This window comes from Mus musculus, chromosome 4, assembly GCF_000001635.26.
Source record: "Mus musculus strain C57BL/6J chromosome 4, GRCm38.p6 C57BL/6J".
Lineage (NCBI taxonomy): Eukaryota > Metazoa > Chordata > Mammalia > Rodentia > Muridae > Mus > Mus musculus.
Window position 1 is genome coordinate 45,954,567 of NC_000070.6, and position 261,597 is coordinate 46,216,163.

The following is a 261,597-nucleotide window of genomic DNA, read 5'->3' on the forward strand; positions in this document are numbered from 1 at the left end:
GCAGATAGCCAGGCCTCACAGGAGCTGACCCTACAGCCCCCTTAGGCTCCCTTCCTATATCCTGGCTGTCCTAACTTCCTATGCCTGGCTTGTTCCTGTCTGCACCTCTGTCTCAGCAGAGCTCTGTTGCTGGCACACAGCTCCCAGACTTGAGCTGCTCACAGTGTAAATGTCACTCAGGGAGGCCCCTGCCCCCTGCCTTGTTTATCCTCAGACCCATCCTGTTTCCTCCATTTTCCCTCTTTTCCACCATTTTCCAGCTCTGGGTTGTGCATCGGTTCCACGCTCCAGCCAAGGAGCCAGGACCAGCTGGTGATTTTCTGCAACCTATGTTGAGCCTACCAGTGTGCCTGGTGTGGGTCTGTCCCAAGGGCATGGCTGCCAAACAGAAGGGAAGGCTGTGGAACCCTCCCTGCTTCCCATTCTGATCAGCTCAGACTCTTGGTGTGGTGATGGTAAGGATGGTGTGAAGATGCAAAGTTTACCTGAGGCAGGAGGATGGCCAGAATGATAGATGACAGCTGCAAGATTCTTCATGGCTTCATCATGACCCAGGACATCACTGATGCAGGAAAATGCCCACCCATGTTGGCCAATCCCACCTTTTCAGCCAGGTGGCTAGGAGGCCCATAACACATATCTCATGCTTTGTTTGTGTGATCTCAAGGCAATGGCTCTCCAAGGTCTCAAGACAGCAATGGAGGGGCCATAGGAACCTTCCTTATCTACTTTTGCCAAACTCCCCCACCTCCTGCTTGGTGATCCAGTTCACGCACAAAGGCTTCCCAATTCAGCAGAGAGACATCGATTCACCCCACTGGCAAAGAAGATCCCCTGGGATCCAACAAAAGCTGGCTTTGTTTCAGAACCAGGGTACGGTGCTCTGGACCCTTCTCTTCTAGTGAGAGCCCAAGACTCTCTCCACACTAAATAACCTGCATGGGGACAAAAGCATTCCCCTAAGCCCAGAGCACAGTGACTCACTGATGAAGAACTTAGGTTGAGAGATAACTCCTGAGCATGTGGAACTACGGGGGTCACAATCTCTGAACCCACCAATTCATAAAGGAGAAAGCAGGGGCTTTCTTCCTTGAAGTGTCTATTCGTATTAACAGATACTATAGGGAAGGCTTATGGTAGTTCAGGACCATGGGGCTGTCTTCTTTTTGTTTGTTTTGTTTTGTTTTGTTTCTGGTTTTTGTTTTTTGAAACAGGATTTCTCTGTACAGCCCTGGCTGTCCTGGAACTCACTTTGTAGACTGGCCTCAAACTCAGAAATATGCCTGCCTCTGACTCCCAAGTGCTGGAATTAAAGGTGTGTGCCACCACTGCCTGGCTTGGGGCTGTCTTCTTGAGGCTTTTTAGAGACATTAAGGAGTCCTAGGTTTCCTCATGCCCACGCTCTGGGCCCCCACACATGTTTCTAGAGGACCGGATGCCATTGCCATGTAGAGGAGGTATCTTCAACCTTTTCTTCCTGGGGCTGTGGAGCAGAACAGTGAATCATCCTCTGGATCTGCCCACCTCCTGTGAGCTTGGATAGTCTTGTCTTTCTGAGACTCAGTTTCCTAATTGTCCCATGTCAGGCTGGCTGGCAAGTTGCTGTGCCAGCCACATCAACACAGGATGGGTTGCTGGGGTGGAGAGGGTCAGGCGCACCTCAGTGCAAAGCGTTGCCAACTCAGGCAGATGCTAGGGGACATTAGTAGCCACTGCCAGGCTTAGTTCCATAGCTAGTCATGCCCAAGGAGCTCTGTGCCAAGACTAGTGGTCATGCCGCTGAGTTCCTGCCCCGGTGTGCTTGTGAGAGCAGCAGCTCAAGGTGGAAGCTGCTTCCCGAGTCTGCTGATCCTGGTCAAATTCGTATTGGAGCCACGAACGATGCTTTCTGGCTCAAGCATGACAATGGAAGACAGAGGAGGAATAGTTCCCCAAAGAAAACCTGAGGTATTGTTCCCAACAGAAGAGAGCTTGCAAAGGTTCTAGATCTTGGGTCATACACACAGACTCATCTGCCACTAAGCACGTGGGGATGTCCTAGAGAAGGAATGTTGCCTTGGCCAAGGCCACACTAACAAATCTCAGACTCTGGTTAGCCTTCACTGTGGCTGTACAGAGATGTATCACTTGACAGTGGGGACATGCTATCTCTTAGTGTTCGATTGCTGTGAAGAGACACCATGAGGATGGCAACTTTTATGAAAGAAAGCATTTCATCAGAGTTGACTTACAGATTCAGAGGTTCAGTCCTTTATCATGGTGGGGAGCATGGTGGATGCAGGCAGACATGGTGCTGGAGAAGGAGCTGAGAGTTCTACATCCGGATCTGCAGGCTGCGGAAGAGAGAGCCACTAGGCCTGGCTTAGGATTTTGAAATCTCAAAGCCTGTCCACTGTGACATACCTCCAACAAGGCCACACCTCCTAATCCTTCTCAAGTAGTGCCACTCCCTGATGGCTAAATATAGGCTTAGATTTTTCAAAACCTACTTATTAAGGGTTCTCAAGCACTTCGACCCCCCTTCTAGCTCACCATTCAAAGGTAGGAGGAAAATGATTGTAAATAGGACAAGCAGATGTGGGCCTGTTTAGAAGTAGTTCTTTGGGGCAATTCCAATCTCTGTTGTCAGGGAACCAGCAGTCCAGTTCAGTAGTGTCAGGATACCAAACATGAATCTGTAATGGTGGCTGTAACCTCCCTCAAGCCTGAAGCAGACTGAGCTAGACCTTGACCTTTTCTGCCACTAAGGAGATTACCTAAGATGGAGCCTTCCTAGATCACTCTATTGTTCAGCCACTGCTGCTGTTCCTCTTGAAGATACTGCTACCTGCTGGGAGGCCACCGGGCTATTCCAGAGACTACACCCTATCCTGCACGTTGTCACCTGCAGCTGGGCTCCAAGAATGAATTGGCGGGAATAGGCCTCCACCCCCTCTTTATAAGCGCATTTGCCATTAAACATTTGAGCCTTGATCAGGAATCTTGTCTTGGCTCCATTTTTCTCTCGACTGCCTAGTTCCCCTCTCTTTTCAGCCCCGGTTTGCCTCCCAGGTGAAACCCAGTTCATGTGAGCCGCAGGTCAGTTTCCAACAGGTGCCACAATCCAGAAGAAAAATTCTGTCTCCGCAGAATCAGCACAAGACAGTAGAAGTGACCAGAACCAGTGGGGACACCAGGAGAAGTTCTTGGCTGTGCCTCTTTCAATGAAGTGAAGACCAAGGAAGACTCAAGACCAATGGAGCATTGCACAGCTATCTATGCAAGGACACCATCACTGTCCATTTGAGTCCTTTTACACTCTCTCCAAACATCACATGTCCATCCTGGGGTCTTGCCTCAGCAATACAGCACATGAGTCTGCATCACATGACAAAACCAGAAACTTCCACTTCAACTAAACATTCAAATGTATTAGCCTATGGGGGACAATCTTATTCAAACCACTGCACATATTTTGAGACACATATCATGACTTTGTCATGTGAATACCAGAATGCAGACATGGTATAGGCAAGTCACTTGATATGACTTCTTGCCACAAACAGGAAGTTAAAAGAAACACAAGATGTAAGAGGTTGCTGTCTGCTACCACAGCATACTGTTTTACAGTGAGTTTGCTTGCTTGCGTGTTTGTTTTTATAAGTAAGTGTATACTTCAAAATGATACAAGGTACAGTTCAATAAATGCATAAGCCAGTAGTAGTCATTTTGTATTAATATTAACCACTGTAGATAATTGCACCTTTAAAATAGTTTATACCAGCAGCAGGGTAAACATGGGAGGAAGCATGACATGAGGGCAGTAATTACAACAGCTGTGCCATCCCTAGGAGACAGGACTCTTTCAGCTCCATATAAGCTTAAGGGACCTTATAGTCATATGTATGGTCCCTTACTGACCTAAACATCCTTACTCAGTGTGTGATTTTACTACAGTCCTTCAAACAGCAGTGACATGAAAGAGATTTCTTTCTCAGATTTAAAATAAATGTGAAGGCAGACAGTACATACCAATCTTGGACTGACGACTGTGTGAGTTCCCAGATCACCTGTCTTTCAGTCCTGACATGGAATGGGATGGAGTTCCTCCAATGATGGAGAGTTATAAGATGAAATAAATTCTTTGCTCCCCAAGTTGCTTTTGGCCATGGTATAACATCACAGCAATAGAAACCCTAACTAAGACATGCTAAGACTGTGTTTAGTTTCATTAAAAATTGCTCCTTCTGTCTTCTAAGATACCTACCAGTTTGCACTCCCAGCAGCAGTGTGGTCCACACAGTTGTCAGCACTAAATGTCGTTGGCTTTTTGTATTTCAGTTATTCTCATAGATGCTTGGTGGGACTCTCATTGTTATGTATGTGGATATGCCCCAACTACTTATGCTGTTGGACATCTCACATGTTTACTTGTCATCCATGTATCTCCTGTGACAGTCTCGGTGAAACACATGTTAGTGGGAGTCTGTTGAGCTTTTTCAGGTTTGTAGGTTAATTTCATTCATTTGTAAAGTTTCCTGTTATTATTTCTTCTAATATCCTTTCTTTCTCTTCCTCTTGTCTTTCTGGAATTCTCATAATGCGTATGTTGGTCTACTTGCTAGTTCAGAGTCTCCTTAATCTCTGTTCACTTCTTCCCATTCCTTTTTCTCTCAGCTTGTCAGACTGGATAATATTGATTTTCTTCCCCCACCCCCCGAGTAACTCTTACTTATTCTCTGATTATTCCACAATTGCCATCATTAATTCTCTACGGCTGTGACAAAACACCATGACCAAAGCAATTTATAAAAGAAATCATTTAATTTGAGAGCTCATAGATCCAGAGGATTAGAATTCATGACCAACATGGTGAGATGCATAGCAGCAGCAGGCATGTATGGTGCCAGAGCAGTGGGTGAGAGTTTACAGGCTAAGACAACAATCACAAAGCAGAGAGAGAGAGAGAGAGAGAGAGAGAGAGAGAGAGAGAGAGAGACAGAGAGAGACAGAGAGAGACAGAGAGAGAGACAGAGAGAGAAACAGAGAGAGACAGAGAGAGAAACAGAGAGAGAGAAACAGAGAGAGAGACAGAGAGAGAGAAACAGAGAGAAAGAAACAGAGAGAGACAGAGAGAGAGACAGAGAGAGAGACAGAGAGACAGAGAGAGAGACAGAGAGAAAGAGAGACAGAGAGACAGACAGACACACACACACACACACACACACAGAGAGAGAGAGAGAGAGAGAGAGAGAGAGAGAGAGAGAGAGAAGAACAAGTATATACTAACTGGGAATAGTATGGAACCTCAAAGCCTACTCACTCCCAGTAACACATCTTCTTCAACACGGTCGTCACACCCCCTAATCCTTCACAAACAATTCCATTAGTTGTAGTTCTAGGCATTCAAATATATGAGCCAATGGGTGCCATTCTCATCTGAACTACCACAACAATGTATCTTGATCATTGAAGCGACCTCCAACTCTCTCAACCATCTTCCAAAATGTCCTCCTCCACTTTCTTTCTCCTTTTCCTTCACCTCTTCGTCCTCCTCTTCTTTTCCTCCTTCTCCTTCCTCCTCCTCCTCCTTCCTCGCCTCCTCCTCTTGCTTCTCTTTCTGCTACTCCTCATCTTCTTCTTGATCTTAGTCAGTGTTACCTGCTAGAGTGTGGATGGGTCTTGTTGGCTTTGTACAGGTTTTGTGCAGGTAACTGTAGCTGCACTGAGTTAAAGGGTGGTCATTGCTGTGCCATGTCTAGAAACATTTCACAGAGCTTCTCTCTAGTCTCTCCTATCCACCCCTTGTTCTGTGATGTTCCCTGAGCCTTGGAGGATCTAAGGCAAACATCTCATTTAGGGTTGTACACTCATCTGTCAGTTTTTTCTCAGCATTCTGACCAGTTATGAGTTTCTAAAAGGCTGCCTAATTTCAATCTTCTTGTCTCTGTGTTCACAGATCTCTCCCATTTGCTCAAGTCTGCTGTTGAATGTCTCCAGGGAAATTTCCATCCCAGGAACTGTAGTTTTCAGTTAGATTTTTCCATTTGGTTTCATGTGTTTCTACCTTTTTTTATTGATGTCCTGATCTATTTGGTTGCACACTATTTCGAGGTACTCCTTTAGTTCTTTGTGAATTACATGAAGTCTAATGTGTGATCTGAATTAATTTTAGTAATTGAGATTGGAGAAAACACAAACAAAACAAAACAAAACAAAACAAAACAAAACACGAAGCAATGATTGCCAGAGCTAGCTCTTGAGGGATCTCAAGGTGGCTTGCTAAACTGAAGTCTATGGAACTGACATAGCTTGTGAACTGATTGTTATTCTATTAATTTTGATGCTGTGAAAACACACAATCTGTCTGTCCATGTTTGGGCATGGTGGTAGTTACAACAAACACATAACTCCTTATTTGGAAGACAAAGTCCTTATTTCTTATTCTGCCTTCGGAAAGTCATGCCAGGGATGTGAGATGCTGCCCCGAGACTGCCAGCCCAGAACAGGAATAAAGGTAGGATAAAAGGTTGAGGCCATAGTGTGCAAAAAGGCCCAGACTCACCAAAATATTTTTCATCAAGTCTCCCTATCTCCCAGGATGCTGTAAACGTTGATTTAAGCTCCGGAAGTTGAAGGTGGCTGTTTTGGATACTTGCTGTCAGTTCAATAGTTATTTAGGCCACCCTCTTCCATGATGCCATTAACAGTTTTTAAAAGATTTACTTTATTGTTCATGTGCATGTGTGTGAGCATGCACACGTGTGTGTGTGTGTGTGTGTGTGTGTGTGTGTGTGTGTGTGTGTATCCAGAAGGCCAGAAAAATATGTCAGATCCTCTAGAGCTGGAGTTATACATGGTTGTTAGCCATTGAGGTGGGTATTGTGAGCTGAACTCAGGTCTTCTGCAAGGGCAACAAGAGCCCTTAACCACTGAGCCAGCCTGCCAGCCCCTGTATTACCTTTATCACCAGCCTCATCATTACCTCCAAGGGCTGAGAATGAGTCCGTTGTATGGATATACTTCAGTTCATTCATCCATTCATCACTTGATGGGCAGTTGATTGTTTATATTTTACATTGTTTACATCATGCTGCTATGAACGTCCATATGCAAGTTTCGATGTGAAGGTTTGGCTTGTCTCTAGCATAATATTACTTAAATACATACTCAAAATCCTACTGCTAATAGTCCATATACAAGCTTCAAGAATAAATTTACAAATTAAAAGTATGATTTTGCTCATTGTGTGCTATGTACTCCGAGTTCTCTGTTCCAGAGATTTCCCCATAATGCAAGGAATAGATGAGGAGTCTGGGTTCTCCTGGCTTGCCTCCCAGGGGTGATGTATGGAACAGAGAGAAAACGGTGGGTGAGAAGCTTTCGATGGTGATAAGCTAAGAGAAAACAAGTGAAATGTGGCAAAGACAGACGGGTGTGCATGTGGACATGGTGATACTCAAGGCTGAGGCTGAACCAGGATACTGAACTCCAGCAGCAGAGATAGGGCTTGGTGTATTCCCCAAACCCAGACAGACTTACAAACCCAGAAAACTCAGCTGTGTTTTACTTCCCATCACCTGACTTGGCTTTGACTTTTCTGTACCATCCTGAGTTCCTGTTATTACAGCTGAGTGTTCTCCTTCAGCTATGCAAGCCGTTTAAACAAATAATTCATTATTCTTAAAGGGTAACCAATGCCCAAACACATCACTGAGATGCTGCTAAATATTCCTTACTTATAAATGGTAGAGGACAGAATCTGTGTAACACAGCCACTTGCAGAGAGTGGATTTACTGCCACCTAGAATTTGAACTAGAATAGTCAGTGAACCATAGTATCAAAAGGTCACATGATTGCTTAATTTCTCACCATTTATCTTTATTCCAGGGACCTCACATTTTCATTTGCATCATAGGCCAGGCTATTATTTGAGTTCCACTTGGTGAAATTTTCACATTAAATGCTTTTTAACAAGCAGGATTTGGGATTTAGCTCAGTAAAGGGGAAAAAAAAGATAAAATGACACAGAGAGAAAGACAGAAAGAGAGACAGAGACAGAGACAGACAGAAACACACACACACACACACACACACACAGAGAGAGAGAGAGAGAGAGAGAGAGAGAGAGACTGAGCATGCACTAAACAAACAGAAGCAATAAAAACAAATTTTGAGCTGTCCTTGCCACTGAGTCTGAAGACTCAAGCTGGATTCCCAGACCCACATGGCTGACGAAGAAGCCAACTCCCACAAGTTGTCTTCTGACCTTCACACACATTATAGCAGATGTGTGTGCATACACACAAAATAAATGCACAAATAAAATGTAATAAAAATGTTTGAGACAGGGTTTTTCTATCCTGGAATTTGCTATAAGGACCCAGCTGGCCTCAAACTCACAGAGATCTACCTATCTCTGCCTCCTGAGTGCTGGGGTTAAAAACATATGCCACTCTGATCAACTTCACCGTTTTTTTTTTTAACTTTGAAAAACTATCTGCCAGTGCACATTCTAAATCTGAGCACTTGAAAAGCAGAGGTAGGTAGATCTCTGTGAGTTCCAGGATAGCCTGGTCTACATAGGGAGTTCCAGGTTAGCTAAGGCTGTGTAGAGAGACTTTGTCTTAAAAACAATAACAACAAAAATTTATGTGTGGGTGTGTCTTTGTGAGTGTATGCATGCATGTGTGTGTGTGTAAGAGAGAGAGAGAGAGAGAGAGAGAGAGAGAGAGAGAGAGAGAGAGAGAGAGAGTATGTGTTCTGCCTCTTCTTCTAGGCTGTTGGGTTATGCCTGCTCCAAAAGGGCTGGATGAAGTCTAGAACAGGTGGGGTCTGTAGTCCACCTGGGGAGGATAAAGCAGAGTCTATGATGAGCACGATACTGGTCTGGTTGGGAGTGAATGTCAGGGAGGTTAAGGGTGAAGGCCTTCTCTAAGGATCTTAGTGTTATGGCCCTTTTAGATGAAGGCTTTCTCTGACAAACTTTAGTAAAGCAGCCCTCTGAGCCGGTCTTAGCTTATTTGTATGTCTTTATTAGGTTTGAACGCATACCCTTTATTTGGGGTGAACCAAGGGTTATATACATAGTTTTGAGGAGATGTGAGAATATCCAGGGAGGAAAAAGATCATTGGCTGAAGGCTAAGGCTACTAAGATGCCTCATTTGCATGGGGAAGGATTCTAGGTGCTGTGCTATGTGACTGACCACTTGTGACCACCTGTATGTGTGAGTGTATGTGTGTGTGTCTGTGTATAAATGTTATCTTTGTCATAAAGAATCACTGCATCATCCCCTTGTAGGTATCATTTGCTCATTTGTGGTATCTATAGTATTTAATAGATTAAATTGTTCAGATTTCCCCCCTGTGGATATGCCCCTTGATTATCAATATGAAGGGGAAATAGTCACAAATACTGATGTTAAGAGACCGTCATAATCTTAATGTTGGGATGCAGTGAGCCAAAACCAGCGAGACATGGTGCCTAGTGTATTAAAAGTGTAGTGTTAGTATTTCAGGACAAAAGTAGTAATTTCACTATCAAAATTAGAAAAGCAAATTCGATGTGTTGATACTTTTTTTATTATGTGGTCTTGGAGGAAATGCAAAATGTTTTTACTTACTCAGATACATTTACAATCCCATTGAGAAGTCTTGGGATCCTTAGACCAAGTCCCAGGGCTTCACGTGACTCCCAGAGGCCTGGCTTCCATATTGTCAGGACGGCACTCCTGACTAGCACTGAGGGATGTGTGAACACGGCACGTGGATGGTAAAATCACCATTGATTTGTAATGACTGCCCATGTGGCACACCAAAGCCTCTACCCACGAGTCTCAGGGTCTCCACGAGATGCAATTTGGCTTTCTCTGACTCAGTATGGGGTCAGAATTGAGAAAGAATGACTGAGTACCACCCACACTCATGTCCCTTAGTCCTAAGGAAAGACCCCCAACAAAGCGTTACCAGTTTCTGTTTTGAACATCCAGCCATTGCCCAGTGAGGAAATGAGGAGCTCTGAGTGCCATGTTCAAATAAACTGGGTCATCTGAATTTGCAGGGAGGAAGAAAGCAAGACCTTGAGCCCAAAGAAAACAGGAAGATTTGGAGGCATGCTCCAAACACTAAGTGAGCTCCCTCCTCAAAGGGAGAGTTCTATTTCTCCTCTAGCCTCTGAGTTAGGATCCAAAGAATATACTCTAAACAGGGGGGGGGGTTTGTATAAATGGGACTGTGCCATTCAGAGGTGCCTTTCCTGCAAGCATGGACTCACACCGGGGCATTTTCCTTGTGCATAGAGGTGCTCTGTGCACTGGTCAGTGTATTGGCCACAGGCCAGAAAGACTTCCTGGTTGACTCGGTTGACAACTGAGGCATCTAGAGTGGTCACATTCCTCAGTGATAAGTCACATTCCTCTGGTCTGTCCTCCACCTCCACCTCACCGTCTAGGATGTACTGAGTGGCGATATGGACAGAGTGCCTGTCAGCTGCCCAAGGAAAAAGCAACTCTGGAAGAAGCTGGCAGACAGTCGGGAGACTTTCAGAAATCTAAAGAGAGAAACTGTGCGGCTATCGAGTGACAGAGTCAAGATCGAGGCTGTGTAAGAACAACTGTCCATTTCATGGGCTCTGTGTCCCTTCATCACAGTCAACAGGTTGGAATCCCACCCCTCAGTGTGATGCTGTTAGGAGGTGGGGCCTTTGGCAGTTGATGTAGGTCATGAGGGTGGAGTCTTCATGAATGGGTCCACTGCCTTTATAAAAAGAGATCTCTGTGAGTTGTGTCACACTTGTCCCTATGTGAGGAGGCAAGAGGAAGCCCACTCGTGGATACAATGAGGAGCCAGCAGTCTACAACCCAGAGGAGGGTCCTCAGCAGAACCGGACCAAGCTGGCACCCGGATCCTGGACTTTCAGCCTCCAGAACCGTGAGAAATAAATTTCTGTCGTTTGTAAGCCACTCAGTCTGTAGTGCTTTGTCATAGCAGCCCCCAAATGGCTGAGGTGTCATCAGTCTGCAACTGGTACCCAGATTCGATACAAGATGTTTGCTAGCTTGCAAGTGTGTAGCTCTTCGCAGATGTTTTTATAGTAGATAAAGGTTTGCTGTTTTGATGCTTTTAGTGTATTGCCCTTTGTTTGAGGAGTGTCCCCTTTCCCCCTATTTAGAGTACAGAGAGATCAGGTCCCATAGCAGCACAGAAAGTGTTGGACTTGAGCCCTTCACTAATTCATTCATTGCAAATATTTGCTGTCAGCCTGTGCGTGCCAGGTGCTAGAGTATGCTGTTATCAATTGTGATCCCGGAACCACCTCTAATACACAAAAGGCTCTGTAAGGAGCGAGCTCCGGGGCGTTTACAAGCAGGTTTAGAGTCCAAGTTCTGGAGCATGCGCTGTAGGAGAAGGAGCGAACTTGTCAGTGCTGAGTAACAGCCAGCTTCCTGCAAGAGTCTCCCCTGAGTCCTACCCTGGCCCAAGCCCTGACCCCACCCCGGGTGTTAGAATGTTATAGCCTCAAATTACAAAGCATCCTGTTTTAAGGAAACTGCCGTGGAGATTAAGGGCTCCAGCATTAAATGAATGAGGAAGTTGAAGGGAGAATTGGGAGATAAAATACTGGGTGACAAGACCTCCGGGGAGTCCCTTGAAAGGAATGATTTCTTTACAAGTCCTCAAGTCAAGTGGTTTAAGTTGTACTGTTCTGGGTGATGGGGAAGTCCAATAATGGCATGCCTGCGTGTCCCGAGTCTATTGCTGTAACCAGAAATTTCTTGCCGTCCATGTTTCTGGGTGGGGTTGATTGTCAGGGAATTTCTAGCAGTATTTAAATCCATAGGGCCCAGGAAACAGCTCCCAAACTTTATTTTATGATAATCATTTTAAAGCTTCCTCTACTCATTTACTTCTGACACGGCTCCCTAACCCCTGCCTCTGAAAAAAAAAAAAAAAAAAAAAAAATCATAAAATTGTAGGGAAAGAAATCCGTGCTCATACAGAAAAGAGGCTTTTGTTATCTACACAAATAGCTGGCCAGACATTCATTCACACTTTAGTTGGAACAAGGGACATTTCTCTGATAAGTGCACGAGACAACGAGCACCTAGGTAGGTACTGGCCCAGACTAAACTCCCCTGTCATTGTGACAACTAAAATTACCCTCCTGAGAATCTAGAATGCCCTGGGAGGGGGAGGGCAGCTTCTCCACGGATGAACCACTCACTGATTACTAGGAGTTGATCCGACAGCCCCAGAGAAGCTCTTCTGCCTCTTAACTGGATTAGCTTTGTTGTGGAAAGGGGTCCAAGCTAGAACTGGAGCCAAAGGGCTTTGGAATTCAGTTCAGTGTAGCCTTGGACTTTGACTGCGGACACATCAACAAGTCAGGACTGTGCACTGCTGCCTAGGAAGCTCATTTCCTGAATCCTGACTGTTCTTCCATTTCAGTCTGTGAGCCGTTGACGAGTGTCCCACCCCTCAGGTTCCTGTGCCGTTTCTTGTCACTGCTGTCCCCTTTCTTCCCTCCCAGCAACTATTACAGCCTAATTTTTGTACCAGTAGGTTTATCCATGATTTCAGTGCCTTGTTTGAAGCACCAGTTAGCTAATCTCATGCCTTGCTAAATAGCTGGGCCTCTTTTCTCAGCTTCCTGATAGTGCTTAGTAGACACCATCTGTATTGCAAGTCCTGCCTAAGCTGTATGAATGATGCACAATTTGAAGCAGGAAAGTGAAGATGGTCTCTTAGACAGCAGGTTCTACCCTCTAGGTTCTCTACGCAGAGTGTTCAAACAGTGGTTCTCAACTTATGGGTCTCGACCCCTTTGTCGGGTAAACAATCCTTTTCACAGGAGTCAGATATCCTGCATAACAGGTATTTACATTATGATTAATAGTAGTAGCAAAATCACAGTTATGAAGTAGCAAGAAAAAAATAATTTTATGTCTGGGGGGGTCACTACAACATGAGGAACTGTGTTAAAGCGGTTAAGCTTTACGAAGGTTGAGAGACACTGTGTTAAAGCTTGCATTATCTCCTCTTTTCCACTGTTGGTGGCTCTGTGGCCTCTGAGGCGTCCCTGATCACCCTCCAGGGGATTAGGGCCTTTCAGCTGACTCACCTTGGAGGCCTTTGTGGAAAGCTTAGGGGGTTTTGCTTGCTCAGCATGCCCTGAGCTCCACAAGCCCAGGATTTCACCAGGGCTCTGGCCATCCCTCCCTTTTGTTTTGTGTTCTGATTTTGCTGCTCTCTCCCCCCACCTTTTTTTCCTTACTCAGTTAAAACAAGCATAGTTGTCTAGAAATTTCTCTCCATTTGTTCATGGATGGGGGTAGCAGGATTGGGAGTGACCATGTCATTAATGATTAATCAAACAGAGATCTCTCCAGAGATACCTTTTGTCACGGATCTAATTCTCCTGACCTTGTGGAAGCAACCAGTGCCTGAGAAGCTGGGTTCCACCTGGATGCAAAAACAGCTCAGCACAATGGCTGAGTGGCAGGCGGAATGCTGCAAAAGCCACTTGCAGCTTAGCAACTAGGAGAATGGGGACTCAGTTAAGCAGTACACAGGGGGGATGGAAAGCTTCGCCCTCCTCGCACTGCTATTCTGTGAGAATCCTCAGAGGAACAAAGCACCATCTTGAAACTCAATTAAGAGAGCAATAGGTTTGGGGGAAGGGCTGTGAGGGAGGTTTCCAGAGGAGTACCACCCATGACACTGAATAATGTCACAAGCCAGTCCCTGAAGTTCACTGACGGGATGGAAAGTGACAGAAATCCGAGTCCTGTGGATGTGTTTGGGGTTTTCTTTTTGGAGACAATATAAAGAAGCGACAGATGTTCTGGATAGAAGGTGAGATAGCAGCGCTTGAAGTGTCTCCAAATGCCACTTGAGATGTGGAAGGGGGGATTTGCAACCCTTCCCAGTATTTGTGAGGTGGAGAATGAAGAACGTGTGGATCTTGGGTTGTGTTATAGACCTGTCAGATAAGAGGGAAAGGGCTATAGACACATGCTTGAAACCAGGCCCTTCCTGGTCTTGCTGAACTAGTATAAAGAAGGGGAGGTACAGTGCTCCTCCAGGAGCCCTGGATCCTCCCGCCTTGGCCAAGTGTCCTGGGGCCTCCCGTATGGCTCTGTTTAAACAAGTAGGCTGGCAGGATGAACAACAGCAACAACAACAAAAATGCATGGAGGGCTTTTAATGGAGGGTTTTGTTTTTGTTTTGTTTTGTTTTGTTTTTTAAGACAGAGCCTCTCTAGGTAGCCCTGGCTGCCCTGAAACTTGCTATGTAGACTAAGCTGGCTTGTGAACTCACAGAGATTTACCTGCCTCTGCCTCCTAAGTGCTGAGTTAAAAGGTGTGTACAACCACACTTAACTTGGTGGAGGTTTTTATTGCTCCATCCTTTTTAGCCTGGGATGAGGCGGCAGTGGGGTCATCTTTCTCCCTACACTTGGTCCTAGCTTTGTACCTTCTTTCCACGATAAATTCCCTCTGGTGAAGTCTCCAAAGGCCCAAATGATCTACCAGGAGGCTGTCCCTTTGCAAAAGCCACGTATTCAGGACTCTGGGACCTCTCTGCAGCCTTGGAAATGAGAGATGTGTGTGCTTTTTTTCTTGCATAGCAAGAGACCTGCCCATCTGCCTCTGCCCCTGGTGACCTAGGATGAGTTTGGTCTTTCCGTGGGGGAAGAACACCTTTGGACTGCATTCTATCTATTTTGAAATACTGACCTTTGACTCTGAGGTTTCCCCTAAGGGAATTTTTAATGTGTGGAACTTGACTCTGTAAAATCCTGTGTATCTGTGTTGCTCTCATATGTTCTGTCTTACTGTTCCATAAAAGGATAAGAACCCCAAGTCTAAAGCATAGCCAGTTTGAGCTGGGCATGGCAGCCTGTAATTCCAGCACTTGGGACAGTTCAATGTCAGTCTCAGCCACAAGACAGGCTCCTGTCTCAAAAAAAAAAAAAAGTCTTCATTTTCCCGAATTCCAGCTATAAATCGAGCAACAAAACAAGATCATACAACTTCCTTGCTGCAGTTCAGCTTCTGAGGAATCCTCCTGATACACCTCAGCTAAATCCACCTACAGAACAGGAGTTTTGCCCATTGTTCGAGAACAAATACAAAAGCCACTGTGTACAGGAAAAGATGCTCCACGCCATCATGGAGAAAGGCGAGTTAAAGCCTCAATATGAGACCGGTCCCTCAGTGCCGCAGCGGCAATGTTCCACCCTTACAGGGTCAAGCTCCATTTTAAAAGCCTGGTGATGCTGAGTACTGAGAATGAGTGGACTCATGCTTTACAGGGGGCGGAGTCGTGGATAAAAATGGGAGTACAAAGAGATGTGGCCACTTAAGATTGCACTTTGACATTCACATGTAATTATGCATATAATTATACATTATCTATGGTTAAATACACATAAGCATATACTCATATCCATAAATATATACAATCAACAATACATTTCTCCTACATCCTGACATTAATTCTATTCCCTGGTATGTATGTGAGAAAACCATTTGACTACACAATGGTTATTTATAGGTGCTTGGACCAGAACAGGCCCCCCCCCCCAGACTAGAAACAACAAAAATGCACACTAAATTCGAGGAATAAACTAGTTGTGCATAGCCATACAGTGACAGCCATCAACAGGAAGTAACTATTGATAAGCTCAACAGGAATGAGTCACGAACGCATTACACTAAGTGAAAACCCAGGCACAAAGGCTGCACATCCTGCGGTTCCCTACATATGGTGCTCCTGAGAAAACAAAGCTGAGGGGACTGAACTCTCACCCAGCTGCCAGGAGTGGTGGGAAGAGGGAGGGAACAGGGCTAGGTAGAAGGCTCAGGGAACTTCTACAAATAAAACTAGTTATGCATCTTGATTGTGATGGTTGTTGCGCAACTGGATACATTTGTTAAAACTCATCAGACTGCCGTACTTAAAAATATTTGCTTGTGGCAACTATTCGTAAATAAAGCTGGTTATGGAAAACTAGCTGCAGCACATGACTTTTCTTTGTATATCGGATACAGCAAAGGGGGGGACATATCTATAAGCATAAAGGACCTCAGACTTAGGGTTCATGCACATTGTTTCATGATTTATTTTATATACAGAATTCAGTATTGCCTAATTCCCTATCCCCACAGCCATCCTCTCAGTTCACTGATGCTGTTTTTACCCTTCCCTCCATCAGAATGTGGAGCCAGGGCATGTCAGAGTATTATTACAGAGTCCAAATAAAGAGCTGGCTTTATTCTAGGTCTCTGGAAGCCACTGTCATGTTTAGTTTAGCGGACAGGGCAGGGAGAAAGACATCTGAAACAGACTGAAATAGAATCAAGGCAATGTAGAGAATTCTGTTTCAGAGACACTTCGGCAGCTTTAGGCAGGGACCAGATGTGAGATTATGAAAGAGAACAGTGTTCAAAGAACACCCCTGGTCAAAGCCTTAAGACAGAACCTACTGAGCACAGGATATCCGGCTTTTCACGATCTCCTTCCAGTCTATTCATCGCCTACTGCAGCTTCCCAATGAATGCAAAGTTCCTTAAGCACAAGGTTTATAGGCCCTATACACTGTTGCTATTTGTCAGCAGGTATTGAGTCTGTAACAGTTAATTGTCTGCTCACCCACTGAAGGATGTTTATGCTATCTCTGTGTCTTTAAGTATTGCAAGCAAGGCTGATTTAAACATCCTTGTACGGGTCTGTGATGAATAAGCCCTTTCCTTTCTCTTGGGTCAATACCAGGGAGTGGAAACTCAGGGAGCCAAGGTTATAAAGTACTAGTGTATGCAACGACACAGAAGAGTCTCAATAGAATTCTGATGAGTGAAGAAAGCCAGATCCTCCCCCTTAATGACAATACATATGAAATAATTATATTTATATAAAACTCCAGAAAAAGCAAGAGCTCTATAGTAAGTAAGTGGGCACTTACAGGACTAAACGGTAGGGAATGAGGCAAACATTATAGAAAGAGAGAGAACTTTGAGGGTGTGGCTATGTTCCTCATGTTACTATCTGTGATTGTTTCTCTGTTGTATGCATACCAAACACATGAAAGTGTACATTTGAATCGTGCAGCTTATAGTATGGCAAGTGTACCTCAAACTGTTAAAAAAAATTGCTGATTGAGTAAGCAGCAGCAGGCTTTCAGCAAAAATATACAGAATGATGCCAAGTTTTCACAACGGGTTAAAGCAATCCAGCATTAAATAAATGTTAGTGGAATTACCGTGGAGTGAATAAATAGCAGCTATTCAACGTGTTTTGAATGAATTAAAGAATTTGATAAGTATTTATTTTATGCTTATTATATACTGGGCAGTGTTCTAGGATCTCTGCCCTCAAACAGCTTTAGTTTTAGAGCAGTGGATGAAAGCAGCGTTGTTACACACGCGTGAAGGGTATGTGGCAAAGCATTTTAATATAGTCCCCCTCCTCCAAAGAGTGACCTAGAAGACAGCTAAAGACAGACTGTCTAGAAGATGAAAAGAAGTATTGAGATGCTGAAGAGAACGAACTTTGTGGAAAGAGAAATAAATCCACACCCCGAGCGTCAGGACGGCGTGCGCACGCGCAGAAACCGCTAGGCGGCGTCGGTTTCCCTTCTCACACGCGGACCTCGAAGTGGGCAGCCGTGGCCGGAGCGCCTGCGTCTGCGCAGAGCTAAGCCGGCCGGCGAAGGGGCGGGGCGTGGTGCGACGGGGCGTGGCCCAGAGGGCGGGGCTTTAGGTGATTCCCAAGCCACGGCTCAGGCCGTGCGGGGAAACCGAAAGTGGGCGGCGGCCGCCCTGGCGGAGGGAGCGGAGGGAGCCGGGCCCAGAGGCGCGGGCTTGGGCCGCGGGTCCCCGGGACGAGGTGAGCTCGGTCGGGGCGCGACAGGTGCGGGCGACGCGGGGCGGGCTGCGGGACGGCAGGGCACGGGCAGGACAGCGGCTGGGCGCGGCGCCTCAGGCCCGGGCCTGGTCCCCGCCGTGGCGGGGTTCCAGAGCGTCGTGCGTGACGCCCCGGGACGTCCACCCAGCCGGTCGCGGTGCAGCAGGAGCTGCAGAGGGGGGCGTGGGAGGCGCGCAGCTCTGAGCAGGAAGTAGCTCCCGGTCAGGAGCAACCGGCCTCGGCCGCCCGTGCTGGGCAGCGGTACCCGAGCTCTGCGCAGTTGTGCCAGCCCCGCGGGCCACACTGCGGCGGCCTCCGCCCTCGAGACCGGCCGGTGCAGGCCGCGCACATCACACAGGACCTACACGTAGCCGTTCCTGTCAACCGTGAGCGCTGGGGAGGAAACAAGCATTCACGGAGAAGTTGTCTTGGAAGTCAAGTGGGAGCTGACAGCCTTTCTGCTCCTGTCCGCTTGAGGGTACATTTCTGTCAATATCCAGGGCTACCACTACCCAGTCATCTTGGGGAGCAGGGAAGAGAGGTGTGTATAGATGTTAAAGCCCAACCCCAAAGGATTCTGATACCAACACCACAAACTAACCGAGAAAACCACGATTCGTGTTGGTGGTGCCCACCTATGCTCTGCAGGTGGACGTTTGCAGAGAAGTGTTCTTGGAACTAGAAACGCCTTTAGTGGCAGAAGTGTAATTTAGAACTAAATCCCTGTCTCTTCCCGACCTCCATGATGTGGATGAAAATGTGGCATTCTACAGTGCGGCCTTTGCAGATAATGTATTGGAATCTGAGCTTCTAAAGCTTAAATGTAAGGTCGGGAATCAATTGCACCTCTGGTCTCTAAGTCTGCTCAAGAACCGAATGGGAATAGCTAACTGACCCTTTGAAGTGTTCTCAAGACAAGATAAGTCTTTGGCTCATAATAATAATCTTCTAAAGAGGCTTTCTATTTACCCAAACTGCCCATATTTTACAGGTTGGGATTTCAAGGTTTTTGATGACAGGGACACGCAAATTTTTAGGATAAGTTAGCATATAGTGTAGACTCAGCTGACGTAGGCGAGCTTCAGTTACATGCAAAGGACTGTGCTGGCCATAGAGCCCGCAGCTCCTCAGCCCTTCTCTTTGGTAGATTTTCTCTTTGCTAAGACAGTGAGGCAGCACTTGGCAGTGCCTTAAGATTTTAGTCCCTGTGGATTGAAAGTGGAATGTAATCCCTGCTAATACCCTTTTAAATGCGCCACATGAGACTGGCTGGGTGAGCTATTGTGTTGCATCTGGAGTTTAAAGCTCCTAGAAGGATCGCTCTTTTTAAGTTTTCTAATATTTGTTGGGTGTTTAATAGAAATGTAAAGAAAATGCACTTTATAACTCAATTCTGGGTGCCTGTTTTATGTTTGATGAAGTATAAATAGCAAAAATTAAGCTTTGATGTAGAGGAAAATATCTGGATGCTTTCATGAGTCAGGAGTTTATCGTTGCTTGGAGTGAGTTTGACTTTCTTATTTCTATGAATTTGCTTTTTCTTTGTGCCAAACTTGCTGTTTCTTCTCTTCATCCCGTCTCTGTTCTTCATTGTTTCCAAAGTTCCCCCATGAGGCCAAAGATGTCTTTTCAAACAAACAAAAAGTTGGGTTTTTTGTTGTTGTTGTTGTTTTGTTTTTTTGTTTTTTTAGTTGAAGTATGTGTCAGTCAGATAACCCAGTGTGATTTCCAGTCAGACGTAGTATTTCAGTCTGTGCAGCTTTGTCATGAGCAAGCAAACCTATAATGCCCATGAGAACTTTGAAGCTCATTACCTCTTCAAAGGATTAGAAGAAAGCAGAGAATCAGTGTGTAGTGAGAAATTTGGTTTCTCTGGGAAAAAAACAACAACAACAAAAAAACCCAACCAAACAAAAAAACCCAACCAACACCCTCCCCCCATCCACAGAAATATTATAGGAATATGTTTTTGTTTTAATCCCAGGTGTGGCATGGGGGACTGCTTTAGATTGTCAGCAGCAGCTCAGTTGTCTCATGCTCTAGCAGGGGTGTGATTTTGCCAGCTGTGGATAGTTTCTGCAAACATGTGACATTTGGAATTCTGGGGACTCTTGAAAGGGTATATAACTGTTAGAACCTGGAGGTAGGCAGGCATGGTTGCAGCGGCTGCTGTGGCTACTGCTCCTCTTCCTCCTCCCATCCCTGCTACTCCTCCTCTCCCCCTCCTCCTCCTGCTCCTCCTCTTCCTGCTCCTTCTTTCTCCTCCTGCTGCTGGTTGCTACTACTGGTTGGTGGTGGTTGTTGTTGCTCTTTGTTGCAGTTTGTCAAGTGGTCCTGTGCAGAGACCAGAAGAAGACATTGGATATCCTGACAGCAAAGATTAACGCCCCAATCAGCAAGAAGTCTAATGACATCACCACCCCCTTTCCCCTCTAGCCTTCTTCCTCTCCTACCTATTGTTGGGGAGTTGGGAGGGTGGAATAGGGGTGGAGAAGGGTGGAAGGAAAAGAAACCCACATAGTAGTAGACGTGCAGCTACACCAGTGGCTCTTCCCTTATTCATTATCCTGCACATAAAAAAGGAGACCAAAATGAATTGCTCAAAGAGGCAAGGGTGCTCAGTAGTTAGAGGTAGGGTTGAGACCCAGATCCCTGACCAAATCATCATGCTATGTAGATTCATAAAACTAGTTAATGAGATACTATGTAGTGGCCAAAATAAATAATATGAAATAACGAAAAAGAAAAACTGCTTCCTAAATACTTGGAAGGAAGATAATACTCTTTCTTTTAAAACTGGCTATAGGTAGACTTATTTAGGTTTAACAAGTAGACTGCAATTAGAAGGAAAACAGCCCCATAAGCTTGCACACAGTGCGTGTGGTGGTGCATACCTATAATCCCAGCACTCTGGAGGCCAATGGAAGGCTGCATAGGGAGACCTTGTCTCTAAAATTAAAAACGGAAAGCAACCCCACACACCTTGTAATATGGGAAATTGCTGGGTAAGGATCTTGGATAAATTCCTCCCCTCTCTGAGGCTGTTTATTGCTTTGTAAGATGAAAGGCTTGAGCTAGCCTAAGTGATGTCTAAAATTTTCAGCACACATCCTGAGGCTTTTAGATCCCCACTTGTAAAGCCCCAGAATGTGTCTTTCGGAGAGAGCAGCAGTCACCTGAAGTATATACTTAAATCAGTGGTTCTCAGCCTTCCTAATGCATTCCCTCATGTTGTGGTGACCCCCAACCGTAAAGTATAACTTTCATTGCTACTTCATAATTGTCATTTTGTGACTGTTATGGAGTCAGGATGCACAGACTGAGAGCCATTGCAGTAAGACAATGTTCAGATGTTTCAACATTGAGTGAGTAGCTGAGAAGCTAGGAGAGTTTACCCTAATAACCTGCTGTGTTTATTTGGGAAATTCGAATTCATGCTGGGAAAAGTGTTGTGGGAAAGACAAGACAAGTGATACAGTTAGAAATAGTTAAAAAAGAGAAACTTAACAGGAGAAAACCTACAGATGAGAGCCATACTAATGTCACTGTGGTTAGCCGATAGACCCCAGTCACCATAGGACACAAGAGGCATACAGATGCCTGCCTGTGGGATACTCAGTCCATGGTGGACAGCATCAGAAAACATCTGTTTCAGATGCATCAAACTTCGGGCTGTGTGGTGGTGCCCATCTGAGCCCCAGCACTGAGAATGCAGAGGCCAGAGACTCTGAAGTTGGAGACCAGCCTGAACATCATAATGAGAACTAGTCTCAAGCAAGCAACAAAAAGTCCACAAACTCTTCAAAATAAGACTTTCTGAGTAATTTTCTAGTATATTAAAGAAAAAGGGTAATTTTATAGAATATAGTTTTGAAACATAGTGAGGATCGTTTTAAATCATGTAAATTGTTTAAATTTGTGTTTGGCAATGTAGCTCAATGGTAGAAGGCCATGGATTCTGTGTCTGTCACCAAACACACGCTTAAATTTGATTTCCAATACTTCTTATGCAGCATTAGTATCATGGGGGCTTGGCAGTGAAGTGTGTGGCAGAGAGGAAGAGAGAAGGATGATGGATCTGAGAGGCAGTCAGGCTCACCACTCAGGATCTGTAACATGGAACATTCTCTTGGGTTTGTCACTAGGCATGTAGTGTTCTCAGAAAGAAAGGTCTAGACTGGAAGGCAGGAGCAGGAGGGTTTTATTCTGGCTGTGAGCTAGGTAAAAGGTAAAGACTTCACCATGGGCCTCACTTTCCTCACTTTTCAGAGTCACACTTTTAGAGATTTATTTATTTTTATTTTATGTGTATGAGTGTTTTACTTGCATAATATATGTATGTATGCATACCCGTTGCCTATGGAAGTCAAAAGACCATTAGTTTCCCTGGAACTGGAGTTATAGGCAGGTATAAATTGTCATGTGGGTGCTGAGAAAAAAAATCCAGGTCCTCTGCAAGAGCAGAAAGTCCTCCTGACCTCTGAGCCATCTCTCTACTCCCAGTTTCTTCTTTTTTGATACGTGGTAGAAGATGTAGTGCTCATTTGTGTTAGTGCACAAATGTGCACACAGGCATGAATGGGTATGAAGGCCAGAGGTCAACATTGGTCGTCTTTACTCAGTCATTCGCTATCTTATTCTTTGAGACAACCTCTCACACTGGTCCTGGAACATGCTGAGTTTGCTAGACTGGCTGTTCACTGAGCCCTAGGTCTCCACCCTCTTCCTCCATTGGGAATACAGAGGAAGCCAGTGTGCCCAGCTTTTACAGGGTGCTGGAGTTCTGAACTGTGGTGCTCATGTGCAGCAAGCACTTTACCAACTAAGCCACCTCCCAAGCTCCAGATTCATGTTTAAGCTTAATTGTTTGAGGGAGGTGATATTAAGGTGCCTTTGTTGTATGACAAACTTTTCCTGGGGAGATGCTACACACGTCTCCTCACCCCAGGTAGGGGGCCCACGACAGACCAAAGTCCAGCTCTCACCAAAGTCCAGCTTGATGAACCAGTGAGTTTTATTGGGGTTACTTAGCAGGAGATACTGAACAGGAGCATAGAGCACTCACACAGCTGTGCACCAAGGCCTACCGGAGCAGTGACAGCTCACAAAACCTGGAAACCTGGAGCACACTGCACAGCTTGCAGGCAGCTCAACAGCTTGAAGAGCATCCATCCCTTCTAGGTGGCTCAGTTGGTCTTTTCCTCTTGTAGGCAGCTTGGTTATCTGAGAGTCTACTTTTTAGCTTTGCTCATATGAGAGGGACTTTCAACTTTTATTGTGTACTGGGGTGGGAGGACTGAATGAATCTGTTCGGTTTTGGGGACTTCCTGAAGCTATATTGAATTGTTTACCTTCTTGCTTTAAGGAGCTTCCCTGTAGGATGAAATGCTTCAGTCTTGGAGAAACTGTTACAGAATGGCCTGCTACCATTCTATGCTATTCCCAGGTCCTTTTTCTATGGTCAGGTCCATGGCCTACACTGTCCTAAGACAGCTGGCTCTGGGGATATTGCATCTTGCTCCAAGACCATTTGCTGAAGCAGTTAGTGACCATTGCCTACTTGTAGGAGAGAAATCATGGAGATCCACTGGCTTGCTCACCAAACTTTTCAATGGATACATGTGTTTATTAGGCACGTAAGAGAATCAAGATGACTCCTGATACTTTGAATTACGAACAAAACTAGAAATTTCTCCAACTTGTTTTCTGTTTTCAGCCAGTCTATTTATCCATGGTCATTTCTCATACATAGCATTGAAGTGGAAACTTAAGGGTTCTCTGGAAAGTCAGTTGTATTGGATGCTGTTTTGCTGGGGCAGGCAGGTAAAGGAACATTTCACTGAAGCAGGCCCAGGAGAAGGATATTCTGCTAAAGCATGCATGTAAACTGACACGTGATGAAGTTTTCTTCACAGCACATGTGTATTGGTCTGCCTTACATTGCATACTTGAGCCCCATTTGTCAAGTTTCCATAGAGAGAAACTGGCCAAAAAACTTCTTGTGGTGTGCCAAGGATTCTTGCTGATTGGCACAGTGATGTCAGCTCAGACAGACAGACACACATACTGAGGCAAGACCCATGGGGGAAATGTGATGTTTGGCCTTTGCCAGCTGGCTCAGTGACTAATAACTCCCATACCCACTCCTACTTTGCTTTCCTGCTTAGGAGCCTTACTTAGCTCAGGTAGCCCATGTGTTGGTCAGGCAGCCCTCAAGAGTGTGGCCCTCTGAGGGTCTGCCCACTCATCTCTCTCTGCCTAGTTTCATGGTACCTGGTCTTGTAGGATACTTAAGACTCACAAGGTAAAAAGCCTTAAATTTCACTTAAATTCAGTGAAACTCAATTTTGCATCTGCTACAACATTTTTAGAGACTGAAAATAAGGGACGGGCTTGAGACAGAATACCTAAAACTTTGCCTTTGGACTCTCAAAAGTTGAAATTCCCATGATAAATTTTAATGCTGTGCTTGCAATGGATGTCTCTCAAGATTTAAAAACAAACAAACAAACAAAAAAACATTTCATTTTTTAGAGGAAGATATACATACCTGAAGAGTATGCTTGCCATCTGTAAAAATTCTAAGCAGATAAACAAAAATGCCATGATAATCAAAGTCTCATGAATTGCAGCATCTTAAAGCACTATATACTGAAAATTACTATTTTAAAGTGTGCCTCTGTTTTTGATCAATACCTTAAGCAATTGAGATTTGCAACAGAGACTAGAAAAACTGCCATGCACAAGAACAAGATACACAGGTGAGAAGCCTTTCTGCCTTCTCATATTGCAGTACTTAACTGTCTCTCAGGTCTTCCCGTGATGATGGGGTTGGGGGAGACACAAACACACCTTAATTTACAGACAGCAGTCATTCGCATAGGCATGGCTTTCTACTCTTCCCAAATCTGAGCTGCTTTTTGTAGCTTAAAAACCAACAACTCTGTGTACTTATTGTACTTGCGGTATTTGTTAGTTGATTAAATAGATAACAACCAAAAGCTTAGGAAGAGTGCCAGTTTGTGTTGGTGAATCCCAGCACTCTGCATTGTTTGAAAACAGAACCATCTAAGTTTGCAGCATTTGAGCTCCGAAGCAACACTTACTAAGAGTGTGGAAGCCAGACAGTAATGCCATGGCAGTGGCCCTGACCAGTGCCTGCCTATTGTGAACTCAGTGTGGAATGCTCAGAAATAATCTAACCGAATGCTTTTCAGCTGGTGACAGAGTAGTTGTCTCCTTTAGTTTATAGCAAGCAGTGTAACTTGAGGACAGTTTTAATAACAAATTGGCTTCATGCAGTAGCTCACATACGTTATATTTTATTTTACATGTGAGTAGAAGGAAGAAGGGGTGGATAGTTAGATGGAGATTTCTCCTTCATTCGACATAGTATTTATTGAGCTCTTGTGTACTAGATACTAGAGCATCTGTAGGGAACAGACACAAATCCTGCAGTAAGGGGACAACAACATAATGAATATTGAGAAACACACTAAGGTGACAGTAAGGCAGAGTAGTGGAAAGAGGTCACCATGCAGCTGGCATACTGGCTCTGACCTTGAGAATTGTGGTGGCCAGGGAAGGCATTGCTGAGAATGACATGTGAGGTGTTTACCTGAAGAGAGCAGTATTGACCCTTGGGGCAAGGAGTTTACAGTTCTGGGACTAGCAAGCACAAAGGTCACGAGGTGGGGCTGTCCCAAGCACAGTCCAGGAAAGCCAGGGATCCCAGGATGAGTGTGGAGGAAGACAGAATAGTGGAGGCCAGAGAAGTGGGGGTAGCAAGGACACCCACTTATGTTTCTCGTCTGAATAAGACAGGGGGAGAAGAAGGTTGTGAATAGAAGAATGGCATGGTGGGATTTGATGTGGAACATCTGCTGTTTAATAGCTGTGGTCCTCCACATCAGATGAAATCAGAATATATAATCTGTTTGCTAGCAGCTTTGCTGTGGAAATTAATACTAAAATATGGACTTTTAAAAAATAACCTGTATGTTAAAGAGAGAGGGCCAATAGCAGGTGTGTGTGTAGCATGAGACTTTACCAAAGCAACTTGGAAAAATTACGCTTAGCTAAAAGAGTTTCCAGGGAAGAGAATTTGACCAAGCAGGTAGACAGGGTGGAAAAGGGAAAACTGAGGGTGTGATCTCCGGTCCACACAGACGGGCACTGTCATTGAAGCCTGGCATGTCAGCATGAATGATGCCTAAGTGTCCTAGTAGGAGGGCAGGCAGTGACTGTGTGGCACCTGCTGTGTCTGGGAAGTCAGTGACCTGAGAGCAGGGAGAACCTTGAAAAGGGGGGATTTAGAGAAGGACACCTTGGACCCAGCTTTCCAGTGACAGTTAAGTCCTGAGTGGGGTGTGTAGCTTCCCTTCCCTTTTCCCTTCCCTTCCCTTCCCTTCTCCCTTCCCTTCTCCCTTCCCTTCTCCCTTCCCTTCCCTTCTCCCTTCCCTTCTCCTTTCTCCCTTCCCCCTTCCCTTCCCCCTTCCCTTCTCCCTTTCCTTCCCCCTTCCCTTCCCCCTTCTCTTCCCCCTTCCCTTCCCCCTTTCCTTCCCCCTTCCCTTTTTTCCCTTCCCTTTTTTTCCCTTCCCTTTTTTCCCTTCTTTTCCCAAGGCCCTGGTTGGGAAACTGTAGAAAGAAAGGAAGATGAAGAGGGCACCTTTCCTAGGAGAAAGGGGAAGCAGGTTTATTTGGGGCAGCCACAAAACTCACTTCTGATGAGCTTGCAGAATCAAGGAGGCCTGGTCTTTCAAACTGTTTGCATCTGTGTTGGTAAAAGTCTTTCTGGTGGTGTTGAAATAGCCCTGTCAGAGGTTGCCCCATAAGGAAGGCTATGTACATGCTGTAACTATTTTCAGAGAATTGTTTTGAACAACCACCAAAAATGCATGTGAGTTCTGGTTACAAAGTTCAAAGCATTTTGTGTGTCAGTTTTTAAAGAGTGTGTGTAGTGTATGTAGATGTAATTATCTGTGTATGTGTGTATATTTGAGGTATGCATGCTTGTGTGGGTGTGCTCACCTGTGTGTGTATGTGTGTTGGAGGCCAGGGCTTGATGTTGGGTGTTTAGTGCTCTATACACACATATACCACACACACACACACACACACACACACACTACATACTTTTTTGAGACCAAGTCTCACTAAGTTTGCTGTTCTTTTTGTACACTATCTGTTCCCTCCAGTGATGGTGTTACAAACATCTATTGTCTTAGCTTCTCATGTGGAAGATAGGAATCCAAATTCATGTCTTCATGTCTGTTTAGGAAGCTGAGTTAGGGTTTTACTGCTGTGAACAGACACCATGACCAAGGCAACTCTTATAAAGGACAACATTTAGTTGGGGCTGGCTTACAGGTTCAGAGGTTCAGTCCATTATCATCAAGGCAAAAGCATGGCAGCATCTAGGCAGGCATGGTGCAGGAGGAGCTGAGAGTTCTACATCTTGTTCTGAAGGCAAACAGGCTCACGTCCTAATAGTGCCACTCCCTGGGCCAAGCATATACAAACCATCGAATCAGCATGTTACCCACTGAGTCTTCTCTCCAGTCCGTCAAGTAATTGTTGGGGTGGGGTATGTGCATGTATGCAGGCATCCATATGTTGTGCACACGTGGAGGAGGCAGAAGACAGCTCTGAGTGTTGGTACTCACCTTCCACTTTGTTTGAGACAAACTCTCTTGTTTTTTTTTTTTCTGCTGAATATGCCAAGCTAGCTGGCCTGGGAACTCACAGGCATCCTTCTATCTTTTACCTCCTGTCTGACAATAGGACTGCTAGCGTTACAGGCCTTTTGAAGGTTCTGGAGGTTTGAACTAAGGTCTTCACATGGCAAGTGTTTTGGTTTGGTTTTGGCTCTGTCTGCCATTTAAACTTTATTATTGATTTTGTTGTCTCTATGTTGGGAAGGTTTAGAGGAAGGAAGGGAAAAGAGGAATGATGTAATTATAATTTTAGAAAAGAAATGGTTTTTACAAAGTGTTTGCTTTTTAATGTGCATCTCTACTGAAGTATGTTATCAAGTTGTTTGCATATTTCAAATGGATTATTCATTGAGCTTTGAGTCTTTATATAAAGTATCAGCTCACTTTTCTGTTTGTTGTATTGTATTGTTTTTCGAGACAGGGTTTCTCTGTATAGCCCTGGCTGTCCTGGAACTCACCCTGTAGACCAGGCTGGCCTCGAACTCAGAAATCTGCCTGCCTCTGCCTCCCAAGTGCTGGGATTAAAGGCATGTGCCACCATGCCCAGCTGTTTTGCTTTTGATTCAGGTTCTTTATATGAAACCCTGGATGTTCTGGAACTCACTATGTAGACTAGACTACTCATGAACTGACAGAGATCCTCTTGCTTCTACCTCCTGAGCACTGGGATTAAAGGTGTGGGCCACCACATCCAGCTGAGTACCTGCTTGTCTCTGGCTGCATTAAGAAAATATTTTCTTTTAGCCTGACACTGTCTTTTGGAAGAGCAGAAATTTATGTTTTTAATGTAATTCAATTTGTCAACTTATTCTACAGTCAAAAATAATAATCTTAGCACTACCCAAGGTCACAGATTTACTCTGGTGGCGTTTGCCTTGTTCTGTTTTGTTTTCTGAATGTTTTACAACGTTTTCATTTCAGATGTAAATAATGTATTTCAAGTTAGTTTTCTCATGTGGTATGAGTGTCCTTTTTTGTTTCAGAGGATGATTATTTCGTTTTCTTCATTGAATTTCCCTAACACCTTTGTTGAAGAGCACTTGGCATGTGTGCATTATGTATTCTTGTCTCAGGAGGTCATGTTGTACAGAGGAAAGTATGTAAGGAAGACATAGGTGTCCATTTGCTGTGTGAGTTTAAGAGGCAAACACAATTGTAAGACCCACCCCAGGAGCTGACTTTTTTTAATGGTCAAATGAGGAAATTACTATTGAGTTTTACTCTTCTGTTTTCTAAGCCAGAGAAAGGGAAAGGCTGCTTATGTAGAACTCTATCCAATGTGGTAACCACATTTAAACCAAATACTTACTTCCTCAGTCATCCTAGTACATTTTGGATGTATAAAGCCACGTATGGCTAGTGGCTCCCATGTGGACAGCACATACATAAAATGTTTTCCTCAGTGGAATGTGGCGGCACAGGCCCTTAATCTCAGCTCTGAGGAGTCTAAGGCAGGCAGACCACAAGTTCAGGTATACTATGGACTATATGGTGAGTTCCAGAATAGCCTGGGATACATGATTGAAACCCTACATTTTAAAAAAGTTATTATTATTATTATTCATTACTTTTCGTTTTTACAGTCCAGTCTTTATCCCTCTCCCCGTCCATCCTCCAACAGTTCCTTATTCCATTCCTCCTGTCTCCGAGAGGATGCTCCCAAACCCCCTACTTCACCTCCCTGCCAGGCCTTCCCATTCCCTGAGGCCTCAAGTCTCTCCAGGGTTAGGCGTGTCTTCTCTCACTGAGGCCAGACCAGGCAGTTCTCTGCTATATATGGTCAGGGGCCTCAGACCAGCTCTTGTTTGCTGCCTGGTTGGTGGCTCAATGTCTGAGAGATCTTGGGGGTCCCGGTCAGTTGAGACTGCTGGTCTTCCTATGGGGTCACCCTCCTCTCTTCAGCTTCTTTTAGGCTTTCCCTAATTAAACCACAGGGGTCCCCAACTTCAGTCTATTAGTTGGGTATAAGTATCTGTGTCTGTCCAAGTCTGCTGCTTGTTGGGCCTCTCAGAGGGCAGCCATGCTAGGCTCCTGTTTGTAAGCACAGCATAGCATCAGTACTAGCGACAGTCCTTGGAGCCTCCCCTTAAGATGGATCCCAAGTTGGGCCAGTCACTGAACTTCCCTTCCCTCAGGCTCTTCCCTGCAGATCTTTTAGATAGGAACAATTCTGGATCAGAGCTTTTGACTGTGGGGTGGCTTCATGCTGGACCTGACCTAGAATGAATGCTTTTCCTTGATCACAGATCTGTCCCAAGTCTGTTTCTCTTATTAGTGTAATTTATGAAAGCTCATTGTATTTCTCCTTATGCAGCCTTTTCTTAAATATTCTGTGAGGAGGAGGCACATTCTATTCTTGGCTCTAACTTTATCACCTCTGTCTAGCAAAACAACTAAAACTATCTCCTTAAACTTTTTTTTTCTAAAATCATTTGACTCAAATTAGGAATTCTGTAAGACCTTTAGTTCATCTAAACAGCATTAATTCATGAAAGCTTATCTTCATGTTAATCTGCAGGAAATTTATACCATAGGGTAGGCTATTACCCAGAAGTAATCACACCAGGTTATAGGCAGTGAGGGTCTCCTGGTGTCCACTCACGCCACAGCAAATAAATGAGGAGCATGGTAATGGCAAGCATGAAAAAGTACATCAATAGCAAGAAGCAATTCTGGGACAACGTCTCTGGGCCATAACTGGAAGCTGAACAAGACAGTGGGGCCATCTCCAGGGAGCTCACTTGCCCACTACAGCTCTTCCTGTGTGGCATCTGCTATATATAGGTATTTTTATATAGCTAGTTAATATGTGACTCCTTAGGACCTTTATAGACATCCTTACTGTGATTTCATCCTCTCCCGCTTCTGTAGCTCATTCCCTTTCTTAGAGCTCCCCATTCCCCCATTTTCCCCTCAGATCACTTGCACCGTGCTACTCTAATGCTCCACTAACCCCCTTCCCCAGCAGTGGCCCCTTCTTGCTTTCCTGGTTTCTGCAGTTGTTCCTGGGTATGCACTCACAGCTGATGTGGAGCTGGGAGTCTGAGATGAAAGAACGTTTGCTGTTCGTCGTTCTGCGTCTGTGTTGCCTCCCTCAGTGTGAACTTTTCTAGTTCTGACCATTTATTTCCTTGCAGAGGTCAGGGTTTTATTTTTCTTTACAACTCAATAGCATTCCATTGTATGTATATGTATAACATTTTCATTATCTGTTCGTTGGTTGAAAGACATTTAGGTTGTTTCCCATTTCCTGGCTATCATGGAATCGAGTGGCAGTGAACACGGCTGAGCCAGTACCTGTGGCGTAGGATGTCAAGTCCTTTGAGCATATCCAGGGGTTACTATAGCTGGGTATGGCAGATTTGCTTTAGTTCTCTAAGAGTTCTCCACCCTGATCTCCAGAGTGGCCGAACCAGTTGGTAGCCCCACCAATAATAAGAGAAGGCTCCCTTTCCTCATGTCCTTTCAGCATTTGTTGCTGGCTGCTTTGTTGACCATGGCCATTCTGACTGGGGTGAGATGGAGTCTCAAAAGTTGTTTTGATTAACGTTTCTCTCGCTGCAATAGTAGACTTTTCTGAGATAATTCTGAGCCATTTTTTATCTCTCCTCTTGAGAACTTCCTGTTTAAATCCCAAACCCGTTTTTTTTATTATTATTTTAAATGGGTTATTTGTTTTTTAGACTTTTTTTTTAAGTTCTTTCTCTATCCTGGATGTGAATCTTCTGTGAGACTTAATAGCTGGCAGATTCCCTCCACCCAATTGATTGTGTTTTTAACCATGCAGCTCTTTACTTTTATGACGTTACACTCATCCATCGTTGGTCCCAATTCTTGGGCAAAGGGTTCTGTTCACCCAGTCCTTTCTTATACCTGTGTCTTGTTCAAGCTGTGTAGGCTTTCTTGTAGTAGTTTCAGGGTTTTAGGCTTCAATCCATGTGCATTTATTCATTCACTCATTCACTCATTCATGAGTACACTGTAGCCATCTTCAGACACACCAGAAGAGGGCATCAGATCCCATTACAGATGGTTGTGAGCCACCATGTGGTTGCTGAGATTTGAACTCAGGACCTCTGGAAGAGCAGTCAGTGCTCTTAACACTGAGCCGTCTCTCCAGCCTCTGGATCTAATTTCTTTCTTCTACATATGGACATCCAATCTTCCCAGCACCATTTGTTGGAAATGCTGTCTTGGTACAGTGTATTCTTTGGACATGTTTGTTGAATATTAGACGGCTGTAGTTATGTGTGCTCACATTTGGGCCTTCAATTTTGTTAATGCTTGTACCAGTCATGACACTTTTGAACATTCTGTTGATTCTCTTTTAGTCTGGAGGACACTGGGATACATCCCTCCTTTCCCCTTCTCTCTCCTTCCCTCTTCCTCACTTTTTTATCAGCCTTTTGTAGTTCTTTTTCCTACGCCTATCTCTTGCATGCCTACCTTCTACAGAAATCCACCTTTATCCTTGTTTTTTTCTACCTGGGTGCTGAAGACCAGTGACTCTCTTACTAGCCTCTAATCTGCATTCTTAGTGACTATATCTATGTGACTGGCCTGTGGACATCCAGTCTCCACCTGTCTAGAATGGATACAACTTCTTCCTCTCTTGTAAACCTGCCTCTAACCTGTGACTATGAGTGGTTACTACCCAGCATGCCTTAGCCAGACATTAGGAGCCCTCATCACTTGTGGTTTCTGCAGCTGACTACTTTGAGCTTGCTTTTTTATTTTCCATTTATTTTCGGGTTCTCCACATTTCCAAGCATTCTCACATCTGTGAAACTACTTCCAATTTAGCTTTCCCAAGGCTGCTGGGTAGTCCGCAACCTCTCTAACTTCAGAGCTGGACCCTTTGTTTCCCTCATTTGTGATCTCCCTTCAGTGATGCATTACTTTTGACAGATGACGTCATTAGCAAACTGTGGTCATCTCAAAGTGTGCAGTCCTGTCAGTCACACGGCCCCCTAAAGTTCTCTGAGCACCCCCACCCCCATGCCCCTCTCCTCACCTCTGCCTTTGAATTCTCCCTAGCCCCACAGCCCCATCTTCCTCCTATTGTGTCTACCAGAAATCCACACAGGCTCTTCCTGCACCTTTCTGACTTCCCCCATAGTCCCATGGTAGTCCCTACTTTGATGTCATGGTAGATAGTCCCTTGCATTGTTATCCCACAGGAGACCTCCAGCACTCATTTGTGGCACAATCTAAAAAGCTTCAACTCTGAAGTATATTCACATTCACAGGCTGATGAGCCATAATAATGACCTTCTTTTGTGTTTTTATAGGCAAAGATGCTGGAGGCAGATCTGGTTTCAAAGATGCTAAGGGCTGTCCTGCAGTCTCATAAGAACGGGATCGTATTACCCCGTCTCCAAGGAGAGTACCGATCTTTGACTGGAGACTGGATCCCCTTCAAGCAGCTGGGCTACCCTACTTTGGAAGCCTACCTGAGAAGCGTGCCAGCAGTTGTCAGGATAGAGGCTAGTAGATCTGGAGAGGTAAGATGGCATCTGGCCTGTCAGAATTCTGACACTGAGTCAGAGTCACCTGCCTGGTGCTTCTGATCTCATACCTCTGGTATAAGAAAAGCACACACTGAGTAGCTTAGATCCACAGTGACAGCACACTCAAGGTTCAGCCCATTCTCATGTCTCGTGTAATATATCCCCAGGGTATTTGGGATATTCTCATGTCTCGTGTAATATATCCCCCAGGGTATTTGGAATATTCTCACATCTCGTGTAATATACCCCCCAGGGAATTTGGGATATTCTCACATCTCGTGTAATATATCCCCAGAGTATTTGGAATATTCTCACATCTCATGTAATATATCCCCCAGGGTATTTGGAATATTTACCTAATGCCAGTGTCTGTGTATGTGGGGTAGGAGGGGTTTGGTAGAGAAGAAAGGGGAGCAGGATCAAGAGAACAGTCGGAGGACAAGCTCTTTTGTAAGAGCGTGTGTACGGGAAGATGGCAGTTAATTACACGTGGGTGTCAGTCATAAGCATGTGCTGGCACCCCACAGCCTCCCAGGTCTAAGCCTTCAGCTCCTGCGCCTTACAGCACTCATTACAGAGTTTTCAACTTTTCTCTCTTAAAAAAGATTCTGAGAGTGAGAGATTTGCTTTTTTCTCTCTTCATAATGAGCACTTTATAAATGTGCTGAATGCCTGAAAGATGATGTATGCAAATGAATGAATGAACTAATAGTGCTTCCGTTTTGAATTATGTTTTACTTTGAACTTTTTCCCACTATTTTGAGCATTTAGGAATGTAGTTTTGACTATTATAATATCCCCTACTGAACATACCGAGGCATGTAGCTTTTTTCTTTGTATTCTGAAGAATAGAAGCACTGGCCAAGAGTACTGTAAACTGTAGGTGTTGCATAAAGCTATATTGTTCTTAATTTCAACTTAGAGTAACACATGCACAAACAAATGTAATTTTAAAAAATAACATCCTTTAGCCTCAGAGAGACAGCCTCAGTGTGTGAGCCTGGAGCTTAGCTTTCTGAGCACTCGCTGTTTTTCCTGGGTAAGTGGCGGAAGGATGTACCACTCACGCACTTGAGCTGATACACGTGCATGCGCCTCTGAGCTGGTGTGTGCAGAGCACAGGATGCCTTTGGCTCGGTTGCTTGTTCCCCAGTACTTACTTTACTGTAAATGATTAATAAGTATCTGTTTAAAAAATAAATGAAACTCTCAACTTGAAGAAAGAGTACTGGACCACGCATGATTCCTTCTGTGTTAAATATAATTTTGGTTCTGGAAATTTGGGAGAAAGGCACTGGGAGTTGTGTACCCCGGGCTCTGGGGTACGTTGGCTCACTGGGACCCAGCCCTTACAAACTGGCTCTCCGAATGTCCTGCTCTCACTCTGCTGCTCACAGATCGTCTGCTATGCAGTAGCCTGCACAGAAACTGCAAGGATCGCTCAGCTTGTGGCTCGTCAGAGGACCTCTAAAAGGAAAATAGGGCGACAAATTAATTGTCAGATGAGAGTGAAGAAAGCCATGCCGTTCTTTCTAGAAGGTAAGTCTTTTCCTGAGTAGATTATCATAAGGACTTATAGAATTATTGCCCATGTTCCTGATAAACTGTTCATTGAGTACTTACTGATATCCACATGTCAGGAGAATATTCCTGCAACTGGGATTTCCATTGAAATGATGAAGATGAATGTGACTTACAAAATCCAGTGGTGACAGTGCAGAATAATGCAACTGATGGTGACTGTGGTGACAACTAGGTACAGTCTTACCATTTTAGGTTATTTGTCAAGAATCCTCATCCAGAATGTCGGATGAACCAAGAACCTGTGGTAGGCTTTTGTACTTAGCAGATTATGTCTTTTGGTTAAGACATTTATTTTTCAGAGAAATATGAATTACATGGCCTGACAACACGATAAACAGCTGTATTTCCTGAATGCCTATCTCTAGGAAGTTATAGTAAATTCTAAAACGAGATTCTCAAGCAGTGGTGTGGCAGTGATATGCAGTGTTAGGTGATTCATGGCAGAAGCATTTTAGCCAAGGCAGCCATCACTGTGAATGATGATGGGCGACTTGGGTGCAGGCAGAATGTGTGCACTGAGAAAGCAAGAGGGTCCTGCTGGCTTCACACCAACTGGTGGTGGCTTGGGAAGTGCTCACACAGTAGTGAGCGGAAGCAAGCACTGGCTAATGAGGCAGGCAAGACCCATCCACAGAACTCCCCAGTCTCTAGTGTCCCCTACTCACTCCTCCTTGTGTTCTTTTGATTGTTCTGGGAAGTATGACCAGCAGAAACATCTGGAGCAACATAATGAAACTACAGTCTGAGGAAGCCAGCTGATTATGTTGTATCTGCCTAATTTATAGGAAAGCCAAAGGCAACTCTCAGACAACCAGGATTTGCCTCAGATTATTCCATCAGCAGGAAACCTAATTCAGCGCTGTTAAGAGACAGAGGAAGCGCCTTGGGAGTTAAGGCTGACGTGGACATGCCGCCGTACCCAGACACTCCAGTGCAGAGGCACGCGAGCATGTCTGCCAATAGCAGGTACCCCGGGCACCATCTGGCTTAAAGGAGCAGTGTGGAGAGCTGGGTAACCACTGTTAGAAGTGTGTGTTCATAGGAGAAGCATTTTCTTCATGTTACCTGCATCACACGCATAGCTGTTAATCCTCTTACTGCCTGGTGGCATCCCCTGAGTGACCCCCGTACTGTTTCCTCCTGCTGTTGCCATCTCTCCTTGTCCAGTCAGCTGTACACACTCTAATAAGTTCTTCTAAGATGCTATTTTGTATATTCAAATTTTTCTACAAAATTGTTCTTACAGTTAGTAAGTTTCAGGTACAATCTCATTTAGCTGTATGTTCATTCACCTTTGCTCTGGTAATTGCCACAGTCAGGCAGTAGCATTTGATCTTGGTGCACTGGCACTCCTAGCCCCTGCTTGGGTGTGACCATGCCTGCGCAGCCAACTTAAGCTCATTGTTTTATGTTGTGCGGACGATTCCACACTTGTCCAGTGAAAGCATGCAGGAAGCTGATCAAACGGATTCTTTCTATTTCTAAATGTTATGCTTCTAAGAAGTCACCTAGAGGTCAGCAAGCTACAATTCAGAAACTCACTGCCTGCTTTTGTAAATACAGTTTTATAGGAGCATGGCCACACTCTGTTCATGTATGGCCTGTGTTGTTTTTTACTGCAGTGGCAGAGTTGAGTGGTTGTGCAGAGCCTGAAGTCTGTCCTGTTGGCCTCCTGACAGGAAATACGTGCTGAGCCCTGATAGAGATAAATCAGTGTCCATCTCCCTTCCAAGTTGAAAGCTGTGCCTTTCTGTAAATTTGTGATGTCATATTCCTTTAAGCTGTGTCTGCTTGGCGGTAAAGATGAGTTTTTCCTCAGAAGCTTTCCATCCAGATGCTAAATAGTTAGGAAAAATTAATTTAAAAATAGCTTGGCAGAAAGGTGTGCTTTGGCATTTTCTGTTGAGAACGTATATAGCTTAGTGCAGAGCATTGGCATGTGCTAAATCCATTATTAGTAGTTGACAGCCTGATTGCTTCTTTTAGAATTAAAATACCATTAGGAAATATGCTTCATTTGAAACAGTTTAGTTTTTAAATCTTTTGTGCTGCTCAAAATTGTGACTGCTTCCCACAATGACAAAAATACAGTCACTGTTTCCTTTGATCATGGTTCATTCAGCAAGTCTTATAACACTCACTCTCCCATGCTAGTACTAAACATTACTCAAGAGCCTGGGACACTACTGAAGGAAAAATATACACACACACACACAGAGTGAGCGAGACAGACAGACAGACAGAGGAGTAAGAATGTGGGGAGTTGATGTGGGGTGCATATGGAGGAGCATGTGGATGCATGTTGGGTGTGGGGTGCACGCCTATGTATATGGATGTGTGTGGGTGTATGTGTGCATGCATGTGTGTGGGTGTGGTTTATTCATACTTATATCTGGAAACATCTTTCTATGTGAGTCCAACAGTTGATAGTAAATTATGTTGGAAAGGATGTGAGGTAGGCAGGGGCCTATGTCTCTTTTCTCCGTGTGGTTATTCGAGCAGCCTGTCTGCTGACTTTGAAACTTCAGTTCCACTACAGCCAAGCTAAAGCTAATGTTTGTACGGTCTGCTCCTGTTCTCCAGCGCCTGGGTTAAAGGCTGTGACTGCAGCATGTCCCACTCTGTGCTGCAGCTAGTCTTGTGCATGTGGTTATGTTCCATAATAGTCCGTATTTTAAGTGTTTATTCTTCATGTGCTTTTATTTATTTATCCCTTTAAAGATGATTAGTTGAAACTCTTACTCCAGGTTCTAAAAGACTTTCAAAAACCTACTTTGAATTTAGCTTTTAACATACCTCTGAGTAAATATGAAATATGATGCCAAATGTGTTTTCATATTTTGGGATATTTTCTTAAGTTATTTTGTTGGTCAGTGACATGGGGACTTTAAATGAAAAGCAGTGTTTAAAACTTGCTGTTTTCACACCTTAGGTTCAGTCCAAAGTCATCCTTGCCAGCGTCTTTCCAGACACACATCTCAAGGGCCTGCCCTACGGAAGTCAATGGTATGTTCTCCAGATGTGCATGAGTCTCGGGCCCCAACAGAGCAATCTAATGGTGGCTTTTGACATGCGCTCTCACTTCTCCTGCATGAGATTTATCTCCCTCACTCCATTTCTAACTGCAGACTCATGGATTGAAGTGATCTTTAGAGAAAATAATGCTTCCAGTGATAACGTCAGTGTGCATTGAGGCCTCCATCACACCAGACCCATTCTGCTCCATGGCCACGTGTCACCCACTCCCTAATTAGAGAGTGAACCCTCAAGATTTGACATGCAGAGGCCTCACTTTAAGGAAACTACCTGCTCTCTTTCAAGGTCTAAATGTGGGGCTTAAATTCATAAGAGATTCTCGAGTTGCTGTACTAGTAAAAGTTGGCACTGTGAACTGTGAGGTGTGGGGCCTGGAGAAATAACTCACAAGTTCAGAGTAGTGGCTGCTCTTCCAAAGGATCCAGGTTTGATTCCCAAAGCCAATGTGGTTCCTGTCCCAGAATATCTGACACCCTCTTCTTACTTCTGCAGGCACTGCATATATGTGGAGGTGCACAGACATACATGCAGTCAAAACATCCATTCACATAAAATGAAAAAAATAAAGATTAAAATTATTTTAAATGGTGAGGTGACAGCTGGGTGTAAGTAATTATTGGTTATGAAATGAAAAGGGCCATTAGGAAACAATAGGCTAGCAAATGAAGCCAAGGAAACTGCTGGTTAGAAGTGCACCACTCCTGGACTTGCCTTTGCAAGCAGCATGTGACTCCACTGAGTACTCTCACCAAGAACAGCTTTCCGGAGGGCTGGCTCTGCTCTGTGAAATAACTGGGCAGGATTTGTTGCTTGCATTATGTCTCTTATTGAGTATAGATTCCTTTTACATAGGAGTATTCTTACAGTATTGATAATGAAAGTGAATAGTATGATTTTTGTATATAAGAACTATTTTTACATATGAATTTTCTAGATCATGACTACTCAGTGAAGTTGTATGCCTCTTTAGGAGTTTAAAATAGAATATGTTATTTCCTTAATAGGAAACAGTTATGGGTATCCTGGACCCTTCTCCTCTCTGTGCCAGTCTAAGGGTGGCAGAGGCACATCATTGTGTCTTCTAGTGAGAAGAGAGGAGTAATCACTAAGGATCCTCAAGGAAAGCTCTTTTTGGTACCTGGTATCCTTAGAGATCAGTATCCCCAGACTAGGCTATCTATCTCTTATTAGTTAATGAAGAAGAAAATAAAAATGACTTTACTTAGCAGAAAAGGTATCTGATTAAATTGTAAATAAATTTTTCATGTAGGTGTTAGATTTTGATATGTTGATATATATCCCGATAGAATTCTATGTAGGTTTGACATTATTTCCATAGTTAAAATACCACAATGGTCACAGTAACACACAGGTTTCTCTTGATTAGTATGTAAACTCAGGCATTCTGAGTTTAAATAAAAAAATAAACAGGAGTGAAAGAAGCCAGCTAAAACTTTATGAAAGATAAATGTTGAAGAAGTAGAAGCCAGACCTGTGGTTGATGTCCATAAACTAGCTAGAATCATTTTTTTGTAGATTTCAGGCTCCTGTGGATTGTTAAATTGTTTTTCTTAGTTAAAGAGAAAGTTCATCATAGTCAGAAAACCTGGACATCTTTTTATCTTTTATTAAAGCACTCTTCCTACTTTTTGTGCCTCGTAGATTATAGCTTCAGTTGAGCACTACACATATATTATCTAAAATATTGTCTCCCTTAGTTGCCATTAAAAATAAAACATTACTTTTTACTCAGAACGATTGTCATAATGTTCAAAGTAAACTATAAAGTATCCCTGCAAAATGAAGGGATAAGTCCTCTCATTGAAGGTGTCTTGGCTTTGCTGCTAGAACTCAGGGATAGTAGATGAGGCAGTCCTCAGAGCCGCTCAGCTTAGTCCACAGGTTTCTAAGTTCAGGATCCCAGAGCCCACAGCATAGCAGAGTCAGAGACACAAATGCTAGGTAATGGAATAATCTATTAATTCTATCATTCTTTTAATTTAAAGATAATTTAAATCAGACTGTTGAGAAACCAAATATCACGCCTCCTGCCTCTTACACTAATAAGATGGATGAGGTTCAAAACCGCATAAAGGAAATATTAGACAAGCATAACAATGGCATTTGGATATCTAAGCTTCCACATTTTTACAAAGAGTTTTATAAAGAAGACCTTAACCAAGGAGTTTTACAGCAGTTTGAACACTGGCCTCACATTTGCACGGTACGTGTTTCCTTCTTCTTCCCCTCTATGCCCCCTCCCTGCCCAGCTTGCAGGTCCCAAGTTAGTAGTCGCAGAGCAGAATGCTGCTCATAATGCTGCCATGAGCTTCTGACTAACTGTCTCTGAGATTAACACACGTGGCTTCTTACTCCTACAAACAAATGACGAGCTTGGAGTGCTGTTACCTATTTTGTCTGAGTTTTAAGATGCATTTAATATTTGGTAATATGTACTGTGTACCATTTTGTGTTGATTGAACTTCTGCCAATAAACATTGGCTGTTGTGCCATTTTAGTTTATTGGTCACAGTTTGTATTAGTCCTAGTTTGTATATGCTTATCCTTGAGCATTTTTAAAGGCTTTTCAGTTGGAACAAATTTATTTCATTTGTGCTAATTGTAATTGTTTTTACATGGAACTTGATTTGTTCTAGAGCTGATACTGTAATCATATAGTCATATTTGAGATCTGTGCAGGTTGTCCTCATGATAGAAGCTTTAGATCGAAAGTTCTTTGTAGCCGCCTCTGCTCAGAGTTCATGATTATCAGATGGTGGATCAGAATAGTTTGTTAGAAGTTTTATTCCAGCCAGAGGTAGAGACAGTTGGATTCTTACACCCAAGTACTTTCTAGATGTTTCTTAATTATCAGTATAGAATCTATTTTTAAAATGTAGTTAGCTGGGTGTGGTGGCCCACGCCTTTAATCCCAGTACTTGGGAAGCAGAGGCAGGCAGATTTCTGAGTTCAAGGCCAGCCTGGTCTATAAAGTGAGTTCCAGGACAGCCAGGGCTACACAGAGAAACCCTGTCTCAAAAAACCAAAATAAAAAAAAAACCTGTAGTTGTCCTAAATGACAGCATTAACACCTGCTTGGTGCTTCTGCATTTGTAGAATCAGTTTCTTGGAGTCCGTGTGTTATGAAAGAGGGCGTTCTTTATCATACATTTCGGTTTCTATACCTATTGGGCAAAAGGACAGGCAGTCTCATCTTCCGGGCTCCTGGCCTAAGACAAGCATGTGTTTTGGCACTATTTCCCCATAGGCTAGAGTTCCCTCTGAGTCTCATGCTCAGTTCCAGGCACCACACATCCATTCACATGACACTGCTCCTGCTCATCACTGCTCTGAGCACTGAAAGCGTAGGAACTGAAGTCTAGTAAGGTAAAGAGCTATGAAAAAAAAAGGGGGGGGGTTAGGGCAGTGTGGCCAGGGTTAGAATACTCTCTATGAAGTAGGCAAACAAGAACTGTCAAACTCTGGAGACACTTCTCTGTTCCCCTGTAAGTGCGGAATAACAAATGTTCTGGAAAAAGTTGTCTGTAGTGTTTAAAGTGTAAAACCTTGTTCCTAAGGTGGGAATTCTGTTTCCCTTTATTTGGGGAAGATTCCCTCCCGGATACAGTATGTTGATATTCCCTCTGCCACCTTACTTCTAAGGAGCTTGTTAGGAGTTTGTTGGCCTGAGTTTCAGCTCATATTAGATGTATACCATCCCTTGATTTTAAAATTCCATTGACAATTTTGAACTTTAAAGTTTTAATGGCCCTGGAGCTTTTTATGGTCATGATACAAAGATAACAGGCTGCTAGGTTTGGATAAGAAATTCTTTAGCACCTAAGTTTAAAGAATAAGCAGTGTGTTGTGTTTTTGTTGCTTTGTATATACTTCATGATAATTACTAGCATTTGTGTAGCTCAATTTATTACTTCTAGAGGAATTTTCATCTTTGCTGCTCTGGATGACTATAGAGTCCCAGAGTACTTTATTGGCAAGAGTTAGCTATTCTGTTGATATTACAATATTACCTAAAATGGATGGTTTTCTCTTAAATTTTAGGTACTGAAGCAACCACCTTTTTTGTTACACTTCTAGCACTTCACTCCATCTACAACTTGTGATTGTTGATGCCTAGTCAGGAATGCTGAGCATGAGGCAGAACCACAGAAGTCACTCCTTACCAGTGTCCCTCTGGGCTTTGGGTAGGACCATCTAGACTGATTAGGACTGCTAGTGAGAGGTGCTGATGGGAGGCAGGGTGCCTAGGATACCACAGACTGCCAGTCATTTGGGTGTCTGTTGATAGTTCCCATAACTATTTTCTGACTTCTGAGTATTCTTAATAGTTTGAGTTTTTCCTTGGTCATTTCTCACTGGCTTTAAACAGCTGTGCCATGGTTATTGTCCTTCTTCCCCATGTTCTCACCTCCATGAAGAGCAGAACACTGATAGCATGCCTGGGGCTGTGTTAGCACAGCCAGCATCAGGCAGAGGGAAAGGTGTCACAGAGAGTGTGGTATTAGAAATGGGCCCTTGTTTTGTGGCCTATTACAACAGAAGAAGAAATCTAAGGGCATTCTATTTATTTAAAAAAAATTCTCCAACTGTATATTCTATATGAAAGCAATTAAAAATCAAGTCATAAAAATTCAAATATCCTGTAGTCCTACCATCCAAAGACATGTACTTGTAGAGCTTTCCCCTTGCCTGTCAGAAGGGCAGCTTCAGCTTCAGGGATCAAATAGCAGCTGTGAAGTTTTACCTTGATGGAGCTTCAGATCAATGGTGTGCAGTAAGCCATGTCACAAAATGCTAGATGACATTGTGAGGTTTTATTTGTAGTTAGGATATTGCCATCATTTTGTAGCCCAGGTTAGCCTTGAGCTCACAGTAGTCTTTCTGCCTCAGCTCCTTGAGTGCTAGGATTACAGGTATAACTCTGACACTAGGGTGCATGACATTTAACCTTTTGGATCACTCAGGCAGCAGAAGGTGTGCTAGAAAGCTGGGGAGACTGTCAGTCACAATGATGGCTAAATTCATAGTTTTAGGCAGCTGTAAGAGAAATAGAAATGGTGGGGAACCTTGTCTTACCTATGGAGAGTCCCTGCTAGGGTCTAGTAGAAGGGCAGTAACTGTTTCTGGCTGTGATAGGAAGGATGCCCTCTTTAATAGTCGGACTTGACTGGGAGTTAAAAAATACTTGTGTGACAGGGCTGGAGAGATGTCTCAGTGGTTAAGAGCACTGACAGCTCTTCCAGAGGTCCTGAGTTAAATTCCCAGCAACTACATGGTAGCTCACAACCATCTATAATGGGATCTGATCCCCTCTGGTGTGTCTGAAGATAGTGACAGTGTACTCATATACATTAAAAAAAAATAAAAAAATTGTGTGCCAGCCACTGACCTAGGTGCTAAGGATAGAACAGAAAACAAGACAGACATGGTCTTGCCCTTGGGTAGAGAAAATCGTCATTTGAACAACTGCTGCTAGGCCTCCAACTGTGCTGAGGGCCTTGCAGGTGGGACATAAACAGGGCACCTTTGGGGCAGTGAGTGGCTGTTAAATGAGAAGCTAACACTGCATGATAGAGACCAGAGGAGCAGCTCATGCCCAAGTCGGGGACAAGAGACATTTCATGTTTAGGAAGTGTCAGGAGTGAAGGGCTCAGAAGGAAGCTAGTTTCATAAAGAGTCATCACTAGGTGGGCGTGCTGTGTCCCTGCTCTGAGGTTGCCACGATCCTGGCCTCTGACTGGCTTGCAAATCTTGCAGCAGGGACTGTTGAGTAGTGGATTGGGCTGAAGCCTGCTGTGAGACCTGGGTGGAGAGAACAGCGTCTTCATTCATGTGTCAGTCAGCATGTCTGTCTCAGGGTCCTGCCCAAAGCTGTTTGGAGAGCAGAGAGCCTAAGCTTTTGAGCCAGGTTAGATGCTCTTAGCTGAGGAGAGTTTCTACTCACAGCCACAAGATCTGCTGAAAGACAGCTATGGAACCACCAGAGAAGTATTCCATGTTTGTGGCACAGCAGGCCTTTGTTATAGAAAGTGGTACATTATAAATAGCAATATAATATTGCTGTATGTAAGATGCTCTGAGTATTTGGAAATGCCTGATGACATTAATTAATAGTTTCCACAAAGATGATTTGTTGTTACACGCGTTTCTGTTGGGTATCATTTTGTAACCCATAGAAATCACTGAGTTTTAAGTTGGTGTTGCAGTATCCAGACCCATTCCTACAATATGCACAACATCTTAGAGCCCATCTGAAAAGGCAGAGGTACCAGCAGTTCCCTCGTGAATATACAGCACCCTGGTCCCCAGCTTCTCATCATCAGAGGAAAGCCTGGTGAGCACATTGCTACAACATCAAGTCTCAGCAGACAGCTGAGTAATGACAGACGGGCTGGTACATGGCAGAATCAAGAGGAGGTGAGAGATCGTATGCCATCTGTGTGAGCTACCCACAACCTGGTGGATGCCGGGCAGCTTAGATCACAATTGAGTTGGAATTTGATTTGAAGCCTCAAAATAAAACTGCTACTCCATGGAAACAGCCCATACAGATGCTTTGTAAAATCTCTTGATTTGATTGGATACTGCTTTCTTACAGAATTTTAGAGAAAATTCTAACTCCATAGAGACAGTAAACTTAATCGCTGAGGCCTCCGCAGTGCCTTTAGGGGTGTCATTTATTAGCTGTGTAACTTCCAGCCTACATACCACTCTTTTAGAGCCTTAATCTACTCTATCAGATAACTAATCCTGCACATGTCATAGAGTTGTTGGGAGAATTAAATGAGATAAGATACATAAAGCAGCTGCTAGCAGAACATCAGAAACCACAGCTCAGCTTTACAGCAGACAAAGTCTTTGCTCAAGTTGGGGTGCCTAGTGAGTCCTCCAGAGGAAGTTACTTCAATGGAAGCAGGAGATGCTACTAAGAGAAGGTTCTAGGCAAAGAAGCAGTGACCTGCAGGGACTACAGCTCTAATATGTGCATAGGTGCCACCTGGGAAGATATCTCTCCTTTCCTCACCCCTGCTACAGGTAATAAGGACAAGGGGGAAGCCTAGTGCACAGTGCAAGCCCCAGCTCTCAGCCAGAAGTATCCCAGGAAGTTCTATAGATGTAACTGGAAGACAACATTATCTTCCAAATGTGTGAGCAAGTGGCTTCAGTTTGGGCAAAGATATGAAGTTTATCCTTGTTGAGGTGGTGTCAGCGTGTATCTAGAGACAGCATCAGGGAGAAGGAAGGCATCAGGTAGACCAGCAGGTGAGTTGGTAGTGAAGGAGGCTCTGCACCTACAGCTACCTTCAGAGCCATGGAGAAAGGTTCTCTGGGTAGATGACTTGTGAGTGGCCAGAGGTTACAGTAACAGAGAACTTCTTGCTTCATCTTTTAAGTCACTGTGGATGTGTCACAAACCATGCTTCTTAAACAGAACCCACTGCAAAGGTGCTCCTTTGAGCACCTTGGTTGTGGCCATTAGTGTGGAGCGCTGCTGCAGAGATGTGTGAGGTGGACGGTGTGTGGCTGCACTGTGCTGCTTTAGCTTCTTTGTCTTTCCATGAACACAGTACATCTGTCATTCCACAACATGATGTGCCACAAATTATACCAGGCTGGCTGTCTAACTGTGGATCTGTCTTCATCTCTCCCAGTTCTGACTTCCAGCCAGTCTCACCTTTAGCACGGAGTGGCTGTCTGTTAAGGAGCCGACCGACCAGTGTGAGCATAGCATACTGGCTAGAAACAGCGATAGACAGTGTCATTGCTGAGGGGCAGTATCTGGAAGTCTTTCCTCCACTGCTAAGGTCAAAGGTTAAGTTTTTAACATAGGTTTCTTTCTGTTAGTGTTGATTCATTTTGAGCCCATAACTGCCCATAACCATTGCTAAATGTTTGGAGGGCTAGGATGTAGATCTGTAGGTGAATAAAGACATTTATTATACCATTTTGAATTTCAACTGAATGATAGCCATGTAAAATAAGATTTAAAACATTATTTAAAACCTTAACATAAAATTGCTACTCCATGGAAATAGAGCTATGCTCCTATAGATAGTTTGGGAAGCCTCAATTTAATTGGATGTTACTGGATTCTTCTAGAACCCTAAAGAAAATTCTAATTCCATAGAAACAGTAAACATAACTTCAGAGGCCTCTGCTGTGCTCTTGGCAGGTGAGCTGTCAGAGCCCAAGTTCACAGGCAAAACTAGAACAAGAGAAGACCTCTCCTGGCTAAGGAGAAAATGGTGCAAAAGATGAATCCTTACATGTATGAACACAGAGCTGTCCAAAGAAGTTGATGTTTTTTTCTTTGGACCTGTACCTACCAAATCTGATGTGTCTCCTGGAAGCTTACAGAAACCTGGTGAGGTGTGAGATTCCAAATGAGGCAGAGTCAATCCAAATCAAGCTAATTAGAGGAAATTTGTGAGCATAGCAAACTTAAGACGTGTTTGACATAGAATCTGCTGATGGTCACTGTAGAAGGTGGGTTATGTCCGTGGTATACAGTGCTAATGGCGTACATTACTGGTCTCTCCTGGAGGAGGTGCAGGTTAGGCCATGACTGGGTCTGCCACTAGACTGATGATTTGAAGAGCGGATATCCAGATCTAAGCTACAAAACAAAAAGATGATGGGAGCATAGTTAGAATGCTGAGTCTGCCCACACTGCATGGGCAGTGGCAGGGGAGGGGTGCTGATCCTTTCCCACTGTGTGCATAGAGTCAGGTGGGCTAGAGGAACTAGAAGTCATAAAAGTCCTCTCCTGGGAGATCTGGCAGAAGTGGCTTTCTGGCCGTCATGTGCAGGAAATATAAGAGCCTTGTTTCTGTGTTTGGAACTGAGACAAGAGCCCATGCATAAATCCTAAACCCTGTGAGATGGGCCAGAGCACAGAAAAGAGCAGAAGTCAGACACCCAATAATTTGAGCATGGTTCCTTAGCTTTGAGGAGACCTGGAGTGTAGCAGGAGAGAAAGAACTAGAGATGTCATGGTTTGTGGGAGCCAGCATCCATGGGAGAGTTTTGGGAAAAGTGAGTTTCCATTCATAGGAAAATTTAAAACAAATGAGCTAAAAATTATATTTGTTTTAATTTTTTAGGTCTAAATTATGCCTTCCATGTATATTTCCCTTTTGAACTAAGAAACCCTTAAGCCGGTAGTCCTCAACATATAGGTCTCTGCCCCTTTGGGGGTGGAGCAACCCTTTCACAGGGATCACCTAACACCATCAGAAAACAAGTATTTACATTATGATTCATAACAGTAGAAAATTACAGTTATGAATAAGCAACAAAATGCTTTTATGGTTGGGGTCACCATAGCATGAGGAAGTGTATTAAAGGGTCATAGCATTAGGAAGGGTGAGAACCACTGCCCTAAACCATTCTCCACAGGTGAGTTAAGGAAATATTTGCTTCAAGCCTGTTTTCCATGTCACTAAACTTACCAGGGAATAAACTTGCCTGAAACTTTGAGTGCTTTCTGAATTAACTGCAGCCAGGCCAGGATCTGTTCCTAACGTTAGGTGAGTTTAATTTTAGTCAGCAGGCAGAACTGACAAGTTCCGGCAGGCGTTCAACCTCCCTTTTGAAATATGGAAGCAGTCTACAGGCATAGCCCTGACACATCCAGTCTTATCTAAAATATAGAAGAAGCCACTACAGTTTCACTGGAGTTTACAGTTCAGAGAAGTTGTGGAGAAAGGAAGGATTGCCTTAAACAAAAGCCTAGCGCTGCTAAGGGAAGCCACCTTCTAGTTTAGGGCTTTGCGTGACTGTTGCTTGGACTTTGGGGAAATTCTTGCTGTTTATAGGCAAAGTTTGGCTTAGGTGCTGCAGCCAGATTTGTAAACACACTACTTCTGGATGACCTTTAAGATTACTCTAGAAGTAGCTGCGCATAGAGGTGCACACCCGTGTCTCATCACCTGAGGAGGAGAGTTAGGAGTTCTAGATCCTCAGTCAGATGGATAAGTCTGAGGCCAGCCTGGGCTACACAAGGTCTTGTCTGAAAAGCAGAGATTATTGAATAAAGATTAGAAAAAAAATAGGATTGTGCTTTTGCCATAGACCAACTTCTACTAAGTGGACAAGTTGTCCATAACTCTGTCAGAAGCAGTGCTTCCTGCTCAAAAGAGCTCACTGCACTGTGTGTAGAGGAAGAGCTTTGCGGGAGTTAGTGTGGCCATCACGTCTCATCATACTAACAAGCAGGAAGAAGTGGCGGCTGGACACTGGGGTGGGTGGGGCAAATAAACACTGAAGTGCCCTATATTTTCAGGTAACTTCTTTAGAAAGATATCAAAATCCTTTTGGGGTTAAAGGGTGCATGAAGTTGTGGCCCAAGGCTTATGGCCTTTTCTCTGCTGTGTTCCCGAGAAGAGGTTGAGAAAGGTTAGTAGGTGAAGGTGGAGAAAGTTTGAAGGTAAGCCCTACAGCCTCCTCTGGCTCTGGATGTGGAAGGCTGCCATGTCTCAGTAGGAAGTTACTTCAGCTGGAGTCATACACACAGGAGCCACTCACAGCACTGGTTTTTATTTTTCCATTTTTCTGAGAAATATGTTTTCCAGCCCTACTTGGATGCCTGGCCTAAATTCTGAGGCCTTATCCAGTATGCTGAAGCACAGCACAGACTGGCATTTTAAATGGCAGATGTAAAGCCAGGCGTGATGTAATCCTTACTTCAGAGGCTGAAGCAGGAAGATGGCTAATGAAAGACCAGCTCAGGCTACATAGCAAGACCCGACCTCAGACTAGAGAGGGGCTGGAAATGTTGCTTAGTGATAGAATACTTGCTATGAATCATGTCCTAGCATTGGAGAGAAACTTTGAAAAATTAAAAATTCGGATTTAAGAAGCTGATGAGCCATGGAGAGAAGGAATAGCCAGATATTTATGTCACTGTGACTTAGCTGGTACATAGCACTTCCAAGTGATTTCAGGCTCTTCAAAGTCTGAAATGTTTCCTGAAACATTTTATTCCTTGAAATTTAAGACACATTCAGTAGTGGAAGAAGAAAGAGGAAAAACAAGGAAGATCCATGTCTCCCGGTTCTTAAGTATCATGAAGAGTAAAAGGATTCTTGTTTTTTTGTTGTTGTTATTGTTGTTTGTTTGTTTTTGCTTTTGTTTTTTGAGATAAGATCTCCTGTAGCCTAGGCTGTCCTTATAAAGTATGTAGCTTAAGGTAACATTGGACTCTTGATCTTCCCACCACCACCTCCAAAGTGCTTGAGATTAGAAATGTATGCTACAATGCCCAGCTCCAAATGGAATCTTTAGTGTCACAGTGATCTTGTCTTTCAATTTATTAAAAGTCTTCCCTTGTACATTATTTGTACCTGTGGTCTGTCTACCTGCATACTGTGTAAACAGTGAGGTAAATGAAGTGATGTTCTTTATTCATCAGCCAACCAATCAACAGAAGTATTCTGGTTGTGCCTGGCACTTGCCTGTGATACCAGCTCGTAAGAGACAGAGGGCCAGGAATGTGTGGTGCCTCACACCTTTAATCCTAGCACTAGAGAGGCAGAGGCAGGCAGATCTCTGTGAGTTTAAGGCCAGCCTGGTCTACAGAGTTCCAGTATAGCTGGAGAGACCCTGTCTCAAAAGAGAGGGTTGGGGAGATCAGGTGTTCAAAGCCAGTTTGTGTTAAATAGTGATTTAAGGCCAGCCTGGGCTACAGGCAACCCTGCCTAAAAACAAAATGCATGACTCAAACGGCAACAAAACAGGAAGCAGTCCTTGGTAATTTCCTATAAGCTTACCATCCTAGTAGATTCTCCTAAGAATTAAGATTGTAGCTGAGCAATAGCCGAATGGGACTAATAAAGGGGTCATTCCTGAAGGCAGACCCTGAAGTCTGACTCGGGCTAAGGGTGGAGCATCTGGTTTTGTAAAGGCTGAATAGTGAAGGTCTAGGCTTTGGGAGTTCAGCAGTGTTGCAGAGCTGCATGATGGCCACCTGTCCTGTCCTGACTCACAGACAAAGCAGCCTTGGGTTACATACGCCAGGGAGGCTGGATGCACACCTAATCCCATAGGATGTTCACTGTGAAATGACTCTGCTGATTGGTCAGCCATTTAAGCTGTGAAAGTCAGTCTTAGCTCATAAGTATAAAGTGCAGAGGGCCAGTCCTCTTCTGTCAGTAGAAAGGCTTAGCAATGGAGGACAGCAGTGTCACCAGTTCTCCGGATCCTCTCAGGCATGTACAGTCGGAGACTGGTTGCCATCTGATGCGAGGTATTTTCCCCACTAGCTCGTTAAGATGGCAGTGTTTTCGGTTATGTGTGTGCTGTGGTGATTGCTCACACTGCTTTACCTCTGGGGCATCATTTCTGAAGATTCCCACACTGAAAGCTGTGAGTTTCTCAGGACGCTGTAGGAAGGAAGGTAGCACCCCTATTCCTACCTGTGCGTAACTATTCCACCGTTCCTCTCCGTGGTGTGTGTGTTCCTGACATAGAGAGCTTCATCTCACCCTGGGTCCCGTGTATTTTGCAAACTTCGCTCTGGATTTAGCAGAGAAACATTGACAGGGCAGAAGCCTCATGATCCCCTGGGCTCTATCTTAACTATCTTCTGAGTGCCTTTTCTTCCCTGATTGTCTCTGGACTCTTGCTCATGGCATCTGTCAGGTGATGCATCTTTGTAGTTAAGAAGAATAACATGTACACTTTTTCACATTATGAAATTAAAAACAGTCCTCTGTCAAATGTAAAATAATTTGTGTTTTTAAGGTTTTCTTACCCACTGAAATGTTTGTCATTGGCTCTCTTTAAATATTTCAGGTGGAAAAACCTTGTGGTGGTGGTCAAGATTCACTTCTTTATCCTGCCAGGAGAGAGCAGCCCCTGAAAAGTGACCAGGACCCTGAGAAGGAGCTCCCACCTCCACCTCCTGCTCCCAAGCAGGAGGTTCCATCCCAAGGGAGCCCAGCAGTGATGCCAGATGTCAAGGAGAAAGTGGCAGAACTGCTGGGCAAGTACTCAAGTGGCCTTTGGGCAAGTGCGCTCCCCAAAGCATTTGAGGACATGTACAAAGTCAAGTTCCCTGAGGATGCCTTAAAAAATCTCGCCTCGCTCTCTGATGTGTGCACCATAAACTACATTTCTGGAAACACCCAGAAGGCAATTCTCTATGCGAAACTCCCATTGCCCACTGACAAGATCTTAAAGGATGAAGGGCAGGCACAAGGAGATTTTGACATCAAGTCGATGATTGAACAAGAGTATTTGCAGATAGAAAAAAACATGGCTGAAAGTGCTGATGAGTTTCTGGAGGACATAACTGTGCCGCCTCTGGTAATTCCTACCGAGGCCTCACCGTCTGTGTTGGTGGTTGAGCTGAGCAACACAAATGATGTGGTTATCAGGCAAGTTGGCATTTCTAGTTGTTCCGAGCTGTGCAGTGTTGTCACATGACCACTCCTGGCATGGATGCTGTGGAGGGAAGGAAGAGCAGCATCCTCAGGAGTCACAGTGAAGTGCAGGAGTGTGCTCACGTTTGTAAAAGGCCCAGCGTCCTTAGGAGAAATGATGGTTAATAGTTTTAAATGGGAATGATAATATGAACTTGGTAAAAGTTGTGTCATAAGCATCATGGCAACTGTGTCAGAAACATCAGCCTGGCCCCTTCAGGCCAGGTGATGCCGTCAGATCTAGGACTGTTGTGGCAGCCCTAAAAGGTCAGGGTAGCGAATTTCATCATACACTCAGATTAGCCAGTGGACCTAGAGCTGCCCTGCTGCCCTGAGCTTTTGGATGCCATTCTAAGAGATGTGTAGCTGTCACTGATGTGGCTAATGACAGCCTGAATTGACACTGAAGCACTGGATTACCATCCAGTGTGGAGCTGTGGCTGGGGAGAGGGAGAGAACATTGAAACAGAAAGCATCCAGGACCCTTCACCCCAAATGGCCCTCTGGTTTGTGCAGCCCAAGACCTATAGATAAACTAGAAAAGCACAGAGAATACCCAAACTAGATCCTTCCAGAAGGAAGAGCTTGAGAGCATTAAAGCAAGTGGTGGCCCAGCTGACACTATGAAGCCTGCCTAGTCTCCTGCTCTGCCACTAAGAAGGATCTTTAGAGGGACTTTGGCTTACATGGGGTTTTAGATGCAGCTTTGTATCGGTCACATACTGAGGATGGTCTGTGCAGATTCTCGGTCCCTGTGCTCAGGTAATTTGGAGACAGTGTATGAGCCTATACTGGGTACTGCCCACACTCACCTAGCTGTAGCACCAGCCCTTGTCCTCACTTGTGAGTGGAGCCATCCTTCTCTACTGGCTGCTGCAACTCCTGGATGCCTCTCCACATTTACTCAGTTGTCACCTAAGTTCAAGCCCCCGAGCCCCATGTCTCAAAGACTGGAACCCAATGCAAGACTGACTCCAGCCTCTCCTGAACACTTGCAACACACAGCAAATGTAGACGATGGATCTTGACAAAGTCTAACCCATTCAGGGATGAAGACTACACATCTTAAATTAGCTAGTTTCCAAAGAGTCATTCTTTGCATTGTGTGTGAAATGTCTTTGTAGCTTCCCTTTCTCTCTAGTAACAGGTAGGTTGGCTGGGCCATCTTCTGTCCTGCAGATAGTTACCAAGACCATGTGGAGCAATTTCTTAGAGTTTTCTCAAATCACCAGAGGCTCTGGGTAAAAACTGGAGAAATATAAGGACAAGGGCTCCTCTGCCTCCTCCCTCACCTTGGCCAGGTGATTTGAGGTCTCTTCGAGCTGCAAGCTTCATCCTGTAGCAGAAGTGTTGTCATTTCATGAGATGCAGCCTCACCAGGGTAAAGCCATCTGCCAGATCAAAGCAGCCTCATTCAAACCTGGAAGGGCTTATGGGAGCCCCTGTGGTGTTTCCACACACCTTCCATCTCCTGTCCTGGGCTCTCTTGCACCCTGCTTCTTCCTGGGGCCTCCAATGCCTGCTTCTCCTCTGCTGTTCTCAGGGCTGTCACACATCGTCACACTGGGCAGTGGGCGCCATAGTCCTATCTCCCTGTACTGAGAATGATGTTCCCTGAGCACAGTTCCTTCCCCTGCTGGGGTGAGCAGCTGTGAGCCTGGAACCCTGGGGTTTACTCACCCTGACTGTTGCTCCTCTCACCATTACAGGTATGTAGGCAAAGACTACTCAGCTGCTCAGGAACTGATGGAGGATGAGATGAAGGAGTTTTACAGTAAGAACCCCAGAGTCACACCGATCCAGACTGTGCACGTGGGGCAGCTGCTGGCAGTCAATGCAGAGGAGGATGCCTGGTTGCGAGCACAGATCATTTCCACGGATGAGAACAAGATAAAGGCAAGCTCAGTTTTGTTAGCATGAGGTAGATACGTTACAAGTTTTCAGATGTGATTGTTGTTTATTGTTCTTTCAAATCCAGTGTGACTTTCACCAGAAATTCCAAGTAGTGCCTGTGAAAGACTATCCCTTGTTAGCTCTTATACCAGTGGTAGTTATGATATCTCAGTTTCTTAAAGTCACAGAGTAAATGAAGTTCTCTGTGAGGGGCAGACTCAGATCTTATCAGAAGGGTGTTTCCCCACTCCTGGCACTGAGCAGCTCCATAAGCAGCTTCAAGCAGGCCTTCTCTGAAGAAGCAGCCACAGCAGAGAGCTGCCATTCTTCCTCCCTGTCTTAGCCTGAGCTGGGCTCATGCATCAGCAGGCTTTAGTACTTTGGGCAGCATCCTGTCTTGGTGATCAGCCTCTGCCCCTTTGCGTTGTACCTTCCATGAGGAGCCCAAGGATCAAGACTCCGTCCACAGGCTCAGTTTCCTTGAGAATTGTGTCCTTTTAAGCCTTAGAGCTCCCCAGACAGGGAGAAAAGTTGCTGAGCCATGGTGGGCTGCTGGCTTGGTGGCCACCTGAATATGTCACTTCTCCCTTTTTGCAAGCATGCTGTGAGTGACAGTCCTGTGTCCGGTGTCTCCCAGGCAGAGGACTGCTGCTTTTTGACATGGAGGCAAAGGAGCATAGGCCAATCACCAGGACAGGATGTGGCCGGAAGTCTTGGGGCCTACAGATGGGGCAGGACCTAAGAGGATTGAGAGTAACTCTGGGCGCAGTCCAACTCAAGCTAAGACAATGAGAGGAAGAACAGTAGCTCTCTGCTGAGACTGCTTCCTCAGGGAAGGCCTGCTTGAAGCTGCTCAAGTCTTCTTAGTCTCTTATGATATCCCTGGCAGCTAGGAGAAGTGTACAGGCACTCAGGTGGCACAGAGACCTGTGGTCACTTGATGGTGCCAGAGAACCAGAAATGGAAGCCCCAAGTGCCTGCTCACTGATTGCTATGGCAGCCTGAGATGCTTGCTCTGCTCTCCTGTAGCAAGGCACACGGGGTGAGGTGGCTGAGGCATACGGGCACATCCAAGGATGAGGGGTTTGTGAATTGTGATTGTCATATGTGTTATTAGCTGGGCCTGGTGCTGCAGCTCTGTAATCCAGCTACTTGGGAGGCAGAGGCAGGAGAAGCACAATTTCAAGGCCAACTTAGGCAACAACTTAGTAGGAACCTGTCTTAGAAAGTTACAGGATGTAGCTCAGTGGTTAAAGCACTTGTCTAGCATACATTAGGCCTTACGTCCAACCTCCAGTACCACAGAAGAAACAAAAATTTACCACTACTACCATAGCAATAGATGCAGCAGGCAAGTCAGTAAAGAAGTCAGCTGCAGACATAAACCCTGTGAAGACTTCGGAGTGGTCCTGCCGTAGCCTCTTGCTGGGCTAACAGTACAGCTTCACCTGCTCTGGAGTCTGGGTCTCACACTGCTTCTCATCATCAGCATATATAACATGGGTCCAGGAGGAGCACATCCAAGATTCAGGTGTAGACTGCTGTTCATGAAATTGAAACGTTTGCCTGAGTCTTGAGGCTTGTGAGAGGGGAAGAAATTGTGTGGACATGATGGACTAGAACTTTGGCATGGCCAGTGGTCTGGGTCCAGGCAGCAGAGAGTCCAGTATTGTTTCCTAAGGTGAGTCTTTGCCTCAGCAACCAGGCACACTCACCACATAGTCAGGGGAGTTGGAGGGCTCTCTGCCTTTCTTCTTCCTCAGACTCTGCCATGGAGGAATTGATCTTTATTTCCTGCTGGTGCCTGTGTCTTATTTTCTTCAAAAGACACAGGGACCTGTCTCTGTTGACTGGTATTTTCCAGGCAGTACTGCCTGCCTTTTGTTATTTGCTTTGTATTTTAGGTTTCCAATAGTACCAGATTCTTAGTTACTCTAAATCTAGGATAATAAAACGTAATGTTTCTAGTTGCCAAGAAAAAAAAAAAGCTTTCATAGCTTGGGAGACAGGCAGGCAGATCTCCAACCTGGCCTACATAAAGAGTCCCAGGCAAGGCAGGACTGCATAGTGAGCCCTTGTTAAAGAGAGGTGGGAGATTTTGTGGTCTTTAGGTCTTGGTGTGCTGCAAAAGTCATCTCTGTGTTAATGGTATGTGTTCAAGTCTCATTTCTGTAGCTATACTAAAGTATCCTGAGAAGAGGCGACTCAGGAGAAAGGGCTTACTCAGGATGCAGTTCTTCACTACATGAGATTTAAGTCTGGAACTAAGAGCAGTCAGTCCCATCTGCAGCAAGAGCAGGGAGAAACGAATGCACCCGTGCTTGGTGCTCAGTTTACTATACAGTCCTCTACTATATAGTCCAGGGCCCCAAACCAGGACATGTTGTTGCCCACTTTGAGCCTAGGTCTTCCTGTATTAATTGAGACTGTTAAGCTAGTCCTCCACAGATATTATACAGCTGTAGCACTGATGCTGATCTAAACTCACTGAGACTTCCCAGATGATTCTGGGTTATGTCCAGCTAACAGACTAAGAGTTAAGAGTATACCTGGGAGCTGGGGCCTCGGCCAAACTGAATGAAGATATAATCTAGCTTTGTGAACTTGAAGAAAAAATTTGGTTTCTCCCCTTTTTTAAAAAATAGAATTGTATGTTGTCCAGACTGATGTCACTGTTGTCCCTGACCAAAGCATCTCATCCCCTAGTACCACAGTGGCCAAGAGAGCAGGCTGTCATAGGTGCTGTTTTGGGGTTCTAACATCTGGCCAGTATCACAGGACTGATGAGCTCCTGGAAACAGCTGCTGTCCCTCAGAACAAGGAAGACTCCTAGCAGGAAGGATAAAGACAGGGAGAGGCCAGACAGCAGCAGAGGTGACCTTGGCAAGGCCCCAGAGCCTATTCTGCCTTGGTCTTATTATTCTGGTTGACTAAGGGGTAAGGTAGCAGACAAGGGCCTGAAATATGGGACCCTGAGGCCCAGCCTTTTGTCATCTGGGGTGCATCGGGGAGCCTTTTCTTTAGCTGTGGGAGAGCTGAGATGCCGCGTGATGACTATGGAATAAGACAGATCCAGTTGGATATATTAAGGTCTTAAACTAAGGCTAAGGACTTTTGAGTGTAGATGTGATAGGCTTTGCTCTCCCCTTAGGTGTGCTATGTTGACTATGGCTTTTGTGAAAACATTGAGAAGAGTAAAGCGTACAGACTGAACCCACGGTTCTGCTCGCTTTCCTTTCAAGCCACCAAGTGCAAGCTGGCAGGTAAGGGGCCGTCTTAGAAATCCTTTCAACACTGTACTCTTCGCTGTTGAATTTGGAAATGCTCTTGGTGCCTCAAGTGTTACACTTTCTTTCCCTCTGCCCTTCCGTTTGTTTGTTTGTTTGTTTGTTAGTTTTGTTAGTTGCTTTAGGTGAAGTCATACTATGTAGACCAGACTGGCCTTGAACTTAAACTCCTCCTACCTCACTTCCTCAGTGCTGACTTCCAGGTGTGGGCTGTCACACCCAGCTCATAATGTGTTTTTCTTGAAAGTTCTGTGAATAAATTCACACAATGTTCTTAATAAGATGTAGTAATAATGAAAGTGTTTATTGTCACATTGATTATGTAAAACATAGCTCATTTTATTGTATTGTAAAAAGTTTATCTAGCCATTTGAATGGCTTAAGTTTATTTTGTTTTGTTGTAGTAAGAGCCTAAATGACTCTGTAGCATGGGATTCACCCTGCTAGGTCCTGTCACTTCAGAGATAGGACCCTCAGCCTTCTCCACGGAAACAGGTGTGCAGATACACTCTGGTAGCAAACCCTTGTGCACCCAGACGAGCTGCGCTGTGGGTTGTCTGGTTCTTGTGCCTTTCCTCTTTACAGAAGCATGGGAATTTGTCCTTGTGCATGGCAGTAGGGGGAAGCTAACAGCGGGCCTGTGAGATGGATGGAAAGAGGCTTACACTTAACTCTAAAGGGATCACACTTTTTCTAAATTTTATGTATACACACACACACACACACACACAATGTATGTATGCCCATGAATACATGCTCCTGTGGAGATCAGAGGCATCAGATACTCTGTAGCTGGAGTTTCAGGTGGTTGTGAGCCTCCTAAAGTGGGTTCTAGGAAGCAAACTCAGGTCCCCTGGAAGGGTGGAGAACATTGGTAACCACTAAGCCATCTCTCTAGCCCTGAGATCGTTACATGAAAATGAGCCCTCTGCAGAAATTCCCCTTAAGCTGAGTATGGCAACCCACACCTGTGATGTGTCAGCATTTAAGAATAGAAGATGACAAATTGGAGGCCAGCCTGGGCTACATAGTCAGTTCCAGGTCAATGTGGGCTTATAGAATGAGACCTTGTCTCAATGAATGAAAGGGGGGGGGAGGAGAGGAGAGGGAGGGGAATTGAGCGGAGGGAGACAGACAGAGAGACAGAGACAGAGACAGAGACAGAGACTAGTGTCCCCACCAGCAAGAGTGAATCTTTGTCTCTGAAGGGCCTGACTCTGAAATAAGCCCAACGAGCTCTTAAGAGCCAATCATAGATTGTGGAATTGGTTTGAAAGGAATATATCACAATTGCAGAACAGGAGTCCAGATGCTGAGGTAAAAGGTACGAGCAGAGTCCCAGCACTAATCTTGAGAATGGACAGGGCAGAGGTCTGCCTTATAGCTTACACTCAAAGAGAAAAGTAGACAGAGGCACTGAAGTCCCATACAGAAATGGTGTTCTCATTTTAATTAGCTTAGTAGATGGACTTAAGAGTTGCCATATGTGTAAAATATTGAATTCCAATTGTCAGAGAACTGAAAGAGATTAATAATACTGCGCCTGAGCCTGTGGTGGCTGAAGCATCAGTCTCTTGATGAATCTATCTGTGGTGTCCTCAGGGTCAGGGGTAAATAGGAGGAGAAGGCGGAGGAGAGGGAGTGCTTCCGTTTTCAGTTATATAATAATATTATAAGGAAAAGTTGTACATGTTTAATTGAAAACAGAAAACCAGCATAGGAAAGGTATTATAAGTACATGATTTGCAAGAACAGGTTCTTGTTCATGTTAGTCTCGTGGTTTACGTATGGATTTGCATATATCTCAAAGGCTGCTCCTTTTGTGGTAAAGCTCTAATTGGTCATCAGTCTCATTACGTTAAGAGTACCTGCTCTAATTAATATGTCTTATAGTTTTTGGTTGTGAGCAGCCTTTAATGGCTGAGCCATCTCTCCAGCTCTCTAATGTGTCTCTTAAAGAGGTACACATCACGCCATTCATCTACAGATGTGTAAGGTAAATATTTCAAAACAAAACTTTCATTAAAAGTGTTATAATGCTGAGGTAGTGAGTATAATTCTGTGGTCTAAATGGCCTATGAACTCAGGCATCCATGGTGCTTCTGAGTAAGTAGAAATGAAGGCAGTTGCTGCTTTTCAGGGTTGGAGGTTCTGAATGATGACCCTGACCTTGTGAAGGCGGTGGAATCACTAACATGTGGGAAGATCTTTGCTGTGGAGATCCTGGACAAGTCAGATGTCCCGCTGGTGGTGCTGTACGACACGTCAGGAGAGGACGATATCAACATCAATGCCACCTGCCTCAAGGCAATATGTGACAGATCTCTACAAGTTCATCTCCAGGTAAGTGTGTGTGTGTGTGTGTGTGTGTGTGTGTGTGTGTGTGTTGGGTGGCCAGCAGAGTGCCTGTCTAGGGAGGCAAGAAAGAAATTCTGTTCAACATAACTAAGTAGCTTGTATTGGTTCAAACTTCAAGATTTTGATATCATGTAGTTGATTTTAGGCATATTCAAGCACAGCACAATTTGGCAAAAAGTTTCCTGGTGATCATTAACTCAGCCTCCGGTGTATAACAAAGCTTCTGGCAAGATTACATTGAGACTCTTATAAAGTATAAGTGGTATCTCCCATAGGATGCGTTCTGTAGAATAACTAAGGAAGCAGGCTCAGAGTAAGATAACTCTTGATAAGGGTCTCTATGGACTGACTGAGATAAATGGGCTCAAGATAAAGGTCTAAGGAAGCCCGTGTGGCCATACAGGTAGCACGGAGTTCACCAAGCTATTATCCACCTCTGCTCCAAGCATTCTGAGCAGAAACTGGCTATATACATCTCTTCCTTTGAAGAGGCATCCTGTATGCTTAACACTCCTGCCTGATTTCCCTAGTTCTCCTCTGTGAGCACAAGGGCCTACATGCCTCTTACAAAAGTAAATTGTCAGGGGCTGGAGACATGGCTCCTCAGTTAACATGTTTCCCATACAAGCAGGAGGACCTGATCCCATCCTGCCACCCACATACTACAAAATATAAAACAAAACAAAACCTCAACTCCAGTGGCATGCATCTAGAATCCCAGCTCTTGGGGAGCAAAGACAAGAGTGGTACCTAGGACTTGGCAGGCAAGTTGTGTGGGCAAGATAGTGACTTATTTCATCAAGAGCCCTTGTCTCAACAGATAAGATGCAAAGTGGTTAAGGAAAATACCTGGCATCAACCTCTGATCTCCATATGAATACATACATGCAGGAACCCATGTGTACACACGTGCACAGAAAAGAGGAAAAAGACGAGAGTGAGAATAAAATCACATGAAAAGAAAGTTATAGATTTTAGGCAAATAATTGTTGTCACCTGACTGGAGAAACAAGGAGGGGATGCAGAGGGGAAATGGTGTCACCTTACTGTAGAAAAGCAAGCGAGCAAGTAAATGGGAAGTGACAAGCTAGTATTTATTTCTCAGGAAATAAATTTCTTTGCTTTCCATTTTCTTTTTGTTTTGTTTTGTTTTGTTTTGTTTTTCTTTTTTTTTCCATTTTTTATTAGGTATTTAGCTCATTTACATTTCCAATGCTATACCAAAAGTCCCCCATATCCACCCACCCCCACTCCCCTGCCCACCCACTCCCCCTTTTTTGGCCCTGGTGTTCCCCTGTACTGGGGCATATAAAGTTTGCAAGTCCAATGGGCCTCTCTTTCCAGTGATGGCCGACTAGGCCATCTTTTGATATATATGCAGCTAGAGTCAAGAGCTCCGGGGTACTGGTTAGTTCATAATGTTGTTCCACCTATAGGGTTGCAGATCCCTTTAGCTCCTTGGCTACTTTCTCTAGCTCCTCCATTGGGAGCCCTGTGATCTATCCATTAGCTGACTGTGAGCATCCACTTCTGTGTTTGCTAGGCCCCGGCATAGTCTCACAAGAGACAGCTACATCTGGGTCCTTTGAATAAAATCTTGCTAGTGTATGCAATGGTGTCAGCGTTTGGATGCTGATTATGGGGTGGATCCCTGGATATGGCAGTCTCTACGAGGTCCATCCTTTCATCTCAGCTCCAAACTTTGTCTCTGTAACTCCTTCCATGGGGCTTTCCATTTTCTTAACCACTGAGCCATCTCACTCATCCAGCCCACTGTTTTCCAGTTTCTTCAGTGAAAGTTTTTATATGAAATTTTCTTACAAAGATTAAAAAACATGAGAAAAATTTCATCCATGAAAATATTGCTAGTCTGAACATTCTTTAAATCTTTAGGACATAACAAATTAAATTATAAAATATTCAACTGAAACAATTGGGTAAATGCTAAAGAACAGGCTTACCATTTTAAAAACCTGATAAAATCGTTTAGGGAAAGAGGCTGTTAACAAATGGAACTATGATTTTAAAAAAATACTGTAATTTGGTCCCCCCAAAATGGCTGAGATTAAAATCTTTTATGTTGGTTAAAGTTTTTGAAAAGCATTAATACTCATGTAACACCCCCCACTTGCCCCTACTGCCTTTAACAGGCAGGAGAGCTGGCCCAGCCACTCCTCTGCCCAAAAGGTGGCATGAGCAGGGGATGATGTTCCACCCCTTGCCACCTACAGTAGTTGAGAGAGCTGACCTGAGGTCATGAGAGTGGGATAGCCGGCCCTGCCCCTCACTGGCCGGAGCACTCAGGAGAGGGAACCTTGTACCCCACCTAGGCAGCACAGTAGAGTAGAGATGGCCTTAATGGTGAAGGCACAGGTGAGCCAGGCCCCAAGGATGTGAGAGCAAGGGAGCTGGCCCTCTACCAGCTGCAGCACTCAGGAGAGTGAAGCCCTCACCTTGATTGGGCAGCACAGTAATAGTAGAGCTGGCTCTGGTGGTGTGGGTGCAGGTAAGCTGGCCCCAAGGGCTTGAGAGTAGAAGAGCTGATCCTGCCCCCTGTTGGCTGAAGCATTGGGTAAGCTAGCTGTGGCAAGGCTAGAAAGTTCACCCTGGTAGTGAGGGTATTTGAGAGCTGTTAGGTTGACCAACTCAGCTACCACCCCAGGCCAGATCCAGAACTTTGAATTGGCCCACCCCGAAATCTCTCTCACCTGTGAACCACTGAAGCATGTGAAAGGCCTGGTCCTGCAGTTCCAAAGCTGCATGATCTCCATGATACAGTGCAACAATAGGAGAACCTAGAGGAGTCCCAGTGAGGTTCCAGTATTGATGATGTAGCCGAAGCCAGAGGTCTGGAACCAGACCAATGACTCAGTGCAATAAACATTTGCAAGTAAAGATGTGTGGACAAAGAGTATGTTGGGGGACACACCACAGCTTCCACAATGAGAACGCTTTGTTTGTTTGTTTGTTTTCTTTTGGAGGGTTTCCAGGGCAGAGGGTGGATATGAAGGGATGGGGAGATGAGTGCAACTTGGAGTATGATGCGGAACTCAAAAAGAATCAATAAAATGTTCAAAAATATTATCACCACCACCACCCACTATGACTTACCACCAGCCCCCACCCACCACCACTTGCACATCACACCACAGGCTGGCGTTTAGTCTTGCAGTAGTTAGATTTTTCTGATGTGTTACTCCAAAGTTAAGTGCTTTGCAATTTTGCAAACTGCTACTCTGCCCTAACATGTATATCAACTGCACTACTCTTCCTGATAGAATTAATAGGGGCACTGATGCATACTATCATACAATCTGCAAATAAAGACACTTTGAATTTAAAAAAAACCATGTAGTCCATAGTGCAGGACTCCAGCCCATTGGATGATATTACCCACGTTGAGGCTAGGTATTCATTCAGTTAAATCTTTCTAGAAACATCCTCCTACATACATGCCAAGGTATTGGATTCTCAAAGTTGTCAAGCTGACAACATTAACCGTCACAAATGTGTAAGTGTGATGGGCTATTAGGGAAAGAGAAACATTTGGCGTCAAATGTCTCCATGTACCTTTGCTCGTTCCAGGTGGATGCCATGTACACAAATGTCAAAGTGACCAACATTTGCTCTGATGGAACACTCTACTGCCAGGTGCCCTGCAAGGGTCTGAATAAACTCAATGACCTTCTGCATAAGACAGAGGACTACTTCCACTGCAAGGTATGGTGGAGTACTGTCTCCTGAGATCAGCCTCAGACTACAAGCAAGGGGCTCAGAATGTATTAGGGTAAATATTTGTTTAATAGAGGTTGATTTTTCAAAATGGTGGGTAGAAAATCCATATTTTAGAGCCTTGGGGAAAAACTCGCACTTCTGCTTTATAAAATGAAGGTGTAGCAATTTGTTCCAGTGAAATATCACAGATAGTCTCAGTGTTCCTAGGACAGTGCTTAGCATGTAGGAAGTATTCAGCAATGGAGTAGTTGGTTACTTAGGGCAGGCAACAGATGTGCCTTAAACAGGTGTCCACAGGAGCCAGCCTGTCAGGCATCACCCTCTAGCTCCCTTCTGAGGAGAGACAGCCCATAGATGTATTCCATGTTCAGCTGTGTGAGCTTCGTCCCTCCTGCTTTCTTTCTACCCTCCCTTTTGTCTTGAGTCAGGACATGCAGAGGTGTTAAGTCACTAATAATGACTTCCTAACCTCCAATGTGATGTAATTATAATCCAGAATGTGCTATGGTTTCCAGGTAAACAATCCTGCTGCTTCAGCCCTGACCTCTCAGCCCTGGAAGGAAACCCTTCCTTTTACCTGCAAGGGATGTCTAGCACCTCAAGTTACTTTGTTCAGCTTTATATTATTTTGGCTACTTGACTACTCTCCTGCCTTAGGGTAGAGACAATTACTTTATTAGTTTTTTATGTTCCTAACTTAGTTTCATGTAGAATATGTAGTCTAAAATATGTTTTGAATCTCTTATTCATACTGTCTGGAGTGGAAACATCAAATATATAGCTTTACTCCTTTTTGTTGCAGGTGTGTGTGTATGTGTGTGTGTGTGTGTGTATAATGTATGTATGTAAAGTCCCATTTGCTAGTTGAGTTTGGGGTAATAGACTCCCAGAGAGTCTAACTTGATGAGGATTCGTTTGCCTAATAACTAAGGATGCTGAAGAATACTCAACATTTCCTAGTGCTGTGCCTCCTAAGGGGAGTCATTGTGCATAGACACTAGCAACAGTCAGCAGAACAGCAAGCCCTGGGCAGGCCCTCAGTGCTGGCTGGGAAAAGGAGGGTCAGAGAAGAACAATGTCATTGGTTAACATCTCACTGGTACTTCTGTCTTTGTTTGGAATTAAACCGTTAAATGCTAAAAGGTGGAGGGAAGAGGTCTTCATGGCTGACGCAGCCTCCTGCCTTCATCAATCTGCTTTCTGGTCTCGTCAAACCCAGCAGCCTTTTCCTCTGGAACTGATAGAGTCAGAGCCCACTGAACCCCACTGACCCTGCTAACACTGTAGACATTGTAACAGGGTAGGTCTGTGAGCCCTGTATGTGCTGGGTGAGTGGATAAACTAGTTCTAGCCAGCATGACAGCAGAAGCACCATGGTAAGTAAGCTTGCTGTGTCTGCTGCAGCTGTTTCTGGGGAGGAAGGGTGAACAGTCCACGCCTCCATGTTGTTCCCAGTGCTGTATTAATGTTTGCTGAGAGTAAAAGCTATTTCTTGCTTTTCTGTTTCATAGCACATGACCTCTGAGTACTTCATCTCGCTACCCTTCTGTGGGAAGATCTGCCTCTTCCATTGCAAAGGGAAATGGTTACGAGTGGAGGTAAAAATCAGCCTCTTGGCGTGTAGAGATGATTGCTAAGTATTTCATCTATATGAACAGATTTCTCAAAAGTACCGTAAGCATGCTTGGCCTCATCGCCAGTGTCTGACAGCCAAGCTCCCATTCTTATCTCCCTTCCTCTGCTCTGAGGAAACTTAACAGCTACATTTCTTCATGGTCTTGGTATATTTATGACTATATGTATAGCTGTGCTATGTATTGTATGTAATAGAATCTTTATTCTATAATTATAGAGATGAATATGTATTTAATATGCATAGTAATTAAAAACACAGGACTAGGGAGATAGCTCAGTGCTTGTTACATACACAAGCATCAGGACCTAAAGATGAGTCCCCAGCACCACAAAAAGAGCCAGGCATGGCAGCAGATGCTGTAAACTGAGCTCTGGGAGGGAGAGAACCTCTAGGCAGCCTTGTTGAGCTGATAGGCTTGAATTAGTGAGCTTTGGGTTCATTGAAAGATCCTGTTTGAAAAATGAGGTAGACAGTGATTGAAGAATATTCTCTTTGGCCTCTGGCCTCTACGTGTATGTATGTATGTATGTGTGTGTGTGTGTGTGTGTGTGTGTGTGTGTGTGTATGTGTGTGTATGTGTGTGTATGTGTGTATGTATGTAAAGTTTCATTTGCTAGGTGAGGCTAACTGGTGAGGATTCATTTGTCCTAGTAACCCAGGATACTTAAGGGGACTCAACAGTCAAGTTAAATGTTAAGAGACAGAGTGTGTGTTCATGTGCTCTTGTACATATACATGTATACACAGGGATGATTAAATGAGCAGCTTCTTTAAATTTTTATGTAAATAAGTGTCAGAGAATGTCAAGGCATCGGAAGCACCCCTTCCACCCGGCTCCGTTGCCGTGGCGTCTTTTCTCACTGCTGTGTAATATGGCAGCCTAACACTGTACTCTTGTGATGAGTGGTCACAGGTTTTGTTGCCACTGTGACCCTTCCTGTGTCCAGTATTCCTAAGAACCGCAAGGAAACCAACCCTAGAAGACAAGAAACATCATTTGATTGCTTTCTGAAATGCTTCGACATATTAACTGTACTTACTTTTAGTAAGACTCAGCTGTCCCTAACCAAATGAGAGCAGCAGTTATGGAGTTGTCCTTCAATAGTACAGTTCTCAGAGCGCTGAGGGCTAGAGTGTGCCACATGCTCAGATGGTATTACTGAGCTCTTAATGCTCTGTTGTTTAGTTGATAATATTTAAATGTACAGAACGTTTTTTAATTTAAAATGTAACTCAAGACTCTGAAAAGTTAAAAAAGTAATATGAAGAGCCCCCATTTAGTATTTGTGTAACCAGTCTCTAATACCAACCAGGAGATCAACATTAACACATGTAACTAATGTGCAGGGTTCTCTGTTGTTTCTCGGATTGTCCCACCATGGTCTTTTCTGCCCTGTGATTCAGTCTGGATGCCTCATTGGGTACCTGAACCTGACATGTCTCCTCTAAACCTTCCAAAATACTGCTAGTTGGCCTTGCTTTTTAAGACTCTAAAGTATAGGGCCATTTTGTAAATTTTCACTCAGTTTAAATCCAGATTTAAATTTCTGCTATGTGTTTTGGACAAAAGTGTTTCTTAGTACATGTATAAATATTTAGAATAAGTGTATGATTTTATTTTACTGCTATTAAATTGTTTAAGTGATGTCTTTGTTCTTGACCGTTATACAAGAGTTGCTCATACAGTTCACCCATTGCTGAACATTACTCCAGACCTTATTTTACCCTGCTGACATTTTTAGCTTCAGATTTTTTTCATTTGGCAGTAATAATAAAAGCGACTGGGTTTTATAGTAAAACTGTAAAGTATGTTATGATTTCAAAAAAGTTCATCTTGAATTATTGGTATTCTTTATTTTCTTACTAAGACCTAAGAATTTTTTTCCACATTTTAATATTTTAAAAAGCACATTATCTAATTAGCATATTTTGAGAATTAGAGGACTAGCAGCCACTGCTGTCCTCACACTGGGCAGGCTTGTTGAGTAGCGCTTGTTTTCTCACTGTCGAGTGACAGGAGAAAGGTCCATGTTGTAGTCCAGCAGTATTTGATAAATACCTTTACACAGAGAAGCCAGTAGCTGACTGTGCTGCAGGCAGTGTGTCCGTCTCCTGCTGTGACAGGAAGCCCGCTGCTCATCTCCTTGCAGATCACTAATGTTCATAGCAGCCGTGCACTCGACGTTCAGTTCCTGGACTCTGGCAATTCGACATCCGTGAAAGTGTCAGAACTCAGAGAAATCCCACCGCGGTTCCTGCAGGAAATGCTTGCCATACCCCCTCAGGTACGACCTGCCCAGGCCTGGAGATCTCAGTTCATAAGGAGACTGGAGAGTGTCCAGTGTCGCTGTTCACTGGTTTTCAGAAGTCAGTTTGGCTGACTTAAACAAGAAGTAGTCACATTTGCAGAGAACTGTTTAGTAAATGTTTGTTTTCAAGTACATTGAGTCATTAGACTGTCACCTAAGTAGAAGCTCCATTATAGTAATCACAGTGCTGACACTGACTAGCCAGCTTCCGCACTCTTCCAAGATGTTTTACATAAGTGTTTATTCCCAGGGTCTATGTTACTCGGTTCACCATTCTTCTGTGAATGTGTGTACATGTACTCATCCTTCTGTAATACTTTCTCCCATATATGAAATGGGAGTGATAACATTAACCATAGCCTGTCCTCTCAAGGAGGATTCAGATGACAGTTGGGAATCACTATAAACCTTTTGGTATTGTTGTTAAAAACACTTACTACCTTTAAAGGAAATAGAGGATTATTTTACAGGAATATATATATGTGTATATATATGTGTGTGTGTATATATATACACATACATACATATAGATATATATATACATACATACATATAGATATATGTGTATGTGTGTGTATATGTATATACACATATAATTTAATTGGTATATTCTATTAAATATTTATATCTAACTAATGTATACTATGTAAACAATATATCATTATTATATTCTATTAAACATATATACTATTTTATTGGCATATAAGGAATATATGATTAATTATTATGTTCTGTTAAATAGTCATTTATACCAGGCATGGTGGCATATTTCTATAATCCCAGCACTGGGTGGGTAGAGGCAGAAGTCTCAAGGGTTCATGGTCATCCTTTGCTCTGTAGTGAGTTTAAGGTTAGCCTGGATTACATGAGACCTGGTCTCAAAAACACAGCACACAAAAATGGATTGCATGATGTCCCTTGACTGTTTTCCAGAAGACACCTGTCACCAACAGGGCTAACATAAAAAGCATGGGTTGCCGTGACTAGCATGGCTTTCAACATTTCTTTCCGTTGCTTTTTTCTGACAGACAATTATAGGAAGAATTTAACTCTCTTGTAAGCCTGCTTTCATAATGTCTCTTACCCTGTTGATATGCAGCCATAATACTGGAAGCCCATGGCCCTTTAAGTGCTACAGTTCTGTGACTCTGCTCTGGCCTCCATGTCTCCTCATGGCCATGGCCATAGGGCTTGTATCATATTAACAAGGTTCCCTGGCTGGAGAAAGGGGCTTCAGGCCTACTGTTGCCTCTCTGAAAGTCACATGGTAGCCCCTTTATGCTGCAGTGTTGTATTTTCTGTTAACCTTGACTAGATTCCTTATTGGGTAAGTCCTACTATTTACTGTAGGCCCCTAAAGGCCAGCCTATCCACCTCTAGTTCACATCTCCCCAAGAGCTCTAAGTAACAGAAGCAAACCCATAAAGGTTGACTGTGGCAGCTCTTGATTTTAAGTTATTTTAAACATGTGAATCAATTGCCAGGATTTAAAAACAAACAGTATTTGTCTCTCACTAGAGTGCTTATTTTAGCATTTCTTTTAATCATTTAGAAAATCTGATTATATTAAATGCTCTCTTTTGGTGGAAGAGCTGCTGAGCAGTCTATGGCCTGTCCTGCTATCAGGGCCTGTACTTACCTGTGTACCAGCTCATAGGGCTGCCTACTACCATCTTGTCTCTGCCCATGGGTCCTGCAAAGGGTTCTCTCCGCTCTGAGTGGCCTAGCCATCACCTGCAGCTTTTCCAGGGAAAGAGCGACTCCAAGCCTAGGGGGAGGGGAGCATGACAGGGCGCTTAGAGAGCACAGAGAAGAATGTGGGGAAGCTTTCACGCCGGTCACAAATGTCCTCCATTAGTTCAAGATTCACACATGGCTAAAGGAATGGCAGACGTCACTGTCCCTCTTGTGGCATTCTGCAGCAGCTTGGGCGTAAGAGAGCACTGGGTGGGGGAGGGGGGCGGGCATTTGGGTACCCGAGGATTTGAGGGGTTTTGCCCTTGCTAGTTCTTCTCATCAGGAGGTGAGCACAATTGCTCCGCACCCCTGGTTTCTTGAGAGATGCTGAGTGAAGTAGATAAGCTTCCTTTGAGGCTCGAAGCAAAGCCAGGTTGTCCCAGGTGTCCCATCTGTTCAGTTCTGTGACCTGTCGCAGGCTGCTCTCTCAACTCCTTTCACCATCTATAAAATGGTACACAGCATATGTTGGACCTGTGAGGTGATAATAGTGTCTGGTATAAACCCCTTGGCTCCTGGGAGGATTAAAAAAAAATAGTGACATAAGTAGATAACATAGAGCAGACCCTCAGACCAAGGGCTATGACTGCTGTTATCTGTTGCAGAGTCTGGCTTTAGGGAAACAGATGTTAGACCTATCTTAAGACAGTGTGTTCACTCCATACCATGTTACGGTTTTTGTTTGGTTTTCCAGGCTATAAAGTGCTGCTTGGCTGATCTTCCACAGTCCATTGGCATGTGGACACCAGATGCTGTTCTGTGGTTAAGAGATTCTGTTTTGAATTGCTCGGACTGTAGTATTAAGGTTAGTTATCTTACTGGTCCTGAGATGTCTGGAAAGAGCTGGAACTCAGGGTTTACATTGATGAATGTCACCTCACTGTCATAAATGGACACGTTTTTACTTCTAAGAGATGAGTTATACATGTAGCTGTAGATATTTCATGGTTTATTTCTATTTAAAGAGTTAGCTTCCATCTCCTATATTATTCAAAACCCCTTTTCCTGTTATTAATAAAGTAACAAGGAAGCTTAGCTTTCCAGTTTTTCTAAGAGATAAATTGTGATCATATCTCTGGATATATATTTTAAGACAATTTTTTTTGCTAGGTTGGGATGAATTATAAACAAGTCATTCACTGCTAACCTGGTGTTTGCCCATGTTTTCCTGAAGTTCCTTAGCTTGTTGCTCAATTTTCTAGAGTGAAGAACATTCAGACACTGCTGTTAGCTCTCATGAAAAGTGTTATTACATCTAAACACAGAGGTGAAATCCCTCAAACAGTACCTTCCCAAGGCTATAAGTCATTTCCCCTGCCCTGCCTCCCCTGCCCCTGTGTGCCTGTGGAGTTAGCCCTGAGTCTCCTGTCCCTCTGTGCCTGTGGAGTTAGCCTGTCTCTCCTGTCCCTGTGTGCCTGTGGAGTTAGCCTGACTCTCCTGTCCCTGTGTGCCTGTGGAGTTAGCCTGACTCTCCTGTCCCTGTGTGCCTGTGGAGTTAGCCTGACTCTCCTGTCCCTGTGTGCCTGTGGAGTTAGCCTGACTCTCCTGTCCCTGTGTGCCTGTGGAGTTAGCCTGACTCTCCTGTCCCTGTGTGCCTGTGGACTTAGCCTGACTCTCCTGTCCCTGTGTGCCTGTGGACTTAGCCTGTCTCTCCTGTCCATCTGTGCCTGTGGAGTTAGCCCTGCCTCCCCTCTCCCTGTGTGCCTGTGGAGTTAGCCTGACTCTCCTGTCCCTGTGTGCCTGTGGACTTAGCCTGACTCTCCTGTCCCTGTGTGCCTGTGGAGTTAGCCCTGCCTCCCCTCTCCTTGTGTGCCTGTGTTGTCCAGACTGCTGCTGTGCACCGTGCTCATTGCATGCTCCATGCTAGTGCATTTACTGGTTTGATGATGCCTTTTTTTATGGTCTTCATTTATCACAATCGTATGTGTTGTTTTCTCGACAAAGTCTTAGATACACAGGATTGTTTTTTCCTTTTGAGATAGTGCCTTGCTTTGTAGCACTGGCTGGCCTGGAACTTGCAGTAATCCTCCTGCCTTGAGCTCTGAGGTGTTGCTATTACAGGCTCAGTTCACAGTTCTCAGCTTTAAAAGTATTTTTTAGTGGTTAATTTTAATGATACTCTGCATCATAAATCTCAGGACAATCACAGTATCTCAGTAGACATCAAAGAATGGATTTAAATGGTCACTGAGGGAGCACAGTGTTCAGAGTAAATTGTTCTCTGCAGGCTTTCTTACAGGTGTCCATCACTCTTCCTGCCCATGTCCCTATCTCCCATTTGTGTCCCTGTTGATAGATGATAGATGGACACAGCCTGAAGTGTCTCATTCCTGTCGTCCTTAAGACATACTGGAGGAGTTGATGAGAATCACTGAGTTGCCCAGCCCTCAGCCGTGCACCCACGCAGCCAGAATGACCCTGTTCCCCATGGATGGGGTGAGAGGTCAGAAGGGCTCTCTCTTGCTGGAGTTGCCCTCTCCTCTTCTTCCCCGGCTCCTCTGTGTAACTGGGGAAGGGGATGCAGACAAGGGCCAAGCAAAGAATTGGGCCCAGAGGTCCCACTAGCTGCCATCCTGGGGTCCTCCGCTGCCTGAATCGGGTGCTTGTCGTCAGCCTGGCTGTTTGATTGTTGAGGCTGGGTGGCAGGTGTGTGCAGGCTTCCTGTGGTCCTCTTGCTCTGCATTGGTGTCACTGAGACTTGATGATGCTACATTATGGCCCTTCTTCCCTCAGTGTCGGTAGCCACTTCTTACACAGTACAGCATTTTTTTTCTCCCATTTTATGTTTCCAAAAGATTTACTGGTGTTCTGGGACCTATTAGGCTGTGATAATCCATCTTACCATGAATAGTATTTTTGCAAAATACTCTGCTTTGGTATTTAAGGTTAATATAGATTCTGCTTCTCAGAATTGTCAATGAGGATTTTGTAAGTTGCTTCTTTCCATCTCCCAAAGGTTACAAAAATGGATGAGACCAAGGGGGTTGCCTATGTGTACTTATTCACTCCCAATAACTTCCCGGATCCCCATCGCAGTATTAACCGGCAGATCACAAACGCAGACCTGTGGAAACATCAGAAGGATGTGTTTCTGAGCGCGGTGTCTACTGCGGCCAGTTCCCCTGGCAACAGGAATGGTGGCACACCTGCTCCGGGCAGCCCTGCAGAGAGTCTCAGAAAGAGCCACCCAGAGGTTATCAAGAAGTCTGTCCTGGACCATACCAGCTCTTTCTCCTTGGAGGAACTGCCCCCTCCTGTCCACCTGTCAAGGTCAGGGGAACACATGGATGTGTATGTGCCTGTGGCCTGTCACCCAGGCCATTTTGTCATCCAGCCCTGGCAGGAGATCCATAAGCTAGAAGTGCTGATGGAAGAGATGATCCTGTACTACAGCGTGTCCGAGGAGCGCCACATAGCGGTGGAGCGAGACCAAGTGTACGCAGCCAAAGTGGAGAATAAGTATGTCCTGGGCAGAGCTTGTTCTTCTAAGAGTATAGAGCTCATGAGGGTCCTTAATGTGTCCAGCGAGATTTGGCCTGAACAAATGAGAATTTTGAATGAAAAATGGATTTAGAAAATTGTGCAAATTTTGTGATGTTTAAAGAAATACATGTAAAAATGTACTAACCATTTTCATGTTAAAAGTTAGTGTTACATTAGCCGGGCGTGGTGGCGCATGCCTTTAATCCCAGCACTCGGGAGGCAGAGGCAGGTGGATTTCTGAGTTTGAGGCCAGCCTGGTCTACAAAGTGAGTTCCAGGACAGTCAGGGCTATACAGAGAAACCCTGTCTCAAAAAAACAAAAAAAGAAAAAAGAAAAAAAAAAAGTTAGTGTTACATACATAAAATGAAGTTTTTTTTAAATTAAATGTTTATTGTGGAAAACTTAGAGGAGAAAAAAAACATTAGAAACTAAAACTAGCTCCCAAACATAGCATTTTTTAGCTACTTCTGTAATCTTTCCAGTTTGGTCTGTATATCTGTATCATTGATATGCTGTTATAAAGTTGTACTTGCTTTTCAAAAACTCTAGTAGTCTGTGCTAAAAATTCCTCAGAAACAGTTTGTGGCTGAGTGATTATCTGTCTTAAGGGGAAAGCAAAATTAGCATTTTTTTACTTAGGTAGATTCTCCCAGGTCTTTTGAGTATTATAAATAATAATAGTCAATATTATAAAGAATAAACCATTGCTTCCACCTCTGGTTATTCAGTAAGAGTCTCTGGAAAGAAACTGTTAGTTGAAAGATGCAGATTCCCAGCACACACTGGGGTTGCTTCCTGGCAATTGTGAGCACCATTTTAGGGAGTGGCGTGCATTGATTGTTCCCCGCACCTGTGCCCTGGTACAGGATCTGCCCCAGTGGAGCACAAGCCCCCCCACTTCACACTACACATGCCACTGGGGCTTAGGAAATGAAGAGCCAGCCGAGAGAAGATGAGCTTCTTAATGCTGAACACAAATCCCCACCCTGTTTTCCCTCCATCACTCCCCCAACACACACACACACAGAGTTTAAAAAAGGTCACAATGTTAATTTTTTTTACACAAAATACTTCCTTTCTTAAGATAGTCAACATATATGCATATATAAAAATGTCATTTTTATGAGAGAAAAAAACAATTTTTAACTCTTAAAATGTGGAAAAGAATAATAGTGCTCATTTTGAAAATCATGAGCCTGTGTCATGAGCTTTTCACTGTATAATTCATTGTGTCACTTCATTCACTACAAGTAAGCGTAAGTAGGGTTGACACTCAGTTTGTATGAGTCTGTCTTAATCAGTCTTCCCAGGTAACTTAGTTCTCATGCAGATGGCATCAGAGGGTGGATGAGTGATGTTGGTGTTGGCTCGGCCAGCCAGGAGAGGAAGAGTTGCCCCTCCGGCTCTCCAGCATACAACCGGGGCAGCTCTGCACCCGCACTCCGGAGCTTTAACCAGCTAGCTGTTCATGGATAATGGATATTTTATAGATAAGATAATATTAATGATTTTTTTATTTTTATGCGTTAACCAGTGTTAAGTGTTTAAAGAGCTTCTATCTTACTTAAGACTCTCAACTGTTGAACTTTATTCCCAGCTATGGCAAGCTAATGCATAGGAATTCGATACGGTTTTTAAATTGTCATGGTCTCCAAATCTCTTAGTGAGAAGCACTTGGAAACACATTAAAGCCCTATCCTCCTTTCTTACCCAGCCCCTGAGTCTAACCCTCAGGAAAAGGCCCAGCATCTGCGTTTTTTAACACTCTGGGTTATGACTGCTCTGGAGTTGATATCTAGTCCAGTCTGAGCCTCTGTGTAGTAATCACCGGGCTTCAGAAGTTCAGCTGAGCAGAAATACACCCGTTTTCTGCAGTGCTCTTTTTATTCCTCTGTACTCAGTGGACTGGAGACACAGAGCGCCATCCCTGGCCCCCTGTAGCTCACTGATGATGCTGTGGGTAGAGACCAAGTGTATTTATTGTACCCCTTTGAGCAACCTGCAGCCTGCAGCCTGGCATCTCTACCAGGAAAAATCCCCTCCAGTCTGGTCTGCAGTTTTCACTGAGTTATCTGCAAATGGTGGCTGGCACTTTTAAATGCCTATTGTAACGCCAAGTATCGAGCTAGACACTTGGAAACAAAAAGTAAACCGTTACACAGGAGACAGCTGAGGCTCAGGCCAGTGTGACACTGCAGGGCTATGGGCCAGGGCGATTTCCGTTCCTGTGTGCTTGGCTCCCAACCCCCAGCTGTTTGTCATGAATCCTTTCTGTATCCCAGTTGTCTGTGAGATACATACATTCTTGCTTACTGCATCTTAGACCAAGGTTCCTGTGTTCCTTAGAAGCCCTCAGTCACATACAGGGATTAAAACTGGCCTCGTTGTAAGCTACTAGCTGTTTCACCCTGGGCTTGCTTCAGGTTTCTGGCTGATAAACTCATTGCAGAGAATGCTTGGTCCTGCCACCTGAGGTCCAGTCCATGTCAAACAGAGAGAAAACACATTTGTTAAGGAGAAGAGAGAACTGAGAATGGGAGGGGCTCCAAAGGAGGATACCCAAAAATAATGTTTTGTTCAGAACTTTTGATCTCTTCCCCAAACAGCCACCGAGTCCTCTGCCTTCACAAGTCCTCACTCTGGCCTCCCTGGCATATCTGCCCCTGCAACCATCATGTCCCCTCAGCTTTTCCCTGCTCTTAAGCAGCTCTCTGGCTTCCCCTCATCCTACCTGCGACTCTCTTTTCATCGTGCAGACATAGACCATACATCAGATGTGGCCATCTTGTGTCTCCACAGAGTGAGGGATCCCTTGCCTTGTCCTGACCACCCCCATGGCATCTGTTTCAGCCTAAAGAGAGTGACAGTGCAAGAGCCACTGCCTTTGCGTAGCCCCATGAGGCCTGTAAAACTCCAGCCTGTATCAGAGAGGATCCAGGGCCACAGCAGGCAGTGCTAACCTCTGGGGAGAAGCAGCCACAGTTGCTTCCAAACTTCCATGGCTCATTTGTGTGTGTGTGTGTGTGTGTGTGTGTGTGAGTGTGTGTGTGTGTGCATGTGTGTGTGTGTGAGTGTGTGTGTGTGTGTGAGTGTGTGTGTATGCGTGTGCGTGTGAGTGTGTGTGCGTGTGTGTGTGTGTGAGTGTGTGTGTGTGCGTGAGTGTGTGTGTATGCGTGTGTGTGTGTGTGTGTGTGAGTGTGTGTGTGTGTGCGTGTGTGTGTGTGTGTGTGTATGTGTGTATGCGTGTGTGTGTGTGTGTGAGTGTGTGTGTGTGTGTATGTGTGTGTGTGTGTATGTGTGTGTGTGAGTGTGTGTGTATGCGTGTGTGTGTGTGTGTGAGTGTGTGTGTGTGTGTGTGTGTGTGTGAGTGTGTGTGTGTGTGTAGCATATAGTGCTTGTTTCCCTTTGGAAAGGGTGCTGACTTGGCCTGTTTTTTCTCTTTGTAACCCAATGTGTCCGTAGGTGGTACAGGGTACTTTTAAAAGGAATCCTGACCAATGGGCTGGTGTCTGTGTACGAGCTGGACTACGGCAAGCATGAGCTCGTCAACATAAGGAAAGTGCAGCCCCTAGTGGACGTGTTCCGAAAGCTGCCCTTCCAGGCGGTCACCGCTCAACTGGCAGGTAATTTCTGCAGTGGGGCTCAGCTATAGTGGGGCTTGCACTCTGCTTGGTGCTAGGTTTTTAGTGAGTGCAGGGTCACTAGTTAGCCTGCTGTGTGTTGCTTCAGCTTTTTAATGCTAGCAGCATCCTGTCCTCGGTGATCATTTTCATGGCCAGTCTGTTCCCCTGCCCCCCCCCCCCCCCACTTTTTGACTTGGTTTGCATTGCCTGATAAATTCCTAAAGCTGCAATCCTGGGATAGATAGCGATGTTGCTTGGTTTTCCTCACTCACAGTCTCCCTGTTTGGGGGACTATATTATCCTATGGGCTAGTTGTCATTTCCCCACCCCCAGAACTGCAGATTGAACCGCGCATCGTTTGTGGGAATGCTAAGTACAGCCTGAGCTATACCCCTACCTCCTGCAGCTTATTTTGATGAACATAAAGCATTCCATTGACCCAGTATTTCCCTGGTTTGAACAGTAATAAAAACAAGCAAAAGGTAACAGAAACTTTCAGCCTAAATAACCAATAAGCACAAATTAATTATTTTTAATTCTAAACTTAGTAACTGCTACACAATCACAAGATTGTGTAAGGGCTAGTGAGTTTCTTGTTTGCATCATAGCACAGCTTATAAATGTGTAACTTCACCACACAGTGACATTTGGTATGCTTATTTAATGGCTCTACACTGGACACTGCTTTGTATGTTGCCTCATGAAGTCTTCCTCTGCCCTTTGAGAGACAGTTCAGATGTGGCTCCCCTATGAGTGACCACTGGGCCCCCTCAGTTTGAACAAAAGGCATGGAGGCCAGCAGAACACCTGTGCTTCTGGGTCCTCAGTGTCCTGCCATGCTGGGACAGTGTGGCCTTGCAGCCTCCTTGAGCCACTTGATGCCTTCGCTGCTGCCTGAGGCCCTGGCCTTTTGTACCCCATATGTGGGGCAGTTGGGGGACGAGGTGCAGACAAGGGTGGATGTGAATTCTCTGCTGGTTGCCCAACCTCTAGTGCAAGATCATTCTGAGATCCTTGCCCTCTGCCCTGTGCCTGACTGCTAGGATTCAAAGCAGCTTCCCATGGCGGTTGCATGTAAAACACAAACAGCACTTACACAGCACTTTGTCTGTGCCATGGCCACTAGTCAGTCTGGGCTTGCAGTAGTTTCTTCAGATTCAATACTAGCTTTTCCTTCATTTCCACTTTGAATGCCCAAGTTTACCCAATAGCATGTTCTGTCAAATATGGCATCTCACTGCCAAGAGGGTTCTCTGAGGGATGGGTGCCTAGTGTCCCTGCTGTTTTGACAGGGCCTTCAGAGTGTGCACACGCGCGCACACACACACACACACACACACACACACACACACACACACACAGAGCTTTCTACTGTCCTAACCCACACTGCTGTAGATCTCCCCCTGAGCACCCTCTTGCAGTGCACCACACTGTCTGATGTGAATGCTGTGTGTTCATTTTCATTTAGCTCAAATATTTTGAAATCCCTTTGGGGACTCTTTGGCCTGTGAGTTAGAATTGTGTTATTTCTTCTTGATGTCCTGCGATTTTTTTTTTTTTTTTTTTTTTTTTGCTAGCTTTCTGTTAATCTCCATTGTGGTTTGACCAGACATTGTGTGGTTTTTGTTGTTTTGAATTTGTTCAGGTGTTTTATGTCCCAGAATATGAGTCCATGAAAACTTGAGAAAAATTATAATCTGCTGTTAGTGGATGAGACCTGTAGATCTAACAAGTGTTGAGTTTAGTGTGTCCTGCTGGAGCTACCCCTACCCTGTGTGTGTGTGTGTGTATGTGTGTGTGTATACAGGTATGCTGGTGCCCATACCTGTTTTTGTTCCTGTTGAAAACAGAGGTCAATGCCAGGCATCCTCCTGTTTTGCTCTGGACCTGGTATCTGGAGTCAAGGTCCTCTCACTGGATGTGTGTATTCAATGTGTTGATGAGAGGACAATGTCGGCTGTCTTCCTCAACCACTGCCCACCTTATTTTTCTTAAGATGAGCTCTCACTGAACCTGGGCCTGAGTTCCTAAGCTGGCTAGCCAGCAAGTTCCAGGGCTCCATCTACCTGCCTGTGTCTCCCTAGGGTGCAATTGTGAGAGTGCAGCACACCTGCCTTTCACTTGCGTGCTGGGAGTGCACACCCTGGTAGGTTCTTTACAACCAAGCTGGGTCCTAGCTTTCCAGGCTAATGGTAAGTAGTGTTATTCTCCATTGCAGTTAGTGGCAGTACGTCATGGACTTTATAAAACAACTTCGTCCTTAGGGAAAACAGTTACGTCCTCCTCCCCTCCATGACAACTCTGACTGAAGCCATTGATTTGCATATATATTACTAATTTGCATAATCAGCTACTTTGATGCTAATAATATGAATGTACTGTTTTCTACTGCTAGATCCGTTACAAATAAGAATGGCTGGGCACTTGCCTGTAACTCCAGCACTAGGGAGACTGAGGCAGGAGGATTGTGAGTCTGAAGCCAACTTGGGCTACATAGTGAGACATAATCAAGCCTCAGAAGCGAACAGTGTGACTTCCCCTCGTCACTCTGTGGCTCTTTCTCTGATGCGTTCGCTCTCTTCCTCTCCTCAGACCCGGGTTTGCTTTTTCCTCTGAAGGTCTTCCTCATTGCTTCCGAAGCAGCCTATCAGCAGACTCCACCCGGTTTTTACTTGTCCACAGTCTGTTCTTCCTCCTCCTCTTTTGTTTTTCTTTTCTTCTGCCCCTCCACATCCCGCCTCTCTAGATGAACCCAGTGCCTGCGAAGCACTGGGCCCTGCACTGTGAGGGCTTCTTGGGCAGGGTAGCTGTGAGCTTTTTCCTTCTCCACTGCCGCACTTTATTCCTGGGCTCTCCAGTGCAGTGCGGTGCGGTGCAGTGCGGCTGCAAGTCTGAGAGTCTGTCCCACTGCACCTGAGCTGCTTCCCCTCCTTCGGCTTCTTCCCCAGCTTTCACTGATTTTAGGTTTTCTGACGTTGGGTGTGATGTGCAGAGCTCTGTGTGTGTGTGTGTGTGTGTGTGTGTGTGTGTGTGTGTGTGTGTGGTATGACTCGGACCGGAGGTCCCCAGCTCACTGGCAGTGTTTGTCCCCTTGCCTCCTTCCCTCTCTCCCTTCCCCGTTCCCACTACACTGACCCTCACACTGTCCCAGTTGTCACAGTTCTGACTCCGTCCCACCACCCCAGCCTTCTCTCTGCTTCAGTCTTAGAAGCTTCTCCTGTTGCATGCTTGCGATCAGAGACTCTTTCCTGGCCCCGTCTGCCCGGCCAGTGAGCTTAGCAGACTTCTTTCAGCGCTTTTGTTGGTTTTGTTCCCAGCATTTAAATTTTTTCTTTCCACTTTTCTAAAAATTTCCATATTTCTATTAATCATATTTTTTCTCTTTGGTGCCAAGCATGGGCACATAGGCAAGCAAACCCTTTCCCACTGGGTGGCATCCCACCCTCCCTCTGTTCTCATGTGCAGCCTGTCTCCTCCATTGAAGCCCTCAGTTGTCACTCAGGGTTACTTTAAATTCCTGCCTGGTCACTCCAGCATTCCTGCCTTATCTGCTGATTCCAATGGTTGCTCAGTCTCTTCAGACTGTGGGCGTGGCCTTTAGAGTCACTTGGTGGAGGTGAACATGATGCACTGGTAAAAGGCATTTCTGAACAGGCCCTCAGTGGTGAGCGTGTAAGGGGGTTGGGACTGGGGAGTCTATAGTCCCATAGCCAGGTGCCACCATGAGTCCTGGGTGAGCCTATGCCTCCAGACTGTGAGCTTCACTTCCTCCCAGGAGTCCCTCTTATGGGGAGCAGGATGGCTGTAGGCAAGAGGGAGCCTGCGTAAGACCTGCCTGAGCATTCCTCGGATCCATGGGCTCAGATGAAACATTGCGCTCTTCTCTATGGCTCTCTGTTGTTGTAAGAAATGACAGTGTGGGGCTGGAGACATGGCTCAGTGGTTAAGAGCACTGACTGCTCTTCTAGAGGTCCTGAGTTCAAATCCCAGCAACCACATGGTGGCTCACAACCATCTATAAGGGGATCTGATGCACTCCTCTGGTGTGTCTGAGGGCAGGTACAGTGTACTCATATAGATAAAATAAATAAGTCTTTTTAAAAAGAAAAGCAAGAAATGACAGTGTACATAGATCATATAACCACGCTTTTCTGTTAATTCAGTGTTGGTCCTGACATTTTCCCCTAGCTATCTCAATTCTAAAACTTTATAATTTAGGTATAGGAAATGGGTGTGGTCATCACTACCCTGCTTTATACACAGCACGGTCGTCTCAAAGGGAACATGTGTCTGCAGGTAGTCTCACCTTTATTCACGATAGACAAGCTGTGAGCTGAGGAGCTTTGGGCTGCTATTCTCTGCCGTAGGCAGGTCTAACCTGGAATACTTGAAGTACTTTGTAACTGACTAAACAGTTCTCCCGCCCAGTGGCTCAGAGAAAGGCAGGAGTGGCCACTCACTGCCCCCTCACCCCCTGTCTTCTCCTAGGCGTGAAGTGCAGCCAGTGGTCGGAGGAGGCTTCGATGGTGTTTCGAAATCACGTGGAGAAGAAAGCCCTGGTGGCGTTGGTGCAGACAGTTGTTGAGCACACTAATCCTTGGGACCGGAAAGTGGTGCTCTATCTCGTAGACACGTCGCTGCCCGACACTGACACCTGGATTCATGACTTTATGTCACAGTATCTGCTAGAGCTTTCGAAAGTTAATTAATCACTGCTTGAGATGTTGACCGCTAATGAGATTGTTCTCAAAGCAATAATACAAAATGTGTAGGAGGGTCTTAAAACATCTTATTTTTACTACATGGCTCTGACTGTTGTGGAGGATTGAAAAGAATATGCTTTGTTTGATGAAAGATATTTAACAAGTTTTGTTTAATGCAGTTGACTTTTCAAAGAAAAATTGCACTTGAATTATTAATATAATATTAGAATAAAATGTTTAGCAATATAAAACCTGATGTCTTAGTTTGCTTTCTATTCTCTTTTGTACACCATGGCCAAAAAGAAACTTCCGAGGAAAACCCTCTCCAGAGGAAAGCAAGGCAGGAACCGAAGCACAGGCTACAGAGAAGCGTTGCTTCCTGGCTGTTCCCCGGGGCTTGCTTAGTCTGCTTTCTTATAGAACCCAGGACCACAGACCCAGGGGGCTGGGCCCGTCTGCATCAGGCATTACTCAAGACTACAGGCCAGTCTGATGCAGACATTTTTTAACTTGAGGCTCCTTCTCGGATGACCGTAATTGTGCCAAGTTGATGTGTTAGCTTTGTAGTCTCGAGGCATTCTGATCCTAAGTTGAAAGCATTCATTTTCACTGATGTCTGCGTTGCAAGGTTGGGGTCATTTCGAACAAATCGAGAATGTAATGATTTCACTTTGATCCACTCTGGTGTAGTGATGTAGCAAATGTCCCCAAAGCAGAATATTTATTCTCAGTGTCTGGTACCTCAGTGTTGCTAAAGGAGGAGCCACTTATAGCACGGGGCTCCTTGTCTCAAATTTAAAAAAAAAAAAAAAAAAAAGATTGTTAGTGTGTATGTGTGTTTCTTATTTCATGTCAAATGGATCAACGTAGAAGTCAGGGAAACGTCAGGAGCTAGTTGGTTCTTGACCCTTTCATCGTCTTTAAGAATTGAACCCAAGCCATCAGTTTGGCAACAAGTGCCTTTCTTTATCTGCTCAGTCGTCTCATCCGCCCTCACCCCAAACCTTGTGTGGCTTATCATTGTCCAGCCTCGAGGGCCAGGCTTTCTACACTCTCCCTCCCTGGCCCTGTCCTCTCCAGTTGTCCTTTACCCTGGCTTTACCTGGACCTTCCCCTGGAGCCTGGACCCACTTGCCACCATCCGGAACTACTGACGTTGCAATAGTTGCAGTGATTTGATTGTTCCCCTCTGAGCTGGCCCTGGTCCTTTTTTGAAAGGTCTTGCTATATAGTCCAGGCTGGAGATCCTCCTGCTTCCAGAGTGCTGGGATTACCCCAGGCGTGGCTCTCCAGTGAAATGTGAGCATGCCTCTCCAGGTCCTGGTATCACTGCACCTTAAGAGTAGACAGCCAGCTAGTTGTCTGTCTTAGTCATCTCAAGTATGACGGCCCCTTGGGACAACTCCTAGCCATCTCTTTATCCAGTAGCACACCATGAATACCTGCTCATGGACGGATGACTCTTGAATTGTACTGCCTGACAGCATGCATACAGTCTGTACTCCCACCCTTGCCGATTGCTGGCTAACTGGTTATGGGATGTCACAGCATCATGGAACCAGGAAGAGGACAGACCATTTTAGATTCTGTAACTGTTACATGATCACTTCTTGTGTCATCCACATAGACAGAATGACATTTTGGACAGTGCAGCATGTGCTGGCTTACTGGTGGACAGACGGGCGAGTGGGTGGATTGTAAGCTTTAGCTGTGGTTAGGATGAGGTGGAGAAACCCCCAGACTAAGGGCAGAGCACTGGAATAATAAACACATTGAAGACATCCTGAAGTTCTTAATTAGAATCTTAGCATAGACAGCATAGATACAGGAGGCGTGGGAGCAAAGCAAAGTCAGGCCTTACCCAGGCTGGTGCCTTACCCAGGCCTGAGTGGAAGGTGAATGTCTGGGTTGAGCACATTGTATTTGAACTAGTAGACTGCTGGGAAGATGCTCAGAGGCTATTGGGAATAGGAAGTGAGTGGACTTCAAGGAGAAAACCAGGCTGGAGACAAACTTTCTTAAAGTCATCTTTTTATTTGAGAAAAACTAGGGAAAGCAATACTAGAAAAGAAAAGACCAGGACTTTTAAAGCTTTCCATCTTAAATGTATAAAAAATATTCTGGCCAGCCGGGCGTGGTGGCACACGCCTTTAATCCCAGCGCTTGGGAGGCAGAGGCAGGCAGATCTCTGAGTTCAAGGCCAGCCTGGTCTACAGAGTGAGTTCCAGGACAGCCAAGGCTACACAGAGAAACCCTGTCTTGAAAAAAACAAAACAAAACAAACAAACAAAGTATTCTGGCTTTTAAAAAATGTATTTTTAAATACTCATGAACACTTATGCCACTAACTAAAATAATTGTTTATTATGAAATAAAAACTCTTCCAAAATAGCAAGATTTAAGAATACTTATGCCAGTGATTAAAATAATTATTTATGATGAAATAAAAATTTTTCCAGAACATAAATGTTTGAGTTAAGGCAAAGTCATGATTTTTTAAAATGTTTTTATTAGGTATTTTCTTCATTTACATTTCAAATGCTATCCCAAAAGTCCCCCACATGCTCCCCCACCCACTCCCCTAACCACCCACTCCCTCTTCTTGGCCCTGGTGTTCCCCTGTACTGAGGCATATAAAGTTTGCACGACCAAGGGGCCTCTCTTCCCTGTGATGGCCGACTAGGCCATCTTCTGCTACTTATGCAGCTAGAGACACGAGCTCTGGGGATACTGATTATTTCATATTGTTGTTCCACCTATAGGGTTGCAGACCCTATTTAGCTCCTTGGGTACTTTCTCTAGCACCTCCATTGGGGGCCCTGTGTTCCATCCAATAGCTGCAAAGTCATGATTTTTATAGCCATGTCTTTCAGCAGCAGAAAAGAACACAGATCCCTGAATTGTACACAACCAAAGGAAGCCTTTCCTATTTCCCTGACTTAAACATTTCCATTCTTAAAGCATTTATGTTTTTTGATGGAAGGATAAAATTAGTGTGATGTGAGGTCGCTTGACACACACATGAATTTAGCCACTAGCCTGTATTGAAGTCCGGAGTCCATTCCCAGTGGACCAGAGCCCTGCCTGTGAGAGACTAAGGTAGCAAAGTACCAGACACAGCTGGCAGAGCACCTGGGAGCCAGAGACAGCTGTCTTTAAAAGGCTGGAGGAGAAAGAGCAAAGTGGAAGGATACGCACTGTTGCATATTACATATGTGGTATATGGTATGTGTCCATATTGTGTTGATATATTGGGTATTTCGGTAAAAATAGGCAAGAAGTTTGAACGAACACTTCACAAAAAAAGAAAATCCAGCTGGCCAATAAACAAAAAGGTGTCAGCAAATGTGAACACAGGGCATTGGTGTTGTGGATCAAAGCCTCAATGAATGCGGCTCCTCTCTACCAGTGTAGCTACAATGTAGCAATTCTTGTTAAACCGAAGTGGTTTAACTTAAGTGGGAACCACTTGCAAGTAGCATTAATCCTCTGCTCATCTCTCCTAGAGACTCAACTCTCCAACTCAGCTTCCTGCAGACCATGAGAAAGAATAATCTGAGCCACACTAATATTCTGAATTTCCACTACTAGCAAAGTACACTTTTAAAATAGGATGCATTCATATGGAAATACCATATTATGTTCATATGGTAAATTCGCTGGGGATGAAACCTATAAATTGAACAGTAGGAAAGAATGGTGCGTCACAAATTAGCCTCAGCAGCGAGCAAGAGGCACCAACCTGACAATAAGGGCAAGACTTCTGGAAGGGTCCACAAAACAGTGTCTTAGAAGGGAGAGGTGGGTGACTGGGGAGCGGGGTCAGGCTGTTGGTTGGCTTGCACAGGTGTTCTTACTATAAAATTCAGAAAGCTACACACTAATATGTGCCCTGAAAGTATTTACACCCACAACAAAACGCTTAAAAATAAGTCCTTGGGAATAGTAAGTCCCTGCTTTGTTTAAAAATACACCCCACTTCTCCCTTGAAAAGGACATTCTTAATAGGGCGAGGGTTTTATAATACAGTAATGCATTAGGAAAATACTTTTCAGCGTTTCTCCTTAGGCATCTAGGAATTAAGATTTCCCTCACCAAAAAATACGGTAGGATAATCCAACGGAGATGTTCCCTGTGCCTGTTTGGATTCGTTGGTAGGAGCCGTTTGTTTATTGAAACACTTAAAGGCTTCGGTTTGGGTTTAAGTGGTTTGTTCTGGAGAGAACACATTAGCCTTTTAAGAAGGAGGAACTTTCATTCCGATTATTTTAAGTGGTGATTTCGGACGCTCCAGTCTCAATGCTGTGTAGGGAGAAGGCGTTCAATTCTGCGTTGGAATTGCACGTCCACAGATGGTTATTAAGCCCTGGGCCCGTGCCAGTCCTGGCCGAGGGGACAGGTTGCCTCTTCAAAGGAAGCTAGGTGTAGCTGTGCTGACTTTACTGGAACATTCTAGACGAGAGTAAAGATCTGCGCGACTTTGTCCAGATACCTCCAACGTAGCATAAAATCAAGTTGGAGAAACCGAGAACAAGGCAGGGAACCACACATTCCCCTGCCTCCGGGGCTGGGGTGGCCCTAGATCCTAATAGCGAGTGTTGCTCCCAGGCCGGGGACCGCGCAGCACCCTGTCGCCCCTGGTAGAGCAGGAGGGCGGGGAGGGCGGCGGGTTGGGGCGGGGCGCGGTGACAGCAGAACAGGGCCCGCCCCCGGCTTCCCACCCGCGGCCGCCAGGGAACTCGCCAAGCCCCGCGTTCCGCTCATTGCCGCCGCCCGCGCTCGCGCCACCCCGCATCCCGGTAAGACCCCCCGCCCGCCATCCCTAGGTCCCCCTCGGCCTCGCGGGGCTCCCTGCCGCCGCGCCGGGGCGCAGCCATATCTGGGCAAAATATTCAGCTGTCGCAGCCGCTGAGAAGGGACTGAGCACGGTTCCCTCTATAAATAGCCGCCGCCTCGGGTGGCCTTCGGGGATCGGGGTCCGGTTCCCCAGCCTGATGATCGGGTCGCTGGCGCTAAGCGTCCCTGCAGCCTGATGCGCCCAACCCTAGTCAGGGCGCCCGGGGCACTAGACCTGGTCTCCCGGGGACCTTGGGAGCCGCCCGGGGTGCCTTGGGCATTGGCACGTTGTGAGCTGGTCACGAGCCCTCCTGGGAGTCTGGGGAGGAAGGGGATACACGCTCGGGGGACGCTGAGTCCTCTGAGCACCGATCTGGCCGGCGCCTGAAAAGTTTCCCAAACTGCTGGAACTAGCTGAGGTTTAAAGCACCAGCTGCGCTTGCCTCGCTGCGCGCAACCAGGTAGAGGCAGGAGGCCACTGGTTGTCTCCAGTTTGAGGGGCGGCCTAGGCAACCCTCCTTTCTTTTCTGGATCTCGTTTTCCTGTTTGTAAGGTGAAGTTAGGGTCCTTCAAAGAGATGGTACCCGGGGCCACGAGAGTGGCCAGGGCGTGCTCTGAACTGCCTACACTCCCCTGCACCTGTTCTGCAGTTTCAGGCAGGGTAAGGATGCTGAGGACACAGCTGCAAAAGTCAGAGACTTTGGTGGCTCTTGGAACTCAAATCCTGGCCTAGGACCCACTGTGGCCCTCGGAATAGCCTGGGAAGTGTGCCTGGGGTGTTTGGGAGCATCTCTAGGCTGAGTTGCTAGCAGCACCTCGGCAAAACAAGTGACCAAATGAACTGGGCAGGCTCAGGCAATTCAGTTCCCTGTGTGGCACCTGTGATAACTCCCTTAACCCGGAACCTCCCCAGCTCTCTGTTTAGTTACCTCTCTCAGCTTTCCCCATGAGATTCCGAAGACCTGGCAGAGCCAGACTCTAAACCCAGATTCTGGGTTCTTTCTTAGTGGGGGCTCCCTCCCACAGGGTTTATCTTTCACCCTGGGTCCCACTGTTGCCCCTGTAAGGGCTTCAGAACCCTTTGCTCAAGGTCATGCCAACCCCCACTGCAGTCTGCTTGCCTTTCCTGTCTCTACCGACCTTTCCTGGCAGGTTTGGGGACTCTGCACCCCTCTTTTGTGATCTGCTAATGTCTGGGACTTTCCCAGGCTGGAGTAATAGTGTGGAGAGTCTAGTAATAGATCCTGAAGATCGCTCCGTTTTCTCTAAAGCTATCTCCGGGCTTCACAGATAAATGAGTGAAAGGGGAATCACCCAATAGGAAGATTCTCACCGACTTCAAACCTCACAACAAACAGGCAGAGTGAAGACAGGGCGCCTGTCACTCTGGCATCTGCTCTCTAATGAGCTAGCCTTGCAGTCCACGGTTTAGACAGCCACTGGCTCTTGGGTGCCTCGCATCCTAAGTGGGAAGTTAGAGCCCTCTAAAAATAGCCCAGCCCACCTTATCAGAGTCTCACACCTTCTCTCCCTTCTTGGGCAGGGCTCTTGGCTGCAGCTTAACTACAGAACACAGGGACTAGGTGGTGTCAGCTCTAAGCAATAAAGGGAATGGCCAGGAGTTCAGGCCCCTAGCTCCAGCCCCGGCTCTGTTACCCACTCAGTGTGACCTTGAGAAATGACCTTAGTGGACAGGATGGTCTTTAGTGGCGCTGGAGTGCAGAAGAGGCAGGGCTGGAAGTCTTCTGGGAAGCCCTCTAGCTGGAGAAAAAGGAAGTGCAGGGGAGATCTGGGGCACCAGATCTGGGATGAGGACCCCAGGAGTCCAGGTGTGTGTGTGTGTGGGGGGGTGAGGGTAGAGGGGGCTGCAGCCTTCCAAGAGCCTAGTGGAGAGGTGGGCACAGTTACTACACAGGGATAGAATGCTGAGAAGTGTGGAGACTCCGTCAGAATCCAGGGTAGGCATTGGGGACTTGGTTGCAGCACAGCCGAGCATTAAAAACTAGGATTGGCTGGAGACCAAGCTGGTGCCCTCAGTTTCCCCCTGTGTACAACAGGGCTAGCCATAGTGGACACTTCATTCAGGCTGTGATAGGAAGTGATGATGGGCAAGCCCTGAGCTTCGTTAGACCCTGCCCAGTACCTTGTGAGGATGTGGTTAAGGAGACAGAGGCTGGAGCTTAAGTAGAGACAGCTCCCAACTCTCTCAGAGCGTAGATGAGAAAGGCAGTCAGAGCTGGGGCAGAGGGCAGCCCTCAGTGTTTGTGACATGGCCAGCATAAGTGGTAGAGGCAAATCAAGGGGCAACCACAGAGTGTAAGAGAATCTGAGGGGTGTGCCCATGGCAGGATTGAGGTCCTTCCTTAAGAACATGCCATATGTCACCAGCTTTGCAAGTGGCTTTCAACCCTCTAGACTTTGCTGAGCAAAAATAAAGGGGGGGCTTGGGGGTGGGGGGGAGTTAGAATGAAGCAGGCTCTGGTCTGGGCCCCTGTGTCCCCTGGCTGACTCAGTATCTGTGAGCCGTGAAGGGTGAGCTGACCCTGCTCTGGGGGCCCCATGACCTTGGCTTGCTAACTTCTGAGATGATGTCATCTATTGATGACTTCTGCTGAGCCCAGTCATATGGCTTCTTCCGGACAGTGTTTTGATTTTTCAGTCTTACTAATGGGCCAGCCCAGGCTGCCAACATTTCTAAAGAGGCCAGTTCACTTTCCCTTAAAGCCAGAACACCAGCTAGATCAATTATTTGGCTGCTAGGAGTCATTATCAGTTTAAAGCCAGGGGCCTGCTTCCTGGGATTAGCAGGAGTCACTCCCACAGCGCTGGGGGGGGGGGGGGCTGGCTCCCTTTTGTTTTATACAGTCTTCTGGTTTATTATGATGGCAACAGCCTCTGAAAGAATGAGCTCACTGGAATCAACCTAGGATGTGGTCTGGAGCCTCCTGGGCCGAGGCACTGGGTCCTTGTCTGATAGAAATGCTAAACACTCAAGCACGCACGTCCCTTGTGCCCTCCTGGAGAGGACAGGCTCCATATCACAGTGCCTGAGAGGGTGGGAAGTGGAGAAGAAGACAGGTCCCACCCCTCTGCCCCTGTCCTTTTTATACTCCGTGTTCCCTTTACCAGGCTGCCTTTTACTCTAGGATATTAGAGTAGCGCCACAGGGCTGTTGCTAAAGACGTCTGTAGTGGACCATGGCAGTAACCATTGGACATTTCCTCCAGTGCCCAAACAAGCCAAGGAAAGCAGACGCCTCTTGGCCTCACTCTGACTTCTTCATGGGCTTATCTACTGCTCAGCCTTTCTGTGCAGCTGCTTTTAGTTCTCCTGGCCTCTTGCCCCACCCCCTCTCCCATTTCTGTTAGCCCTGGGCCCCTGCATACTGCACAACGCCAGTAATAGCTCCCCAAAGATGTTTCAACCTCAGCAGACCTAGCCTTGGTCTCTCCTGTCCATCTTCTTGTGTTCTCATCTTAGTCAACAAAGCCACGGTCCACCCAGGCACCAAGGCAGAGCCTCCCTTCCACACGGCCATTCAGTAGACGCTGCCTTCCTTTACAGCTCCTATCCATTCAAAGGTCCACATTCATCATTGCAGTCAAGGACTTAGGCGTCTCTACCCCAGGCTATTGTCAGAGTTTCTTAAAAAGGGGGATTATGCTGCCGTTCAGAGAGCTTCCCAAAGCAGAGCCATGGTCCTTTCAATGTTCTTTTGGGGGGAATTCCCCATTTCCTAGTAAAGACCTGAGATTTCTTAGCATCTCACAGGATCTGGTCCCACGGTACTTTGAAATCCTTGCTATGCCTGCCCCAGATTCTTTGAACCTTCTCAAGGCTCAGACATGTTTCCCTGCCTTTACCTGGATGCTCCCTCTGCCTGGGATGCTGCTCCCCTCGAACCCCCAGAGCACCAGCATGCTCAACCTGACCTATCTGCTGCCTCTCCGTCTGGGCAGACAGGAGGCTGTTGGAGGGCAGGGTTAGTAGCTCCTGTGTATACGTAGTGGTATCAACATCACCGTTCAGTGCAGTACAGGTTCTAATAAATGGTTGACAGAGGAATGAATGGGTGAACGACCAAGGCATCACAACGAGCACACGGTACACAGCCCCCAGCCTTTACATGTTTTCCCATCCACCAGGCAGTTGGCTCCATGAGTGAGGAAGCAGACTTGGCCTGTCTCCTGTCAAGTTCCCAGCCCCTGTCAGCCCTGTCACGCTGAGCAGCTGATGACATCAATCATGCCATTTGAAACCCACAACGATCTTGTAAAGGAGAGACAGCAGGTGCCATACCTGTGTTTTATAATTAGACAGTGGACCCCAGCAGGAATCGGGGTGCATATTCCAGAGTCTCGAATTGCTGACCAGGGTTATAAACTTGAGGAACTAGAGTCTTCATATTCTATGTCAATGGTTCTTTACTGGGCATCTCAACCATATAGAATCTTTCTGGAAATATGCAGATTCTAGCTTGATGGGTACAAGACAGTGCTCAATAGTGTGAATTTCCAGAGAGTAGTTTATTTCTAATAAGCTGGACTATGCCGTCAGTAATAAGCCTAAATGCCTCTAACATGTAGCCGCAATAAAGCGGTGCTGATCTTCGTCCGCCTATGCACACATGCACTTTCTCCCGATGCTGACTCTTTTTTGGGAGGGTGGGGGAGGATGTTTCGAGACAGGGTTTCTCTGTGTAGCCCTGGCTGTCCTGGAACTCACTTTGTAGACCAGGCTGGCCTCGAACTCAGAAATCTGCCTGCCTCTGCCTCCCGAGTGCTGGGATTAAAAGTGTGTGCCACCACGCCCGGCACTGTTTTGTTTTGTTTTTCCGATGCTGGCTCTTAAGACGGAGCTTTCTAAAATCGACAGAGGAATGCCTTTGCACGCTGGCTCCAAGTGCAGGGCTCTCTCTGGTCAGCACACGGCTTACAGGCTTGGTGTCTGTGAGCTTTTGGTTAGTGTTGGGGTGGGAACCTAAGACAGCTGAGATGCTGAAACATCAGACACGGGTGTGCAGATTGAAAAGCGATAGAGAGGAAGACATGAAGAGAGACTTCCCCCGTGCAAACTCGGGTCGGTTCCAGAACTCTGGACGGCCGTGCTGTGTGCACTTGTGTGTGAGCTTTGTGAATCGAGTTCTGCTTGCTTGCTTGCTTAAAAGTGTCTGAGCTGGCTCAAAATAAGCCTAGAGGGGCAAGGAGATTAATAACAACAGACATTCTTAAAGACGGAGGAAACCCGGAAAACTACAAATACGAGACTTTGGGAGTCTGATCAATGCTATGGCTCCTTGCTATAGAACAATCAGTATATTCATCCACATGGCGATTTACGTAGTGTTTAGGACAGTGCAGAGGCCCCCTGAAGCCCATTCAGAGGCATGAATGCCCGACACAGGAGAGAGGACCATTTGAGGGGCCGAGCTGGAGATGGCAGCTATTCCTGGATGCTCAGCTTCTGGCTGCTTAGCTCCACCCAGGTTAGTGCTGGCAGCCGAGGAGGTGAGAGCAGCCCCTTCACACCTGACCCAGGGAAGGGCACAGGTCTTTCTAGAGACAAAAAAAGCTTCATAAGCCCTGTTTCTCAGCATGTTGTCATGACAGCACACCATCAAGCATCTTGTAAAAGCCGCACATTAACCAGCAGTTTAAGAAGCTTACCACAGTGGCTAAGAACTTGGACTCTGGAAAGCAACTCGTTGGCTTCATATCTCAAGTCTAACAGTCACAGACTATGTAACCTTGGGTAACTTTTACCCTGTCTGTGTCTTGGTTTCCTCATCTATAAAGTGGGTTATTGTCTGGATTAAATTGCTTAAATTTAATGTAGCAGGGTGATGGTGGTGGTGCACAATTTTAATCCCTGCACTCGGGAGGCAGAGGCAGGAGGATCTCTGAGTTTGAGGCCAGCCTGGTCTACAGAGGGAGTTCCAGGACAGACAGAGCTATGCAGAGAAACTCTGTCTTGAAAAAGAGAAAGTAAAAGAAAGAGGAAAAGAAAGAGAAAAGGAAAAAGAAAAACCAGCAAAGAAGTCAGCTATATATAAAATGCTAGGGGCAACACCTGAGACACGTAAGCGTGAGCTCCCACGCTATGGGAAGACAGTGCCCAGCAAGGATGGTAAGTATAGCCTGATTGCTTGCTGCATCTGAGCCTCAGCTCCATGACCTTGTTCAGCGTGCTGGCCTAGTGTACCCTCCCCATCTATGCCACCCAGACCTCCAGAGTGGTACCTTACTTGGGAACGGGGTCTTTGCAAATACGGTTAGTTAAAGTGAGGTTATACCAGATAGAGAGGTCCTAAGGCCAATGTCTGGTGTCCTTATAAGGAGCAACATGGCAAGGTGGGTGGACACTGGGAAAAGCAGTGACAGGCTAAGTCCACCAGGGACTGCCCACAGTCACCCTGATTTAGGATGTCTGCCCTCCGAACTGTGTCAGAATTGATCTTTTGTTGTGGCAGCACTTAAAAGCTGGCAGAGTTAAGTTACTTCACTTTTCTGCATCCAAGTCTCTTTGTCTGTAAAATGGGAATAATAAATGTACCTGCCTCCGCATTAGCAAGACTGCAGGAAATAAGCCACACGGGAGAGTTTGGTGTGACATGGACTGCTGTGCACTGAGTTGTGAAGCAAGGTACTGCTGGTAAAATGCCTGTCTAGCATCCTCTGGGCCCTGAACTTCATCTCCAACCCCAAAAGGATGAAAGAAGGGAAACTACGCTATCTGGCTCAGGCTTGTCATCTCAGCTACTGGAGAAGCTGAGGCAGGAGAATTACAAGTTCAAATCCTTCCCGGGCAACAGCGTGAGTTCAGAGCCCAAAATACAGTCAGGAGGAGCTTGGGGAGATGGTTTGCAGGTCAGAGCACTTGCTGCTCTTTCAAAGTTCCATTTGGTGGTTCACAACCATGGTAACTCCAGCTCCAGGGGATCCCCCCACACCCCGTCCTGGCTGTATGAACTGGCATGCGTGTGTGTGTGTGTGTGTGTGTGTGTGTGTGTGTGCGCGCGCGCGCACAGAGACACACATACAAGACACACACAGACACACACACACATGTTGTCACCTCCTCCTCCTCCCCTCCCTCCTCCTCCTCCTCCCCTTCCTCCCCCTCCCCCTCTTTCTCCCCCCCTCCCCCCTCCTCCTCCTCCTCCTTTCTTCGACAAGCTATGGTGATATGTGGTAATAACCGTCTCAGTGAGATGCCATGGGTGTTCCATTATGTTTCAATACAACTTCTTTACCCAGAGTCCCGCTTGTCATGAGCTCTCGTGGCGTTTGCAGGATAGGCCTGTGGGTCAGAGCAAGGCAGTCTATATACATAGATCTTTGTAAACTTCCATGAGTCGGTGCCTAGAAATGGAACTGCTGTCAAAGGCTGTGGGGCACTGATGGCGGGGCTTACATAGCTTTGGAAGACCCCTGACAGTGTCTCCTCCTGTCCATGAGGGTGCCACCACCCCTTGGGTCATTCCCATGGGTGGTTCTTGGGCTTTCAGCCCTGTCCCTCTACAGGTGAGCCCTGACCAGCGTGGGGTTTCGTCATCTATGCAGCTGATGAGCCACCCATTTCATCGTATGGAGCTGCTTATTCCTTCCTTAGCCACCCAGCTTCCCCCTGGGCTGTTCTGTTTGCATTATTTGTCGCTGTAAGAGCTCTCTGTTAAGAAAATTAACCTTGTGCTCAAGGCATTGTGGATCTATTCCATGCTGCACCCACCCACCCCCCATTTGACCCTTCAAAAAAATATAAAGTGTGCCCCATATTTTATATGGCTCTATTTCCATGATTGCCCTCTGTGAGGCCAGATGGCACAGGAGGAGCCCAGAGCTTCTCTTCAAGTTCACTTGCATTTTTCAGAGACTGGTAGTCATCAAATTAACAGGCACATCCCCACACTGGTTCTCATGGAACCTGGGCTAGCCTTGAACTTGCTACGTGTCTGAGGAAGACTTGGAACTTCTGATCCTCCTCCTGAGTGCTGGGATGGCAGGTGTGAGTGTGACCTCACTCTGTGTTAATGACGTGCTGGGGATAAAACCAAGGCTTGCGGCATGCTAGGCAAATGACCAACTCAGCCTCATCCCAGGCTGTTGCCTGTTTTCCTGCAACATGCCCCCCTCTGCCTCTGCAGCACTAAAACTACAAGCCTCAGTCTAGGCCTCTGGGAGAGTTGCCTTTGTGTGAACAGGGCCATAAACCTGTGCAGTTATTCCCACAAACTCTGACAGCCTCTCCTGTTTGTGTTACAAGGTTTGGCTTCTGGAACCCTCCTGAACAGGCACACAGCCTGGTCAGAGCCAAGGCAGCCAGAACCAGGGAAGCTGTACAAAGACAAGGAAGGAGGCACTCCAAGGGCTGTGTGTGTGTGTGTGTGTGTGTGTGTGTGTGTGTTGGGACAGGGGTTGAGGGGACTTCAGAACCCTGCCCCAGAGCCCTGATAACATTGCAAAGATCCCGAGAGATGTAAAATGAGATTGTCTGTGTGTTTCTTTTTCTCTGTGTGTGCGCATATGTGTGTACCTCTCTTTGTGTGTACCTTTCTTTCTGTGTGTGCATATGTGTGTGTACCTTTCTCTGTCTCTGTCTCTCTCTCTGTCTCTGTCTGTCTGTCTGTCTGTCTGTCTCTCTCTCTCTCTCTCTCTCTCTCTGTGTGTGTGTGTGTGTGTGTGTGTGTGTGTGTGTGTGTGTATGTGTGTGCACCTTTCTGATTTAAACCACCTAGCAGCTTTGGCTGCATGGACCCTCAAAGCTCAGTGTACTCTGGGCTGGGATTCACAGCCACAGCAGCTGCAGTGAGTGACAGGCAAGCCCTGTGTTTCGTGTCCCTGCTGGTTTAGAAGGTGCTTTCCCACATGACTAACAGAAGGAGCTCAGCCCAAGAAAAGCACATGAACCAGCAGACAAGACTAACGATGGCTGCGTCTCCTCCAGTCATTGCTGCAAACACAGCTTTCCCAACAGAACCAGACTGCAAAGGGCCTCGGACTGTATCAACCCCACAGCAGCCCCAGGAACTGTGATGTCAGCCCCCTCTGGAAGGCCTCTTCTAGAGCTGTCACCTCCGCTCACATGCCTCCAGTAACAGGTGCTCCGAACTTCATGGGTCGGCCCAGTGACTTCTCCGGCATCATATAGTCTTGAGGTGTTGCTTGTGTTGGTCAGAGATCCATGCCTTGGTGAGCTCAGTAAAACCTCAGCCTCTTCACTCTGGGAAGCTTTCAGGCCATGCTGTTTTCTCTTTGCCAGCTGGCAAAGTGCCGACTGTGCCTAAAGAATGGCATCTGAGGCTGTCCCATGACCTTGCTCCTCCTGGTCCGTTGGCTGTTCTACACACATGACACCAACCCATCTTTTCTGGACTCAGTGACACACGAGAGAAGACTTAATATAGAAGGGAGGTTACCTGCATGGCCAATGGGCTTTTAAATAAATATGTATTTTAGTGTGTGTGTATGTGTATGTGTGTGTGTGTGTGTGTGTGTGTGTGTGTGTGTGTGTGTTTATGTGTGTTTGTGTATGCCAGAGAGCAGGGTGGATCCCTTGGAACTGAAGTTATAGGTCATGAGCCATCAAACATTGATGCTGGGTTCCAAACTCAAGTTTCTTAGAGTCACAGTGTGCCACCTCTACAGCCCCACGGTGGGCTTTTCGCTACTGCCACCCCTCCTGAATGGCTAAATGGATAAGTACCAACAATGAGCTGTTCGCAAAGATCTGAAGCAAAGTGAAGACTGATGCATTGCTGGTGGGGATGGAGAAATGTATAATCACTTCAGAAAACTGCACCCATTGCAGCTTGGCTGCGTCTGTTGAAACTTGACTCCATACCTAGCTGCCCCAAAAGTAAGTGGTTCTTTCCCCCAGAAGACATATTCCCAAGTAATGGAAACAATTGAGGCGTTCTTTAAGAGTAAATCCATCTATCACGGTGCGCTTTGTGTAGCGGAATACCACACAACACGGAAAAGAACAAACTGTTACTACAGGCCACAGCACTAATGAGCTCATAGACAGGACACTCCGTTTGAAAGAAACCAGTTCTGGGACTGAGGAGATGACTCAGTTGATAAAGCGCTCGATTGCAAACACGAGGATGGAGTCTGATCGCCAGAGCCCAAGTGTGGTGGAGCATTCTTGTGCTCTCGGAGGGAGGAGGTGCAGGCAATCAAATGCCTGGGGCTCACTGGCCAGCTGGCCTAGCTAACTTGGCAAGTTCCAGAGCAGTGGAGACCCTGTCTCACTGCACCAGTGCATGGTGCCCATGGAATGACACCTGAGGCTGTACTCTGGGCCCCACACATGCACGCCGTGCATACCTGCACACCAGGTAGACATGCACACACACAAAAGAAACCAAACTCAAGAACCTTTCCACTGCATATTTCAATGTATGTGACATTCAGAATACAGCCATGGCTAGTTGGTAGTTTTGAAGGTCAGAAGAATATTGCTAGGTTTTAGGGAGACTGGGAAGGGTTGAGGAATAAACCTTCAGGGGCCAGCTTGGTGTTTGGGGACATTCAGCGAGTTCTACACTTAAGACTTGTTACTGCATTGCATGTAGCCCGTGCCTTGTTGAAAAAGAAAAAATAATATTTCCATTGAAACAATAGTGGCTCAGACTTCTCCATCACACAGCTGAGATGTCACCGCCCTCCCTACATCCTGGCTTGGGGTTTAGCTCCCCACACTGCTGACTTTTGTTGGGTGCGGGGTCACTGGAGAGCCCCTCACCCTCCTCCTGGTTGTTCAGCCATCATTATCCAGGGCAGGCAGAGTTGGCTGTTGAGCCTTTCAAGAGGTGGGGGGAGGAGAAATAAAGGAGCCACCTGAGCTGCATCATCATGATCTAATGTCCCCATCAAGGAACAGTATGTGCCATGTTCTCACTCTGCACAGGACCTGCTGGTCTCAGGTGCTCAATGCTGTACACCTGAGGCTGCCAGCTCTCCTGGGCCAGGGCAGGGCCAGTCCATCTTCTCTTCTCTAAGGGACGACCTGAGACCAGGCTTCATCTGTTAAGGTCTGGTGGCTTAATCGATCATTCACCCCTCAGGGGTGGTGGATAAAGAACTGCCATCATGTCCTCAGCCCAGGGACCTCTATGTGAGTCTCACCTTAGCTTTTAGTTGTCTCTCCCGCAAAGCCCAGAATGTCTTTGCATGTGATAAGTGATCTGTTACTGCTTACCCTGGGAGTTGGACTATGGATCCAGAGGAGTGCAGCAGCTGGCTCAGGGGCACACTTAACACCTGCAACTCAAGTTGGGACCTGTAACCAGGCCCTTGACTCCTGGTACAGTGCACCTTTCTGTCACAGCACAATAGCCCCTATAGACCAGGTGGGTTGAAATGGGCCATCATCACAAGTGGGAAAAAGCCAAGCTTGTCCTGGGACCTTCAGGGTATGTGACCTGGGAAAGGGGATGGGTGAGGGTGCTATACACTTGCTGGTGCACAGAACCTCGCTCTGTAAAGACCTTGTGTTTGGTCGAATGCTGTGAAGTCACCATCCAAAGATTTTTAATCCGTTTATCGTTGAACTTGTGTGTGCATGTGTGTGTGTGTGTGTGTGTGTGTGTGTGTGTGTGTGTGTGCATGTGCGTGTCCATGCACTTGTGTACATGAGCATATTGGAAGCCTGGGGTCAACTTCAGGTGTTGTTCTCAGGAGCCCTCCACCTTGATTTTGAGACAGGGTCTCTCACTGGAACATGGAATTTGCCCATTATATTAGGCTGGCTGGCCAACATCCCCAGGGATCTATTTGTCTTCACAACCTAGGACTGCCAGTGACTCTACCTTACCTGGCTTTTTACATAAATCTTGAACGTCAAACCCAGGTCCTCAGGCTTGCATGGTAGACACCATTGGCAAGGGCGTCTCTTCCACCCACTGAACTTGTATTTTTACATTCAACTGGGATCTCAGCTCTCAGGGATTCCCCTCCCTCCTTTATGCTTCCTGGTGGGATTCTTGGAGTCTAACTGTCCCGTCCTCCCAACACATCCCCAGTCTCTGTCATCCTGTCCAGATGCCACCGGGACCCTCTGCCCAGCCAAGTGCATTCAGCTGGGAATGCTGAAGGAAAAAATCTACTTCACCACCATTAGCCCCCAGCGTCTTGGTCTAGCCAAGAAGTAAAATACCCATAGGGAATGGCCCATTGATTGGAAGCCTGTGGGTTAAGACAGTAGGAGCTTAGATGAGGGTATGGGGTAGAGAATTACATTGTTACAGTGGTCAGAGGGACTGACTTCCCTCCCTTCTCCACCAGAACAGTGTATCAGTCCTATGTGTGACAGGAGAGGGGACTTAGAGGCCATCGGCCTTCTCACGCATGCTCTGAGTTGAAGAACAAGAGTACCTGTGTTGGTTATGGCCTAACACAGAGAAACAAGGACAGATCAAGAGAGAAAATGAAAGACATGAATACCTTTATTGAGACTTTTTTCCTACCTTTAAGAAAGGATTTATTTTATTTTTAATTCTCTGTCTCTCTCTCTCTGTCACTCTATCTCTCTGGTGTGTGTGTGTGTGTGTGTGTGTGTGTGTGTGGTGGGTATGTGCACATGTGTGCAGGTGCCCACACATGCCAGAAGAGGATATTGGATCCCCTGGAGCTGGAGTTACAGGTGGCTGTGAGCCCCCCCAATGGGAGCGTTTGGCAAAGAGCTCAGGTTCTATACAAGAGAAATACGTGTCCTAACTGCTGAGCCATCTCTCCAGCCCTCTTTCCTGCCTTTCAAAGGGCCCTATGGTTTTATCCCACAATGAGTCCATTAAATTCTGCAGGTGGTTGTCTTGAACGCTGTTCTGTTGCTGTGAAGAGAAGCCACACCCATGACAACTTTTATAAAAGAAAACACTTAATTGGGGGCTTGCCTCCATTTTCAGAGAGTAAGTCCATTATCATCATGGCAGAGAGCATGAAGGCAAGAATGGCACTGGGAGTAAAAAGCTGAGAGTTGCATCCAGAGCCATAAAACCTCAAGGCCCACCCCCCAATGACACATTTCCTCCAACCAAGCCACACCTCTTAATCCTTCTAATCCTTTCCAACAGTTCCACTCCCTGCTGACTAAGCATTCAAGTAGATGAGCCCATGGGGGGGGGGCATTTTTATTCAAACCACCACAGCAGTTATACTTGTCTCACTGCTCTAGCAAATTACAAGACAAAAGCAACTTAAGGAAAGGCGGGGTTCTCCAGGCTTAAGGTTTGAAGGTATTATGGTCCCTCATCATAGTAGTGGAGGAGCCATGGGGGAGCATGAGGTAGATAGATGTCACATTGCATCTGCAGTCAGGAAGCAGGGAGCGATGAATGCTGGTGCCCAGCTCACCATCTCCTTCAGGACCTACGTTCAGGGTGGCTCGTCCATCCAGTTCATCCAGTCTAGAAAGTCCCTCCCAGACATACCCAGAGCTTTCTCTAGGTGGTCCTAGATCCTGTCACGGTGATTGTCAGGATTAGCTGTCAATCACAGCAGTCCTGCCTAGGAGACTCTTGCAACAGCAATGGTGGGTGGAAGTGGGCTGTTTTATGTGGGGTGGAGGAGAAGGGAGGGAAGCTCCTGCAAACGTAAGAAGGCCAGAGATTTGTACCTCGATCACTCTGAGAACTTCACCTGCTTCCTGCTTCTTCCCCTTTTCTCTCCGGATAGGTCACAAGTGACACTCCTAGGAACAGGAAACTCATGCCTAAGGGTGGTTGTTTCTTAGATGCCACAGAGGTCTCTGGGGAGTGGGGGAGCAGCTGTTGTTAGAAGCCTCCTCTCACTTTATGACCTTGAACTTGTCCCCAAGCATTCATGACCTCGTCTTTCCCCTCCACACTCAGCTGAGTGTTGGTTGACTTCCTTCCCTGGCTGGCTGCTGGCCTGAGGTGGGACTCAATTGTGCACTGTGTGTCCCTTGATGACAACCCACCGGCAGCTGCTGTGCTCGTCCTCTGAGCCGGGCTGGGGCTGAGCACTGAGAAGAGATGTCAGATGCGGTCACGCTTCTCTCTGGCCCCACCTGGGATGCAATGTCTTCTGTTAGTATTGGGGGGAAGGGTGGAGAATTACATAACCACCCTCCCCAAGTTGTGCACTTGGAAGGTATCAGGGACACCATGTCTTGATGACATCAATCCCTAGATGTGGGTTTTGTTCTGTCTCAATGCGGAGCTATTAGGGATAATTAGAGGCTTACTGGCTGCAGGAGAATGGTTTTCGTAGGTGTCTGGATGTAGCCTGAGGGAGGAGAGCTGAGGCAGAGGGATGGGCCAAGCTCTTGGGATGACAGAGTTATTAAAGGGTAAAGGCCCTGAGAAGAGAAAGGAGGACAGATACATGAATGGTTGAAGACACAGGATTCCAGTTACACAGAGACAATAGTGTCCGGTTCCACCCATGTGAGCTACAAAGTGTAGTCAAAAATCTCAGGCCAGGCAGGGCCCCGAGAACAGTCACAAACTGGCAGGAGTTGGGCAGAGGAAAGAGAGGACTAGTATTATGTTGCCAAGTTTCGGCTGTGGCGGATGAGAGCATTCCAGAGGTGGTTGGTGGTGACGGCTGCATAAGAAAGCACTGGATTGTCCTGAGTGGCTTAGAACTGGACACCTCAAGATGGAGAAGGCCTGGGGTGTGGGGAAGGCAGGGAGGGTGTACCCAGCAAGCATGGAGCCCTAGGTGACATCCTCCAAAACAGTGAAGATTGCATGTCATGTGTGTTTTTACCATAATGTAAAGAGATGAGTGTCAGGTATGGGGGTTGACAGAGCTGGAGGAGCCAGGAATAAGTGGTTGGACTAGCCCCCTGGTGTCCAGCCCCTGGAGGCTGACAAACACCACCAGGAGCTCCCAGCCCTACCTCATCTCTTCTCCTTCATCCTATTCCATGTCACAGGTCATTGACTACCCAGTTCCCTACTCTAGGCTTTCAGTTGGGAGTGGAGATGGATCAGATAATATAAATATGGCTGCCTCAGGTTCTCCCTGAAGAAGGGCACTGGGGAGACAGCTCTCTTGGAAGGTGCAAGGGACCCTTCAGATACTCTTGTGTCCCTGAAGCTAGGGGAGCGAGGGAGGAAGGAGAGATATTCAGGAGGAGAAGACAGAGCACGGAGTCTGGAATGCAGGATTTTGTCTTGAAGAGCCATGGCATAGACTCCTTCCGGTGATGTGTCTCCCAAAAGAAAGACCTGCATGTCAATTTATCTTTGACGTTCCCTGGCGCAGCGTTTCTGGAACTTGGGGAGATGCTGTTACAAACCAAGGTGGTGCCACCTAGTGCCTCCTCCCCAAATGTCCCCACAGAGCAGATACTGGAGGAGCCATCGCCAGAATGGCCAGCCCCTCCATCATGATAGGGGCAAAGAAGCATTACTGTCCTTGGAGCCGCCGTAACTCCTTCTTTCTGCAGCTTTCCTGGTGGATAGCATTAGCCTTAACCCACTGATTTCTACTATGCAACCTGCAGAGCTTTGTTCCCCGACACAGCTTGTAAACCCTATTGTTTTACGTTTAGCAAAGGCTGCTTGAGGTTTGGCTGTACAGAACCAGGGTGGCTGGCTAGATCTGCTCTGAGCCTAACATACACGCCAGATGGTAAAGGCTAGAGCAGGCGAGGGTATCTTCAAGTTGCTGCAGCTCCTCTTTTCTTCTTCACACGGACACTTGAGTCAGTCGGGACCCAGGTTCTAAGGCAGGTAGAGCTGCAGAGCCGCTTTACTTCAGGAGAGCCATGGTGGGAGCTCGGCTGGAACTGAATCGCAGCCTGCCATCCCTCCCCTCCGGGATTCCACACTCATCTAACCCCAGGCCAGGCTTCCCATGTAAAGATGGATAAGCAGAGGCTTGAAGAAGACCGGGCATTTGCCTGAGTTTTTAAGGATGCTAGATCAGAGCTCAGATGTGCCCTCTCTTCACCTTGATGGTGCTTCTGCACCAGGCATAGGGCTTAGCTGTGAGGGCACAGAGGCAAGTAAACACAGGCCTCCTGGGAGGGACTCTATGGTCTGATGATAGTGTGAGGAGAAAGTAGAGATGGGACTCCAGCAGCAGCATCTGTTACATTACAGCACCTGGCACTGCGAGCCTGAGTGGGCTGTGCCCCATCCCCAGACTGCACCCTTATCTGCCTGACAGTACTCACTCTTACAACACCCCACAGGGTGAGTCCTGGCACTCTGACTCAGTCCAGTGAATCTCAGCTTTGCGTTTGGTCTCTTATTACAAGGAGCTCTTCTGTGACCCAAAGCAAGCATATGGAGCAAGGTCAGGGTGAGCCCTCTCACCCTTCGGTCCTCTCCACATATCTGGAGACAACTTCTCAGAGATCTCTGGGCACAGTTTGAAAGCCACCTATTCGATCCGTTTCTGCTGTTGATGACAGCTCAGTAAACAGAGGCCTTAAGAATTTAATAATGGTCACCGTGGCAATTAACATCAAAACTGACTCTCCAACCAGGTGGGGGTTGCTCCACCCCAACACCTCTTCTGCTAGGAAGCATGGGTCTTGCATTAACAGTTATAACCACAATCTCTTGAAAGCCCTGTTTTAAAACTGACCCTGTAGTAGGATCTGTCAGCACACCAAGTTCATTCCCCCAAACACACACACACACACACACACACTCTACCCCCTCCCCACCTCAGGTCCCATACTCAGAGGAGAATTCTTCTTTGCAGAAATCATCCTGTGAGCTAGCCAGATGAGTGAGGCTTGCAGCTGACAGCTTCTTTATTCTCTGTCATTCTTGGCCTATTTAAAGTTAATACCTCATCCCTCTGTAATATTCACAAGGTGCTTGGCATTCAAAAGGGCTTTTAAGCCCCTGTGAAATAGGGATTTTGAACTCTAGCAGTGACTCAGGTGGATATGTAGTATAACTTTTTTGGATACAATAAGAGGAGGCCTCCTCAGGAAGTTTGAAGATGTCTGCTCTTCAAGTGACATCATGTGGGTGGCCTGTTGCCAGGCCCCAAATCTCTCTCAGCAGGCCCCAGAGTTGCCACCTATCGCTCTCATCTGGCTCGTTTCCCCGGCAACTTCTGCCCAAGCTCCTTTTCCTGTGAATGCCTCTCTCCTGTTCTCAAGTTCTGGCTCATAGATTCTCTAGAGCCCATCGGTGTGTGATTCTTCTCCTAAGTCTTCCTGCAAAGCGTCTAGAAAGTGAGTCAACCAGAAAAAAAGGAAAACAACAGCAAGCATGGGAAGATCCCAGGTTTCTGAGTACTCTCAAGTTGTGTCCTCATGGGCTCTGTCCCTGTGACGTATCTTCTTATGTGACGGCCCCCAGTATGACCTAGAAGTGACTCGAAGACAGTGCTTTTCCAAAATTTGGTTTACGAGATTGACAAAAGAATTGTGGGATTCCATTGCACCCGATTTCTGGAGATACCCCTTGTGTAGCTGTATAAGAAGTCTTTTGAGAAGTCCCGTAGTCCACAGCCTGTGGCTCTTGGTACAATCTAGGACCTTTGAGGACTGTCTTATGCTCACTTTTAATTGCTAAGACAAAAGACCCAAGACTGGGTACTTTTGAAAGTAAAAAGCATTATTGCGCTCACAGTTTCAGAGGAGACAATCCAAAGTCAGGCAGCCCTATCTGTTCCCCTGCAGGGAGAGCTCTCTTGGGTGTTATCAGCACATGGCCATGACAACGTGGTGAGACAGTGCACCAGAAGTAGAAATCGCATGGCAAGACCATGACCCAGAAAGCAGGGGGAGGGGATCCTGGCTATTTCTTTTATCAACTCGACAGAGTTAGAATCTCCCTGGAAGAGAAACCTCAACTGAAGAAAATACCTCCATCAGATTGGCCTGTAGGCAAACCTGTGGGGCATTTTCTTGGTTGATGATTGATGTGTCAGGACCCAGCCCACTGTTGGCAGTGCCATCTGTAGGCAGGTGGTCCTGAGTGGTTTAAAGAAAACAGGATGAGCAAGCCTTCAGGAGCAATCCAGTAAGCAGCACTCGTCCGTGGCCTCTACTTCAGTTCCTGCCTCCAGGTTTCTGCCCTGACTTGCCTCAGTGATGGGGTGTGACCTCAGGGTTGTTAAGACGAACTAAACCCCTTTCTCCCCAAGTTGCTTTTAGTCGCAATATTTTATCAAAGTAATAGGAGCTCTTAAGAGAAGGAGTCAGACTTATTCTTTTTATGATGACTCCTTCGAGTAGTAAATAAATCATTCCATAAGACCAGAATTAGTCCCTCCAGAGGGCAACGCCTGCCTGCAAGGACCTTTCTGCCTCATATATGCCTCACTTATTTTTTTTCCCCCGCTTTGTTTTTTCGAGACAGGGTTTCTCTGTAGCCCTGACTGTCCTGGAACTCACTTTGTAGACTAGGCTGGCCTCGAACTCAGAAATCCGCCTGCTTTTGCCTCCTGAGTGCTGGGATTAAAGGCGTGCGCCACCACACCCGGCCCTTATTTTTTAAATATATAGTATTTTATTAGTTCCTTGAGAACTTCATGCAATGTATTTTGATCATATTCACCTCTCTATTCCTCCCTGATCTAAACCTACCTCCTTACCTGCTCCCAACTTCAAGGCATCTTTTAAAAACCACCCACTGAATCCAATTTGTGTTGCCCGTATACTCCTGGGTGTGAGGCCATCCACTGGAATGTGCTCGCTACAGTGGGTCCTACTTCTTAAAGCCCCCAGTACAGCAGCAGTGCCACACTGGAGACTGGGTTCCAACACAAGAAACCAAACCACATCTATAGCACAGCAGACACCAGACTGGTGTTCTGAAGCCCGTCTCAGAGATCCAAGTTCAGAGGGTAGACTGGACATCCTTATGAGCTCGTTCTGGAAGTCATTATTTGGGTCCCTCGGGGCCCTGTCATGGAGACCATAGATCCTTGTGTTTCCTGACCTTGCTTAGGACAAGCCCAATCAGGCTGCTGTGAAGGCCTTCAGTTGTTGTACCTGTAGCAGGTCACCCGAGCGAAAGGAAATGAACAGGAGTGTGCACTTATGGTCCAAACGTTGTCTACATGGGGTCTGGTCACAGGAGGACTTCAGCCCAAGCTGAGGCTTTCTTGGAGAACAGGAGAGCACTGGTGTTCTGTGTTTGGGAAGCTCATCTATCTTACTGAGGTGGCTGTTGCTCTGCCTTCTCCTGCATCTCCCATGCATGATACAGATTTACATCAATGCTATGTGCCCCTGCTCTCCATGGCCCGTGCTTTTTCTGGTGGTTAGTCAACTCTGGCTTTAATTTGTTTTTAAAATCACTCTAACTGTCCTTAATTTAAAAATCCCATCTTTCCAATGGGTGGACTGTCTTCTCTCAGTTTTCATTTTTCACTTCTGTAGAAAATTCCATTTGTTATTTCACAGATGAACCACGGATTCATTCTCTCTCTCTCTCTCTCTCTCTCTCTCTCTCTCTCTCTCTCTCTCCTTCTCTCTATAACTTTCTTTGCATGCAAGTGTGCTGGGGTGCTGAAACGGTGTACCCCAAACCAGGAAGGTGAACAGCTTAAATGAATGCATGTCTGGAAATTGAAAGCTCAGATCAATGTGTCCACAGCTTAAGTTCTTCTGTAGACCAGGCTGTCCTTGAACTCACAGATACCCCTGCCTCTGAATCCTGGGTGCTCGGATTAAAGGCCTGCATGACCAACCCCAGATGCTTTGGTTCTTCTGAGATGAGAGCTAAATGGAAAAGTAGGCCTAGGGTGTCTCCCCTGGCTTCGGGAGTTTTCTGGCAAGCCTTGCCCTTGCGAAAGCCTCAGCCTACTCTGTTGCATCTGTGTATGGTACTATGCTGTCTGCTGTCCCAGAATGTCTCCTTTCTGTAGGGACAGCAATCACGTTCGGTAGCAGTCCGTCCAACTCCAGGATGACCTTGTCTAGACTTAAGTTATATCTCAGCAACCCTGTAAGGACCACTTTCAAGTAAGAGCTCATTGTAACCTGCAGGATGCTCCTGGGTGACTAAGGTGCTGGGGATTAGAACATCAACATAGGAAGCTTAAGGCAGTGAGTCAACTCATTACATAGACTGTATGCAGAGGACTAGATCCCACTCTGCCACATTTAAGGCATCCCTCGGCCTCTGAAAGGATGGAGGGTACAGAGGCTCAGGCAGTGGGGAGGCCTAGCACAGGGGGGCAGTCTCACAGACAGAGCATTCCACTAAAGAAGAGTTCAAAGCTTCCTCAGGGAGACCAGAGACAAGCAGAAAACCATCTGGGTTGCTTTTAGTGAGAAGCTATAAGCTGGGCCCTGGGAGTACCCAACAAGAGTCTCATCAGGGAGAGACGCTCAAAGAGACATGGACCCAGTCCTGGAGCCTCGATGAGGTCAGGTTCATGAGAAGTTGCCAGAACTTCTCAGAAAGACAACAGATAGGCTGGGCTTGTCATGTTAGTATTTTAGTCAGGCTAAAGGGCAGGAGGGTTCATGGCCTTGCTGTTCCCCTGCTGTGGAGGAACACCATAGCTATCAGAGATCCCGAGCTCTCAAGGCCATCTTTCAGTTTCTTCGTTGATAAAATGATCACTTAAAATCCCAGCCAGAATGAGCCCACATATATGAGAGGTCATGTGAGGGGTGTTGGGTAGCATCCAACAGGAGAGGGCAGCCTGGAAGTGGCAGGCACTGATTGTTCCCTTGGTTCCCTTTTGAAGCAGCTTCCAGGAGAATAGAATGAGGGGTCCAACCCATGGTTCTCTTGACTATGATACTCTGTGATTCTGTGGAAAAAGCTTCTACCACACAGACACTAGATCCCTGCAAGACCTGAGTTCAAACAGGGGACCTACCTAGGTCCTGGTGGTATGGGTTAACCTTCCTCCACCCAACCAAAGTCCTCACCTGAGAAAGGAAAATAACACTTAACGCTTAAGCACAAGTTAAACTGGAGAATCTGTGTGGGGGTCTTAATGCATGGCATGGCTCTGAGTTTGGGGTCAGCAAACTCTATCAACGTCACTGTAGGGTGCTTTCTGTCAGGATTGACTGAGGTGTGGTAGGCGAGGTGCCTGCATGCAGTAGGTGTTCATTTAACCCTCTCCCTTTAAATGACAAACCTGATTTATGATTCCCACTGGGACATTGGGAAGATTGTCCAGAAAATATTTGAACAACCTAAGAATAAAATAGTCATCAAGTACTCTGAACTGTTTATAGACACCCATTTACCTACAGTTACTGGCAATGCCCATTGCAGCCAACCAACACGAAATTGCACTAGGGAGATGGTGCAGTGGCTGAAGCACCCTCGGGCAAGCGTGAGGACCTGAGTTCAAGTCCACAGATCCCTTGTAATGAGGGCATACCAGTAATCTCATAGTTCTTGTGATGAGAGGTGAGGCAGAAGCAGGAGAAACCCTGGGAGCTTGCAGGTCAGCTAGTCTGGTGGTCCCAAGGATCTAGACAGGAGGCAAGGATGGACACCCGACATCACCCTGTGATCTTCACATATGCATACTCACACACACAGATGCAGCCATACTTATCAAAGAAAGATATCACATGCCACTTACTGGCAAGTGGGTAGAGAACTAACTCAAATTAGCCACTACTAAACACACCCTACTATTGCGAGAGCAAATCTGAAAAGGGGTCTATCTCAAAGGGTTTCCCCTCTTTCTGACAGGTCAGCAGCCAGCACAGAAGTTCAGGAGACAAAGACACAGCCTCACACAATGTCCTACAGACGAGAGCTGGAGAAATATCGAGACCTGGATGAGGATGAAATCCTGGGGGCCCTCACAGAGGAGGAGCTGAGGACGCTGGAAAATGAGCTAGATGAACTAGACCCTGATGTGAGTATCAGGAAAGCAGGACAACGTTGGCCTGGGGTGGGGGTGGGGCAGTGCACCAGCACTCGGTGGAGGGGCAGAGCGGTGGCCACACGGGGGAGGGGGGCAGGTGGGCACTCCCCGAAGCCACCAATGTCTTTCTCCTTATATGACAGTGTGTTGGGATGATGTAGCCTCCACAGGGCTATTTTTAAAATGTTGTATTACTCATGATTCTCCAGAAAAACAGAACCAATAAGATGTGTGTGAGAGAAAGTAAACGTATATCCCACTGAGAGAGAGAGAGAGAGGTTTAGAAGCAATTGGCTCATATGGTTATGGAGACCGACAAGCCCTGAGATCTGCGATTGGCAAGCTGGAAACCAGGCGAGCCAGTGATAGCAAGCTGGTCTAAATGCTTGTAGGCTCAAGACTTAGGCGCAGCTCATGTAGTAAAAAAGATGGGGTGAGGGGTGGGAAAACCAACCAACCAACCAAGAAACAAAAGCAAAAACCAGTGGTCCGGTCCAGGCAGTTAGGTGGGAGGCAGTCCTCCTTCTCAGTGGAGGGTCAGCTTTTCTGTTCTATTTAGGACTGTGACAGATGGGATGGGCCTTCCCACATCACAGAGACCATCTGCCTGACTCAGTCTACAGATGAGATGCCATGTTCATCTCCCCCAGAAACACCCTCCCAGAGACAACCAGAATAACATCCAACAAAACGCCTGGCAACCCGGGGCTCAGGCAAGCTGACTCATTACAGTTACCCATCACAAGTCCGCCTCTTCATTAACGTGGCGCCTGGGCGCATCTTTTCAAACCACAGGCAATTATTAGCAAAGACAGCAGAGTGTCATAGCTGTGCCCAACATGATGCTACGTAGGATAAATTCCTCCCTCTTCTCCAGGAGGAGGGGTAAGATCTCCAGGGATGTTACCCAAACACCTCTGTGGAGAATTGGTACCTCAGTAGTACCACCAAAAGTCAGTACAGCTTATGCTGTGTCATAAGACTTGGGGTGGGGCAATGATCTCTGCTGTCCACATACATGGTCAGGAAGCAGGAGGAGATACTTATGACAGCTATGGACCCAGTTTCTCTAGCCAGACAGATGGAGATAACCAGTATTTGTAACCACCTCTCCTTCCATCAACCAATCTGCACTGCCTCGGCCCTCAGCAAGCACCTCGGCTGGTTAGCTGTGGTTCTTGACCTGATGGGTTAACGGTTCTCCTCGGGTGTTGTGTCTGGCCAGGGTGACCACGTGTGTGGCTCCAAACAGCAAAGAGGCACGTTTCAGCAGTGGGCGTGGCAGAACGATTGAGCAGCGGGAAGCTCCACCCCTGAGCAAGCAGGTTTCAGGCTGGGAGAGGGGAGACTATACTCAGGCTTCCCACCAGCTTTCAGCACAGCAGCCCCAGGAGCTACCCCAAGAATTTCCCCACCCTCCATACCTCCATCACAGGGTAGTTGGTAGTCAGCTTCGGTCACCTATGGATTCTGAAGCAAGAGGAACACTGGAGGCCAGGTAGCAGTGTGTTCACCTCCTGCTCAGTGGAACCGTTGTCCCTCCTGTGACAGGAGCCTTTGTTTCTTTGGGGCTGAGACGTCTAGGCAAGCAGAGCAGAAGGTTTGAGGAAATGGAAGCAAAACTATTGCTGATTAATGGCTCGCTAAGGGCGATGCTGTGTGCCGCCATTCCAGTGCCCAACCTTGAATCCTGGACCTGTGGATCTTAGCTCCGAGGGAGACAGGACCGCCTGGGGTCCCTGATTCGGAGCATGTGCAGACCTCTAGAGAGCCTAGCCCCAGCCCTGCAAGGCCCTGCCTTTGAGCTAGTCCTGTTACAGACAGGCTTCCAAGGGCCACTGTGCCTCGATGGCATAGCCTGATGCTTCTGGATGGTGGAGACCAGGGTGGAATGAATTGTCCAAGCAATAGAGAACACGGAGGGTCCTCTCATGCGTTTTAGGTTTCATTTTGCAGTTGGCATATTTAAGTTGTTCCTTCAGTGGTGATGTCTTGTTTGGCAAGTCCCACTGGAGCTGTGAGCAAGGTCAAGGGAGACATTCCCACCGGCCTCCTGGACAGGTCTCCCGCCTGTAACTCCATGGCAGGTACCCAGCACAAGTGAAGGCAGAATGGTATTAAATGAATGGTCTTAAAGGTGGAACCTTTATGCCCCTCTTAAAAGCAGACATCACTCAACTCTGACCTAACAGTGGTTCATAAAGAACCCATCACCTAAGTGGTGTTTCGCTAACACACGGCCCATCACTCCTGAGGCACAGTGAGCAAGGCCACCCCAGGCCTCTCTTTGACACATGTGGTCTTGGCCAGGCTGTGGTCTATCCTGCCCACCCCTGGCGTCCCATGAAATGATCAAGTCAGTTGTTTCCTTAAGGACTGGCCCCTGCCCCACAGAATGACATCCATCTAAGTATGTCCTCATCGTGCTGCTCACAACCATGACATAGTTCTTCGGTGGGGGATGCTCAATTTAATTGGCAAGGGGCCTTGGTGGAGGGTCTTAGGTCCCTCCTTCCCCTGCCTCCTCCGTTCAGAGGAAACAACAAAGGAAAGATTGGACTTCTCTGTCCTAGCTCTTCTAGATCACTGTTCTGTAGAATTACAAGAGTGAGGAGACAAGCCGCCATGTGGCTGCCCAGAGTTAACTTAATGCGAGGTACCATCACCGGAGCCTGGCACGGACACTGCCTCTGGTTAGCTCAAGGTAGGCCAGGTGGGCAGAACACATTACATCCTAGGATCCGGCGGAGCTTAGAGGGGCAGTTACTTCCTCCTGGTGGGAAGTTCCACAGCTTGGTTGAGGTTGGACCCACACCCAGTAGAGTGTGGTTCCTTGTGTCAGGGTTTGCTGAGGAGGAGGAGCCTCAGTGTGAGTTCTGTGGAGACTTGGATGGGAATAGAAAAGGGAAGGGGTTATATAATGGTGCTGAGATGGCAAGGCAGTTGGGACCTCTCATGATGACCTGGCGAGCCTCTCAGTGGTGACTCTATGTGGCTGAGTGGTTTAGGGGCTAACCCTGGAGATGCCCACCAGAAGGAGGTGAAAGGGGTTCGTGTGGAAGTGTTGCATCCTGGGAGCTCACTCAGGCAGGTGCATTTCCTGAAAGTAAGGAAGGATGCTGCCCCTCTCCACAGGCCCACCCTCTAGAGTGTCGCTCCCGTACCATTTCCCCTGGAGAAGTGTGAGCATCCACCCCGCCCCAGATCCCCGCATGCCTGCTGTGTCTGGCCCTCTGCTCTTTTGCCATTACCCCAAGCGGCAGTGTGGGGATGAGGTCAGATGAGGCAGCAGCCGCAAATAGGGCAGGTGATGACAGGGGTCAGAATCCAGTGTCAGCCCCGGGAGGGTGGAGCCTCTCGGAACCAAGATTTTAGTTTCCAGGGACTGCCTGAGGCACTGGCTAGGTTCCTGCTTCACTCCTAAACCAACAAAGAGTTCACAGAGAGTTTCCTACTCAAATGGCAGGCTCTGTGGCTTCAGAAGTCCCCAGGGACCTCTGTGTCATTTAGCCTGCTCTACCTCAAAGGTAACCGGGAAGAGGCCACTCTGTGGGTACCCTCAGGAGGGAGAAGACACAGGGGCTTCAGATCGCTGCCCAGCTTGCCTGCTCACAGAACAGAGTGCCAGGGGTCAGATTGCAAACATCCTGCAGAGAAGCATAGATCCTGGGGCGGGCACTCAGCCACCTGAGACCCACCATTCTCAAGGTCTGTGCTTTCAAAGGTGACATCGTTCAAAGGCTCCTTTCTCTTTTCCAGTTCAGGGAGAAGAAAAGAGAAATCAAAGAAGAGGGGGAGATAATAGGGTGGCAGGGTTAGTGTCCCCACCACACAATTGACCCCTTCACTGAGATGGGCTGACTCCCTTACCTGATTTATACTGCAGTAGAGTTTTTGAAAGGCAAACGGGGCTCCCTCTATCCCAGAACAGAACATTCCAGCTCCAGTTTCACTGGGCTGGGAGCCCAGCTCTGTAATCAGGACTCTGGAGAGGCTAAAGGTATGCAGGCCCAGAGGAGGGGAGCCCAACAGGTGTCCAATCCCCCTATTCCAGACCAGGATCAGAGTCCAGAGAGGGAAAGGAGCCTGCCCCTAGGGCCAATGTCCAGACAGAGGCAGAGTAGATCCTGAGACCCCGGTGCCCAGGCACTGCCCCTTGGCAGACTCTACACTCCTGCATTTATTTTTGTGTCCCGGTGCTGGTGTGGTTCTTCCTACATGCACAGGCTGCTCTAAGTACTTGGAAGACATTGCTTGCTTCACTTCACCAGGCTCCTGGGAGTCAGGTGTTCCTGCCATCCCAGCTTCACTGATGAGGTAGCTGAGAAGCAAGGTACCTTGTCCAGCATCTTATGAGTAGGCGGTGGCAGAGCCCAAACATGGTCTTAGAGTTCATGCTCTAGCCAGAGGAAGTAATCCCCTCTCTGAGCTCCACCTGTTCCTAGGATAAAATTTGCTCTGCCTACCTGGTATACCGAAGGCATCATGGGAGTCTGGAGGAGGGGAGATGTGCTCTGGCTCTGAAGTTCTGGAGGCAGCATATGCAAATGGTCCGTTTCTTTCTGGAAGGTGGTGGAGATGGACAGTTAACAGCTCTGCTCTTCTCAGCCCTGTTTCTTTTCTTGTTTGCATCTCAGTCCCTCTCAGTAAAGCACACCCAGTTGGTCCAGATGGCTTGGAAGCCCCCCTAGGGCTCTCTCTACCCACTTGTCATTTTCTGAGCCCCTCCTAGCTGTCTCGGCACCTGATGGCATCAGACACTTCAGAGGGCAGTGTGTGCGATTATGCAACTCTTAAGCCTCAGTGTCATGTGACAGAATAGAGTAGAACACTTGAAAATCAGCTTTGCCACTGAGGATTTCAAACTTGTACACATTAGGGGAAAAAAAAGTCCTTGAGACTTAGTATCTCTCATTCTGGAAAATCTCGAGCTTATCATGAGATCGCTGCCCTTGGACTCCCTCGGGAAAGGAATGCCTCATGTGCTAAAAGTGTCTGCTGTTGACTGACTCCCAGGCCTGCCCTTTCTCTCTCTGCAGTTAAGTGGGCTCTGCACTGAAGCGCAGCCAACTCCTTGCTCAGTCGCCTTTGTGCTGGGCAGTAGGAGAAATGAACATGGGAAGAGCAAGCCATCCCAGGAGAGTGTGCCAGCAGCAGTGGGCAGGCTCTTACAGCTGATGGGCCACATGGGGCATGGACTATCTAGTCCTCTGAGTGGGTTCAGTGTCTTAGTCAGGGTTTCTATTCCTGCACAAAACATCACGACCAAGAAGCAAGTTGGGGAGGAAAGGTTTATTCGGCTTACACTTCCATACAGCTGTTTATCACCAAGGAAGTCAGGACTGGAACTCAAGCAGGTCAGGAAGCAGGAGCTGATGCAGAGGCCATGGAGGGATGTTCCTTACTGGCTTGCTTCCCCTGGCTTGCTCAGCCTGCTCTCTTATAGAACCAAGACTACAGCCCAGGGATGGCACCACCCACAAGGGAACCTCCTCCCTTGATCACTAATTGAGAAAATGCCTTACAGCTGGATCTCATGGAGGCATTCGCCCAACTGAAGCTCCTTTCTCTGTGATAACTCTAGCCTGTGTCAACTTGACACAAAACTGGCCAGTACAGCATGTAACTCCATCTTAAGATGCAGAAATTGAGCCTTGGAGGAATGAGCATCGAGTGCCTTAGAAGAATGAGGACTTGATTTTGATTCCCAGAGGCCAATAAAATAAAATAAAATAAAATAAAAAAACCAGGAAGGGAGACTTTTCTTTGAATTCCTAGTCCTTGGGGGTGAGAAGTGGGAGCCAGAGATGGATTCCTGGAGCTCGTTGGCCAGCCAATCTAACCGTGTTTAGGGAGAGACCCCAAGTCAATAAATAACTTTGGCTTCTACACATACAGGAACAGGCAGGCTAGGGTTCCAGCACAGTCGTGCTTACACACACACACACAGTGAAAATATATGAAGGAAAAATATTAATATTGCTTATTAATGAGACTTTGAGGGGAAAATGACTATCTTTTTAAAAGGCTGAACATGTTTGCAGGAGAGAAGGTAGATTAATCTCAACATTATAAAGAAACTGGAGCCTAAGAGTTGATTTTTAAGTCAGCTGTTAGGAATTGGTGACACAGTATCACCACACAAACATGAGTGGAAGTGGGCTGTCCTCAAGGCCTGAGGTAATATGAGTCTATAGACTCTTGCATGCTGGGGGCTCAGCATTTCATGAAGATTGTCTCATAAAACCTCCACAAAGATCCTGCGCTCGAGCCTCATGGCGGCAGGAATCTATGCCCTTCTACAGATGGGGCTGGGGTAATGTGAGGAACCATACTTTTATTAAACCATAGACTGGGTTCAGCAGGTCCTGTCTGGGCTTATGTGTCAAGGGTTCTGAAAACAAGGGGCCTCAAATTGCAGAGAGAAATGAGAGGAGCTGCCCAGAACTGTGGATTCTCAGAGCTGCAAAGGCACTTGGAGCCATTAACACATGCAAACATCTACATGAACACACAAACGTACACATGCACACTCACATGTAGGCACATGCATCCACCTGTACATCACACACACATTTGCTCACATATTCATATACACAGAGACATGCACACATGTGTGCATACACATGTGTACGCACACACACACACACACACACACACACACACACACACACGAGTGTACAAAATGCAGGAGACCCTGACTGTCGCATCCTTCTGGACATATAATTTGGTTGGTGTTGTCTTTGACCAAGCCACCATCATACCAGTCCCATAAGTCACATGACCATTGCAGTGATGAAAAATTAGCACTGACAAGACCATGAACCCAAGAGAGGAAGAAAAAAAAAAACCTACCAAGGGTCACACCCCTAGGTCAGCAGCTGGGTTACGAGGAGGACCTGGGCCTTCTGGTCACACCTCAGGACTCCTTCTGGGTCTGACTCTATAGAATGACACACTCTCCCTCCCATGCCCCAGATCAAGTCCTATAGGGCATGGGGCTTGCCTGGCCATCCTGGGAGCAGCCAAGTTTGGTCCATGGGCTGTGGTGCTGTCTTGTAACACAAACGGGCAGAATTGCAAGCACGGGACAGAAGTAAACAGTTGGAATGGAAAGAAATAAATCTCTCCTCTAAAAATAGGCTCTCATCCTTAGAAACACTGCCCAGCAGTGTGTGTAGAACAGAGGGTGAGAGTCAGGCCAGGCTTCGGTGTCCCCACCCCACCCTTGTCTCCTGACACCTCTCCTCACCCATCTCCATTCTCCATGCTTCCTAGTGCCTCCTCTTCCCCACTGCTAGAACCAGAGCCCTTCCTTCACCCCTTAGGTTCAACATCCTCCCACTCTGCAGGCTGCCAGCTGCTCAACACCTGGAGCCTTGCTGCCCACCAGCATGGCACCCCCTGCACAGGGCACAGGACACTTGCTTTCTACTTCTGTGGCTTCTCTATTGGCACAGAGGGAGAATGCACACAGTACCTACTTCCCCACATCAATCAGATCTTTACATCTAGTCTCCTTTGACTCAGACTGTCTTTAAAAAGATAAAGATACCTCTCTGCCTCAAGCCTGGAGCCAACTGCTCAGCCTTAGTTTATTCTCCCTTGAGCACCTCCCACCCCTCCAGCAGGCAACCCAGATACCCAGGCGTCAGGTGGGGGAAGCAGATGGTAGATGAAAGAAAGGAATCCCTGGCCACCAGGGCTCATATTTTGTTTTTCCCACCTTTGAAAGGACTTGGATACAGTGGAATCCACACTGTCTAAAGAGATTCACTGTACAGAAAAAGAAATGTCTTAGGCCACAGTCTTGGAGGAGGGAACTGCATCTGCATCTGATAACCTGCATCTCAGAGACAAGAGGGAGTGCTAGGGACTGAGGTCAGGGGCAGTTTGTCTGAAGGACTCCTGCTGTTAGCTCAGGTTCAGCACTGCTGCTCCAGAAAACTTATTGTTTTTTTGTTTTTGTTTTTGTTTTTTTTTTCGAGACAGGGTTTCTCTGTATATCCTTGGCTGTCCTGGATTTCACTTTGTAGACCAGGCTGACCTTGAACTCAGAAATCTGCCTGCCTCTGCCTCCCGAGTGCTGGGATTAAAGGTGTGTGCCATCACTCCCGGCACGCCAGAAAACTTTTTGAGAGGTCCAGGAAATCTGTTTTTTTTTTCCTGTACAGGCCCCTGGTTTTAAAACATTGGCAATTTATTGAAACACTTAAAACCAAATCAAAAATTCCAAGTTTCTGTATTTTGTTGGGCCATAGAGTCCTCTTTTTTTTTTTTTTAGTTTTTTTGTTTGTTTGTTTGTTTTTTGTTTCACATACATACATATGATTTTGTCAGAAGGGCCTTAGGTGCCGGGAAGATGACTCATCAGATAAAGTGCTTCCGGTGCAAGCAGAAGGACCTGAGATTAGATCCCTAGCACCCACCGATCTGACCACGGATGCTTGTTATCCTGGTACTGTGGGTTGGGGAGCAGATATTGGTGGATCCAGGGGCGTTGCTCGAAGCTAGTCTGAATGGCCACATGAGCTCTAAGTTGAATGAGTGAGAAGCTCTGTCTCAAAAAGTAGACTGAAGTGACTGAAGACGACATCCAGAATCAGCCTCTGGCCTCTTACACACGCATACGCACTCACGTACACACATACATATGCATGCACGTACATACGCACACTCACACGCACTTCATACAGTGATACATGCATACACAAGAAAAAGAACAACAGAGAGACAAAGAACCCTGAAAACTGCCTGGCACACAGTTTATTGCACCTGAATATTTTTGATTTGTTAAATCGCTAAAATCTGAAACTCAGAGCCACAGGGTAACATGGCCTAGCACCTGGCTCTCCTGCTGGGCCCACCTGGCTAGTCCTAAGGCACAATGAAGACGACAATGACAATGACAGATGGTCCTTTTGCCAAGGGAGGCTTGGACTGACCAGCATGTGACCTCAGCGAGGTCCTCCCCTCCCTGCTCTCAGTGCTCCCCAGCACCCATCTTGGAGGCTAGACTGCCTGCCCTATCCTCTAATGTGGGAGGTTCTGGGACTTAGTCATAGAGCAGCAGTACCCAGCCCAATGAAGGCATGCTATGCACATCACACACTCACCCCCACCAACCCCTTAAGACATAACTGATTTCTTTGGCAAAAGTAATTCAATAGTTTATTTTCGTTACCGTGGAGAATCAAGTTAAGGACCATTCTGTGCATGGCTAACCATCCATTGGCAGAGGTCTGCAGAGCACACTCCTTATAAACAGTGTCATTTGTATGCAAGCTTGGGCCTCCTGCCCTGTGGCTTTTAAGCTGAAATCGTTAGTGGAGAAGATCTTTTGAGACTTCCTAACTGAGTTTTCGGGAGTCTGCGGTCCTTTGTTTTAGTGCATTGTGTGCCTGGACAGGTTTGTACATGCTCACATCTTAAGTGATCTAGCCTGGGAGGCTTCTGACTGCATATAGAAATGACGTCTGCAAGGCTCGAGGATGCTGCACATCTGAGGCCGGTATTTGACAGGAAGTTGATGGTTAAAGAGCCCAAAATGTTGTGGTACACACCTGGAATCCCAGGAACGTGGGGTGGGAGTGGGAGGCTGCAGCAGGAAGATTGCTTGTTTGAGACTAGCCTGGGCTAAATAGTAAATTTAAGACTTTGTGTTAAAAATAAATATTAAAAAAGTACCATAGGAAATGTATTTAGTTTTCTATGATTTTTCCAAAAATATATTAAACTTTTGCTTCTTTTTTTTTTTTTTTTTTTTTTTGGTTTTTTGAAACAGGGTTTCTCTGTGCCGTCCTGGCTGTCCTGGAACTCACTCTGTAAACCAGGCCGGCCTCGAACTCAGAAATCCACCTGCCTCTGCCTCCCAAGTGCTGGGATTACAGGCGTGCGCCACCACTGCCCGGCTTGCTTCTATAATTTAAAAACCATTCTTTGTTTTTTAGTTTGTGTATTTTGTTTGTTTGAGACAAGGTCCCACTACATTCCTATCTATATAGATCAGGCTGGCCTCAAACTCACAGAAATCTGCCTGCCTCTGCCTCCCCAACATTAAAGGTATCTGCACCACCACTCACAGCTTAAAAGCATCCTTAATTAAAAACGAATGTGTACCTCTTTCCCTAACCGAGAGCCAGGAGTGAGCAGACACCTACACTAAATGATGCAATGACTTCCTCTGTGTGGAGTTTTAGTCTGATGACAAACTTAGATCAAACCTGGCAACCTGGTGGCCAAGGCTGAAGCCTTTTTTAAATGTGTTTTATTTGCCCTGGAGGTTTTAGATGACATGTCCATTTTTAAAATCAAAAGAGTTCTCATTATAATAAGCAGGTTTAATCAGCCCATCCATATCTGTGGATGCCATCAGTTTGCTGAAGCTGTGTGCACCGTCAGCACTCTCCACAGGGGTCCCACAGCTGCCATTCTAAGCTGCTATCAGAGAGGGCCTATCTATCCATTCCTTAAACCCACACGCACTTTCCCGTCTAATACAGAAGGCTGGCCCCTGTGGTGACAGAAGGCTGGCCCCTGTGGTGAGGCCAGCGTGCTCGTGCAGCCAGCTTACTTTAGGCACTTGCAGAAAGCTGGGCTTCCTTGGAGACAAATGGCTCCCCTTTGCCTGCAGACACCATAGAGTCTACCACTACAGGTGACATACAGCCTGGTAACAGATTGTGCTTCACTGCTCGGTGGCATGACCCCCTTCAGGGCCTTGACCAAGTTGTCTTGAGGGAAGGACCATGAGTGGCTGAGATTTCTGTTCGATGTCGGCTCCACCCCTGTCACCTCCCAATGTCTTTGCTCCATGTGCCTGGGTCATGACGCTTTCTCTTTAAGCACCATCTGAGCACACTAGTAACGGTCACTCAGTAGATGTTTGTTGAGTCCGTTTCTTGAAAGGTAATGAAAGATACGTTCTACATATACATGGTCATGACATTCTACTTGCCACCAAGATGGTGATGGGGACGCTTCCCCTCACTGGCTGGCCTGTGTCTGAGAGCCAGGCTTGAACCCTAAGCATTGAAGGTGATCCAAAACAGTACTTTCTCTCTCTCTCTCTCTCTCTCTCTCTCTCTCTCTCTCTCTCTCTCTCTCTCTCTCTCTCTCTCATCTCCTTTGTGGTCCATTTCTATCCCACGGCACATCACACTGTGGGATACGGCAGCATTTTCGATCCAGCTGGCTCTGACCTAGCCAGTCCCAGCATCACTGCTGGTGACTATCCTGAGACCAGCCTCACTTCTCAGCATCCCCCGACTGCTCGAGTTAGTTGCGTTGCTTTGGGTGTTTTGATAATATTTTCCTATTGGGGGTGGGGGATGGGAATAGCGTTCTTTAGATGTAATTCACACACCATCCAATTTACCCATTTAAAGTAGACAATTCGGTGTTTAAATCCATCCAACCTTCAATGTAGTCAATCTGAAAACACTTTCATCACCTCAGAAAGTGTTTCATCACCTCTTCCTCACTTGCTGTTGCTGCTCAGCCCACCCTTCTGAACTGAGGCCAGGCTGGTGTCTCGAAGCACTACAGACTGTGGGACATATGCACAAGAACCATATTTTCTGAGTCCCGGGGGCTCGGAAGGCCCAGTCTGGGGTCTGGCAAGATGGATTTCTTATGGGGGACCTCGTTCTGGCTTGGGATCAACTGCCTCTCGCTATGTCCTCTTGTGACAGGTGGCTGGGCATGGGGCACACAGCAATCTGTGATGTCTCTCCTTGGAAGGACTCTAATCCTGCTCTACCTCATGACCTCATTTAACCTCTGTCACTTCCACACAGATCCTATCTCCAAATACAGTCATGTTGGGAGTTGGGGCTTCAGAGTGTGGCTTGGGGGTTGGGAACACGGTCAGCCTCTTAGCTCCAGCCCTGGGTTTTAAGCGGGTTTTTTTGTCTTATAGACTGGACTATTTTGCACGTTACATTGTGGGGGGTCATGGAGCTGGCCTGTTCTAGCTGCCTGGAGAGGCATACATACGTCGATGGTTTTTCAGCTTAGAGTACATGACTCTTGGGGCACAGTGTGCCTTCCAGTTCCTGAGAAACTGAGGCACTCCCTCAGGTAATGAAGCATCCAGGCAGCCTGTGTTCCCTAGAAGTCAGCAAAGCATATAGAGGCTTGCCAGAACAATTAGTCTTTATCATTCATTTTATATTATCTGTATAGCTTGCAAACACCATTGTATCCTGACATCTACCATTGCATTGATCTTGGCAGCCGCCATTATATTCTGTTTCTGATAAGAAAATAAGAAGACTGATAGCTTGCAATAAACTTGCCTCAGCCTCAGTCTTGCTGAGACCCCTTGAAGCAGGCCTGGTTGTCATTCCCACCAACCACACTAGGAGGCCCTGGCTCTATAAGTGCTGAGGCTTCCATCCCAGGAATCATACATATAATCATGGCTTTTGTTCCTGGCTTCTTTCACTTAGCATCTTCTCTGGCTTGCTCATGTTGTGTACTCTATTCCTTTTCATGGCTCACTAGTGTTCAGTAGCGTAGATCTACCACGTTTTACTTATCCATCCATCAGTTAATGGAATTTAACAGGTTTTGGTCCATCCTTTGGACCATTATTAGTCATGTTTTTATGGATATCTGTGTATATGTTTGGGGGCTAGCCTATGGCTCGGATGCTTTTCCATCCCTAAGTGAGGTTTCTGGGTCATATGGCAATTCTATGTATAGGTTTTTTCAGAAACTGCCAGACTGCTCTCCAAGGAGACCATAGCATCTCACATTCTTGGCCAGCAGCCCAGCTCCGGTTTCACCACATTCTCGCTGACACTTGTTATCATCTGTGCTTTTGACTGTGCCTGCCCAGTGTGAGCTGCATTTCCCTGGTGGCTAGTGGTGCTGAGTATCTAATGAGCTTACTGGATGTCTGTGAGACAGGCTTTCAGTTTGATTGGGGACAGGGTCTTGTTACTTAGCCCCGAGTGCTTCAGACTCTCTATCCTCCAACATCAGCTGGGATTGAAGGCATGTGTTGTGACACCCAACTGTCCAGAAATGTCCTATAATTAAAATTTTTAATCTATTTATTTTGCATGTAGGCAGTATATATGTATAAACGTTCATACGTGTGCGTGTGGCAACCAAAGGTCAATGTCTGAGGTCTTCCTTGTTTGCTTTCCATCTTATTTTTTAGCAATATATTTAGTTCTATGGATAGTCCATACATTTATACAAAGTGTATTCATCACATTAATCCATCACCCCCTTCCTCTAACTCTTCCTAGTGCCCCCTCACTCCATCTCTTCCTTTTTATTTCTGTATTAACAACACCCCCAGTCTAATAAATGCTGCTCATAAGCACATCCGCCCTATCTTTTTGCAGCAGGGTCTCCAGTGAACCTGGCACTCTCCACTTAGGCTAGTGGCTGGCCAGCAAGCTCCAGGAACCATTGTCTCTGCCTCCCAGTCACTGGGGACTGCAGATGCTCAAGGACTCCTTGTACCCTAGGGATCAAACTCAAAGCTCCTCCCCCTTACAGAGGAGCAAGTGTTTTACTGACTGAGCCAACTCTCCAGCCCCTCATCAGGAATTTTGTATGTTCTTTGAAAACAATTCAGCTTCTTTGACCATTCTTTAAATTGGTTGTTTGGTTGTTTGGTTGTTTGGTTGTTTGGTTGTTTGGTTTTGGCCCTCTATTATCGAGTCCCAAGAGAAGTGCATGCACTCTGGATATTGTGGATATCAGATATGTGATTTACAAGCTTTTCTCCCAGCATGCCTCTTTGCCAGTGTCCTTTGAAGCACAAATGTTTTTAATTTTGGTGAAGTCCATCTAGGACATCTATTTTTTTTTCTTCTGTTGCTCATTGTTTTGTGTCATATCTAAGAAACCACTGCCTAACGCAGAGTCAGGAGATTTATGTCCGCGCTGTGTCTGCAGCACCTCCTGGGTTTTTATAGCTTCAGCCTTTACATTTAGGTCTTTGATCCACTTTGAGTTAATATTTATGTACACTGTGAGATCATGTGCTGCTTTTGAAAACAAGGTAAAGTGATAAATAACTAAGACTTTTAAAAGATGTGACTCTCTTTGATTTTAACTGAAGATTCTGTGATATTTGGTCAATGTGGCCTTTAATGGAAAGAAAATAAGCTTTGAGCCCTGGTAAGGCAGGCATGGTCACAGTGTACTTTAGGAAGTCGATGAGCTAAGGATCATTAGAAAATACTTTTGAAATCTGGCATTTTAAAACTTAGCTTCTTTCGGGGCGTGGTGGCGCACGCCTTTAATCCCAGCACTTGGGAGGCAGAGGCAGGTGAATTTCTGAGTTTGAGGCCAGCCTGGTCTACAGAGTGAGTTCCAGGACAGCCAGGGCTATACAGAGAAACCCTGTCTTGAAAAACCAAAAAAAAAAAAAAAAAAAAAACCAAAACAAAAAACAGCTTCTTTCATTAAATATTTAGGTTAGTGAAGCCATTTTTTAATATAGCTAACATTCTTACACACATTAAAAACATCTTTCCTTCCATATTAGATGTCCTTGACTTAATGTAGCCAGGGGCAGTGTTTGGAGATGGGTTTTGGTGTCAGGGTACAGCTGGCCTCTAATGGGGTAGAAACCATAACAACTACAGCCAGAGCATTAGGACAATTTCCGTGACTCTGTTGTCCAGTTTCACACACCATGATACCAAGGTGGAGACACGGCCCTGGCTAAGCCAGGGTTATCTGGCTGCAAGATCTAGTTTGAAACCCCTTTCCAACCTCACGGGTTTCTTTCATCTCAATAGAAACCCAACCTGTTCCTGCCATTAAAATCCTCTGTGGTACCTGGTGGGGTGACACACATCTGTAATTACAACACTGAGGATGCTGAAGGGGGACAAACTGAACACAGCTCTTGGCTACAGAGTGAGACTCTACTTTAAATAGTAATAAAAATAGTAAGAGTAGTCGTAGGAGTAGTAATAATAATAAATAAGGAGGAGGGGGAGAAGAAGAGGAGGAGGAGGAGGAGGAGGAGAAAGAGAAAGGCAAAACAATAATAAATAAACCATTATGGAGAGAAAAATCCCTTGTGCCCTTGAAGGGACGACCATCAGGCACTTAGGTTCAGAAATTAACTCATTTCATATTTGGTGTCTGGGTTTCTTGGATTCTAAAACATATCTGGATAGCTTATTTTCTGTTACCCATCTTAGATGACTGGCCTCCTGCTGAATTGTATCTTATCTGGTGACAAAACAAGAGTGGGAAGCTATCATGTGGGGACATTTAATAGATCAGTGTAGGGCAACATTTCACATTGTCTAATTTTAGCTTCACCCAAATTTGTGTGAGACAATCATCCTTATCATTTGTCACATTCTGTCACCATAGAAACCATTGCACATGGAGGTCAGGGTGGCTTGGTTAATACACCATTCAGTTGTGCCACCATTAGTCCATGGCAGGCCTTAGGCCTGATGTAGCCTCAACCGAGAAGTGCAGACCTGCCACAAAGTAGGTGCGTCACCCACTAATGGTTGGCGTGGGTCACCCACTATGAATAGCCATAGACAGACATGACAGGCAGTTAAGTGTCCCCTGCCATGGGATAGAAGGAGTGACTCCCACATCTCGCTTTAGGACATGCCATATGACCTATACCTGCAGCAGAAGTGGCTCATCTGGGAGAGCCATCTGCCCTGTTCATCACAGTGAGCGCTGTCTGTGAACTGCTGCCTTAGGAGAGCTGTGACTCTTGTGGCATCATTTATATCCTGTCCTTGACCTCAAATCACCCCAAGTTTGGTTCTCTGCATACTGGTCCTCTTCACACAAAATACCCCAGTTCCCAGTGTCTCTGTGGCCTCTGGTCTACATCCCTTTGCATGTATCTCAGCCCCTATTGAGGAACTTATTTACTCCCCAGCCTTGCAATGTGTAGATCCTTGTGACCTAATGGAGGGGCCCGCCCCACTATTATTGAGACAACAGCAGATGTTACACAGTAAGGAAGTACATCATAAATAGCCTGTGGCTCTCTTCCAAGTCTCAGCCCTGTGGGCGTGCCTGCCCCATGTGTCTCTCATCTTTTCCTCAAGGGGTCTTCAGGAAAGAATTTGGAGAGTAAAAAAGGTATAAGCTCTTCAGGGGAACCCATATTTGAGTTAAGGGTGACACAAATCTAGTCAATTTTGGGGTGCAGCAAAGATTGCACACCTGCCTCTGAGGCATCCCCCTTCTAGCTCTCTGAATGCCAGGGGCCACAGAGTGCAAGAGGATTAGCAATCTAGTCTGCCTCTCCCTACACCTGAGGGAATACCCTGGGGTTGTTCATGACCAAGCCCCAAAACCCCTTGGGCAATCTGTGCTCTGGGCCTCAGTTTCCCCTTGGAGGAAGGGTTGTATAGTCTCTAAGCATCCTTGGAACTCTCGTTGTCTTTGATTCTTGAAATGCTAAGGACTGACTTAGGGTGAAACCAATTCAAATGGTCAAAATCCCCCTAACAAGGAATCTGCTTTGACAGTGAGCTGCCCATGTCTGAAGAGGAGAACACAGCAACTGGGTTAATACTGTCATGCTTGAGAAATCCATCTCCAGAGGCAACGTTCAAAATATTTAACAATCAGTTCTCATGAGCACAGACCCACCAGACGCACAAGGCTTCTTAGGCCACAGAGACTGGGGACTGAGTGTGCCTGGCCTACGTTGTACTGCTGTTGAGCTGATTTTCTCAGGCTTGTTGGGGGTCTCCCTTCTTTATAAGTCATTTTCCATCCAAAACCCTCCTAAGCTCCCTTCAGCCTCTCTGGGATCACTAACCACATTGTAGCAAATATAATTTTGTACTCAAATACCCAATTCCAAGAATCTAGGCTCAGCCTGTGTTGGCTGCCCTGTCACTTAACCCCACATGTTTAAAAAGCGCTATAGGTAGGGAGCACTGGGGGACTGAGCCCCACGGTTCCTCTCTGCTCCTTAAGTGCCCTGTGACCGGGAACAAGTCCCATCCCTTCTCCAGCTTGCAGGTTCCTTGCATAGAAAAGGGAAGGACTTGGCTGGATTCTCCAGTTCTGAGGCCCTGCTGGTCTGTGTTGTGTTTCTGGAGAATTGCGTACCTATAGCTGCTGACTGCTCTCTCTTTCTCTCTCTTTCTCCTTCTCTCTCTCTCTCTCTCTTTCTCACCCACCACCCCCATCTTAGAATGCACTGCTCCCTGCAGGCCTGAGGCAGAAGGATCAGACCACCAAGGCACCCACAGGCCCCTTTAAAAGAGAGGAGCTTTTGGACCACTTGGAAAAGCAAGCGAAGGAATTTAAGGACCGAGAAGATCTGGTTCCCTACACAGGGGAGAAACGAGGTACTAAACAGCACGGCTCTCATGAGCATGTCCTTCCTGGGGCATCACACAGGGCCACTTGTGTGTCCCACTCTGTGTTGGGACAAATGTGCCTGGGCATTTCTTGTGTCCTTCCCGTCTAAACAGCAAACCATCCCTGTTCCCAAAACATCATCTGTGATGTGTGTTCAATCAGTTGGGGTTAATCTGAGGAAAAAGACTTACTCAGACAACCAAAGTGTCTCCCCAAATTCCCTTTACCTAGGTTGCATTGGCTAATTTTTCATTGAAACCTAGATACTTTTGAGGGAAAGAGGAAGCTGTTACTAATAACATCAAAACAGAAGGCCTAAACAAGGACCATTCTGTGTAAATGAGGATGAAGGTGCATAGTCCAAATCCCTCTGTCCTAACTCTGCTTCCTCTAAAGTCTCTCTTTTTCTGGCAATCCTTCATCTCTTCTCTCAAAATCCTCTGCTCTCGACAGAAACAAGCCATCTAGAAGTCTCCAGGGCAGGGGGAGGAATGCATAGAAGCTCTCCATGACACTCTACCCTTCAGGTCTTCCCTTTCCCTTTAGATCATCTACTTGCATGCTATGGCTCCTACTCTCTGCCCTGTCGTCTGCAGACCCTGTGGAGCAGAAGGGCAATGAATAGGGTAGACCAGAAGTCTGAGTTCTGATCTTCAGAACGTACAGGCATTTTTACTACAGGGATGTTATACTCTCCCTCATGTCCATCTCCTTGCCCTTAGGGCTGTGTCTGACTGTCTAGCAGGAGATGCAGTAGTTGGAAACAGCCTAGAGCCAGGGTCCTGCTAGCAGTGAGAGCTCAGTGGGTGAATTCTATTCCTCTTCTAGCAAATCAGGGTGAAGAAAATAGCATCCCAGGCTACCAGAGGGTCAGAGATGCATATAAAGCTCTTACACCCCACCCTGGTGCACAGCAAATAGAAGCATTAGCCATGACTAATCTGTTCTGTACATACTGACCTCTTTAAGGAACATTGCCTCCATCTCCTCTAATAAGATGTATCATCATCCTCCACTCCCCTCTTGGATATTTCCTATCTCAGAGACCTGAGTGTGTCTTTATCTGCACCTTCCCCGTTATCATCTTTTCCTCTCAAGCTAGTCCTTGAGAGTAGAGACATGGGCTACCTAGTAGCCCCAGCTAGCACAGGGGCTAGCCTTCAGTAGGGCTGAGCAGAGAATGGGTTGAGTATAAGGCAAAGGTGACGAATGTATACCACTCCATTGCCTTAGCACAGGATCCACAAATGCCCTGTATCTTGTCACACCTCCAGCACCTGACTAACGCCTTACACATAAAAGGTGCCTCGTGAATATTTATTGAATCAAAGCATTTGTTTTAATTAACTGTGCAACTGATTCCCTTTTCAGTCCTTCCCACTGTCCCCACCCACAAGAACATAAGCATACTGAAGCAGGTTCTGTGTCTAGAACACTCTCCTCTGTAACCCTCTGGCTGTCAGCACAGCCCCTGTTGCTGTGTAGCTGCCTGATAAATGGTAGAATGTGCATGCACAAAGAGGCAGACACTGAGGAGGGATTCCACCCATCACAGGCCCTGGGTCCCTATGGATCCCAACCATTTCAGGCTCTCCGGAAAACTGGGAGATCAAGGAGGCAAGCAAACCATGAAACTTGGAAGAGTGCTGGGCCAAGACTATGGGGGGGCAGTGATGATGGGTCAAGAGGTTTGCTGAATGGACCCAACAAGGAATGTGAGCTCTAGTGGTGTTTTCACCCAAGGACTTACTTGTGCCATATACAGAGCTCTCTGGCTCCCATAGTCTCGCCTACCATTTGAAAGCTAGGGAAACTGAGGCTGTGAGCGAGTCAGCAACAGACCTAAGGGAGCAGCAGAAGGGCTAGGATGTTTTCATATGGCAACAAGCTTAAAAGGTCCATCAGCATCATCAAGAACGATGTAACTGGGGCTGGAGAGATGACTCAGAGGTTGAGTCCTGGCTCTCCTCCCATATGACCCAGGTTCAATTCCCAGCACCCACACAGTGACTCACACCTGTCAGTAATGCCAGTTCCAGAGGATCCAATGCCCTCTTCTGGCCTCCAGGGGCACCAAGCATACCCGTGGTGCACAGACACCCATTCAGCCAAAACAAAGTAATTCAACCAAAATAATATTTTTTTAGAAGAATGTAATTAATGTTAGTTGAAATTCCTATGGGTTAAATAAGTAATGATTTTTTTTTTTTTACAGAGGGGCCAGGGCCAGAGTCCCTCCATTTCTAACGGGTATCTCACAGTGTTAGCCCAGGCTTTACTGAGAATTTAATCCTTCAGAGCTAGCTTAGGCTGGTGCAATGTCTACTTGAATAATTTGCCTATTTTTAAGTTGGGCCATTTGGCTTTTTGTTGATGAGTTGTCAAAGTTATTTCTGTATTCTTCAATTTTATTCCATGTATTTATTTGTGTGATCATCTGCATGCCTGTGTGTGTGTGTGTGTGTGTGTGTGTGTGTGTGTGTATGCATGCGTGCATGCCTAAGTCAGAGGACAGCAGTTGCTTCTTTCCTTCTACGGTGTGAATTCCAAGGTTGTCAGGCTTGTGGGGACAACGGCCCTTACCATTCACGTTACCTCACCAGTCCGTTTCTCCATTTTTGATACCAGACGTTTATCAGATATATGACCCATGAACACTTTACTCACTCCAAAAATTGGCTTTGCCCTTTCTTGATCATATCCTTTGAGACTTTCAACTGTGGACAAAGCCCAAGATGATCTCTTTCAGTGCCTGTGGCTATCACAAGATTCAGTTGCTGATTCTAACTGTGCTCTTGTTTTCTTTAAAATGTCTCAGTTCTAGCTCTGATAGGTTGCTGGTCCATTTGGGTTTCGTTTTGCATATAGTGTGAGGTAGGCGTCCGCCAGACTCCGTTCCTCTACATGAGAACATCTAGTGGCCCAGCACTTGCTGAACAGACATGCAGTGTTTGTTGATGAGCTGACAAAAGTTTGGCATATGTGTTTGATTTCATTTCTAGCCTCTCAACTCTGTTGATTGCTGTGCCCACTCTTATATACCGGCGCCTCTTTCTGCTCTTTTGGGGATCATTGCGGTTCTTTGTGTGCCTTTGCTTTTCTCTGTCTGTGAAGAAGACTTCTGAGGCTTTGATGGGGATCACGTTGAATCTATAGGCTGCTTTTTGTGGTGTTGATGCCTTGATACGATAAAGCTTTCCAATCCATTAAGTCAGGTTTTTTTTTTCAGTTATTCTTTGTTTTCAGTTTTTAAATCAATACTTTTTTGGTGTGTATGTATTTCAACTTTATTCCCAAGTGTTTTATTCTTTGATTATTATTGTGAACTGCTTTCCTAATTGCATTTGCATATTTCTGTTGCTGGTGTATAGAAACACCACTGCCTTTAGCCTCTGCCTCAACTGTTACTGGGTTTATTAGTTCTAACAGGTTTTTGGAGGTAGGGGAGTGAGGTTTTTGGTTGGTTGGTTGAATAGGGTTTTTTTTTTCCTTTCTTTTTGGAATATGGAAGTTTAGACTTTCCCCCATATAAGAGCATGTTGTCTATAAACCGAAACATTTTCTTCTGTTTACATTCCACCTATCTCTCTCTCATTTGTGACCGTTCGCTCTTACTAGAACTTCCAACAGCAGTGATAAAGATGGGTACCCTTGTCTCGCTCTTCATCTTGGAGGCTAGTTTCCATACTTCTGTGAGGCCCTAGATCATAAGCAGCCATTTCTCTGGCTCCCTCTCTGATTGCCCTTCCCCCAAACAGTACACACACACACACACACACACACACACATACACACACACACATACATACACACACACACACACATACATACACACACACACATACACACACACACACACATACATACACACACACACATACACACACACACACAAACACACACACACACAAACACATACACAAACACACACACACATACATACACACACACACACAAACACACACACACACACACAAACACATACACACACACACACACATACACACACACACACACACACACACAAACACACACACACACACACACAAACACATACACACACACACACACACACACACGTAATCATAAACTATGTGAACCAAATACTGCAGACTAGTTAATTTATAAAGAAAAAAAAAAATCTAAAAGCCGAGAAGTTCAATAGCTGGCAGCAGAGCGGCGGTGGAGGGTGATGTCTCTTGCTGCGTGCTAACGTGGAGTGGTGGAGGGGCTCACTCAGTGACACAGCAAGCATGGAAGCTCATGTTTCTCTTTTCCTTATAAAGTCACTCGTGCCATGCCAGGAGCCCAACCTCACGACTTCAACTAATCCTAATGACCTCGCCCAAAGCCCCACCTCCACATAACCTCAACCTATGAATCTGGGGACTAGGCTCCCCATGCACAAGCTTGGGGGACACGGCCAAACCATGTGCAGTTTCCCAGAAACGAAATTAAAGTGTTCATAATGGCTTTCAAACTTGATTTTTTTTTTTTTTTTACGAAAAATTTCTCTAGGACATTTTCCCTCTTAATCAGCTCCATGATTTTTTTTTCTTTAAGATTTCTTTGATTTTGAAAGATGTGTTTGTAAGTGAGAATGGGAGTGTGAATTTGGGTGTCCACAGAAACCGGAATAGGGCATTGGGTCCCCTGGACTGGAGTTCCGGGCGGTTTTGATTTGCGGGACGTGGGTGCTAAGAATGAACGTGGGTCCTCTGCAAGAGCCGTGGGCACTCTTCGACATGGAGTAATCTTTTTTTTTTTTTTTCAGGAGTAATCTTTTGTAATAACTTCTGGAATTCCTTGGTACAGGCTTCTTCAACAGTCTCTACTTGTGGATACATAGCTGCCCTGTGCCTCCCTGGCCCACGTTTAAGCATGGCCCTTTAAGAATAGAAGGTTCCACGAAGCTAGGTTGCACTCTGCTCACTTCTATCCCTTAATAATCTGGGTGCATTTTATCTGGTTTATTCGCTCTCATATCGGAACCTTTGGTGAAAGGGATTGCAGGCCCCACAGTGGCCACACACCCTGATGGACACCCTGTGTGTTTGCAGGAAAGGTCTGGGTCCCCAAGCAGAAGCCAATGGATCCCGTGCTGGAGAGTGTGACACTGGAGCCAGAACTGGAGGAGGCCCTAGCAAATGCCTCGGATGCAGAACTGTGTGACATCGCAGGTAAGAGACATCACGGGAGAATATCTATTTATGTATGTATGTGTGTGCATGCACATGTACATATACATCATATATATATATAAAACCATTCAAACACACCTGGTCACAAAACCACCTGTTGTTACCGTGAGACCACTCCCCAGAGGAATGGGACTGTAGCCTAGGGAGGGACAGGGTGAGAGTCCTTTCCTAGACATTCCCACCAAATTCTACCCGAGTCACCTCATATAAGGCTTGGAGCACACACAGCTGTGCCTGTAGAGTGACACGCCCACGCCTCTTATTTGTCCTCTCCACACTCATGAGATCTTCCTTCCCATCTTCCCAGGCAAGCCCGAGTGTAGTCTACTACTGCAGACTCTCTGCCACCACAGCTGAGCCCCTGATCCACGCACCCTGCACCCCAATCTCTCTGAGGTTCACTACAGGCTGTAGCTGTCACCCTACCTGCCTCTGCCCTCACTGTGCCCTGGCTCAGTAAGTGGGTGGTATGTGGGAATTACTGCAGACCAGTGGCATAGGAGAGGGGAGGGATGACAGAGGTGAGCTGGGAGTGGTATACTGTAGGGAGAAAGGCAGGTTGGCCCCAGAGACCCAGTGGGTTCTGTGTCTTCAGTAAAGGAGGAGGCAGTGGAGGAAATACTGTTTTCCGTTTGGGACCCATACCATCTGAGTTTCCATGGGCCACCCAGATGGAAGTAGCCATGCATGATAGCCTAGCTTTCTATAGGAGGTCTCACCTGGACATGGTCAGAGAGGCCAGGCCTCAGGAAGAACACAAGGCAAGCAGAGTCTGGGTTCAGGAATGGAGTGAGGCAGGCCTAGCATGGGGCCCATCAGCCAGTCACATGTGGGCAAAGGAACAAAGGACTGTGAGAAGCCAGGCAGACTGACTGTAAGAGAGCCAAGAAGGCAGAAAGGGTTTCAGGCTGCCCGAGACCGCAGAGCTGAAGCCCAGGCCAGACAAAGCTGCACCCAGTCTGCCAGCCTCTCGGGGTGCTATGCGTGGCTCTCGGTGGCATGGAGGTGGGAGGAGGGGCTTTCCTCTGTGAGCAGCGCTGCTGGGCAGTGATTTAAACTGTGGACGGGTGATCGTGGGTGGTGGCAGTGAAAGCCAGGTCACAGGGACCCGAGGAGAGATCAGACAGAGCAGGCAGGTAGCCTCTTAGTCCAGACAGCCCTTTCCTCAACAGAAAGAAACTGTGAAGGACAAAGGTGGCAGGATCCAGAGAATGGTTGTCACTCTTAAGCAGCAGTGAAGGGACAACTGGTCACAACAGGAACCCAGCCATGCCTCTCAGAAGCCAGGTTTGCCTCACAAGGCTCAGTGGGTCATGGAAGATGCCAACAGAGCCATACCAGATCCTTCAGTGTGCCTGTTATACTTCAACCACCTACCTTCCCCATCATGTCCCTTGACTTCTGGTTAATCTGTGCAACTGAGAGAGTAGATACCTTGCCCTGCCAGTCTCTATTTACTCTCCAGGAGCTGTATTTATCTGGGGCCTCCTCCGAGTCCCTGCATAACAACATTATCCTCATTAGGGCATGCGGGATTAGTAAATGACCACTGTCAGAGCAGGCTCCTGCCCCAGCATGAGCCACAGCAGAGCAGCCCTCAGCTGAGCTGAGCGTCTGCAGCCACTCTTGAAAACATTTTCCTTGTTGTTCTTGGCAGACTGTTAGGATCTGTCTAAGATCCCAGGCCCCTGCGATGGCGGGGAAGGATCGGGAGGCTGTGTGTCCACCCGAGTTAACTGACTGTCCTTCAGTGCCTATCATTCCGCTTCAGCCATTACAAGGTGGCAGTGGAACATTTGCTAAGTGACAAATGTGTCCCAGGTGCTGTGTAAGCAGCTCTCTACCATAGCACTGGATTTGTTGACCGTGACAAATCCTATGAAGTAAATTCTATTATTGTCCCCATTTTACACCAAGACACCAGCTGTCCCTAGTGCTGGGAGAGAGTCAAGGGGCTGAGATGATGCCAGGCTTTTGGCCTTGGGTAAAAAAGCAGAACCAGGCAGTTGGAAGCAAGCTGTCCTGGATCGACAGAGGCATTGGTGTGGTCAGCCCACCAGAAGGCGACAGTTTGCCCAGGAAGGGATAGATAGACTCTAAAGCCCAGAGAGAGAGGTGAGGGGTCTGCAGGCTGCCTCTGGTCTCCATGTTCTCTCCATAAGATGTTTCCACGAACCAAGTCTTCACTAGGTCCCTCACATACGGTCCCAGTTACCCAGCTTTCCTACCCACTGTGTACCCAGCTGTGGACTTGGTGCTCATGAAAACAAAATTAAGGTGCTGAGGAAACCACTCTGTCCTCACGGAGCAGCGCTACACAGGCCAGTGAGACATGGAATGAGTGAGTAAGAGTGCCACTGTGAGTGGGACAGGAAGAGGGCAAGAGAGGCGCTTGGATTAAATGATAGGGTCACAGGAAATAGACATGGAAGACAAAGTCAAACAAGTGAGGGTGATCTAGGGACAGCATGTTAGGGGAGAGGAAGCTTCAGGTGGGACATTCCGGCACAGTGAGAGCTTCCATCCAGGTCAGGAAGGTGCTTACATAGGAGCCTCAGTACCTGGAGATGTCAGGAGCCTGTCGGAAGCCACAGAACATGCGATGCACTGACCAAGAGGTCACACAAGAGAGGTACATGGTTGACAGTCCACGCACTAACTCATTGAGTTGATATACATTATGGAACACCCATCTGCTAGGACTAATGGATTCCATTCTCTGCCTTTAGGGGCCCAAGAGTAGGACAGGTCAGAAATATGTGACTTCTGAAATGTGAGTTCTGCAATGCAGAGCAGACTCTGGCAATGCAAAGGTCTTGACCTGTGGCCTATGTATGACTTTAGCTTACCGGACGTTGGGAGCCAGCTTCAAACTCTTGAGATTAGCAACGTCTCCTAGACTCACTCAAGGATTTTGTCCCAGCTGGGTTTTAGAGACCCTTGCATTAGGACAGGAATGAGGGAAGGAGACCCACCCTTCCCACCCTTTGCAGGGAGCACCCACCTCCCAAAGACAATGGGCCAGGCCTTAATGGGCTGCCCTCAGGTCGTTGGTGGCTTCCATGTCTCTAAGCACCCATGCTCTGATTCTGAGACTGTCAAGGAATGTGCCTCGCCTTGGAACAGTTTGCCAGCTCCCGGGTTCCGGGCCAGAGCCAGCTTCAGTGCCAGTACCTAGGATGTGAGAACACAGCTCTCAGCCCCCACTCCACCCAGGGTGGCGCGAGCCCCCAACAGCTGGAGAAGCCGAGGGTGTGTACACTGATCACACTGCATTCTGAGTGGACTCACAAACGGAAGGAGCCCTGCCAAGACAGAGAGAGGAAACTGAACTCAATGTTCTTTTTTAAGAGTTCAAAAATAGTCCTTTTCGAGTTTTGAGGAAGATCTACAAAAAAAAAAAAAAGGGGGGGGGGCGGAAAGGAGAAAAAAAAGTCAAGTTCCTTGGTGCTAACAATCGGCTGAGACCTACAAAGAAGGAAGCAACAGAAGACATCAGGGTTTCCTTTGCATCGAACGCTCCTGGGGGCACAAAAACAAGCCAGAGAGAAAGCCACGCTGTGTTCCTAGGGCCACTAGGCTAGTAATGACGATTTTGAGCCAGGCTCTCCCCGCCCCCACTTTTCCTTCCTTTCAGGAACCCAAATTTCCTATGATCTGCCAAGTGGTGCCCTTCCTTCTTCAGCCCGCTATCAGCACGTAAAAACCATCTCTCCAAATATGCTCTTAGTCCCAGAATTCTCCAGGTGAGGGGCTCTTTTAGACATTAGAGCTCTTGGTGGTCCAGTAGACACAGTACTTTTTGCCTTCTATACTAGGAGCATCTCTGCGGAGTCACCTATCAAACCATGTCCCCGGTAGGTGTGGGAGGGTGGTTGACAGTCCCCAGAATGCTTATTCTAGAACTCAGAAGAAGGCTAAAAATGTAAGAATCGCTGAGCCACTGCCAAGTCCCTCGGGAAGGTGAGAGTTAGGCGTTCAAGCACACACTGTTTTGTGGATTCGAAACCCAGGGATCCCAAAGAGGAAATGACCTCTACAAGGTCACCAAAAAAAGTAGTAACAACCCACGCCTCTTTGCTCCTAGTCCCCTCACACACTTCTGTGCCTCTGTCTAATCCCTTCACAGGATGCTGGAGCCCAAGCACCAACTATATTTTGCACTCTTATTTATTTATTCCCTGACCTCTCTGTGTGTGCTCTCAGTCAAAAACAGACATAAAAAAAAAAGTAGTATATTTCATATGATCCCAACCTAGGCAAACCTGAGCTCTGCTGTGGGGGTGGGGTAGGCAGGAGCACCTCCCTGGAAGATTGCCTTGAGGAGGAGCTATGACTCACCTGCTGACTCAGCCCCCGCTGCTCCCTCAGCCCACAGGGACAAAGCCTAAATTAAAACCTCGAGAGCTGGAAAGGCAACAGCTGCCTCTCTCTCTCTCTCTCTCTCTCTCTCTCTCTCTCTCTCTCTCTCTCTCTCTCTCTCTCTCCCCAGCCCTCCACGGTGATGAGCCGGCGAGGCTAATTTTAGCTGAGAAGATTCCTAGGGGAGAGAAGCAGAAGGGACTTTGAGATCATCTCGTCTTCTGGTTCTCAGTTTCCATTGGGGCACCAAAATCACCTCAAGGAACCAGGCATAGTTGGGCATGGCTGTAATCCCAACACTTGAGAGGTTGAGGCAGGAGAATCGTGAGTTCAAAGTCAGCCTGGGCTATATAGCAACACACAGAGAGAGAGAGAGAGAGAGAGAGAGAGAGAGAGAGAGAGAGAGAGAGAGAGAGAGAGAGAGGAGGAGAGAAGAGAGAAGAAAAAAGCAATCCAAAGAAGTTGTAACCCTCAGTCCGTAACAGTGACACTGTTTTAGAGCCCTCCAGATGGTCTGCATATGTAGCTGTGATTGGGGTCTTAAATCACGCTGGCTGGACACAGGAGGTCAGACAGAGGATGGCACAGAGGAGGACATAGTGAGGACCAGAACTTGAACTCCTATGTCTTCTTTAATGCCTGTCCTATTATCCCTCTACCTAAAAAACTTATCTACTGAAATGGAAATTAGAAAGCAAATCACCAACTATTTACCAAATGCCTACTATAGTCCAGGGGAGATTGAAGAGTAGTAATATCCCCCCCTGACCTCTGGAAGCCCACAGCCCAGCAGAGAAAGCATAAAAAAAAAGGTGTCCTGGCACCACCTTCGTACTGAGGTTCACTGTGGCATAGAAAGAATACTGGGAGCTGGGCGTGGTGGTGCACGCCTTTAATCCCGGCACTCGGGAGGCAGAGGCAGGCGGATTTCTAAATTCGAGGCCAGCCTGGTCTACAGAGTGAGTTCCAGGACAGCCAGGGCAATCCAGAGAAACCCTGTCTTGAAAAAAACAACAACAAAAACAAACAAACAAACAAAAAGAATACTGGGTACTGAGAGAAAGGGGGAGGAATCTAAGAAGGCTCCCTAGAGGAGAAAGAGTTGCATCAAATCTTGACGTTGTAGAGATAGGATGGTTAAACAAAATATAGATTATCCAGTTGAGTTTGAGTTTTAAATAAACAGGCTTTGTAATGTCAGCTCTTTAGGAGGCTGAGCCAGGAACATCAAAGTTCAAAGGCAGCCTTGGCTACATAAAGGCAGCCTGGGCAATAGAGTGAGATCTTATCTGAAAATAAAATGTAAAAAGAGGGTTGGGAATATATCTCAGCATTAGAGCCCTTGCCAAGCATGGTATAAGCTCCCAGGCTCAATTTCAAGACCTGGAAAAAGGCCCACAAGTTTGGAATCATTTATCTCAAATATTGAACAGGGCATATTTATGCTAAGGAATTATCATGGACCCAAAGGTCTTTTCTGGCCCAGCGTATGTCCTACTGGGAGGGGGGGGTCATCCTTGTTGTCCCACCACCTGTCCAACCCAACCTGTTCCTCTCCCCGTCTCTCCCAACCTCCAACTCCACTGGTGTGCGTCTGTGCTTCACCACCCACCATCTGCACCGCCTGCAACCTTCTTCCTGCCTTCCTTTGACTTGGCCAACGATCGATCGATCGATCATCCTTCCCTTCCCAAGCCCCCTGCTGTGCTTTTCCAGGATGTTCTTTCAGACACTTGACCCCCTCCTGAGCTTATTAGGGCTTTAACGATTGGCCCTTGCTCAGCTCTGCTTGGATTGGCCCTTGCTCAGCTCTGCTTGCGCCCACTAGGTCGTAAACTACATGGGCAGACCTCCTGCCTTTCATAGTTCAGTTCCTCTGAGCTGGCACACAGTGAATGTGCTCAGCAAATGCCAAAGAAATGAATGAGCGAAAGAATTAGCGTGTAGTCATGAAGCTGTGTTGGCATCTCCAGAAAGATCTTTCTGGCTGTTCTATGCTGAGTGTTGGGAAGTAGACAGCAGGAAGAAACTAAAGTCATGGTAACACGGCTCTGTTAATGCAGATGTCTCTCCAGGAACAATGGGGCAATGGCCTGATGGGTTCCACCCTAAGTTGGAAATCTCATAAATCAAGATGCACTTACTGCCTGGCTGAACACAACAGCACTCCTGACTGAGGGTGCCGCCATGTTGGTTTTTTTTTCTCCTGGTGATGGTAGATTGACTGAGCTCAGGTTCACTGACCTGATCTAGAATCTTGGGTATCTTATCAGATGCCTCCAGCCTAGAAAAGATAAAGATGTAAGTCACAATGCAGCTCCTACTGACGTGTAACACTTTCGATAACATCACAAGACTGAAAGATTATAATGGGACCATTGTAAGGTGACGGCAGTGAGAAAAGAACAGATTTTCAACCAGGGCAGAGGTACTGACAAGGGAGATGGGACAACCTGAGAGACCTCAGGAGGTCAAAAGGGTCTGAGGGACAGGGTAGAAGACAGAAATGCCCTCCTTGGAAAAGACTCATTCTGTTGGGTTGTGTTGGGTGGGTGTACCCATTGGACCTCAAGGAGATCTGGAAATCTGTGGCCACAACCAAAGAGAGGTCTAGGGAGGTTGGGTGTCTGAGAATCACATGAACGAAAGCTAGAATGATGATAACCCACAGTTTTACATTTTTGTGTACATGTTTCTTACCATTTCTGTGAGCAAAGCTCCCAGCATGTGGAAGATGGGTCCCCGGGAGATATTTCTGACCGCAGGAGCAGAGTCATAGACCTCCCTTTGTCCCCACAGCTATCCTGGGCATGCACACACTCATGAGCAACCAGCAGTACTACCAAGCCTTGGGCAGCAGCTCCATCGTGAACAAGGAGGGGCTCAACAGTGAGTATCCACAGCCCCACTTGGCTGCCATCCCCTCCCCTTGCAGGGCCCCGAGACTGGCTAACAGAGGGCACCTTGGAAAAGAGGCGCCTCCTCCTGCATCTCAGTGCGGTGCCTCTGATACTCTGGCTTACTGCACATCTTACCTAGGAAAATCTCTTCATCTTGTCCTTTAAGTCTGCTGGGTATTTGTCTTGTTATCAAAGCCTTCTTCATCTCAATGCCACGTTTTCTTCTAAAGGTTTTAGAGATTCACTTCTTATATTAGGTGTCTTATTCCTCCCAAAATTGATATTTTCTGTGCAACGGGATGAGATTCGACGTCATTTAGAGTGTGTGTGTGTGTGTGTGTGTGTGTGTGTGTACTTGTGGAAGCCAAAGGCCAGTGTCTGCCTTGGTTGCTCTCCACCTTATTTCTTGAGACCGTCTCTCAGTCAGCCTAGAACTCACTGACTTGGCTAGACTGGCTGCCCAGTGAGCTCCTGGGATCTCCCTGTCCCCACCTCCCCAGTACTGTAACTACAGGCACAGGCTGCTGCACCAAGATTCCTTTTCCTTTTTAAACATGGCTTCCAAGAGTGGAACTTAGGTCTTCATGCTTGTGAGACAAACACTTAGTTAAAATTTTTGATAGCTATCTATTCCCCACCCCCAAACAATATTCTTTGAAAAGTGTGTTCTTGAGAACTCTGTCTTTCTCTTCAGTTTCTCTCTCCTCTGTCCCCCTGAGACCCTCTGGCCTTTCCTGGGCCGATGTCATAGTGTTTCAATTATTCAACTGCATTGTTCTAAGATGACAGTTTGGAACCAGAGGAAAATGAGGGTGACAAAGGAATACGGATCCTTCCTCTTGGAAGGGAACTACATTTCTTCCCAGCCCGGCCCTCAGCTTACCCCCCTGGGAGACCACTGGAGATAATGAGCTGGTGGTAATACCATCCCCCCTGGACAGACAAATGCTTGAGAGTCAGACTCTCCAGGTCTTGTAAGAACTGCAGCATCCTGGGATAACCCAACCTCTTGGATTTCTCCCTGACTTCTTCCAACACATTGCAGCCCTTGGTACCCCCTGGTACCCCCTGTAATGCGCTGTCTCCCTTATACCCTGAGTTCAACCAATGCTTCTCCCCAGGGAGTCCTTTTGTTGGGAGAAAGTGACTCCTATGTTTCTGTGAGCCAGCTCCTTTTAATTCCTTACCGAAGGTGTGATCAAACCCACACAATACAAGCCTGTGCCTGATGAAGAACCAAATTCAACAGACGTAGAGGAAACGCTGGAGCGAATAAAGAACAATGACCCAGAACTAGAAGAGGTTAATCTTAACAACATCCGGGTAAAGTCCTGCTATTTTACTTCATGGGTATTGGGGGTAAGGGTTTTCATTTGGGGGAGGGAGGGTTGTCTAGGCATACTGATGCCAGCAGTCCAGGCAATATAGATCATCAAGTCCAAATGCATATTTAGATCTGGGTATTTCTAGATCAGGAGAGCATTTCATGGATGACTAGTGTCAACAGGCAAATCTCTCAGTCCTGGTTTCTTTCTGAGGACAATGCCAGGCTCAGAAGTCTACCACAGGCCAAGCCAGCCTTGATCTGGACACCTGCCACATTGTTCAAAAAACACAGAGATTCTCTGTGATAAAATTATGAGTCAGAACCACACTGCAGCACGGGACTTCAAGGCTGGCAAAGCCCTGTACTACAAAGACTCGGGGATCACAAACCCCGCTACCCCATGAGACATCACAGTTCCCTCTGGATCTTGCTTATATTCAAACTTATTTTACAGTCAGGGAAGGGAGATGTTGGCGCAGGTGCCCCCAAGAAAGACCCAAGCTGTGTGCTGTAGCTCTGTGGCTGCTTTCCTCTGTGGCCACCAGGGCAGGGTGCAGGAGGAATGTGGAAGCAAGTATAGCTGCCTGCTCTTCCCTGCCCCTCTGCTCTGCTTGAGGCCCTGGCATTAGCCATGAGAGGGGTAAGACAAGAAGCCAGCCCCCTCCTTTCTTCTCAGCTTTCCTTAGTGGCTGCCAGTTCCAAACACAATCAGATTGGAAACCTGCACCCCAGTTTTCTCCTCCACCTGGCTCCTTGTTCTTCTCCCACGGGGGCTTAGGTGACACTTTGAAATGAGAGCTCTGGGAAGTATAGCCATGGCTTCTCTGTCTCCATCTCTTTCTCTCTGTGCTTCCATTGTCTGCATTGTGAGAGATGCTGACACAATCCTTGTATGTCCTGGACTGTTAATACTGCCTCAAGACAGGCAGGCACAAGTAGTGAAAGCCCAATGAGAGGCCTCGGCCAAGGGCTTGAACTCCTGAGGCCTCAGTTTCCCTTCTGTGCCAAGAGACAGTTGGACATAGATAAGGTTTTCACCCAAGAGAGTAAAAAGCATACACCAGAGCCCAGGCCTCTGAGGTTCTGTGTGTGATGGTCTGGGGCTGGCCCGCACATACGCAGGATAAACTGCCCCTGGGACCCACAGACATGTAGCCAGTGCTGAGACCCTCTGGGACAGATGTCTCAGAGAGAAGTCAGTGTATCTTTCCATTCTGTCTTTCAGAACAGACCCAAGGAAGGGAAGAGGGTCCCCCCAGTGTCACACTGCATGTCAGATTCTGCTAGTCACTAAGTGGAAGCCAGGGTCCAGCCCCGCCCCTCTCCCAGTCCACAACATTTATACACCATCCCTCCCAGCCCCGGGCCTTGAGTGCTGCCTCTTCTCCAGCCTCCCCTTGTATGGAAGAGAGTGGGTTTTGTCTGAACATTTCAGGGGCGCTTTTATCAATCCATGTACTGGAGGATCCTCTGAGCCTCATCCTCATGGCCCATTCAGAGACTCACAAGGACCCAGCAGGGAGCCAGCCAGCATTTGGGACAGAGCTACTGTCCCCTCTCTCCGGCAGTCACTACCCCACCCCCACCCCAGCCCATGCAAGGCTGCTGTTCACTTTTCTGACTTTCTCTCTGCAGAATATTCCCATACCCACCCTCAAGGCATATGCAGAAGCCCTGAAAGAGAACTCCTATGTGAAGAAGTTCAGCATCGTGGGGACCCGCAGCAATGACCCTGTGGCGTTTGTATGTCCTGACCTCTCTGCTCTGCTGTGTAGTCAGTCACTGGGGACTCGGGCCTGGTCCCACTGATGAGAGGAGTTCTGTGTGGAGAGGGAGGAGACTCACTAGGAGCCAGGAGGGGGTACAGACAGATGAGACAGCCCACACACAATGCCCTGTGTTCACTCCAGAGCTAATCCTTGCAACTACCTGCTCCCGGTAAGGTGGGTCTACCGGGGAGGTTAGGCAACTGGCCTTGTCCAAAGTCATACACAAAAAGAGAAAAGCAGACCTGGCATCGAGCAAAGTCACTCTGACCTCCACAGCTGGTCCTCCTCCACCCAACATTCTCATTCAGGCAAAGCTCGGACCCTTCTCAGGGACTCAGTTTCCCCATCTCTCAAACACTGGCCTCATTAATGAATCCAAGGGACCAGTTTTACCTTTACCAGTGTCTCTAAAAATAACTGCCAGTCAGCCAGGTATGGTGATGTGCATGTCTGTGATCGCATTTGGGAGGTGGAGACAGGAGGATCAGAAGCTTGGGGCCAGCCTGGGTTACATGAGGCTCTCGACAAACAAATGAAGAAACCATGTTACAAAGTAAATTGTACTTATTATAAAATAACCATTCATTTTTGAAATGCCCAGTAAAAATTTCTTAACAATCTATGCATAATCCTGAATTAGACTCTGGGAATCTGACTGTAGCCAGCCTCCTGTCCCACATTCATGACCATACCCATCTGTCTGGCCTTGAAGACAGCAGAATGGCACAGCACAGTGTGGCTGTTCTCCCTCTGGGAGCAGGGGGAGAGGCAGGAATTAACTTTCCCAGGGGGATAGGGAATGGAGTAACAATCAGATCTCTTCACCATTTTAAAAGAAGTAAGACTGTTTCATTTAGTCGTTTTGAAATAACTGAGTGGGCTCACAGTGGGGGACAAAGGCAGCCCACAGACTGCCAGAGTGGGAGTGTCTAGACCTATGTCCTCTCTCTGTCCTCAGTGGATCCTGCGTCTGTCTGTAGTGACATAGCTGGCAAAACCCCATGTACTACTTGTTCATGGTTCAGAAACCAGGCTCGGAGTGCTGGCACTTAGCTCCATGCCACGGAAGGTTTGGGGGCACGGACTCCATGCCAGGCCGACAGCTGGTGGCAGGCCCTTCATACCTGCATACTTATTACCAAGTGCTGAAATGTTTCTGGCCTGTTGTTAGACCAGGTGCCAGAGCCATCATTGACTGCCTTGGTGCATGTCTCCTTCCCTCTGTTTCTCTACTGTCACCCAACACACAGGATCTGGCACATGGCACAACCAGACTCCAGGGCCTGTCCAGTTAGCAGCCTGCCCATGGCCTGGTACACCTGTCCACTGACTGTCAAATAGGGTCAATGGGCTGGCCAGGCTTTTCCTGGGAGAGGGGGTATTGCTGGTGAGGCTCAGAGAGGCCACTTACACCGATTGGGGGACAACCATTGGTCAGAGAGAAGCCATGCTTGAGTGAAGGAGCCAAAGAAGGAGAGATAGTGTCAGCATGAAGGCTTCCTGGGAGTGGAGCCTCTGGCAGGGCTCAGCAAGCTGGGGGAACACAATGGGGCAGCCATTCCTGGCATCACTTCTGACGCCCTGGCACAACGATCACGGTGTCTCAGGCCTCTCAGCTGCTGGTATCGTTTTTCCCCATGACACATCGTTTCCACCAGCTGCTAATTACCTCATTTCCTTCAGAGGCTCCGATTGTCATCTACACACCCCCAGCCCCCGCTCCCCGCCAGCCAGATCCCTCTCAAACGTGCTGAGGGCCATCTGAGCCCTACTCTGCAAGCTGGCCCTGTACTCTCTGGGGTTCAGAGGAAGACTATGTGACATTTCAACAGGGCCATAGATGAGACAAGCTGAGCTTACACAAAGGGAGATGGAGACTCCCCAGGGGTCACAGTGATCACCACTTGATGACCTACTATGTGCTGGCCACTGTGTGGTAAAAAACAGACATTAAGGTACATTTTCAGCCCAAGAGGGTAGATAGTCTAGTGGTGGAGGCATGCTAATGAGAAACATGGGAGGGCGTGGGGACACTGCGGAGATAGCTCAGTCGGTAAGGGGCTTGCCTTACAAACACAAGAACCTGAGGCAGATCCCAAGCACCATGTAAAAAGCTGATCACGGTGGCTCATATGTAATCTCAATGCTAGAGAGGTGGGCACCGGACAATCCCTGAGGCCCTCTCACCAGCCAATCTAGATTAGCAGATGAGCCCCAGGCCAATAAGAGAGACCGTCTTAAGGGAAGAAGATGGCATTTATGAAGATGACATTGGAATTGTCTCCTGACTGCCATATGCACATGCACACACATGTACCTGCACATTAGTGAACACACAAACACATGAATATGATGAATACATACACATGCCTGCATATCAGTGAACATGCATGCACACACACCACCACCACCACAACAACAAATGGATTTGAAGAATGTAGGTTCCATGAAGGAATTGTGGGTGAGTTCTGCAAGATTCCAGAGAGCAGGCCCTGGGTAGCTGGAGATATCATCGAAGCTCTTGGGAGCCAGAGGCATTGAGAAAGGCCTTGAAGGATGAACAAGGCTTGACAGGTGAAACTGAACATTCCAAGTGGTCAAATGAAGCAGAGGAAGGCTCGGGGCAGGGACGGCACTGGGTCTATGCAGTACACCCAAAGAGCCAAGGCTGCACAGGGGAGGAGAAGCAGGGCCAAAGGTCAGACGTGCTGATGAGCATATGCCAGCAGGAGTGTTCAGGAGCCAGGGCAGGTTGCAGGAGAGCAGAGGCAGAGCTATGCTTAGAAAGGTAGTGCCTGAGACTCTCCGGCCGAGCCCCTTGGTGCGTTTGTGGATCTGCTCAACCCTTGCCCAGGGTAACTCACAAAGTCCTGCTTTTCTCTCACCATCAAGGCCCTTGCTGAAATGCTGAAAGTGAACAAGGTGCTGAAGACCCTGAACGTGGAGTCCAACTTCATCTCTGGAGCTGGGATCCTGCGCCTGGTGGAAGCTCTCCCCCACAACACTTCTCTGGTCGAGCTGAAAATCGATAACCAGGTGAGTCAGGCGGTGGTCTGCTCATGCCATTCCCCACACAGGGTAGTCAGCACCTGTGGTTAGGCAGAGCAGAGGACACTGATGGTAGATGCCCCAGAGTCTACTGTGTTCCTGTCCAGACCCTCCATCACGCTGCCTTCTTTCTAGCCATGTGCTCTGCCAACTTCTGTATGTGTCCCCTAGTGATGGGGCTCTCCTCAGCACCAGCCTTATGCCTTGGCTTTGAGAGTGTCCTTTCTTAGACCCAGGACGAGCGAACCCAGCCCTGTGTGCTGCTGAGGAACCTGAGACATGGAGTGCACAGATCCCACAAACCGTGGGGCTCACCATCAGGAGCATCCCACAGTCTTTCCAATTGATGTGGCTTTTAAGTCTCCTCCCCGCTGCACCTCCTCTTCGGGTAGCTCTGTCTTTATCCTGTGGCGATCGCTCCTGCTTCTCTGAGTTCTGTGGTTTAGTCATTTCTTCTGGGCCAACTCTTTTGGTCTTGGTTGTCTAAGAGAAAGTTAACAACCAGAATTGCTCATAGCAATAGCTTGGATGTTAGGCAGCTGTGGGTTGTTGTGGAGGTGGGTGGCTCAGTGCTACAGTGCACCCCTCAGCTCTGATCTTCAATGGTGCCACCCTGTAGGGGGGGTCTCAGTGCTACTGTGTGCGCATCTCTGGTCTTCACACCATTCCCCAGGAGGATGTGGGTGCGGTCAACCTCTGCTGAAAGAGGCTGGGAAACAGTGACTCAGCACTTAGGAGGCAAGACTGGAATTCACATCTCCCAACTTCAGAGTCCACTCTATCCACATTGCTTCCTAGACTAAGTCACTATCTTCTTTATAGATGGGGAACTCAGGGATTTTTTTCTGCAAGAGAAAATGTGGCTGAGTGGTTGTGCATGTATGCAAGGAGAGATTGAAAAGTATCTTAGAGTCTTACTGCTGTGAACAGACACCATGACCAAGGCAACTCTCATACAGACAACATTTAACTGGAGCTGGCTTACAGGTTCAGAGGTTCAATCCATTGTCATCATCATCAAGGCGGGAACACGGCAGTATCCAGGCAGGCATGGTGCAGGAGGAGCTGAGAGTTCTACCTCTTCATCTGAAGGCTGCTAGCAGAATACTGGCTCCCAGGCACCTAGGATGAGGGTCTTAAAGCCCACACCCACAGTGACACACTTACTCCAACGAGGCCATACCTTCTGATAGTGCCACTCCTTGAGCCGAGCATACACAAACCATAACAGAAGGCAACACTGTGAAATTATTCTGCCTAAACAAGACTATAAGTAACTCTCTTATCATAAAATGTGGCAGAAAGAAAGTGCTTAGAACATAAATGTATAGATCAGTCACAACAGACTCGTGACCCGGTCTCAGGCAGAACTAAGCATCACCAGCCTCCAGAGCCCTAAGGCCTCAGGCCGCCTCATCTTAGCTATGGCTTTTGGAAACTTCCCAGTTTGCTCCTGCCCCTGCCCCTGCCCCTGCCCCTGCCCCTGCCCCTGCTCCTGCTCCCAGGCCATTAGACTTCTGGAACATCCTATGCTCATGTACCCGTTCCCTGCCTAGAAAGACCTCTTGCTTCAAGTGATTTTTGTGCCTTGCAGAGTGTGCTAAAGCATCCTGGACCAGAATAGAGGGCAATGTATTGGCTGCACCTGCCTGGCTGCACCTCGGCAGTGTATTTGGCCGGTCAGCCTTGACTTGCCCTGGCAAGCAGGAGTGTGGAAGACTCTGAGAAGTGATAGGCACTACATATACCTTCCCTCCCTCCCTACCTTCTTTCTTTCTTCTCTCCTTTTTTTTTTAAAGAGCCATTACACCTTATGAATGGCTCTTATGAAGAGAATTTCAGGAGAAGATAGCGGCCTTCTCCTCTTAGCCTCTATAACTCCTCTAAGCCTTTCTACCCAGAGAGAAATAGATGCTCCCTCTATGGTTCCCCTGCCCTGCAGCTTCCCCAGGACCTTCTCAGGAGGTGGTGCTGTGTCCAGGTCATCTCCTTATCCTAGTGCCCAGCCTGGGACCTGGGCTTCAGGGTACTTGGTAAGCAAACGTGTCCTGGATGTCATGTATACTGTGCCCTGCACAGTGAGAGGGGCCCGGAGAAAAGCTCTGCAAGTGTGGACTAGAGAGAGCGACCGCATCGCTAATTTATATAAAGAGGCTGCACGAGTCAGCAGTCTCCTGGTCATGTGAGCTTGCTGCTGGGTTACACCGGGCATCTCTCATAGGCTGGTATCCTTGAAGCTACATTGACCCCGCCCATCTCTGCCTTGTCCCTTGGCCGTTGCTGATTCTGATCTCCTGCAGGTGAGAAAGGCAGAGCAGATGGATCACAGCCTGCATCAGCACCACCACCCCTGGTTTGGCTATTCATGTGACTTCTGTCCTGGCCAAGGAGGAGTCAGGGTCTACATAGCCTCAGCTGAAACCTGACTCTCAGGGCAGACCATTAGCCAAAGATGGTTGGAACAACAGACTTGATCACTGAAGTGGTTGGTAGCTGACATCAAGCTGCCCACCTTCCCTGTTCAGCTACATTCTACCTTTGCTCCAGGACCCAAGAGAGAGCTTGTTCTGATCATTGGCTTCACTCTGGCCAAATACCCTAGCATAAGAACATTAGTGAACATCAGCCTCAGTTTCCCTTATTGTAAATGAAGAAGATTAACAGCTCTCCCCCTAAGGGGATCTGACATCATCGGTAACTTTTAGAATGGCTAGGCAGGTTGTCTGGGAGTTTCACTCACTACCCAGAGGGTGAGTGCTGACAGGGAGCGCACTGGCTGCTTTATGTCCCTGTTCTCATTCGATGCTCACCCTGTAAGTGACTCTAACTGCCACAAGGACTGTGTCACTTGCCTAAGGTCACACACAGACAGAGGAAGCGCCTACCTCAGCTTCTGTATGACTTTAAAGCCCACACACAGTGCCTGGGGCAACCTCGAAATAACTGTGGTCTTTGTGAACCTACCCTGGCCGTTCTTTTCCATTCTGTCCCCCTGGGCATGCTGGACTCTTAAGAAGATGAGGCTCTGGTTGAGCCCTTCTAGGAAGCCACACTGAGTAGGAGGAGAGTCAGGTGCAGAAATGACCTTTGTAAAGGGCGCTGCTCCTCTACCAGATGGGGGTAGGTGAGAGGCAGCTGGGGGAGCAGCCATAGTCAAAAACCGGTCAGAAAGAAGAAAGCATCAGAATAAACCCACAGTGGAAAATGTCTCAAAGGGGGGAAAAAAAGAAGTGGAGGCACCCAGAGGAAAAGGAAGTAGAGCTTGGAGCCCATCCAGGTAGGACTTTGGGGGCCCAGAAAAAGCCCGTGGGGATTAAGAGGCAAAGGGCCTTGTGGGTAAGCCTGTAAGCTCTGCTCTGGTAAGACGGCCACTGGCTGGACAGGAAAGGCCAGGAGTGAAGAGAAGGCTAAGGATAGGAGTCCAGCAGAAGCCGCAACCAAGCCTTAGCCCTTGGGTGGCACACCTGCCTAACTGGGCTTCTCAGGCTGGAATAGGGCCCGCTGAGGAAGGGCTGAGAGGAGGAAGGCAGGCTTCAGGTTGGAGGCTTCACTGGTTCAGGTTCAGGGAAGGGCCATGTGTGTGTTACAGTGTGTCCCAGGAGCGCTGGACAAACAGTTGTCTTCTCATGGTGGCCCGGGGTAAGAGGGAGGGACCAGAGGGAGGTGACAAGTGACACTGATTTATCCCTCCTCCTTGGTTCATCACCGAGGTCCTTGAAGGCCAGAGCGTTTGCCTCAGTCCTTGGAACTGTAACCTGTGTTGAGAGACTCTCCTTCTTTCTCCTTTTACGGCCAAAGAAAGGGACTTGGGGCATTCTACCCGGGGTGACATGGATTCTGAGGCAACCGGTTTGTTTACTCAGCGCCTCCCCTTATCTCCAGGCAGTGTTCTGCTTCTGCCCAAAACTGCCCAAGGCCCAGCAAGGGTGGGAGCAGCCTCTGGAGGCCTTGGCTGGACTGAAAAGCCCCGAGTATCTCACCAGCTCTCCTTTATAGGTGGGGAAATTGAGGATCTGGGGAGTGGGGCTTGCTGGAGTCACAGGCCATTGTCCAAGACGGAGCTGGTTGGAATGTCAGCATGCAGGCTGTATGTTGGAGAGAAAAAGCCTTACCCAGCCAGTGAGGTAGACTCTAAACACAGGGTGCCTGGAGACCCCCATCTCAAGCTGTACCACCCCCCAGCGCTGGCCTGTTCCTGACTCTCTCCTTGCCCCAAAACAGCTCTGCTTCCAGCCGTCAGTCCCTCCCCAGTCCGTCAGAGTTCCTCAGAACAGACGAGCCCTGGAAACACAACCCCTCCGAGTGAGGATGTGTCCGCCATCTGGACGTATTGATTACAGGTCCCGTTCCCCCCGCCGCCCCCGCCCCCGCCGCCCCCCCCCCACTAGGTGACAGGGAGGCTGCTTGCTATTTTGAACACAAGCCGTAGGAAATGGACTGTGCATTCATGCATGTTGCTTTTTCCAAGTTAATTTATTTGTGTCTGGTTTTTCTCTAATCCAACACTGTCTAGGAGTACATCTGTTATCTATAGCCATATAACAAATGACCCCAAAGCTTAGCCTCAGAGCTCTGGGATAAACCAACACTCAACAAATGTGCTCAGTTTCCAAGGCACAGGAATCCAGGGCAGCTGAGCTGGCGAACTCCCCACCCCCCCCCCCCCCAGAACATGCAATTCAAGGCAAAGAAGAAAGTCCCAACTGTTTTGATGGCCCAGCCTTGGAATATGAACCAAGTCTATTCTTATACTTTCATCCAGAAGGGAGTTGGTGAGGCACAGTACACACTCAGGAGGAGGTGGGCTAGGCTCTATCTTTTGAGGGAGGCAGACCAAGGAATTTTTCAGGCCTATTTTTTTTTAATTCTTTGGTAATTTCATATAACATATTTTGATCATATTCACACCTAACTCCTCCCAGGTCCATTCTCTGCACACACCTAGTAGAACCCTCTCTCTATATATATATATATAAAACCTACCAGTTTGTGCTGCCTATACACTCATGGATAGGGCAATCCCCTGGAGTGTGCTCTGCCTGTCAGGACAGCACCGATAAAGAAAACTGACTCTCTCTTCCCTCAGACATCAGCCACCAATAGCCCCTCAGCTAGAGTTGAGCGCAGTCCCTCCTCCTCCATGCCAGAATGCTGACCGGCTTGATCTTGCTCTGGTCTTGTGCAGGCAGCCAGGTCTGCTGTGTGTCCAGATAACAGTGCTTTGCTCCAGTCCCCCTGACCTTGGGCTCTCACCACCTTTCTGCTTCCTCTTCCATGACGGTCACTGAGCCTTGAGGCAGGATACAGATGTCCCATCTGTGGCTGAGCACTCCATGACACTTATTCTCCATACTTTGGCTGGTTCTAAGTTTCTGCATCACCCACCATCTACTGCACAAAGAAACGTCTCTAATGTGGTATGGAAACTGTACTAATACATGGGTAGAAAGATACAAGCGTAGAGGGCAGTGCAACACTGTGCCCGTTTAGATTCACCCTTGGGTTCTGGGAGCTCACCAACCATGGGTTCTTGGCCAGATTTACAGCACCAGGCATGTGTTTCCTCCCATGGAGTGGGCATTAAATCTGATCAGAGAGCAGCTGGTTACCCACAGCATTGGTGGCCGTTATTGGACCTATCTTGCCAGGACAGGCCTCACAGCTGCGTAGTAACACGGTTGATGGCTCCCCTGCCCTCCAGCAACCTACGAAGCACTTCCAAGTACTATACATGCTAGCCCATGCGAAAGAATCTCCCTGGTCAGTACCAACTCGATTTCCCCATGTCCTGTGACCAAACTGTGTGGTGTTTGGTCTTACCATCAAGTTCTGGTGGTTTAAAATCAATAGCCTATATTGTTTGGGGATGTCTCTGAGACACCGCTGAACAAAAGCTCAAAGGGAGGTAACTTCATATCTGGCACTGGGATTTTTATTCAGCAACCAATGACGTCTGGGACAAGCATTCTCGTGTGTGTGTGTGTGTGTGTGTGTGTGTGTGTGTGTGTGTGTGTGTTTCAGAATATACTTCATGTTAGATATCCCTCCCCATTTCTCTCCACAGACTACTTTAAATCACTGTCATACGTGTCCCCTGTACTAGTCTGTGTTGTAGCACTTTGGTGAGAAAGGCCTTTCTAATCAGTGGTGCTACCCCAGGACAAAGCAGGTGTCTCAGGTGGTGAGCTTCTTCCCCAGAGGTGTGTCAGCAGAGTAGAAGAATTGGCTGCTTGCAAACAGAGTGATGCTTCTGCCAGTGAGAGGTGCCAGTAAGACTGGTGTTGGCCAAGTGCTTGCCAGACACCTTCCTGATGATGTCTTTTCTTTCTTTCTTCTTCACTATACAGTTTTAGTTGTCCAGGAATTCATTATGTAGACCAGGCTGGCCTTGAACTCACAGAGATCTGCTCGCCTCTGTCTCCCAGGTGCTGGGATTATTGTATTTTCAAGTGCTCCAGTTACAAATGTCCCCTAGGTCACAATAAAATGAGTGAAGAGAATAGAGAATGGTCTGACATCCAGGGTCTCAGCCCCTGGTTCCTCATCATAGACCCGAACACCTGAGGCACTTGTCATATTCTCATCAGACTGAAAACCCTCAGTCACCATAAGCAGGCGAGGACATAAGCTACAACAGCCACAGTGCGCCTCGCTCTCTCAACCCAACTATAGCCGACTGTAGAATAACCTCTCTCTTCTCCTGCAGAGTCCATCGCACTGCCCTGTGTGGCACGAGGTGTGGCCACAGACAGCCGTTTATTCTGCGGCATCTCAGGGGCATCACAGGACGCAGTTAAGAAACAAGGTGGTGGTTCTCCAGTATTAGCTTGGGAAGAGTCTGCAGAACAGTAAACAGAACAGGAAGTTGCAGAAAATAAATATGATATAAATCTATTTCAGGGGGAAAGGGCAACAAAACAGCTCAGCCCTGTCTATTTCTGCCCTGTATCTTATGCCCAGAAGCATAGCCATGGGCCATGGTGGCACGGGGGTGGGGTGGAGGGGGGTTACATCCATGGACAGGGGAGTGATAGGAATGGTGGAGTGGGGGTGGGGGGGTGCTGTGAAGAAGGACTCCACTTCTCTCCATCCAATCATTTGAATGTTAAAGATGAGATTAATTTATCCACAAGTGATTTATTTAATCCTCCAGTAAATCTGAAGAAGGCCAGAGTTCTTCACTGCCCAAACTCTGCCAGCTCAGTCCCAGCCTGGCAGCCCAGCCCAGCCCAGCCCAGCCCAGCCCAGCCCAGCCCAGCCCAGCCCAGCCCAGCCCAGCCCAGCCCAGCTCAGCCCTGCCCAGCCCAGCCCAGCCCAGCCCAGCCCAGCCCTCTCCCTTGGGGCTTCTTAGTGCTTTTTGCCCACTGTCAAAGTCTGAGGTCACTCCTGATCTTTTGATTCCACCCAAGCAAGTTATTCATAGTATCACAGCCACAGCCCCATGGGGTTTTAGAGGTCATGAAGCCCCAGCCTTCCCCACTAATGATGCTGAAGAAGACTCTAGAAAGAGGCAGCTGCCTTCTACTTAGATGCCTCAGGAGACAAGGGGTCTCCTCCCTCACTGGACAGTCTCTTCACTGCATGGACTCTCAATGTCTATGTCTATATATGTACATATGCATACCTGATGCCCATGGAGGCCAGAGGGCACTGGATCCCCTAGGATTGGACTTCCAGAGTTGTGTTCAAATACTTAGTCTACTTCTAATTTATTTATTTGCATCTTCTTTATATATTCTAGATACTAGGCCTTACCAGATACATTATACATTTACAACTTTTTCCATTCCGTGTTATCTTTTCCATTCTGGTGCATGCATGCATGTGTGTGTGTGAGGATGTGTATTTACGAGCACATCTGCCCATGTGTGCATGTGTGAACCCAGATGTCAACATCAGCTGTCTCTCTATTGCTCTGTATCTTTTGAGACAGGGTTTCTTGTTGAATCTGTAGACATCACTTTGGTTAGAGTGGTTGGCCTGTGAGCTTTCAGGATCTGCTGGTTTCTGCTCCTCAGCACTGGGGTTCTGAGCATGCTCCTTGCTGTGTGTGGCCTTTACATCAGGGCCTGGCGTCTAAACTCATGCTTATGCAGCAAAAACTTTACACCCAGGGCCATCTTCCTAGCTGGCTTTTTTACTACCACCATCCATTTTTTAATTATTTGACAGCCTTCTATGTTTATAATGAATAGTTCTTCTCATGTCTTCCTGCTCGCTCAGTTCCCTCTGTCTTCCACTGGAATCTTTCTTTCCAACATGTCACCTTCCAGCCTTCATGTCTTCTTTCAGAGTGTGACCCACTGGATTTAATTAGAGTAGCTTGCTTGAGTGTAGATGGGAACTTCTTTGATAGTGTTCTATGAGCATAAACAATCTACATGTTGATGAAAACTAATTTATTTATTTTCACCTTCTGATGTTTGTGCGATAGGTGTCACACCTAAAGGACCATTACTAAGACCACAAACGGTTACATCAGTGTTTTAAGAGAATCATGGTGTTGGTTCTTATCATTAGGTCTTTGATTCGCAGGCCAGAGGAGGCCTTTGGGTGTCCTCTGTCACTCTTCCGGTCTCCACTCAGCACTCAGCGCTGGGGTCACAGACACACATGGTCATGGCTGGCTGTTTACATGGCGCTGGGGATCAGCTCAGCCCCCTGTGCTTGTAGAGCAAGCACGCTATCCACTGAGTCACTCCTCAGCCCTCTTGGAGCCATTGTGAATTAATATTGATGTATGTAGTGAATCAAGGATCTAAATTCCTTCTTTTGCTTGTGCCACCACACAGCTTCACTGCAGTTTCTTGGGGCCCCTCTGTAAAGCAGTCCTAGTGGACCTACAGGCTTACATCTGGACTCCCTTCTGTTTCCTTCAGTGTCATGTCTGCCTTACACCAGCACCACAAAGTCTTAACTACCATTTGGAGTCACTTTGATATCAGAAGAGTTTGAGTCCTCTAACATTGTTTTGACCATTCTGAGACCACTTGCATTGACATGTGACTTTTAGATCACTTTGTCCATTTCTGGGGGCAGAGGGGGAGACAAAAAAAGAAAGGAAGTTGAAATTTTAATAAGGATCCCACTGATGCCATGGGTCGGTTTGGTGGCATCACCTCCTTAGCAGTAGCAGACTTCCGGCCTGTGAATATGGGCTGCTGTTGGTTTTATACTTCATAGGTTTCTTTATGGTTTCCTTTAATGGCACTCAATGCTGTCTTGTAGTTTCAGTGTCTTTTTTTTTTTTTTTTTTTTTTTTTGGTCAGCATAATCCTATATATTTTGTTCTTTTTGACATTAGTACAAAGGGACTGTTCTGGGTGCTCATCCCTACTTTGTAGACATGCAGGTGTATTTTGTTTGTTGTGCTTATTTTCTATATGCTTGATGAAACAGGGTGTGCGTGCATGCGTGCGTGTGTTCTCCTTGGGATTCTCTAGATCCAAGATTATATGATCCTAATATGCACCTTCCTCTTTAGCTTAGATGTCTTTCTTTTCTTGCTCAGTTGTCTTGGCCAGGACATCAGAACAGTTCTGTTAGAAGCAGACACGGCGGCGTTTTCCTGATCCTGGGGAAAACTTTCTGCCTTTAAGCATGCTGAGTAACAGCAGCTTTCTTTCTATGTCAGCTTCTGTGCCCAGCTTCACTCTTAGAGAGCGGGTGACACTCTCCACACAGCACCCAGGCCTTCCACGTGAAGAGGTAGGTAGTTTAGGCAAAGCACATGTGTAATTATTAATTTGTTTTTCTTTTTTTTTTTAAACAAACCAAAGAGCCAACCTTTGGGCAACAAAGTGGAAATGGAGATCGTGAACATGTTGGAGAAAAACACAACGCTCCTCAAATTTGGCTACCACTTTACCCAGCAGGGGCCCCGGCTGCGGGCATCCAACGCCATGATGAGCAACAACGACCTTGGTGAGTGTGTGCCTGTATTCTGCCTTCTTATCTACCCGGTCTATGACCCCCACCCCCACTCCAAGAGAGGCTTACAGGTCAAACTCCTGACTTTCAGGGGTATCCTGTTCTGTGTTTATGCATGTCACCCCTCCTGCCCTTCAAGTCTGTGAGCTGCCTGCCTTCAGGACCAAGGGCAAAGGCCTCTCCATTCTAGCCCAGCTCGGCACTGACTGAGCCCAGAGCTCAGCATGCCAGCTAGAGGAAATGAAATGTTGGGGTGCCCAGGCTTATCTCAGGTCTGTCCTCTTCAGAAGACCCTTCTCTAGGTCACACTGATTTCCAAACGCTCTCAGCCAACACCATCATCAAAATCCACAGCCCAGGAGATTCTGGGTGGCTCCCAAGGAAAGTTAGAAATGTGCAGTTCATAGAAAGGTAATTGCAGGGCAAGCAAGATGTCTGGGTGAGTGAATGCACTCACTGAGCAAGCGCTGGTGAACTGAGTTCAATCCCTAGAACCTACAAAGCTGCCCTTTGATCTCCATATGCACATTGAGGTTTTACGTGCACCCATAACACTAATAATAAAAATAAAACGTAAAAGTAAGTTACATTCCCTCAGTGTTTGTTGAGGGCATCCTCTCACTCCCTTTCCTAAGCAGAAAGAGGAAAAAAAAAGTCTGTCTTGACAGTGAGCTCCACCAAGCACAGGTACGAGACAGTGGGATGAAAGAAAGGCAGCATCAATCACCCACTTGCTCCCCCCCAACCCCCCGCAGGCTGATTGTTCACGAGCCCTGGGTGGAGTTGCTTACTATATGTTACTAGTGATGATAAGGAGAACAGGACACGGTGTGAGATGAAGGCAGTGTGACTGACAAAGCTGTGGGAGAGCCAGAAGGAAAAGCGAGGCATGCAGCAGCTATATTGTTTGCTAACTTGACTAATAGTGACATTGACCCCCTAGTGTCATCAACCAAGACAAACACTGTTTTCCTCAAATCCTCACAGGCTCTACCCAGGGTTCTCTGTAACTCCCAACCTTCTGCAAAACGAAAAGAGCTTAACCCTGAAGCATGGTTCAGGTGATGATCGGGCACTGTCAGATGCCCGTGGGAAATCAAGTTTACATGTACACACAATACTGATTTCCCAAAGCACACATGAAATGCAGGCACTCGCAGACCTCACTGCACAACTCATACTTACTCATACTTCCAATTGAGTGCTTCAGCTTCAGGAACCATCGGCCTAAGTGCTAAGGATGCTGGGGATACAGGCTCCTGCTCTCAAGCAGAGCATCATAGCTTGAAAAGCTCTTTGTCTACTGCTCACGCCACAGGCCACTTTTTCCAGAGCCTAGAAAAAGAGATCTCTGTCTTGGATTATCCGAGATGCCATTATTTGAAACAAAGTAAGATCAAACATAAATATGATGCAAACTTACTACAACACAGAAGTGATGGCTCAACTGAATCACTGGATGAGGCCAACTATCAGAGTATTATTGTAGGCTCAGCTGTGAGCTGGGTGTGAACCAACATTTAAAAACCCCTGAGTATTACTCGGAGAAGCGATAATCTCACATTTCCCCCTAGTTATAGATTAAGCATTTGACATGATACTCAGTGCCCACTGTCACTTGTCTTCTCTGAATCACATCCTTCTTTGGCAGAAAGAGTTTCCAGATGACTAGCCAGGAGCACTGCCGGGGTATACCAGATGACTAGCCAGGAGCACTGCCGGGGTATACCAGATGACTAGCCAGGAGCACTGCCGAGGTATACCAGATGACTAGCCAGGAGCACTGCTGGGGTATACCAGATGACTAGCCAGGAGCACTGCTGGGGTATACCAGATGACTAGCCAGGGGTGCTGCAGGGATATATACAGGAATCTTTCTGAATGAGACAGACAAGTTCTGAGACTCAGAGTCCAGGCCATAGACCCCCAACTCACATCGCAAGGACTCAAAGCTAGAGCTGACTGGATTGCAAGCTCACTCTCTACTTCCCTACTTAAGACTAAAGTCTGAGGAGGTTGGGGACCATGGCTTGGGTCACAGCCACTGTTAGTCACTTTTCTGAGAAACCTTGGTGTGACTAGGCTGTGCTGGGTGGCCTGGCATAATAGAAAGGCTAAGCTCTTGGATGTACGAAGGCTTGCCACCTTTTAGGGGAAAAGACTCAAAGGCATGCTTAAAAACTCAAGAATGCCAGCAAGCTCTGTCCAAACAGCATGAGGAAGTGATTTATGGGAGCAGAAGCCAGTTGAGCGAAGCATCCTGGTGAGGAGGGTCTTTGGCCAGCCTTGAAAGAGAAAGAGAGGCTGACAGGGATGGTCAGGAGATGACCCGGCAGTAGCTCTAGGAAGGACGGGGGTTCAAGCCTTAATAGGGGGCCTGGCCTACAGGATGGCTGTACTTTTTAGTTTTAACGTCAACTCGACACAAGCTAAAGTTGTCTGGCAACAGGGAATATCAAGCAAGGAATTGCCTCCATCAGACCGGCCTCCAGACAAGCCTGTGGGGCATTTTCTAATATGAGAGGGCCATCAGCACCCTGGGCAGATGGTCCTGGGTTGTACAAGAAAGGTAGCTAAGCAAGCCAGGGAGAGCAAGCCAGTATGCAGTGTTCCTCCATGGCCTCTGCTTCAGTTCCTGCCTATAGGTATCCTGCCCCGAGTTCCTTCCCTGATTTCCCTCAGTGATGGACTGTGATTGGACTTGGGGCAAGGAAGCCCAAGAAACCTCAGTGAAGGCATGTGGCGAGCAGGAACCATGGCTGTTTGTTGAACAGGGATGCCAAGATGAAATGATGACAGCATCCTCTAGGCACCCCGGGGGCCTGTCTGTGTACCCTAGCTGTCCCCTTGATGTTTCTCACTGGAGGATAGTCTCAGTGACACAGGCCACATTCATAGTGTTAGGTAGTGATGCATGACTTCCAGTTTGAAATGCAAATGTGTATCCATTTGCTAATTATCATTATGAGAACGACTTAGGATTCTAACCTGTACAATTGGCTTCTTCCAGCAAAAGAAAAAACGTCTACCATCTTCCTGGGGGCTCCGTCCTGCTGCCATGCTGTGGGAAAGCAGGCTCCCATGCCGCCCAGCTGGCTGTTTTATCATGACATCCTCCTGCTGGTCTCCTTGGTACGGTGGTTGTCAGCAACTCTGTGCTAGGGCACGCATGGGAAGCGAGCAGGCCTCTCCGATGTCCCTCCTGCTTCCCTCAGGGCTGGTCAGTGGCTTGGCACTGGGGCCTCTGCAGTAGTGGCTCTGCAGCTGGGGCCAGCAGGTTGGCTCTTCCTTGGGAGCGCTGAGCCAGTGCCTTTGATGGTCTATCCGGTTGCATCTTTTGGTCTTTCCCACCCTGAGCTCAGAGCACACTGTTCTTCATATGCTTATAGAACCCCAGAGTATGGTTAAAGGACAGAGCTGAGGTGTCACCTCTTGTCCATCCTGCCGTAGAGCCTCAGATGACTCCTGTCTCCATGCTATTTATAGCCCGGGTCAGGCTAAGGGTGACTCTCAGGTCCTCCGAATCTGCCATCAGCACCCTTAACAAAATCGAGACCATAGCCTCCAAGTTAGGAGTGGTGGAGGGAGGTGTGCAGAAAAGAACACATTTACAAGCAGTACATCTCTCCTTTCCCATGGTCTCAACGCCTTTCTAACGGGCACTTCAAGAGCAAACCTCAGATCATCTTTTAATTTTTAACAATAAATTAACAAGTTATAATTGTATCTATTTATGAGGTACATGTTTTAACTCAAGATTAAAAATTAGAATAATTATTATCATATTGTTAGTTAGCATAGTTAGCACCTCCTTATTTTTCCATGGTAAAATCAGTTGAAATGTACTCTTAATTTTAAAATGTTCAATGTGCCATTAGCAACCACGTTCCATATTCTGTGAAGGTCTCGAAGGAAACAAAAACGTCACTTGCTTCCTCGTGAGATTTTGACTTTTGACTCCCCCCCCCCACCGCCCCTCCCTCTCACTATCCAGCTTCTGTACCCAGTATTCTACTGGTCTGCTGCCGGATTTCTTCAGATGCCACTTGTATGTGAGGGTGTGGGGGATCTGTTTTTCTGCATCTGGCTGTTTCACTCGGCATGGCAATCCTCACACTGTGGCTGGCAGACAGCAGAGGTTTGGTGTTAAGGTCAGACAGTGTCATGCACAGATCCCATATTTTCCTTACCTGTTCATCTATAGTTGGATTCCTTATCTTGGCAACTGTGAGTCGTGCTGCGCACACCTCTATGATACAGACTTTGGATCTTTGGGGATAATCATTATGCCTAACTGGATCCCAAATAACTTTCTTCTTATCCTGAAACCATTAGGGCAAGTGTCCTTAAGGACAGCTATCCCAAGGAGAAATCTAGGTATCTCCTGGATGCTGACCAGGTTCCTGTCAGCCAGTCACCTCTGCAACTCCCACCTCCAGCCTCCAGTCCAACTGGCCACATTCCCCCGAAGCTTCCCTGACTTCAGGGCATCTGCAGATGGATATCTCCCGGTAGCACTCTTCCCAAAGCTGACCCCTCCACTCTGCTACTCAGAGGCCTTGCCAGCTGCCATGGCTCAGGCTCAACTCCCCCATGTGGCTCCCATTTCCCTTGACAGAAACAGTTGGCAGGCACTGTGATGCACCAGGCTCTCTTCTGAACATTTTCCCTATTATTAACCATATTAACCCACACTACTAACAACCGGCCATAGCCTTCTAGTATTATCCCCACTTTTTAGTAAAAATGCAGGTCTGTGGTAGGAAGAACTGAGGATTGAACAGAAAGAAGTCTCTTTTCAGAGCCCTGCTCTGTATGTCATCTAGGGAGGGCTGGCTCCTCAGGACATCCTGACAAGCCATCTTCTTGCCAGGCTAAGCATCCATTCCGGGTACCCTGAGTGCCCCCAGAAGTGCCACCAACAAACTTATTTATAGACAAGGCATTCGTGCCTTACCATTCTCTACCCTTTCTCCTTTCACAACCTAGAGAACCTAGTGACCATCTTAGAGGACTGGGCTACTTCACCCACATGTCTTACACCTCAGGGGTCTGCCAGGACACCTGTAATCTTCTGCCAAGGTTGTTCAGCGTTTGTATCTTCATCCTGGACTCTTGTGCATGTCACAGAGCACCAGGCAAGTGCTGTCTTACACAAACGAGCACAGAGTGCTTCCTAAGACGTGGGAGAGTCATCTGCCCACAAGGAGTAAAGGGAGGTCAGACAATGAATGGAGATGGGTCCTGGTGACTAGAGATCTCCTCTGGCTCTGCTAATAAACAAGGGAGCCTGTGGCTATTGCCATGGTGAACAAGGGGATATATATATATATGTGTGTGTGTGTGTGTGTGTGTGTACATACATAGATGTATGTGTACACACACACACACACATACACACACACACACACACACACACATTTATGTTGAGTTAGAGACCTGGCTTCTACTCCAAGTCACTTGCTAGAACTTTTATGGTGGGTGGCTTCCCTTTCTTGGTCCATCATCAAAATGGAAACGTAATACCTTAGTACATGGGTGCCCCTTTCTGTGAACGCCAGTCCTTAAGAACCATGCACTCGGATCTAGCCTCATGTATACAAGGAGGAAGAGTAATGGGAGTCCATCCCTCCCACCTTATGCCTCCCCAACCTGCTCTCCTTCTGTACTTTCCATCAAAGGCCAGTTTCTAAGGTTGCAGTCAGTCTGCAAATAGGTCTATGGCTTTCTTCTCTAACAGAGGAGATCCTGTGAGCATCAGATGAGATGTGGACATGTAACCAAACTACTGAAAGAGGCACTAGGCTGAAACTCAAGTAACAAGTCCTAGCCTAGTCTGATTCTACCCTTGTTGTTGTTTCTGAGACAGTTTCATGTAGCTGAGGCTGGTCTTGAACTTGCTTTGTTGCAGAGACTAGCCTTGAACTCTTGATGCTCTTACCTCCACCTCCCAAGTGCTAGGGTTACAGGGGTGTACGACCCCACTGTTTATCACTAGTTTTCTAGCTTTTAGCAAACATCATGTCCCTGCAACCATTTCCTTCACTGTCACATGCAAATGACAACATGGAGAGTCCAGAGCCTTTAGAGGGGCTTCTGTTCAAATCCTGGTTCTACATGTAAGTGGATGACTCTATGCCATGGGTATAGGGAGCTAAGGGTAGCCCGCAGACATGCTTGCACAGTTAATGTTGGGTGATGGGCTCAGATGTGGAACTGCACATCTGTACAAGACTCTTCTGTTCTTTGGATTTTGGTTTTTGCTCCTGATTCTCAAGCTGTGTGACACTGTTCGTCACCTTCAGGAATGGGGCTAGATGGTGTCTTCCTTCCAGATTGCCTACCTATCCTGGTTTGCATGCCTCCTTCTGACCTGGGATGAGGGAAGAGGGTAGGGCCCCACACTGGGCATCTGTGAGTCTGTGACCCACCTCCAGCTCTCAGCCACACCTTCACAACATGCCTGCCCCATGTGAGTCATGTATGAGTTGACTGGGGCGCTGCAACTCATGGGCTCCGAGCTGGTGGCTGCACAGCCACCTTGGCTTTGCAAGTGGAAATCATCTTACACTGACTAAACAGGTAGCAATGGTTACCTGCCTCTGCCTCTGCCACATGAGCAGGCTCCTTGAGTGTACTCTATTTCTTCTATGGCCTTCCCTGACCTTGTGTTCTCTTGCAGTGAATATAGCCTACTTCTTAGTCTTCATCAGACAATACAAGGCTCCCTCTCATTGTACCAAAGGGGTCATCCTAGCCATTCACTAAGCTTTCATCTCCTGTCTGCAATCTCCTGGCTCTGGCTCATATTTCCCTGTCTACAGGCTTCACTGTCATATGTACAGCATCTGAGCATGAATTGTCTTGCTCCTGAGAAAATGTCACTGTTAAAATATGAGGGGGCATGACAAGTGCAGGCAATTTTCAGTTATTAACATAAGCAGGAGGCAGGCCAGGCATTCCCAGAAGGAGCAAGGGGAAACATTTTTAGCTGGCGAAGACTCCAGTCTTAAGACTAGCTAAAGTTAACTTTGCTCGGATCCAGTCTTCAATTGTGGAGCTCCTGTAGGAACTGGCAAAGGCGAATGGGGGAGAGGGACTGTGTGGTCAGACATTTAGAAGAGATGTGAGGAGACTATGTACACCTTACCACAGACTCATTAGTAACCAAGGACAAACCATACAGCCTTCTTATAACTGTCTTTGAAAAGCAGACTCTGACCTTGTGAAGCCAGTGTCATTTGTGACTGACAAGGGACAGCTGGATCACATCTCTTTCTCATTTCTTTGTAGTGAGGAAGAGGAGGCTCGCAGACCTGACGGGGCCTATTATCCCCAAGTGCCGCAGCGGTGTCTAGCATGCGAAGGGAAGCCCACGCCTAGGAACTGGACGTGTTCTACCGATGATGCGTGTGCCCCAGTGGAGCCCAGGACGAATGCTGGCGTGGAGCTCTTGTGGCTCAGTTCTTTGTGCACTGAGGTTTAGGTTAACTAGACTGTAGTCGGACCTTTTATAAAACATGGCTAATGTGAAGTTTTTCTTTAGGCACAGAAGTTCAGTCTGGTAATTATTTAAACATGCAGAAGCCCTCAAGCTAGCGGGCCTTGCTGCAGACAGTGTGACACTGGCAGAGACGGCCCAGGAGCCCCCTGGCGGCCCTGCTTTGGGGCCTAGGTGCACTTACAACATGGGACGCACCAGCACAGAGCACTCTTCCCACCTAGTTTGGAAGCGTGGTGAAACAATCTTTTATTTCCAATTTGATCGTAGCAACTCAGTAAAAAGAACACATAATCATGATCTGTCAACCCCCACTTGAAACTTTGACATCAAGATTAAAGCTGCCAAATTGATTCCAGGATCAAACCCCCACCCCTAAGAATGAAAGACAAGCCACAGAATTTTCTAAGAGTCAGAAAGACACAGGATTCCTTTTGCCAGGTAAGATAAAGAGGGAGAAAAAGGCAATGGTGAATTTTCAAGTTTCAAAACCCACCACACCAGGCAACAGACATCCTTCTGAGTGCTGTGGGAACACCTGCGGGGTACTCATCTGCAGTCAGAAATCATTTCTTCTTTATTGAATTCCAACTTCATGATGGATGAAAACTTACAGCCGCTGGGCAGTGGTGGCACACGCCTTTAATCCCAGCACTTGGGAGGCAGAGGCAGGCGGATTTCTGAGTTCGAGGCCAGCCTGGTCTACAGAGTGAGTTCCAGGACAGCCAGGGCTATACAGAGAAACCCTGTCTCGAAAAACCAAAAAAAAAAAAAAAAGGAAAAAAAAAGAAAACTTACAGCCACATAAAAACATCTTCCTATACCACAGTGGGCAATGGCTTATGTGAGATCAACACCATTGGGTGAATTTCCAGTCCACCATGCCTGTGGTATTTAGCATGGCCCTGCTTACAGACACCAAGTGCCTGCCTGGTCATTTATGAGACAAATCAAATCACACAGAGCTCTTGCCTACAAACAAAGCCTCTAGAGGACAGCAGAGTACAGCATCTTAATGGTAAGGAATTAGGAGATCCTGGCCAAACAACACACGGGATTACTCTGAAACCTAATCTTGGTGTTCCTACTGGATTTCCTTTTTTAACACCATGGGAGCCAGTAAAAATGTTCAAATACACTGTTCTTGTGCCTTTTAATAGACCACAGTGCCAGTTAAACTAGTATTTTTGTTGTTTTGGGGAGTTATTTTCCTTAGGGATTCAGCCAATATTATAGTAATGATAAGGCTCAAAAGCTGTTGAGCATAGCCAGGGGGCTTCTGACTTAAGAGAAAGCCTGCACACCGAACTGTAACAGTATGGACAGTACAGGGTAACTAGAGGTGGCATCGGGGCCTCAGCACTGAGTGTCCACTGAGGCTGCACACGGGCCCAGGAGTGGCACCAAGCTGCAGGGACAGCCAGCCCCACTCAGCTTCTCCTTGAAACACAACTGCAGCTGCATTCTGCATCACTGGAAACTGCAAAATAATATTAAAGCCATTTGGTCTATGTGTGGCTCTGTGTGCTTCTTAAGAATCGTGGGATAAGAATATGTGCCCAAAGGCCAGGAGGCTAGGCAGCTACCATGCTGAGTGAGCTCACCGACCAAGTGTCTGTGTGGCAGATGCTGACCTAAGCCTGCTGCTCGTCTAGATCCCTGAGAACACTTGCAAGCTGAGAGAGGGATGCTGGGTAATGCAAAGCTGCTAGAGGAACATCTTTAAAGAAACCACATCAACAAAAGCATGGGCCACCTCTTTCAGAGGACCTCTGTGAAGGGACAGAATATACTTTAGATTCTGAAGCCGCATGGTCTCTGGCCAACTACTCAGTAGTGCCATGATCACATATAGAAAAATGGGTTTGCAAATTTAGTAAATGCTTCAAGGCACAAGGTGATCAGAGCCACAGAGCCTCAGGCAGTTAGGGAAGAGCTGGCCTGGTTTAAGAGTCTACACCCAGGGCCCAACTTTTATAATTTTGCTGTCAGGGTAAAAAGGTTTGCTGAAGAGCAATGCCTACCACCCTGCAGCATGGCAGAGAAGCCGCCAAGCTCAAGATAATCCCTCAACATCGTTGGGATTCCTCAGGGTTTGCCTTTGTTCCAGGCTGTAGCATCCTCTGGATCAAATGGCAAATCAGGCAGCTGACACTGACTCCCTGTCCCTTGTCCCTGTGGCCATCTGCTGTGCTGGCAGTGACCAACATGGATGCTCTCCATTTGTCTCTATACCGTCTCAAGCTGCACATGGCAACTTAAGTCTGCATGTGTCAGTGAATGCGGAACACCAGGCCCAGGTCCAGGCTCACAGGGACTGAACTCATGACTGTGCCTGCTGTTCCTGTGGGATTCGTGGCCTCCGGGCAGTACACTCACATTCTTCTTTAAAACTGTCCTGGGAGGGGCCTGAAGCCTGCTTGCCCCCTTTGTCTTGACACGTGACACAACAGGCTGTGAATCCTTGTCCTTGACAGGCAGAACAGGTCAACACAAGCTGGCGGCATTGGGGAGTAGAGCAGAGTTTGTATTGGTCCCATGGGGCTCCGCAGTATGAACATTCTAGAGAAGAAAGGATTTTATTATTCTCTCTCTCCCTTGCCTGTACACACACACACACACACCACGAAGACAGAGACAGAGAGAGGGGGGGCAGGCGGGGGGTTATAGGGGGAAGGCATAGATAAATTCCAATTCCTAAAATAACTCTTAGTTCACTAGAATCTAATATATTCTTTTGGTCCAAGGGAATGTTTCCAAGTCAGGAAGAGTAGTATTCACTATGACCTAAACACTTGCTAGGCTGAGACAGGAAGATTGTAAATTCAAGGATAGCCTGGGCTATGTGTACAGTGAGACCCTGTCTCAAACAGATAGATTAAAAGAAAAACACTATTCCTGTCGTCTAAGAATGAAGAAGGCCTTTGCGGGGCGAGGGGTGTGGTGTGGAGAGGCTGCTTCTGGGAACTGTGTTCTGATTCCTCTTCCTCCACCCATGGCTCTTCTTCCATTGAGAAAGGGCTTCTGAAACCAGCGTATCACCCCCTAGTCTCTCCCCAGATAACCTCCCTTCCCAGGGAAGAGAACATACCAAAAGACAGTTGACCCCACATTACAACCAACTTGTAGAATGCACAATGCCCCACCCCAGGCCACCATCGAAGGCCATTGCCAGGACACCTGACCACCCAACTCCTCCTGGCCAATGCTGGTCACCTTTGAGAACAGCAGTCTCCCTTCTGTGCTGCCTTTGGCCTTTTGCACTTTTGGTCTATCCCCACAACCTACATGGTGGAAGGAGAGAACTGACTCCTTCCTGTAGGGTGTCCTCTGACCTCCACACACACTTTGTGGAATGCGCATTAGCACGTAGATAAGGAAACATATTTTTTTACAAAGATCAGAAGGGAAGAAGAGAAGACAAACAACTCTTACTAAGAGGTTTGTAATCAGAAGGTTCTAGAAACCATAGCAGCTTTTAAGGTTACCAACCTATGACTTTGATTCAGATACTACTGAGCTACAGTATCCAGGGGATCGTCTCTCCTTTCCTAACTATCTCTATCCAACAAGGCCCCCAGTGTGACCAGCTGGCTGCAGCTACCACCCTTGTGGCCCTGCCCTGCCTGTCCATTCCCACCTCCAGATGTGCACTCTGGAATGGGAGTGCGATCTGGCTGTGGCATGTCACACCACTGATCACCAGGGTTGATTTGGCTGACCTGTCTAAGTATGTGTCCCCTTCCTCCCTCATGGCTCCATGAGCGTCCCTCCTGAAGCTGCAGCCCAACTCACGAGGGCTTTCCCCATAAAAGAGGGCCAGCCTTTGGTCAAGGGTATGCTAGCACTCTGTGTTTTCCTGTTTAGACCTCCAGACAAGCCCTCAGGTGTACAACATGTCCACAGGCCACCCACTGCTTACTCTTTGCCATGGATATTTGCAGCCTGATAATGACTAAATGAATAATATCAAAAGCATCATCTTATCAAGGAAACAAATTGTATAGAAATACAAAATGGCAAAATAACTTTCAAAGGTGTGATATAACAAAAGCTATGTTGTATGTTGACACATTAAATACAAGAGTCAGTAGGAGGCCGACCTGTGCCCACTGTGAGGCTGTGATGACCATGATGCCATGCTGAGTACCCACAGCAGCAGCAGTGGATGTGGTAGACTGGGAATCTTACTGGAGACAAGGGCCCAGGACACCTGGCACCACTGGTCTGCTTCGTGTTGGAAGGGTTTCATTTTTGTCATGAGTTATGGAGAATGAAAATTTAAGTATTTTCTCATTCCAGTTCTTAGACCCCCTGAATTCTACACACTGTCTCTAGGCTAAGTCCATGATTTAGCCTGTCTGTCCAGCTCCAGGCAAGGCAAGTGGGGTTAAGACCATTTTAAAAAACTTGCCCACCCAGTATACAACATGACCATCACCACCTGAAGCCTGTTTCATCCCAGCATCTCCAGCTGCTGGGAAACAAGATGGCAGCACAGTGCCCTTCACATCTCCACGTGATGCTCAGGTGTCCTGGCCTGCCTTCCCTGGGCAATAGCTCTAGAATAATGACTGATTCCGACCTGTAATAATGTGGCTCTGGACCTGGGCTGACCTACCTGATACCACAGAACTGTTGTAGGCCAGGGCAAACCGCTCATCAAACACAAACAGCTTCCCTTTGTAAAAGCCATCAGGAAACTCTTCCAAGTACTTGTGGATGCCACCCTTGAGCTGAAACACTTCCTTACACACTCCCTGGTGTAGAAGAAAACAGAGACTTAGAAGCAGTTCCATGGTGGCGAGTGTCTAAGCAGAGCATCCACCGCCTGTGCCCATCAGCCAGGGGCTCCCAGGGGCCCCTGCAGGGTGTGGAAAATGCTGACCAAGGGGTCAAGGAACCACCTGGGCAGACCTTGCCTACTGGAGGCTGAGTGATGACAGCGGGCAGGCCCTTCCCCCTGAGACCCGGGAAGCCTATTTTTGCTGTCCCCTAAATACAGGGAGGCATCTGTTGGGACATGTACCGTGACTGAATACGCCCTTCTCGGGGTCAAGCTCAGGGACTAGGGAAGGGGGCTGCGCAGCTATGCTCACTCTTCTGTACCTGATGAGCCTTCGAGCCTGCTAAGTGCTGGAGACTTGAGAAGCTCCGGCTTTATACTTACAACCCCAGTGCTGGAGCTGCACCAGGGAACATAAATCCCTCGGCCGGCTAGTGGTGAGCAGGGGTGAGGGGTGGAGGGAGGGGTGGGGAGCCCCACACAGGCTGGTGGGTGATGGTCTTCACCTGTGTGCTGGGCCTGCAGTGGCTCACCTTGGCTCTGAGGTATGCGGAACCCCGCTCACAGCGAATGCCCCCAGTGCAGTACATCAGCACCCTCTTCTGCCTGAAAATGTCAAGGTTTTTGTCAACGTAGCTAGGGAAGTAACTGAATTTCCTGATGTCTGGTGCTAAGCAGCCCTGGAATCGTCCCTACAACACAGGGACAGAAGGAAATGATTAGAAAAATGTACCTGCGGGGAGCCTAATTCTTTCCAGTAACAACCCCCACCTGGGCAAAGAGCATCTGCTACCCAAAATCCGCATCCCACACTCTCACCCTTTAACCTCAAGAGCTGGGGTTGTGGGTCCCCTCCTTACAGGTCCCTCAGGGAGATGGTGGAGGTTATGCTGGGAGCTCTCACAAGGCCGCTGGCACACCACAAGGGTCGGTTCACGGGAAACAAAATCCTTTTATGTGCCAAGATACCTCATATTTTTTTAAGTTTTCTCAGCAGACCTGGAGCTCAGGACTTGGGTTTTTCCTGATGACGCTGGTACAGGAAGGAGGGTGAGGGGGCCAAGGGTCCCACACGGGATACATGGTGCTGTGTAAGGCACACCCACCACTCTGTGCCACTCGGATCTGCATCTTACTTACTATTTTGCTTTCATAGAAGTTCCTGCAGTCCAGTATGATAGTATTGCCTTGTTCCTCACTTGACTGTGATAAAAGCTTTTCTATTTCTTTATGAAATTCACCAGGGGATAAATGGATTCCTAAAACCAAGCCAAACATTATATTAAAACAAAATGAGAAATGAAATGAAACATTAAAACAAAATGAGAACTGAAATTCTACCCCTAGCTGTCCTAATCTGACTGAAGTGCTGCCTCTGCGTCTCCATCAAAGCCTCTTTCATAATCGCAGCGGAGAGGAGTCAGGCTGAGGTGTCAGCAGCCCAGTGACTGCACCTCCTTACTTCAACCGGAGACCAGAGAGTTCCAGCAGTTTGGAAATAAGGGATTTTCCTTAACCCAGATGCTTGGGGGTTCATTTGGAGTACCCGTCCACTGTGTGCTGTGTGGAAACTAGTGAGTCAGGAAATGGACAGTGTCCTACTGTCAATGTCCACAGAGGAGCTTCAACATGTTCAGTTTTCACTACAGCCTTCAAAGTGTCAAGTAAAAAAAGCTGAGCACAAACTGAAGGCTAAGACCTCGGGTTACAGCAAAGTCTGAGCATATGTGGGTTTGATACAGGGGTAAGAAGATGCATCTGCATTTGTGCATGCAGAAGAGAAGAGGGTGGGCAGAGGTGACAATATGAACAGACATGAACAGAAGTTGTGGAGAAGAAGAAAAGCTACTGACTGTAGAGAAGAGAGATGAAGATGAGTGTGAGAGTGAACGAGGCAGAGAGAAAGGGTCTAGGCCGAGGAGTCTCTCCCTGTGACTCTCAGAATATAAACATCCCCAGACAGCTCACTAATTGTGAAGACCTTAGAGTGAACTTTGCACTGTGGGATAATTACACTTCAGGGTGGGGGCCTCTGGTGACACTCATGACAGAGCTGTATGGCATCACAGGAGACTCACTCCATTGGGCATAAACCCCAACCACCACTCAATAGTTCTCCAAACCTGGAGAGAAAAGAGGTCCCTGAGCAGTTTAGGTTTCCAGTTCTGAAAGCTAAAATTATAGAATGTAACCAGGCCTTAAGTTATTCAGGTCAGTGTCATATAATTACATGGGTCCCAAAACAGTGCCAGAAAAATTGAGGTTCAAAACTATGAGAAGCATGGCAATTCTCTTTGCCTTCTCCCTGCAGGGAGCTTCAGGGAGCCAAATGTGTTCCCTGCTGCTGCTCTCTGGTAGACAGCGACCCAGACGGATGTGTTTACAAGAGGTCCCTTTAAATCACAGGCTGCAGGTGAAGACAGCCAAGTACTGCCTGCAGGCCAGCCTCCCCTCAGGGCCCAAGCAGTGTCCTGCCACACCAAGTAGCGCTCCTGTCACTGCTCTACTAAATGGGGACAGCAAGTAGACACAACCCTGCCTGGGTTCTACCTCTTCATGTATGAGCCTATCTCCAAGCTGCTTGTACTAACCTCTTTCCTTCTAGCTTAACTCCTGGCCTTCGTCTTCATATTTACCTATGGAAAATGAATGCCTTAGAAGCAGATGGCCCTTTGTTCTTTGAGGGAAGACAATCCTACCTAGGAAGTAGTCATGGGAGTGGAGGCAAAGACAGGGCCTGCACCTGATCTGATGACTCTGGCCCAGAGCTGGTAGCATAGATGCTGCTAGCTGCCTGCGGCTGACAACTACCTGATAGTGCTTTAAGACGGTAACAGTAAGTGTGACATATATACTGCATTTCAAGGCCTAAGTGTGAAAAAGGAAACAACCTTACTAATAGTTTTTATATTCATTACTCAGTAACATGTTTTGGACACACTTTATTTATTACTGTTATGTAAGCTAATTTTACCTATTTCTGTTTCTACTAGAAACTGAAAAGTAATGCTCTGTGGCTCCCATATTTCTTCTAGACAGCAATCTCTGTGAGCAAACTCTCAGCCTCAACAGCAGTCTAGGGGAGACAAGTGAGCAGGAGACTACCCTTTTGGGGTATAACTAGCACTAATCCAAGACTGAGGAACGCTATACACAAATGATGGGTGCCTACAAACCTAGTCTGCAAGGCCAGCAAGGTGGGCCAGCAGGGAAAGGAACGTTCCTTCACGTCTCATGATCTGAGTCTGATCCCCAGAAGCCCATGGAGGAAGGGAAGAGCCGAGCCTCATGACTTCCACATACGTGCTGCAGATCCCAAGCCCATACATACACATAAACACAAGTAAGTGGGTACATGTTGACTCCAGGAGACAGTCACCGAGGACTACCCCAGGGATGCACTTAGCACATCCAGATTCTGAGAAACTCTACAAGCCAAATGACTGAGATCTCTGAGAGCCAATCTGCAATGGGGTAGCTGAATGTGCAAGCTCAAAAACACTGTTTTTCTTGTTAAAGGGATCTTATTTAAATTTGCTTTCCTTTATTTGTGTGGAAATCAGTAAACAAGCTCAGGTTTCAGTGCTCACCTTGCATCTTATTTGCAAGGCTCCTGTGGGCTAGTTGGCCTGTGAGCCTCCTGTCTCTGCTTCTACCACACAGCATGGAACTGGGATTGCAGCTTTGCATGGGTCTGGGGACTGAAACTGGAACTCAGGTCCCCATACTTGAGTGACAAGTGCTTTACCCATCTTCCCAGATACTCTTACTCAATCTTTTTTAAAAAAAATATTTATTTATTTAATGTATATATGAGTACACTGTAGCTGTCTTCAGACACACCAGAAGAAAGCATCAGATCCCATTACAAACGGTTGAGCTACCATGTGATTACTGGGAATTGAACTCAGGACCTCTGGAAGAGCAGTCAGTGCTCTTCACCACTGAGCCATCTCTCCAGCCCCCTCTTATTTAATCTTAATAGAATCTTAAATCATTAACAGCAGGAAATTCAATGACAAGATACTTATTAATCAACTGTTGCTAAAATGTTTTGGAGATGGTAACGGTTACACTTAAATGTTACTCTTTCTTTTAAAAGTGTTTATTAAAGGATTTATGAATACAATAACAGGATCTAGGATGAGAGAGAGGGTTGGGGTACAGAGGCCAGCTTGCCATGAATGAGCAGCTGCTGCGGCTGTGTGTAAGCATACGGAAGGTCACTCTATTATTCTCAGCACTCTAGTTAATTTTGCAAATGTTCATGGTAAAAAGTAAAACAAAACCAAAAATCCCTGCCAAACAAATGTCTTTCAGTCATCTATAGTAACCGCAGGGAAGCAGGGATCGAATGTTCGAAAGTTCTAGAATGCTACTTTGTTTTTGAAAGCCATTTGCTGACTGTGGCAAAAGCCCATGCATTCTTTCTGCTGATGAACTATTTGCAAATAACCACACAGCTTTCAGATTGCTCTCTCTAGAAAGAGGAAACAACTTCTTGCCAAACTATCACCAAGAAAAATGTGCTCTGGGTCTATAGGTGAGCTTTTAGTTACCATAAGCACCACAGAAGCCAGCCTAAGTGCTGGATGGACAAAGAGTTAGCCTCCCATGGCTATTTTAAAGAGAAGACTGACTACAGTTTTTGCTAATCAGGACTTAACTTTCTTATTTGTCTATTACACTTTATATCTATGACAAAAAGTAACAAGTCTTTAGAACATTAGCATACCGGGCTTCTTGTAGGAGACCTGACTGGGGCTGATCCCCATAGGCACGATCTCTTCAAACACACCGACTCGCAATTCCGGGAAGCAGTGAGACCCTCCTTTGCTGCTCTAACCAAGGAGAAACAAGACAGAGTTTACTTGTCCCACTGCCAGGTAAAGACAAATGCCATATGGAAGAATTATGGTATGTTTTACAGTGTGATAGCTGAGATTTTAAACCTTGAATTGGGGGCAGGAAGGAACTTTCAATGAAGATAAAGTTTAGGTCCAAAATGTTCCAGATAATTCAGCATGTTAATAAATGTTCCCTGTGCCTCTTCCATATGCAGGAACACTGTGTTTGTATGGCTATGTACATGTGACTCAGCACCACTGAGAGAGTCACACGTGATCACACACCAACTTTTGTTCTGGAGCAGTGACCACGAGTGTCTTGCTGTGGCCAGCATGAGAATTAGTAAAGTGTTCCCACCAGCTTACCACATACTGTGACAAAGCACACAGTACTTAGACACATCACCTCAGCTGAAAGAACCACAACTTTATTCTGATGTGGTGGCAACTTTAATTTCAGGTTTACTAAAACCACAGTTCACCGCAGAGATCTGTAAACCAGTCTTTCCAGGATTTAGATGCCAGCTTGTGTAACTGTGCCATCCTTATAGGAAGGGAAATGAGATCTGGAGAGGATTCCGACATGCCAAGTGACATGGCCCTCGACAGAAACAGTGACGAGCCCACCTGTTTTCCTGCCCTGGCTTGGAGCTCAGGGGAAAGGGGCTTGTCTGGCTCTGAGTGTGGCTCTGAGTGTGCTCTTCAATGACCTACAAGCAGACTGCTCTAGCTTTAGTTCTTTTACCTTAAAATCATCCTCGCTCAGGTAATCCTTAAATAATGGGCAGGAAAGCATGACTTCCACGTAGAGTCTGGTGGCCACTTTGCTTCCGCCAACAGTTCCATTGATTCCTTCAGTAGCAATCCGAATCTGAGACACAAAAGAGGAGAGGGGTGCTGTCTTGGCTTGGGTGTCTTCCCATGATAAACTAAAGGCCCCTTTCATGTCAGTGAGTGTAACAGGAAAAGCAGAGGCCCTGCTGTGGCCACCACAGTATCACAATATAGAGCACAGATGTCCCTCTGAAGCAGCGGGGCCTATTCAGCTTCTAGAGGCTTAGGAAGATGATGAGCTCCAGCCCTTCCTTATGGGAGGCCCAAGACGCTTACATAGGTAGAACGACGCCAGAAGTGGAATTAAAAAAAAAAAAAAAAGCAAAGCCCACTGAGGAAACTTTACCCCAGTCCTAAAGAGGGACCCTACTTGACAGTGGGAGTGCACAGATCACCTCTGCTTGGAGGCCAGGGAAAGCCTCCATCTCAAAACCATAGGCTGAATTCAAGTTCTCTTTTGCTCACTGAAGTGCCCCATGTCTGCATTCATGCCTGCTACGTGGTGGGTGCTAATGTGTAAGAGCACGTGTAGCCACATCTGCGGCTCTCTAGCTTCTCTAGGAATGGCACGTGAGAGCTGGGCCAGGGCAATCTGGGGGCTTGCATAGTGGGTTGTCCTAGTAGAGGAGATCCCATACATGAGTTTAAGATGGAGCAGCTTTATAAGGCACCATCCCCAGAGTAAGGCGCTAGAGCACACCAGCTGAGGACTCACACAGTCTCTGAAGAGAAGAGATCTGATCAAAGACCCTGAACTGTTACCATTATTCAAACATGAATGCAGCCAGATTGTAAAGTTGTATGTGGCCATTCATTTTCAGTGTCTCATGTGATCCAACTTTTTAGGCTATGGATAAACAACAGGATTCATCCTACAAGCCAATGCCAATTAACTGGTAGCTACCCAGAGATGAAGTATCCTAATTACCACTGACTCCTTGAGAAAGAGGGCTGCAGTAGGGTGAGGTGGGGTATAGGTGCTGCATTCCTTTAATCCCAACACTTGGGGAACAGAGGCAGGACAGTCTCTGAGTTCAAGGCCAGCCTGGTCTACAGAGTGAGTTCTAGGAAAGCCAGGGATACACAGAGAAACTGTCTCAGAAAACATACAAAATAAAATAAAATAAAATAGAGGCTGCAGTCCAGGGGAGACTGCTGTGGGTATGAGGCAGGGAACACAGGCCATCTCTGTGCTACAGGCTATGCACCTATCTATCACTAATAGGGACGACAACAACAAAAACAGCCTGAGACCAGCAATGTCAGGAAATCTGTCTGAAAACAGTCTGACTGGGTGATGGTGAATGTACATTTTTATGCGATTATTTCTAGGTAGACAGGCAAATTCTTTCCTATTTCATTTTAATCTCAGAAGCCAAATGCATGCCATACACGCATTCCCTACAGAGCCATCTCTAAACTCACTCACTCTCTAGCAGTACCTAGATTCTCAGAAAGTCCTTCAGACTTTGATGGAAAGGCCCTGTAACTAGGAAATAGACAAGGAACAGCTAGCACGGTGGAGCACCTGCTGAGAGACAGCACTCGTAACTGTTCTGCCATCTCTACATCTCACTCACAAATTTCTTGAGGTCATATGATGTACATCAAGGGGCATTCAGGTTCTCCTTTTCCTTGCCTAAGAACCAAGAATGTCAAAACCCAGTACTAAAATATCTCACTAACCTGGCCAAGTCTCTGATGTCTGAGAAGCAGGAAGATGCTGCCATCTGGTGGGCAGGACTGCTCACTGCTCGTGTGCCAGGAGAGGCTGGTCCTCCTTGACAAGACATCCCTTTTCTCTGTGTATGTAGCCTAGCCTGCTCTTGGAGTTGCAGCAATCCTCCTGCCTCAGCCTCCTAAGTGCTGAGATTGCAAGAGTGTACCATCACACCTAGCTTTAAAAAGCTCACCAAATAGAGACGGTGATATATAAATAAATAAATTAATTAATTAAAAAAAAAACATAGCACAAATAGTTACTGGTTTTGAAAACTATGTGCTAGGAGTTAGGGATACAGTTGTTGAAGAGTCCCCCACATCTCAGGCTAGAGGAGGTTAAGATGCTAAGAGACACAAAAAGACAAGAGCTATTGTGCTGATAGGACCCTGATATAGCTGTCTCTTGTGAGACTATGCCGGGGCCTAGCAAACACAGAAGTGGATGCTCACAGTCAGCTATTGGATGGATCACAGGGCCCCCAATGGAGGAGCTAGAGAAAGTACCCAAGGAGCTAAAGGGATCTGCAACCCTATAGGTGGAACAACATTATGAACTAACCAGTACCCCGGAGCTCTTGACTCTAGCTGCATATGTATCAAAAGATGGCCTAGTAGGCCATCACTGGAAAGAGAGGCCCATTGGACTTGCAAACTTTATATGCCCCAGTACAGGGGAACGCCAGGGCCAAAAAGTGGGAGTGGGTGGGTAGGGGGGTGGGGGGGAGGGTATGGGGGACTTTTGGGATAGCATTGGAAATGTAAATGAGGAAAATACCTAATTAAAAAAAATAAAACTTAAAAAAAAAAAAAGACAAGAGCTATAGAAGGCACACTGAGGAACATGAATTTGGATGGGAGGTCAGGAAAGGCCTCTGAGAAAAAGTCATTATAATAGAGATCTGAAGCTTCAGAAGAGTTAGACTAGACAGAGTGGGGGTGGGTATCAACTTTCAAGAGAATTCGCCTCAAAAAAAGGCAAACAAAACAAGACTCGGTGGGTCCCAGAAACCAAAGAACATGAGTGGGAAATTTCAGCCAAGGGCCCTGCTCTTGCAGCAGCCTAGGCTGTGTCAAGGGCTTCACCCACCTGTCGCTGCTGGAGCTGTTCTAACAAGATCATTCTGGCTGCTGCACTGGAGAGCAGATTAAGGTGAGAATCGGGGAAGTTACCACACAGACGAGATAGAGCATGGTCAGGGCGATGAAGTGGAAAAGAGAAGAAAACGGATACTTTCAGGACAGGGCGTGGGAATGAGCTGCACGGGTGGGTGATACCAGCACTTGTCAAACAATGTGGGCGTGGAAAACAGCACTGTCCATGAGTTTACTGGGGAATAGGAGAACCACAACCACCAGGTTCTCAGAAGGTCGCTACTTCTCTGATGGTTCATATATGCTTGGCCCAGGGAGTGGCACTATTAGAAGATGTGGGCTTGGAGTAGATGTGTCACTGTGGGTGTGGGTTTTAATACCATGGTCCTGGCTGCCTGGAAGTCAGTATTCTGCCATGTTCCTGCCTTTATAATGGACTGAACCTGTGAACCTGTAAGTCAGCCCCAATTAAATGTAGTCCTTATAAGAGTTGCCTTGGTCATCTGTCTGTTCACAGCAGTAAAACCCTAACTAAGACAACTTCCTTTTGATTTAAAATTTAAAAGTATTTAATGTGCATAGGCATAGCGCTGGAAGATAAGCCACAGAGGGCATTTTACAAAAGTAAACACCATCCTGTCCTGCAGAGGTGTGACCATTTGGGAACATGCTTCCTCTCATAGCACACACTCATAGATACCGGACAAACATGCAGTTTTAATTTCCTTTATTCTACAGTTTCCAATCCTTACAGAGCCTGTTAAGTGCTGAACCTTGTTCCAGCGCTGAGAATGCCCCAGTGAAGGCAAAGCTTCTGACCTCACGAGGCCCCCCCACAAGGGAGACAGGCTCTCCTCTCAGACTGCAGGAAGTCTTTAAGCAGCAGCAAAGGCAGGGCATGGTGAGGACCCTGCACACTGTACTGCTGAGGGAGCAGCACTGGAGTGGCACTCGCTCAGAGTACAGGAGGCCTGACAAGGAGGGGAGGGCCGCACAGAAGGGAAGGAGTAAATGTCACACCTGAGATCACCAGAGACCTGATTCTAGGAAAACCAAGGTGTGACTTGTAATCAAACATGCAGAATCTATAAGAGGCTTTGGAGTTCAGTACATTTCCCTGTCTCAGCTGACAGATGTATCAGAACCTAGCCATGCCCACGAATGTTTCCAATCTATAACAACAATGAATTAAAAAAAAGGTAACAAAACCTGAAATATTTACTATTTGACCCTTTAGGTATAGGGTGACTGAGGCCTGGTCTATAAGCAACATATCAAGAGCTGGTTTATTCTTTACCCTGCAAGCAGGGTTTCCCTCCTTTCGAGAACCCCCATGTGAAGACTTCTCAAAGAGCACAGCTCCTACAATCCAAGATTAAGGAGACAAGAAGAGGCTTGCAGGGCACATCTGGAGCAGGGCTTACCTTGCCTGTAAGGTGCAGGTGATGGCACAGAGCTGTCTGCCAGGCACAGACCCAATGGGGGTCCTCCAAGTCACAGTAGCAGTAATACAGGAGCACCTCTCCTTCCTCGTCACCCTGGCCACTACACAAGGAAAGTCAGAGGAGGGAGCATGTGAGCCACGTGAGCCCCACTTCCCAGTGCACCCACGCAGAGAAGGAGAGCACGGCCACAGGGAGCTACAGTTCCCAGTGCACCCAGGCAGAACTGGAGCCACAAGCAGCCCCACTTCCCAGTGCACCCAGGCAGAGAAGGAGAGCACGGCCACAGGGAGTCACAGTTCCCAGTGCACCCAGGCAGAACTGGAGCCACAAGGAGCTACAGTTCCCAGTGCACCCAGGCAGAGCTGGAGAGCACGGCCACAGTTCCCAGTGCACCGGGGCAGAACTGGAGAGCATTGACACAAGGAGCCCCAGTTCACAGTGCACCCAGGCAGAACTGGAGAGCATTGACACAAGGAGCCCCAGTTCACAGTGCACCCAGGCAGAACTGGAGAGCATTGACACAAGGAGCCCCAGTTCACAGTGCACCCAGGCAGAACTGGAGAGCAGGGCCACAGGGAGCCACAGTTCCCAGTGCACCCAGGCAGAGCAGGAGAGCATGAAGCTGGAACAACCTCTGCCTCCCTCCTATCTTTAGTCTCCTAACATAAGAGCACTTCTCTTCATATTTTCTCTACATAGTACAGTATCTGCACCAGACTTCTTACAAAAAGCAAACTCGCTTCCCTGTCCTCACTTAGCTCTCACACCAGGAGACAGGTATTATTAACCCTACTTTACAGGCAAGCTGGGAATTTGAGCCCACTGTGGCCTATCCTCAATCACAAGGCAGTATCTGGTTTGACTGGCTCACCATGAAAAACATTTTACTTCCATTTTTTCATGTAGTACACTTATCTATAGACGTGTTATTATTGGCCACATAAGACAAACTTTTCTATGTCAGCATGCTCACAGAGTAGCACTAAACCACTGAGAAGACATCACTACTTTAGGAGACCAGAAAAGAGTATAAAAATTCAGTATATAGAATATTGTATTCCCTCTAATTTTTTAAACATTTTATGCATTTAGTATTTTTATGTGTATGGGTGTTTTGCCTTCATGCTTGTCTGTATTTGCAGTGCCCATGGTGGCCAGAAGGTGGCATCAGATCCCCTGGAATCACAGACAGTAGTTATCCAGGAAGTGGATGCTGGGAATGGAACCTGCATCAGCTGGAAATGTAGCTTGCGTTCTTAACCATGAGCCATCTCTCCAGCCTTTCCCAATAATCTTGATGGACGATTGGTCTGTCTAGATGCATATTTGTAAATTCATCAGTGTCTGCCGTGCTCCACCACTCTAGGCAGCAGTGTTCTGTCATGACTCCACCTATCCTTTCACTCTCCTGCTATGGCTACTTACAGTTGTTTCCAGTTTGTCTTTTTAAGTCATTATTTTTTTAAATCTTTATGCCTGTGTGTATGATGTATGTATATGGTAGGAATGTGTTCTTGTATGAATGAAGGCACACGGAGGTCACAATGTGTATGTGGGAGTCCAAGGACAATCTTGGGTGTTGGTCCTCATCTTCCACCGTGTTTGTTCTTCACTGCTGAGTACCCAACACTTGCTGGCCTGGGAGCTTCTGGGGATTCTTGTCCCTGCCTCCCATTTTGCTGTAGAACTGGGATGACCCCAAGCACTCCCACGGCTGGCTTTAAATGGGTCCTGGGGACTGAAACTTAGGTTCTCACATTTATGTGGCAAGCATTTATCCCAATGGACCATTCCTCCAGCCGCTAACATTGGGAAGTACAACTAGTTTATTTTTAGTTAGCATACAAAATAATGTGTTGTTTCCAACATTTTGTTATTACATATAAAACTGCCACAAAAACCCTATAGGTGGAACAACATTATGAACTAACCAGTACCCCGGAGCTCTTGACTCTAGCTGCATATGTATCAAAAGATGGCCTAGTCAGCCATCACTGGAAAGAGAGACCCATTGGACACGCAAACTTTATATGCCCCAGTACAGGGGAACGCCAGGGCCAAAAAGTGGGAGTGGGTGGGTAGGGGAGTGGGGGGAGGTTATGGGGGACTTTTGGTATAGCATTGGAAATGTAAATGAGGAAAATACCTAAAAAAAAAAATATTAAAAAAAAAGGACACATGCTCCACTATGTTCATAGCAGTCTTATTTATAATAGCCAGAAGCTGGAAAGAACCCAGATGCCCCTCAACAGAGGAATGGATACAGAAAATGTGGTACATTTATGCAATGGAGTACTACTCAGCTATTAAAAGAATGAATTAAAAAAAAACAACAACTGCCACAAGCATTCGAGTTTAAGCTTTTATGGGTGTGTGTTTTATTTCTGCTGGCCACACACCCAGGAGTGGATCGCTGGGAAGGAGAATTCTGTACTCTCCCTAGCAACGCCTGGGCCCTTCAGTTGCCTCCCCATGTCAGTTGTATCTACCAAGGCTGCTATTTCTCATTTTCCTATTTCAGTGGGCTATCTGTAGTATCTCATTGTGGTTGAAAATATTTTAAATGTAAACCAAACTACAAAGTGCAAAACTTACCTCCTCAGCTCCTGGGGGCTAACATGGCTCACATCAGGAAGCCAAGCAGACACCTCCTGACTAGGAGTGAGACAGTCTTTGGGGGAGCTCCTTTTGTCTGTGGGCGTAAGGCTCTGTGAGGCACTCAATGCTGCAGTCAGCTGCTTCAGAAGAGACGCAGTCTGCTGGTACACGTCTTCAGCATGCTGTGTGGCCACATGTCTGTGGATGCTGATCTGGTCTGCAAACAGCTGCTGACAACATCGCCACCGTTTTCCCTTAAATTCATAAGAGGGTGCTGGAACTTGTTTGGTTTTGACCAAAAGGGCAAAGGCCTGCAAATAACATTTCAAATACCATCGTTATTTAACGGCCTTAGGTTTAGGGGTAACAAAAGTTTCATTCAAAGCTGGGCGTGGTGGCGCACACCTTTAATCCCAGCACTCGCGAGGCAGAGGCAGGCGGATTTCTGAGTTCAAGGCCAGCCTGGTCTACAAAGTGAGTGCCAGGACAGCCAGGGCTACACAGAGAAACCCTGTCTCGGAAAAAAAAAAAAAAGTTTCATTCAAATCACCTTTTATGGGGGTAGGGTTTCTAGCTTGGCATCCTGCCAGTCTATAAAGCACTCCCAAGAGCAATAGCATGGGCTGCACTGCTTCCAGCAACCTACATACTGACACTGGCTCCATACCCTGGCCTTCCAAACTCAAGCCTCCTACACCCGTGTTCTTCTGCACGTGTCAGAGACATGGACAAATTGGGCACCTCACTGCTCCCACCTCCCTGTCCTCCCCGTCTTCCCCATCCTCCCTGTCCACACTGCTCCCTGAGGTGGGATGATGCTACTCTGTTTTCTCTATTGGAGTCGCTCTCAACCTTCCTAATGCTGCGACTCTTTAATACAGTTCCTCATGTTGTGGTGACCCTCAACCATAAAAGTATTGCTGCTTCTTCATAACTGTAATTTTGCTACTGTTATGAATCGTAATATAAATATCTGGTATACAGGATATCTGATATCACAAGCCACATGTTAAGAACTGCTACTCAGTCAAACAGAAACACTCAAGAGTTCAATGTAGAGGCCTCCTCTGACATCAGTCTGTACAACTCCCACTAAATGCTATTTTTCTACTTTCTAGATATAAAATCTTAGATTTTTACTCTTCCACAGTTGTAAATATTGGCTCTGCTATTTACCTTTGAAAACAAATTAGGAAGTTATTCAGCCTGTAGGTGCCAAATGTATACTTGGAAAAAGTAAATCAAAGAGTTCATAGACGTTAAACAGCATACTTAGAATTACATCCTCATCTGATCAGAAGTCATCGTGCACTCTCGCTTCCCCACCCTGTTTCCAGCTCAGCTAAATGATCCAGTCCATTCACTGCTCCCTGATGCCATCTGAACACTCACCCCTGCCCCCCTGCTTTGCTTATGCTCAGCTTAGTGTCTGGAACACTTTTTAAAATCACCAACATCGTATCTAACTGAAAGGATGCCAGTTCTTGAAAGTACACATTTATAAGGCATTAATTGCAGTGCAAATCAGATAGGAACCTTGAGGAAACTGACAAGGCTGCTCTAAGGTAACAGCCTCTTCCTGTGCATATACCAAATCCATTTCCCTTCTTCCTGGGGTGCTGTATTTCCCAGCCTTTGCAATTAGGCTGTCCAACTGTTTTCCAGTGGCGTGACAGGTGGCAGCTCCACTTCTGGTCCATAAAAGCCTGCCATGTGAGTGCCTCCGTGCTCTCTTCCTCTTTAGTTCCAGTGGGAACTCTGGAAATGTGCTGAGTCCTGCCGAGGTAACATCAGCCTGGGTCCTTGCAGCCTGTGTGTTCATGAAAATGCCTTACTTCTCATATCCCAAGTCCAAACACCTAAGGTGCTCTATCCACTGCAGGTGTGAGGCCATTTGTTACAGTAGCCTTGACCCCACAATTAATACATTAGGAATTTCTATACGACTAATACGGAAGAACACAGAGCAAAGATATCAATACTATGTAGCTATGATAAGCAAAGGGTGGTGTACACCTTTAATCCCAGCAGAGGCAAATGGATCTCTGTGACTTCAAGACCAGCCTGGTCTATAGACCATCTGTAGCAATGAAGCCACTGAAGTGGGTGCTGGCAGTAGCTGTTTCTGTGAGCCTCCTGCACTTGAGACAAGGTAAGTGTTGTAGGATATTTGATCACACTGTGAATCCCAAGACTGTGTTATTTACTGGAAAAAAATGTTTTTACTTATGGTGTGGCACAGCCTTAAAATACACCTTTAATCTAAGAGCTTTCTGCTTGAATACTGTAAACAGGATTAAATTAAATCAACCACAGGTTAAGAAGTGGAACAACCAACCAGATTAAGAAAAAAACCATAGAGAATAAGAGGGATGGATAGAGAGACATTGGGGAAGTAAAAGGATGGGATATCAGGTTGAAGGAGGTTTTTTGGGATGGCAGGAGAGAGGGGCATTGCTTCTTGAACATCAGCTGAGGAGGAAGTGGGTGCTTTCTCTGCCTCTCTGAACTAGCAGGCTGTCACCCTAGCATCTGGCTCCTGAGTCTTCATTGGTAGAAATCAAACGATTGAGATTTTGTTAAAAAACAACAGGGACGTATGAACAGAACCTCTAGACAAAGCCAGTAAGTGAGCTACTTATAAAATTCTCCTAACTTTCTGTAAGTTTGAAATTATTGTAAAACAATACTGGTAAAGGACTTTTGTAACCTCTGAATTTAATTTTCAAGGAAATCCATATAGGCTGACTGGAAGCGGCAGCTGGGAAATTACAGAGACATTTATTCTTCACTAACATGGACCAAGAAGAGGCTCTCCAAGAGGTGAGAAAGCCATATCCAAGCTATATCCTCAGTCAGCCATTTTCCTACTGATGAGCCTCCTGTTCCCTGCTTTTAAGAAGAGTTTTAGCCAATGGTTTCAACAACAACAAACAACAACAACCACCACAACAGGGATCCATGGCTCTGAAGAGGGGCATTGTCATCACTGTTTTTATAGCACAATTACAACAGGATTCTTAGGAACCCTGTAGCATCCTGCAGCGCTCTGTCCTTTCTTCAAAGCACTGAGCTAGCTGGAGGAGACCAAACTTCCCTGGCCAGCATGGTTCATAACAACATCTCTAGATGTCAGCTGCCCTGTTACCTGTCATTCTCCTTCCACTACAGTTCTGAGTTCCTGGGACTCTTTCTACACTAGAAGAAAGATGTCCAACCTTCTCTAGGACCTAGTCTTTTTTTCTTTCTTTCTTTTTTTTTTTTTTTTTTTAATGTATGTAAGTACACTATCACTGTCTTCAGACACACCAAAAGAGGACACTGGTTGTGAGCCATCATGTGGTTGCTGGGAATTGAACTCAGGACCATCTCTCCAGCCCCTGGACCTAGTCTCTTCAAATACACGACCATAACTGTTCCAAGACTATATGATTCGAGACCAGACTACACTGTGAGGTAGAGGCAAGCTCAATAACCTGCTTTTACATGTACTTCATTAACTTTGCATGCATGATCATGAGAACACCGACAGCAATTTTACCTTTTTCTTTGCAAACGAGTATTTTTTCTTTGTGCTGCCATCTAACTCTGCTTTGAGACTGTTGCTGGGATTAACAAGATTTGATTCTTTTAAATCCAGATCAAAAACCTTTAAAACACAGGTCTCCAGGCCATCCTCTTCGTCTGGTGAAGTGGAAGAAGGCATCTGGCTTTATCAGTGGGACAGGTTCCTTGCAGACAAGTATCTTCTGAGACGTAAGCAAAAGAGAATATAGCAATCAGCTCTTTGGTTACTTCTTGAAGCAGACATGAAGCTAATGGACTCATGAAATGACCAGTAGCCTCCTACCCCAAGCTCTCCGTTCGTCCCCTCGCTCACTCCACAGTGTATTTATGTGACAACTATGCTCTACCAGGCTCTCTTCTACACACCAGGAATAGAGCAGTAAATGCAATAGGAAAAAGTCTATCCTCTTAAGTTTACAATCTACTAGGAAAGGTAAGCCGATACATTGATTTGAGTTGACTTTTCTTTTCTTTTCTTTTTTTTTTTTAAATATTTCAAAGGAAAATGAGTGGAGTAAGGAGGCAAGTGGAAGGGCTCCTCATACACAGGAAGAGCCCTTCTGAGGCAATAGCACTCATCTTCAAAGAAACATGAACTAGGAAGTAAGCCAGGGGAAAACAAAACACAGGGCAGCACATGAGAGCAGAAAAGCACTATGGACTTCCCAAATCAACCAACTCCAGTGTTTCTGTAGCTTTGTTTCTTTTGTTCTCAAATCTCAGAGCCAAAATTTCCAAATTGCTACTGTGGCCAAATCTTACCAAAATGGATACACTATAACCAATGCAGTCTTCTTTGTTACATTTGATTTACTTCTGTGGCTACTTGTGCCGAGATGCCTGCCAGTTCCATATCTGCACAGGCTCCAGGGATCAAACACACGTTGTATTGTCAGGCTTGAGTGGCAGGGGTTTGCCCACAGAGCCATCTTGCCAACCCCTATTTTTTTTTTCCAACAAAATTAAGAAAATTTTATTCTTGAATCTTTTTTACAGTCTAGTCTTTATCCACCTTCCAGTCTGCCCTCTGTTCCTCATCCCACACCTTCTCTGTCCCCTGCCCAAGAGAATGCCCCCACTCCCTGGGGCCTCAAGTTTCTTGAGGGTTAGGTGCATCTTCCCTCACTAAGGCCAGACCACACAGTCCTCTGCTATATATGTGTCTGGGGCCTCCTATCAGCTGGTGTATGCTGCCTGGGCCAACCCCTAGTTTTTAAATTAATTTTTCTGAGTCTGGGTCTTGCTATATAGTAGGGGCTGGCCTTGAGGTTCTAGTAATCCTAAATTTAAGATTCCCCTTGCCTCTACTTCTAGAATTCGGGGCCACTATACCAGGCCCAATGCTTTGCCATCCTTTGAAAGTCAGCAATCCACTTTGAACTACACTCACTTCTTATCTGATTTAGTAATGGTTAAGGTTTGGTTTCTAACCTTGGACCAAGGTGCATATTTTACATATCAAAGCAGACATGGTCTTCAGGTTCTCCCAGTATCCCATAGTCCCTATCTGGTATACCCTGTCCCAACCCTGAACCTTCCCCCAGAGGCTCCTCTCTATACAATCCAGACCTTTTGGCCTCCTTGTTGGGCCTCCTTCCCTTCTTTCTTTGCTCCTGTGTTCTTCCCTCCTCCACCCCCATCCCCATAGTGACTTCCCTGGTCTCAATCCTGGTAGCGGTCAGTGAACTCACCTGAGAGCAGATTCCCAATAAACCCATTTTTAATATATTCTCATCTGGCTCGAATTGGCTCATTTCAGGCAACTGGAGCCAGATGAGAATATATTAAAATCCTTTCTTGGAGGACTCTTCCAAAGTCTTACTCTGGATAATCTGTCCTCAATAGCAAAGGATGAGTGATAATTTGTACCACTCGCCCTTTGCTATTAAGTCCGTCAGACTACAGTACCTGTGATCATTCCTGAGAGGGTCACTTAGGGCTTCAGTATCCTGAACACCGTCTCGTTGTCCCATGTACAGACGGTGACAAATGTTAATTAATACAATATAGTACTTGCTGAATGAAATAAAGCAAGAGTTGAGGAGTCAGAGAAATAACTCTGTAGGTCCCTGACAGTTAGTCATGTAAATTTCAGAGCAGAGACCAACAGATAAAGAAAATAAGTCTTGATTCCTAAAATGTGAACAAGCTGGACTTTAGCAGAAGAACATGGTGGTTTACACACAATGACGGGAACAGAACCCAAGAAGCCATAGTTTGGAATTCGCAGTGGAAATTCCTGGAAAGATGGATTGCTTGCATGTACGAATAAATAAATGAAAAGAATAGAAAAACGATAATCTTTAAAATAAACAAAGAGAAGTAGAGCCGGAAAGATGGCAAGATGGCTCACTGGTTAAGAGTGCTTACTGCTCTAGCAGAAGACCCGGGATTCAGCACCCCCACCCCGCTCCCGCGCACTCTCCTCCTTGCTCACAGAGAGTCTGAAACTCCAGTTCCAGGATGATGTACAGACTTACAAATACATAAAATATTGCTTTAAGTCTGTGAAGAGTTTTAAGCATAGTAAATAAGTTTGACTAGACTTGCTCTCAGAGTATAGCAGGCAGTGTTAGTGGATAAACTGTAACACAGGAAGTGAAGGAGCTAATGACTCCTCCCTAAATTCTTGGATTTAAGCAAACTACCGAAACGGCCATTTACTGTAACAGGTAAGACTGAAGGAAAAGTTTGGGCTAGACCATGGACAAGACAGTTTGGTGTCCATCACAGGGCAGAGGACGTCCACATACTGTACACGTGCAGAGGAATAGAACAATTGGAACCACACCGATCAGTAGCTGGGGCGTCCGTCAGCTGGGAGAAGTAGGCAGTAGGACTACAGTGAGCAGATTCAGCCGGACGGGCCTGGATTCCCTACCGCTGAAAGTGGCTTGCCCTCCTCCCCGCTCAGGTCTCCCGAGGCGTCTACAGCGGGATGGCGAGAGAGAAAGAGAGAACACCTACCCGCAAACCCTAGGCCTTTCCTGGGTCTCCCTTCACCAACTTGGCGCTGCTCCCCGCCCTCGAGCCCACGCCCCCCGGCGCGCGCGTGCGCAGAGAGTCCCTGAGCCGTCACCTTTCTCCGGAAGTCTCCTAAGTCGTCGGCGCAGGGGCCGCCGGGAAAATCCCGCCGGGCCTGTATAAAGCCGAGGCGGGATCGCTGCGGCCCGGATAATTTAGCTCGCTGTCCAGAAGGGCCCGGGGTGGAAAGCCGGAGGAGGCGGCCGCAATTGGACTTGCAGACGCCGGCCTTCCACTGCGGAGCCCATCCGGTGCCCCTCTGCACGCGCTTCCGGCAGGCGTCGTAAGCGAGTGCGCCTGCGCGCCGCTCAGTCCGCGCGCCTCGCCGCTGACCGCGCACCGGCCGGCCGGCAGCCCGACGGTTCTGGGGTTGCAGGCGGCTAGCAACTCAGATCGGCTGCGCACCAGCAAGCAGCATGTCGCGGAGGCGGCACAGCTACGAGAACGATGGTAAGTGCTCTCGGCCTGGCCACTGCGTCCGGGTGAGAACCGAGGCCGGGCTCGCCTTCAGTCTCCCGGGAACGGATAGGAATCCTTTCTCCCCGGGAGGGCTCGGGGAGCCCCAAAGGGAGGCTGCTGGCTCGGTTGTGGATAGTGGCTTCGGGAAAGCGACGGCCTCCCTGCTACCCCATCTCCTTCAGTCATGGGAAAGGAAGGCCTGGTGAATCCCGTGAGCAAATCCGACCTGGGGTCCCGCGACACTGAGGACTTAATCCCTCACTACTGATCATGGAAACCGCACGTGTGTCTGTCTGCTGCTGCCTCTTAGGATCACTTAGTGGAGGAGATATATCTAGTGGACCAGTGTTTTCCTTTTAGCCCTCCAGGGTGTACTTGGAAAGGACCCTGGGAAGACAGGAAAAGAACAAAGCTATGACAGAGGTCGGATGTATTGCAATCTGAGCCCTTCTCCTCCACCTGCCACCCGCTGATTCCCCTCTTTTAGGCTTCAAAAAAAGAATACCAACACCCCAGAGGTCACTAATAAACAGGCACGGGGTGTTTTGTTGGATTGGCTTTAAGCATATTTCCCTTATAAGAAAGTGCAGGAAAACCCGAGCAGATTATTAATTCTCATGTCAGTTTTGATGGTCGCCGGCAAGGACGTCGTTGTGTTGCCATAAATTTTGTTTTGTTGCACCATTATTGCCTTTCAAGAACACACTTGGAGCTGTTAGTGTTAGGTCCAAAGGGTTAAGGCAAGAAAAAACTTTAGAACCGAAGGGTTTAGGTTCGAAGCTCGACATCTCGATTATTTACTATGTGATCTTGTCAGGGTCATATGACTTCTTAAACCTAAGCGTGGACTGTGGATAATACTAAGCCATTTGGTTTCTACGGGGGGCTAAATGAGATATTGTGCTCACCAGTAGTTCATGATGATGTTTATTTTGTCAACTGCTAATGTCTCAGAGGTGATACACACAGATAAATGCTGACATCGTTGAGAAAAAAAGCCCTCCCTCCCCCAAGTTTAATTGGGTTAGCTTCCTCCCTTGGAATGTTAAGACAACCAAGCGAATCCCATATAGTGGAGCCCCAGGTTTCTGCCAGTAGTACCTGAGAGAATGTCCTAATACATCAGGAGTGCCGACTTGCTAAACAGTTTCCTAGCTTCTGTGCTTGCAGTGGAGTAGGAGGCAGTAGAACAGTGGAGGCTCCCTCCCCTGGGTTAAGACAAACCCCACAGCGGTATAGTGCAATTCGTTATAAGGTCACGGGGTTGTGGAGAATAATGTGAGGTAAAGGGTGTAGAGACCAAAGTGAGAGAGAAGCTGGTTAGGTAAGGCCTCCTTGCAGATGGCCTATGGCTTCAGTGATGTGAGGATGAGCCGTGTGGATGCTTGGAGGAAGCAGAGGTCCAAAGGAAACCGTGAGTTAAGGTTAGAACATTTCTGTCGTGTTAGAGAACAGACAGCAAGGAGGTCATTGTTGGTAGAAGAGAGAAAGTGAGGGTAGAAGTTGTGAGACCGGGGAGTTTAGATGAGCCTCTTACCTCACTGGGCCACTTGAACATTTCTGTTAGGACTATATGATTGGGGATTCACAGAGATACTACAAGGTTGCTAATCAATAAAGTTCCCGTAGTTTATTTAGAGTCACAGAAAGGGCTATGGTAAATGGAAAGTATCAAATCTAACTCAGTCTTAGACTCTTTTGTTTGTTTGTTTTTGAGACAGGGTCTTTATGTGGCTGTCTATGTATGTAGTCCTGGCTGTCTAGAACTATGCAATTCAGGCTGGAACGCCTGTTCCTATGTCCTGGCTAGATAGATCCCACTGACTGCCCTGCCTTACCCCAAGGGGAATACCATACTTGGCAGGCTTAGATTCCTTAACAGTATCTCTGAACTTCTTCAGTAATGTTGGATATACATTTTATCAGTGTGAAGTATATTGTCTTATTGTTAAGAAGGAATTTAGGCCCGGCGTGGTGGCGCACGCCTTTAATCCCAGCACTTGGGAGGCAGAGGCAGGCGGATTTCTGAATTTGAGGCCAGCCTGGTCTACAAAATGAGTTCCAGGACAGCCAGGACTACACAGAGAAGCCCTGTCTCGAAAACCCAAAAAAAAAAAAAAAAAAAAGAAGGAATTTAGATTGAATCTTAGTCAAAAGTCCAGATAGCCTATTCTACTTCCACTTAGGTCTTTATATTTTATTGTGGCTGATGTTTTTACACTTAACTGTATGAAAAGTTTGTTATACATAGGGACAATATACTTTGTTTCAGAAGTGATATTCTTCTACCATTTTAAATTCTAGTTTTAAGTTTGTAGAGTCAAAGTTACTTTTTTCTTTTATGGTGGTGTTTTTTGTCTACTTTGTTGATCTGAATTACAGTCTGATTCTAACAAGGGCATAGGAAACAGTACAATGTATCTTTGTAACATTCGGTTCCTATTGCAGGGAGAAAAGATCTGGTGTCTTGTTTGTTTGTTTGTTCTGTTCTGTTCTGTTCTGTTCTATTGTCTGTTTTCCACCCACCCACCACCTCTGGTTTCTCTGTGTAGCCCTGGCTGTGTAGACCAGGCTGGCTTCAAACTCAAAAGATTTGCCTGCCTCTGCTGGCATTAAAGGCCTGCACCACCATGCCTGGTGTCTTAAGAGCCTTTAGAGTGGTTATTAACATAAAGGCCACTTACTCTGCACTACCAGTGTTTGTAGCAATATGTAACTTTTACATATATTATAAAACTTACATAGCAAGTAAGCCTTTTCTGGATTATGGTGTCAACATAAACCTGTCTCTCTTTTATTGTTCAGGGTATGAAAACATACAGCTAGTTCTCCAAGAGGTGTCTAAAATATCCAACAAAGTGCTTTTCAGCCTTCCTGGTGCTGTGACCCTTTAATAACTCATGGTGTGGTGACCCTAATCATAAAATTATCTCATTGCCACTTCATAACTGTAATCTTGCTGTTGTTGTGAATCATAATGTAAATATCTGATATGCAGGCCATCTGGGGGTCATTTGACTCCCAAAGGGGTTGCAACCCATAGGTTGAGGACTCCATCTATAAAGATATCTTTTTCTTACTCCAGCTGATTTTTTTTTTTTTTTTTTTGGAAAAAGGTCTAAAAAACAAACAACAATAAAAACCCCCTATACGTGATGAATTTAGGCCAGTTGACCAAGGAGCTCCAGGGATCTGCCTGTTTCCATGTTCTCTAGGTTACAGGCAGGTGTTACTAAGGCAGATTCTCATGGTTGTTCAGGAAGGACTTTAGTGAGCCACCCCCACTCCCTAAAGTGTATGGATTTTGTCTGTGTCTATGCACATGGTGTGTGTGGGCCAGGCAGAGGCATTGGGTGTCTTTCTGTCACTCTCTGCCATATTAGACTGAACATATTAACCAGCAAGCCCCAACAGTCCTCATGTCTTACCTCCCATAGTAATGGGGTTGGGGGTACCTTGTATGGTTGTCCTGGCTTTCTTTTTTTTTAAGACAGGGTGTCCTAGTTAAGGTTATTATTGCTGTGATAAAATGCCATGACCAAAGCAACTTGGGGAGAAAAGAGTTTATTTCAGCTTCAACTTCTAGGTCCGTCATTGAGGGAAGTTAGGGCAGGAGCCTGGAGGCAGGAACTGATGCAGAGGCCATGGAAGAGTACTGCTTACTGGCTTGCTCCCTGAGTTGCCCAACTTGCTTTCTTTCTAGAACCCAGGAGCGCTCACCCAAGGATGGCACCACCCACAATGGGCTGGGCCCTCTCCCATCAATCATGAATTTACAGGCTTGCCTACATACAGCCCTATCTTACTTAGGCTCAATCGGTGTTCCCTTCTTTCAAATGACTAACATGTCAAGTTGACATAAGATTAGCCAGTCCAGCGTCTTATTATTTTGCCCTGGCTGTCCTGGAACTCTATATGTGATCTAACTCACAGTGACTCATCTTCCTGTGTGTCCCTGGTACCAAGCAGTGTTAGCTTTTTGGTGTGGGTGCTAGGGATTGAACCTAGGTCTTCATGCTTGGGCAGCAAGTATTCTTAATGAAGATGCTGTAGTCTGCCTCTGCCCTCACCCAGGCTCTGCTCAGTTCAGGGTCTGGGACTGTCCGGGTGTTCCGATTGTAATCGGTAGCACTGATATGTATACTTCATCTTCTCTCAAGTACCAAGTACTTTCTGCAACTATATTTCTCTAAGTAAACCTTTGCTGGATGGCCACAGTGACACGGAGGTTTACAGTTCAGAGATGTGACTGTGTGTCTGCATTTTGTCATGTTCTTTAGACAGCCTGCTTGTCTCCCTGAAACAGTGTTTTCCATGTGTCAGGCTTACAAGAGAACCTGGAGGGATTGATCGTTTTGAAGACAGGGACGGTTGTAAACTGGGACAGGTTAACCATATAATTTGGAGATGGGATGAAGGGTTAGTATAGTAGATGAACCAGAAGGAAGGGAAGAATTTGGTAAAATTTGGAAAAACTACTGCTCTCATTGCCAAATGAGGATTTTCACTCCGTCGTCTCTGACCTTCACCTAAATCTGGTTCTGAATAATAATAATGAACATGGTTGATGCATTATGCATTCTGGAGCAGTTTCTCAGCATCAGTACTGTTGATGTTTAGGGTCATATTTTAAATAAAGAGTTTCCGAAGGGTTCAACTTGTTTTTGCATCCCTATTTCACCGGTTTACATGGGAGTTCAGTTACATCATCAGATTAGCAAGTGCCTTTGATACCCTCAGGTTTAGGAAGCAGCAACTGAGGCTCAGTGACAGGCTGCAGGTGCAGTAGTGGCAGCATTCAGATCACGGCCGTTTCGTATGTTGGTGCCATTGCAGTGTGTTCACAGAAATGGTCATAGCTCCCTGGACACTGTTTAAACAAAATTTAACTGAGATCTTTTTCCCAGCATTGTTGTTTATAGTGATCTTAATGATAGAGACAGGGGTGAGGAGTTGGGAAGGTGGCTTAGCAGTTAAGAGCACTGGCTGGGGGCTGGTAAGATGGCTGTTCTTCCGAAGGTCGTGAGTTCAAATCCCAGCAACCACATGGTGGCTCACAACCATCCATAGTGAGATCTGACTCCTTCTTCTGGAGTGTCTGAAGACAACTACAGTGTACTTACATATAATAAATAAATAAATCTTAAAAATAAAATAAAAAAAAAAGCACTAGCTGTTCTCTAGAACCCAGGTTTAATTCCCAGCTCTCAGACTGTGTCTCACAGATGTCCATAACTTTAGTTACAGGGCATCTGGTGTCCTCTTCTGGCCTCCATGTGCTCCAGGCATACAAGTGGTAAACAGTCATACATGTAGACAAAACATCCATACACATAAATAAAAAATTGTATATATGTTTGTGTTTTTACATATATAGAGGCAGGGAGAGAGACTGGGTCTGGAGAGATGGCTCAACAGTTAAAAGCATTTGAAAACTGGAATTGGGCCTCAGCATGTTCAGAAGCTGGGTATGCAGTACATGCCTGTAACCCCAGCTACAAGGCAGGGTGGAGACAGGAATTATCACTAGGACTTGGTGGCTTCCAACCTAGCTAAGAAGAGTTAAGCCCCAGGTTCAGGGAGAGACCTTGCCTTGAAGGAATAGTGTGGTGGAAGAGGATACTCAGCGCCCCCTGCTGGCTTTAGTGTGAGTGAACAGGCACAGGGACCCGCACACACGTGTGCATTCACTCACATGTGCACAAACAGATCTTTAAAGGATGTGAGATAGAAGTTCTCCAGGTACCTAGCTTAGTTAAAACAGGATTGGTTAAGAACTACTCTAAAAAATACAACCTAATAAAAAAGATTAAAGGCTAAAAAGGTGACAAAAATGTAGATAGTAGATTCATCATATAATGTTGCTTTTTTTTTAATGTTGTAAAATAGGTGGACAACCTCACAAAAGGAGGAAGACGTCTGATGCAAATGAAACTGAAGATCATTTGGAATCTTTAATATGCAAAGTAGGGGAAAAGGTACGCACCAAGCCCAGGGGTTAGGGTTGTAATTGTCACTTTGATTAATTTCTGAAGTTGTCCTGGGTAATGTAGGTTTTAGACAAAGCTTGTTATTACTGTACATCTGTATCTTAAAGTGAAAGTGTTTTGGAACTCCTGGGATTCCTTCCAATCATTAAGTTTTTTCAGTAAGTAATTTTCATTAGCTAAGTCTTAAACAGACCTGGGGAATAGTCTTTCCTCCAGCTGACCTGAAGCAGACTGACACCTTTAGTGAGAGACAGAGTGCAGCCCACGCTGTCTTCCAGCTTGGAAGATTTCGTTGACTTTTTGTAGAACAGTAACTAATGGGATTGATTGATGCAGAGGGAATTGTCCACGAAATTGTCATCGGTTCTTGTTTCTTCCCTGAGGAATTACAGTGCCTTATGGGAGACCTTACTGTCTTTATGGTCACCCAAGAGTTTTAATTCACTGATTGCTTGAGCGCTAACCGATGATGATGATGTCTTCTGCAGAGTGCCTGTTCTTTAGAGAGCAATCTCGAAGGCCTGGCTGGTGTTTTAGAAGCTGATCTTCCTAACTACAAGAGCAAGATCTTAAGGCTCCTTTGTACAGTGTATGTATGTAAACGATTTGTGGATCCAGGTGATGATGTATTATCTACTCTTGTGTGCTTGGGGAATGTTCGGTGGACTTCCTCATGTTAATTAGTCCTGAAACTCGTGCTCAGGAATGTTCATCTTTGCCCTTTGTTGAACTTAGTTTTTAAAGGGATAAATAGGACTAAAATGAAGTGTTTTCCTTATGTTTTGTTTCTTAGAATTTTAAAATAATTGAAGTTAATTTTTTAACTCAGAAAATAGATGAGAAAGTGGATATCTTATTTAGAGATCCTTTTTCCCCCACCAAGGAGTGCATCACATTTAGATGTTTAAAGTAGAGTTTAGCTCGTGTGTGTGTGTGGGTGTGGGTGTGGGTGTGGGTGTGTATGGATGTGGGTGGGTGGGTGTGTATGGATGTGTGTGTGTGGGGGTGTGTATGGATGTGTGTGTGTGGGGGTGTGTATGGATGTGTGTGTGTGGGTGTGTGGGTGTGGGTGTGTATGGATGTGTGTGTGTGTGTGTGTGTGTGTGTGTGTGTGGGTGGCCTCTCTTGAGGGCTGACGATGCTCTAGAAGCTTTTAATGACATAATTGTCCTTGATGCTGTAGTTACCATTTCAGGAATTTTAAAATAATGGCTAATTTTAAAGCTTTATTTTTTGTATATGGGCATTTTACTCCTCTGCCTGTAGAAGTCAGAAGAGGGCATTGGATGCCCTGAAACTGGAGTTATGGGCAGTTATGAGCCACCATGTGGGTGATGGGAACCCAACTTGAGTCCTCAGCAAGAACAGGTGCTCTTAACAGTCGGGCTCTCTAGACCCATAGATAAATTCTGTCTGCATAGAATCCAGTCAGTTCAGAGAAATGTATATCTAGACTAAGAAACTGTGAAAACAGTCATTTATACTTATCCATACGATACCCTCTGTTTTGATAGTATTACAGAATTGTTACGCTGGGTGAAGTTGTTAGAAGCCATGCTTACTTGTGTACGGCTGAGCTTGGTATTGATTGGCAGTGCCCTTTAAAATCTTTGTACTTGGAGAAAGCTTTAGGGACCATGGTGTACTTTCAGTACAAGCAGTTTTTGAGCTCCTGCATCCTTCCCTGTGCCCAGCAAGATACCTTAGAAAACAATGTGAGAGGATTCTCCGCAGATTTATCATTAGGACTGACTTGCTTTCCCTTTGTGCTGTGACTCAAGGCTTCATTTAGTGTGTGTGTACACGCGCGTGTGCGTGCGTGTGTGTGTGTGTGCGTGTGTGTGTGTGTGCATGTGTGGGTACACTGTGCTGCAGCATGTGTGGAGGTCAGAGAAAGACTTGGAAGAATCCGTTCTCTCAAACTCAGGTTGGCCAGGAAGAGTTGTAACCCTCTCAGCCATCAGCCATCTACCCGTCCTCCGCATGTTCTCAACTTGATTAGCAGGCCCTGCTTTAAGCATTTCTTATACGAACTTAATTTAAACTCATTTTAGTTCTTTATTTTGTATAAGCAATCCAATAATGTTTCTCCAAGAGGAAGTCTAGTCCCATGGTGTTTGGCCAGCTAAGTGTAGAAGCTCTGAATGCTCTGTTCCCTACTGATTCTGCATTAAAGAATCTCATCTCATGGAACACTTCAGAGATTACCATAGAAACCATCTGCTGTGGGGTTGTTACTCACTTCCACTCCACACACTTGAAGGAAAACTGCTCTAGCATGAATTGCAGTAATTTTGGTGTGATAACTTCACAAGTAACTGTGTGTTAACTCTTGCATTAACTATAATGAAAAACAGTGGCATCTGTATCTGCACACTGCCCAGTGATGCTGTGTCTTTTCAGAAGTCATTTTCAAAGCATAGTTTAAAAAATTTTGTTCCAGAGTTATTTAACCTTTGTTTTGGGGTTGTTTTGTACGGGTTCTCAAATCAGTGCACGTCTGTTACCTGAGAAGCTAACAATTTACACAACATTAGTTGGACTGCTGAATGCCAGGAATTACAACTTTGGAGGAGAATTTGTAGAAGCTATGATTCGTCAACTTAAAGAATCACTAAAAGCAAATAACTATAATGAAGCTGTATATTTGGTAAGTTTAATATGTATGTATGAATGTGTGTATAATATATATAAATTATATGTGTATAATTTATAATATATTATAAATTAGTATTGAAATGAAGGAAAAAACTACTGCAAGTCCTGAAATTCCTGCTATTTACACCCCTCTCCTGTAAGCTCATTCCGGGCTACTGTCTACTGGGTAAGCCATCCAGAGATCTGAAATTAATTTTCAGCTTTTCTTTGCTTCCTTTTTTCTGTCTCTATTTTCTCTAAATCCTATCTCCTAAATCCTCTTTGTTCCCATGGCTTCTAGCACAGTTTGTAACTCTTTTTGTGTTCTTAGCTGCCTCTGTACTTGCCGGTTTGCATCTACTCTGCCTTTGAGTCTGTCTTCAATAATAGCAGCAGTATAGCCTTTGTATGACTAGGCTCAGCTCATGTTGGCTACTGGTTAAAAGCTTCATTTCCTTCCCGTGTTTTATAGTGCGTGGTTTTAAAATTCTGATACACGAAATGATTCATTGGGCCACACAGAGTAAATATTAGAACATTTAGAACGTTTTTTAAAACAGTTTCATGTTTGTATATAAGATATTCTGGTCACATTGTCCCCGTTATCTCTTCCCCACTCCTCTTGCTGTGCCCATTCTAGCCGCTCTGATGTCCTTTTTGCACATGGGTGACTTACTGAGTTTAATTAGGGTTGCTTGCATACAGTTGTGGGAAGTCATTTACTGGAACATGGGCACCTTAGTAGTGACTACACAACTGAAGGAGATCCCTTCTTCCCCAGAAACTGTTAACTGTTGTGGTAAATATTTAATATTAATCGGGGGTTTCTACGCTGCCTTAAGTCATTCAGTTCCAGATAAAAGACACATTTGTAATAAGCCTTAACAGCACTAGAGCTGGGCAGATACCAATCCTGTATAACTATTTTGTCTACTTCCCTGTCAGTAACCATGAGTTATAATTTGCCCTGTTCTGCCTGGGCCATTCTTATTCTAATTGGCCAGCTCTGTGGCCCCCTGACACCTTCTCCCTTCTCTTCACCCCTCTCTCTCCCTGTGGTCTCTGCCTCCAACCCCGAGCCCCACCTACTTCTCTTCTGCCCAGCTATAGGCATCTTTATTGAGCGACCAGTCAGGGATAACTTGTGGGGCAAGGTTACATAGCATCACTTGGTTAAGTGAAGATCTCCTTGTTCCTGAGGCAACCAGGCCTGGTATGTAGCATTACAGTATGTAACTACAGACCAAACCTCACTGGTTAACTGCCAGTAGCTCCTCAAGAAAGGGTGAGGCCTAGTGAGCTCCATCCTTATCTGTGAAGGAAAGGTGACCTGCCCAGTCTTGTGTAGGTTTTGTGTAACTACTGTAAGGTTATAAGTGTTGTGGCCATGTCCTGTCTAGAAGACAGCATGTCACAGCCTCCTCCCAACCTCTGGCTCTTAGATTATTCTTGCACTATAGAACTTTTATGTGTCTTTTATGGAAGGAAGTGGAATTAAGCCTTACTAAAACCTAATACATAGAGTGTTAAGAATCCAGTGTTTACCATTGTAAATACATACCAGCTGGAGATCATGTGATCAAGTTAGGACCCATATTAGGATATAGGATTAAAGCCTTGGTCTTTTGTGATTGCCACAGTAGGCTTGCATTCTCTTGTCCCCTGCAACCCTGTAGCTATATAAATTTATTTGCACAGCCATCTGCCAAGATTGCCTTTCCTGTCCCTCCTGAGAGCTTTCCTCACCCTTTATATCTTTGCCCTTTTTTTCCTTATTGTTCTTTTTTATTGTCCCTGGTGTCCCCCAAGGGCACTTTGTAATTTACCTTTTAGTGCAGGAGTTAGTTGTCCCTTTCTGTTTAGAGTATGTTTGTCCCAAGTAGGCTGAGTTCCCTAAAACAGTACCTGAATACTGTTTACTTAGCCTAGCACACACTGGACACCCAACAAATCTTTTACTTAAAGCTTGCATTTCTACATTTCAGCAAAAATTATTCTAGCCAAATAGAAAGACCAATCTACTTGAGTAGCATGGAGTTACTAGAGTATTTGGATGTCTGGGTGCTTACTGTAGCGTGGCCAGGTATACTAATGGGCATGAGCTGTCCTCCACTGCAAGTGTGATTATGGGCACTGAAATCTGAATTCATGCCATTTTGTGTAACTATTGTCTTAAGCCTTAAATTTAAAGACTCCTTAGCTGACAGGTTACACAAACAACAAGATAGTAAGCTAAATACCTGTCTGGGTTGTAGTTTTGTAGGCTGATAAAGGCTGTTTATTTTCTAACTGTTATTAAAGACTCTTGGGTGTAATGCAAATATCCTTTACCCTCACAGGTCCGTTTTCTGTCTGATCTTGTGAATTGTCATGTGATCGCTGCCCCGTCTATGGTTGCTATGTTTGAGAATTTTGTAAGTGTAACTCAGGAAGAAGATGTGCCTCAAGTAAGCACCTTTGTATTGACTCTTTTCTCTGCAGCGCTGCTGCTAGCCTTTTTGTTTTTGTTTTCCCCACTGATAACAGCAGTAAATGAAATGCAATAACATCATCACACTGTAATGCTTAATATCTTAAGGGCAAGGCAGCTGGCTTAGTTGATATCTTTGTGTTAATTCAAATGATTTTAATAAGATTAGAAATATATATTTGGCCAACCAAAGAATACACGTGGAGGGACCCATGGCTCCAGCCGTATATGTGGCAGAGGATGGCCTTGTTGGACATCAGTGGGAGGAGAGGCCCTTGGGCCTGAGGGTGTTCGATGCCCCAGTGTAGGGGAATGCCAGGGAGGGAAGGGTGGGTGAGTGGGGAACACCCTCATAGAGGCAGGGGAGAGGATGGGACGGGGGTTCCGAAGGGGAGACCTGGAAAGAGGAAAACATTTGAAATATAAAGAAAATCATATATATATATAATTCTTGTTAGCCAGATATTTTATTTAAGCCCTATTAAAAAGTCTCCCCAGTATTGCATTTATGAATAAAAAAGATGGGGGGAGCTGTGTGGCTCAGTTATAGAATGCTTGCCTACCATCTAACCATGGAAAGAATAGTTAATAAATAAAATTGACTAGCATGTATTTTTTTTTTAATTGCCCTTTTAAACTTGTTCAGGTGCGACGGGATTGGTATGTGTATGCGTTTCTGTCATCCTTGCCCTGGGTTGGAAAGGAGTTGTATGAAAAAAAAGATGCAGAAATGGACCGAATCTTCTCCACCACTGAAAGCTATCTCAAGTAAGGCCTCGCTCGCCCGTGCTTCCTTGTTTGCATGAAGATGTCCTGTTGATGCAATAAATGCCTTAAGTTCTCTGTTGGCAATAACACCACTTCATTTCCACTTTTAAAAAACAAAACAGAACCATCAGGTTATAGAAAATGTTCATTTAATTTCATTCTCCTGCTGCCATAACTCACTAAGACCTCAGTACTTTGTTAGAGCGACAAGTTGGTAACGAGTCTTTTAAGCTGTTTTCATATGGTCATGATAGAACACTGCAGTATAACAGCTCCTCTAGCTAGAGTTCTAGTGTTCGTAAGCTCAGAGTCACCTGTGGCTCAAAGTTACCCCTCTGCTAGGCTACTGAGTTGACTGGCAGAAGTTCAGACATGTTACTGATGTGTTCTGAATAGGAGCACTGCCCTGGCACAGTTTTATTTCATACATGTTAATTCTAAGCCAAGCCCTTCCCCAGGCCAGTGTGAAAAACAAGCTTTATTTTATTAGGTCCAATCAAACAATGGGCCTTATTAGTGAGCGTCCCTAGTTAGTTCACACCAATTATGTCATTAGACAGTGAATGGCCCTGAGCTCCTTCGGCTTCCATAGACCGACTTCTGTCATACTTCTTTGAATACCGTTAACATTGCTTTGTTTGGTGCAAATGAACATGACATCTAAAGACTTTTTTTACATATCTGTGTGCATGTAAATGTGACTGTGGAGACACATGCTGATCTTACACAGATGTCAGTAACACAGTGTGTGAACACTTACTTGCATGCATATGCACTTATTTCCATGCTTTTTTCTTTGCAGTTATATAAAAGCACATGGTTCCATCTGATTGGGTTTATTAACAGTATTATTATTATTTTTTTGAAATAGGACATAATTTCTCTTTATTAGTCCACACTATGTGGATATTTATTCTGTGCAGGTTCCTGGTACGATAAACAAGATGGGAATATTCTTGTGTATATGTGTGCACATATATTTGCAGCTGTATTTATGGGGATATGAATTCATGGAAATGACATTGTTGGGTAAACATTCAGAACAGTTGAGATTTTGACAGACATCGTCAGATTTGCCATCAGTGTTTGAGATACAGAAATACCTATATCCTGATGATCTGTAAGCCATTATCAAAAATGTTAATCTGCTGATCTGATGGACAGAAATGTTTTTCATTGTTTTAGTCAATCACGAGAACCATTGAATGGCTTTTACGTTTTAAATCCTAAGTGTAGACTTTCCTTTTATCTTTAGAAGACGCCAGAAGACTCACGTGCCCATGTTACAAGTCTGGACTGCCGACAAACCACATCCACAGGAAGAGGTGAACTGATTTCCATCTTGTAATGTAAACCTAGTTCTTGAGTAGATTCTTACCTCTGTAACGTGCTTAAACTGAGTCAGTGACATGGCTCGGTGGGTCAAGGTGCTGCCGCCAACCTGGCCCGGCACTGGGTTCCCAGGACCCACACTGTGGAAGAAGGAACCTGATTCCTAAAGGTTTTCCTCTGAGCTCGTATGTGCTCTGTGGATTGTGTGCTGCACAAATGAGTAAAACTACAACCTCAGACAATGTTCAGCCTGTTGTACTTGTACGTCTTAGCTGGGTTTCTAAATACTTGAGCAAGGAGTTCATTTCCTCAGAGTCTGAAGCATAGAGGGGCTAGTTAGTAGATGTTAGAATGTAATTGAAACAGCCCCTTGCTTTTTAGAATACCAATTTCCAAAGACTTGACAAGTTTTATATCGAAATACTCAAGTAACAACTCCAGGTGTGCTTCTGAAAACAAACTGCTTCAGTAGAAAGGACAGTGGGCCTGCTCAGTAGTTGAGGACGGCCCGAGAGAGAGCTGGGGGCTACAGGAGAGTGAGTCTGCTCAGTAGGTTGAGGGTGGCCTGAGATAGAGCTGGGGACTACAAAGGGAGAGCAACACCTGACAGGAGCTGTCCTCTGACCTACATGTGACTCTGTAGCAAGTGTGTGCACATTAATGTAATTTAAGATTTTAAATAAAAACAGAAACTTAATACCATTCCTTACTACTGTATGAAATACTAAACTAGTTCACTTTGCTGTGCATTAGATGGTAGGCTTTTCTGTATTGTTTAGCCAAAATGTATCTATTAAACATTAAAATCTCTTTTTAGTATTTAGATTGCCTGTGGGCCCAGATTCAGAAATTGAAAAAAGACCGGTGGCAGGAGAGGCACATCCTAAGACCCTACCTTGCCTTTGACAGCATCCTCTGTGAAGCTCTGCAGCACAACCTGCCTCCTTTCACACCGCCGCCCCACACAGAGGACTCCGTGTACCCGATGCCCAGGGTCATCTTCAGGATGTTTGACTACACAGACGACCCAGAAGTACGTGAGTGCCGGACACCTCCAGGGAAAGCCTGGCCTGAAGCTGCACTTGTGACTTCGTTTCCTTTGACTAATATTTTGAGACAGGGTTCTTTCTCTGGAATCCAGATTGGCTTTGAGTTTACAAATTCTCGGATCTCAGCCTTTCAGGAGCTGGGATTACAGACTTGTACCACTTTGCCCAGCTCTGAAATTACCTTTGAAACTTCAGGTTTTTGTTTTTGTTTTTGTAACATAAGAAGATTGGAAATCAATTTAGTGTTTTAATTCAGCAAACTTATATCTCATTGTTTTAACAGTCTAGAGGGTTAAGTTGAGAGTCAAGTTAGCTAGCATTTTCATGCAAATACTACCTGGGCCCACATGGGAGTAATTTCCTTCTTTTGCCTTGTCCTTGTATCTCTAGGCAGGTTAAATTATTATCACATGTAAGATACCTTGAACAATGACTCTTCTAGTGAGGGCTCAGTTTTAGCTGTAGGGTAGGGGTGTGTTGTGTGCTTGGGGTAGCCAGAGGTTGGCTCCAGCTGCCAGTCATTGCTCTTCGCCTTTGCGGGATGGGTTGGCAAGGTCTTTCAAAGAACCTGGAGCCCACCATTGTAGCTACACTGAATGGCTCCTAAGCCCTACAAATCTCCCTATCTTGAGGTTCCCACAATGCTGGGGATAGAGGTACATGCCACCTGGTCTGGGGGTGCTTCCACTGAGCCATCTCCCGGGCACCATGTTTAGTCAACGTTTAGTGTATGTCTCTCTGCAGCCCAGTCCGTCTTCATTGTGACTATCCTCCTGCCTTGGCCTCTTGAATTCTGAGACAGTACTCGTGAACCATTGTGCTGCCTGTTTCAGCTTTTCCCCTGAGAAAGGGTCCCTCATAGCATTGTGTTTGCTATTGCACTTGAGGATGGTCTTTAACTTGTGACCTTGCCTCTGCCTCTGCCTCTCTGCCTCTGCCTCTGCCGATTACAAACATTCCCCACCACACCCAGTCTTACTTGTTGCTAAGAATTGAACCCAGGGCTTCGTGCATGCTAAGCAAGCTACTGACCAAGCTACATCTCAGTCCTATTTAGCTATTGTTAATATTAAAAAAAGAAAAAAGCTTCCTTTTCTAAATTGTCAATATTTTTAAACAACTCAGTTTACACTATTCGTATTGTACAATTTTTAAAAGTATTTTCATCAGCCTCCAAGTTAACATTCTAGTTTTACAATACTTTTTATGTTTTTTATTATGACGCTAAATTGTTGGCAACTCTTTAATAGAAAAACAAGATTTTTTGTGATATTTGATTTAAAAATTAATATTTACGCACATACTCATTATTTGTATCTCAGTGTGTATGTCTGCCTTGGGAGCAGGCAGCAAGCAGGTGACTACTAGATTGTTTCTGGAGAGAAGCTTAAGGTAGCAGACCTGCTGCGTGCTCCGCCCTGCTCGCATGTGGCAGATCAGCCTCAGCCCCAGCCCAGTAGGCTTGTCAGGGTGCGGGTTTGTGAACGAGCAGCCTGTGTACCATAAGGTGCTGGGCCTGGCTCTGCTTCTCTGGTGACCTGTGTCACATGAGTTTCATGCACCAAATTCTTGGAGAACAAAGGTATTCCAAGAGGGGCACTTTCAAGTCTGTGTTGTTGGCACAAGTGAAATATCAAGTATATGTAATCAAAACCAGCTGTCTTTGTAAGACGTGCCACTACACAGGACCTTTGGTTTGGTTTGGTTTTGATTTTGTTGTTGTTTATTTTTCTTAATTTTTTTTTAAAGAAAAGAATACAAACAAATATAGAGCCGAGATTCCAAATGCCTCCTTCCGAAGCTCACAGCCAACTTCTCCCTGGATCAGCCTGAAGCAGTAGCGGGAAGGGCTGGGTCAGGATCATTTAACCTCACACAGATCAGTTTAATGCCTCCCCTGAATGCTGGGGGACTTGATTGCCAAGTCTGCTATATTAAATAATAAGAAAGCACTTTGATTCAAAATTATATGATGACCTAATTAGGTTTATCAACTGAAAAATCTAGTTTATATTCATGCCATTTAGTCTTTGTGATCAGTTAATTACTAGTTGAGGTGAAGGAAACAAGAATTTGACCTCAGTATGTATTTCTCCTGTGCTAATTACATTTCCTTCTGTTGCTGTACACTGCCTGTCCTTCCTCTGTCACAGTATAAATACTCCAAAACAGTTACCTCAAAATAACATACTCTTGTTACTTTGATAGTGTCTTTTACAAGTGTTTATTAAATTTAGAGAGTGGGTGATGCTTCCGTGGATAAAAGCATGGGCCATGAAACCTGACCCCAGAGCTCCATCATTGTTGCCAGACCCCCATAGGAAAGAGAGCCAGTTACCCACAAGTGTTCTCTGCTCTCCACCAGAGCACCATGGCACACACCCATACACAATGCATGGATAGATGATAGATGGACGACATACAGACAGTGATGGAGCTTTTTAAATAAAATTGTAAAATGGTTCTGGTGTCATTACAGATATCTCAGGAGCACTATACACTCGATCTGTGGTAGTTATTTAGCACAACAGTCGCAAGTGTTTATTGAATAAATGAAAGAAATCTGTTTTGTGGTTGTGCGTGTGAGTACACTTGATCTTTTTTCCAGGGCCCTGTTATGCCAGGGAGCCATTCGGTGGAGAGGTTTGTCATCGAGGAGAATCTTCACTGCATCATCAAGTCCTACTGGAAGGAAAGGAAGACTTGGTAAGGTCCCTCTGCAGTACTCTAAAGGGGGTAGGAAGGCACCGTGGTTCTTTCATAAGAATAGACTATGTGTTGAGATAGCCTAGCAAGCATGAGGCCCAGCGTTGAGGTACCCACGTAACAGTCAGGTGTGGGCACTCAGCGTTAGCTCAGTTCTGGAAACACTGATGCAGGAGTGTCCCCAGAGGCTGCTGTCCCACCAGTCAGGCCAGCCTGCGCACCCCAGGTATTTTGTTTGAAATATTTTTCTATGTGTATGGGTATTTTCCATGCATGTATAGCTGTATACCAGATGTGCATCCGGTGCTCTCAAAGGCCATAAGAGAGCTTTGAATCATCTGGAAATGGGGTTACAGACCGTTGTGAGCTGCCAAGTGGGTGCTGGAGTGGAGCCTGGGTCCTCTGGAAGAGCAGCCAGTCCTCTTAACTGCTGAGCCATCTCTCCAGTCCCTGAAGCCCAGATGTAGTGAGAAGCACTTGCAGAAGACAGGACTCTTGACCTCTGAACAGTCCTACACACACACCCACACACACCAAATAAGCTACAATTGAAGAGTAGGCTGGTTTTATTTGGATGTGTGGAAATTAAAGCATACTATATCTGTTTTTGTTTTTGTTTTTCTGTTTTCTAGCATTTAGAAACCTAAGTGTTAATAAATTTTCATAGGGCTGGAAAGTTTTGGCTTAGACTTTGAGGAGAAATGTATTTAGGAGTGGAGCACCTAGGTCAGTAGATTGGAAGGTGCTGGTATTATTACTTTGTTTCCATTTTGTGTGTAAGACAATTCACGCCATGTTAATAAATAACTAGAACATTACAGCGGAGAATTTTTTCATCTCAGTTCACTATATTTAGGCCTGTTGGGTTTCATGTACCTTTGTAGACTTACTAACTTACATCACTTTTTACAGCGCTGCCCAGCTGGTGAGCTATCCAGGGAAGAACAAGATCCCCTTGAACTACCACATAGTGGAGGTACGCATGCCATGGGGTGCTGAGCCTCACTTTCCCGGTATTCATCGGGCTCTGAGAATGAACAGAGGGGGTAAGGAAGTGGCCAGCAGCTTTGGTTCTCAGTCAGCCTTGCTAGGAAAGGAAGAAAGAAAGGAGAGTGGGACTCAGAGCCATTACCTGTTGGGTCATCTTGCTAGCCTCAGCTGCCTCTTTATCTTTCTCTCTCTCTCTCTCTCTCTCTCTCTCTCTCTCTCTCTCTCTCTCTCTCTCTCTCTCTCTTTGAAGTGCCACACGCCTTTACTCCAAGCACTTGGGAGGCAGAGGCAGGGGGATCTCTTGATTTTTTTTTTTTTTTTTTTTTTGACCAGCCTGGTCTACAAAGGAAGTACAGGACAGCAAGGGTACACAGAAAAAACCCTGTCTCAAAATACAAAAGACTGGGTGTCACCATATCACCCAACCTGATCCGGGACTCATGGCCCTCCTGCCTTATTCTCCTGAGTTGCTGGGACTCAGGCATGTGCCACCACACTATTTTTAAATCTGAAAATGCGTAGAATTCATCATCCACTAAGTGGAAAGAGTGCAGACTAGGGTGTTAGGAAGAAGGGGTAGGAAATAACCTCCCCAAAAGATCTGAGGTCTGGTGTGAGTAGCCGCATAGACACTCAGCTGTCTCCATCTCTGGTCCACCAAGAGTTTGCATTGCCCACAGGTATGCAGCTCCACTGATTGAGCCCCTCGATGTAGCGCCTCCCTCAGTCAACTCTGAGACTTCAAGGATAGACTCTTGTGCATTTGTGTCAGCACTGTAGGTCACAGCAGCCTGCCTCTAGCAGACTCTTGGTGTAGAAAGGGGGATGTTCATGTTATTCAGTTGTAGGTCTCGAATTAAAGGTAGTTCCTTTTCCCTTGTAGGTGACGTGGAGTTTGTGGTTGGATTGTAATGTGTAGGTCTTTCTAATGTAGAAATGCAAAGATAACTGAGGTGTAGGTTTCTGACTCTGGGTTGTTTCCCAGGTGATCTTTGCAGAGCTGTTTCAGCTTCCAGCGCCTCCTCACATTGACGTGATGTACACTACACTGCTAATCGAACTGTGCAAACTTCAGCCGGGCTCGCTGCCCCAAGTGGTATCCTTTTATGGTTTTAAGTGTACCTGCTTTGGCTGTGCTTTTAAAAGATTGCAGTAGGAGCTATTTTTTTCTCAGGCTCTCAGGTTCACCTTCATGTTCCTGTGCTTTGGGTTTTAGGGGTAATGGTTTCATTTGCTTTGTTTTTAAGTAAATAACACGTTGAACAAAATGAATGTTTGTGACGTTAACATACAACATCTCTCTCTGCTTAACACAGAATGTGGTGTTGGGACTTAAAAGCTGCTTTCTTCTCCTCAGTAGGATCCTGTTACTCTCACGACACACTAATAATGCTGGTGTTACCTTTTGCTTGTCTTCTGAGACAGGCAGGGCCTTACTCTAGCCCAGGACGGCCTCAGACTCCAGGCGCTGGGATTAGGGTTTGAGGCCATGTCCAGCTATTCATTTGCCTTTTAAAAGAATAGTTTCATGAAGAGAGTGTATATTCTGTACTTTCAGGACCTCGGGCCTTCTATAAGCTCCTTAGATAAGTTGCATGATTTGAATAAGTAGTTCCGTGTCTGTAACAGTGTGTGTCTGTGTGTGTGTGTGTCTGTGTGTGTGTGTCTGTGTGTGTGTGTCTGTGTGTGTGTGTGTCTGTGTGTCCCTTACAGTCTCCTCCTCCGCTCCCACGTGCATCCGTGATGCTGTTGACCTTCAGTGGTAAGCATCAAGAGCTTCCTTGTGCTTAGGGTCGTTTTCCTTACAGCTTTCTCGTGTGCCTCGTAAACCATTGTTCTTACCTCCACTCATTTCACAGCACCCTGTTGGCCATACCCCTTTTAATTTTTTTTTTTTTTACTGTCTCTCTTAGGTTATGAAAAAGTTTTTTCACTACATTTTTTTTTGTCTTATAACTTCATTCTACCTGCCTCTCAGTCTTAATTTCTGACCTTCCTTTCAGATAATAAAAAGATCAGAAAATACTCCAATTTCAAGTTTTTTTTTTTTTAAATCTTTTTGGCATTTGAAAGAAAAATATTCTGTACATGAGACCATTTAGATGCATATATACCTACCACCCCAGGTGTCTGTTTCTTTTTGTACATCATGAACGTCCATCTCCAGTTATTTCATGTGGAATTTTTGTTTTCAGAGAGAGTTTGCTGCTAGTGATCACTACAGATTTTAGAAGAATTTTTGTTTGTTTTTGTTGTGATAGTGGTTTTCATTCTTAAGGATGGGATGAATTTTTAGAGATAGAATTGGGCATGGTACTTATAGAAATTGTATTTGTGATATTTCCAAATCAGAAATAACTTGAGTGTCCAACAATACATGAATGGATAAACAAGTTTTGTTTCCTCGCAATGGTAATATTCCGTTCAGCAACAAAAAAGACTTGTTTTTAACGTAGTGAACAGTGTAGGTTAAAGGAAAGAACGGATTTACAGAACATGGTACTATTTTTGTAAAATTTTGGAAAAATATAAGATTTGTTCATGACAAAAGATGGGTGTATGCTTGGGGAGGGATCTCAAATGGCTGAGGGATGCATACAAAGGAACAGTCAGGGGTCCTGTCCATCATCAACAGCTGAAGTCAGGGATGCTGTCCATCATCGACAGCTGAAACCTGAAAACTGAAATGAGTTATGTGGAAGGGTGAAAGACACTTACTGTCCTTAGGAGAGACCCAGAGGCTGGGTTTCATTTCTCATCTCTCCCATCACATTTTCTTAAAGGAGAGTGGGAAGTCGTTTTCCTTACCTCCCTATCACAGCTTGCGCAGGCGACTGAGATGCTGTACATGCGTCTGGACACGATGAGTACCACGTGTGTTGACAGGTATGGACGGCTATGTTAGCGCCTGTAGGAATCTTCGGAAGACTGCCAAGGATTTCCAAGTTGTTCCTTCCCTGCTTTCTGAGACCCCGTGTGTAGTAGCAGCTCTTGTTAGGGCACCACAGTCGGCTCCGTGTCAGGCTGGTGGCGCCATGCTTGCTTCTCTTTCATAATTGCATTAACTTTTTCTGCTTAATTGCATATGCAAGTCCTTAAGATGAGCTTACTTTGAATGATAAATCTTACAATGCATTTATTGTAGATAAACATTTATTTATAGATAGTCTGTTTTGAAAGTACAGAGAAGTATCTTCAAGCCTGAGACTGTAAAATCTCATTTTAAATTAAATCAATGAATAAAACCTGTCTTGGGATTGTTAGAGCGAGGTCGTTCCATGATCATTATTTCCTTTTGGGGAAAGTCTCTGTGACTGCCTTTACTGGTTTTTTCTTCTGTCCATTTCCCAAGTCCGGTCAGAACAAAAACTAAACATTTATCTAATATCTGTATCTCTTATCAAATATTTTATCTTAAAAATTATCAGTGAGAACCGTCTCCATCCATGACCTTGAAACATTTCAAATGACTTGAGATCAGAGTTTTGAGGGAAGTGCTTTAAGAAAGTGTCTTCCAGTGTCTCTACTTTGAATACCAATTCTGTAAATTTGAGTACTTAGATGGTCTTCATAGCACTATTTAACACACTAAGATGTTTCCTGTCTTGAGAGCTGAGTGTATTTTTAAGTGAGGAGCTTCAGGCATATAAGCTGTTGTGAAAAGGTTGGAGTGGGCTCTGAGAGGCTCAGCAATTAAGGTGCTTGCTGCTCTTCCAGAGGACCTGAATTTGGTTCCCAGCACCCACATCCCAAAGCTTTACAACCCCTGTAGAAGCTCCAGAAGATCCCATACCCATCTGGCCGCTGGCACTGCATGCACACCATACATACATACATACATACATACATACATACATACATCTGTCCACACACAGACACACACACACACAATGTAAACACAGAAATGAAGAAGTAGTTATACTTCTATAAGGTCGTGGTTTAAGTATGAGAGACTAAGAGCTGGTGAAACTAAGAGCTCAGCGGTTAAGAGCACTGGCTGCTCACCCAGGGACCCAGGCTCAAGTCCCAGCAAAACATGAGACGCTTACTCTGATTCTGCCATTTGGAAATTATTTGTAAACATTTAACTACAATTTATTTTTTTAACTACTTCCATTTCATCAACAGTTACATGGGAAACATAATATTCTCCTTCATAGCTTTGAAAATTATGTATTTTGCACAAAACATGACCTTAAATCATAGCTGTTCTCTAACAAGAATAAAAGGGAGCCCCATTGTGAGAGATGAGATATCTGGGACACAGGACAGGGAGTCAGAGGCTTTGCTGAGAAAACAGTTAAAGAAGCTATGGGTAATGGGGTATGCACCTAGACAATTGAGCTGTATAATGGATTTTATAAACTATGGTCTAAATTGCACTCTTCATTTTCTCTTCTCCCTGCTCCACTCCCCATTGTAGGTTTATTAATTGGTTTTCTCATCATCTAAGTAATTTTCAATTCCGTTGGAGCTGGGAAGATTGGTAAGTGTAATGTTTTATCCTTCCTTATTCAAAACAACTGGAGATTGCTCAGTCAGTAAAGTGCTTGCTACTCAAACATAAAGACCCAACTTTTGATCTCCAGAGCCCATGTTAAAAAACCCTGTGTGGTTGCACACACCTTTAATTCCTGCACTCAGGAAGCAGAGGCACGCCCATCTCTCCACCTCCATGAGTTGGAGGCTGGCCAACTACATAGTAAGTTCCAGACTACCAGAACTACCCAGTGAGACGCGGGTTCTAATCCCAGATATACTGACAGGTCCCTGAAGCTCACTGGCCAGCCACCCTAACCTAAAGGGTAAGTTCTGGGCCTAGTGGGTGCCCAGGGGAGCAGCACCCAAGGCTGTCCTCTGCTCTCTCTGCCTGTGCATGTCACGGTCATGTGTGCAGCTTATGGACCTTAGTATTTGAAATTCTGTGAGTGCTCTGTCTGCATGAACACCTGCACACCAGAAGAGAGCATCAGATCCCTTTATAGATGGTCATTGGCCACCATTGTGGGTTCTGGGAATTGAACTCAGGACCTCTGGAAGACATCCAGTACTAATCACTGAGCCATCTCACCAGCCTGTAAAACTCACTTTTAAGTAAAATAGTCTGTTGTCTCAAGTATTTATTTCATTGATATTTAGTTATGATGTTTTGATGAGATAAAAGGTAGAAAGACCCTAGTGTAAGCCAGGAAATGAAGATATGTCTACAGAAGATTATGCATATTAACTTAATAAATCCAGATTTCCTCCCTAGGTCAGATTGTCTTACTCAGGATCTTGAAAGTCCCAAACCAAAGTTTGTAAGGGAAGTTCTAGAGAAGTGCATGAGGTAAGCTCTTGGCGCTTTTCTTCTTGGTTTAGCTCTCAGCCTAATTTCTCTCTCCTCTGTTTTGCACTTGTTTGTGGTGCATGTCCACATATTTTTTCTTAAGTCCTGGTGTTTGTCCATCTCCCACCTCACTTTTGAATCAAGATTTAGGGTACAGTTAGTCAGCTGTACCATCTGGATTTTATGTGAATTAGGCCAATGAGATTCTTGTCTATGTCCCCCAACATTGATGAGCATTTTACTTTTTAAACTTGAGTTTTTATCTAATTTGTGTTTTCCTAGCCTTCTCCTAAAGCCACCTATTTACAGAGCCCTTAGTTTGTAATTAATAGAGTGTTTTGGGGAACTGTGATCTAAGCTCTCAATGTGTATTTTTTAAGGGGTAGTTGGGTTGAGGCCTTTGGGAAGACACTGTGTGTATACTTGTGTGGTATATCCCTCTTTTCACATCCAACCCAACATAGGAAATTCTGTGTAATGCTCCGTCAGGCAGGGCAATCTCCCATTTATGCTTTGCTGTGTCACATCCAACCTCCCAGCCATGCCATCTGACCTGCACCCAACCCGCTCTCACTTCTGTCTCTCACCGGTCCCAGAACCCATACTGCAGAGCCAGTGTCTGAACAGGCCTGAGCTCACCTATGCTAACTTACTCAAAGGCGTGAAGGACTGTTCCCATTTGCCTCTTAGTTGTTCACTGAGTTTGGGATCTTGGATTCTGGCTTTCTGGGCAAGTTGAGTATTACCAAAGACTGAAACATGAGACTTTTCTGAGGCTCTTATTTGTGTTGTAGGTTGTCTTACCATCAACATATATTAGATATTGTTCCTCCCACCTTCTCAGCTCTGTGTCCTGCAAACCCAACCTGCATTTACAAGTATGGAGATGAAAGTAGCAGTAAGTAATGAATCGACAAGTCTCTCTCCTTAAAAAGTACTGACCTGTGCGTGCTCTGGAGCTGGCTGTTTGTAGGAGGAGAAACAGATTTATTTCTGTATTTGAAAAAATGACCCATATTAGCCACTAGATTAAAGATTTTGTTGTTATTGTTAGCTTTTAGGTTTCTTCTATTTTGTATTGTTCACAGTGTTTTTACATGACATTTTTAATACAGCACAAAGAGTAGTAAGAGGACTTCTTTCCTGGAATGTACTAAAACTGAAAGTGTCCATTTGTTATGATGGAGACTTCTTGAACTGGTTCTCATTCTTGTCCTGGTTAGCACTGATGTTGCTGTGTTGGAGCGCCGTGGCCACAGCACGCTGAGGGAAGGGTTTATTTGGTTTATACTCCATGTGTTCATCACCAAAGGAAATGAGAACTCAGGCAGGCCAGAGGCCATGGAGGGCCGCTGCTTACTGGCTTCCTCCCCTGGCTTGCTGACCCTGTTTCCATGTAGAATTCAGGACCACCATCCCAGGGGTGGGGCCACCCACAGTGGGCTGGGCTCTCCCACATCAATCACTAATTTAAAAAATCCCCTACGGCCGAGTCTTTTTTTATTTTTTTTAGTAGAGAATAGAGTTTATTTAGGGCATGGGGAGGGGAGTTAAGAGAGTAGCAGAGGCAGAGAAAGGCAGAGAGAAAGAGAGAGAGTAGATAAGTGAGGTCGGCCATGGCCATGTGGAGGGGTGGGTGGGGAGAGAGGGGGAGCAAGGGGACAAGAGGGAAGAGAGATGGAAGAGAGCAAGAGCTACAGTTGAGCCTTAAGGAACCTGTTCTCAATGGGTGTTCCCTCCTTTCAGATAAGTAGCTTGTGTCAAGTTGACACGAGACCCCCTCCAGCACACCTTATGCTGGGACCCCTGGGCACTTGGCAGTCTGCTTCTAGAAGTAAATTTGTCATCATGGCTTTCAGCGTTTAGCCCCATGGGTTGAGGGATTGCACCATGAATCAGGCGTGCTGGAATTGCTGTGGTCTTTTTGTGTTGGGCCATTTAAGCTTCCTGGTGGCAGGTGTGCAGTGGTGACGGGTACAGAGGTAGAGGGCAGGTTTCCACCCTGCTCTTGTGGTTGCACTGAATGTTGTCACCATTCATGAGCCTCACATTCTGTGCTGCAAGGAAGGTCTGTGTCTGAGAAGTGTTCTTCCTTCCACACTACAGAAAGCTCTTTTTATCTCTAGTTCCTCTTTTCCTCCTTGGTCTGGCCCAAGTTAGTTATTTGTTAACCTTTAACAAACCATAAAAATGCTTTCTGTCTACTTCTGAAGTAAATTTCCTGGTTCTTAGCTAGTGTGTAAATTCCTTGACAGTGGGTTCTTATTTTCTTATGCGCATGCGCATGCGTGTGTGTGTGTATGTATGTATGTATGTGTGCGTGCGTGTGTGCGTGTGTGTGTGTGTGTGTGTGAGTGAGAGAGAGAGAGATTTTTAAAAATTTTTGTTTGGTTTTCATAGAATTTCCTTCTACTTTAAGAGACAGGCTCACAGTATTAGCTATATGATTATCCTTGTGTGGCCTATTGTGACAGACGTTAGTTATGACAGGTCTTATGATCTTATGTCAAAATTGCCCTTCTTGTTACCATTGTCTGAATTTCATTGAAAGTACATTTCTTTTCCCTTTGATACCTTTATATTAATTTAACATAAATTCTATACCATAAGCACTTACTCACAAAGTCCTAACCAGCAGTAAGCATGCAGGGTTTAAACACAGAGCCCTCATCTTGGCGATGTTCACCTTGTTTGAACTCATTTGCCCTAAAAGAAAGTGTTGTTGGCAAAAGTGAGCAAGACGCTTTTGGATTTAAAATGTCTGGGAGACCTGAGGACTGGTGCGCTCATGAGTACTGACACTGAGTGTAACTAACCTCTCTCAGTCTAGATGAAAAAGCATTAAAGTAGGTGAAGCTTTTGTCTGTCTTAACATACGTGGTTTAAATACTGATCTTGGGCTGAAGTATGCTGTTTTAAAAGGAAATAACAAACTTGGTTTAGCTGCTCCTAGAAGAGTCTCTGAGCTTACTCTGCCTTCCCTTCTGTTCTGTGCTTAGATTCTCTTCCTGGACATTCCGTGGCACTCTGTTTATCTGTTGCTTTTAAAAGTAAGGCAACCAACGATGAGATCTTCAGCATTCTGAAGGACGTACCAAACCCTAACCAGGTTGATGATGATGGTGAGAGAATGACTTCTTCAGCTGAGCCTCAGGCCAAGTTAAAGCATAGACACAGCTCTGGTGACACGAGCTCTGTGGTGACCTATTGGTGGTCACACAGTCTGCCAGCTATTCTGAGCACCTGCATATTTCACCCCTCACCTAAGAGGCCCTAAAATTCCTGGGGAGAGCTTATATTAATAAAACCCATGCTGAGTATGATATGCACTCCTTTAATTTAGACTTGGAAGGCAGAGGTAGGTGGGTCTCTGAGTTAGAAGCCAGCTTAGATTACATAATAGATTTCAGGTCAGGCAGAACTACACAGTGAGACCTTGTCTCAAAAGCAACACAGTTACCAAAAAAAGGACATAAACCCTACAAATAAATTCACACATTCTTCATTCAGGGGTTCCAGATATTTCTCCCTTATACCTGTCTATATTAAGAGGGCTTCCTGAATGGGGGGGCTTAGTGGGTTGGATATTTGGGGTATGGCTGACATTTTCTCCAAGTCCGTAAGCTATTATGATACCACTGCCTAGTCTTTACTTAGTATGTATTGTGTAATTTCAGCCAACATCTTAGCTTTGTTTTATTTTCCTGGTATGAATAGGAAAATTGACAGAATGAAATAAAGGCTTACCGGAATCGTGATTGGATAGAGAAGTACTGAGAGAGTTGCATCAGTACTTGAGAAGGCATACTGTGAAATATTAGTTGAGTAAATCTGTGTTGCACAAAAAGAGCAGATGACTGGTCTGCAGAGACAGCCCTTTGCTTGGGAGTGCACTGAAGACGTGTTAGTCAGCTGTGGTAACAGGAGGTTTAGACTTGGCAGAAGTTGTAAGCTGTAGGTTTAAAGGTTTTGCTGGTTTTGCTTTAACATTTTGACATCTCGTAATCAGAATATGGAAGAGGGATGTGTGATGGTTTTAAGCAAACGGGTCATAAGCCAGGAGTGGTAGTGCAAGCCTGTTAATCCAACCAAGTTTGAGGTTCCTGGCCAACAACAGTGCATAGTGAGAGCCTGCCATAAAAACAACCCTGAGCTATATAGAAGAACTCTCCCATGAGAGAGAGTTAAGGGTCTGCTTTTTCACGAGGGATTGACATGAGGTCTTGCTATGTAGCCTTGGCTGGCCCAACTTAGTTTTATGTTGTCAATGTGTGAAATCAGGAGTGTGGTGTTGCTTTTACTAGAACATTATTATATGTTCATATGTTATTAGCAGTACAAGGTGTAGCACCAAAGAATTACTATAGTTAACTTGGGAGGGGGGGGGCGTTTTTTCGAGACAGGGTTTCTCTGTGTAGCCCTGGCTGTCCTGGAACTCACTCTGTAGACCAGGCTGGCCTCGAACTCAGAAATCTGCTTGTCTCTGCCTCCCAAGTGCTGGGATTATAGACATGCACCACCACTGCCCGACAGTTAACTTTTTTTAAATCTTACTATAAAATATTTTTCAGATGAAGGGTTCAGATTTAACCCTTTGAAAATAGAGGTCTTTGTCCAGACTCTGCTGCACTTAGCTGCCAAGTCCTTCAGTCACTCCTTCAGTGCTCTTGCAAAGTAAGTATATACATTTGAGCACCAGTGCTGTACTAACTTGCCTAAAGTTGTTAAATATGAAGATCTTCTTACATAGTTTGCTAGAGTGGGGTTTGGTTTGTGGTGGCTTCCTTGAGTGTGTGCAGTGTAGCTGTGCATGTGGTGGGTAAAGCAGTGCCAGCCTAGGTCCCGGGGACAGTCGTCTACACAGGCTGAGGGTCCGGCCTATCTTGACGCCTTTCCCAGGAGAGGAAGCAGCAACGAGAGCCTGCCCGAGGGTTGGCATGTAACGATAGCAAATCTGGTAAGAGTCCATGAGGAAAGAGCACTCTCCTAAGCTGATGAAGCTTCCTCGGGCGCAGTTCCAACACATGTGTGGGCTTAGGGATGACTCTTTGTCTTTTATTATGTGCTATATTTTAAATTCAGTGACACTAAAGGGGCTTCTGAGTAACTCTGGTACTTTGCACCTTTGTCTAAAGGTTTCATGAAGTCTTCAAAACTCTGGCGGAGAGTGATAAGGGGAAGCTGCACGTGCTGAGAGTCATGTTTGAAGTGTGGAGGAACCATCCACAGGTAACGCCTGCTCACTGGGACGTGGGCCTGGCTATGGAGATACACACGTATGACATTAGGTAGATTGGAGTCTGCCAGTAGTAGAATGTTTTTTAAGTCTGTACACTGGGTGTTATGGAAATACTTAACTGATACATTCTTCTTGGTAGATTTTTAAATTACACTGAGCTGTTGCTTAGGGGTGCATGGGAGGGTCACGGGGCCTATGCGAAGTCAGAGGACAAATTTCAGGTCTGTTCTCTCCTTCAACCATGGTGAGTCCTGGGTATTGAACCTGGCTTGTCCAACTTGCCATCGAGTGTCTTAGCCATTGAGTCATCTCGCCGGACCTTGGTAACATTCTTCAGGTGGCATTGGGATTGGTTTTGTGCTAAAGCAATTCCACACATATTAGATGCTGAGGAAGAAAATTGTTTGACCACAATATTTGGTAGGAAATAGTTGTCATGATTATCCATTTCTACAAACAAGACCCATAACATTTTTAAGTAGGGCCAGACATATATATATACTTTTTTTTCTTTTGTTTTTGTTTTTGTTTTTCGAGACAGGGTTTCTCTGTGTAGCCCTGGCTGTCCTGGAGCTCACTCTGTAGACCAGGCTGGCCTCGAATTCAGAAATCCGCCTGCATCTGCCTCCCGAGTGCTGGGATTAAAGGCGTGCACCACCACGCCCGGCTTATATATTTTTATAGAGGTATTATCAATGAAAGTTTTCTTAAAGAGTATGTGCTACCATTCAAGAGTTGTCTTTTCATGCAATCTTTATTATTAATATAGTTTTCTTATAATATTAGAGCATAGCAGAAGGCAGAATAAATCTAAAGGCTGACTAGTCTAATCAAGACTAATGGCAGCACTTGGGAAGTAATGGCAGGAAAATCAGGAGTTCAAGGCCAGCCCTAGCTATATGAAACCGTGTCTAGAAGAAAAAAAAGACGAGCTATGGCTTAAACTGGTCAATTCTCTTGCCATTGAAATCACATTTCATAGCCGCACTATTTCATTTCCTAGCATTGTTTACCACCGTGCCTGCTTGTCTCTTCCTTGTCGTAGATGATTGCTGTGCTGGTTGATAAGATGATTCGTACGCAGATTGTCGACTGTGCAGCAGTAGCAAACTGGATCTTCTCATCGGAGCTGTCTCGGGACTTTACGAGGTCTGAACCAGAACTGTATCACCAGTAACAGTGTGATGTTACACAGGCTTTATAGTGATCAGGACCAAAGAGCAAGGGCTAACATATTGTGAAAACAAATGAAATAAAATCTGTGACAGTCTTAACTTTTCCACTACACCCACTATTTGCAGAGCACACTTGTCAGAAATATACCGAGGCCTGAAGTGTCATATGATCAAAAGTTTTTACAGGGCCAACAAGATGGCTCAGAGGGTCAGGGGGCTTGCTGTCAAGCCTAATGGTCTGAGATCCCTGGGTTTGATCCTCAGAGCTCACATGGTAGGAGAACCAACTCTAATGTTGGTGTTTTATTAAGGGGTGGACAAGTACAGGTTATGGTCCTGCCCCCTGGGAGCCGCCTGCCTGACTAATGTGTGGAGACGGATGCTTCATAATTCACCGCAGGGCTGAACTAGTGTTGCTGGAAAAGACTGCTTCATTCTTCCCAGGGGACAGAAGGCCCCATCAGCCCCTAAGAATGATAGGCTGAAACTGTAGATATTTCCTCTGCAGTAGCATAACATACATTAACCAAATGCTGTATTACTTTAAGGTTGTTTGTGTGGGAAATTTTGCACTCTACAATTCGTAAGATGAACAAACATGTTCTGAAGATCCAGAAAGAGCTAGAAGAAGCTAAAGAGAAACTGGCGAGGCAGCACAAACGAGTAAGTCACCTGCCGACCTGAGGGCTCACAGGTTGGGACAGAATCTGCAGGGTAGTCCGAGCCATTGCCGTGACACTAGGCTTTTTCCAAGTTACATAAAACTGCCACATGCTATGGCACTGATGTTGACCACAAACTGTTCCCTAGTTTACCACCTCTAAGTGGCTTCCTAGAAGAAACTTGTATATCTCTAAGTCTGGCACAGAGGAGAAGAGACACAGTTGGAGAGGCTGAGGAGAGGTGGGACAAGTTAGTCTCCGTCCCGACCTGACAGATTATTCCCATGGTAATAGACTGTGTAGGGGAAAGCCGAGAGCTGGCTGATCCCCACACGTACAGTAGTGAGTGTTCTTGGTTATGGGTGGAACATATCCACCCAGGGAAAAGGTAAGTTTAATGCCTGAGCTGGCCATGGTAGTGACACCTGGTAGGCCTCACCCACTATAGCATTTACACCACCACGTTTCCCCAGAGCTCTCACTCCGGGAATAAAAGCCCTTTAGTACAAAATCCTCCCCAGGCCTAGGTCATGGCTCAGTGATAAAGTCCCTCCCTAGTGCACCACCCATCCATCCCCCCCAAAACCAGCTCGAGGGAGCTGGAGGCAGGCCAGCCTGGGCCACGGAGCAGAACCTGGGGCTGATGGTTTTAACCATTCCCCTTCTGTGGTAGATGACACATACTGGCTTGTTGTTTTGCAGCGCAGTGATGACGACGACAGGAGCAGTGACAGGAAGGACGGTGCCCTGGAGGAGCAAATAGAAAGGCTGCAGGAGAAGGTGGAGGCTGCTCAGAGTGAGCAGAAGAACCTCTTCCTCGTCATCTTCCAGGTGAGGTGCACAGGGCGCCCGGCTGTTAGTTTGCAACGCTGCTATTCGACAACGTGTCACAGCCTGGGGCCACTGAGTCTGAGCTGTTTGCTCTCCATCTCAGCATCTGTCTCCTGTAGGCCTTATGGTGGTGACTCAGGCGGCTGCTTTCTTCCCTGTGCACAGTCCCTACGGAGACTGACACTAACAGAGGCCGGGGCACATTTCTACAAGAGGCTACAGGACTTAACGTTAAATCTCTCCCTTGCTAAGTTGACAGTTTTGGGGCAGTCCTGAAAGTCAGGAGTGCACACCACAGTCCAGTGGGGCAGCAAGACCTTTGAGAACTCTTGGTTTGGCTTTGTTGAGAAGTTAGCATTCCCCCCCTAATTCTTCTTCAACTTGTACATCCTGTCCAGCGTTTCATCATGATCTTGACCGAGCACTTGGTACGATGTGAAACGGATGGGACCAGTATATTGACCCCGTGGTATAAGAACTGCATAGAGAGGCTGCAGCAGATCTTCCTACAGGTTTGTGAGGGGCCTGGAACAGATAGTCGGCACCACTTCTCTGTCACACAGGCTTTCCAGTTTAAAAAGTCAGTGGTAAAACACTAGTCTGTCGTGCTCGAGACCAGATTGTGACTCTTACCACTGGTTTTTTGTTTGTTTATTTGTTTCTTTGGTTGGTTTTTGGTTTTTTGAGACAGGGTTTCTCTGTGTAACCCTGGCTGTCCTGGAACTCACTCTGTAGACCAGGCTGGCCTCAAACTTAGAAATCCGCCTGCCTCTGCCTCCCAAGTGCTGGGATTAAAGGCGTGTGCCTCCACTGCCTGGCTTCTTACCACTGTTGTTTTAAAAAAAAAAAAAAATTTGGTCCTGGGCTGGAGAGATGGCTCAGTAGTTAAGAGTACTGACTGCTTTTCTAGAGGTCCTGAGTTCAACTCCCAGCAACCACACGGTGGCTCACAACCATCTGTAATGGAATCTGGTGTGCTCTTCTGGTGTGTCTGAAGACAGCTACAGTGTACTAATACAAATATTTGGGAAAAAACAGTGCTGATAAAGTTATGGAGGTTATGAAGCTCTTGTAGGCCTCTTTCCTTAGTTCCTGTGTATTTGCTGCCACTACTGCTCTTCAGAATACTTACCACAGTGCTTTGTGGCACTCACACCCTGGGCTGAGTATATAGGAATACTAGTGTAGTGAGGGAACAAAAGCCCGCTAACTTAACAGTAATTAGATTTAGCAAGTTATTTTAAAATCTACGTTCCCATGGTAAAGTGTGCCACAGGAACAAGGTAAACAAACTGCTTTCTGCTAGATTTACTGATGAGTGAAGTTCATTTTTCCTCTTTAGCTCCTTAAGTTCACCTTTGTTTCAGAAAAGTGATTAATACAGAAGTAATTATCCTTAAAGTTCAATTCTTTAAGCCTCTGAATCTCCCAGATTTATTAGCTCATTTAAGAGGTAACTGAGAGCCCCTAGTCGTATAGAAATTTCTAAGTGTGTTTTAGTCTGCAGAGAAAAGGTTCCCACTTTCTGACGCATTGGCTCCCTAGACAAGCTGGTCTTGAAAATGTCTTGTGTCCTGACTTTGCAGACACGCTTTGCAGCTGTCAGTAGTGTAGCTGTGGCCAATGGCTGGCCCCTGCATCAAGGCTTTAAGAGCTGGGCTTGGGTTTACATTATTGTGTGTCTCTCCACTCTTTCCCCTGCAGTGTTAGAATGCTGAGCCTTCTCAGGAAATGTGTGGGCATGGGTGGTCTGTGAGGGACACGTTCTGCAAGGTTGCTTGTGTTTGCTTTCTGACTGAGGCCTCTTCTGTGTCCGCAGCATCACCAGACCATCCAGCAGTACATGGTGACCCTGGAGAACCTGCTCTTCACGGCCGAGTTAGACCCTCACATCCTGGCTGTGTTCCAGCAATTCTGTGCTCTGCAGGCCTAACACTCGCGTTTCTTCCCTTTTTATTATCTTGAAATAACTTGTCTTATTTTTGATGGTTTGAATGTTTGCTTTCTTGTAGTAGCCTTTCACTTCCTGATGGAAATGGGGGAGGAGAGTGAGGAATATGACGTGACCCTTAGTTGCCCTGCAGGGCAAGTGTGGCTTGCTAACAGCGATGTTATGTTGACCGTAGAGTTGTACATATGTGAGCACAACTTTCCTGTGATAAATTTGATACTTTTTCTCCTTAGGGCACAAAACAACAGATTTGAGGTGTGTGAAATGCAAGGTCGGGCTTGCAAAATAGTAGATACAACCGAGGGACTATCCCCAGGGAGCCAACTTTTCTCTGCTCCTGGGAACATGGCTGGAATAAACTGCAGTTATGGTTTTTAAACTCTGGGAGTCATGGTTTATCATCTTAGTCTCTTTTCTTACTGAAGCTGTCTTTTGCAAATACTTTTCTTAAGTGGTATCTTATGATTACTTGTTCGGCTAAAGGATTATTAATACTAATCCCCAAATTTGTCTAAATATAAATCCACCCAGAAATCTTGAAAGTTACTTTAAACTGCGATCTCAAAGTATAAAGATGGCAGCAGTTTTTCGACTTCTCAGATGACTACAGGTGTGTCAGCCATTGCTGAAAGCATTGGTCAGGCCCTGCACCTCTAAGAAGGATTTGTCCAAGATCCTGTAGTGTCACCGACCGAGCTGACGTGGACTTGGAGTTCAGTGTGGCTTGGGGCTTGTCTCCTAGGTCCTGGAGTCTGTTGAGGCTGAAGCACAACGCCTGTTGTGTAAATAATGCAGAAGCAGTTATCTGGCATCCCGGATTGCTAGGATTTTTAAACTTCTCATTAAACCTCAAAAACATCCACTAATAATGATACAATTACTGGTAGTAATTGTATGCATTTGCTATCTTTTTGTACATGTTATACTCTAGAAGTATACATTGTGATTATCTGTTTGTGTATGTGGGTATTTAGTTACCATATATTTCAATGACCATAGAATATAATTTCTTAATAATGAGAATTCCTAGACTTTTTAAAAACATTTAAAGTAGGAGTATCATTTAATCATTTAAATTCAATAGCTCAGGGTTGGATGGGAGATACTTCAAAAAGACAAAATCTGATTCTTAGGTAAATATCCTATTTCTTTACCCTGTGTCTCCTTCCCATTTAACATAGTTCATGCTCTAACTGAAGGCACTGGTAACTGTATCCTTTGCTGAGGCACAGTAGAGGTTGGTTATCCTTGATCTGCATGCTAGGAGTTTGTACTTTTCTCCCTTTCTTTTGCTCCTCTTGTGTAGTGGAGACTTCCAGAAACTGTTCATTAATGTGCGCCTGCTCTATCCTGGTCAGCCATCTGGGAAAGCTGAAGAGAGGATTGTATCCTACAGAAGACAAGATGCAGAATCAGGAAGCAGCTGCTCCCTTCTGGTGGGGCTCCCTTAGACGGGGTGGCACGCTGTGTGCCTCACAAGGTCTATGAAGTCATGCTAATGCTCCTTAGCAGGCTTTTGTCAAAGTAGACATGCATTGCTTCCGTGAGGACTGTATCATACCTAAAAGTAAAAGGTGGTATGTGCCTTGCTAGCCTGATAGCTAGATACCAGGATTAACCTAAAGTCAGCTAGAGAACAGAAGCATACAGCAAAACACATCTCCTGTGTTGGCCTTGATAGGAAGTGCTCACTAACAGCTGGCTGTTACACTGTCGGACCTTATGAAATCTTTCTGACAGAGTTCTTCTGACAGGTGAGTGCGCTCACTTCACAGACAGAAGCAGGCCACAGCAAAACCTAGCTGAAGTCTACAGGGAGGAGGTTAGAGCCATGAACCTCAGGAATGAACTGTGCAGCACACAGCAGTACTCAGCAGCGGCCTGAAACCCCTCTCTATTAGGAGGTCTGGCTGCCCATCCAGGATCACCCTTTACTGAGCTCTTCGAGCTAGCACGGCACATGTAAAACACAGACCATCTCTGCCGAGTGTTTCTAAAGAACAGTTAGTCGTGAAGGCCCATGTTATCCGGGATTGACTTGTGAGTTTGGCCTTTCTCCAGGTGCAGTGTACAGCAGCTGATAGGAAAAGTGAGCCTCACACACTTCCCAGTTAGTGCATCTGAGGGCTGAAAATGACCACTGCATCTCAAGCTGCGTGTTTGTCAGAGTCACGGCTGCCTCCTTGCTAAACACAGTATGGACTAGTTAGGAATGGCTCCTGTCCTCGTGCTAGAGCAACACTCTTTAGGGCATTGCTCTGCTTTTTGACCTCAGCTAGTTAGTTCTACTTGAGCTGCAGTCTACAAAAACTTGTAGATAACTCTTTTCTTTCTCTTGATTCCCACCCCTACCCACCACGGTTTCTTTGTGTGGCCCTGGCTCTCCTGGAACTCTGTAAACCAGGCTGGCCTCGAACTCAGGAGATCGGCCTGCCTCTGCCTCCTGAGTGCCCAGCTCTTGATCCTTTGTTCATGTGTAATAGTTGCTTCAAACAGCTGTTACTCATGGACGCTTCAGTAATACTTTTGAAAAGAGTAAAGAAAGCGGAGGCAAATGCCTATAGCGAAGTAAGACTGGCGACTGTAACTTCCTACCTACCTCAGAGGTGTTAAGTAAGCAAGGAAGCAAGCTGTTACCCTCCCTGCATTTGATGAGAACTTGTAAAGCAGATAGACCACTTAAATGATAAATGAGTGCTTTTGAAAGTAGTCATTTTTCCCTTTTAATACAGCATTTCCAAATTGCTGTGTGAAGGCCCTGAAGAACGGGGCCTTGGGCACAGACTCGAGTCCATTCTTGGCTCCCGCTGTGACTGGGTGCTTGTTCGTGTAGTAGCATCTTGCTCTTGCCATTGCCTGAAGACTTCACAGCAGTACACATCAGACCTGCTCACTCCATCAACCTTACCCTGCAAGCTTTCCTTCTGTGCCAACCCAGGATTCCCCCACATCCCCTGTTCCCGTGGAGTAACTGTTCCTGTCACTGTTACTTCCCTGTGTACATGTATGTGCAGTTGTGCGTGTGTACCTTTTTAAGGCATATCTACCACCTTAGGTTTTTTTCTTTTACTTAGTTTTCAGTCTTGCTGTACCACTGGGCTCCCACAGACCCAACACTGTGCCCTCGGGCAGACCTGAAACACAGCCATTCCAAAGCATTGCTATGTAAGTGTTGTTTCTGTGAAGACTGCATCGTGGAACTTTGAACAGGGTCTTTATTTGAATATAAATTTTTTAAAAAGTCACATTTTTTCATATGTCAGTTCGTGGCCACACAAGGTACAAGTCTTGCGGTACATGTCATCTTCTAAGTTTTCCTCTGGTCCATATTTATGTTGGTGAGTGGTTGTCTCTCTTTTCCATACACTGCTTCTTATTGCTCGCCGCAATTCTAAGGGGAGAAGAGAGCTTTTCAGCCTTATACAGAGTAAGTCCAATGAGGCGTCCATTGGTATCTGTGTATATAATGGTTTCCTTTCGTTCCAACCACTGGTTACGCACACTTGGCCAGCCTGCCTATCACATTATCAAGTATGAAGCTGCTATATGGATTCGAAGTGTAGTAACAGAACAACAGAACGGGGTGTGTTTGGAGCATCTGACAGAAAGCAGGATGCCAGAGCAGCAAAGCCAGCGGAGGGAAGCAAGGAATGGGAGTGGCCCATATCCCAAGGTTTTCAGTCAGGAGCATGTCAGACGAGTTCTGCCTATGAGGAATCCAGGAAGCCAAGAACCCTTTGCATCATGCTGATTGCAGTGATCTTACATCTACTTAGTGAGAGGACAGCATCGGTTTAGCTTGTTGTGTTGAAACAGTCTCACGCAGGCCCGTGCTGGACACTGAGCCTATGTTCTTACCTCCACTCCCAACTCTGAGTACCGCATCTGTTTTGTGGGGTGCTGGGGATGAAGCCCTGGCTTTGAACATGGCAGGCAAGCACTCATCACCTGAGCTACATTCTCATTCTAACAACTGTTTTTAAAAAGTAAAAATTGCAGGAGCTGGAGAGACAGACGGCTCAGTGGTTAGAAGCTCTTCCTGAGGACATGGGATTGGTTCCTAGCACTCACGTCAGCTGCCCCACAACCGATAACTCCAGTTCAGGGTTCCTCATTTTCCTTGCTATAACTAATGTCAAGGCGTGTCTTGAATCTGTTTCCAGATATAACATATCATGGGTAGGAGGAGGTCAGGACAGTCAATAGACTGGACAGTGGGCTAAGCACTTCAGATGCAGATGGGCGACCCAAGGCCAGTCAGCCAATAGGAAAAGGTCTAGTCTAGCTTAGGTCCCCAGGAATCAGTCCGACCCTGAGCGGCATTCTTCACCACTCTTAGGTTTACATGGCTCAGTGTCTGTGCCATCTACTAGAAAGGTCTGCCATCCAAGCTCTCGTCTTGGTTGTTTCAGCTCAGAAAGAGCCCAGATTTCTGAAGTGTATACAGAGTTCTGTGTTACCTGAGGGAGTCAGTGTGCCTCCTGACTGCAGGGGGCAGCACGGGTCTCCTTGACTTCCCTACTGTGAAACCCTCTCAAAATTGGGCTGCAGCAAATCATACTAAGCTACCATCTCTGCCAGATTTTATGGATGTTTATAGATGTTGAAGTATGTGTACACACAGAACATGGCTTGATGTACCTTATATATGTCTAGTGTCTGGGCTACAGCTTATTGCATAGTTTCCTTATGGCATTATGTTGGCAATATTTCAGATTTTGGAGCACTCTGGAATTTTAGATTAGAGATGTTTAACCTGCTATGATTGGTTTGGGTTTTCCTTGCCCTTGTCTCCTAAACAAGCAATCCAAAGCCTAAGGACAGGAATAGGGGGTTCACTTCCTACTGAGCAGCAAGGTCTGCAGGTCCCTCCCTATAGTGTCAGCCCTGAAATGTCGAGGGTTAAAACTAGATGTATCAGTATGTGCTCAGACGTTTTACGCATGAAGACAGACAGACATGCTTGTTCTAGAAATGTTCAGTTTGTCAATGGCATAAACAGCAGCCTATGACAAGATCCCACTAGACAGAATCTGAGACGATCTGAGCTCCAAAATAAAGACACATGAACACACAACTCTGGGAGTCCATGCCACTAACAATGATGTAGAACACTGGCTGCTGATGGAGTGAGTCCTGGGGCTGAAAGCTGCTCCATCCTATCACAGGAATGCTGGTCCAGCAAAGCCGCCCGTGCACAGCTGCTGAGCCAGGCTGGGAGGGGTGGTTATTTGTAGTCTGTTTTCTTTGGCTTACTGGATAAAAACCAAATTACTGCCTACTGCCGGTGAAAGCAGATGGGCGCTCTGCACCTCCAGTTGTGAGACCCTGGACCAGGGGCCACCTGCCTGAGATGCTTAGCCTGCATCCCATCAACAGAAAAGCCACAGAAGCCCTGGGTGCAAAGCTTTACTTCCAAACCCACTGTGGAAGAACTTCACCAGTGTCCACAGCATGAAAGGCAGGGTGATGAGAAGAAACCATTTAGGAAGGAAGACTTAATGCCTACAACAGGAGGGAGCTCACACCACGTCCATTCTAGAAGGGAACACTAACGTAGGTTCAGGACGCAGAAGCAGAACACAGACAGCAGCTTAGATTAAAATCTCCTGACTACTACATCTGCTGATGTCACACTGGTGAACACTTGGGAAACAGGCCGTAAAGAGCAGTGGTTGCGGCTTCAGTGAGCGCCTACACTGCAGATGGTTGCAGGAGCTCAGTCTGGGGAAGGCAATGTGTGTGCTGCTTTCATTTCAGCAACTTCTCACAACTCTGAAATTCTTTCCAAATAAAAGGGGCTTTAGGAAAAGACATGAACCAGCTTAAAGGAGACTCCACCGCCCAGTGGCCAGACCTGGGAGTGTGAGCATCCAATGAAGAGCTCCAGAAGGAGCTTGCACTCCATGGCCTGACTGGAATCCACAGGTCAGTCCAACCTGTGCTCTGCAAAACCAAAGCAAAGGCCAGGCATGAGAGCCCATGGCTTTAGTCTCAGCACCTGACAGGCAGGTAGATCCCTGTGGATTGGAGGTCAGCCTGGTCTACATAACATGTTCCAGCTATATAATTCCAATTTAAAAATAAAACAGGCATAGAGATGGACATCTATAATTCTAGCACTTAGGGGGCAGGAGCAAGAAGACTGTTACAAGTCCGAGACTACATGAACCTTGTCCTGAGAAAACAAGAGTAGAGCCCAAAGAAAAGCTGTTTCAACACAAACATCCCCTATTTATATGCCACAAACAGCTCTCAGCTAAGACGTCTGCGTATACTAGAAGCACTGAGTAAAACACCCGATGTTGTGTGTGTTAGGTACAGAAAGGAAGGACTTCAGTGGAGACTATCAGCTCCCTCAAGGATGGGCAGCAGCTCTCATGTGTGTCCTTTATCTCCTAAGAAGTATTTTTCCCACAAGCAATCAGCCTGAGTCTCACGGAGCAGAAACAAGATGCTGAACAGTCCAAGAGCAAAAGAGAAGAGCTGAGGGGCAACATTAAAGGCGACACCCCAGCAGATGGGAATGAGGGGAGACACAGGAACAACACATGAGAAACATTTTCATAATCACTTTTTTTTTTTGTTTTTCAAGACAGGGTTTCTCTGTGTAGCCCTGGCTGTCCTGGAACTCACTTTGTAGACCAGGCTGGTCTTGAACTCAGAAATCCGCCTGCCTCTGCCTCCCGAGTGCAGGGATTAAAGGTGTGTGCCACCACGCCCGGCTTTCATAGTCACCTTTTAAGAGTCTCAATTATGATCAGCTTTTAGTTACAGAGAAAAGTTCTCAGGCACACAAAGATTTGAAGGAATCACAGTGTTTGCAAATAACTCAGGGCTTAATAAAGTGCATGCAAGTGTGAAAGGTTAGAGATGGCCAAATGCCAACACTTGGGCGGGGAGTGTGTATATACACACACACACATACATGTGGGGGGTATACATGTGTGTGCATGCGGATCACAATGGTGCACATGTATTGAAATCAGGACATCTTAGCAGGAGTAAGCTCTCTCCTTCCACCAGTGGGTTCTTCTGGGGACCAAACTCAGGGAATTAGGATTGGCAGCAAGCACATTTACCCACTGAGCCATTTCACTGCCCCCCCCCCCCAATCTTTCAAAGGTTTGTTGGTTCCACAACACTCGGGAGAGTAGCAATCAACTGTCTTCTGTGGAGTGTGAGTAAAACTGTTAGTGAGTGTGCAAAAGTGGGCCAGGTCTAGCAGACCTGGGGCAAGGAACTGGGGTGCGTGTGCTGCACAAAACTGGAGCCTAAGGGAGGCTGGACAACAAAGTGGTGAGTGGCTCGCCCTCTTGCTGCCTCCTAGTCTTGTTGGCAGTAGACTACACCTCCTGGAAAGAGAGCCTCAGGGACTGCTTACAATGTTCACCCAGAAAGATTTCCCCAAAATGCTTGTTGCAGTGAAAACTCAATCCACTTCAGAGTTTGTTTTTAGACTACACATTGCAAGAGACAGTCTGCAGTCAAAGGAACCCAGTGCTGCTGCTGCTGCTGCTGCTGCTGCTGCTGCTGCTGCTGCTGCTTCTGAGGGAGACCTACTACAGAGCTAGGTAAGGAGACCCAACACCTCTATGTGCGGGATGGAAAAGCAGGTGGGGCCCGTTCCCTGGAGGAAATAGATTACAAAGAAAGACAACACGAAGTTTTGATCTCAGCTCATGCTCCATAAACTAACAGGCTGGACTTACACGTCACAGGTTGCTCAGAGAAGGTCCTCAGTGTCACATGCATATCCATGGGACAGGTCAGTGTCCACAAATTCACAAGGGACCTCAAAACGGGATGATGTCCTTCCTGCCCCTTGCAGAGGTGGGGACAGTCATACTAACGAAGCCCACTGACTAGCTTCTAGGAGGAAAACCTCTAGTACTGAGCGCATGTAACATGCAAGAAACACCCACATTCCCACCTTATTTGAGGCAAAAAAGCCTGCAGACCAAAACTCCTGTGTAGGGCACCAGGTCGGGGCTCTTGTCTGCTGCTGGGTGGTGCACCCTTGGGAACACAGTTACCCTCCAGCTCGGAGATGTGGAACCTTGTCTGGATGTGCTTTACAGTATTCACACCTTTCTCTGTAGCAACCTCCACATTACAATGACTACCATAAAAATAAAAAAATATACAAAACTGTTGAGAGCAGGTGAATATAATTGCTTACCTTCCCATAAAGAAGAAAGCTTTGCGTCAGCTTCGCTGTGCATCAAGAGGAACCATGTCCCAATTCTTTCCAACTAAAAGCCTTTAGACTTGCTTTGTCTCCTCTCTGTTCTGAGCTCCTCGTTTCTACTCTACAGTCTACTCCACTCAGCCCTCTGTGGCCTAGTCAGGACAGGAACATATCCACCAAGTGCTAGAGTGAACGAATCAACAAGAACCACAGTTAAAGTTGGCGGCACACTGCACACCGAGCACCCAGAACTCACGGGCTCATCAGCAGAAGCAGGTAATGGCAGGCACTCACTCTCGAAGCCACCTCTAACATTTTCTTTTTTTTTTTTTCTCGAGACAGGGTTTCTCTGCGTAGCTCTGGCTGTCCTGAAACTCAGAAATCCGCCTGCCTCTGCCTCCCAAGTGCTGGGACTAAAGGCGTGCGCCACCACTGCCCAGCTCAAACATATTCTTGAAAAGCATGTTTCACTCAAACAAGAAATGAACTCAAAAGACATCAATCTTCAAAAAGGCCTCCGTGTCACTGGGACTCAGGAATAAGGAAAATCCATAAAGCTTGTCTAATACAGTGATCAAAAAGTAAATGCCAACTCAGTTCGTATTTTGAAAATTGTAGAAAATTTGTACAAATCCTAATAGAGTTGTATTAAAAAGGCAAGAAAAGTGTATCAAAATGTTTATATGACCTGTTGACCAGACCACAGAATTGGTATCTAAGGGAAAGTTACAGATAGTGTTCCTCCCCACTTTACAATACTAATTTCTAGTTAATGCTTACTCTTTTGTCCACATTTCATCATCTTCACCAGCGTATTATCTGAGGGAAGGGTCCAGTTGATTTCTAGTAGTAGTTAAAACCCTGGACCTGAGCTCCAGAGATGGCTTGCACTACCATGACCTGAGAAAACCAGCTCAGAGGGCAGAAGTGCCAGGATGAGGAACCAAGTTTGAATCCCTCCCCCAACCAAAAAAGAGGGGGCAGGGGGAACGCCAAACAAAACAGTATGCTGCTCAGCTGGCTGCAACCTCAGCACCAGGAGATGGGAGGGGGACACAGGACACAGGAATCCTGGATGCTGGTAGCTCACAGGCCAGCCACCCAACGGCCAGCTTTAGGTTCAGTGAAAAGATCCGATTACAAAGGCATTAACCTTAGCCTTACGGCCTCTGGCTTCCACATGTGCAACACAGATGTGTGCACCTGCACCCAGAGCAGACTACTAGTCTGGAGACCACCTTTCACAGCCCTTCCTTAATCTGCTTTTTTACGGCTCTATCCTGTAATAGAAGCTCTGCTGTCAGAGGGAGGGGCTCGTGCTAAACAGAAGAGGGGAGAACTCTTGTCAGTGGGTCTTTGCTGGCATCTGAATGCTGGGACACAGCTGTGGCTGGCTTGGACAACGTTAACGACATACTCTTCTATAGAAGTCTCCTGAGGGACACCTCAGCTAAGCCTTCCACGTGGGCTTCCGACCTGCTCAGGAACTAAGTCGCTTGTGCAAAGGGGTCTCACTGAGATTGTCTGTGTCCAACATCGCTACCATTTTGGGTTTAGAATGTGCAAGAGTCTGCACAGGGAAAAGGACTTGGTTGCTTAGTTGAGTGCCTGGATTTTTGCTATAAATGTTTTGGCACACGCCTTTAATCCCAGCACTCAGGAGGCAGAGGCAGGTGGATTTCTGAGTTCGAGGCCAGCCTGGTCTACAGCGTGAGCTCCAGGACAGCCAGAGCTATAACTGTTTAGTTAGGTTTGGGAGGCAGGTTTTGTTGTGGGGTTTTTTGGTTTTATGTTTTGAGCCAAGGACTCATTCTACAGCCCATGCTGGCCTTCAACTCACAATCCTCCTGCCTCAGCTTCCTGGGTACTAGGACTACAGACATGTACAGCACCTCCCCCCCTTTCTTTGTGTTTAAGCATGTGGGCTGCACCATTCACCCACAAAATCTCTTCTAAATTTTAAAATCATAAGAAAAATTAATATGGCTAGAATACTAGTTTGAAATGGATCATGTAAAGTATAACCCAAGCTACATTCAGGGCGCATATTACCTTAGTCACACTGCGCCACACAGGGACTCACACAGCCGCCACATGAAAGGCATGCTGGTTACTTCCTGCCGACTCCTCTTTGGGGATTTTGTTTACAGCCCCGAGTGCTCCTGCCACACTCTGCTCATCCCTGGTGTGGCTCCATTCCCAGCACACTGGGTTAGTGTCTCAAGTTTCCTTCCTGACACTCAACCCAGCACAGTGCTTGGCATATGGTAAAACTAGGTGTGTGCATGGATGGACAGACTTATGGAAATATCCACACATAGATACACACGTGGACAACGGATGCAGAGGCAGAACCAGCAGGGAGTGGAGGGCTGCATGGAGACAGATTCACAGACAGAAGAACGGCTCTGCATATGTATAATACATATACATATGTATATGCACATATACATATGAAGACTCAGGAAGAGAACCGGACAACTGTCCCAACAATGGAACACCACTCATCTTTCTGGGTTTATTAGTCATATTAAAATAAAGACATTCGGACTGATACCCATTGTTCCTTCTAGCTATTAAATCCAATGACTACGTAGTTCATGGTTTGTTTCAAGCAATGAGAGGTGGTTATTGGGAGTCTTGTTATTTTATGTTACTGTTATCTTAAACACTGCAGCCACTCAGGATCTGAGTGATGCCTAATCCCACTGTCCCTACCCCACCAGACACCACTGCTGTGCAAAAATGACTTACATGAAAACGATGGCCTTTATTAATGAGGTACCGTGAGGGTTGACCCAAGCCTCATACACCAAAGCACGCAGGCCAGCGTTCACGCCCCTCTCCTTACCTACAGAGACTGTGCTCTGTGATCTCCGTGACAGGAAATCCGGCCACTTACCTTTTACTTTTTTATCAAACTTCTTCTGCTTCATTTTTTCTCGGTTTTCCTGCCTCACTTCCTTTGCATCTTCCAGAGCTTCCTGGCTACCCCACACTTCAAGAGCCCGCTTTACCACCTATAACACAGGAAAGAGCCCAGTCAGCTGGGGTTCAGAGAGGTACAGTAGGAAGTCCTAACTGTCGAGCTCACAGATGTCATTAAGTCACACCAGGAGCAAAACCATGGAATGTAACAGTTGAAGGATCCCCTTTAGGTCCCACTTTTTCCAGAAGGAGTTGAAATACAAGTTCAGAAAATATAAATGAAGAAAAGATTCAACAAGAAAGAACATGTAAAATCCAATCATGAGGTCAAGAGAGGCAGGCAATGCTAGCAGAGTCTGTGCCCTGGCATTTCCCTGCCTGTGCCACCTGAGCCGGGTACGGGAGGCTGAAACAAAGCACTAAGGGAGAAGAAACCCTGGGCTGCTTTCATTAGGATCGTGTTTTATTTATTTTGAATGGCACTTAAGATGAATGGTGAACTTCTGAATCAATAATCATATTTAATGAAATCCAGTGTATGTTTCTCAATGTGGCTTGATTTTATGTGTAGTTGAGGAAACTTCTAGCACATTCCTGTACAAACAGCTCTAAAGCAGTGTCTCTACACATTTTCATATAATGGTGCAAACACTGTCATAGTCAAGCCGTTCTGGAGTAGATACGGGAGGACACGTGTCTCTAAGCAGTAGGCCCAGGTGCCGGAGCACAGTGTAACCTGATCACAGCAGGGGCCGAGATCTGCCCTGCGCTGCACCAGTTACTGGGACACTCCAGCATCCAACTTATATCCCCAAGAGTCAGAGCCCAGGCATCTGTGAAGGAGCGGAAATGCCCATGCCCGCTCTTCTTGCTGTTTGGTAAAAGACGACCGAGAGCCAGGGGAGGGCTGAGCTTTTCTAAACCTTTCAGAGTGCAGTTATGCTCTCTGCAGCATCCACGAGCAGTGCACTTATGCCGGAGTTGCCACAGCAAAAGCCAGATGATGCTCTGAGCAGTCATCAGCTGTGCAGGGATAGACACGTAGACAGGACAAGGGCCCTCTTTAATGTGTGAGTGACAACCAGCCGACTACGCTGGAAGTTCACCTCCAGTCGGACATCCCAGCCTCCGGCTTACTAGACACCTGTAGCTTTAGGTAGAGCTTCATATCGCCCCACTGTGAATGGCGTGGGTTCTTCTTCACAAGGAACCTGAGCGCTGGCTCTCTCTTCTCTAGATCACAGTCCTTCAGAAGGTACTCTTGCTTCGCTTCTGTCTTGGTTATAAGCTTGTGTTTATCATCAGCATCTCTGGAAAGAGATTAAGAACATTATATACATGTTATATAATGTCCAGTTAAGCTGAGTTTTCAGACAGCCCAGCACCCACAAGGCCTGCACACAGACGTCTCTGCCTTTGGTTCTCATGTTTAAAGTCATAAATTCAGACTCAAGTCATATCACAATTAAGAATCTTCTTAAAGTCCCTCTTATTTCAGAAAGAACTTGAAATAAGAGTAGGGAAGACACAATGAAAAAAGGGCTCATGGAGAAAGAAAATACAAATCAGTTACAAGGTCACCAGAAGTAGCGGCCCATGCCATCGTCCCAGGACTTGAGAGGCTAAAGAGAGAGAACCGACCGCAAGTTCAAGCCCAGCCCGGGGTACACAGACCCTGATCCAGAAAGATGGGCAAAAAATAAATATCCCAAGGTCCCATTTCCTAAACACAGCTGGGTTCTGGTGGCTCAAAACCAAAGTAAAAACAGAGACCGTGAGAACTTGAAGCAACACCAAAGTTTACAGAAGGCCGTGAACTGGTTAATTCTTTTCCTTCGTTTGTCACCCCGATGTCAGGCACTGTTCAAGGTGATAAGAAGACAGCCATCATGATTTAGTGGATAAAATAGGGCCTTGTTTAATGAAGCTCTGTCCCAGTCAGAAGACGGCCCACATAATGACAGGAAAGACGCTCTACGATCATATGGCACACTGAAGGGACAAGGATTCCTGACAGGACAGTCACCAGAAGAAGCCTCTGCTGAGGACACTGGTGAACAGAGCCCAGAGCAAGCCAGGAAGAAACCTGCTAAGCAGAGAAGGAGGCGTACAGGAGCTGCGGGCAGGCAGACAGGGGACGGCACACACGCCAGCAGTAAGTGGGGGCAAGCGTTGAGGAGGTAATCAGGGGCTACTGGAGACCTGCAGCCGTGGTAAAGGCATATTTGAAAAGGAACTAAAAACCACTTTAACGTTTTAACCAAAATTCCCTAGAGAGAAGAGCCAGAGGTGCAAGCTTGGGAAGGCGCAGGGCAGACCCAGAAATCTCCACTTGGGAGGCAGTGAGGCAGCCCAGTGTGGGCTGAGGCCGTAGCTCAGTAGCTGGGTTACCTAGACCGCCTCAGTCTCCAGCACCACAAAACCAAACAGTAGTTTAAGGCAAGCACCTGCAGCTGTCACACGTTGGCAGATCAAAGTGGTTCATAAGGTACGAGTCCATGAACTCTTTCCCGCATTCTTCACAGATGGTGTAATCAAACTCCATGACGGGCCCTGCAAGAGAAAGGGAAGTCTTTATTCTGTCAGAGGACTAACACAACGGACTTTTCTCTACCTTATTAGCTTATTGTCATAGATCTTATGCCTGACACAAATGCTTACTGGGGGAGAAACTGATTAACCTTAGGTTTATGGAAAACAATTTTCTAAGAGGAAAAAAGACCTTGGGGTTTTACTACTGTGAACAGACACCACGACCAAGGCAACTCTTACAAAGGAAAACATCTAACTGGGGCTGGCTTGCAGCTTCAGAGGTTGCTGGGATAATCTTCTTGCACACTGTGTAAAGGTTGTCTTTGTTTATTCAAATGTTGATTTCTTTACCAGCAGGGCTCTGAATACCTGGACTGTGGTATTGTTATTTTTATGAAGCAATACCTGTCTCAGCGCTGCTTAAAAACCTTCTGACCGGCTTAAGAAAGAAAACGGGCCGGCCGCAGGCACACGTGGCAGGACACTGACTAGAATAAACAAGTTAATTAGGCTCTATGAGCTAGCTGGGAAGAAGCCTAAGCTAGAAGGCCTAAACATCCATAAATAATTTGGTGGCGCACGCCTTTAATCCCAGCACTTGGGAGGCAGAGGCAGGCAGTTTTCTGAGTTCAAGGCCAGCCTGATCTATAGAGTGAGTTCCAGGACAGCCAGGGCTACACAGAGAAACCCTGTCTCGAAAACCCAAAAAAAAAAAAAAAACAAAAACAAAAACCAAAAACCAAAAAAACAACAACAAAAACATAAAGAAATTGCTGGAAGGTCGAGGCAGTTCAGCAATAAAGTTTACTCTATTATCATCACGGCAGGAACATGGCAGCATGCAGGCAGACATGCTGCTGGAAAAGGAGCTGAGAGTTCTACATCTTGATCCAAAGTCAGCAGGAGACTGGATTCTGCAGACAGCCAGAAAGAGACTGAATTTCCACATTGGGTGGAGCTTGAGCATAGGAAACCTCAAAGCCCAGCCCCATAGTGACACACTTCCTCCTACTAGGCCACACCTCCTAAATGTGCCACTCCTGTCGGTCAAGCATTCAAACACAGGAGTCTATGAGAGCCAAACCTATTTAAACCACATTTCATTCCCTGCCCAGCCCCCAAGGCTTGTAGCCAAAACCAACGCAAAATGCATTTAGTTCAACTTCAAAAGTCCATTCAAAAGTCCCCATGGTCTATCACAGTCTCAACAACATTTAAAAGTCCAAGTTCAAAGTCTCTTCTGAGACTCATGGCAATCTCTCAGTTGTAACCCCCTATAAAATCAAAATTAAAAACCAGGTCACATACTTCCTACATACAATGGCATATATATATATATATATACACACACACACATATATATACACACACACACACATATATATACACACACACACATATATACACACACACACACATATATATATACACACATATATATACACACATATATATACACACACATATATATACATACACACACACACACACATATATATATATATATATATATATATATATATATACACACACACACATACACACACATACACACACATATATACACACACATTATCATTCCAAAAGGGAGGAAAGGGAGCATAGTGAGAAACACCTGACCAAACACATCTCTCTCTCTCTCTCTCTCTCTCTCTCTCTCTCTCTCTCTCTCTCTCTCTCTCTCTTGGGCTGGTTCCACTCCCTGTCAGCAGCTTTCCTCGGCAGCTCTTCCATAATTTTGGCATCTCTAACCTCCTGGGGTCTCCAAGGCCGTCCAGCCTTTACCTTCACAGCTTGTGGAACACAGCTTCTATAGCTGCTGTTCGTGGTGGTCATTCTGTGGTACTCCAAAACGCTGCTGTCTTCTGCGGCAACTGCACTGCACTTTCACCGATGGCCTCCCCAGGCCTCTCACAGAGCCAAGCCTCAGCTGCTCTCCATGACCCCTTCATGTCTTCAAAACCAGTACCACCTGGTGACTCTTATTCATGACTAAATCTCCCTGGCAGCGCAAGGTACGACCTTGGCCACCTTATACAATGGCGTTTCTGAGCCTTCCTGCAGAGACACCCCTTGCCACACACCTGCCCTCAGTGACTTTGCTTAGTCTCAGAGGTAAGTTCCATCCTTATTCTAAAGCCAGAACCAAGTGGCTGAAGCTGCCGAGTTCTGCTTCTTGTTGGGGGCTGGAACATGGCCCCCTCGCTGCATCTTCACCAGCTTTGTTTTCCATGGTTTCCTTCACTGCCTTAGCTTGGCTGACCTGGAATTTGCTCTGTAGACTGATCTTGAACCTCTGTCTCCTGAGTGCTGGGATTAAAGGCTGGTACGTACCACCACGCCTGGACCTAAGCTTCTCTTTATTCCTTACCACAAGATCTTTATAAGCACTGCCACTATGCCTCAAGCTGTGGATGGATTAAAGGCATGTGTCATCCCGCCTCAAGATCCAGATCAAAGGCATACTGTTTACCTGCCTCAAGACCTGAATCCGGTGTGCCCTCCATTTCTGGAGTGTAGCTCATTCCACATATAGACAAGCTGACAATGGAGAACAGCCATCACAAATCCACCCCTTGTCAACTGGACACACAACCATATCTCTTTATGTCCAAATGAAGACAATAACCAGGTCATAATGATGGCTAACATGATATAACTCTCCCTCATACAACTGCAAACACATTGTAAATTTAGAATAGGTGACAGTGTTTCTTGGGGAACATCCTTCTCACAAGATGAAAGGTCACTACTCCCTCAATTCTATTTAATATCTTTAATGTTTTAACTCCTTGGATCCAGGATTTAGCTCCATTCCACTTCCTGGTGCCCCTTACTCCTTGAAACATATATTTTGTATTTTTCCTTTCTCAGCTTACGTTAGATCAAAATGCTCTTTATACGAGTGACCCACAGGGCAGAGCCTATGCTAGGCTATTTTGAGATTTTGTTGTCAATTTGATTAATCTAAATCTCTTCGCTTTAGCCTTAGGCAGATACTTCGTACAAGGGTAAAAAGCAGCCACATTCTTATCAAAATATCTCAAGAATGATCTCTAGGCAACATACTAGATTCTTCTCCTCTGAAACCTCTAGAGCCAGGGCCCCACAGTGCAATCACCCTCAGCACCAAGTTCTTCCGTGCTTCTATTAGCATGGACCATTAAACTCCACTTAAAGCAATCCATTGCTTTCCTAATCCAAAGTCTCAAAGCCCACACTCCTCCAAACAAAAGCATGGTCAGGCCTGTCACAGCAACACCCCAGTCCCCGGAACCAAGTTTCATTGCTGTGAAGAGACACCATATCCAAGGCAACTCTTACAAAGGAGGACATGTACTTGAGGCTGGCTTATAGTTTCAGAGGTTCAGTCTTTTATCATCATGGTGGGAAGGATGGCAGCATCCAGGCAGACAAGGTGCTGGAGAAGGAGCTGGGGGGTTCTACATTTTGATCCCAAGGCAGCAGAAGGGGATTGAATTCTGCAGGAAGCCAGGGAGAGACTGGGTTTCCACAGTGGGCAGAACTGGACCATAGGAAACCTCAAAGTCTGTCCCCACAGTGGTTTACTTCCTCCAATAAGGTCACACCTCCAAATAGTGCCACTCCCTGTAGGCCACACATTCAAACACATGAGTCTATGGGAGTCAAGCCCATTCAAACCACCAGAGTAATTAAGCAGGAGAGAGTTAGTAATTCACCAAGTCCTTCTGAACCCCAGACATGAACAACACTGCTTCACTTACACACTGACATAAGGAATTCCTGTGTACTGGCCTACAGCATGAGTCTGTCTGCAGGCAATCATGGAGTTGCCCTGGTTTTTTAGGTTAGAATCCATGGCTCATGGGTCACTGTGTGCCTTTCAGTTCCTGAGAAACAGAGGCACTCCCTCAGGCCGTGAAACATTCACAACATGTTTTGATTCTCTGTGTTCCCCGGAAGTCAACCGAACAGGGAAGGTTGATAGGACAAGTGGCCTTAGACATTAATCTTGTGTGTCCTTGTCTTAGTCAGGATTCTCTAGAGCCACAGAATTTATGGAATGTCTCTATATATTCTTGGAATGACTTACAGTTCAACTAACCTAGCAATGGGCTGTGAATGGCAAGTCCGACAATCTAGCCTCTGCTCAGTCCACGAGGCTGGGTGTTTCGCCTGGCTTTCTTTATAAGCTGGAATCCTGAAGAAGTAGGATCCAACAGATGTGCTGGAAAGTAAATGCAAGCAGGCGAAGAAGAAAGAAGTCTTCCTTCTTCCATTGTCTTAAGTGGGCATCCAGCTGAAGGTGTGGCCCAGATTAAAGGTGTGACCTCCTCACCTGGACCTAACTGTTCTTTACTTGGAACTTGCTCTGTCTCTGGCTGACCTGGAACCCAGAAATCTGCTTGCCCCTCCCTGTCTGCTGGGATTAAAGGTGTGTACCACCTTGCTTGGGCCTAAGCTTTTCATGGCCACTGTGCCTCAATATCCAGATCAGGTGCTGAAGAGATGGCTCAGGGGCTAAGAGAAGTGACTGCTCTTTCAGAGGACCAGAGTCCAATTCTCAGCACCGACATGGCAACTCACAACTGTCCAAGATCTGACACTCTCACACAGACATACATGCAGGCACAACACCAATGCTAGTAACAGACATAATAAAATGTTTTTTTAAAAATCCAGATCAAAAGCCTGTGTCTTCCAGCCTCAAGATCTGGATCACAGGTGTGTCCACCATTTCCGGATTATAATTCATTCCGGATATAGTCAAGCTGACAACTGGGAATAGCCATCACAATCCTGTATCGCTTACAAACATCACTGTATCCTGGAAACTACCGTCATATTGATCCTGGCAACTACCGCTATATTTCTGATAAAGGTATAAAAAGTCTGATTGTTTGGAGTAAGGTTGTCTGAGCCTCTGTCTTGCTGAGACCCCCTCTATCCTAGTCTGGTTTAAGATTCTTTTCTCAGTGGGCATATCAGGTAAGGTGATGCTGGCCTTACATCTGTCGTCTCGCCAGTGAGACCCAGTATGTCGAATCCAAGCAGTCTGCAGGGCTGTGTTCATTCCAGGGGACTTTTCCAATTCCCAGAGGCCACCCACACTCCTCCCTCAACTCCCACCTTCAGGACCAGGAACAGTTTTCTACATGCCTTCCCTGGCTTCCTCTGCAAGCCCAGCTCCCTGGGAAGCCCTGATCACACTGGGGTCCCCGGGATGATGGCGATCTCCCCATGTCGAGGTCTTTAACTTTAATCCTGTCTGCAAAGTCTCCTCTAAGTAAAGTAATATATACGCAGGCTCCAAGACAATTAGAACGTGGACATCTTTGAGGACTTTTGTTCAGCCAATTATGGTACTGTTGAAAGTACAAAGAAGACTGGCCCCGGACTGTGGCGGAGGGGTCTATTTACAGAGAGAGGCCGTCAACACATTAAGCAGTTAAAGCAATACAGAGAACAAGGCAATGTTAGGAGAGTCAACACGAAACTCACTCAGATGGGGACATTACTCTTCTTTCATTCCAACATGTCACCAGAGCAAGAGCCTCTGCTTGCTGTGTCACCTCCTGGATTACAGACTTCTTAAGGGACAATCACTGAGCCCTGTACCCCCCAGCACCCCACACAGAACTACCCCTGGCAAGGTGAAGCTGGCTTCTCTTAAAGACTTCAATACTAAGAACCTTTAATCCTCTAATGGTCCCCAGGCAAGTGTAAGCCCCCCTACCCCCCAGGAAGTCCTTAGGATGACTGTATGACTGTTACTGCCCAGCCTGGCTCAGGACTGCCACAGTAGGAAACACACTTCGGGCACTGCCTTCCTTAGCTAACTCAAAAGCATGGTCTGTCAAGATCCTGCCGCCCCTTAACGCCACTAATCTCCAAGCTCTTAAAAGAAATGGTTCTTCATAAAACAGGGCAGAGCTATAAAAGAGAGAACAAAATATTTTAGAACAAGGCTGTTGATATCCTCAAAATATGTACTAGGATGAAGAGAAACTGATCAGAAGTGCCATTAGATGGCTATATCACATTGTTATTCAAAAAGCCCTGAAATGAGATTTCCCTTCTCCATCCTCCTGCTCACACTAGAGATCCCCATCTCTATCCTCCTGTTCACACTTGAGTTGACTTCCTGTTGTCCTTAATGAGTATACTTAATAAATGCAATGCCATGCCAATGACAAATACAGACATACCCGAGAAAATAAAGCCCTTAGGAATCTCAACAAGAAGCGCATCATTTAAAACTACATGTGAGCCGGGCGGTGGTGGCACACGCCTTTAATCCCAGCACTTGGGAGGCAGAGGCAGGTGGATTTCTGAGGCCAGCCTGGTGTACAGAGTGAGTTCCAGGACAGCCAGGGCAATACAGAGAAACCCTGTCTCAAAAAAAAAAAATAAATAATAAATAAAATAAAATAAATAAATAAAAATAAAAAATAAAACTACATGTGGGGGCTGGAGAGATAGCTCAGCAGTTAAAAGCATTGACTGCTCTTCCAGAGGACTTGAGTTCAATTCATCTACATGGTGGCTCACAGCCATCTGTAATGGGATCTGATGCCCTCTTCTGGTGAGTCTGAAAACAGCTACAGTGTACTTACATATAATAAATAAATAAATCTTTAAGAAAGAAAGAAAGAAAGAAAGAAAGAAAGAAAGAAAGGAAGACAGAAAACCTGTACCTAAAATTTATACAGCTTTGTATCACCATTACATAGTTTAATTTAAAATTATATGGAAATATTAATCCAAAATTTAAAATGGGCAGCAAATACTCAAAAGAATGTTCAACATCATTAGTATCTCATAGGTGCCGTTCAACTCCGGAGCACGCTACGACTCACATCAGGATAAGAGCAGCAGCTACAGAAAGACTGCTAAGAAAACTGTTGCCAGTTGTGGAGACGGCAACCCTCTCCTATATTACTGATGAGAGTTTGAAACTGGGAATCTGCCTGAAAATGTTTTGTAGTGCTTCCTAATATTAATCTTCATATTATCCTATGTCCAAGAAGTTACATGAGTAAGCATATTTGTTCTACCATGAAAAGGGAACATAAATAAAAGTTATCACTGTAAACTGATAAACAAATAAATATGTATGTATATATGTATACACACACATATATTCATATACATATATACACATACACACACACACACACACACACACACACATAGTTGTGTTTTCCCCCTTTTATTGGAGAGAGGCTTTTCTCATATAATACGTCCTGATTAGCTTCCCCTCCCTCTACTCCTTCCAGCCCCTCCCCTCATCCCTGCATCTTCTCATGGATCAAAGAGCAAAGAATTCTTCATGTCACTCCAAATTACCAATGTCCATACTTCTTTTGTGGAAACACTTAAATGCTTTACCTGGTTCATGAACAATGTTTCCAATCTCGTGTTTCTCTTCTTCCTCTTCTAAAATGAAGCCACCTTTGGTGTCAATCATTTTGGGAGCTGCTTTTACACTGGCCACGCCTACAGAAAGCAGAGAAAGGAGTCACCCACTGAACCTGGCAAGCCCATAGACTCTCCTGCGGGGAAACAGGAAAGGGTGACAATGTCACCGCTTCATTCAGACTGTCCTTAAGGTCCCAGCTGGTGCAGCAGGGCACAAAAGCAAAACTAACAACAGCAAAAACAAACAAACAAAAACAAAACAAAACCAACTAGCCTACACCTTAGAAAGAAGTAAAATGCCACTTCCTCTCACAGGCGGTGTGAGCATGTATACAAACAGCCACAAGAACCTACCATACAGTAAAGAACAGCCTCCTGAGGCTGTCACACTGACTACAGCACACAACAAAAACCAAAGACAACGCAGAACGCTGGGATGCACCTGGGGGAACGCACTTGGCTGTATATAAAGAAATGGGGCCTTCAAAGATCACTCCTATGGCTATAACAGACCTACACCAATCCCCAACGCTCCCAGCACATCAGAGGTTTAGCTCCAGGACAAACCACTCAACACTACTCAACAGACACCACACCCCTAGCATTTCTCCAGTGATTCTGGCCAGGTGCCCTCTACTTCCAATGTGATGCCATCCATCTACCGGGAGTCGGAGCCCACAGGTTGAGGGTTCAGTTCCCGACTGCCCAACTTCAGATGCTAACTGCAGACCAGGCTGCAGTTAGCCTGGCTATCGACTGGCTATAAATCAGGTTTCCAAAACTGCTTCCCTGGCTGTAATTAACCTTCTACAGCAATACACACAACTTGGGAACCTAACTCACTGACATTCGCTAATCATTTGTGAAGGATTTTAAATACAAATGAAAAGTCAAGTCAAAGGACACACCAGGCAAGTGCAGACCTAAAGGAGTTCCAATATGGGAGCTTCCTTCCCCATCCTCCAGCCCCAAATGCCCGACTTCCGGAGAGCTACCCAGGTGTACAGCACACATCACATTCTACCTACTATATAGCTACAGTAAACCGCCAGGTCGGAAGAGTGGAAACACACCAAATCCCAAGTTTCTAGATAGCAGCCAAAGGAGAACCTTAAGCCGGTTCCAACCCTGCTTTGGCAATTCCTTTCTACACAAGGCTTGGGAGGACAGGGGGACAACAGCCTCTAGCAGAAAGGATTGTGGTGATAACTAGTATTTACTCCGAGGATTCTATACTAGACACTTGTCAAAAAAAAAAAAAAAAAAAAAAAAAAAACACTTTAAGAGGATTAGAATAACTAGACCTGAAAGTGAGCAAACAGGATAAGCCTAGCTGGGAAGTGTCTTTAAGAAGCGCCCTGAGGACCTAGCCGCAGAAGCAAGGAGCAGAAGTGATTCCCTGTGACAAACAGAAAACGGCAAACGGAAGGGAAAACTGCCAAAGCCCAAGGGTTAAAACTCACACCAGGGTATAAACCTCTGAAGGAGAAAGCCCTTTCTCCCCAGGCTGGTGAGTGAAATGAGGGGCAGGGCGTTCAAACGAGATACGGAACTCACTTGCTTCCAAGGGCAACAACACTTACCAGGTAGACTGACCGACCCTGCCTAACTTCGGCTATTTTTCTTTTTCCAACCCAGGGTCTTGAGCACACCAGGCAAGCACTTGACTACTGAGAAACATCCATGGCTCTCCTAGTTTTCAGAGTCCAGGCCTCCCTAACTTGCTCAGGCCGACCTGGAACTCTAGCCCTGGCAGTTCTTGAACTCAAGATCCTCCTGTCTCAGCCTCCCCAGCAGCTCTGGTCACAGGCCCAGCAATCAGGCTACTACTTCGGCTACTTCTAGCTTTCCTAGTGCTCTGGACTTCTCGTGTGGAACTGAACTATACTGTCTCTGCACTTGCCAGGCTGTCTGACGTTGTAGAAACTCTCATGACTCTAGACGTTGCCAGCAGGTAGATGGACATTGGTAAGCCATTTATCCAACAGTGTCCATCCGCCTACAAATAATGAGAAACTGAGGGTGCAATTTCGGACTTACAAGATCTGCACTATAACCAACAAAGATAATGAAAAGTACTTTTTACTTTACAAAATGGTAAGTAAGGGCTTTCGATTTATTTTGAAAGATTCAAATCTAAGCTAGTTAGTTACAAGCCAGCTCTGCTGGTCAAGAGCAACAAATCAAATTCAATGGCAAGTCTAAAGGTACAAACAGCCATAAAATATACGCATTATTATTTATACCTGCTGCCAAAACAAGTACTTAACACACACACACATATGTGTGTGTATATATATATAAATATATACATACATATGTGTGTATATGTATATATGTATATACATACACACACACACACACACACACACACACACACACACATATATATATATATAGTGGAGTTGTGAAAGAGGGATTGAAAAGAAGTAAATTACTTTTGTAGAAATAACTCGGGTGAATTACTCCAAAGAGCAATACCAGCAGCCTAAAGCACAACGGACATTAAAACCGGAAAACAGCAAGACAGGGGCTACCCTAAAATGCCAAGTATAGCCAAAATGAACCCAGGGCAACATGCCACTCAGTAAAACAGGGTTACCAAGCCCTGCCCTTTCCATTTTCCAAGGTGTCCATAAGAATACAATAGAGTAACTCCCAAGTGCTAGGCTCTGCGAGTGTTATTCTACTTTGAGCCCTGGAAGGCGCGGCCCATGTAAAAGACTGGGTCAGGGTCAGTTCTGCTGGGTGCTGGCCTGGGAGACGGCGCAGGCTGAAAGCTCTGCACCATAGACGTGCCGGGCAAAGGGCACGACAGGGAAGGCCAGGGACCACAGAGACGCGGGCGTGCTCGGCTGTTCCCGCACACCGAGCCAGAGCGGGCGGCCAAGGCGCAGCGGGAAGGCCCGGGATGCGGTCACAAACCCGCGGGAGGGAGGCCCTACGCGCGCCCGTGGAGGGGACCCCACCTCCGGTGGCCGCCGCCGCGGGGTAGGGCCGCGCAGCCAGCCGAGCCTGGCGCAGCATCAGTGCCCGCTGTCGCTTCCGCTCCACGCTCGCGCGTACGGCGGCCGGCAGCTGCGCGGGCTCGTCCGCGGCCACGGGCTCAGGTGACGTCTGCTTTTCCTCGGCCGTCGCCATCGCCTACACACTCCGTAGGAAGGGAACGCGTATTGTTGGTGAACAGCGGAGCCACAAGTACCCGGCCCTACTCCATCACCAGGCAAGGAGAAGAGCTACGCATGCGCAGTCGAGGAGTCCTGGTGGAAAAGCCTATGAAGGGCGAGGCAGTACGCCTGCGCAGCCGAGGAGTGGTGGCGGAAGAGATGATAGTGCACTTGTTGACAAACAATCCGGACTAAGCGATGGGGGAGAATCAGGACTTTAAAGTCATCCCTGTGTTCCAGACCAGCCTGAGCTACATGAGACCCTGTCTCCAAAAGTAAAGAGAACATGGAAAAGAGCATTGGGAAAGAATGGCTGTGTGACAGCTAAAAAGCATGAGAAAACAGGAAGGCAACAGAGAAAAGTGGGACGTGGTATGAGCTCCAAACCCAGCTGCGGGCCATGGGTAGAGAGCCAAAGCCATAGCCACATGGAGAGCCAGACAGCCCCATGACAACAGACTGGCCATTCTATACACAAATGAAACCCTTGTTTTCATCCAGTGGGGGAAACGTGATGTGGCAGTGACTCCTCCTGTGTGAGCCATCTTTCCAAAGATGGCTTTGGAAAAGAAATGCACATTGTTACTCCCCGTGTTTTGGACCGATGTGCCAGGGGGCTTGTTCATAGCATAGCTGCTCCCGAAAACCAAAAGCTGGAATCTACCCAAATGTCCATCAACTTTTGAATGGCTAAACAATGCATAGTATTACCATACAATGAACTATTTTTCTTCAAACATGAGAAAAATGAAGCGCTGGTCCATGCTACGACATGACTGAACTTTGAAAATGTTACTCTAAGAGGAAAAAGCCATTCACAAATGCATATGTTTATGTGAAACTCACAGAATAAGCAAGCCCGCCATAACAGAAAGCAGTCCAGAGGTTCCTAGAGTTTGCAGCTAAGGAGTAACCAGGAGGAGATGCTCCTCTGTAGGTATGAGGCTGCCTCCTGAGGTGATGAGAATTCTAGAACTAGACACTCTTGATGATTGTGCAACTCTGTGGATGTATTTTCTGGCCAGAGCAGGGAATCTGAGCACCAGAATTATAAAGAACCCCACCTCCACCCCACCCCTGGGTAGCACCAAACCTTAAGTGGCAGCACCTGTGATGACCACCACAGTCTCTGCACATTTCTGGCTTGGTGGCTGAGGGAATGAGGTAACAGGATCTCCCCCAAAATAACCTCTGAGAGTGGCCAGTGCTCAGAATCCTCTCCCCCACAAAGCACCGAATCTGACAGGTTGCAGGGTGTGGCTCAGGTGCGTCCTGAGCCCCAGTGTTTTGAAACTCTTGGCAACTTGTTCTTCCTTTCCAGGTTAACTCCCTCTCCTTTGGCTCAGGGACTTTTTGTGATAGAGTTTCAGGTAACCAGGTCTGAACTGTGAGCTGGCGCCTCAGCTCAAAGCAGTCTCCCTCTTCAGAAAGGAAGAGTGCTCGCCCTCATCTGTACACTCCACTGGGTGACAAAGGCTACGGGTTTGCTCAGAGCAAAACACATGAGTCACTTGGTGGGGGTACAAAAGGAAAAAGGGCAGGGACAGCAAACCAGGGGCCCTGTCCTTGCCTCTTCCCATCCTGTCTCGAGGAAACCATGACTGTATCCACTTTCCCACATTATACCTCCTTCACCTCCCAGACTGACAGATCCTGACTAAACAAGGAAGCTGCGTAAAGGACAGAGAGCATTGAAACCCCAATGGAACTGAAGGAAAGTAGACTCTGAAAAAGGGAATCCAGGAAGATGGGGTAAGACACGGACAGAGGCCGTGCTCAGACTGTCTCTCTGTGTGCATGACTGGGCTGTTTTTCCTCTGATTCCCTGAGGTTTTGGCCCTTAAATGCAGTCACCTTGGCCATCACTGGCACCCACTCACAACAGAAGCATGTCTTTGAGCAGGTTTTCATGTCACTGAGAGCTCCCGGGCTGAGGACCCAGCACACAGCAATGAATTAGTCCTATTCTTCCTCTCCTGGAGCTTCCGGTCTAATCTGGTCTGGTCACATGACCACCTGTCACACTCTTATCTGAAAGGACTCTCTTCTCCACACCTTGAAGCTCTTTCTTGATATTTCAACTGGATATTCCTTCTTTGCTCTTCTGAAACTTATCCCTCGCCCTCAGCCCATCCCCCAACCAGCGCCATCCATCTTTAATGACCGATGGAGCTCTGAATGGGTACCAAATGCACTTGGGCTTAAGGCAGCATCCTCTGGCATCCGGGAACCAGGAGGGCTGGCCCAGAGTGGGCATCATCTGTCCAACTGTTGAACGTCCTTGCAGTCACCAGAAATCAATGAGGATACAACCCTGAGCAAATCGACAGATCCCTCCTCACACAGGCAATGTGTCCTAACTAGCTTTGCTCGGACCCAGTTCACGTGCTCTCCAATGTACCCATTTAAAGCAGTCTAGTCATGTTCAATATGGCACAGGTTGTACAAATGTCACCACAGCCCACTCTAGAACATTCTTTCTTGTCAGTTTAGAAACAAACCCCACAACCTTTAACAGTCACCTCACCCCTGCTGTGAGCATCCAGGTACTAGCATATGCTGTCTCTGTTGGATCCAGACGTGGGCATGGATTGCTGAAGCATGCGGAGACTCCGTGTCTAACATTCTAAAGAACTGCCGTGGGCTGGAGAGATGGCTCAGCAGTTAAGAGCACTGACTGCTCTTCCGAAGGTCCTGAGTTCAAATCCCAGCAACCACATGGTGGCTCACAACAACGAATAAAGCGATCTGGTGCCCTCTTCTGGTGTGCCTGAAGACAGATACAGTGTACTTAGATATAATAATAAATAAATTTTTAGACCAAAGCAAGCGGGGTCGAGGCAGAGTGAGCAGAGGTCCTGAATTCAAATCTCCAGCAACCACATGATAGCTCACAACCATCAGTACAGCTACAGTGTGCTCATATATGTAAAATAAATAAATCTTTTAAAACAAACAAACTCCTGCTGTGCTTTCCAAAGCAACTGTTGAGAATACTTACGGAGTCTGCAGCAGTTCTAGAGAATTCCCCTAGGGAGTGAGAAAGCCATTTGTGTGGCCAGAGTGCAGAGGAGAGAGCTAAGTGACCCTTATCTACCAAGAAAGTCTGGACGAGCCAATCCAAAAGATTACTGCTTTGGGTGTGACATCCATGGAGCAAAGGCACAGGGTGGGCTGGGGGTTCATTTTGTTCCCATTTGTCTGAACATTCATCTCACTTCAATAACTACCAGACCCAGGGATACAGGACAGGAGGGACAGATAGGGACACTTTCATATTCCATACTAGAAAGACACACTTGTACTCTGCCAGGTGGCAGAGAAGTCTCGACGTGTACTTATTAATACGTTAGCGTGAGCACGCTGTTAGCGCTTTGCTTGTTTGGGGCTCACACCTCTTCCTATCAATCCAGATGCCCCTGGAGAAGCCCAAAGTTCACACTGCCAGATACTAACTCAACCCCATGTTTCAAGAAGTGTCTGAGCCCAGGCATTCATAGGATGGAATTTCATAGAAAGCAAGCAAGGGATACAAAGGATGATAATGAGAGTCACGGACACCGCCTTCGGAGTGTGAATCCAGAGGGGCAAGACGGAGCTTTGGAATGACTGACAGACTTTCTTCCCACCCCTTCCCTATAAAGCTTCCTAGATGGAGATGAGATGGAAGGCAGGTGTTTGTCTGTTTGCTTGCTTGCTTGCTTTTTAAATTGGTAACCGGGGACCAAGGAGATGGCTCAGCAGGGAAAGGTGCCTGTTGCCAAGCTTGACAATTTGAATTTAATCCTTGTGACCCATGTGGTAGCAGAAAGTCACATGTGCCGTGGTACACGCATGCACAAATAAATTAGTAAATGCAATAAAGTTTAAGATGTAAATCTGCTACCTTCAGGAATTATCTGTTCTCTGCTTTATTTTATCTGTTCTCTGGATAAGCCATAACATCCTGATAGAGTTCTTGTCTCTGCTTGACCTTTGTGGCCACAGGCAGTGTGAGCTCCCAGACTCCCAGCCGTGATCACATTCAGAGTTGCCTCCAGCCACCACGATTCTCAGATGTTAGAGACAGAAGTGTCGATAGGGTGAGGGTCTGATCCACACGGACAAGAAGGCATCAAAGCTCCACCAGACTCCTATGCAGGGAGCTCGGCTCAAGCTGGCAGGAGCCTGTGTTAGACTTTCCGCCACCATGACAAAATACCTGGTATGGACAGTAAGGGGTGAGGGGCTTGGAATTACTTCTTTGGCTCCCAGTGTGGAAGGTTGCAGCCCGTCATGGTGGGAATGGCACAGTGGAGTGGAGCCGCTCGCTCCAACCAGATGTACTTTTAAAGGCACATCCCTGGTGACAAGCTTCCTTCAGCTGGGCCCTGTTTTGTCAAGTTCCCTCCCTCTGGGGATGAAGTGTTGAATGCATCCATCTATCTGAGACATTTCAGATTCAAACCATAGCAGACAGCTTAGGGAGGTTGGGCATTTATCTTTCAATCATTTAGAAATTCTTCGCTTCCTCACAAACTTGTATTCTGTTTTGTTTTATTTTGTTTTGTTTTGTTTTCCTTTTTATGTATCCTAGGCTGGCTTCAGATTTAACATCTAGCCAAGGATAGCCTCGAGCTTTAGCTCCTCCTACATCAACCTCCCAAGTCATGCGCCACCATGTCTGTTTTATGTGGTGCTAAGACTCAAACGTAGGGCTTCGGGCGTTTGTGACAAGCACTCTACGAACAGCCACATCCCCTGCCCCTCCCTTCACATTTTTAATTTAAAAATATTTCTAGCTCGGCGCGATGACTAACCACTGTAATCCCAGCACTTGGGAGGCTGAAGTAGGAGGATTACCATGCATTCCGGGTTGGCCTGGGTGACATAGCAAGATCCTGTACATTGTGCAATGACTAAATCAGTTAACATGCATGGGATCCACATACTTATTCATGGTCAGAATACTAGACTTCTACTCTAAATTCCCAGTGGGATTGCTGTATGACACTGCAGTTCTTTCAGCTTTATTTGTTTCCTATTTTATTATTTTTATTATTATTATGTTTGTGCACACACGTGTGGGAGCCAGAGGACAATTTTGGGGACTTGATTTTCCACCATAAGTTCTAGGGATCAAACTCAGGTTGCCAGTTTGCACACTGCTAGACCACCTCCCCAGCCTTCCGAACTTAGTTTTTGATGAAATGTCCTATTTCTCTCAAATCACACGACTCCTGTCTCTTGGGCTCTCTCTTTGATAAATACCTGATTTTCAAAAGTGAACTTGGCTTTGTTGATGCTGTGTGTTTGCGGCTTGGAGTGTGCTGGTTGGCGCATCTCCACCGAGCTCCATCCCTACCCCCACCCTCTTTCAGAACGTTTTCCTTTGAGACAAGATCTCGCTAAGTTGCTTAGACTGGCTTTGAACTTGCTGTCCTCCTGCCCCACCCTCCCAAGTAGCTAGGATTACAGGTGTGTGCCACCATGCCTGGCTATTGTTCTCGTTTCATAAAAAGAAATCTAGCATATGTTCAAGGTGAAATGGTACCTGCCAGTCACCCTCAGTCTAAGAGGACAATAAAGAGGGAGGCAGGCTTCGGTGACAGGCTGGAGCAGGCCCAAAGAGGCCAGGGCCTGCACTTTGTTAAAGAGGAGCTAAAAAACCCAGGGTTCTAATGTGAAACCTTCATTCTCTAATGGTTGACACCAAAGATAGGAAACATGTGCTATCTTGTACTTCTTCCCCAGCATCTCCACCATGGTCCTCTTAGCCCTGCTCACCAGCCCTGACCTGCACTGCTCAGCGGTTGATCCATGAGCATGGACTTGGCTGATCTGTGGCCTGAACATATCACCCTTGCAGCAGCAGACTCCCAGATATGCCTCATGATAGTTGAAGTATTTATAGAGCCTTAAAAGGAAAGGGCTACTTACTAGGAGGCGGGGGCATGGAATCCCATTAAACTCTGAGTCTTAACCAATCTCAGTGAGTTAGACAGGTTATGTCTTCTCCATAAGCCTCAATTTCTTTACCTATAAAATGCGGATGAAATTACCCACAAGTGTGTTCAAGGTCCTGGCAGTTATCGGCAATGGCTGTTGTCAGCAATAGCCAGTAGGGGGCACCAAACTAAACCAAACCAAACCCCACCTAGTGACCTCACTCCTAGTTGGCTGGGAAGTTATAAATTAAATTACACTTTGCACTGCACTTGGGAGCCATCATCTAACACAAGCAGATTAGGAGTGATACAAATCGCATCGTCAACGAGGAAAGCTCTGTACTTGGGCACTTGTTCTGGATGGAATTTGGGGGCTGTTTGACCTTGGTAATGACAATCTGTCTGAAATCTTCCTTTCTTGGAGGCCAAGATGGTGAGGCCAGGGTACCTCTACAGGAACCTTCTAGCTGTCTGTCACCAACGTTCTGGTAGAAATCAGTGCGGGACAGCATCCAGGTGCGGAGGTCCGGGAGGAGCGGGATCTAGCTGACTTCTGCACGCCCTGGCCCCAGGCTGCGTGGTGATTTGGTCCGGGTCCAGGGAAAGGCGCATCGGTTCATCCCAATCTCACAAAGGAGTGCTCTCAGAGACCTGGGTGGCGGCGTGTTTTCCTGCAGTAGCACGATGCTTTTCCAAACCTTTTGTGCAGGTTGCCGCTGCAGCCACAGAGACCACCCAGCCTGACAAAGAAAGGAATTCTTGTGTGCAGTTGACAGCCCTCAGGTTGACGGCTCTGCTTTTGCCCGGGAGGCTGTCACTCGCAGAACAATGGCAGCGAGCAGGGTGGCTCTCACCTGAGACGGGAGCTGCCGCCCGTGGAGGGGGAAATGCGGGTCTATGAGCTGCCAGAGAACCCGCCTGGCTCCAGAGGCTGCTCAGGGCTGGGGTGCTTTCAATCTGCTGAGCAGAAAGCAGAGAGTTGAGACCTTAATCCCCACTCACAACACAGACACAGACGCACATTATATATTAAATATGATGAATTATTGGTACTGAAACATAAATCTCTACAACATCGTTTTGGGTGAATGAAGTCTTTCATATTTAATAAGGTCTTAACTATATATATGCTCTCAATTGATGAATACATACAGCTTAATTCCCATTTCTGGAAATTTCTAAAGCTGTTGAAATTAAACTAGAATACCAAAGTTCAGGTGACCTGCTGTTGCCTGAGAAACAGGGAAGGCTGGCTGCAAAGGGATGTGGGGGGACTTCCCGGGAAACAGAACTGTTCTATGTCCTGCTTGAGTGACCACCAGTCTGTATATGCCCTTGTAAGACGACTTTCGACTGTTAGCTTTGCATTCCCTCATTTTACACTGTGGCAAATTTCACCTCAATATTACTGATTTTTAAAACTGATTTACAAACAAACTATGACTTTTCTTATTCAAAAAGAAGTTCAGCCATATAGGAGTTGTGTTGTTGTTGTTGTTGTTGTTGTTTTTAAATACCCTGGGACTCAAACCCTGGAAAGAAAAATCACAATAGAAGACAGCAAAAATGCAGATGGTTTACAAAAGGCAAGGGAAACTCAGCCATATTCTCATTGCCTGGAGGTTTACACAGCTATCATTTTATATTAACACCACTGCCCTTCTGTTTTCACAAAATAAATTGTTTTGTAATCTAATCTATTTATTTATGCATCAAGTTGAGAGCATAGATACACAGTTAAGACCGCATGAGGTACCAAATAAAATAAAATAAAATAAAAATTCTCCATGTCTCACCCCCGAGTCAGTCACTTTCATCATTGACTTATACATTATCCTAAAGAGGCTATGGATGAAGACACTATGCATATGGACATCACACATAAACATGCTATGCATAAAGATGGCGTGCATATGCGTGTGAGGCTCCCTTCGAGAGCACAAAATGCAGGCATTCTGTCCTCACAATCTGTGTCCATATCAGCTAACTTTCTATAACATGACAGCTTGTCTTCCCATGTCCTTAAAATATTTCTCCGATGTCGTTTTTTACCGTCTTTCGCCTGACACAGAGTGTAAATGAAAACACGCCAGGTCTACAGATCAGGCCCCCAGCACAGTTACACACTTCCTAGCCAGCACCGATGGCGAAGGGAGCGTTTCCAGTGTCCCAGAACCTGCTTTGGACTATCCCCGACTTATGGTGGCTCCTCCCACAAAGGCCTAACTTTTCATTCCTGTTCCTCCCTGTCACTGCAACATTATACAGTGGGTTGTACAACATTTGTGGGTTTTAAAGTTTATTGTTTTTAGTATGTGTGCATGCATATGTGTATGCGTGGTGTTTCGGTGAGTGTGTACTTGCCATGGCATGTGTGTGGAAGACAAAAGAGTTTTTGTGGAGTCCACTTGCTCCGTCCACCTTTCAGTGGGATCTGGATTAAATCCAGCTCCTGGGCTTCCTGAGCAAGCACCATGTGACCGCCCCCACCCCTGCCTTTATGTTTATATTCTTCTATTCATCAGTAAGTGAATGAAGTCCATCAATGGTACATATAATAATGTATTTGCTCTCGTTGCCATATAGAGTGTACCTCTGTGTAAAGATGTCCCAATTTCTTTCTTCATTCTACTGTTGATGGACATGCAGGCTGTTTCCAGACTTGGGCTATTTCAGCTGGCATAAACGTTCCTCCGATGTCATTGGTGAACGCATCTGTATACCCTGTTAACCACATACCTAGGAACACAATTGCTAAGTCATAGTCAATACATGTGTTTAGCTTTGACGGTAAAGGCCAATTATCTCAACAAAAAAAAAAAAAAGAAAGAAAAAGAAAGAAAAAGAAAAAACAACTGGCTCCCCCAATTTACCTCTCATCTCTAGTGTGTGAGTTCTAATTGCTTGCATTCTAATCTACATCTATTTTAATAGCACATCATTGCATAGTTAGGAAGCCACATTCCTAGAGGCAGCAGTTCTTTGCCATCAACTTCTGGCCTTCTCATAAAGCCTGAGCACCCTTCCCAGAATATGACATAGCAAATTCAAGCTTTATCATTAACATGCTAAATAAAGCCAGCTAGAGGGGGTCTAATACTACTCAAAATGAGCATAGACATAAAAGGACAGGGCTGAGGGCATGGCCCAGTAGTAGAGTGCTCACCTACCATGCACCAGGCTGGGTTCAATCCCAAAATTTGTCCCAGAATGCATGTGCCAGCCTTTTGTACTGTATCTTCTATGAAGGTACATTCTTTTTTTTTTTTTTTTGGTTTTTTTTTGGTTTTTCGAGACAGGGTTTCTCTGTGTAGCCCTGGCTGTCCTGGAACTCACTTTGTAGACCAGGCTGGCCTTGAACTCAGAAATCCGCCTGCCTCTGCCTCCCGAGTGCTGGGATTAAAGGCATGTGCCACCACGCCCGGCTGAAGGTACATTCTTGACTTTCCCAACTGTTGCAATTATTTGTTATTTATTTTCATGGTAAGAGGGGTTGAGCCCAGGGTCTCATATACACTGTGAAAGTGCTCTACCACTGAGCTACATCCCCAGTCCTTTCTGTATGCTTTATTTTGTATGTTTTATTTTGAGATGGTGGGAGCAGTTTCACTAAGTTGCCCAGGCTAGCCTTGAACTCATTTTGTAGCCCAGGCCTTGAACTCACTTTGTAGCCCAGGCTGGCCTTGAGTGTCCAGTCATCATGCCTCATCCTTCCCAGTAGCTGGAGATTACCTGGCTTATTTTTGTAAGAACTCCCCATACGAACATTAGCTGTCTGCAAAATTTTTAATCATATTTGTCATTTTGTGGTTAGGAGGAGTGGATACTATGTTTGGTGAAATGGCGCTACACCAGACGTAAAGCCATAGGAGAAACCATTTTCTTCTTCAATTCTATGAAGTTAACCAAGACCTGGGGCTCACAGTCCCGAATTTGGAAGTAAAAAAATAAGAAGTCTCAAAAGGGCAAAAGCTGAACAAACTCCCAGGATGGGAAACTCACCAGGTAGGAATATGTGACCCCACCCCTACCCTCTACCCCCCCCCCCACCCCCAGCAAAGGTCTCCAAATCCCCTGTTCCCCAGGGAGAGGGAGTCAAAGGTCCAAGGTGTGTACACAGACAGCCCTTAAGAGGAATGCGGGTTTTGTAGCTTGGGGTTTTCTTCTCCTTTCTAAGCACGTTTCGCATGCCAGCAAAGGGTGTGCATATAGGGGTGGGGGTGCGAGGGGGAGTTCAGGGTTACATGTCATGCCATCCCTAAGCCACTTCAAAAGGAGAGCCAAGCCCAGAACCTTCCACGGAGCTGAAAAGTCCCTCCTGGTGTTTTGGTGCCTTAGTTCCTGCAAGGGAATGAATGGCTCAGGGTGAAGCAGCCCAAGGGTGGGAACCAGGCTTGGGTTCTGTGAAACGTGACTGGCTGAAACGGTTCCTTCCGTTCTGAGCATGTGCTTCACAATCATAAAATACTCCCTTTGTTATAACAGAGAGGTGAACTCTCTGCTTCACAGCTCAAAACTGAACGTCCAAAGCTGGCCAAGGTCTCTGCATGCCTATGACTGTGCACCGACCTGAGTCTCTGCACGGGAGAAAGAGTTTTCTGCTAACCTCTTCAAGCCAAGGCTACATACTGCACACCTCTCTTAGAGACTGACCATGACAAGTTGATTGGACACTCCGAGAAGTCACAGGATGGGCAGGTTGACTCTTCCCTAGAGTTTACCAAGTCCATCTGACCACTGAACCTTTTCTCAGGTAACATTCAAGACTTCTTATGGAACTTAGTTTGAGGCAGAAAATGCATTTATTCTAAGCTAGGTGTGGTGACTTACATCGGTAATCCCCGATACTTGAAAGCTGAGGCACGAGGAGAACTGTGAGTTTCAATCTGGCTGAGGCTACACAGCGCGTTCCAGAGGACCTGGACCACAGAAGGAGAGCCTATCACCAGGGGAGGGCGAAGAAAATAATTCTGTATCATATACACTTACTAATGACAACTGCAGTATCTTAAGTCATTAACATATTCTTCAAGATTTATTTTTATTTACACATACAAGTGTTTTGTCTCCATGTATGTCTGTGCAACATGTGCATGTAGTACCTGCAGAGGCCAGAAGAGGGCATCAGAACTCCTGGAACTTGAGTTACAGACGGTTGCAACCAACCATGTGGATGCTGGGAACCAAACCTGGGTCAGAGCAACCAGTGTGCTGAACTGCTGAGCCCTCTCTCCAGGCCCTGGGTTGTGCTTTTAAATGTATAAAATAGGTTGTGAGATACATTCTCTATAATGTATTCTTGGGTCACTCAGGCTTGAAATCATTCGTAATACATGCTAATAATCTCATATCCGTATGTCAACATTCTTACAGGTGTTATTATTATCAACTTATGACCTATTTTCAAACTTCTCAGCATCATCATTGTCAACCTTTATGACACTGTTAAGTGGAATTTTCACAAACACCCATAAATAGATTTTCTGTTTAGACCATTAAAAGGTTTCAGATTGCAGTTTTGTTCAGTATGGGCTTTTTCAAGTTTTTAGCAAAACATAGAAAAGCATAAAGAGCTATAATCTGTTCCCCAAAACAAACCCAGCAATTATTCTCATCAGTCTTTATGTGTGCACAGTTTTTACAGAGTTAACATAGGACTTAGTAATTTTATATATTTGCTGATTCAACATTTTAGCACTACTTTACATTAATTTTTTAATATGTGATGATTGTATAAGCAAAATTTTTTTAAAAGATTTACCTCTTTCTTACACACGCACACGCACTGGCACACGCACACACCATGTGCATGCAGGTGCCCAAGGAGGCCAGAAGAGGGCATCAGACACCTTGGAACTGAAGTTGCAGGTGGTTGTAGGATGCCTGATGTGGATGCTGGGAACCAAATCTGGGTCCTCTAGAAGAGCAGCATGCTATAACTTCCTTTTTTTCAAAACCTATGATAGTTTTTAAATGCTTTAATCTCCCTTCTAGCCTACCACCCACCAGAGGCAGTGGGAAAGAAAGGGTACAGGGGAAGTGGACCTGTTTAGAAATGGTTCTTTGGAGCAACTTCCATCTGTGTTGTCTGGAAATCGGCAGTTCAGTTCACAGGTCAGCAGTGGCAGCTCGATCCACTGGAGGACACTTCAGCAGTCCAGGTTGGTAGAGTCCGGATAGCAAATATGAATCAGTAGCGGTGGTGCTACCTAGCCGGAACAGCCAGGTCTCAGGCTCCGCACAAGTCAGTAGGAGGGAGCAGGGCCAACAGGAGCACCAGGAAAAGTTCTCAGATGTGCCTCAGCGTGTGTCTTGGCTCAGCACTTGTGGCTGTCTCAGTTGACATCAGCTGGAGTTCACAGAAGCAGCAAGAGATGGCAGTACACCACCAGAAGGTTTTTTGTGTTTTTGTGAAGGTTTTTGCGAAGGTTTTTATGAAAGTTTGGGTGTGTTTCTCTCTATGGAGTCCTGACACATGGAGTTCAACTACACAATGTAAGGCAGACCAAGATATGTGTGTCTTTAGCAAAGAATCCTTCTTCACATGCCCTTTTGTGAGCTTGCTTTAGCAGAACATCATTTCACTCGTGTATGCTTCACCTAGACGTTCATTCACAAGCCTGCCTTAATCTTTCACCTGACTTTCTGAAGAACCCTTAAGTTCTCATGTGCTGTCCTTAGGGAGCCATCTCTGTAACTCCTAAGCAAAGAAAATAATAAGATGAGGGACTACCTTCTAAGAGGTACCAGTAACAGCAAGTCTTTGAGATCCAGGAGTGGCCATGTCCTCATGGAACACATGGGCATACAAGCTGTCCATCTTGCCCCAGCACAGACCTATCTCCATATTAAATCCACTTGGGTTCCACAAAGCTCCTCCAACCCAGCTACTAAGATGGGAATCACTGTAAGTTGAGGAGTCCAGGCTAGGGGAATGCCAATCTTCACAAAATAAAGAAAATGCAGATAATGGGGTCACCATCAGTAAGTCTTGCATTTTTTTTCTCCCAGATTGGTTATAACATGAGCTGTAGACTTTGAGCTCATGGCCAAAACACCTGTTGTCTGGGCTGGAGTGATGGCTCAGCAATTGGGGACATGAGCTGCTCTTACAAAACATCACTTATGTCGGGCAGCTGACAACTGCTTGTAACCAGCTCTTGGGGGGGATCGGATGCCCTCTTCTGGCCTGGATACCTACATTTGTGTGCACACATCCACAACAGACACATAATTTTCAAATGTAAACAAACAAACAAACAAAACGAAACTGTTCTCAGGTGGTCCTGATGAGACCCTGTATAATCATAAAAGCTGAGACCCAGGGGGATTGTGTGGTTTAGACAAAGTCCGTTACCGCTTGGCTCCTGACAGCTTTGAAGCCTAAGCCCTGGTCTGGGGATCTGGGTCTCTGGCCCTTCCACCTTCTGTGCAGACTCTCTCCTCCTTCCAAGCAGGCACACGATGTTAAAGTGTGCCTCTCCTGGGCTTCGTGGAGTTAGATACTTGAGTGCAACAGAATGGATGGGCTTAGTACAAAACCCTCCTAATTCCTCAGTCAACTGCTCCCAGCCCACTTAGGTTGGCCGTGGCTAGGTTTCCAGCCTCAGCTAGCAGGTGCTGAGTGTTCAGGGCAAAAAGCACACAGGCCTGGGAGGCGGCTTTGGTTTTCATAATGGCCACAGGTGTTCTGGTCTGTCTTTCGGCTTCACCCCTTTCACACTTCGCCAGACGACAAAGCCCTGGTGACGCCACAGCCAATTCACCTTTCTGAGACTCGACAAGACAAGAGGGATTTGCTATGGGAGGCGACTTGCATTTTCTTGTCTGTCTTTCCCTTGGGAAAGTAGAAGTCTCAAAAACAGCTCCACAGTGACGATTCTGAAGGGTGGCCCGGGATTACATCGGAGAAGGAGCCTTTTTTTTTTTTTAAAGCTAAAGTGAAATTTTAAAAAGCATTCTAAAGAAGACTATGTGAGATTAGAGTAGGAATTTGTTGGTAACAGCCAGAGAGCAGTGAGGAAGAAACCATATTCTATTATCTTCTTTTAAAAACAAACACGTTTCATTATGAAAAGCATGTGCTTTGACATTTAACATCATTCCAGATTGCTATGTCCCAAGTGGGGGGCTAATAGAGCCTGTCATACATTTTGGCTTTCTCTTCAAAGCCCGTAGAGTTTCCTGAAAGACAGCCTCGGTTTCTTCATCTGAAAGATGGCTGATTTTGAATGCACGATTATTGAGGGTCTTTCTAGCCTAGTCAATAGTATAAGACGCATCAGTCAGACTCCATGTCCCACAGTGGGCCTCACCTTTGACTCTTTTGGTGCACACACAGTACACATTTTCCCTGCTTGCCAGGGCAGGCTGAGGCCATCAGAAGTCTTGCCAGACACGGTACACAGTGCCTGCGGTACAGATGAGTAGATCAAGCCCAGCATTGTGTGACCTCGGAGGGTCAGAAGGATGTCAACAGGCAGGGACAAGGATGCCAGCCATATGAGACCTCAGAAGAGCAGGAGCCGCATCAGGGGCACAGTGACTGGTGGCTGAAACAGGTCCTCTTGTCCTTTACACTGATGTCACTGTGGTTCCCATGTCTCATGAGGATGCTTCTCAGCTCAGGCCTTTCACTGTGGATTCCGCCACCTGGCTGGCTGCTGCAGTGCCGAAGAGAGATGGCTACATTCTTGCCCTTGAGGGCTCCTTCCTGTCTGTCTGCAGCATCACTCTAAATGCTGCCAGAATAGTGTTTACACTGTATCAATAAAGCTTTCAAACTTCTACAGAAGAGAGCTCCTGAGTGTTACCCAGGGAGGGGTTTGCACATGCGCCTGGGCTGTAAAGTCAGGACCCCTGACCCTTTCCCACAATGATCCCTTGACAGGTCTGTGTTTTGTCTGGAGTACAAACATTTCAGAGCCAACTATATTCGGGCCTTCCATGTGAGGGGTTAGGGCACTCAGACTGGCTCAGTTACTTCAGGATTCTTCTCCTTGGTGAGCCTCAGCTGTAAAATCTGTAAAATGGGGGTCATACTGTTTTTCCTACCTGCTCAGAGTACTCCAGGGAAGAATCAGGGACCAGATCCTAAACTCTAGCCTGTGCTTCACACACGAGGAAAGCCAATGGCAGAGGTGAGCCGCAGGTGCAAGAGTCCCCAGGAACTGGTGGCTGGGCTGGAGCCGGACCGGAGCTCTGCCTTTGGAAGGGAAGGCCCACCAGGCTGGTGAGACAGTCATGACAGATCGGAACATGCTACGTATATCGCAACCATCTTAAACAGCGCTAGGCTTTAATCCGCCTGACAGTTTCTTTTTAAAATTTGTACCCAGAGTGGACAAAGACTCAAGTCTCTGCTTCTTCGCCTTTTAAAAGGAGGTCTGGAGTGTTTGGGGTTCCTTCCCCACATGCCCTCTGGTCCTAATCTCCTGGCCACCAGCTGCTGTGACAGCAGTGACTTTGTCCACCCCTGTGCCTCTTAATCAGGAATGCAGGGAATTAGCGAGTGCACAAGGCCACTTGACCTTCTTCAGGGTGACACGGCGCTGATGGGACAGGCTGGGGTGGTCCCTTTATTGGCAAATGATTCTTACCTGGGTTGGGTAAACATTCCTTAAGCCACACATCACTCTCAGATGTTTGTCTCCCTGGCTTCATTCTTGCCAGGTTGTATAAAACTAGAAAACAACCCAGGAGCTTCCCACCCACGTCTACCTTGATGCAGAATGAAAAAAACTTCCTCCTGATTTTTTTTTCTTCCATCACAAAAGCCAAAACAACAGAATATGCTTTTATTGGCTGAAAGAAAGTCCAAAGCCTTACACTAAGACAAGCGAAGCTACCCGACACCCTAGAGCCCTTCTCTCATACCTAGAACACCAAGAAAAAAAAATATCCCAGGAGTTTAATGGGCAAAGCACTTGAGATGAAAGCAAAAGGACCCTAGTTAAAAACTCCAGAATCCAAGTTAGCTCGCATGGCAGCATGTGCATCTGCAGCCCTGACACATCCACAGGGAAATGGGAGCACGGACAGGAAACGAGGAGAGCAGGCGGGATGGAGGGCCAGCTAGCCTGGCCGATGGAATACCCAACAAGAGATCCTGCCTCAACCAACATGGAAGGCTGAGACCAACACCCAAGCTTGTCCCCTCTCCTCCTCCGAATACACACTGTACACATTCACACAGGCGTACACACACCACACATCAATTATATGATTTTTAAAAATTAAGATAACAAACCCCCAAGGGGATAGAAACTCCACAGGAAGACCAACAGAGTCAACTAACCTGGACCCTCTGGGCTCTCAGAGTCTGAACACCAGCCAAAGAACATACACATGCTGGACCTAGGCCTCCCTGCTCATGTGTAGCAGATGTGCAGCTTGGCCTTCATGTGAGTCTTGAACAACTGGGGTGGGGGCTATCCCAAACAAAAGCTGTTGCCTGTACATAGGAAGTTCTACCAGCTGGGCTGCCTTGTCTGGATCAGTGGGAGAGGAAGCACCAAACCTCGAAGCCTTGAAGAGATTTGAAGTGCTAGGCTGGGATGGGGGATATTCAGGAGGTCCCGCCTGCCCAGAGGAGAAGGGGAGGGTAGAGAGCGAAAGGATTGTAGGGGGAGGTGACTGGGAGAGGGGCAGTGAGCGGGATATAAAGTAGATGAGTGAAAAAAAATTAATTTAAAAATTTAAGATAAAATAAAAAATAATGAAACTCAGCCAAGCTAAAAGAATCAAACAATCCTCACCCAGCATCAATAAGGTGATCAAGGTTGAAAGGGTAACTGAGAGAGGTCTCCTGGATGCTCAGGGATGCTCCCCAGATGGGTCCCAGAGGCAGCCATGTTTACTGATCTTTCATTGCAGTGATTCCAATCCCTAGATTGTCAGCATCCTGAAGGGAAATAGATCCAGGTCAGCAGCTAGCCCTCCCACACAGAGGCAAAGCCAGCTTGAGGAGGTTACAGCCAGTCCCTCACTGCTCTCCACTGATAACAGTGCAGCCTACCAAGTGTTAAGGGTTGCCATTGCTGAAATACGCCTCCAGTCAGGAATTTTGATCCCTGAGAAAATTCCTGCCAGCTCCCTTTTTTTTTGGGGGGGGTGGTTTTTGGTTTTTCAAAACAGGGTTTCTCTGTGTAGCCCTGGCTGTCCTGGAACTCACTCTGTAGACCAGGCTGGCCTCGAACTCAGAAATCCGCCTGCCTCTGCCTCTGCCTCTGCCTCCCAGGTGCTGGGATTAAAGGCATGATCCACCACGCCCTGCTGCCAGCTCCCTTCTGATTCCTGTAGTAACAGCCACTGAGAAACTCCTCTCCTCAGAGTGTGCAGGACGGAGTTATATGGCTTTCTCTTTCCTTCTCTTGTTTTGCTTTGGATTTGGGTTCAGGTTCTGGGACAGACCTTGAACCCCAGATAACTCAGGCTGGCTCCAAACTGTGTGTGTAGCCCAAGCTAACTTCAAAAGCATACTTTTCCTATTCCAATCTCGGAGTGCTGTGTGTCCTAGAACATGCCCCCCACCTTTTGTAAGAGAAAAAGAAATGGTTCAACTTCATTCCAAGGCACAGCACAGTCACTACTAAGCAGACAAAGGCAACATCAAATAGAAACTATCTCTGATCTGAAGGAAATAATGAGAGAGCTTCGTGGAGAAGACAGAGCTGTGTCAGGATGGTTCTGAGGGATAGACACTTCAATCTGAAGAAACATGGAAATATAAGCATTGGGGAAGAGGGAGGAGGGAGAAGGGAGCACCTGACTGTGTCATACCCTGAGGACCCAGGGTGCCAAGGTTTAAAAGGTGGTCTTCATTGTGTAAGCGTTGAGGATTCTTGAAAATATCTTAGCAGGAAGTGATGTCATTAGAGGAAATCATATCATCAGAAGGAATGATGTTATCAGGAAGAGTGGAGTTGTGTCGCTTTGTTGAGAAAGGACTTTTAGGAAACGATTCCTGATGTGGGAGGGGATAGCGGACCAGATTAGGTTTCAGGGGCTAGGTTTGATGTTCAGAAGTTGTAGGTGGTAGCGGAATTCTAGGGTGGGTGAAGTAGGGGACTGGAGGGAAAACTCATCTCTCCCCAAGTGGTGACTGCGAAGCCGGCCATTGGTCAGCAGAGTCCCTGCCTGCACTGAGATGTTGGCTTCTGAGTTACAGTCACTGGGGGAAGGCATCATGGCTCCCAAGATCAAACAGTCTGCTTAGGGGTTCACCTTCTCACAGATGCTCAAGGACAACACCTGACTTGTCTGAGACTGTTTCTCTGTCTATACGACAAAGGGTAGGTGACAGTCAGCATCTACAGGGGTTTCGAAAGACAAAATTCAAAGCACATACAAAGCTCTTAGCATGGCGGTGCTGAGCCAGGGTAGGAGCTCAGCACACTGGACTGTGAGGGCAGCCAGGAGGGCCCCTCACCTCCTCTGCCCGGGGAAAGTGCTGCTGTACTTCTCTGGGTGCAGCCACTGCCTGGTCTGGGTCTGGGTCAGCACTCTGCAGCCTCCTGCTTTTCCTAGCTGATTGATGGGAATCAACAGGCATGCTCTTGGTTACCAAAAAACGCCCACTTCCTCCAATGGGCAAGGGCTCTTCTTTCCCTGGTTGCCAGTCTACTTTCCAGCAGCTCTGATGTTCTTCTAGCTCTGTCCATCTGTCTGTCCATCCGTCTGTCTATCTACTTACCTATTTATGTCTTTCCTTTCTATTTTCTTTCATGTATTCTTTTTTATTATTATTTTATGCATATAAGGTGTATTGCTGACATGTATGGCCATGTACCACATACATGCCTGGTACGCATTGCAGTCAGAAGAGAGCTTCTGAGCTCATGGAATGGAGCTTTAGGCAGTTGTGAGATGCTGTATGGATGTTGGGAATTGAACCTGGGTCCTCTGCAAGAACAGTGGAGCCATCTCTGCAGCTCTCTGGCTTTCTCTCCCAGGCTGCACTCGGCCGACTGAGCTTGCACCCCATGGCTGTGCCTGTTTCTGGAATGCAGTGGCAAGGCTCAGCTGAGCTCCTCCCCTCTCTTCCCAGTCTGGGCAACCAGGCTCTTCTGAACCTAAAACTCCAGCCACCCAAGTTGTCCTATGTAGAAATGTGGATATAAGGTCACATGCAACACCCCATGGTGTCCTCTGACGACATCAAACATATGTACAGCATTTGTTTTGTTTTGTTTTGTTTTGTTTTGTTTTTGTTTTTTGACACAGGGGTTCTCTGTGTAGCCCTGACTGTCCTGGAACTCACTCTGTAGACCAGGCTGGCCTTGAACTCAGAAATCCACCTGCCTCTGCCTCCCAAATACTGGGATTAAAGGGTGTACCACCACTGCCCGGTGTAGCATTTACCTTTTTATCTGGAAATAATTTCCAGCTTATGGAAAAGACTAGAACATGGATTTCTTTGGTCCCTTTGCTTGGATTCCCTAATTCTTATACTTTGACCTTTCTTTTTCATTTTCTGTATTCCATATCAAAACCACTTGAGCAACAAACATCCAACGGTAAGTTATAACATCTTGCCTTTTATACTCTACATTCTTCAATGACTTACACGTACACAGACACACCACACACACACATAAATACACATACATACACATACTACATACACAGACACATCAGACACACACATACATAAATACACATACATACACCACACACACTCACACATACCACAAACATACCACACACATACTCACACACACCATACATATATACACAGACACACTATATAATATACAACTCACACACACCACACACACACACATACAAACCGCACATACACCACACACATACACGCACAGGCACACCACATAATACACAACTCACAGATACACCATACACACACATACACACACACCACACCACACATACACACATACTCACACATACCACACCACACACACATACACACACACCTGCATCATATAAACACAATAGAGAGGCCTATATCAAGAAAAGTGACAACCGGGAC

General features: G+C 46.2%; 5 protein-coding genes and 3 long non-coding RNA genes across 31 annotated transcripts; 4 read left to right on the top strand and 4 right to left on the bottom strand.

Annotated features, from left to right (window-relative positions):
• The first annotated feature begins 10,460 nt into the window (after positions 1-10,460).
• On the top strand, positions 10,461-80,200 carry Tdrd7 (tudor domain containing 7). 8 transcript variants are annotated; one of them, NM_001290475.1, is made up of 17 exons: positions 10,769-10,910; positions 32,896-33,108; positions 34,512-34,653; positions 35,484-35,664; positions 37,631-37,704; positions 39,741-39,958; positions 50,551-51,134; positions 52,889-53,075; positions 56,224-56,335; positions 58,500-58,702; positions 62,303-62,437; positions 63,964-64,050; positions 66,239-66,373; positions 68,829-68,939; positions 71,091-71,593; positions 75,081-75,241; positions 79,730-80,199. In NM_001290475.1, the coding sequence occupies exons 1-17, from the start codon at positions 10,818-10,820 to the stop codon at positions 79,948-79,950; spliced, it is 3,360 nt and encodes a 1,119-aa protein (NP_001277404.1). In that variant the 5' UTR covers positions 10,769-10,817; the 3' UTR covers positions 79,951-80,199. The 8 variants fall into 8 exon arrangements, with proteins under 8 accessions (XP_006537581.1, NP_001277404.1, XP_030108910.1 ...); NM_146142.2 differs by lacking the exon at positions 10,769-10,910 and adding an exon at positions 17,731-17,870; XM_030253049.1 differs by lacking the exon at positions 10,769-10,910 and adding an exon at positions 17,958-18,327 and having other exon boundaries at positions 79,730-80,187.
• On the bottom strand, positions 38,213-44,251 carry Gm52728. The gene is made up of 3 exons (XR_003955392.1): positions 44,025-44,251; positions 42,408-42,549; positions 38,213-38,229 (listed from the first exon to the last, which is right to left on the bottom strand). It is a non-coding gene; the product is annotated as a predicted gene, 52728 (long non-coding RNA).
• A 4,173-nt stretch (positions 80,201-84,373) lies between the features above and the next one.
• Tmod1 (tropomodulin 1) lies at positions 84,374-161,466 on the top strand. Of its 3 annotated transcripts, NM_021883.2 has the most exons (10): positions 84,656-84,743; positions 106,400-106,568; positions 123,748-123,904; positions 128,978-129,097; positions 136,280-136,369; positions 137,573-137,703; positions 139,343-139,450; positions 142,369-142,512; positions 152,304-152,448; positions 159,748-161,466. In NM_021883.2, the coding sequence occupies exons 2-10, from the start codon at positions 106,449-106,451 to the stop codon at positions 159,810-159,812; spliced, it is 1,080 nt and encodes a 359-aa protein (NP_068683.1). In that variant the 5' UTR covers positions 84,656-84,743; positions 106,400-106,448; the 3' UTR covers positions 159,813-161,466. The 3 variants fall into 3 exon arrangements, with proteins under 3 accessions (XP_030109264.1, XP_006537835.1, NP_068683.1); XM_030253404.1 differs by lacking the exon at positions 123,748-123,904 and having other exon boundaries at positions 84,374-84,743; XM_006537772.4 differs by lacking the exons at positions 152,304-152,448; positions 159,748-161,466 and adding an exon at positions 149,231-149,445 and having other exon boundaries at positions 84,374-84,743.
• Gm52729 lies at positions 105,667-122,438 on the bottom strand. The gene is made up of 4 exons (XR_003955393.1): positions 122,208-122,438; positions 111,044-111,139; positions 108,002-108,157; positions 105,667-106,172 (listed from the first exon to the last, which is right to left on the bottom strand). It is a non-coding gene; the product is annotated as a predicted gene, 52729 (long non-coding RNA).
• Tstd2 (thiosulfate sulfurtransferase (rhodanese)-like domain containing 2) lies at positions 160,180-184,159 on the bottom strand. Of its 10 annotated transcripts, none has more exons than XM_006537967.3 (11): positions 183,926-184,013; positions 180,821-181,025; positions 178,816-179,089; positions 177,277-177,590; positions 174,661-174,781; positions 170,334-170,459; positions 169,477-169,582; positions 165,882-166,000; positions 165,275-165,433; positions 164,577-164,715; positions 160,180-162,517 (listed from the first exon to the last, which is right to left on the bottom strand). In XM_006537967.3, exons 6-11 carry the CDS (start codon positions 170,382-170,384, stop codon positions 162,279-162,281), a joined length of 813 nt encoding a protein of 270 aa, XP_006538030.1. In that variant the 5' UTR covers positions 170,385-170,459; positions 174,661-174,781; positions 177,277-177,590; positions 178,816-179,089; positions 180,821-181,025; positions 183,926-184,013; the 3' UTR covers positions 160,180-162,278. The 10 variants fall into 10 exon arrangements, 8 of the variants coding, with proteins under 8 accessions (XP_006538030.1, XP_006538026.1, XP_006538023.1 ...); XM_006537963.4 differs by lacking the exons at positions 178,816-179,089; positions 183,926-184,013 and adding exons at positions 182,755-182,862; positions 183,814-183,885 and having other exon boundaries at positions 180,821-181,028; XR_001784151.2 differs by lacking the exons at positions 178,816-179,089; positions 183,926-184,013 and adding an exon at positions 183,814-183,901 and having other exon boundaries at positions 165,275-165,347; positions 180,821-181,028.
• On the top strand, positions 183,945-217,837 carry Ncbp1 (nuclear cap binding protein subunit 1). 2 transcript variants are annotated; one of them, NM_001033201.3, is made up of 23 exons: positions 183,945-184,320; positions 190,219-190,307; positions 190,808-190,908; positions 192,813-192,969; positions 195,296-195,403; positions 196,073-196,194; positions 197,450-197,519; positions 198,344-198,559; positions 201,184-201,281; positions 202,194-202,257; positions 203,257-203,367; positions 205,093-205,157; positions 206,695-206,757; positions 207,526-207,600; positions 208,395-208,498; positions 210,600-210,722; positions 212,172-212,274; positions 212,736-212,829; positions 213,885-213,988; positions 214,563-214,677; positions 215,379-215,507; positions 215,906-216,019; positions 217,327-217,837. In NM_001033201.3, the coding sequence occupies exons 1-23, from the start codon at positions 184,287-184,289 to the stop codon at positions 217,438-217,440; spliced, it is 2,373 nt and encodes a 790-aa protein (NP_001028373.2). In that variant the 5' UTR covers positions 183,945-184,286; the 3' UTR covers positions 217,441-217,837. The 2 variants fall into 2 exon arrangements, with proteins under 2 accessions (NP_001028373.2, XP_017175785.1); XM_017320296.2 differs by having other exon boundaries at positions 184,232-184,320; positions 190,808-190,937.
• Positions 217,838-220,653: 2,816 nt separating this feature from the next.
• Positions 220,654-241,778, bottom strand: Xpa (xeroderma pigmentosum, complementation group A). 4 transcript variants are annotated; one of them, XR_390317.4, is made up of 7 exons: positions 241,483-241,778; positions 238,484-238,591; positions 231,025-231,130; positions 229,722-229,887; positions 228,552-228,669; positions 225,641-225,832; positions 220,654-220,849 (listed from the first exon to the last, which is right to left on the bottom strand). XR_390317.4 is itself a non-coding variant. In NM_011728.2 (6 exons), exons 1-6 carry the CDS (start codon positions 241,652-241,654, stop codon positions 220,701-220,703), a joined length of 819 nt encoding a protein of 272 aa, NP_035858.2. In that variant the 5' UTR covers positions 241,655-241,745; the 3' UTR covers positions 220,656-220,700. The 4 variants fall into 4 exon arrangements, 1 of the variants encoding a protein (NP_035858.2); XR_001784116.2 differs by having other exon boundaries at positions 220,656-220,849; positions 229,715-229,887; positions 241,483-241,776; XR_003954906.1 differs by lacking the exon at positions 225,641-225,832 and having other exon boundaries at positions 220,656-220,849; positions 229,715-229,887; positions 241,483-241,776.
• Positions 241,779-247,861: 6,083 nt separating this feature from the next.
• Positions 247,862-253,122, top strand: Gm31617. Of its 2 annotated transcripts, none has more exons than XR_390536.3 (3): positions 247,862-247,994; positions 251,422-251,612; positions 252,117-253,122. It is a non-coding gene; the product is annotated as a predicted gene, 31617 (long non-coding RNA). The 2 variants fall into 2 exon arrangements; XR_390535.3 differs by having other exon boundaries at positions 247,878-247,994; positions 252,093-253,122.
• Positions 253,123-261,597: the final 8,475 nt, after the last annotated feature.

What these genes read in the sequence shown, in the direction of transcription:
- Tdrd7 (NM_001290475.1), top strand. Translation starts at nt 10,818, where the DNA reads ATGAGGAGCCAGCAGTCTACAACCCAGAGGAGGGTCCTCAGCAGAACC. An exon ending in CTCTACAAGTTCATCTCCAG is followed by an intron (nt 58,703 to 62,302) that starts GTAAGTGTGTGT and finishes TGCTCGTTCCAG; the next exon opens with GTGGATGCCATGTACACAAA. An exon ending in GGTCACCGCTCAACTGGCAG is followed by an intron (nt 75,242 to 79,729) that starts GTAATTTCTGCA and finishes GTCTTCTCCTAG; the next exon opens with GCGTGAAGTGCAGCCAGTGG.
- Xpa (NM_011728.2), bottom strand. Translation starts at nt 241,654, where the DNA reads ATGGCGACGGCCGAGGAAAAGCAGACGTCACCTGAGCCCGTGGCCGCG. An exon ending in AGCTCTACCTAAAGCTACAG is followed by an intron (nt 228,670 to 229,721) that starts GTGTCTAGTAAG and finishes CCTGTGTTATAG; the next exon opens with GTGGTAAAGCGGGCTCTTGA. An exon ending in GTTTGATAAAAAAGTAAAAG is followed by an intron (nt 220,850 to 228,551) that starts GTAAGTGGCCGG and finishes TTCTCCCCTTAG; the next exon opens with AATTGCGGCGAGCAATAAGA.
- Tmod1 (NM_021883.2), top strand. Translation starts at nt 106,449, where the DNA reads ATGTCCTACAGACGAGAGCTGGAGAAATATCGAGACCTGGATGAGGAT. An exon ending in AGAACTGTGTGACATCGCAG is followed by an intron (nt 129,098 to 136,279) that starts GTAAGAGACATC and finishes TTGTCCCCACAG; the next exon opens with CTATCCTGGGCATGCACACA. An exon ending in GAACAAGGAGGGGCTCAACA is followed by an intron (nt 136,370 to 137,572) that starts GTGAGTATCCAC and finishes TCCTTACCGAAG; the next exon opens with GTGTGATCAAACCCACACAA.
- Tstd2 (XM_006537960.3), bottom strand. Translation starts at nt 180,985, where the DNA reads ATGCCTTCTTCCACTTCACCAGACGAAGAGGATGGCCTGGAGACCTGT. An exon ending in TGAGCGAGGATGATTTTAAG is followed by an intron (nt 169,583 to 170,333) that starts GTAAAAGAACTA and finishes CTCCTTGGTTAG; the next exon opens with AGCAGCAAAGGAGGGTCTCA. An exon ending in CCGCATACCTCAGAGCCAAG is followed by an intron (nt 164,716 to 165,274) that starts GTGAGCCACTGC and finishes CTTCTACACCAG; the next exon opens with GGAGTGTGTAAGGAAGTGTT.
- Ncbp1 (NM_001033201.3), top strand. Translation starts at nt 184,287, where the DNA reads ATGTCGCGGAGGCGGCACAGCTACGAGAACGATG. An exon ending in TGTGGAGGAACCATCCACAG is followed by an intron (nt 212,830 to 213,884) that starts GTAACGCCTGCT and finishes TCCTTGTCGTAG; the next exon opens with ATGATTGCTGTGCTGGTTGA. An exon ending in TGCAGCAGATCTTCCTACAG is followed by an intron (nt 216,020 to 217,326) that starts GTTTGTGAGGGG and finishes CTGTGTCCGCAG; the next exon opens with CATCACCAGACCATCCAGCA.